Source organism: Ctenopharyngodon idella, chromosome 22 (genome assembly GCF_019924925.1).
Source record: "Ctenopharyngodon idella isolate HZGC_01 chromosome 22, HZGC01, whole genome shotgun sequence".
Classification (NCBI taxonomy): Eukaryota; Metazoa; Chordata; class Actinopteri; order Cypriniformes; family Xenocyprididae; genus Ctenopharyngodon; species Ctenopharyngodon idella.
The window spans coordinates 23,777,050-24,020,733 of record NC_067241.1 but is presented as its reverse complement, the minus strand read 5'-3'; the positions used below and the strand labels follow the sequence as shown (position 1 = coordinate 24,020,733).

The 243,684-nt window shown below is 37.3% G+C and overlaps 7 protein-coding genes and 1 long non-coding RNA gene across 18 annotated transcripts; 3 read left to right on the top strand and 5 right to left on the bottom strand.

Annotated features, from left to right (window-relative positions):
• The first annotated feature begins 6,390 nt into the window (after window positions 1–6,390).
• myt1b (myelin transcription factor 1b) lies at window positions 6,391–46,752 on the top strand. 6 transcript variants are annotated; one of them, XM_051880093.1, is made up of 23 exons: window positions 6,391–6,689; window positions 14,049–14,149; window positions 18,511–18,565; window positions 19,747–19,777; window positions 21,786–21,848; window positions 22,503–22,777; window positions 23,426–24,355; window positions 27,507–27,641; window positions 27,867–27,957; window positions 28,329–28,448; window positions 31,012–31,226; window positions 31,698–31,888; window positions 35,125–35,388; window positions 35,480–35,634; window positions 35,735–35,797; window positions 36,009–36,077; window positions 37,062–37,124; window positions 37,826–37,909; window positions 38,819–39,040; window positions 40,816–40,907; window positions 41,011–41,114; window positions 41,701–41,844; window positions 41,937–46,752. In XM_051880093.1, the coding sequence occupies exons 3-23, from the start codon at window positions 18,511–18,513 to the stop codon at window positions 42,075–42,077; spliced, it is 3,507 nt and encodes a 1,168-aa protein (XP_051736053.1). In that variant the 5' UTR covers window positions 6,391–6,689; window positions 14,049–14,149; the 3' UTR covers window positions 42,078–46,752. The 6 variants fall into 6 exon arrangements, with proteins under 6 accessions (XP_051736053.1, XP_051736052.1, XP_051736055.1 ...); XM_051880092.1 differs by having other exon boundaries at window positions 41,934–46,752; XM_051880095.1 differs by lacking the exon at window positions 36,009–36,077 and having other exon boundaries at window positions 41,934–46,752.
• Window positions 46,753–48,104: 1,352 nt separating this feature from the next.
• On the top strand, window positions 48,105–60,173 carry LOC127504939 (protein-L-isoaspartate O-methyltransferase domain-containing protein 2). 3 transcript variants are annotated; one of them, XM_051880105.1, is made up of 6 exons: window positions 48,105–48,280; window positions 51,411–51,769; window positions 52,769–52,871; window positions 52,956–53,127; window positions 54,638–54,761; window positions 57,989–60,173. In XM_051880105.1, exons 2-6 carry the CDS (start codon window positions 51,463–51,465, stop codon window positions 58,474–58,476), a joined length of 1,194 nt encoding a protein of 397 aa, XP_051736065.1. In that variant the 5' UTR covers window positions 48,105–48,280; window positions 51,411–51,462; the 3' UTR covers window positions 58,477–60,173. The 3 variants fall into 3 exon arrangements, with proteins under 3 accessions (XP_051736065.1, XP_051736068.1, XP_051736066.1); XM_051880108.1 differs by having other exon boundaries at window positions 48,113–48,280; window positions 51,415–51,769; XM_051880106.1 differs by having other exon boundaries at window positions 48,113–48,397.
• Window positions 60,174–61,668: 1,495 nt separating this feature from the next.
• On the bottom strand, window positions 61,669–76,333 carry kif3b (kinesin family member 3B). Its single transcript, XM_051880099.1, has 9 exons — window positions 76,123–76,333; window positions 72,553–74,062; window positions 71,253–71,354; window positions 70,724–70,846; window positions 70,181–70,299; window positions 65,448–65,564; window positions 65,221–65,326; window positions 64,833–65,050; window positions 61,669–63,503 (listed from the first exon to the last, which is right to left on the bottom strand). The coding sequence occupies exons 2-9, from the start codon at window positions 73,978–73,980 to the stop codon at window positions 63,395–63,397; spliced, it is 2,322 nt and encodes a 773-aa protein (XP_051736059.1). The 5' UTR covers window positions 73,981–74,062; window positions 76,123–76,333; the 3' UTR covers window positions 61,669–63,394.
• A 1,334-nt stretch (window positions 76,334–77,667) lies between these two features.
• On the bottom strand, window positions 77,668–81,737 carry pofut1 (protein O-fucosyltransferase 1). Its single transcript, XM_051880109.1, has 7 exons — window positions 81,540–81,737; window positions 81,295–81,416; window positions 80,607–80,789; window positions 79,835–79,947; window positions 79,557–79,749; window positions 78,655–78,897; window positions 77,668–78,572 (listed from the first exon to the last, which is right to left on the bottom strand). Exons 1-7 carry the CDS (start codon window positions 81,676–81,678, stop codon window positions 78,378–78,380), a joined length of 1,188 nt encoding a protein of 395 aa, XP_051736069.1. The 5' UTR covers window positions 81,679–81,737; the 3' UTR covers window positions 77,668–78,377.
• Window positions 81,738–96,765: 15,028 nt separating this feature from the next.
• On the top strand, window positions 96,766–147,825 carry plagl2 (pleiomorphic adenoma gene-like 2). Of its 3 annotated transcripts, none has more exons than XM_051880102.1 (4): window positions 96,766–98,410; window positions 141,854–141,924; window positions 142,302–142,720; window positions 144,990–147,825. In XM_051880102.1, the coding sequence occupies exons 3-4, from the start codon at window positions 142,419–142,421 to the stop codon at window positions 146,449–146,451; spliced, it is 1,764 nt and encodes a 587-aa protein (XP_051736062.1). In that variant the 5' UTR covers window positions 96,766–98,410; window positions 141,854–141,924; window positions 142,302–142,418; the 3' UTR covers window positions 146,452–147,825. The 3 variants fall into 3 exon arrangements, with proteins under 3 accessions (XP_051736062.1, XP_051736061.1, XP_051736063.1); XM_051880101.1 differs by having other exon boundaries at window positions 141,854–141,980; XM_051880103.1 differs by lacking the exons at window positions 96,766–98,410; window positions 141,854–141,924 and having other exon boundaries at window positions 142,522–142,940.
• Window positions 147,826–151,800: 3,975 nt separating this feature from the next.
• tm9sf4 (transmembrane 9 superfamily protein member 4) lies at window positions 151,801–169,887 on the bottom strand. The gene is made up of 18 exons (XM_051880100.1): window positions 169,743–169,887; window positions 166,488–166,595; window positions 166,084–166,183; window positions 165,535–165,703; window positions 164,495–164,639; window positions 164,094–164,217; window positions 161,378–161,496; window positions 161,185–161,296; window positions 161,022–161,092; window positions 160,796–160,928; window positions 160,262–160,343; window positions 160,085–160,160; window positions 159,892–159,975; window positions 156,690–156,865; window positions 156,534–156,597; window positions 156,272–156,391; window positions 155,681–155,770; window positions 151,801–153,421 (listed from the first exon to the last, which is right to left on the bottom strand). The coding sequence occupies exons 1-18, from the start codon at window positions 169,773–169,775 to the stop codon at window positions 153,272–153,274; spliced, it is 1,956 nt and encodes a 651-aa protein (XP_051736060.1). The 5' UTR covers window positions 169,776–169,887; the 3' UTR covers window positions 151,801–153,271.
• Window positions 169,888–172,317: 2,430 nt separating this feature from the next.
• hck (HCK proto-oncogene, Src family tyrosine kinase) lies at window positions 172,318–205,366 on the bottom strand. 2 transcript variants are annotated; one of them, XR_007927519.1, is made up of 17 exons: window positions 205,225–205,366; window positions 204,193–204,297; window positions 201,923–202,027; window positions 197,677–197,719; window positions 197,487–197,582; window positions 197,301–197,413; window positions 196,749–196,824; window positions 196,351–196,535; window positions 195,122–195,174; window positions 194,930–194,997; window positions 194,149–194,848; window positions 190,896–191,025; window positions 190,789–190,823; window positions 189,487–189,580; window positions 189,309–189,396; window positions 187,038–189,199; window positions 184,657–186,208 (listed from the first exon to the last, which is right to left on the bottom strand). XR_007927519.1 is itself a non-coding variant. In XM_051880104.1 (13 exons), exons 2-13 carry the CDS (start codon window positions 183,856–183,858, stop codon window positions 173,114–173,116), a joined length of 1,506 nt encoding a protein of 501 aa, XP_051736064.1. In that variant the 5' UTR covers window positions 183,859–183,866; window positions 187,038–187,289; the 3' UTR covers window positions 172,318–173,113. The 2 variants fall into 2 exon arrangements, 1 of the variants encoding a protein (XP_051736064.1); XM_051880104.1 differs by lacking the exons at window positions 184,657–186,208; window positions 189,309–189,396; window positions 189,487–189,580; ... (11 more) ...; window positions 204,193–204,297; window positions 205,225–205,366 and adding exons at window positions 172,318–173,316; window positions 176,230–176,361; window positions 176,499–176,652; ... (7 more) ...; window positions 182,090–182,129; window positions 183,742–183,866 and having other exon boundaries at window positions 187,038–187,289.
• Window positions 205,367–224,924: 19,558 nt separating this feature from the next.
• On the bottom strand, window positions 224,925–233,998 carry LOC127504942 (uncharacterized). Its single transcript, XR_007927520.1, has 5 exons — window positions 233,793–233,998; window positions 227,128–227,244; window positions 226,508–226,552; window positions 226,127–226,170; window positions 224,925–225,901 (listed from the first exon to the last, which is right to left on the bottom strand). It is a non-coding gene; the product is annotated as an uncharacterized LOC127504942 (long non-coding RNA).
• Between the last annotated feature and the right edge of the window lie 9,686 nt (window positions 233,999–243,684).

Sequence of the window (243,684 nt, the reverse complement as noted above, 5' to 3'; positions counted from 1 at the left end):
GATGTCGACAGGTCGGGGGGGTCACAGGCAAAGGGGTGCACAGACCCTCACTCCACAGAAGCCCTAAAGGGGGGGCCGCGTAGACCTTCATAAGCGTGGGGGGAGGAGGCAGCCGTGAAGTTAATAGGTCAATGAGTGTATGCCGTAGTGGAAGAATACAGCAGGGCGTCTGGTAGTCTGTGATAAAAAGAATCGGGCCTGCTCTTCTCTGCCCGGGCCTGCTCTCATTTTTAAGTGAGAGCCTCTCTTTGTCAGAAGGCAAATTTAATAAGCAGCAAATGCATTACATGTTCTCTGCCGGCCCCCTCGCCATGGCAACGCGGAGTCGGGGCATGGAGATGGGCCTAGAGAGGACACGATTATCAGAGGAGCCATCTGCTAAAGGAGAGCCCAGACCCTGCCAAACCCACTGGGGGACTTCCACACCCTTCACTTATGCTGCTCATTTCCCTCTCGCTCGATGCAGACGTTTATTTCCTGGACTTTGTTTGTTTTGGGTTAGTGGGTGCTTCACATTTGAAAGAGGTTGAAGGAGAGGTATGTGTTAATGATGAAACAGAGTGCAAGAAAAGAGTGAGCGAATTAGGAAGGGAGAATTTTTTATTTTTTTTTCCCCAAAGGAGGAGTCATAATTCCATTGAAAACCAGATGATCCTCACTCTTGGGCTGCTTTCTGTTTCCCACAGTTTTGTTGCGGTTTAAATCTTGACTGTGAAATAATACACAGGTTTTCTCTTTATGCCCCATAAAGATGAAATTTAGTCTCAGAGAGAAATTTAAAGAGAACAGGGCCACACATAACAAGCTTTTTCTAAATGCCTCACTTACAAACATTTAGGCTCATACACGTGGATGTTTCTGTGCACTTAAATTATCCTTTTTACACTCTTAGTTTATTCTAAAAGTGGTAATACAAGAATCACAGGAGAATAGCCTTTTTTGTTATTTCTTATAAGTCAGTCATTTCCACCACAGTGTCGTTTCCAGCACATCTCAAATGGCCTGTTGTGTTTAGCATTATTCTGTAATGGAAATTGATTTTAAACATCAATTGGCCTCCTTTTTCTTTTTTTACTAGCAAATTTCATACAGTCAAACCAAAATGTATTGACACCTTGAACATTTCATTCATTAATAGAGATTATTCACTATAGTTTTTTTTATAAAAAAAAAAATGGTAATAAAATATGACAAGATCTCAGAGTTAAACTGTGTCAGAAAAAATTAATCTTGATAATGTCAGATAACACTTAAAGGGTTAGTTCACCCAAAAATGAAATTCTGTCATTAATTACTCACCCTCATGTCGTTCCACACCCATAAGACCTTCGTTCATCTTCAGAACACAAATTAAGATATTTTTGATAAAATCCAATGGCTCAGTGAGGCCTGCATTGACAGCAAGATAATTATAGTAGTCATAAGTGTTTTGAAACTTCAATAGTTCACGTGACTTTGAAAGTTTGATACACAATCCGAACCACTGATTTGAAACAAAAGATTCGTAAAGCTTTGAAGCTTCATGAAGCAGTGTTTTGAAATCGCCCATCACTAGATATTGTTGAATAAAGTCGTTATTTTGTTTTTTTGGCGAACAAAAAGTATTCTCGCCGCTTCATAACATTGAGGTTGAACCACTGTAGTCACATGAGTTTTAAATATGTTTTTAGCAGCTTTCTGGGCATTGAAAAAGAGAGTGTTATTGCTGGCGATGCAGGCCTTACAGAGCCATCAGATTTCATCAAAAATATCTTAATTTGTGTTCTGAAGATGTACGAAGGTCTTACGGATGTGGAACGGCATGAGGGTGAGTAATTAATGACAGAATTTTCATTTTTGGGTGAACTAACCCTTGAAGCAAAACATGTTCAGGTCAAAGTGTCTGAATAATTTTTGGTTCCAAACTTGAATTTTTACCGAGGGACCCCCCTGAAATGCGATTGGGCTAGTTTTGAGATAGTTTTGCAGTTGGCGGGTTTTGTTGTGAAAACCTGGCAACCCTGCATCTCAGGCTCTTCATTGATGCTGTTGTCTCCTTAGTGTAAAAGTACACTAACTTTTTAGGTTTTAACATGACTTTCCTATATAAAAAGTAAAAAGTTTTAGTTAATAGAATTAATAGAATTGATTTGATAAAAGATTAATAGAAATTAATCATAACCGCTTTAAGTTAAAATACACATGTACTTTCACTTTGTCTAAATACACTCCAATAAACAAACATGCCCTACTACTTGTTTTATATTTCTGAATGCATAATTTATTTTTTGTACTCTTATGTGTAATTTCTTAAAAAAAGAAAAAGAATAGAAAAACATTTTTTACAAAACATAACCAGATGAGGTTGTTAAATAATTGTTAAAGGGTTTTTTTTTTTTTTTTTACTGTTGAATGCCATAATGTCATCCACAGAGGATGAAGGGAGGAAGCTGTGAATATTATGAGGAAGACATTTGGTAGGGTGTGTGTGTGTGTGTGTGTGTGTGTGTGTGTGTGTGTGTGTGTGTGTGTGTGTGTGTGTGTGTGTGTGTGTGTGTGTGTGTGTGTTTATGAGTGGATCTATGTATGATTATGACACTGAAAATTAACCTAAATAGTCTATAGAATTATAAGGAACTTTTAATTGTAAGGATAACTTGTTATAGAGTTAGATATATTTTAAAACATAGCCTACAAGAAATGTAGAAGTATATATAATTAGGGAATAATTAGGCTACAATAGATATGCGGTTTTTAAAATGAACAGATTCACAGTCAAAACAAATTCACCAAAACTATTCTGAAGTGTGATATAGCTAGCGACTGCCTGCTTTTGTCCCCGCATTGTTGGGAAACTTCCTGCTGAAAGCGCACAGCTGCCGGTAGTCCCTTCTGTTGGCATTCTACAGGCTTTGTTGTTGAAAACTGAAGACAATTGTTTTGATTGGCTGAGAGTTTTGCGGAGGTAGGATACAATTACCCACATGCTGCTCTTTGATTGGGTGGGCAGGCTTCTGACGTCAGCCGGCACCCCTCCTTCGCTCCTTTCAAAGAGAAGTTGTAGTAATTTTGTCCTCAACTTTTCCACTCAAGTTTACTTTCTCAGGACTTGCCAGACGCTTATGGGAAACTCGGAGCCGCAACCATGAAGCTGTGTGGGACTTTTTTAGGTCAGTTAAACTTCGCTGTCTCCTGTTTGGCTGTTTTAACTGTACACAACGAAAAAGTTTTGATTAACAGGTGTCTAAAAAGACCGATGGTTACTGCTCTAATATGAGATTTGGCAGTGTATACGCATTTATTTTATCTTATTAGCCTTACATGAATATTGTTTTTTATCTTAATATTCGTTAACAATATTCGTTTAATGACCATAAGCGCACCGAATAGGCTAGTGTTTATCGGAATACATGTCAGATTTCGTCTAGCTTTACTCGCTATTGTGAGGCTTTGTAATTAATAGCATTCCCTTTTCTGTCGCTTTAGGCATGTGTTGAAAGCTTGTCATATTGAGGTCTATATATAGAACATCTATACAAATCATAACTTTCAGGAACTTCGTCTAGACCTTTTTTTAAACTTCAGAGCTGCTGAAGTGTTTGGACAAAGGGCGGTTTGTTTCCCGGGGGACTGTGGCGAACACAATACCAGCCCAGAGGCGCATTCAGACTTTCTTTCTGTTGTTGTCTGTCAGCTTGTTCCATCTGTCAAGGCCATTCGCGGAGTTTGGGGCCCCTCCGGCCCACTCTCTCAACTCACTCCCTTATGCAATATTTATACAGATATCCTAAATGCGCTTCAGAGAGACACCGCGATAAAGAATGTGTATTGTGTTCAATGGAGCTGCAACGCGATTGGACAGTTCTGAGGATATTAAAACCATTGTTTATGACACTGAACATCTTTAATTCAGTTGTGACTTTTTGAATTTACACAACTGGCTAACATTCAATAGGGCTACAGGTATGCTGTTTTTCCATCTAGGCCCAAACACTCTGCTGTTACGCTGTAAACAAATCAAAACGTTAAGCTTATTTGCTGCTTTAAATTTGTAAAGATAAAGTGGTGTCAACGTTACAGCCTGCAACACTTTTTCGACCACTTTGAATTTGATTTAAAGAAATTAAGCTCTTAAAACTGAAAATTAAATGACTGTGAAGTTAAATGAATGCAAAACAGATGTTGTAATGCATAATACTGAAAATATTTTACATATATTTGATATAACATTGTAGCATTTGAGTGGCCACAAAAGTTAGATTACAATTCATAGTACACTAGACTCTCGCGAAGAGTAGGCCCGTTCGTTCGCCTGTGCAGGTTTAAACATAGCAACATACGCTGAAGCGGACGCTACATCGATATTACATAAATACTGTCGCCATGTATCACGTCAGCACTTTTTTTCCTTTTGCCTGTTAGCATATAACAAAAATATTTGTTTAAAAAATATTTTAGATAATTAACTTATGGCAGCTCGAGCCGCCAAGAGACCGAGTATTCCGTCCAGAAACTGTTGACAGAATTCCCTCAAAATGTCGACCCTATTAGAAGTTATTGAAAAACTGAACACTGATCAATTTATATATATATTATTTTCCGCATGATTGCACAATGTCCCAGATCTTATTTCGTCTAACATGTCAACATTTCTGTTAAAACACATCACAGCCGTAATGTTTCTGACAAAAGTCTCAGAGAGGAAGGCAGCCGGGTGTCTTTTTCCTCCGGGTCGCTGTCCATGGTACTGGGCCAAAGCGCTGTCTGGGGTCCTGAAGCCTATCCGAGCGCTAATGTTGTACGTGTGCTCCCTCTGTTTACTGTGCTTACCATTTATTCTCAAAGTTTTCAATGAGACTCCTGAAAAACAATCACACCAGTGTCCCATTCTCGCTTCTGTGAATCCCATTCTGAGTAGTACTTATGGTAACTTATTTCTTAGGTGTGTATGGTTTGTCTTCTGTCTTTTGTTTATTGGATTGTGTCTCGGTTAGTGAGGCAACTCAAATCATATTGATGCAGCGTGGACACTTCGTGATTGATTTCAGCTCCAATGCATAACAATGGGACAGCAAAAAAAGAGCCTGCCGCAAAGAGATAAGAACTTAATAGAATTTCTGAAAGGCGAAGGTTGGCTTTTTGAAAATTCCCCCCGTGTGCAGCATGGAGACAGAAGATAAAGAGTGGCATTTGTGGAGAATATTCTCAAATGGCTTGTAATGAATGGTTGTCATTTTCACTAATGGTTACAAAACAACAAAGCACAACAGCGGTGTGTGCAACATTTAGGAGTCATTCCAAGTTACATTCATTGTTTTGAGTGAAGACAGAAGGGTTGAAATCACAATATTTGTTGCCTCCCACTCTTTTGCCAACATAGTATATATATATATATATATATATATATATATATATATATATATATAGGGTGAATTCGGCTAGAGTGGGACACTTTTTCCAAGTCATCTCAATGGCAAAAAGTGTCCCAATCACCCTGAATTTACCCTATATATATATATATATATATATATATATATATGGCAGTAGTCTGTAGTAATATAATGGCAGTAGTCTGATAGTCTTATCATAATATATTCCGCTAACTTTACCAATGGGGCATTGCCCATGAAATGTGTGTTGTGTGAATCACTGCACTGGACAGTACCATTCGGAAAGAGTCAGGAGGGAGGGTTCAGATAACACCAACGACATATGCATGCTTTTGTGCAATATTAAAGATTAATCACTGGGCGTAAAATAAGCAGCTTACGCTATTAGAATTTAAAGTAACAGCGACCCGACGCGCACTCTGAACTATAAGAATATTTGATGTTTTAAATACGCTTTCGCTCTATTACTTATCCGACAGCGTGTTTCTGTCACTCTTAAAAATAAAGCTTGCATATACGATAGAAGAACCTTTTTAAGAACTTTTCACTCTCTAGTTCTTTTGAAAACCATATATACTGGGGCTTCAAAAGATTGAGAAGCAAATATACTGATTTGAATATATTGCAATATAAAAGATGTTTTTTAATCTCCAATGAACCATAGAACCGACTCAATAACCATAGAGGGATATCATGGTCTTGCTGAACCATTAAAGAACCTTTATGATTATCTTGTTCCTGGCACAAAGGAGAACTTGTATAAATCCCTTGTAGTAGCTGCGTGGGTGTGGGTGTTAGAGAGGGAGAGTGATCATGTGTGTGTGTGTGTGTGTGCACTGAGAAAGAGTATGAAATAGAGTGTGCATGGCTGTACACATGCCCGTTGAGTTATTGCGGGGGGATATTCAAAGCCCAGCCCATCGATGTTGTAGGTTTTACTACAGCTTTCGTGATGTCATGGCAAAGGGCGGAGGGAGGAGGTGGGGGACAATGGCTCATGAGGGAAAGGTAAGTCAATATTACGTTTTCTCGCTGACAAAGGCAAATGAAGCCATGTTTTTGCTTACAAACAAGTAGCGTTCATACCGCCCCGTTCTGGATCCTCGCTCGTCCGTAGCAGCACCAGCGAAGAGCCGAACCTCTTCCCCGCTGTCACTGAATCTGCCGGGATACTACTGAAGTAGAGTTTAGTTTTCTTTTAGAAAAATCTATAAATGGGATATTTTACCCCAAACTGTCTCACAGCTTACTGAATACACGACGAAGACGAAAGAAGCGTCTGTCGAAGCAGCTTTCGGGATTATTTTTTTCCACACTCAGGTAATCATGATCATGTCATTTGGCTTTATAGTATATGAAATATAAATAGTTTTGATTCTTTTTGTTAATTACCAAATCCTTTCAGGGGGATTTTTGATATATACAGCTGACCTCATGGTTTATAGTCATGGGTTGAGTTGTTAAATGATATTATAAATGTATTATTATATCATTTCCTAGCCAAGGATGAAGACTAAATATCTAGATCATCCCATTCCGAGATGCCCTACAGATCAAGGTTAATGGCTTTTACGTTGAAGGGTGTCGCTTTATTTTCATATTTTAGCCTCATCGCACTTGTATGATCGATGATTGATTTTTATCATCTTTGAACTAAGATGTTTGCTGGCTTCTGTTTCGGAGGAGATAGTGTGAGTGTGTCCATGCTTCCCTGCTAGAAGAAGCTCCAGCGGAGAGTGTGTGGAGTTGACATGGAAAAAGTGATGGAGAAACAGTCAGCTATGGCGCTCTTGAACAAACGCAGCGATGCCTATTTGTTTTCTCACTTTGGCACAGAAATCGTGCGTGCGTTTGAGCCTAGAGATCAATCGGGAATGCAGTGTCAATATTCCTCATCTGCCTTCTTATTCTCGCGTATAAATACTGATTACTGCGCGCGGCGTGCGTTAGACAAAACTGTTTATTCCTTAATCCACTTCATCGCGTTTGGAGCTTTCATTCGTTTATGTGCTTGTGCGTTTATAATTTATCCGGTTGATAGGTTCGGCGGGATCGCACTGTGAGTGCTCACTGTCATGTAGTTGTATAAAATCTCCATCTTTTGGCACACATACGGAGTTGCTTCCATATGGCTCTGTGTAATTAAGGTCGAACAATGGGTGTAGCGCAGGACTCCCGGCCGAGTGCACGAATGGCGTGGAAGAAGAAGAAGAAGGAGGGGTGGCCATTTGATTTCCTGCTGCAGAAAACAGAGTGGAGAGATGCTCTCTTTAAATGTCAACCGCCCCTGGTGAGATGCGCAGAAGAAAAGTCATGAGAGTTGAAGCAATAACGCCCATTCTCTGCATCCATCCCCGCCCCTGTTCATTTCTAATGAGTGATTAATGCGTCTCTGTCTCGTATTGCTCAGTATTCCGGGGCTAATGTGTTAGTCATTCACTGTTGTATTGTATGTATTAAGTATAATATCAAAGCACCTGCAACCAAAATGGTGGACATAGTGAACGTGAATTATCTGAGTCGGTTATGTGATAAGGTAATCACAGTGAACCGTGTGTATTATTATTGTTGTTGTTGTTTTATATGTTAAATATGGCTGTCCTAAAGCCAGAAGCCTCATGCTATGAGAAAAGTAACTGGAGTTAGTGAGCTTTCAGTGTGTCTAACTTCTCATAGTTTGAGGCTTCTGGCTCTATGACAGCCAGCGATTCCACTATCAGTGGTGTAGAGGAGAACAGGGTGAGGTGTAACACCATCAGTTTAGCCAATTAAACAAGAGCTACGGGGGGTGAAATAACCATATATGAGCACTGCCCTCAGGAGGTGATGATAGAAGCTGTAAGTCACTATATAAAGGAGTTACAGGATCAAAAAATAATTTTCATCTCTCGTTTATAATGTGATTTGTGTTAATGGATGTTAAATGATAAAACTTTAAGATATAATCTGAATCAACAGGTTCTCTTTATTAATTTGATATACATCTGCTCATAAAAATAACAGCAGGGCAAATTTTGAGGCTTGTCACATTTTCCATCATACTTCAACTGAACCTGCAAGATAATTTAATGATTTATTTAACAAGTACATTTGATTATCACCACACACACACACACACACACACACACACACACACACACACACACACACAAAGTCTTGGACAAAATTTTAAAATTTAAAAGTTTTCTGTTACCGGTTTAGGAGTAGGTGTGGGGGAAAGGTTAGGATTTGGAGTGGGGTTAAGATTAGGCAATAATTTGGCAGGGGGGTCGAAATTCGCCACAACACCTGTACAACCTGCCGTGGTATTTGAGATAAGTTGTAGATTCTCAACTAATTTGTATGAAAATATACCAAAGTTTGAGATGCATAGCGAAAAAAGAGTTAGCCTACAACACTTATATCTCCAAACATGACTGTATCAACTGACAAATATTGCTGCTAATGTTGTGTTGGTACCGCATTTTAGCAACATCCAATTGTCACGATATAGGCTATTCAGCGCTGTGTACAATAAAGGTCACCTGAGCGCAACATTGATTCATGGAGTCGTTTATTTTATCTCGCTCGCCTAGAAACTGGTTTTGTAATAACTTTCACAAGATCCTATCTATTTGTTTGCGGAAATTGCGCAGAATTGCGCAGTCGTCAGGAACCTCCAGAGTTTAATAAAATGGGATGCTGCTATCTGTGCGGTGGGGGGAATCCTTGCAAGTTTTCTCAATTATTTCTGTCAGCCACGTTAACATAACCAAACAATGTGCTCAGTCTTATACACAAATGATATATCATCTGGAGGATGCAGACGCTCTTTTCACCCGCATCATGAAATCTGGGTCTTCACAGATCGCCGTTTAATCTTATCCAAGGATTAATTCCTATCATATTCAAGTAGGGGTGTTTGCGATATACTGATCCTAATGCTCATTTTGGTTGTCCAAAGGCACTAAACGCTCGAAATAGGCGTTTGTTTATCGCTTAGTCCATAGGATAGGAAACTAGTGATATAAAAGTGGGAAGAAAATAAAGATGCAGCAGGTGCCGTGGATTTGCCGGAGAGGAGAGAGTAATAAACATGTGGAATGGAGCAGCTGGGCCAAATTGCGCTCTTCTCATTCAGAGCACAGCAAAAAGCCACGCCACCAGGGCCGAGGGTCAGGGTCGCCCCTATCATTAGTGAAGAAAGGTGCCATTTAGAGCAGCCTTTAAGCCTTGAAACACTGAATTGCGTGCAGCTGAATTGATCGGTGATTTAGAATGCATGTTTGAGCTGTTTGAGTCTCACGCGACAACCCCGCCGTTGTTTTGTTCGGTGTTTTGAACAAATCTTTTAAGAATCGTTCTTGTTCATTCATGTGTGCTGATTTACATTTAATTCACTTAAGTTTTTCTTTTTTGAAACGCATAACTGATTTCCTGCTTTTAAAGTTCGGTGTTTAGGTCTAAGAATCCTTGTTGTTCGCTCAAATGTCCTGCTTTACATTTAGTTTCACTTTTTGAAGCCTTTCCTGCGTTTAAAATTTGACTATGGCGCGAGCAAATATAATTCGAGTCCGGGATGTGAAGAACACACGCCCGTTTGAATGAAGGAGTCGAGTTCAAGTGTGACACAGAATGAACTTATCTTGTTCGCTCACTTAGGCTACTTTATTCTTCATGTAAGTCACACGTATGAAGTTTAAACATTTTTTCTCTTAGTAGACTTGAACGCAGACTGTATTATAATAGGATATTTTATTATAATAAGTCTCGTTTTGGTCGAGAATGACCGGGTGTTTTAAAAGAATCAGTTGAGTGAATGATTCAGTGACGCATTCATTGAACACTAAAAGACACGCAAAACGATTTAGGTCTCTTTAGTAGGTACTTATTTTGAATAAGTTACTTTGTGACCACTAAATAGTATGTTCTTTATAGTATGAATGTGTGTAGTATGCCATTTTAGATACAGCCCCACAAACAGAGGCACTGAACATATCTGAAAGAATCATTTTAGAATCAAGTTACTGGGATGAATCAAGTTTCGCCCAACTTCTGCTTCACTGCGGCGCACGTGTTTCCACACGCTGGAAGCACACCTAAGCATAAGCTTTAATAAAGAACATTGATATTTAACCTCTTAACTTGTCCGTATCCTTGAGATTGTGTCTGTCTATTTAAGAAGCCCAGACAAAGGCGAATTCTGCCATTGCTCCTTTAACGCAGAGTCACTCTTTTCTGAGTTGGCCTCTTTCTGCTGCTCGTGGTTGTCATGGTGTTTTCCGTTGTGTGTCATAAAGAAAAAACGAAAGCCCGTAGCTCTCAAAGGCACTTTGAGTCGTTTTGACATGAAGGAGAATCTAATTGTATTACCTGCTGCTGACTTTCAGACACAAGTCGATTTTTTTAATCTTCTGAAAAGAATGATACCATGAATGCACCACAAATGTTAAATATATTTTGGTGGTATTGTTGTTTTTTAATATCTAGGTTTGAGTGCGTCTCGCAGGCTAACGTTATTCTTTCACCTTTGCTATTGTTAAGAGCTTTCTGTTTGTTCTCTAATCACAAAGTTGAAGTTAAATCCTGCTTAACTGGAGCAGAGAGTGCAGATGTGTCACTGGTGGATTACTGTGAAGGCATCCATTCCTATTTAATCTAAACTATGGATTTATGTCTGTCTCAGACAACTCTGCATCACTATGATGGATTTCATCTGCATGACATGATTTTCTTGATTTGTTTACACTCATCTCTGTCTCCTTTGACTGTCTCGCAGTAGCACAACTATCACAGATCATTTATTAATCTCTTGTTCCTCTTGTAGTGTAATACTTTAAAGTGAACATTCACAGGAGCCAATCAGATAATAGTGTCTCTAACCCTTCTGTAAATGATGAACTGTTTCGCTTTATTAATGTCGCCTTTCCCTTTAGAATGAGTGGCACCTGAGCCATCAAGGTTATAGAGGGGGTGGATTATTGGGGCTGTGCCATTTCAGAAGACCTGAAAGTGTGGAGTCGGCTATACGGCCCGGGTTTATGGTGGGATTTTAAAGAGTCCTTTGCGCCTCGCGGTTCTGTTTATTTGGCTTGAAATTTGTAGAACGAGAAAAAGCGAGAGAGCGTTGGGGGGAAGGATGCACAGTAGTGCTGTTGTAGTCACTTTTTAGAAGAGGGCTGAAAGTTGATAAATAAGCGTTTTGTTCCGTGCCGGCGTGGGAGTGTGTGTGTAAGGGGCATTGGAAATGCTTTTACTGACAATGCCCTACAGCTTTCTAACTCTGATGACTGGCATCCTGCCTGTCTTTTTCTGGGTTGTTGCTGCTGCACAGAGTTTTAGGAGGCAAATCAGATCTGCCTGCTTTGTTTATTTTGTGCTTGCTAAGAGAGAAGGGCAGATGTTAGAGGGGGAAGTGAGAGAGAGAGAGAGAGAGACAGAGTCAGAAGCTTGGTATGTTTAAAGGCTTCTCTTTTACTGACAGCAAACTCTTTCTCTTTCGCTCTCCCGCTCTTTGGCGTTCTCTCTGAGAGCGAGGTGAGTTTTAGTGCCCTATAAGAAACAGATGGAAGCCTCCTTTAAAGGAAGAAAACACCAGATTGAGATAAAGGTAAAGAGAGGAAATTAAAAGAAAGGGCACAGGCGAGAGCAGAAGAGGCAAAAGGAGAATGGCAGATGTTTCTTACCTCTTACTACAATATACTGAAACTGAAAACAATAATTCTAATAGAGATGATGATTAAAAAACAAATTCCATAAAATTCCATAAGACTGCAAACTGCAAATGGAAGGAACGATAGCTTCAAAAAGTGTTTTGATATGAACAAATTGCCAAATCAACTAAAAATGTAAAGAACATATTTTTAAAGAAATTATATGAATTAAAGTGTGCCCATATATATACTTTTTGAATCATTATATATCTATCTATCTATCTATCTATCTATCTATATATATATATATATATAAAAAGAAAAAATTGTGCTTGATTTTTACAATTTGCCACATCAACTAAAAAAATGTAAAGAAAATATTTGTTAATAATTATATGAATTAAAATGTGCATATATATATATATATATATATATATATATATATATATATAGAATCAATATAAATATATATATATATATAAGATAAACAATGTGCCTGATTTTTACAATTTTAAGTAAAAAAAAATTATATAAATAAATAAATACATGTGCATATATATATATATATATATATATATATATATACTATTTTTACTCAACACAAAAACATGTTATTGGACTTTTATGCTTGACAGAGAGATTCAAGATCTGAACACAACTGATAACTGAACACTGATAAAACACAAAGTTCTCTGATGTCCTCTGATCATCTCAAAGGCAAAGCTTGACGGGTTAGAATATAGGTTTTTATGCGTTTCGAATGTTCAAATCCACAGAAGATTTTCTCAGAACTTTTAAGAGTTTGTTGCCTGCATCATTGTTGACGGCTAAACAAAAGTGAGTTATGAACCGGGGTCTCAGCTGTGAGATTTCATGAACAATGGCGGATCTGTGCTCGTTGATGAATATAATAATTATTTCTATATGCCCTGAATTTGATAGCACAAGCATGTTAGTGCTTGAGCTGAGGGGATTTTTTGCATCAGATTTTATTGGGACACTCTTTTATCATGCGTGTCTATCATGTGTGTGCTGGAGGGGGTGGGGTGCTGGTTTATGGAGAGATGGACTATTACCCTGATGAAAAAAAAAAGAAAGGAGGAGGGGAAAAAAATCTGATTTATGGTTGATTCATTATTTACTGACCAAATTCCCTCCCCCTGTCTTTGTGACCCCTCCCTTCTCTTACACTCCTGCCTGCTAAAAGCTCAATAAAAATGCACAAAAGTGATTGATTCTAATAGCAGACTGACAGAGCTTCCAGCTGGGGTGCTTTAGCATGCATATGTATGCGCGTATGTGCGAATGTGAGTTTTTTGAGTTCTCGCCTCTCTTTAATTAGAAGTGCATAGGTCACATGTGTAAAAGGCCCAGCCCCCATCATGACCTGTCAAACTGTCACTTCACACATATGACATTAAGCACCTTTCAGTTAACACATAAATGCACTGTATATGTGCTGTCAATGTATTATATTAGTTAATGCATTTACACTCAAAAGCAAGTATCTCTTTTTTTCTATACACTTCTTTTGTCAAATCAATTTAGATAATTAATGTGATTCAGATAACATAATATTTTGAGTTTCTCTTGATTAAACCAATCGCCTTAATTGAATTAACTCAAATTTTTAATTTCAATGAACTCAAAATTTTAAGGCAAACAAGTAACTTATTTTTTTTTAAGTTAAACCAACAATTCTCTTTACAATGTGGATCAGTGACAGGGCTACTCTGTTTATAGTATAATTTATAACATTTTTTGGGAGGCATGAAGTCTATATATATATATATACGTGTGAGTGTGTGTCTTGCTGTTGGGATGGAGGGAGTTGTGTTTCCTGTGCTGAGGCTGCTGGTTTCAGATGCAGGTGGACAGGTGATGAGATGATCTGGCCATTTCACTGCTGAATCAGTCTGTTACAGCGTTCGAACCGAACACTCCTTTGGCCTCGCTCCGCAAAACTCTTCCAACTGCCAGCGCAGATGCTGACATGACATGTCTTTTCCCTTCATTTTCATTTATTGCTTTCTCTTTTCTCAAACAGAAAATGAGTACCGGGGGAAACTCCTGAACCAGCGCTGGACGCGAGGAGACAAGATCAGCCGCTGCCGGCCCTCTCTCAGACTGCAGAGCCGACCAATCAAAGTGAGTTGCACGAGCCCGTCAGCCAATCGCCACGCGGAAACGTGGGCTTCCTGCCAAGTTGGCACAATTAAGGGCGAAAAAGGGCTATACATTTATGACATTCGTCAGTTCTGTCTGTCAGCACACTATGAAAGGAAGTCAGCGTTGTATTACCGCGATGTGCGCAGTTCATGCCAGCTTGACCTAGAATGGGTTTTGGCAGAGCAACCTAACCCCCCTCTGAATGAGCTGAGATTTTAAAGTGTCCCGCGCCCCGTAATTATGAAGAATTGGGCTGTTCGACTCAACCTAATTTCATTTTTAGAGCTTTCTTGCATTATTTAGGAAAACTGGAGAGGTTTGAAAGCGGGGATGTCCTTGAGCTGCTTTTGTTTGCTATCTTTCATCAACATAAAAGAAAGTCTCTCTCTCTCTCATCCTCTTTCCTCCCCCCTTTCCTTTTTCTGCTTAGGTGTGTGTTTTTGGCTTTAAGTGGATGCATCCCTTTTCCTCCTCTTTCACTCTTTCTTCTTCATGCTTTTTATTTGGAACAAACCACATTTTCAACCATCTATCTCTTTCACTTCTGCATTGGGAAATTCATTGGAAGAGATTTCTAATGGGGGAGAGAAAAAAAAAAAAAAACGAGAGTAAGAGAGTCTTCGCTCTCTCCCGTGGGCCCATAAATGTATTTTTTTTTTCACTCTGATGGAAAGAGTTCATCTGAAGCGATTGATTTATCGATCTAATTTGAAATGTTTAAAGGGTTGCAGTTGCAGGCAGCGCTTTTAAGAGCATCCAATTAGATAATACCAAACTCCGACTGATCAGCGTCATCCAACTGCGTGCAAAGGAATCAGAGCCGAGCTTATTCTCATGCTACCACAAGCTCTTAAAAGAAAACACACAAGAAAGAGACGCACAACGCGAGTGTGCGTTTATACACACATACAGAAACATAAACCTCTCCCGGTTGTCAATCAGGCCGTGAGAGTGCATGTTAACTCCGCTCCCTTGATAGATGGCTCAGATCTCCTTGGCGACCGCATCGGCCTTCTTTAATTGGCCGATGCTTTCCGCAGGTAATTTTGGAGATGTCAGTAGTCCTGTCACTCCAGCAATGGTTGACAAATCCGGGTCTGGTGGCGTCCTCTTCTTGTAAATGCGAAAATGAATAAAAGGCTCATTTATGCGCACCGGAGGAGGAGGGGTGACCTTCTTTGTGAAGTCATTGCCCCCAGCCAGCAATTTACATAGAGCTGTCAGAAGAGCACGGAGGAGCGACTCCGTCCGCTTGTATGGAGAAGAGAGGGACACAATTAATAATGTAGCACACGGCCCGAAGGGATGCGCGGACGTTCTCGCACTCTAAGTGGTAAAAAAAAAATGTTGGCTTTATCTTAGCGTTGGCATTTTTCTGCCAAATTTCCGCTCCTTTTCCAGTTCTCCCTCCTTCTCACGATCACTCACTCATTTCTCTGCCAACAGTCGTAATTAAAAACGCAGGGGAAGGACAGGTTTGAAAACATTAAAAGGCCTTTGAATGATATTACGAAAGAAAGATGACACTGTCTTGCTCATCACAAACACCTTCGCGCGAGCATGCAGATTTAATGAGCTGGAATTCAAAATAAAAAAGGAATTCAAACTCTGATGCGCTCACCTATTCGAAAGAGATGCGTAGCTATGGTTACACAAACATGAAAGCCGCTCGGGCTCCCTCACGGCCTGTTTGATTCATGTGTTGACACTAAGGAGACGGCAGTGAAAGACTAGAGGAAGCTACAGTGGGGAAAGAATAAAACGACATGCATCTGCCCCTGGCTTTTGTGCTTGGGGTCAGAAAGTCACAAAGCTTGTTTCGGAGATACAGAGAGGGCATAGAAGACCCGCAGATGGGCGAACCGCACAAAACACAACGCTCAGTGTTTGTGTCCGCCGTCTCCCAAGAGCTATTTGATCATCTATGTGAGAAAACTTTCCTCGCAGGCTGGCGAGTCGAGCTCAGAATGTGCGAAGCGAGTATCCGCGCGCATAAAGCCGGCTTGTTGCTCGAGCACATGCGTGCTTGTGATCAAAACACCCCTGAGAGAGGAAGAGAGGCTCTGTGCACCTGTCTGCCCGGATACACACACACACACAGCCAACTTTCATCGCCTCATACGCAAACTCCCTCAAATGCAACACAACACACTCATTATCCGCCCGTGCTGAAAAGTCGGCAATCAACAGGAAGTGGCACTGCCAGAGAGAGTGCGCAGGGATAAAAAAGAAAGAGAAAGGGAGCGTGTGAAAGAGAAACTCCTCTGTGAAAGTGCAGTGTGCCCTTGCCAGCTCCAGCGCTGTATTAAAGGCGGCAGCTGGGAGCGGGGTGAGCAGCGCTCGCGGAGGGTCAAAAGGAGAGAGTTTCGTGGATTTTCAAGGATTCCGTTCCATTTAAATCGCAGTAAAGTAATCAAAGCTAATGGCACCATTGTGCCGCCAGAAAAGATCCAATGGCTTTACAGTGAGCAGACTTCCCTGCGTGTATGTGTGTGTGTGTGTGTGTGTATGTGAGCGAGACTGAGAAGGATTGACACCTGCTCCTTTTGTGCCAGAAAGCGCAGCGAGTGTAGCGATCGGGGACTCTGTGCGGGAGGAATTACAGTGATTTGGAGTGCGTGTGTTTGTATTATTTCTTTTGCTGCGGTTAATATTGCAATTGTAATTACCACTCGAGCTTGCCATGGGGCCGTGAAATGGGCTCGTCTGGCAGATGCCATGCACTGCTGTTTCTCTCTGTGTCCGTCCAATCAGATTTATTGTTCAGGGCCAGTAATTTATAAGCTGATGAGGGGTACATAAAGGTTAGGAGGGAGAAAACACTGCAAAATCTACTGCCATTTAAAGGTTATTTTTATTTATTCTGTCTGTTTGTAATTTTTTCTTTCCATCTGTCTGTTGTTCTATCTATCTATCTATCTATCTATCTATCTATCTATCTATCTGTCTGTCTGTCTGTCTGTCGTTCATTTTACTATCTATCTATCTATCTATCTATCGTACGTTCATTTTTATCTATCTATCTATCTATCTATCTATCGTACGTTCATTTTTCTCTATCTATCTGTCTGTCTGTCATTCATTTTACTATCTATCTATCTATCTATCTATCTATCATTAATTTTTATCTATCTATCTATCTATCGTTCATTTTTATCTATCTATCTATCTATCTATCTATCTATCTATCTATCTATCTATCTATCGTTCATTTTTATCTATCTATCTATCTATCTATCTATCTATCATTCATTTTTATCTATCTATCTATCTATCTATCTATCTATCTATCTGGCTGTCTGTCTGTCGTTCATTTTTCTATCTATCTCTCTATCTATCTCTCTATCTATATCTATATCTATCTCTCTATCTATATCTATCTATCTATCTATCTATCTATCTATCTATCTATCTATCTTATGTTCATTTTTATCTATCTATCTATCTATCTATCTATCTATCTGTCTGTCTGTCTGTCTGTCTGTCTGTCTGTCTGTCGGTCATTCATTTTACTATCTATCTATCTATCTATCTATCTATCTATCGTACATTCATTTTTCTCTATCTATCTATCTATCTATCTATCTATCTGTCTATCTATCTATCTGTCTGTCTGTCTGTCTGTCGTTCATTTTTCTATCTATCTATCTATCTATCTATCTATCTATCTATCTATCGTATGTTCATTTTTATCTATCTATCTATCTATCTATCTATCTATCTATCTATCTATCTATCTATCTGTCTCTCTGTCGGCCGTTCATTTTACTATCTATCTATCTATCTATCTATCTATCTATCTATCTATCTGTCTGTCTCTCTGTCGGTCGTTCATTTTACTATCTATCTATCTATCTATCTGTCTATCTATCTGTCATTCATTTTTCTTTGTCTGTCTATCCATCTGTCTGTCTGTCTTTCTGTCCTTCTGTCTTTCTGTCTGTCGTTCATTTTACTATCTATCTATCTATCTATCTATCTATCTATCTATCTATCTATCTATCTATCTATCTATCTATCTATCTATCTATCTTTTTCTCTCTACATCTGTCTGTTCTGTCTGTCTGTCTGTCCATCTGCCATTCTTTGTCTGTTTATCCATCTCTCTGTTGATCTATCTTTCTGTCTTAGTGTTTGCAGTATAAAAGTGAAATAGTGCTCCCAGTGAGTATTTACACTATGAAAGTGTTTTTTATACATTATTCATGACTTCATTAACCTGAATGTATGGTGTGTATGTGTGACCCTGAGAGTGTGTGTGTGCGTGTGTTAGCTTGTCTCTCTCTGTTTCTCCTCCATCTATAGCTGTAGTCTTGACTCTCTACATTTCTCTCTGACAGATGAGTTTGGATACTGATGACAAGCGCACTCGCACACGGTCCAAAGCAGGAAGAGGTCAGTGAACCCTCTCTCTCTCGCTCTCACTCTGTCTTTCTCTTTTTCTCTCACCTCTAAAACTCATTTCTTTCACTGGTCAGCTGAGCATGTCTTATATGTTCGCTCTAGGCATATCTAATATTTTAGCTTCTCTCAAATAATCCTGCACTTGGAGTCTCTAGAGGTCCTTTTGCAAGAAAATCCTATTCACTATGTAGCATTCAGTAAGTTTAAATGGAGCTTTGTGAGAGAGAAGAGCGCTCAACCAAACGCAATGTCGAAAGTTAAAGAAATGCTTTGAAATATTACAATTTTATATGCATGACCAGATTATCCAACTGTTTGTTTTTAGAGGAAAGATCTGGGTTCAATAAAAGTCCAGCTCTATAGACAGCATATGTGAATACTGTCAAATACCATGCACCATCAGTAATTCTGACTCATCTCTCAGCTTGTAAAAAAGGTTTTAATAATACACATGCAATGGAAGTAAAGGAAGGTTAAAGATAAGTAATTCAGTCATACAAAAATGTGTTATTTGAGCTGCAAATCATCCTTTAGCAGAAGGAATGTCAGATGAACTGAACTATTATTATTTCTGTGGGTGGAGTTTCAATACAAAATACAAAAGTTCTATACTATACTTTGCAAAATAGTGATGTCACATTCATTTCTAGTATCCTGGTGCAAATAATGTGAATACCACTTTATATGGTTGTGACTAGAGTTTATTATTTGAAATGTATTTAACAAAAGATTTTTGCTTTTTTTTTAGACTTAGGGACGAACATTCCTTGCATTCATTTCTTTTTTGCATGACTTTTCTTTGACAGTTTTTATTGTTTTAAAATAAATTGATTAGAGAGAGGCTGTTTTTTTAACCATCAGCAGTTTTGCTCTGATTTCACCACTAAACTGAACTGGAACAATTAATCATATTTTCGTGCTGATTCGTGCATATTGTAAAATTTTCCATCATCAAGGCTCAATGTTCTGGCTGACTCAGGTGTTTGTGTATATGTATGTATATGTACTGCTGTGTGTGTTTCTTCTTGGTAATGCAGTCATGAATGTTACTGCATATGGCCTCCTGGGGTCTGTATGTATTTGTGATTTATTGATTGTGGTTCTATGCAATTATTTGCAGCTTTAGATTTTTCTGCTTATTTTTCTGTTCCTGATTGTCTCTCCCTCTGCAGTTCCCTCGGAGATTGTTGGACAGGAGCTGAGGTAAGACAGATTAGTTCTGTAAAGTTAAATATGCCATTTTTTCTTCGGCAGCAATTTTTTCTTTATGTTTTAAATCCATGTTTGATCATGTTTTGACATTATTTGGCTCACAATGCACGTCGCTTTACAACCAAAAACCATTTTAATGTAACAAACTCATTTCAACAATAATTATCATTAACAAAATGACTCACATCAATAGAAATCTAATAAATGCGTCCACAGGTTTTTTACTGTACGCATGGTCCTTTTTGTTTGCATTTGTTTCAAATGGCAGTGTCTGCTAGTTCGTACCTATAAACCCAGCAATACCAAATCTGTGTGTGAGGGATATGAAAGCCTCATATTCTTAGCTCGTGAAGTTATTCTCCACATTTTCCTTTTACTGTCAAGTGCTCTATGAAGTTTGCAAGAGTGGAATTTATAACACACTCACTAGCCGTCAGGGTCACTGAACCTGCTCATGGCCGTTTTCTGTCACGGATCTTAAATAGAGCGCTGCTCAAAAGACGACCAAATATGCTTTCATCATGCAGCAGAACAGAATTATAAATGCTTCAAGACAAGATATGTCATGTATCTAGCGGGGTTTTTTAGCTGTAATATTGTATTATTTCTTATGTTTAAAAATATGTAGACCAGCTAGTGATAACGCATTATCATTTGGTATAATTTACTGACTTAAATATATCTCATACAGTGTATTATAGGAGCAATATCACACGAGTAGGGGTGCGATATGGCTCTACAGGGCCGTCCCATCCATGAGGCGGGGCCCAGTGCGAGGTAGCGGAAGTGGGACCCCTCTTCATTCCGACAGCATTTTGAGGGGGTAAATTATCTGCTGAGGAAAGCGATATCTTTGTCTTAGTATCCTTTTAACAGTTAAGGGGATTTCCCATGACAGCACTAGTCAATGTATTTGTCGCTTGTGTCTTATAACTTGTTGTTAAAAGTAAAAATAATGTCCTTGTTTACAACATTGTTTCAATCTCTTTCAACATAAAAGTCTTTGCCACTGACACACTCATAAAGACAGTCTTTGCTGCCATCTATTGGCGTAATAATGTAACTTTCACTGAAGTCGAAATCACAATCACTAACAGACTAACTTTCTCAATACGTAAAATGGCATATTATTTATTGGACAATAATATTTAAATGAACAATAAAGCCAATATAAAAGTATAAAAAGTTTGTACAATAGGAAATAAACACAAGCAAACAGTTTAGTCAAAAGAACAAAAGCAGCGCTCTAGTTATAGATTTAAAAATATAAAGTTATGAAACGCAACTTTGCCTAAATCGATCTGGTATGGAACAAGTAATAATTGTTGTATAAATTTATATAATGATGTTAAAAAGTCACATTTATCATCCGACATTTATCAGTACCAATTTGACCGCAGCTATATTGTGCGTCCCTACTTTACTTCTTTTTTTTTTTTTTTTTAGCATTTTCCACCATAAAAACTGTCAAAAAAATTTATAAAATAATAAACAGAATTACTACACACTTACTGGTAGCTGAAAGCTAATCAAATTAGCCAAATGTGTAAGTTTTGGAATGACGTTCTGATGCCTATGCACTGCCACAGCAACCATCTGTCATGATTCATATATCACCAAACTACAAACACACACACACACACACAGATCATGTCTGAACACCTGTGAGCGTGAAGATATAATTCGAGTTCAAATCTCACCACTGTTTGCTGGTAATAAATGAAAATGCCAATGAAACAAATTGACAAAATACTAGGGATTTCTGTGAAAGACGGGAGGGATTTCATGAAACGAAAGAAGGGTAGCCGCAGGAAACGGAAATCAATCACAGCTCCATCGTATTGACGAAGCAATTATTTTGCTAAATTTGAAAATCTATGTTTGTTTGTTTTATACTGGCCTTGGAAATACAGCTCCTGATGAACTATTTAACACACAACCACAACGAAATAACAAAAGCTATACAGCATCTCTAATTTGACCCCCTCTATCTGTTCAGCTGCCCTACTCCAGGATGCAATGGCTCAGGCCATATCAGTGGCAAATATGCCCGACACAGAAGGTACGACAGATGACATGCCCGTGTGGTGCTCCGTAGCCCCTGATTCACCTCCCTCTGCAGCCACATAGCCTATCCTGATCCAATCGCTGTTCAGCCCGTAGACTAGATCATCTTAATCTTCATCTTTTCCTCTAATAATGACAATCTCCCTCTCTCTCCCTTACTCTCGCTTTCCCTAATAGAGGTCTTTAGGCAGGGTATTGATTATTGGAAAGATATTACAGTTATGTTTATTTACACATGTATACATTCAGGAAGCCATTTGAGATGCTTCATGTTTATAGATCTATCTCCGCTGCCCGTCCGATAGCAAGGCTTTCTAGGTGAAGACTTTATTGAATTCCACCCTCCACCACTCCCTCCCTTCTCTCACTCTCTCTTTCTCTCTCTGTTTCTTATTTTATTGTGGTATAATTAAATGTACCAGTCAACTGGCTTTGATTCATAAAGGCTTTTAGCCAGCACACTGCCCCCTACAGGTCAATTTCCAACATCGTTCCATTCCTCATCTGAGTTTTCTGACTGTTTAGCACGTCATGCTTGGCTTGCATGTGTGTAGTTTGCATGCTTTCATAGTTTTTCCACTTGCACTGTAAAAGACCTTCATCTTGTATTTCTCGTTAAATTAACTCACTAATTCCTCTTCTCCCATAGTGCTTTGAGTTGCCCACTGGCCAGAAAAAGGCGCCTACAGGAAGCAGAGTCAGAGCAACCCGCCTCCAAGAGGAAGTCCCACCCGCTGAAGCTGGCAATGGATGAAGGCTTCAATGCAGAGAGTGAGGGGAGCGGAGAAGAGACGGAGTTGAGAGAGGAAGAGGAGGAAGATGAAGAACGGGCACAGCAGGCTGGCGATCAAGAGTGTGAAGAAGAGGAGCAAGCAAAACAGAACACAGAGAGCATTAATACAGAAGAAGAGGGTGGTGATGAAGGTGAGAGATGAAAACTGAATCAGAATATGGTTGTCAGTCTTGTTTGGGACGATAAATACAGTATTCATACACAGAGAATAAAAAACTGACTCCAATGTCACAACCAGCATTCTGATTCTGTTGATTTGTGCTTTTTAAACAGAATTGCACTTAACAACTAGTTGACTGTCACATCATTGACATTTGTATGACAAGCGCCTCACACTTTCTGGTTTATTCTTTGCTGTCAATGTTGGAGCTCCAAACTCTCTCAGGTGACAATAAATGCTGGAAAATAAGCTGTTGTGCGGTAAGAAAGCGAGACAGTGTTCCTGTTAAATTTTGAAGAAAAGGAAAAAAACAGAACCCAGAGAGATTTTACTTATTACCCGAGAGAATAAAAAGCTGCAGGAGATGTCAAAAACAGTTTAGAATAAAAACCAAATTCTTCAAAAAAAAAAAACATTTTTCAAAGTATCTTCTTTTATTTTTCACAGAAGAAATAAAGTCAAACAGGTTTAAGGTGCGAGTAAATGATGGCAGAATTTTCATTTTTGGGTGAATTATCAATCCCTTCTGCTGTTATAGTATGTACATCTGAGAGTCACACCTTCGACTATATAAAACACATTCTTTGAAAATGACACATTTTAACATTTGCATCCACAGAGGAGTGTATCATCATTGAGGCGTCCAGCACAGACAAGCCCAAGCTCTCATCCTCTGAGGATCTCTCCAACTATCAGCACATAGTGGCCAACTCAATGACCCACCTCAACAACCACAACAATGCTCCCACGTCACCACAACTACAACAGACCGTCACAGTGGAAACACAAGATAAAAGCCCTTTTAGAGAACCGGAAGAAGAAGAGAAAGAAGAATATGAAACAGAGGAAACAAGGAACGAAGTAGGAGTTCTGGTGAATGGAGCGATGGGAAATACAGGGGAGATGGAAGATAAAGAAGAGGACATGCGCACTGAGACCCAGAAGGAGTCAGACCACCAGTATTTTACTGAGGAGATGCAGACACAACAGGCTGAAGAAGAAGAAGACGATTATGATGATGATGATGATGATGATAATGATGAGGGGCTGAGGTCTGAGATGCAAAAAGGAGAGACGTACAGGGAGGAGTACAATGAAGTTAAGTCTGAAGATGAAGGGGAGAGAGAAGCCCCTTCGGTTATAACTGCCACTCAGGGATCCCACGTAAGGGAAGACTATGTTTCCCACAAACTCACTTTGCCAGAAAGTTACAGCTCCAGTAAGGCCACCACAGCATCTCCTGTGGTTATCGAAGTGCAGTCTGAGGAGTCGGAGAGGGATGCCGACGTGGACGGAAATGATGATGATGATGACGATGATGGGGACGACGACAGCTTGTCTCAACGATCAACAGTGGCGGACGAGTCCGAGATGTTCGACATAATGCGGGGGAACCTAGGGTTGCTGGAGCAGGCCATTGCTTTGAAAGCCCAACAGGTCAAAGCTCATCGTGAGCTCAGCCGCATTCCCGAACACCACCGTTTTTTTCCTCTCGATGACCGGCCCGGCAAACACATGGAACATATCCGCAAGAGCTGCTTTGGAAAAGGTCAGATCTTTATCATTTTACCTACCAACCCCAATTGTTTGTAAATTCATTTGATGTGACTCTTTTTGTAATAATGTATGTACAAAGTCTTTATATAGTCTTCACATATTTTTTGTGTAAAACAATTCGTACATGAACTGTTGGATCAGTGCGACTATTTACGCTCGCATGGTTGGGCAACAGTTCTAACACTTGATTGGGGGAGTGTGTAGATTTTCATTTCTTAAACAACCATGTAGGAAGACACAACATGACCATATTCCAGGATGACAATGTCAATATTCATCAGGCTCAAATAGTGAAAGAATGGTTGGGAGGGAGCAAGATCTTGACCAAAAATTGATGCACCTTGATGGAAAAAATTCACGACATTTATCCAAGAGTCAAGCACTCTGTAAAGTCTACTCCAGCACATCCCAAAAACTTTAAATGAATTTAAGGTCTGCACTCAGAGGTGCCAATTCATGTGTGAAAATGATTCTTCATGCTCCCTCCCAACAATTCTTTCACAGTTTGAGCCTGATGAATCTTGACATTGTCATTCTGGAACATGGCCATTTGCCTATTTAAAATCAAACAGCAACTTTTTGGCAAGGCAGTATATAAGAATATGGTAACACTTTACAATACTGGTGCACTAATATGCATTAATTCATGCTTATCTAATGCACAGATAATCATGTGTGATTCATGAAGAACTAAACCATTAATTAATGATTACAGCATCAGCAACTAATGAAGATTCTATATGATTAATAGATTAAGTAATACATGAATTGTTATTAATTAAATGTGTCATAATGTATTAATTCCTTAATAACATATTTCAAGAATACTCATGCAAACTCTTTACGTTGTATCTTCGTAGTTTTTTAATGGAAAAATCATGTAAATTGTTGCATCAATGTGACTATTTACGTATGGTTAAATGAAGTTTTTACAGTCTTAACATAAAACAATTTTTACTTAAGTTATGTAAATATGCTTTGACATAAACAAAGTAAAGACTTTGCAGAACTATACATACAACAACAAATATATATACAAATACAACTATACATACTTACATTTTTGCAGTGATGCGACCATTTACGTAAGAATGATTTTATGTAAAAACTATGTTAAGATGTCGCACAACCACTGGTGCTTTGAAGTTGAATTGAAGTCTATGAACAATTTGCACTGAAATTCATTTTTACACAAATAGATTTATGTAAAAACTGCTAAGTCATAACTATGAAAAAAATATTCTTGTGTAAATTTAAAATAATTGTATGCTGCTTATATAAGAATGCTTATGCAAATACTTTGTATGGATTTCATTGTGTTGAATTAAGTCCAGTTGATTTAAGAATTGTTGTGCAAAGTCCTTACATAGTCTTTCTGTAAAACCACGATCTTCTAATCAGTTGTTGCCTCATGTGAACATCTTATATAGGCAGAAATTCTTTCTGCTTGTGTTTGAGGAATGAATATATATACACACTCTAAAGCCCGGGATACACTGCACGATTTTTGGCTGTCCCAGACGAAAGATTGGCATTGTGAAACAATCGTGGCGATTTCTGTGATCGTGGCTCTTAATCGGTGGTCCTATGTCGAACAGTGAGAGAGGTTCAAAGACGGCTGTTTTCCCGGTCTTGCGACCAAAGATAGCCTGCGATCATTTTCTGACAGTGTCAGAAATTCAGCATGATCAACGCACAGTGTGTTTGCTGCTACGACCTACGTCTACTGACCAGCCAATAAAAATGCGACATGAAATCAACGCGACATTGCACTAAAACTTAAAACTGCTTACCTCAAGCTCTTTTCCCTTCTTCCTTCGCCGCTTCCTTTTTTTCAGCACACATAGAAACTACAACTGCCAAAGTGTGATTCAACATGGTGTTTTGTTTACAACTAGTGCATGCTGATGACGTTTTATTCTTCTATAGAAACTTGCATCGTAGCCTACAAGTCAATAGGTGTCATTATCGTACAGTCTACATGCATGGCGTACCCAAGTTTAATAGATCCATGTCGCACAGTGTGATAAAGTAATGATCTTATAGGATTGCTAAAATCGTGCAGTGTATCCCGGGCTTAATGCAAGAAGCCATTTCAGAAGTGCACTCAGAGTGCTATTTAAACTTCGCACATATGCATTTTTCAACACCCTACACAAGTGCTCAAATATCAACAAATTCTCATAAATAAACACCCACACATGATTAATCAGAAAGAAGATTAAAATGGCAAGCTCTCGCTCAGGCAAAGAACTGAAAGATTAATAATGGGGGAAGCAATCTGGAGAGTATAAATGGGTCAAATGAATTGGTTTCCATAGATAAACTCCAGCCTTAGTCTATAATTACTGAAGCACTTAGAAAGAGAGAGAGAGTGCGAGAGAGTTGAAGGGGGGAGAGGGTGTGTGTAATTAGATTGGTTTGGCACGTGTTTATTTGTTTATTGGTTTTGTTTGTGGTGTTGTTCTGCTCTCGGTTGGCACCGTGCCCGGTCCGTGTGGCGCTGGATTCAGCCGAGCGCTCGGTAGGGCTCCACACCCCCTCTATAACTGGCCTCCTCACGCTCCGACCAGTTTTAATTAGGAGGTGCATGTCTCGTTAACATTTCAACATTTAATTAAGGAGCCACTGGAGCGCACATGCAAGCTTTTTCTCTCTCGACGTCTCTCATTTTCTCACCCTTTCCTTTTTCTCTCTCTCTCTCTCCCCGTCTGTTTTTCATGTTTTTCAGTTTTGCCTTTGTCCTTGCACCTTTGTTCATTTAGCTTGGACCCCACACACTCTTTCTCACTCTCTCCTCCTGTATAGTATGGAGATGTGCTTTGCCAATGGTAAAGTCTGTTTAATGAGCTCCATTTTTTCAGTAGATAGTCCAATAAACCCCAGCGCACCTTCACTGAAGATAATAATCCTGTATGGAAACATCCACCTGCCTGCACGCATAATGACCGTAATTATCACCGTAAATGTGCCCTCTCATGGGTCCAAAGGCAACTTTACAACTTCCAGAGAGCATGAAACTGGAGAGTGTGTTTGTGCGTAATGTGTGCGGTAATATGCACGTCTTTTGTACTTTTCTGTCCTGACAGAAGTGATAATGTCCTTAGATAAGGTTTGACTGACAGGTGTTTTGCTGCCCACAGAGAGCTCTAGATCAGAGAAGCGAGAGATCAAATGCCCAACCCCTGGGTGTGATGGAACGGGTCACGTGACCGGACTCTATCCCCACCACCGCAGTCTGTCAGGCTGCCCACACAAAGATCGGATCCCTCCAGAGAGTGAGTCAACATCAAACTACAGACACATCTTTTGATTGTGTGATCAACTGTAGGAGAAAAAACAAAGCATCACTTTAAACTGCTTTAGACATAGTATTGTTTAAGCTCTTACCTAAACCTGTCACTTATTTCTTAGTTCAAAATCGATGCTGGTAGAACTTGTTTTTTGGGGGGGGTCAAGAAGTCCTTTCATTGGCTGACACATTTTTTTCTGGTTGTTCTCAGTTTTGGCCATGCATGAGAATGTCTTGAAGTGCCCAACACCAGGATGCACTGGTCAGGGTCATGTCAACAGCAACCGCAACACACACCGCAGGTATAGAGTCTCCTATTTTGGAATCATAGATCCCAAAATGTACTTATACTATCTTTATTTGGTCCATATAATGACATTTCTACACTCTTAAAAATAAAGGTTCCAATGGAACGTATAGAATGACCATTCTGGGTTCCCCAGAGAACCTTTCAACCAACAGTTCTAAAAAGAACCATTTTTTCTTAGTGTAAAGAGTATTTCAATAATCTGAAGAACCTTTTCCCACTATAAAGAATCTTTTGTACAATAAAAATGTTCCATGGATGTTAAAGGTTCATAATGGAACCATCAATGCCAATAAGGAACCTTTATTTTTTTAAGAGTGTAGTGTATTTTCCTCACTCATTCTTTCACATCTCCTCTTCTATCAGTTTGTCCGGATGTCCCATCGCTGCTGCCGAAAAGCTCTCGAAGAGTCATGACAAGCAACACCTGCCCCAGCCCATGGGCGAGCACATCAAGGGCAGCCCGAACTCTGACCGCGTACTCAGGTGAGTCCTAAACCCCAATGAAACAAACCCAGGAACTGAAACATCAGCGTTTATTCCTATTTTTCCCAGCAACAGCAGCCATGTTCGGTCTCCGCCTGTCCTTCAGCTTCTATGTCAGCAGTAAGTGTCCGTCAAACATAGCTGCTGTGGTTGGTTAGCACAGCTGTCAGTCACTGCAGGACTGAACTCACTTACCGCAGCACGATTGGTCAGGCGTTTCGGAAAATCGGTTCTCCCTTTCCTTTGCCCTTCTAATAGAGCACAGCCTGCCATTTCATGCTGGGATCGGGCCTCAAACCTGCTAGTCTAATTACGCAACTGATAAGCTAATTATGGGACTTACAGGGCATGGAGTATTGGAAAAATAATTACTTTCCTTCAGGAAGCATGTCTGTGGTCAGACAAAGCAATGCGGATTATGAAAATAATAAGCAGTCCTTTCTTATTAGTGTTATTCTGATTTAAATGAGCGTCAGTTCACTGAGAAAGCCCATTAAGGGAAGATGTCGACAATGAGAAGTCACCAGAGAGACCTCTGACGGCTTTGCATGCCACCCCTGCTAATGGGATGCACTGACTAATGAAGAGACAGGAAGCAGAGGCTAATATACTTTACATGCCATTGTCACGCAGATCATAACACACGCTGGTGTTTGCGTGCGTGTTTTTCTTCAAACCGTGTCTGGTTCACGCCTGAAATCCGTTAATGATGTTAAATACTGAACACAGTGTCATAGTCCGCAATGACATGCACACCCACATGCTAGCATTCTTTTGCTCGTTTCCAAAACCTAGCAAGCCGCCTACTGCCTACTTTTAAAACTACATCCTAACCAGCATGGAAGCAGCATTCAGCACTGCATATTGCACTTCAGTAAAGTTTGACTAAAAAGTCCCTTTCAAGGAAAGTCAGTTTGCTCAGAGGCCATATTTGCAATGCCTCAAAGCAGCTATTTTGGGTATGCGAGAACAATTCCTACCTACTTGAATAAGGGAAATACCAAAATCTTGCCAAACTCACATTTCAATACCATATTTCAAATCAGCAACAAAATCTGACATGGATATAAATGTCGTTTTTTACGTTAAAAAAAAGCTAGTATTTCAGGTTGGTCCAACCAATACGCAAGCACGCGTCTCAGGACAATGACTGTTTCTATGAGATCAGCAGTGATGCAATAACTTTACCAATTGGCTATTGACTGTTCACAAAGACCCACCCCGTTTAGTTACTGTTGCTACATCCGACAAGCCATGCAGCTCTCACGCCACACATCATGTTCTCACACTGTGAAAAATACACATGAAACACACAGGAAATTGACAACACGTCGACAGACAAGACAGAGCAGGTTACTTTTGATATGAAACAATGTCTCAAATTTCAAATGTTGTCATTTTTAAAGAAATTTAAACAATAAATACCGTTTTGTGGCTCTTTAATGTGTTGTGACAGTCAGATCGCTGTAGCGCCTCAGCTCAAGAACCGATCATCTCTTTCTACTAATTAATTTATAGCATCAAATAAACATCATAAGGAATGTTGTTTCAACCACGGAAAGACGTCAGTACACACCATAATTTAAGTTAAGTCCACAAACGTTAATCTACTAACTCCCCTGACTGCTTTGTCTGACAAAATGGCAGATTCGGCGTTATGACTGGATAGATCGCCTGTCAATCAAACTCCTGGCGAAGGGTCAATTGGCGATTGGCTCTTTTATTTAGAAGACTTTTTTCACCATATTGCACGTTGTACTTTCTCTCATACATAATAAAAAGAGTGAACCATCTTTGTCTATATATACAGTCTTTAGTTTGACATTAGCATGTCGCTTAGCTAATAGCTTGAATATTCTAATAAACAAACTACATTGCATGCACAAATGTTGAATATAAGTTATAATGTGAAGAACACATGTGATGCTGCCTTCAATTTGACTAAAATGTGATACATTAGGAAGCTGCATGGCTAAGTTGCCTACCTTTTTGAAAAGTCTTTGCATCGGGAGCATCTATGATGCCTTAAAATCCAGCCTGAGTAGGCAACTCACTAGGTTCTGGAACATGTCTTTTCAGAGTATTTCTTCAGAACAGAGAAAAAGCTGCAAGGGCTCACGGTTCTTCAGGAAAAGAAGTCGGTTTTAGGGCTTCAATTCCATGCTATACGATATGCTAATGTGCTCAGTGCTGATAAGACACTATTTAATCCTCTTCTCCTTCAGTCACCCTGCTTTCAAACATCTCTCTCTCTCTCTCTCTCTCATTTACTCTTTTACTGGCTATTTATCTGTGGAACTTTTCCTTCCTTTTTCTTTTTTCGCTGTATCTCTGGCTCATTGTCAGCCTTTCAATTCTGCTTCTCTTCTGCTGTCTAATTCCAGCCCACTCTTTCACTCTTGATCTTTTATGCTCACTTACACTTATCCTTTTATGCTTCTTTTTTTCTTCACTGCAGGGATATTGATTCTTTTGTAGCAGAAGAAAATGACGGAACCTTCTCTCTCTCTCTCTCTCTCTCTCTCTCTCTCTCTCTCTCACACACACTACCCATTTTTTTCAGGCCCATGTGTTTTGTGAAGCAGTTGGAGATTCCTCCGCACGGCAGCTACAGGCCCAGCCTCGTCCCCGCCACGCCACGCGCTAATCTGGCCAAGGAGCTGGAGAAGTACTCCAAGGTGTCCTTCGATTATGCAAGCTTCGACGTGCAGGTGTTTGGCAAGCGCATGCTCGCCCCAAAGATGCACACCAGCGAAACTTCACCCAAAGCCTTCAAATGTGAGCAGGATTAGTCACGCTTTATGAACGCTACATATAATACACTTCTTGCAGTGCAGAGATGTGTGTAAATTGTGTGCTTTGTGAATAGTATGGCTACGCTTCAAGATTCTTTATTGTCGAATAGCAAGGTTAGCAGTAAAGGTAACACTTTAGCATAATGGTCTGTTATTAATAGGAACCTATGCAGGAAGTAATGCAGGAGAAATGAGTTGTACTACATTAACAACAGCTACTATTATTAACTAATATGGAAACAAGATTAGCTAATCAGATTATCAAATTTAGGACTAAGATAGTTCCTTATTAGGTAATCAATAATAACTGAATGAGATTAGCCTCATTAAGAACTATCAACTATGACAAATTATTCTAAAGTGTTACCGTGGTAAGTGAGTTTGGTAGAGTGCTCTTCAATGGAAGAATCAAGTCTTTACTATTAACTAGCGTAATATTCTCTTTTGCCCACAGCCAAACCTCCATTCCCCAGGGCCTCCCCCCCAAGTCCCAGCTTGCACGGTGGTTATGGAAAAAGCTCCTCCAGTGGCTATGATTACTCCCATGATGCCGAAGCTGCCCACATGGCTGCCACTGCGATCCTCAACCTGTCCACACGGTGCTGGGAGAGACCAGAGAACCTCAGCATCAGACACCAAGATAAGGTACAGAACAAGCTCATATAACGCAGACTTTTAACCAATCACAGTTCTTTTTTTATGTGTCAGCTTTACAGAAAAGACTTTAAATAGTTTATGTGGAATAAAATCATGCAACAAAATGTACACACAAATTTTCAGTAAAAATTACATTTATTGTAAAGATACTCAGAAAACGAACTGAAAAATACTGTTCTGCTATATAATAGTACACTGTTTACTTCAATTGTTTACTAGGATAACTATTTACTATGGACAGCACTCAGCTAAAAACAAACAGTTGGCACTTAAGTTAGCACCCAAACATTGCCAATATAGACTAGTGTTGGGTAGTAATCAACTAAAAGTAGTGACGCTAACAACTAAACAACATTTTTTAGTAGCTTAGCTGTTTTGATAATAAAGAAGCTATTAGCTAACAAGCTAATTTTTCTGACTAGTAATGAGTAGCTTGACAAAATCCATGTGCCTTGCAACCTAGCTAGCTGAGGCAATAATCAAACATTTTCTCTCAAGTAGTGTTAGGAATTCATTTTAGCATTTTGTTTTTTTATTGGGTTTCATTTGGGTGATTCTAATTAAAAAAAACAATTCACAAATTCATCTTTGATCTGAGTCTTTGATCAACAGTTTTCTCAGAAGTCCCTATAAAGAATTTTACATCTTTTTGTAGTGAAATAAAATGTTGTTTAGTACCGCTGTTTTTGATTCATTTATTTAAATGAGGGGTGTTTTCTAGTCTTATTAGCTGCATTTAGTTTAGCATGTGTTCAAGTCCAAGCTACAGTTTCAAACAGCATTGCTAAGCACACACACTATGTGCAAATGTTTAGTAGTAAATAAGAGTGGGTTGTAATGGTAAGCATCCATTAATTGAATAAAGTCTTTCTCCGTGTGATTGATCTTCAGCAGAGTTTGTATCAGATGAATGTTACGTTAGCACGAATGCGTTTGCTTGCTGTTGAGATCTTATTGCGTCATCTCCCCTCCCTTTCATCTGTCCCTCTGTTCGTTTCATCCTTGTCTCCTCTTCATGTTGTTATTGCATTAAGTTGATAGTGAGCTCCCTAGTTAGGGGAGGACCAGGTGCTCTATGTTCTTTTATTCAATATTTCCATGGTTAATGCTAATGAGGGCATCTCTCTCTTATTCCCTCAATTTCCTCTCCCTTTTTTTCTTTCTTTTCTTTCCTTGTCCCTTTTCACACCCAAAGATATAATATATCAGCCTCTTACCTCCCCCTCCTCCATCAGAGAACTCTAGGATCTATACTGTAATTGGAGAAGCTCTGTCCTCGATATTGTGATTTAAAAAAAAAGCTTTCTCCTCAGCCCAGGGAGTGACTACTTCATCATTTTTTGATTTCCTGACATGTTTTTAGCAGAAGGGGATAAAAGGGGAAGATTAATGGGCAGAAAGGCCCAGTGGCTCAACGCTAATCAGACTGGGACTGCTCTGGGATCAGTGCCTACTGTGTGTGCTCATCTCCAACTTCATATGCACTCACACAAATATGTAAACATGCCCATTTTAATACTAATCCATCCATCATCCGTCTACATCTGCACACATTGTGTGTTATAATAGGAACACATGTAATAACTGTTACTTTGTTGTGAAGCTTAATTCTTTCATTCATTTTACTCAGATTGTATTGCATAATTACATAAATGCATTGCGTAATGTGTTGATTTTCTAAACAATTGCATTGCAATGCCTTGGCAACACCTCAGCAACCACATAGCAATGTGCTAAACCACATAAAACACATTAGCAACTGCATAGCAACACCCTAGTAACCACACAGAACACATTAGAAACTGCATAGCAACACCCTAGCAACCAAATAGCAATGTGTTAAACCACACAGCACACATTAGCAACTGCATAGCAACACACTAACAACCATACAGCAAAAAAAAACATAAAAAAACATACAGACCACTTTATCAACCGCATAGCAATGCATTTGTAAACACCCCAGCAACCACATAGCAATGTGCTAAATCACATAAAACACATTAGCAACTGCATAGCAACACCCTAGCAACCACACAGAACACATTAGCAACTGCATAGCAACACCCTAGCAACTACACAGAACACATTAGCAACTGCATAGCAACACCCAAGCAATCACATAGCAATGTGCTAAAAAAAATACAGAACACATTAGCAACTGCATAGCAACACACTAACAACCACACAGCAATGTGCTAAAAAAAAAAAAAAAAGAAAAAACATACAGACCATTTTATCAACCACATAGCAATGCATTTGTAAACACCCTAGCAACCACAGGCAATGTGCTAAAAAAAAATACAGAATTCCCTAGTATCTACAACATAATGACAATCACCCACAATACCCGAGCACTACACTTTTTCACCACTCACATTTTTTTGTAAAATGTAAAAAGTTTTTTTCTGTAATCATATGCATTTTTATCACATCTTCACCCACAACACCCTAGCAACCACATAGCAACGCCTTAGCAAACACCCACAAGACCCTAGCATACACATAGAAATGTGCTATAAAAAAAACAATACAGAACATCATAGCAAAGACTTGTCAATAATCAACAAATGTGCAAAAAAATAACATATAGAACACCATAGCAATGCCTTGGCAACCACACTCTGTTTTTATTGCATTTTCAACCACAACACCCTTGGAAACCACCTAAAAACCCTAGTAAGCACATAGTAATGTGCTGAAAAACTCTACAGAACACCATAGCAATGCCTTGGCAACCACCCACAACATCCCAGCATTGTGAAAGCGAGTTTTGCACCACTCACATTTTTTGTAAAATGTAAGAAAAGTTTTTGTTTTTTGTAATCATATGCATTTTTATCATATCTTCACCCACAACACCCTAGCAACCACATAGCAACGCCTTGGAAAACACCCACAAAACCCTAGTATCCACAAAAAATTAAAAAAAAAAAAAAACAATACAGAACACCATTGCAAAGCCTTGTTAGTAATCAACAAAACCCTAGCAACCACATAATAATGTGCAAAAAAAAAACTTAACACCATAGTAACACCTTGGCAACCACCCACAACATCCCAGCATTGTGAAAACAAGTTTTGCACCACTCACTCTTTTTTGTAAAATGTATGAAAAGTTTTTAATTCCGTAATATTATGCATTTTATCACATCATCGTCATCATCATCACAAGCCCAGTTATAAATATTAAATACAACATTCATTATGTTTCCCTGTTGTAGAGTATGGAAATTGAGGTGGATGAGAATGGCACCTTGGACTTGAGCATGAAGAAGCCCATAAAGAGAGAAGTGGGCATGCCTTGCGCCAGCCCTGAAGTGCGTTCCCCAGATCTGTCTTCATCATCTTCATCATCATCCACATCTCTTCACCATGGCAACAGCAGCATCTCGCCCCACTCTTTACACACCTACAAACAAGAGGAGTGGGAGGGGCCTCTGGACTACACCAAACCCAATCGGCAGAGAGAGGAGGAGCTAGAAGAGGTACACTTCCTGTAATGTAAATTAGGCCGGAAAAAGCAGATCTATCATTTGTTGTGCAAACTGGTGTAATATACATTGCATCTTTGCACAGATGGACCACAGCGCTCAGTCATTTGCTTCTTCCGACCCTGAGGATTGCGACATGATGCAGGACGTCCTGGAGGACAGGAAGTACCCCGGAGAGGTCACAACCCCCAGCTTTAAGGTCAGGTTCCAGCCCAAGGACACCAAGAAAGAGCTCCTGCTGTAAGTCACTTCTAGTTTGCATGCATTTCTGTGCACATATTGATATTCAGCACAGTGGAATCATTTCACTCAGTCAGGCTTTTGCATTTGTCCCTTGCAGGTGTCCCACTCCAGGCTGTGACGGCAGCGGACACATCACCGGAAACTATGCATCCCATCGCAGGTACATAGTGTTCAGGGTTCACCTCTCTGTCCTTCTTTTGCCTTCTGAGGGGAAATATCAAATAAAACACGACATCACATAGATGTTATCTTTCTCTTGCTTAACTCTCGCCTGCTCTTTGCTTTTTACACTGACTTGGGACATTCTGGGTTCTTTTGCTTTATCTTCTCGCCTCTCTTTTTTCCCACTTGTTTCTTTTCAATGTTTTTAGCCTTTCTGGGTGTCCTCTTGCTGATAAGAGTCTTCGGTCCCTCATGGCAGCACACACAGCTGAACTCAAGTATGTCTGCTCTACTTCTGCTCTTTTTCTTTGTTCTTGTTCACCTGGGTTCACTGCTCAGCTAAATGCTGCTTTTACTCTTTTCTTTGTATTTTCTTTGTCATTGTCTTGAAAAAAAAAAGGCAGTACAGTACTCATGATTCAAGTTGCTGTACAGTTACAGTATTAAAGTTACAGTATATGCAGTGTTTCTAAATACCTTCTTCCTTGTATGCCATTGTTCAGTCAAGCAAATATATACTATCGTTCAAAGGTTTGGGGTCGGTATGATTTTTTAAAAATCATTTTTTTAGTCTCTTTAGCTCACCTTTTTATTTTAATATATTTTCAAATGTAATTAACTTCTGTGATGTCAAAGCTGAATTTTCAGCACCATTACTCCAGTCTTCAGTGTCACATGATCCTTCAGAAATCATTCTAATATGCTGATTTAATGCTCAAGAAATATTAAGTATTATTAATGTTAAAAACAATTTTGCTGCTTAATATTTTTGCAGAAAGACTACTTGAGGATTCTTTGATGATTAAAAAGTTAAAAGAACAGCATTTATTTGAAATAGAAATATTTTGCAACATTATAAATGTTTTTAATGTCATTTTTTATCAGTTTAATAGGTCCTTGCAGAATAAAAGTATTCATTTCTTTCAAAAAGGAAATCTTACTGACCCCAAACTTTTGAACGGTAGTGTGTGCAAGGTGGGCAAAATACACAATTTAATTTAAAAATAGCAAATAAGTCATGCACAACATTGTTGTAATTAAATTAATATTTATTTTATATAATATTAACTAAAATAATTTGATTAAAGTAATTGATTAAATGAAAATTAAATAATTAATTTAAAAAAAATTCTATCCTGTAATACTATTCTATAAATTGGATTGAAATTACACTGAAGTACACACTGCACCTGTTTTTGGAAAATTAGTTTATTACAGGTATTATAACCCATCACATTTTAAGTTTAACTTCACTTTCCCAGATGTCCAACTCCAGGATGTGATGGTTCAGGTCATATCACTGGCAACTACGCGTCTCACAGAAGGTATGGCCCGATGAACAAGCCCTCCATATCATACATATCAATACATACACAGGACAGAGAAGTTTAGTGCCAGTTGTATATTAGACACACACGTGAATGCCACACTTCATTTATTACTCGTCCCCATTATTGAATATTTTTTTAGATAGGAAACTGACCCCAAAACTTGTGCAGTTTTCTTAATGCACTCAATGGCAGCATCTCTGTTTATCTGAAAGCTTGCTGAGGTCACTGTTTCCTAACCAGGCACGAGACATCAAGCAGTAAACCACGTGCAAAAAGACATTTTGTAGGCCATTTGCTTTATATTTCTGTCACGTTGCACTCAGTAGCCTCGCCCACATTGAATTCTCATTGGTCCAAATTCCTACTCCACATAGCTGTTGAGAGATTCAGGTAAATTGGACCACTTTTTGCCATCTCAATGACGAAAAATGTTCCACTTTACCTAAAATCACCTTATATTAGATATCAAATATTTTCAGATTGGCTGTGATTTTGTAGCATTTCACTTTCAGTGAGATAAAATTGCTGGAAACTCATTTCATCGCGCCTGGTTAGGATATGGTGTATGCTTGCATCTTTATTAATAGTATTTGAGTTTGGTTTCTCCTACATTGCTTTGGGTCAGTAGTGCTGGATCCTTATTGTTCTGAGTTTCTGGCTCCTCTGATCATGAGCTGCATACTCTCTATTTTCAGTTTGTCTGGGTGTCCACGGGCCAAGAAAGGTGGAATAAAAACAACTCCCATCAAGGACGACAAGGAGGACTCCGAGCTCTTAAAGTTCGTACTGCATAGAAAGCCAAAGGCTTTTCCCCATTTCTTTTACGCCACTGTACGGTAAAAAAAGGAAACATTTTAGGCGGGAATATAGTAAGGGAATGATCAAATGTTGGATAATAGGTTTGTCCAACCACACAGTCATTTAACAACAGTGTAAAGCAGTTTAGAAAACCCCTCTTCATTCAGACGGAAGTGATTTAGTAGAGCATTTCCAGCTAGAACCACTTGTGATCCCAAAATACTGTGTTCTACTTTGTTAAATATCACCTTGGCAACCTTCCAGATAACTCCCTGTACATGAGCTTATGAGCCAGTGCATGGAGCCCCGCATGGCCAACTAGTGCTAGTAATGTTCAAATTTCTTTGGGAAAAGGCCTTATGTGTTTTATTCCATTATACATCTTCAAAAAGCAAGAACAAAAAGTAACACCCAGTTATACTGCTGAGGAAATAAAAACTGTGAACAATATATTACAGCACAGATGGCTCATGGGGTATTAAAATATTGTGCATGTTTTTCTTAGTAAGTCATCTGCAGTGCAGTGTGTGGGTTTTTGTCTCCTTGTTTTTTGCGACTGCCAAGTGTAGGAGCTTTTTATCCACATAATTCCACTCCAGTCAATGAGCAGCCGGCATATGGCGGCACTCAAGCTCCCCAATGTGTAAAAATCTCTTTTTTCAGTCTATTTCAATGTTGTAATATTCACAGTCACTGTTGGGCAAAGTATGTAGCTAAATATGGCCGTCTTTACAAAACTGAATAGAGACTCGAGTGAGACAGAGAGTAAACAGATGGAAACTGAAGTCAATAGCAAGGTCATATTTCTAATGGGATAAATGCTCTTACGATCTCTAACCAAACTCATCTGTTTTATCCCGTCTGTCATTATGTTTTTCCTTCTCTCACAGATGCCCAGTGCCGGGTTGTGACAGCCTGGGTCACATCAGTGGGAAGTATGCCACTCACCGCAGTGCGTATGGATGCCCGCTGGCGGCCAGGCGGCAGAAAGAGGGTTTGTTGAACGGGTCTCCATTCTCCTGGAAGGCGTTTAAGACAGAAGGCCCCACCTGTCCCACACCAGGATGTGACGGATCGGGACACGCCAACGGCAGCTTCCTCACCCACCGCAGGTAATTAAGAGGAGAAAATATGCTACGTGAAATTTGTGTCAACCGGTGGCATGAGTTTGGGTGGGAAACCTGTTTGAAAACAGTTCTTATTTTTGCAATTCAAACTAAAGGTGTAGTTACATTAGCGAAACTTTGTTGGAGACAAAGTTGCCAATAGTGCAGCAATGCATGCAGAACTGTTTACTCAGAGGTCACTTCCAAACCAAGCAGCTTTACATTCATAAACATATTGAATTTTTGTGTTCAAAATTCAGCAAACTTGAAATTTTTCACCTGTTTCTTGCTCAAAATTCCCAATTGCTTGAATTTTCTATTGAGATGACTGCATTCCGCCCACAGAATTTCACTATACAAAGCTAAATGTGAATGTAAAGGTCAAGTATGGTAACCCATACTCAGAATTTGTCCTCTGCATTTAACCCATCCAAGTTAGTGCACACACATTAGGAGCAGAGTAGTGAACACAATGCAAACTGTGGACATACACACCCGGAGAAGTGGGCATTTCCAGTCATTTCCTGCCGGTATTGAGAATTGAACCCGCAACCTTCGGGTTACCAGTCTGACTCTCTAACCATTAGGCCACAACATGCCCGTGACCGCACCTTAAAGAGTTAGTTAATCTTCAAAACACAAATTAAGATATTTTTAATGAAACCTGAGAGGTATACTGTCCCTCCATTGAAAGTCGAGGTAACCAAAATTTAGATATGGTCCTCACTGCAGAACACGACATCCAGGCAGCAAGGTTGGATCCAGATCCAACTCCTCCCACTTTACATATCCCTAAACTTACCCGTCTCCGCCCCCTGGATCTAAACCTACCCATCTCCACCCCCTGGATCTGGATCCAACTCCTCCCACTTTACATATCCCTAAACCTAGCCCCTCTCCGCCCCCTGAATCTAAACCTACCCGTCTCCACCCCCTGGATCTGGACCTAACTCCTCCCACTTTACATATCTCTAAACCTACCCGTCTCCACCCCCTGGATCTAAACCTACCCGTCACCACCCCCTGGAACTAAACCTACCCGTCTCCGCCCCCTGGATCTAAACCTACCCATCTCCACCCCCTGGATCTGGATCAAACTCCTCCCACTTTACATATCCCTAAACCTACCAGTCTCCGCCCCCTGGAACTAAACCTACCCGTCTCCACCCCCTGGGTCTAAACCTACCCATCTCCACCCCCTGGATCTGGATCCAACTCCTCCCACTTTACATATCCCTAAACCTACCCGTCTCCGCCCTCTGGATCTCATGTTCTGCAGTGAGGGGCTACTGAAAATTTAGAAGATCCGAAAAAGTCATAGTAAAAAGAATCCATAGGAATCAAACTGTTTAATCCAAGTTATGTGAAGAGACATAATCACTTTATATGATAAATAGGTTAAATTTAGACATTTATTTACATCTAAACAATGACTGACACATACATAGAGTGCATCACATATTGTAAACATCTATGCGCTAGAGCCAGTGAGGTTTGTTCTAGCGTGTGACGCACACATAAGCTTTATGTTTACCAAATGTGATGGGCACTATCATATATGTGTTTATATGTGAATAAAAGCCTAAATTAAAAATGTTCATCACAGAAAGCAACTGTATCTCTTCACAAGACTTGGATCTTTAATAGCACAGAAATGACACACTCTGCATTTAGGTTTAAGGGTGTTAGCCAAGTCTGAGTCATTATGGGACTGCTCCTAAAGCAAATGTGTTGTTGTGTTTTGTGATGATTGATGATGGATCAATTGTGTTCGGCCCCAGTCTCTCAGGCTGCCCCAGAGCCTCCCTCAACAAGAAGAAAGCCAAGTTCCCTGGAGAAGAGTATCTCAGCACTAAGTTCAGAGCCAGTGACGGTAAGACATCCTTCATTTTCTCCTACATTTTACCTCCATCATCTCTTCTGATGTCATATTTTGTGGACACTCAAGATGACAACATTTCTCTTTCTCTTTACAGTCTTAGACAATGACGAAGACATCAAGCAACTCAATAAAGAAATCAATGAGCTCAATGAATCCAACAATGAGATGGAGGCAGATATGGTCAACCTTCAAACACAGGTTAGCTATACTATACATCTCTTGACAATCTAAAAGAAGTTTGATTGTACACTGAAATTTTGGTTTGTATCACCATGTTGTTTTCGGACACGGTAAAACCATGGTATTCTTTAGAAATATTACTTTGATTATCATGTAAATAGCATGGTTTATGGATATGCTAATCACTGGACATCAGGATGTATATACAGTACTGTTCAAAAGTATGTAGTCAGTATTTTTATTTTTTTTATATTTAAAGAATCAATACTCAGCAAGGTACGGAAGAGGATTAGGGCCAAGTAATAATAAAATAAAACCATCTCAAGATTAAAGTCATTATAATGCGAGATTAAATTTCAAGAAAAAAAGTTGAAATTCAATGTCGAGAATAAAATTAAATTTCGAGAATAAAGTCGTGTTTCGAGAAAAAACTTTGCAACTGGTGCAACCAAAGTATTTCAACTAGCTGACTCGCAATCAATTTTACGTTTACAATGTGAAAAGACATTTAAGCAGTAGAAACATGTGACAAACATGCATTGCTAGAAGTAAATGTCACTTATGGGATGGGAAGTTGGAATCATCAGTTTTTGTGGTGCTTTAGATCACATCTATGGAGAAGAACCTGAAGAACATCGAGCAGGAGAATAAGGTGATTGAAGAACAGAACGAAGCGCTGTTTATGGAGCTGTCTGGACTCAGTCAAGCTCTTATACGGAGTCTGGCCAACATTCGCCTGCCTCACATGGTGAGTTACAGCAGCTCCCATAACTTTCCTCTCCTACATGAATTAGATTTTTAAATTTTAAAACTCACAATTTCCGATTTGCATTGCAGCAGGAGCCAATCACAGAGCAGAATTTCGAGAGCTACGTGAGCACCCTAACTGACATGTACACCAATAAGGACTGCTACCAGAACCCAGAGAACAAGGCCCTTCTGGAGACCATCAACAAGGCGGTGAAAGGCATCAAGGTCTGACTAGGCCAAAAGACGAGAATGAGAAACAGAATCGTGGAAGAGAAATAGAAACGTAGAGCCATGGGAAGAGCATACAAATGACACACAAAAAGGGCATTCAGGTTTTTTTGAACAACAATCTAAACCTCCATCCCAGGGAGCAATTCTGTGAGTTCAAAAAGAGGTATATAATATATATTACTATAAAGGACCAAAATCCACAAAAGCTGCTGGATTGGAAGGTGAAGATGGAACCAAATTCTTTATTTACAAAGAAAAGGAGAGACACAAACTTAGGTTTCTTTAGTTTTTGCTTTTACATTCATACGGTTCTGGAAGAAGGAGCTGGGAGTAGAACCTCCAGAAGATGTGCTGCCCAGGCTTTAGGTGAAAGAGAGTCTTTTACTCGTTTGTGAGCACGCTGCTCCTCCGAAACAACAAATGTGACGCTCCAAATACAAGTGATCCCTACGTGAGCCCCGGCAGAACAGACATATGCAGTATTTGCTCATCTTTCCTTCTTTTCCCGAAGAAAACGAAAGTGGTCATGGGAAATGAGATACAAAGTGAGCGAAATGCGTGTGCAACCATATCAGTGCCATGCGGTTGACTCTGTAAATTCCACTTGTTGAAACACTACTTTCTTTATCTCAGCAGCCATTTTGTTTGTTTGTTTGTTTATTGGTTTGTTTTGTTTTAGAGCGACACACAGGCACATTAGCTTGCTCTCCTTTATTTGTAGTCCTTACACTGTAGGAATATTTACCCAGCGTAGTCATATCTATTACATATGAACAATGAGTTGCACTTCATTTCAGTCCATTCAACATCAGACAAGATGTTGGATTGTCACTGATCTATAAATTATACGAAATTTGTCCAGACTCTACTGTAATTTATTTATATTTTGTTATAATTTAATTTTAACTGTATTATTTATTTGAATTCACCTATTTAAATATTCACAGCCCTTCTGTTTATGAAAATGTGACAAGGAACTTGCCACAACAATATTAGGAAAGAGAGAGAAAAAAAAAAAATGTACCACTAATTTTTATAACTTCTTTTCATTTGATGATAGAGTTTTTAAACATTTTTTAAGTGCAAATATTTTTAACCAACAATGTTTTGATAATTTTGTAATTTTTTTTTCTCTTTCTCTCTACCTGTATATCTATATCTATCTCTAGCTGTCTCTATTTGCATTTGATTTGATTTGATTTTTTCGAATTTCTAACAGCTGAAGGAGAAGTATAATCTCTATTTATTATTTATTTAATATTTATGATGAAATTATGAACTGTGATACGGTTGTAATGTATATTTATTTTGTAACGTCTTCGTGTGTTTGTGAAGTCTTAGTAGTCTTGAAGAACCTTTGGCGATATAAAAATAAAGACAAAAAACATGTTTTGGACTACAGAATAAAACATGATGATTATCGAGGGTTTTCCTTATACCAGCATTACTTCCTATAGGAATGTAAAGAGAGAAAAAAAAGCAATTCCAGTACTGTGGAACCTACAGCTTTGACTCTTGCCCCGTCCGTCTCAACAGGAAGACGACGTTCTTCTGGATCTTCTTGTGCTTTTTTTTTTTTTTTTTTTTTTTTTATACCTCCTCAAGCTCTCAGTAGTGGCCAAAAACTGTTTCCCCTGAACGTTCCTAATGAATTGCAAATGGATTATTTTTTCTTTCTTGCTAAACGTATCTTTATCAGACCATGGGAAGCGGGCGTTTTTGTGGCGGGGGCACGGGAGACGAATACCAACCATCCTGACAGAAACTCTTGAACCACAATGTCCTTACTCGACTAGTATCAAACAAGCATACACCCGTGTAGCCTTATACTAGATTTTTATTTCTTCGACGCACAAAGTGCCACTGACCTGTGCTTTCGTTACCAACTCCGCCCATTCAGCACCCACACTACCCTCGGGTCATGTGACCGTGGCCTAAGTGGGGATTGTTACAGATGCCTTTATTCCTTTGCCGTGATGGCCATACCTACACAATATATTCATTCTGTATTTAAAAGAAAAAAGACAAAAAAACTATATATAGTATATAAACATACATATATTTTTACAGTGTAATTGTTAACTCTTTTTTCTCTTATAATAGCTAAACAGAAACAATATCTTTCCAAAAGCTGTGAGTACTACTATCCATAGAAGACTAAATAATATAAAAAAAAAAAAAAAAGACAGACCCAGTTTACTGTGGTTGCAGGATACGATGTGTTTTTTTGTAATATGTAAACGTACATTTGTAAAGCGAAGAATATGAGGATGTTTGTAGAGTTTCCTATTTTCTGGTCCAACCTCACTGGGCCTCTATATGTATGTCAGCCGCATTAATGGGACAATGGTTAACAGATTAGTCTTAGGCCGTAATCGTTTAGACGCATTGTAGTGTGCTGAAAGTTCTCCTCGGTGGATCTGTCTTTAGTATTGTACGGTGTTGTGCAGTTCTGGTGGAACACGCCACACTAGATACGTGTGTAAAATGCCAATCATCGCAATGACAACTGTATGACTCATAATAGCGAGTTGTGAAATGAACATTGTGCCTCTTTTCAGCTGGTCGTTTCGTTAAATAGTACACAGCGGTCATGTTGTTCATTTGCTTTTATGGCAGCAATATTGTGATGGACAGAACATGTGTGCACTTTTCAAAAATCTTGAATGCCAACTAATGACCTTTCATCTAAAAGGTTTTTCTTTATGTGCGCGCGTGAGTGTGTTGGCTGATTCTTATATTATTATTTTTTGAAAAGATTTTGAAAAAAAGGTACAAATGGCTATTCGTTGCACCTAACAGAATTGGGATGAAATATCGCAAATGTCTTTGACTTGTTTGTTGTTGTTTAATGTGAATCTGTATCCTGTCTGAAATGTCAAATGCCCTTTGACCCAAGTTTTTCTGTTTTTACGAAAAAGATAGCCCTTATCCATCCGAATCAGATCTGTTAGCCCTCAGCAACAAGCCCTTTGTTAAAATGAAAAGAAAAAAAAGATGTGAAATGTGCTGGTATGAGCGTTTGCTTGGAGATTGTCATTGACGTGCCCTCGCACATGGAGAAAACTGAGGAGATGCATAAATCTTTGTCCATTTCCACAGAATGTCAGATCCTCTGCCGGCCTCATTCGCCTCGTTCTCTGTAACCTTTCCGCGGGAAAGATGTGTGCGTTGCATTTCAATATCGCAGCATTTCCTTTGCTTTAAGAGGAATCTAAAGACCTTGTCTATCAGTAACAGCAGAATTTTCATTAGAGTTCTTCCTTCTGTTAAACTGCGTAGAGGGAATACTCACTACAGATGTCATATCGTCTTATTACGATGGGAGAAACATTTCTATCTGCTTATTGCTGCTGACATGAGATAGCCTAAAGCATGTGTGAATTATTCTTCCTCGGTGCATGCTTCTTAAACGCCTGCTGTCGGTGATGATGAGCAGCTATGAATGTGAGGTTGAGTGTGTTGAATCTGCCTAATAATGTAGCATGTTCTCTGGAGCAGTGTAGCATCTGCAAATGCAAGTTAGCATATGTAATCCCTCCCCGTGGAACCAAATAAGGGTTTGTACTTGTAGGGTGACGGATTGGTTTAGCACCTTGTACTTGAGAGTCCGGCCTTTCCGAGACTTGTGCCAATTAAAAAGGGTTCCTATGTAATTTCATGAGAAACGATAACAGCTAAAAAGTCAGAAGGCTTAACACGACACTGTTTATCCCATTAAGCTGATATAACCAAAACGGCCCTCGCTCTGTAGGTACTGTAGCTTACAGCTCTGTGGTTTTCTCATGTGTGCCTTTTCTCGCTTCTGTTCGCTGCAGGAAAGGGTGTGTTTACATTTAAGGACTGGGTTCAAATCCCACTCAGGACGCCAACTTTTCTCCTATTTTTTCTTTCCTTGCTTTTTTTTTTCTTTTGGGGGTGGGGTGGGGTGGGGGGGTAATAGGAATTCAACAAAGTTGTGAACACCAAAAGCAGATCATATTGAAATCCATATTCAGCTTATTGTTCGACATGAAATAAATCACAATATGTAACACTATTCTTCCCAAAACTGTGATTCTGATTCAGGTATGAAATTGTGTGGTGGTTCATTTCATCGAGTCTGAAATAATCATGGAACGCATTTATGCACGGGCATTATCCTGACAACAATGGGATTCTGTACATTTGTAATAAAGGACAGTGTTGTTGTATTAAAGAATATTTCCAAGTAAATTACGGAAAAAAACAAACTTGTATTTTAACCCACGGCCAAGGCTTGTCCTCTTGCATTCTTTTTATAGAGATCAGCTATTTTTACTGGTGATTTTGTAGCCACAAAATGATTGTCCTTTAGAAAATGACAAAAAAAAAAAAATGTACTTCCAAAAATAAAAATAATAATAAGCACTTCCACAGTGATAGACTACATGTTTTAGTCACTTTTGTAGCAGTGGTAGTTTCCTTGATAAGGTTTTATTTCTGTAGAGCAGGACAAGCTATGGCTGTGCGTGATGCGAGGTAACTTTGGAAATGAAGTGTGTAGTTGGTTTTGGATTGTGACCGTGTTTGTGTATCCTTGTACCTGTGCTCATTGGTATCAGTGTTAAAAGAGAACAATAATGTCTGTTTTGTGGAGGTATCGTTCATTTCAGTGTTATATATGGAAAACTTAAATAAAGAGTCAATAATGTGATCTCTCTGAGTATACACTTCCTACATGATGTGTTTGATTTTTGCTTGTTAGTCAAAAGAGTGGATACAGTCACTGCTTGATTACATCTGGTAATTAATCAATTTGATGACTAAAATGTGGGGGAAATAATTATAAAGTACAAAAGTGTATGCAAACTTTTGACTTTTGTATTTTGTTCCAAATATTTAATCTTTATCAGCGTCATGATAGTAGCTACAGCTGTGATGAGTGATTTTTACAGTCTGTTAGGCTTATAAATAAGTCTTTATAGACTTAAAGCGACTGACAGCAGATGGAAATGTGCCACCATTTGCAAATCTAGGCTTATTTTGACCTCTGCTGGAGACATTGAGACATTACCACACTCATATCGTATGAGGATTCAAAACCCTCCCTCGGTATGACGAAATTCGTTTTAGAGGTGGGATGAAATGATATTGCTAATCATAATCTCTGACAGACATATTTAGGAAAGTGCTTTTAGGTAAAGATAATTTGCCACATCAGACGTGAATGAATCTAGAGGTGCTTAGAAGCGCTTTATTTGAGCTAAAATGAAAGAAACCCATTAATGTTCATAAAAATTAGAAGAAAAAATCACGAGAACTGTGCTTTGGGCGCTACGGACAAGATTTTCTCAAATGATGTGTGAGGGATTTTAAACGCAGGTTCTACTGGTGTTTCGAATCGAATCTGCATTTGAATGAATCTTTTTGGTGAATGAATCGTTCTCGTACCATACAGTGAACTCATTTCTTTCGATGTTGTGTCCTTCCTTCAGTAGACTGCGAACTGTGAAGGAGCATTTCACTGGTCGATGAAGAGTCTGAACAAGATTCGGATTGGAGAGGTGCTCAACGAGGCATCTTTGTGAACTTGGCCTACTGAACGAGTCATGAGTCAATGTGACAAAATGGCCATACACAATTTAAATGACCTAAGGACGCCATTGAAAGTCAAAATTTATTTAGACAATTATTTTGCTTGACAAAATCGAGGGGGGAAATGATACAGTAATGGTGAAAACGCTTGTGATAGCCTACTTTAACAGTCTCTTAGGAGATTTGTCATGTATACCTAACCATTTTTGGTTCGAGAACGTTCTGGGACGGTTAGTTTTTGGTTACAAAAAGGAATTATTGATCAAACGTGACAGTAAAGACATTTCTAATGTTACGAAATATTTCTATTTTAAATAAAATAATGTTCTTTTACTGTATATTTTATCAAATAAATGCAGCCTTTGAGCATAAGAGATACTTATAGACAGAAACGAAAGAATCATACACAGTTCTTAGTTGTTTTTTGGTGAAAAGATTCGAGTCGCTGAGATCTCCACGAACGCATTTGACGTCGCCGTGCGTGTGACGTCAGCGCGTCAGCTGGTTTATGTTTACATCGCATCAGTTTTTTCGCAGTCAAGTTAGGCGTTATTGTGGCCGGGTCCAAATATATGACATACGCCTTAATGTAATCGATGGACATTGTTGGTTTGCACGAGACAACCGCTGAGGTCCGTAATCACACGGTAAGATGTAGACTGCGCATCGAGAATGACTGAGTGCCAGTGTGGCCGGAGACTCTTTTGTTTATGTCGGTGTTTGTGCGAAGCTTGTCCTCGTGCACAGACGGACTGCAGTTAACGGTTGGTAAAAGCACAATACAGACGTGACCTACATATGACGGTTACTGGGTTATAACAGTTGAACGCGTGAATTCGTGTACACGTATCTGCTTTGAGCTTTGTTTTCCAGCGTCGTGTAACAGCGCGATCGGTTTGTTGCTGTTTTGCTGAATTTGATGTTCGGTTCCGTGTGTCAGACAGGGCTGTGGTGTCACATGTTGCACGGTTGTTCGTTATAAATAGTTGACTGGTGACATCACGACCTCAGTAGTTCGTCTGTTAGATTAAATGACAAAGTGGTGGACTTTGTGACATAATGTACATTTTATTGTGAGTTCGATATTACGCCAGCATTTAAATGTATTTGGCAAGTAAGTGTCCAGCCCACCATTTTCGCATTTGTGATATTTCAGTCTTTTGTTGTTACCTAAGTTGACCTATAATAATAAGTCTGACATATTTGATTATGTGGGAAGTTGACATGTCCTGCTATAATCTTGTTGAAGTCTACTATCTACATAAATAATCAGCATTGTTTTGTTTTATAATTATTATGCATGTATCTTTTGAGCTCAATTATTCCCCAGCACATATATATGTTTTACTCCTTGGTTAGCCTAACGAAACAAATAGCATTTTTTTTTTTAAATAAAAGAGTAAATAAAGTGTGCTGTATTTTGTGCAGAGTCAATAATTACTGAGTTGCTCAGTCAGACCAAAAGTTGCAAACAATGAGGTAACATAAGGTCATTTTTTACCATCAGGTAGTTGTAGTGGAAAGAGTAATCCAAGGAAAAAATGCTTAATTGTTTTTACTGTTGCTTTGTTTCATTTAATGAAACAATACTTTTAAATTTGAAATTTTATAATCTCAGTCAGCCTGTTATTTATTAAAAATAACTAAATAGTATTCAAGATATCGCAATATCCTTCTAGATTCTCATTCTTAATACACTTTCCTTTTGAAATCTTAATTTTCAAGGCCCTGTACAGTTCAGTCCTATAGATATAGGGATTTCAAAGCAACTCCATGTTCAAATTGTTGAATTTTACCCATTTTTAGTGATCGAAAACCAAATGTGGTTCACTTTGCACACAGCTGATACTTATAGCATTTAAAGAGGAATGTCTGAAGAATAAATCATGTTTTTAAACTTGAAATGTATCTTGTTTCCCTCTATCAAAAGAATTGCATAAAACTTGAGGCAAAAAACATGAGAAATGCTTTTTGCCATTTTTGAAAGGTCACCGTTGGCATATAATGAAACAAAGATTGATAAAGTCAACAGATTTTACTGTAAAAATAAAATATAATGCTGCCATCTTTCTAAAGTCATTTTTACACCCCTGAAAATTGGCTCCAAATATCAGGTGAAAATTGTGATTTTGATCTTCCTCTACAAAATAGTGGATTACTCAATAAATATACATCTGTGTGTGTGTGTATGTGTATATATATATATATATATATATAGATAGATAGATAGATAGATGTATAGATATAGATAGATAGTAATAGATATACACACCCCAATATTACTCCAACCACCTGTGTATACACACACACATATATATAGCTTAACAAATTTATTTTGTAAGGTTTTAATGTAAGGTTTGTGCCACAGCTGCCCTAAACTAACAGTATTGGTGATTACCAAATTAATTTTTTATGTTTCTGTAATGGTTATCCACACCAGTATGTGTAAGCTCTTTAGTCACAGTAGTGTTTCTAATGCTAAAATATAATTATTGTTGGGATTTAATAGATTCAAAGATAGATTGCACAAAAGTTTCATCAAAGTCTTTGGGAGCAACTAGAAACTATTTGGAAGAGACTGTGGAAAAGTACATAAAAACAACGCCAGCAATAATGAAAGCCGTTACCATTATATGTTGGAGGCCAAACAAAATAAAAATAAAATATATCATTTCTTTGGTCATTACGTGTGAATAAACACTATTTAGTTGTTTCAGTTTGTTATTTGCCTAATAAATGACAATAACATTTTTGGTTTTAAACAAGACTTTGACAGATTCCTAAAATTTTTTGTCTTTATTTTGACAGGTGGTCTAATAAATTTGTTAAGCACTGTATATATGGTTTTACATACAACTCTGTGTCAAACAAATCAATGACTTTTAGAACATTTTGAGTGTAATAAAGAGAAATGACTAGTTACAGCTCCAAAAATATACACATTCACTTACGCATTCATATAAATTAGAATCTAAATCTGTATTTTAAAAAGTCCATAGGCATGTGATGTGTCAGCTACCCATGTACTTTGTGTCTGCTTGCCAAAATGACAAACAAACAATACTCTCCGCTCTAAATGGAGCCGCTGCCAGGAGTTCGAGTCGGGACACAACATTGTGCCACTTTTTACTTGGCATTGTCTGACCTCTAAAAATAGAGTTCAAGAGAAGTAGTTGAAGGCGAGTGCGAGTCTTATTGTTGAGTTTGTTGACATGTCAGCTTAGCTCAGATACCTAACATGCTGTGACTCATTAAAGATTTAACTGTCTTAATTATCATTCTTTGCTTTCTTCCCACCTGCTAGACAACAGTCTGTTGGAGGTGTCATTTATGACTAAATAAAAAAGGATTAGTTCACTTTGAAATGAAAATTAGCCCAAGCTTTACTCACCCTCAAGCCATCCTAGGTGTATATGACATTCTTCTTTCTGATGAACACAAGAGATATATTAATAAATATCCTGACTCATCCGAGCTTTATAATGGTAGTTTGCTAGCTACTACTAGTTTAACAAGACCAAGTCAAAGACTCTCTTTACCAGAGCTCTTGAAAACAGGATGAATTCTGATTGGCTGTCATTGTTTTTATTGTTCATGAGCTGGAAAAAAGACTGTTATGAAAGTGATTCTAAAGATGTAATTTCTTTGTCTTTATTGTTATAGTTATGGTGTTGACCCTGCTATTCTTTTACATTTAGAAACTAAATCTAACCTTTGTAAATGGGCCATTACTGTAGGTTTAATCTCAAAGTTGAGATGTTTTGCTTTTCTGTCCAGACAGTGATAGGCACACCTCAGGACTGTCCTTAGAAGCTCTTCTGCTCTCATCATGGGTGGAGCTGTGAGTGCGGGTGAGGACAATGACGAGCTGATTGACAACCTTAAAGAGGCACACTACATCCGCTCAGATCTGGTGGAGAAGGCCTTCAGAGCCATTGACAGAGCAGACTATTACCTGGAGGACTATCGTGACAGTGCTTATAAAGACCTGGCCTGGAGGCATGGGAACCTCCATCTGTCTGCTCCATGCATCTACTCGGAGGTGATGGAGGCCTTGGACCTGCAGCCTGGCCTGTCTTTTCTCAACTTGGGCAGTGGGACGGGTTATCTCAGCACAATGGTGGGCCTTATACTGGGTGAGTTTACTTACAGTGGGGAAAAAAAAAAAAATTATGAATGGTTATTTTTGTCTTGTTTTCCAGTAAAAAGATGTAAACATGCCTAACAAGATATATTTAGTTGAGAAGCAAAATTGTGTAGCATATTAAAACTTATTGTATACGAAAATAAACAACTATCTGTATGATTTTTTAATTTTTTTTTAAAGAGATCTCTCGTATGCTCTCCAAGGCTGCATTTATTTGATTAAAAATAGTTAAAACAGTAATATTGTGAAATATTATTACAATTTAAAATGATTGTTTTGTATTTTAATTAGTGCTGTCACATGATTAATTGCGATGAATCACATCCAGAATAAGTTTGTTTTAATAAAAATTATATAAATGTATATATAGTATATACATAAAATATTTCTTAAATATATACATGTACTGTATGTGTGTGTATTTATAAATACAAAATAATTATACACTGTACACACATATATTGTGTAAAAAAAACTTTCATTTTGGATGTGATTAATCGCAATTAATTGTTTGACAGCGCAAATTTTAATATATTTTAAAATGTAATTTATTCCTGTGATCAAAGCTGAATTTTCAGCATCATTACTCCAGTCTTCAGTGTCACATGATCCTTCAGAAATCATTCTAATATGATGATTTGCTGCTCAAGAAACATTTCTTATCATTATTATCAATGTTGAAAACAGTTGTGCTGCTTCATATTTTTTCTGGAAACCGTGAAACATTTTTTTTCAGGATTCTTTGATGAATAGAAAGTTCAAAAGAACAGCATTTACTTGAAATATAAATCTTTTGTGACATTATAGATGTCTATTTTGATCAATTTTATGTGTCCTTGCTGAATAAAAGTATTAATTTCTTTAAAAACAGTCAAAATAATATTATTTATCCCATAGTTTGAATTGTAGTTTTATCTTGAATTGAGTTCACCTAACATTTATATTTAATAAAATATACAAAATATATACCTATCGTTCTTGTCATCAGGTCCGTTTGGTGTGAATCACGGTGTGGAACTGCATGCGGATGTGGTTGATTATGCATATCAGAAACTTGACTACTTCATCAAAACCAGCGACAGCTTTGACAAGTGAGTGATTTCCTGTGTAACAGCTTTGACTTGGTCTTTTAATTGTCAAATTGTCCATGAGTTGGTTTTGTTTAATGGCCGCAGGTTTGAGTTCTGTGAGCCGACCTTTGTGGTGGGGAACTGCCTGGAGATCCCTCCGGAGAGTCGGCAGTATGACAGGGTGTACTGTGGTGCAGGAGTTCAGAAAGAGTACGAGAACTACATGAAGAACCTGCTAAAGGTTGGCGGGATCTTAGTTCTCCCCCTGGAGGAGAAGGTGGGTACATGTTTATTCATGTTAATGTCAAGTTAATAAGGCGTTCTTGTTCCACAGCAGATTTTAAAGGCACTTTGAAATGTCTAGAAGTGATTTGAGTGTAGTTTTCTACACACTTCCTGTTACAATAGGAAGTAGGGGCAAGACATATAGAATGGCTTTAGTCTCACTTTCTTGGGAAATATTTGGATAAAACCATGTGTGCAAGATGAGCTTTTAATATAGGGGGTGGGAGAAAAAATGGATTCTCTGATGCATCACGATTCTCTCTTCCAAAAAATAATCTTCCATGAAGTTCGAAAAGGTTGAAGGGAATTACAAGGGCAATCTCTGGCTTCATCGCACAGGATATGTGCTGTGAGAAACGCACACTTTGCCTAAATTCGCGTACAGCGTCCAGTCTCGCCCGCTGGCATTTCAGTGCTCTACCTTCCAAATGCTCTACGAAGGCATTATTTATGCCATTTGGAAGGCAGCAAGTAGCCTAACACATGAAACTCACTTACTGACAGACAGTTGCTTTGAAATGCACTTGAATCTCAAAATGCTTTTCTGATGAAAAATGAATGTAAACACAGTTATGTCTTAATTGATTAGACTGACAGGACAAAGCTGACATCTGATATGTCAAAATAATTCTGTGAATGCAGCCTATTAGATCTCCCGCTGTGTATGATGTCATCGGTAATAATCAAACAGCAGTGAAGCTGAGAAACAGAAAACTCACTCACGGATCTCGACTGGAAACTGTTCAGATACTGAAAGCACTCTTTGTTTATTGTTTGTAACGTGTTTCTTTGTTTCTCTTTATTATTTACTATTTGCTTGTATGTTTGGAGCTAAAAAAGACTCTTTTCTCTATCATGTTATATGCAAAAGTTATTCAAATACACTGAATGGAGGAATTATAAAATTCCTGCTTGATATTTTTGCCCCCCAACGCCAATTCTGTAGACTCCCCATATTCACATATAATGGCATAAATGTAATATCTTGATGTCATTTTATGGGAAAACCTTTCAAATTTCATTACAAATACAATTACATATTCAATTACAAATACAACTCATATTCAATTATAATTACAACTACAATTTCATACCCCCCGTAGGGGGGTCAGGTGGGGGAATGAGTAATTCAGTGTAAACAAGTTACTTTGTGTGAAATAAATGTCAAAATGATGCATCAAGAATCGTTTTGGAATCGGATCATGACTCTCGGAATCAGATCGGCCCATTTTCCTGTGAGTAAATTTTACATGTGTATATTTTCTAAAAAATAAACTGGCATATACATGACTTTAAAGCTAAAAGACAAAACTCATACTTTAGTTTCATAAAGAGGGTGGGCATAGCAAAATAAAAATTATAAAATGGCATTTTTATATAAATACATTTGCATTTCACTCACACAAAATCGATGTACACACACATGTAATTAGTATTCACATAGGATGATGTAATTAGTTTAGTAATTACTGACATGAGGACTTATTAACTCTCTTTTGCAGTTAACCAAGATCACTCGCACAGGTCAGAGCTCCTGGGAGACCAAGAAAATCATCGCTGTGACCTTTGCCCCGCTCGTCCAGCCCAAACAGAATGTCAATGGCAGACCTAAGAGTGTTCCTTTACGTGAGTACACTGGGGAATCATCCGTCTGAAGTCCAGTACAAATAAACAAGGACACTAATCACACATAATTTTTCACACCAAACTATTTACAAGTCCAATGAGAATGTTTATCATTCTCTGAAAATATTTGTATACCTAAATTAAAGCAAATCTCACTCTGATCATTTATGTGTAATACAAAATACAACCCATTACTAAATTGGAAAGGCCTGTTCACACCAAGGACAATAACTAATGATAACTATAACAACTATAAAGTTTTAATAATTGCTGTAATTTTGTGAGTATTGCAGTCTACAGCTATAACAATAACGGCACAGAGAAACAATACCCTTGGAATCACTTTCAGAACTATTTTTTCCAGCTGATGAACAATAAAACATTGAAAGACAATCAGAATCCACCTGATTTAAGATCTCAAGTATATTTAACTCTTTCCCTGCCATTGATGGAATTTTCTGTCATTTATGAGACAACGCTTCTTGCCACTGACGGAAATCTCCAAGTGTGTCCGACTGCATCGGCCAGTACTACAAACCACGCCCCTACTAATTACGCCCCCCACCCTCAAGTTACGCCCCCCAGTTTGGATGTCATCAGAGCCCCTCCCTTGCTGATGTTGTCACTAGTACTGTTATTCTTCTACTTTCGCCACCTATTGATAAGACAAATGGATTGTATTTTAATTATGAAACTCTTCAGTAAATTTTAATTTTATGGAAGGGGTAGATTTAGGGTAAGGTTTAGGTTTAGGGGTAGGTTTTTAACTATAATTACCATTTGTATTAATTTGATAGTATCATTTATTTTAAGTTTTACTAGCTGTTATCTTATACACAGCTACATATCTCTTACAAACATTTCACACATAAAACATAAAATAGTTTACTTCAAAACAGTTTTAGTCAATGCATAGATGCAAATTCCTCACCTTTCAGTGACAACTCACCTTTTTGAGATCAAAATAGGTTACCTATGGGATTTGCATAGATCCAATGAGAAAGTGTTTAATAGGGGGTTGGGGGGGTCTTACAAGGGTACTTGTGAACTTACAAGGGTAAATAAAGAACTGGTTGTTTCAATAAGTACTGTACAGTGTTTCCTTTACTCTTTACTTTAAAAACTATGTCTATGAAGGGTAATATTTTATGAATTTGAGGTCTGAGATTTGGGAACAGTGAAGAGAAAGCAAACAGTTTGCAGTTTAGCGCAATATTGCCGTCTAATCAGCCAATATTGCCTTAAATAGCCTGCATAGCACTTCATCTTTTATAACATGAGATTTTGACCAAATGTTGATTTTGGTAAAATGTTGCAACAATATTTTAAAGGTGCAGTATGTAGGATTTCTGTCCGCTAGAGGCCTATTCAAAACAAAGGCGTAGCTTAATGACGCCAAGTTTGAGCGCGGAATCTTGGGACATGTGGTCTTCACCTCAACGGACGGTGGAATAGAATTGGGATAGGACTCGGGAAGAAATCATGTTCATGGATGCGATTATTAACGTTACTGTAGTATGAAGCAGAGCAGGACCGAGTGTTGTGGGAGCTGAACGAGGCCGCTGGAGCGATTGCGCAACACACGCCTCACGAGCAGTGGAAATTTTATTATGTCACAGTCGCCGGCGCCACTTCCGCTTTTCCGGTCATGAGTATGAGGTAACGCAGCTCTGTTTATCATATTAGATACATTTGAGAGTGTTGAAAATGATGTTATAACGTTACTCTGTGCGTTCGCTTGGTGGCTGCTGTGAGACACTTGTTGCACACTGCAGTAAGCTAGATCGATTTTAGAATATCGTATTAAATGCTGGATGGCTTGTTGATAAATGGCATGCAATTCATTTTAAAATGTATTGTATGATGGGGAAAATTCTGTATTACTGTTGCTAAAAATAAAGCTGCATCTGATTATACTATGTTAGCTACTTCACAAAATAGTGTTTTTCTCTGAGGCATGGTAAAGCATGGTACTCGCAAAAAATCAAGAAAATTAGATTTAAACAATAAGACTAAACATGTTGAGCTATATAACAATAATTAAGTTTTCTGTCTATAAATATATCAAAACAGTTGTCTTGTCTATTAAAACGTGTAATATATATTAAAGCGTCTGTGGTGTTTCCATGGTTTCTACAAAATAAAACCAGAAACCGAGGCAGACCGAGGGTTAACGCGAGTATGACGCAATTGACAGGCACGTCCTTGGTTAAAATTATTTTCTCACGATTTACAAATAGTTGGAAACATTTGGGATATTGTAAGTACTCAACTGAACAAAATATATAACACTGGCCTAGTGGTTTTTGGATATTTTACTGCAAAAATCTTACATATTGCACCTTCAATGTTTTTTTTTTTTTAATTTCATGAAAAATTACGGTTTTGGACATATAAGGTAATAAAAAATAAATAAAAAAAAAACCTTAAAGTAACTACAAATGAACATGTAGAGCAAATATCTTTAAAAAAAAAAAAAAATTCCATGCGGAGCATGCCCCCTGCCCCACACAATGTTCACACCTTTTTTTTCCCCTTACCTCTTTTCATCCGTCAATGACATTCACGCTTGTTTCTTCGCGGGACACGTAATTTGTAGTAGGTGTAACATGCAAGGGTGTGGTTTGTAGTACTGCAGGATAAACAGGCCTTGACTGGAAACATGACTCGAAATCCATCTCAAAATTGTTTTTGTTTTTTTGTTTTTTTTGTCCTGTGAATCCTTATTTTTACATGTGTAAAAAAATAATTACCATCGTGAAAAACAGCATGAGCGCAGTACGAATTTTCATAAAAGTATTTGCAAAAATTGCCAAACATTCTTGATGTGAACAAGCCTTCAGTCTCATCTATTAGTAATTATGACTAATTAAAAATTTGATGATTTGCAATATATAGAATCAGAATTAAGTAAGGTGGGTTTACATGTACAAGGAATTTGTCTTGGTGTACTGGTGCTTAGCAATAACAGTAAAATACGAAAAATAAAATAATATTAATTAGATAACGTTATAAGGTAAGATAAAAAAGTGAAAGAGAGAAAGTTATAAAATGAGAAGCATAAATATAAAGAAACTATAAAGCTTTGAAAACTGTGAGCATAAATATATAAACATTAAACCAAATACACTGCAATAATCTAGTGATATAAAAGCTAAATAGGAAACTGCTATTTGATAGGAAAAAATAACAATTTCTCTTCTTTCCAATGTTTTCCAAATTTTTAGCCATTTTTGAGGTGCGGACATTGCAGGACCTGTGTCGGATTGCTATTCGCCACACTCTCCGGCAGCCCATAGCTATGGGGGAAGGACGCACGAAGAGACGAGTGTCTTTCCCAGGGGCCCGGGCCATGCACCGCTACGGGCCCCGCTTTGAACGCCGCCGCTTCTGTCGTCGTTTCTACCGCCAGTGCGTCAACTCCATGGTTCTCCATGACTCCATGATTCCCACAGCCATGGATGATTGCAACTACCCCGGAGGAGTTGAAGAGGAAGAAGAGGAAGTGGAGGAGGAAGAGGAAAGGGCTTGTCGCCGAGTGAGAGAAGACCTTCCCGAGGAGGACGAGGAGGAATGCTCCGGCAATGAAGAGGAGAAAAACAAAGGCGGCTGTGCTCGTGTGGAGCCTCCCGTTAATATTCTGAGGGAGAAGATCCTAAGACTCCCATTACCTGAACCCCTGAAGATGTATCTGCTGTATTACAGGGAGAAATGAGACGTGGCGAGAGATAATACGTGCGGTGTAGCGCTAAGGCGATTAGACGTGAAGAAAAGCCTTTCTCTTCTTCCTCCTCCTCTCCAACTGGATTAGCATGACAATTAATTCCTCAATTAATGACATCACGATATTCATATCCCTTTGAGAAGCAAAGCTCCTTTATTTGGGATGTACAGAGATGGAACCGAAGGACTGAGCTCATTTCCTGAATAATCAACATCGCCTGAGCTCACGCAGCTCTTTTTTAATTCAGTATTCCCCTCGATTGAGATGATCAAACGTGTATGTGACCTACGACACATTGTCCCTGTGGGAATTGCTTGTTGCTGTGAGCTCTTTTAGAGTAGCATCACTTTGGGATGTGGTGTAGTTTGAAATGGTGGATTGAATATTTTTCTATAGCTTTAAGGTGCGGTCACATTTACCATTGCTTGGCGAAATCCAGTCATTTCAGCACGATCTGGAGTTTCACGCGAGGACGGAAAAGTTCCTCACGCAGATTTCGCTCGTGTCAGTGTTGGTCACGTGAATCCGCTGCGTTGACCAAAAGAAAGCTGCTTGGTATGAAAGTGGCTTCTGTGTGGACTTTTTTTTTTTTTGCCTGCGAAGTTTAACTAATGTGACCGCACCTTCACACAAGTCGGCCCTCCACTGTTGAACTCTTTTCCTTGCCTTTACCGTGTTCTCCAAAATACTGAATATCGCCTGCATGTGTACTGCCGTAGTGCACCCACATTTTGTCAATATTGGAGTTTGTGGTTATGTACTTTTGATTACCATCGCTGGTAGAATTACATTTGACGCGGAATTGTGACCTTAAACCCATGCGCGTATGAAACCGTTTCTGCACCCAGTTACCAAGGAATCATCATCCGTCAGGATCATATAGTCATTTACGTTTTCATTGCGTCATATCGCAAGCTTTACAATTATATTGTAAAGATCGTGTGAAAATGAAGAGAAATATTTTTAGTGAAATTCTATTTATTGGTAATCACCAAATTTTGTTTTCGTCAGGTAAATGAAGCACTTGGCTATTTTTCACAAATTCCAGTCATTGTGCTCAGAATCATTGGCCCTACTCAGGAATACTTTAGGAAAATGTTTTGATATTTTTTTAACTCCTTCAGACTGATCCTCAAAAAAACAAAAAGACCAAAATTGTAGGACCTTTCTATTTTTTTGACCAAAAGTATTGAAAATTATCTTTTGCTTTGTATATCACAGTGGTGGTAAAACAGCCTCTGTACAGAAAGACTATTCTGAGCATACAATGGTTGGATCTGGCGATCCTGTGATCCCAGTTCTGATTTCTGCACAATTCATCAGCGCAGGAGCTTTTCTCTTTAGTTCTCATTGATGATTGTGTGCTTGTAGGTAACAGAATCTTCAATAAAGTTTGAGTTTGCACACTGGAAAGACACATTTCTGTCATTTTATCAGTGTATTGTACTTGCAATATGTAATTGAAGTTCCAAAACTGTTTTTATTAAGTGTAAATATTACATAATTTTGAAGGCTCGTGTTTATTGTAGATGTTGTAGATTATGAAGATTGAAAATCCAGACGTTTAGCTAAAAAGCCAATCACAAACCCTTTCACCTTCAGTGATCCTTATTCTTCAGCTCTAATAATAATAGATGTAACATGCTACATTACTTGTATGCGTATATTAAACATAATAAAAAAATCAAGACTTGTTTTTGAATTTTCTGTCGAGGTTAATGTTTATTTGGGCACGGGTAAATTACATTAAAAAATGAAAGAGGTCATTTTATGCTCTTTTACAAAGTCTTGATTTTGTTTTTGGGGTATGAGGTATAGGTACTAGAATAGGTTTTCATGCTTGAATATTCAAAAAACATAATTTTTTACATATTTCACATTGTTGCAGCTCCTCTCTTCCCAGTCTCTATGAAGCCCCTCCTCCCAGAAAGCGCAATGTGCTCTTCGAGTGTGTTTGGGAAATGGCAGGTTCTGGGATTTTTCTATAAAATCAAAGTTTTTCAGGGAATTCAAAAATAGTACTTACTGATATAGAGCCTTTTTTATATATATATATATATATATATATATATATACATATTTTCCATATTTTCTATAACAGCAACGTTTCACACTAAAGAAAGTTGAATTTAAAGAAGCACAATAGGTCCTATTTAAAATATTTCAAATGTTCCATATTTTTCACCTTCTGATGCTCTTCCATCATTTGACTGAACATTTTTACGTTTTGTTTTTTGGTAACGGTTTTAGCCCTTGCTATGTGGAGAGAAAAAAAAAAAAAAAAAATCATGGACATGATTTGAAAAGGTTAAATGGTCCTGAAAAAACACTTCACAGTCAAAAATGAGCACATTGGAAATGAATGGGCTAATTTTTTGAGCTATCAAGCTCAAACTTGGAACATGACTTGTTTAGATTTATGGCTTTGATTTTCTTGCAGTTTTATAGTAAAACTATATAGCTATATATGATGTTTTTTAAAATATATTTCATATAAAATTTGAAAATAGTATTTTTTGTGCATTTTTCATGATAGATGTAAAATTCTGTAATTTTTGAAGTGAACTTTTTTTTCACTTCAGCAATAATTTGCCACGGGTCGTCTTTGAAAAGAGATCAAAATTAAGTCTGTGCTCTAAAGCATTCAAAATTTATGACAGTTTAAGTTTGAAAATTCATTTTCATGTCTATGCTCAAAAAGTGAATATATGGATTATCACTACAGCATAAATACAATTTAGTACCATAAAATCCCCTAAAAATACAAAATAATAAATACAAAAAAAACATTATCGAACTAAAATATAGTACATTTGTTTCATTGAAATAAAAAAAAAAAGATTAATGTCATTTTTGACCGACACGTGAAGAGCACCAGAGGGTTAAACAAAAGAAATTCTTCATAAAAAATGCTTAATATATTTTCATCTTATTAAGAAATCCCCCAAAAATTGAATGATCTCACTCAGAATTGGAAGCACACGCTCCAGATTACAAAATCATTACACTACCGTGACCTGGAAGAGGACAAGGGTCTACAACAAGAGGACGTTTGGGTGAAACAATGAAAAGTTCTGATTATTTATATTACTTATGGAAGTTGAATTGTGATTTTTGGTGGAATGAGAAACTGACAATGAAATCTTAATAAAAGGGGGGGAAATCATCACTTACACACTCGAGCATAATAATCATCCTTTAATTAAAAGATTAAGTTGTAAGACATTTAGGACATCAACAAACTCAAATACAAATTCAAAAACATTTTAACAAAAAAAACCTGTGTGAACATTAAAAATATTTTCTGTGTGGTTGTATATCAGAACTGAACTCATGCATCACGTGGAAGAAGGTGAAAGTGGAGTATTAGAATGCAGACATATAGTTTCAATTAGTCTATAATGCTTTAGATGTTTTTATGTCATGCTAAAACCTTAAAAATAATATAGACTTATGCAATAATACAGCCAGGATGGAGCAGACAGTAATATTATTACATGAAGAAATTCACACATTTCAGTGGGAATACCAGCATCAGGGATTTGCAGTACATATTCTGATAATCCAGAAACTGTATGTTTACTATTTTATGATGTAATTTGCTTAACACAGAAGAACTTAGTTAATCACATGAAAATTATACTTAAATCTCATATGCAAAAATAAATTTGTACAGAACTTTAAATAATACATATTCAAAAATAAACCATATAAATCTAAGCAAAGAACATAAGACCGTTAAAAACTATCTACAATTGCTTGAATATAAAACCAGCTAGTATGGTAATAAGTTAGCCTTTTAAATGTTACTCCAAGACTGCATTTACTATTATTTTTTTATTTTTATTTTAATACAACTGCAATGATAATGCAGATTTATTTACTAACATGTCTCAATATACATAAACCATATGCTATGACACAACGGGTAAAAGAACCCTACAGTAGCAGCAGGCAATGGTATCATCTTCACTAGTTTAAGGAGGGGTAGTCAAGGTTTGACAGTTCAACAGACAGAAATAAGACTTACTCATGTCAAACTCGTGTTTACAGATCTCCTTGTGTAACATTTAACGATTAAATACAAGCCTGCCCAACACAACAGACTTAAAGTGTAATTCAAAGCATTCAGGAAACATCCACTGGGGTTTTTGTGTGGATTCCAGGTTCTACTATCCAGCTATCAGGTCAAGGGACTCTCAGACCACCAGGAGACCTCCTTCTGTACTCAATGAGAATCTAAGGCACCTTGGAACCCTGATAATCTTAGTGTGTGATGACCTTCAAACCCCCCACTCCTGTCCTTACTGGATACAGCGCTGACTGCGACGAAAGCCCGGCCCTTACCCCAGCCAAAGAGACTCGAAGAGTCTTCGAGAAAGCCTTAGAGGTTGTTCTGGGTCTCAGCCAATCATGAAATGTCTCTCAATACAGAGCTTCTGTGGCCCAAACCAGCAGAAATATCATCTCTGAGAAATGTGTTATTCCTACAATTGGGAAAATTAGAAAGACACGCACACAAAAACATCCCCACAATGACAAATCTAACACGCATGGTCACAATGCCGAGACCATCTGCTGTCTCGATGACCTCACACACACAAAACATGTAACATTTTGTTTAAGTGCAAACTAAATCTGTGGAACTTCATCTTGTGGTGAGCTGTAAGACTTTGAAGGTTGCCAAATGTAACTTTTTTTTGTGCTGTAAACACGATGTCAAAGGGACATCTAAATACAAGGTAATATGAAAGCTCAAGCATTAAGGGCTGATTGGCAGTTTAAATGCCACACCAGGAGGAGCTCGATGAGACGTTCCACCGATTTTGCTGAAAACCATCCCATGCCTGGCATTTAAGAACGTTAATGCCAAAGCTGGTTAGTTCATATGGAGCAGTGAAGGCCGGTGTCACTTGGGCACAAGCCCTCGAGATTGTGGGTAAAGAGGAGACCCTGAGCCGGACAAAGGGCTGTGAGCTGAAGTTGGAGTGCTCACCTTCTTGCCAGTTTTTGGGCGGCTGTGAGAGGATTATGGGGAAAAACAAAAAGGTATATTAAGGTAGGATAAACAAAGAGGTGAAAAATAAAAGGGAAGAGGTTGAAGGTAGGGCTGCACGATATTTGGAAAAAACGACATTACGATATTTACTTTTTCTGCTATATATACAGTCAAACCAAAAATTATTCAGAAAAATTATTCATTAATTAGAAGAATTATTCAAAATTTTTTGATATTTTTGATATATTTTTACTAGTGGGTGCAGGACACTAAAGTTCATTTATGCAAGAGAGGATAGCAAAATAAACTGTGACATATTACACCCAAAAATTCTTCATACAGTGGACTACCAGTAAAATTTATACAAATTTGGAACCAAAAATTATTCAGAGACTTTGACCTGAACATGTTTTGCTTAAGTTTTATCTGACATAATTAAGATTAATTTTTTCTGACAGTTTAACTCTGAGATCTTGTCATATTTTATTACCATTTTTTTAAACTATAGCGAATAAACTGTATTAATGAATGAAATGTTCAAGGTGTCTGAATAAATTTTGGTTTGACAGTATATTGCAATATGAAGAAATACAGGAATGTTCAGCAGACGACTAAAATAGCTATATTTGGAAAGAATTAATCATTCTAGAATGAGTGGGGTGATTCTGTTGGGAAGTACAAAATAAAAATTGTTTAAAAAGCTGGAGAAAAAAAAAATTATTTCTGAATTTTTTTTAATGTGCAAATCATCCTTTTAAAGCTAAATGATTTTTTATTTATTTTATTTATTTATTTTATTTTATTTTATTTTTTAACCAGTTAAAACTTTGGTGTTCACACTTGGATTTACTCTTTACCAGAACGAACACAAACCCACCGTTTTTGACCAATTCAGTATAAAATAATAATAATTGTGATTTTTTTTAAAAAGTGATTATTATTAAAGAACATATTAAACAAATAAATATTGTAATATTATTGTGATTTTGTAAATAATAAATATTGTAATACTGTAAAAATAAGAAAGAGTATTTAATAATATAAATAAATTAAAATTAAATATCTTACTTTCTCCATTTCAACATTAAACCATCAATCATTTATTCTGACGGGTTGCTGGCAAATGGATGTATTCGCTGCCAGTTTCAAAGTGAAACTCTGAACATGTGGTCCGTTGAAGTGCTTTATCATGGGCTGCACACGTGTGGATGCCACTCTGGAGTCAGTGGCATATATTTATTAAATTAAAATGCTGTCTGCGCGAATTGACAATCGCACTAAGCCATATTATGATATTGATTTTATTTTTATATATCGTGCAGCCCTAGTTGGAGGGATCATTTCTCACCCTGACTTTGGTTTCTTGGAAAACCCAGCAGCTGAGGCGCTGAGGCCTGGACTGGGGCCCAGGCTGGCACGGAAGCCAGAAGCGTCCACCTGGATCTCGTCCTCCTCTCTCAGAGCGTCCTCCAGAGCCGCAGCCACTTTAGGCGCTATCACTGGTCCCTCGTAGTCTTTTGTGGTCCGTGTGGGCAAATCCAACTCCAGCAGCAAGATATTCTCAGCCTGGAAGACGGACAGGGAGAATATAAAAAGATGAAAGTAAAAGAACAAGGATACAACGTGCGTTCGATTCTCCTGTGCTCATCTGTGTCGCTGTAAAGAGTGAGGGAGTGTTGTGACCAAAGGCTTTGTGTAGTGCCATGTGGGGGATTATGGGAACAGTGTCAGCATACCTTGTATCTGACATCAGGCCGCATCAACATGGCCGTACGGGCATGCTGACTCAGAGGCCGTCTGTAGCCAACTGCAGAAACAGGTCTTTTCATCATCTGCTGATCACTGAGGAAAAAAAAGAGAAAGAAGAAACATTATAGTGAAAAAGCACAGGATGTCGATGGCCATAAAAATATACTTTCCAAATAATTTCCAAGTTTCAAATTTCCAAAATCAGCAAACGTACTTTTGAATACGGGTGATGGGGGTCATTTTCCAGAGGTCATCTTCCTCGTCAAAAGTGGCTCTTGTCACAATCTTGTTCTTCTCCTCCAGTGGGATGAAGTTCTCTATGATCAGATGTCTGGTGGGTACAACACAAATGATGACAATATATTTGGAGATTGATTTTTTTGTTTGTTTTTTTTATTTTTAAATCAGGTTGATACAAATGTCTTCATAATTAAGAAAAAAAAGACTATATTAATTATTTAAAAACAGAAAACTCAATTTTATTATTATTATTATTAAAAAACAGTGGAGGAAAAAGGTATAGGTTACACTTTATTTTAAGGTATCCTTGTTACAGTTTAATTATACATTTAAGTAATATTAACAACATACTCACAATAAGGTTAGGAATAGAGTTTGATTCAGGGTTAGTTTATGTAATTATGCATAAGTTGCTGTTATTACCACAGTAACTACATATAACAAAGACTAAAAAGTGTTACCAAGGTACAGTCAAACCAAAAATTATTCAGACATTTTTGATATTTTTGATATTTTTTTTTATTAGTGGGTACAGGACACTATGGCCCAGTTTCACAGACAGGGCTTAGACTAAGTCAGGATTAGGCCTTAGTTCAATTAAGGCATTAGTAGCTTTTATGAAAGTGACCTATAAAAAAAACATTACTAATATGCATCTTGAGACAAAACAATGGCTGTGGCATATTTTAAGATGTGTCAGGGCAAGTTACTTTCAGTTAAAACAGCTCAAACATGCATTTTAGTCTAGGACTACTTTAAGCCTTGTCTGTGAAACCGGGGGTATAGTTCATTTATCTAAGTAAGGATAGCAAAATAAAATAAACTGTGACATATTACACCCAAAAATTCTTCATACAGTGGACTACCAGAAAAATTGATAAAAATCTGGGACCAAAGATTATTCAGACACTTTGACCTGAACATGTTTTGCTTAAGTGTTATCTGACATAATTAAGATTAATTTTTTCTGACACAGTTTAACTCTGAGATCTTGTCATATTTTATTACCGTTGTTTTAAACTATAACGAATAAACTGTATTAATGAATGAAATGTTCAACGTGTCTGAATACATTTTGGTTTGACTGTATGAATGACCAACAAGCAGGGAAAATAAACAGTAAGTGATGACAGAAAAGGCTCCTGAAGACATGACTGTTTTTTTTTTTTGTTTTTTTTTAAATATACTTTTACACCTTGAAAAATTAAAATAATGATTTAGATGTGTTCATTCACATGTAGTGTAGCTTGTAAGGAAAATGTTATTACTTTTACTTGATGGATGTATCACATGATATTTTTAATTTTCTTAAAAGTAGTTTTTCAAAGCTATATCAAGAACTTGAAACATCCGCAGTAAAGTAGATTTTTTTTTTCCATTTCTTTATCTTGAACAGTCAAGATATTTTCCATTAACCCCAAACTCATTCTGCCAACTGCTCTCAAAAGCAGCCTGTCAGATAAATCTTTTCCTTAATGGATACTCTTCTTCAGAGATCTCAGTACACTAGAGTCTGTGTCAGTGTGTGTAAGACACTGTTGACATCTGTGATGCAGTAGTGCTGAGTCCAGATTTCCAAGCAGTCAGTCCAACACATTACAACTTAATTAGGTCAGAACACTTTCTTTTTTTTTTTTTTCCTTTTTTTTTTTAAATTCAGCCTCCAAGCTATAACAAATACTGACTGTCACACCCACATGCTGATTTTTTTAGGAAGCAATGTAGAAATGAGGGGAACTGTGCGATAGGTCTTGGAAGATTCAATTCACTGGATTCTGATTCGAACTTGACTTGATTTAATTAACAGCAATTTGATTCAAATGTTTTAAAGAGGACCTAACATACTTTTTTACATGTTCAGCTTTCTTTAGTGTGAAATGTTGCTGTTTGAGCATGAAAAAGGTCTGTGAAGCCCACTTCAAAAGGGAGTTATTCTCTTGATCAACATGCACTGTTTCTGAACTGAAACACCTCGATTGTAGTGGAGTTCTTCTGGGAACGTACGTCACAATATTCCTCATGTAAATAATTCCTGCCAAGACATTTGAAAAAAAAGGGGCGAGGCCTGGTTGAGTTGCATTAATAGTGTGTTGCCGCCATGTCCAAGTGTTAAGGCCCCAATATACTTCAAACGAAGTTCTTTTTCATTCTTCGTTTAGGAGTAAAACGAAGTTCGAAATGCGTGAGCTGCGATATACTGACACCGCCCACACTGCTGAGAGCGACGGTTAGATGAATATGTAATTACGTGCTGTACGCCTCCTTCTCAGTAATAAAATAAACACAACAAAAATGAGAAAACTGCAAGCATTTTTATAGAAAGCATAAGAAAAGCGTCTGATCATAACAACATTAGTATGTTAGCACGAGCTTTGCAAATCAGCACTCCAGTCACGTCACGTTTATTTATATGGCATATTTTTTTCGATAGATTGCTTAAAAGCAAGCAGTTCTACAGTATAAAACATGAAAAACAGTGTCAGTGCCTCATTTCATCAGAACCACAACTTCAATTTGTACTATGAAACGGCTATCCAGTTTGTTCATGTTTTCACACATGGAGATCTACCTCGACGGACTCAACAGATGAAAGAGAAGAGAAGAGAAGAAGAAGAGAAGTCAGAGAAGAGTTCCACGTGAAAGAAGGCGGAGCCTCAGCGCACACCTCCCATTACATTATCATCACGAACCAATGGTAGTACGAAGGTGTTTTGCAGCTGGAGCGAACTTTTCCTGAGAGTTCACTTTGGCAAGCTCTTTCGAACTTCCAAAAAGAACAAAACGGATTCATTTTGGCCTGATTTTGTTCGAAATGATGTCACATCAGTTCGTTCTTTAATTTCGTTTGAAGTATATCGGGGCCTTTAGTGTTTACACCCGCAAAGCTGAAAGTCACGGTTATGGTAAGGAGCGTGACATTTCCAAAACACATTTGAAGTGGATGACCAATCAAAACAAACTTGTCCAGCTGACCAATCAGACCACATTTTGCTCTACGGAAGGAGGGGCTTCAGAGAAACAGGAACTTACTTACTAAAGGCACATTACAAGATATTCTGTCCGAATTTGGGCCCAATTCTCCCCTTCCGACAATCCTTGGTAAATTCCCCATTATGTTGCTGGTTCTACAGATTATCTTTTCAGATTTTCCTGTGGTGTGAGGTGTGTTAAGAGTGATTGAGTCTGCTCGGAAGAACGTCGGGGCCGCACCGATCTCAAATCGTAAATATCCAACATGTTGAATATTAATGATCAGTAATCCTGTTGTGTGAGGGGAACACCGAGGACAAGCGTAGACACTCTGTAGATTGTTACATAGTCTCGCATAGCCAGACCTTCAGACTGACGGCAGAAGGTCTGGACTCTATCGCAGCTTTCATTGGCTAAGGCCTGCCAAGAGGACGTTTGACTGACATGTAAAGCAACCAATCAGAGTTCGTTTTGGGGCGTGAAAATGAAAGTCGATGTCCCTACAATAACAGATCGCCGTGCATCTATAAATTATTCATTCAAGAACGTTGTGCAAGTTTACTGCAAAAAATGGAGCCGCGAACTTCACATACTTTTGAAAATCCAGCGTTTATTTGATCCTGATTAGCGTTCATTGTCACAGTTGTAAACAAGACAGCGTTCTTCTTCTACGAGGAGGTTTGGTGTCACGGCATTTGTTTCCAGGCGGACCATTAAAGAACGCAACACACACGTCTCCCGGACATCCTGTAGAATTCAACCAACCAGAAGACGACTTTGATACTGCTGAAGTGTTTCCAGATAAGTGTGCCATATGCATCAGACATTCAGCCAACGGTCCGTGGGCGTGACGTCTGAGGCTGAGACTAATTGTCATGTGGAACTAAACAATATCAAATCAGAAAGCGAGCTGACGGAAGACAGAAGCGTAACACGACTTCATCCAAAAGGTTTTGTTTTTTCCCCCTGCAAATTTTCTGTAAAAAGCAGTCCAAACACTATTATCACCATTTCTTCTTGTTTGCTTACTCTAAAATCATGTTTGACTGCGAAAGATTTTGCGAGATTTCCCGTGTTCACAGTCGGGACTCTGGTTGTTTGTGAATGGAGTCTGTTAGTGTGTTGGTGTGCTGTCGCGGTCACATATCGGCACTCCATACACTCTAGGAACAAAACTGTTAAATCTATTTTTTTTTTTTTTTTTATTGTCATGTTTGTGGTCTCTCACATTTTGAAAATCTGATAAGATTTTAAAAATCTTTTAGTGTGGGCCAGCCTTAACTTAGGTTAGTATTGTAAAATATGCAAAAAATAATGTGGTTTTTGAACATTCAAGCATAAAAACTTATTCTAGTAGACCCCAAAAACAAAACCAAGTCTTTGTAAAAGGGCATAATATGGCCATTTTAAAATGCATTTATAGCACGGATTTACAAAATATTGGTAACATATTTATTATCGGTAGATATAAGATGTGTTTTTTTTTTTTTAAATTAATCGGTATCGGCTGATATTGTATATTTAATTGCTCATGCTCATTTCCTCTATTTTTACATTTAGATTTCTTTGCCGTAATAATACTCACTTAAGATTGAATCTTTAAAAGCACTAATAATTTATCGACACTGTTAAATGTAATCTTTAGCAAACCTCAAAATGAATTTCCATTTTTCATTTAGTACATTATAATGCTGTGAAGCCTAAATTCTGATGATGAGGGTTGGTGGGTTGACATACTTGAGTTTGAGTTCTCTGGTGAGCTCGTTCTGAGTCTGCTCCAGCTCCTGCCTGTACTTGACATGTTCATCCTGGGCGTCCTGAATCTCCGCCTTCACAGACTGGAGCTTGGAAAAGAGCTGCATGAAAGAGACAGAAACAGGCAAGACATTCAAAAAAAGATTAGGCTCTTTATAGGAATAGGTAAAGCATATGCTCTAAACACTCAAGCAAAAGGAGGTCACATTCAGTCATGTATGGATGATTCTCAACAAGGAGGATGGAGATCTGCCATGAGAGCTGTCCTACTAGTAATGACTCCAGAGAATAAAGCTAGACTCTAAAAATACATCTGATCACATGCACAAGCAGCTTTTCTAATGTCATTGTAACTTTTGACAAGTTTATTTGTACAGTTCCTATAAGCCAGTGTTTCCTGCACCAGAATTTAGCAGCAGCGCTAAATAAAGCCAAATAAATGTTCAATTAACATACAAATTATAAATATATTCTCTCACCCATTAACTGGAACCAAACCAATGCATAGAAGCCGATATACTATACCTTTTTCAGTTTCTTGGTCTTGATGTCAACTTCCTGCTGCAGTGAGCTGTACGTCTCTTTCAACTCCAGCGTCTCTTCATCACGACACTCCATTTCCTGCTGCATCTCCCTTTCCCGCCTTTTCTGCTCGCACACACATTTTAAATATTTTAAACATATTTGCGTTTCACATGCCCAAGTGGAACTGCTCATATAAAGTTAACAACATCACAACGGCAGGAAAATTACCATACATATTTCTAGCCAATCACAGTTTAGATGAAAATGAGTTGAACATATTGCATCAGATTTTCTATGTAAGGTATTTAAATGCAGCTCCAACTAAGCACAAACAGGACTGCTAGGTAGAAAAAAAAATCATGAATGCTTAAATCAGCATTTTATTTTTTCCATTTGAAATTCAGCTTCCCAAAATATCCATATCATATACTATAAGGCGACTCAAATGACTTGTCTCTTTTGAAACAACCTTGAGGACTGAAACACAGTCCAGCTCAATCCATATGCGGTGTGTTATTGGAAACTCTACCTGTTCGGCTATCTCCTGTCTCTTCAGCTCCAGAATCCTCTGCTGCTCATTGGTGTGGTCAACAATGTTCTTCCCTCCCACCAGCAGCTTGCTCTCCATGGCCTGAGAACAATGAACTGGTTATCACATAAGCCGGATGCATTTACCCTGATAAACTAAGCTAAGACAAGATATTAGCCAAGCTATGGAAAAGACTGTCAAGAGTATTTGTTTCCAAATTGTTGAATCTTCAATATATTTTATTGAAGCTGCAAGTTTGCAACTTGAATTGTTTGTGAGACAAAATAGAGTAGTAATATGAATAAAAACAATAACAAACAAATGACTCTCATGAGCTGGTTCTTTGAATGAAATCCGTCAAAAGACTCATGAACCCATAAAAAAGGGCTCTACAAAGATTTTCGTTTCCCTGACAATATCTTCATTGCCCCAATGCAAAAAAAGTAAAGTATAAAAATTATGAATTTAAACATATTTACATTTATAATTGTAATTATAAGTCAAGTTTCAAATTATAAGTTTCAAATTTTACATCTATAATTTTTACATTATTTTTCAATATAATTTAATATATATTTATTTTAACTTTTTAAATAATTTAAATATTTTATATATATTTTACATGCAATGTTTTTTTTTTTTTTATAATGTTACATAATGTTTTATAATGTTTTATACACTTATCACAAAGAAAATTTGCAATAATTTTACTATGTTTTTTAAAAAAAAAAAAAAAATACTACTTTTATTCAGCAAGGACACATTAAATTGATCAAAAGTTACAGTAAAGACATGTATAATGTTGGAAACAAATTCTGTTTCAAATATTCTGTTTAATGCTGTTCTGTTGAAATTTCTATCTATCATAGAAAAAAAATATATCATGGTTTCCACAAAAAAATAAATAAATAAATAAATAAATAAATAAATAAGCGGAACTGTTTTTAACATTGATAATAAGAAATGTTTCTTGAGCATCAAATCAGCATATTAGAATAATTTCTTAAGGATCATGTGACAATGAAGACTGGAGTAATGATGCTGAAAATTCAGCTTTGATCACAGGAATAAATTACATTTTGAAATATATTAAAATAGAAAAGTTATTTTAATTTATCACAATTTTACTGTTTTTACTGTATTTTTATCAAATAAATGCAGCCTTAGTGAGCTTCTTTCAAAAAAAAAAAAAATTAAAATTAAAAAAAATGACATATACATATATATATATATATATATAAATAAATTCTCAAACTTTTGAACAGTAGTATATTTCATCTCAAGGTCTGGACTGTCTAACCTTAACTTTGGCCGCCAGCATCTCTGAAGCCTCCTTCTCTTTGCGAAGATCGTCCATCTTCCTCTCCTTCTCTTTCAGCAGCCGCTGTTTCTCCTCTGCCACCAGGCTGTGGTCCTCCATGATGGCCCTCCTCTCCTTCTCCAGCTTCTCCTGTTGCTCACGCCAATAATCTGCGATGTTCTTATCCGCACCCATTTCTTCCTCTTCGTCGTCATCCTCCTCATCATCCTCCTCCTCCTCTTCATCCTCTAACTCCTCTCCTCCTTCTCCAACCCTCCTCCTCCTCCTTTTTCTCTTCTTCTTCCCAGACCTTTTCTCCAACTGTTCTTTCAAGCGGGCAATCTCCTCCTGAAACTCCCGGAGCAGGGCATCCTTTGGGTCTTCATTGACGCGGGGTTTGTTCTTGATGTTTTTGGCGCGGTTTGCATAGCGTAGCGTGGTCAGAGTCTCCTCCACATTGTAGGAAGCAGGTCCAATGTTGGCCACCATAACTGTTCTGGCATTTCCACCCAAGGAATCCTGCAGCAGTCTCGTAAGCTTAGAGTCACGGTACGGGATGTGGGTGCTTCTCCCGTCCACCAGCGCTGAGATGACGTTGCCCAAAGCTGACAAGGAGAGGTTGATTTTGGTGGCTTCTTTCAAGCGTTCACCCTGAGCACCAGTTTTGGTCTGTCTTTCACTTCCAGCCAGGTCAACAAGGTTGAGTTTCCCAACCCGAATGTGGTTCTCTCCATCAAGACCCAACTCACTGCACTCAATGGTGATGACAAAGATCGCGTGAGAGCGAGAGCTGTGCTCGTTCATGTTAGTTGCACCAACCGAGCGGTTCTGGTTCCCCACGTTCATCACATGCTCAATCTCACGAACACTTTTAGTGACGAACGAAGAGAGGTCTTTAACATAGACGCCCGTATCAGGCCTCTCTTTGAGCTCCAATCGCCGCATCTGGTCCTTCGATAAGAGGTCCCTGATTTCTTCTTGATAAATCTCCAAGTATGAAGCCCTGACCAAGTACTGCTGGTTCTGAGAGCGGGAGATGTGCGTGAAAATGTGTTCAAAGGAATTCGGAATGACACCCCTTCTGTCGGGGTCGTTTCGTACCCCTTCCATCGTGTAAGTCTTTCCAGTGCCCGTCTGACCGTATGCAAAGATGGTCCCGTTGAAGCCGAACAGTACAGAGTCTACCAATGGGCGGAAAGTCTCATCGTAGAGCTCCATCTGCTTTGAATTCCAGTCATAAACAGAATCGAAGGTGAACACTTTGGGGTGCTCATGGGAGGACGTAGCTCGGGGGTTGCGCACGGCCACTTGTCCAAACTTCACATCCACAGAGACCACCCTATCGAAGTTGGCGACTCGCTCTTTCTCATTCATGGGGCGACAACGCACCACCACCTTAACGGATTCGGAGCTCTTACTTTTGGACATTTTGGTACTTTGGTATATCTGCAGACTTCTGTTAATGAGTTTGTAGTTTATTTCACAGTGATGGTGCTGCCAGCATCAAAGCCTGCAAAACATGATGCAACTCAGTGAAACATGTACAAAGCCAAGAGATAAAGATGAATAAACTCGTGTTATGGTTACAGCAAACAAACACAGAAAATTTAAAATCTGTAGTAACCATTTTTCACAAAAAGTCTGAATGATAAGAACATACTTGGTAAGCAAACAAAAATTGAGTCCGCATTCAGCAAATTTAAATCAAGCTAACATCTTGTCTGTCTCAGTCAATTTAGACTTTTTATCTTTTTATCACTTTTTATATCCAATTCCTGTCAAGATCTACTATTTATGTATTGACTGCCTGAGTAAAAAACAGTTCAACTTTTTCTTTATAGGCCAAAAATAATGTCAGTTACCAACCAAGTGGCTGACCAAATTAACAAAAACAGAATGACCAGGAATTTCATGGGTTTTTTTTTTTTTTTTTCCATGTACCATAGTGTTTTTTTAATTGGCATGAAACTGAAGTTGCGATAGTCTTTTCTTCCCTATTGAGACGTATATCCAAGTGAAATGGCCTCCTGAACAAGAAAAAAAAAAAATGTAGGGTGGGACATGATTTTGTTCATAAAGAATTTATTGAATTGTTGCCGTTTGCTATTGCCGTGATGTCATTTGAGTGACAGGTTGTCCCGCCCTCACGCCGAAAAACATCATCAGAGTAGAGAAGAGATATCGCTGCAAGAGGGAGGGGAAGTTATTTTTGACTAAAGATTACAAGGGCGCGTGACCTTTTCAACGTGATTACGTAATGCGTGGAGCATCACAGAGCAGTGCAAGATGAGCATTTGTGGTTAAAAAGTATATAATTTTTAGTTTTTTTAGAAAATGACTGATGGTTTCTCTAGATAAGACCCTTATTCCTTGTCTGGGATTGTGTAGAGCCATTTGAAGCTGCACTGAAACTGACATTTGGACCTTCAACCCGTTGAACCCCAGTGAAGTACACTATATGGAGAAAAATCCTGGAATGTTTTCCTCAAAAACCCTAATTTCTTTTCAACTGAAGAAAGAAAGATATGCACATCTTCGATGACACAGGGGTGAGTAAATTATCAGGAAATTTTCATTCAGAAGTGAACTAATCCCTTAAAGTACTTTGAGTACCATCTAAATGTCATGGTACCTCAATATCACAATCATTCAGTATTATGGTTGGCTGTATATCAAAATAGCATTATATAATCACTGTAGCCACAGTAGTTATTTGTAAAGGTTGGGTGGAATAGTTTGAGTTGAAGTTGACATAGAATAATATTACAATGTTTATTACGGTAAGTTTTTGTAGCTTTACAACTAGCCAAATAAAGAATAAAGATGAGGCTAAATGAAAGTGATCTGCTTGATCGCGATTAATTGGTTGCTAGAACATACAACATTTCTACAAGTAACTTACAGACTTGAAAAGTCGTTTATGCCACTCCTAAATGTTCATTTTCATTACCAAACTTGCACTAAATATAATTTACAAGTAACGTTAATATTACAATATTTAATGCAGCCAATTTTAGCCACTTTACTGTAGCCAAACCAAAAGTATCTTGCGAGAAATAGTTACGTAATACATTTGTTCAAGTACAGACGTCTTTATTACCTTGTGTTATTCACAAATTAGCATTTTTCCTAGATTGCCCACAATTATAGTTTATACGACAGAACACAATCCATTAACTGCTATATTAGCTGTAGCATAAATGCTAATTCACATAAGCCCATATGATATCGTTTAATCTCAAATATCTGTAAATCTGGTTTAACGGAGCCAATCTCAGTCTCAGTTGTCATGCAATAGCAAGAGATAGCAACGGCGACAAACAGACTAAAGAGTCAAATACGAGACAAGAATTGCCTGTTTTGTTGAAAATGTCATTGTTTCCACTTAAATTATGCAATTTAATTCTAGTTCAATAATATAATTTCGCTAATATTACCAGTCAATGTGTATAAACGGATCAATGAGGACGGAGCTCCTCAGAGACTCAAAACAAGCGGCCTGGCAACGGCAAACAAACCGAGTCATTTATACAGCACACATTATATATAGACATAGATAATGTGACTCACCTCTCCCATCCCCAACAATTCAACCTGTAAATTACGCTGAAGATCGCCGTCGACTTCATATCCATCAGAAGCATATCTCAAATCTGCCAAGCGCTCAAATATGCAAAATTACCCGTATCTCTCCTCACGAACTCCGTCAGCCATGTCCGCCCCTGTGAGGAGACAGAGGGAGAGATGTGCTGTGATCCCCCTGCAGGCCGGGATGGATCATTGGGATCAATCCAGTCTTTTTAGTTGCACATTTCCAAAACGGCTTCAATTGTGCACTTGTATATTTGAGTTTTGTTATTAAAGCAAAAGAATAACAATAAAGCGCCCCTACAATATAAATTGAGGGAATGAATGAACAATTTATTAAAGTCCCCCTGTGGTGAAAATCCTGTTTTTAATGTTGTTTATATGTCTATGTGGTGTTTTTAATATTGTTTAAGACAAACCATGTGAAAACTCATATGTCAACACCATTGCTGAGTATTTTCTCCTTAAAACTGCAGTGAAAAAAAGACAGTCTTAAACCCGGTTTGAAATCGCTGGTGTTTCTGACGTCACAAACTACCTTTAACTAATCGTGCCGGCGGGTTTTAGCATATCATTAACAGCGAATGAGCAGGGGAGTCTCAAGAGAAGCCAGGTTATCCCGGTATATTTTTCTGTTGATATGAAAAATTGTGTAGATTTAGCAATATGGCGGGTGTATAATGTATATTACCATGTTATGATGAACTATATTCCTTTCTCCACTGACGTTCTGAGTTGTTCAAAACGTTTCTAAGGATGATGATTTTTAGAAGGCAGCTGTCTGACTTGGAGATGTCCAACAGGAACATGGTTTTTGTAACATTAGCAACACAGTATTAGCTGTTTTGTCGAACAAAAGGCTAATCATATTAATTAGCGTTATGTGTCTGACGTTGTAAAAAGTGATACCATTGTGCAGCGTTAACCTCAGTAAGTTGACCGAGTGGATCTCTGAGCTGGCGCGAGCGAGTGGAGGCGGGGCTAATTAGCATATCCATAGATCCGTGTATACTAAATGAGGCAAGGGTGTAGAGTTAGATTCAAGCTATTTTAAGGCATGAAGGGAACTTTTTATTTAAAAAAACTTTTAAATATGTAATTTTGGTGATCAAAGATGAGTTTTAAGGGATAAAATTATTGACTACAGGGGGACTTTAATAAAAAATAGCAGTTTTCAAATTGACAAATAAATAGACCTAATTCAAATTTAAAAGTCATCTATGCACAGATTTCTACATTATCGTTCAAAAGTTTGGGGTCAGTAAGGTTTTGCTGTTGTTGAAAGAAATTACTATTAATTTAAAAATCAGCAAGGACACATTAACTTGATCCAAATTGACAAACGTTTCCTAAACATCAAATCAGCATATTAGAATGATTTCTGAAGGATCATGTGACACTGAAGACTGGAGTAATGATGCTGAAAATTTTAAACGAGTATATACTGACGTAAACTTGTTGTAAAAACCTTTAAAGAAAGCCTTTTTTAAATAATCATAAAACCAAGGGACATAAATGCACACAGAATACTGCTTGTTTTATTTTTTATTGATAAACTAATTTGAGGAATGTCATCTAAAGTCATACAAAATTACTAACAATTACAAATTAAAACACTTAAAAAAACATTTCTGCCATTTGGTTTCACACCGACTTTCAAAAAAATGTCAACCTGTATTACTGTAAGACACCAGAAAGTCTGTATGACATGCATTCAATGTTATTTTTATACAGTGATACATTCCTATATTCTTTTTCATAAATCACTACATCATCTGATGCCTCTGGAGGTCTTAAATTGGCTTCAACTGAAAAGTGCAATTTCAAAACACTTACACTTGACTAATTTTGACTAGTCTCTCTGCCATAATTACTCAACCCTCACAGGGGTCAGTTTCCACCATCAAATTAGCCAGTCTATACAAACATCCCAGTACAAATATATAATCGATATGGAATGACAAATACTCACATTTCTTTCTAAAAGAAATAGGGAGCCAAATGTTGTGGAGCATTTGGTTCTGGTTTGGCTGCTCACAGTTAAGATAGTAGTGCAAAATGGGAGATATGCAGTGTCCAGAGAAATTAATAAGGAACTAACTTCCCTTGTTCTCCCTTCATTTAAGTACTTGAAGCACATATCCAAAATGTTCTTGTTCAAAAACCTACGAGACACCTGAAACATGCAAAACACCATCCAGTCTTCACAGTTACAAAAATGTAACCTCTTAATTTCATTAGAGTTCATCTTTTCTTTTCCTTTGTCCTGGGTAGTCCATGCCAAAGAAGGATGAAGGTTTCCCGTGAACATCTCTCTCCCTTTTAACAAACGCTGAGAAGGACGAAACGCAGTTGCCGATGAAGTGATCGGCCTGGCTGAGGATATACAGGTCAACCTGAGCAGTGTCCGGCTGCAAGCTCACGACCTTCACCTGCACAAAATGTGTCAACACTATTATATTCTGTTAACGAAATCATGTTCACACATTTGTAATGTTAAAAATGAAACCTTACCTTGCCCTTGAAGAGTTTCTGAATCTCTGCGGTGTGCGATTCTGAGTCGGTGGCTATGTACACTGACTGAGCACCGGTGTTCTTCACCCAGAGCTTCACAGCACGGCGGATCTCAGACAGATCCGGTAAACACATGGTCATGGTCAGCGGCAGGGCGGTTTGACGGTCGTATCCCACACACTGAGGAGACGCCATGAAGTGAGGACCAGTATCACCTGTCTTCAAAAGCTTGCAGGCGTTTTGCTGTGTGGAACGGTAAAAAGAATATAGTTAAAGGGATAGTTCACCCAAAAATGAAAATTCTGTCATCATTTACTCACCCTCAGGTTGTTCCAAACTTGCATACATTTTTTTGTAATGTTGAACACAAAGGAAGATGTTTTAAAGAATGTGGGAAAATGAACAGTTTTGGGGCACCATTGACTTCCTTAGTATTTTTTTTCCTACTATGGAAGTCAATGGTGCCCCAAAGCGGCCTGGTTACAAACTTTCTTCAAAATATCTTCCTTTGTGTTCAACAGAACAAAGAAATTTTTACAGGTTTGGAACAACTTGAGGGTGAATAAATGATGACAGAATTTTCATTTTTGGGTGAACTATCCCTTTAAGAGGATATGATGTGCATCATCTGATTCAGACTAGTGTTGTCAAAAGTAACAACTTCGATACCAAGTCAGTACTGAAATTTTAAAAATGTGACGCTTTGAGCGCTGTTGAGTGGATTTGTAAACACCTGATTGGCCATTGTGTTCACAAGCTAAACATATATGTCTGTGATTGGCTACAACGATCAATGCCCGGGAGCGATTGAATTTGAAAGCGGGAGTCCGTGTGTTCTAGAAGCTTCCAGTTGTATCTGAACTTCTGAAAAACCTCTACTCACATACAGACACAGAGCTTACCCAATCTGAGCCAATCCTCAGATGGATGCCCACATAGGGTCTGTTTAGCAGGGTGTTGATATGGCCTTCTGCTTCCTGCACTAGTTTGTCAGACCAAACCACATACTGCTGCAGTCCAGTGTGCTCCTCCAGTACAGGGAACTGCGCTGGGGCTCCTGGAAGAGCAATAACGGGATGCTCTGTTGGGGGAAACCTGAAGAAAAACACAGAGTTTGAGAGGTGGAGGGAGCATGAGTGCAATCATTTTGATTTATTTAAGTGTTTCAGCTTAATCTTACCTCTTTATCCAGTGTGGCTGGTAGTAGGAATTAAATGACAGACCTCCGAAAAGAACGGAACGGTCAAAGTCAACTCCAATATGGTCCCAGAATGGGCCAAAAGGATTTCCATCCTGCATCAGAATCAACAGGCTGCATTACAAGTACACTGTCATGAAAATATTGCAGTATGAATCTGCTAATCTGCTGAAAATCCAATAGATGGCAGTGTTTCCATAGCATGTGCCGTCATTGATCAGCCTTAAAGGGATAGTTCACCTAAAAATGAAAATTCTGTCATCAATTACTCACCCTCAAGTTGTTCCAAACCTCTATACATTTCTTTGTTCTGCTGAACACAAAGGAAGATATTTGGAAGAATGTTATGTAACCAAGCAGATCTCGCCCCCCATTGATTACCAGAGTATTTCTTTTCCTACAATGGTAATCAATGGGGGGGCGAGATCTGCTTGGTTACAAACATTCTTCCAAATATCTTCCTTTGTGTTCAGCAGAACAAAGAAATTTACACAAGTTTAGAACAACTTGAGGGCGAGTAAATGATGACAGAATTTTAATTTTTAGGTGAATTATCCCTATTTTCTCTCATTTCGCATTGTGAAAGTCCAGCAAAAGATAGAAATGCAGGAAGTGTAAAAGCTAGAGCAACAAATCCAACAATGCCACATCAGTTCCTAACATGTCTGCAGTGTAAAGTGCATAAACTCACAGTATTTTGAATTGCAATCACCAACAATTGCACTTCAAGCACTTTAAAGAACAGCCATATTACCTTCATCGGACAGCTCTTTTTGTCCAGGCTCCTTTGAGCTGAGGACTCGAAGCAGTAGGCGACTCTCTGACCACGGGGCCAGTGCTCAGGAGCCAAGTGCTCCATGAAGTCCTCCAGACTCACCACACGGTGGTACTGCTTCACTGGCTCCAACTGGAAATACTCACTGTAAGGGACGTGCACCTGTTAGAGAGACACAGGAGCATACCATACATTATCAATAACTTGTACTTTCCCCATTAGATCTATTAGTATGACCGCTGGTCATTAGGTGGTTCATCAGCCACTATGCTCCTAAACCAGCTGGTAGCTAGTTGGTGTTGGTCCAAGATGGTCTACCAGTTTGAAACAACTCATAATCATTTTGGACTAGTTAATGACCACATCTACAAGCCAATGATCAGTTTGTACCAGTGTTGTTATTGTTTTCGTTAATTAAAATAATGCTGAAATAAAGTAAAGTATTAATATTAGCATAAACATGAAAACTGAATATATAATAAATAAAACAATTAAAAATATATTCATAATAAATTATATAAATAATACTAACATTGGTTTGAATCAGATAACCACCAACTTGCACCAGCTAAAAACCAGCAACTGTGTCCCAAAACCCTACCAGCTCAAGCTGGACTTCCAAAAAAGTGTACAGGGACATGTGAAATGTGAAAAGTATTGTGTTTACGTTTTTAAAAGGGGGCGAGTGATGGCGGTAAACAATCCACGGCGGTACCGCGAGAGTTCGGTTAAGCATTTTAGCAAACGCCAGTGATCCAAGAAAATGATCCACTTGGTTTCCAAACCGACCTAAAGAAGAACATACCAGAGACATGTTTATCATTCCTACACAACACAGACAGATACAGGGGCTTTGACTCTCAATGAAGCCACTGAGCTGTAAAGGTCTCAGATGTGTCATGCTCTCATTACCCATGCACGGGCAGTACAGAATGTATCCGCTTTCATCCCACGTCACGTCTGTAGCGTCGCTAAATAAGTTCGGGGAAAGGAATGTTACATGCAAATAAGTTACAATGAAAAGTTTCAGATGCTTTGGTCTCGCCGCCATCGCTGATCATTTGATATCCCACAATGCACTGCGAAGGTAAGGTTAACCCTTCACATCCCGCTGAATCACAACTTTTAAATACATGCATACATACATACTTACATACATACTTACATAAGTTTCTGGTATTTCTGGTAAACTGTCTACCCTGTTAATAAAAATGTACACATCTAATTATTTAAGCACGTTTATTTGTGGAAAAAAAAAAATTTTAATGTGCAGCTATACAGGGATATGGTACCATATAAAATAATTTAAATATGTAGAATTTAATTTATTGGAATTGTGATAAATGAAAAATTAAGAGTATAAATGATACATTTGCGTAACTTTAAAAGCACTGAAATGTAGGCAATAATTAACCACATACACAGATTTACCGATATATAAATGCAATTTAACTGCATAATAAAATAAAATTAAATAGAAATGGTCCTGTTTACACAAAACTTTTCCCCAAACGTTTTCAAATTATTTGTATGTGGGTTTTTGTTTTCAGACAGAGCAATAATTGTTTCAATAACACATATGCTTTCTATGACCTGACTTAAATGGGTAGTTCACCCAAAAATGAAATTTCTGTCATTAATTACTCACCTTCATGTCGTTCCACACCTGTAAGACCTTCGTTCATTTTCAGAACACAAATTAAGATATTTTTGATGAAATCCGAGAGCTTTCTGATCTCCCTATACACAGCAACGTCATAAATTTCAAGGCCCAGAAAGGTACTAAAGACATCGTTAAAATAGTCCATGTCACTAAAATGGTCCAGCCTTAATGTTAAGAGACGAGAATAGCTTACTATTTGTGCGCAAAAACAAAACAAAAATAATGACTTTATTCAACAATTTCTTCTCTTTCCAGTCAGTCTCCTACGCTGTTGACATTAGGCTTGTTCAACTTGATGCAGCGCTGCACAGACCGATCGGCGGCTGACTTGAAGCAGTGCATGCCAGTAAGAAATTTTGTCTGACCTGAGACAGCGCCCGACGCCATGTGACTGTGACATATGGTTTCAAAGTACCACGAGGGCAATTTAAGAGCAGTCGACTGAGGGTGCATCTCAATCAGCTCCCGGCTCGTGAATCAGTATATCGTGTACACGAATTCGGGCACTTGTAAGGATAGTAAAGGACGCTGGTTCACTACACATTGGGACATTTATGACTCTATTTCCGTCGACAACACAACATCCGCATTGTCTACAACATCATAAAGTACTGAATGAAAATGTCCATGACAACATTAGTGTATTAGACTTTTATTTCACTTCAGCTGTGATAAAGTATGCAAACGCAGCACAAGCGTCACTACAGGAAACAGAAAGTGTCCGACTTCACGTCTCCGTTTTCAGCTCCTCCCCGCCTGCACATGGCTACTCTCGCCGATCGGTTGCATCCAGCTGCAGCTGATGTCGAACACACCTGTTGTAAACACAGAGCGGCGCTTCTTGGTTCAGTATTGGCCGACGCTGTACATGTGAGCACCATGACGCATGCGTGTGCTGCTGATGCAGGAGCCAGCAAATAATGAGTCAGCGTTCTGACATAAAACCCGGAAGATCTGAAAGCTTATCTTAATTTGTGTTCTGAAGATGAACGAAGGTCTTACGGGTGAACAGAAATTTCATTTTTGGGTAAACTAACCCTGTAATATGACTAACTTTTGCGCTTAAATGTGCAATATGTAAGTTAATAGTTTCTGTTCGCTAGAGGCCTATTCAAAACAAAGGCGTAGCTTGATGACGGCAAGTTTGAGCGCGGAATCTTGGGACATGTGGTCTTCACCTCAACGGACGGTGGAATAGAATAGGGATATGACTTGGGAAGAAATCATGTTCATGGATGTGATTATTAACGTTACTGTAGTATGAAGCAGAGCAGGACCGAGTGTTGTGGGAGCTGAACGAGGCCGCTGGAGCGATTGCGCAACACAGGCCTCACGAGCAGCGGAACTTTTATTATGCCACAGTCGCCGGCGCCACTTCCGCTTTTCCGGTCATGAGTATGAGGTAACGCAGCTCTGTTTATCATATTAGATACATTTGAGTGTGTTGAAAATGTTATAACGTTACTCTGTGCATTCGCTCGGTGGCTGCTGTGAGACACTTGCAAACTGCAGTAAGCTAGATCGATTTTAAATGAATATCATATTAAATGCTGGGTGGCTTGTGTTGATAAATGGCATGCAATTAATTTTAAAATTTGTTGTATGATGGAGAAAATGCTGTATTACTGTTACTAAAAATAAAGCTGCATCTGATTATGCTATGTTAGCTAAATTACTTCACAAAATAGTGTTTTTCTCTGAGGCATGGTAAAGCATGGTAGGCTACTCGCTAAAAAAATCAAGAAAATTAGATAAGGCTAATAAGACTAAACATGTTGAGCTATATAACAATAATTAGTTTTCTGTCTATAAATATATCAAAACAGTTGTTCCCTTGTCTATTAAAACATTTAAATAATAAAGCCTCTTTGGTGTTTCCATGGTTTCTACAAAATAAAACCGGAAACCGAGGGTAACGCGGGTATGACGCAATTGACAGGCGACTCCTCACACGTCCCGGAGCCTTGGTTAAAATTGCAATTTTCTCACGATTTACAAATAGTTGCAAACATTTGGGATATTGTAAGTACTCAAGTGAACAAAATATAAACACCTAGTGGTTTTTGGATATTTTACTGCAAAATTCATACATATTGCACCTTTAAATAGTGCTGATGCCATTTCAAATAGCCTTATGTTTTGTTGAATGGTGAGCATTTTCTTTATGGCACCTCTTCTGGTTTATAACTTAAAGTGAACAAGACAATAATTTGTTTTGTGTCTTCCTTGTATTCTTTTGCTTTCTTCGATGTGTATTGTTGGTTCTTTTATTCAACACTAAGACCAACTCAGACTGTGCTGAGTTGCTTAGATGAGCAACTCTTTTATTAGCTTTGAAGAAGAAACTGACTCTCTTTTGTCAGAACAATCTGTTATTTACCCAAAAGTGACTCATATGTGAGCCACTGATTGCTCTGAATGGATGTCACATGCTGAGTGTTGTAGTCTGAATTAAAACATAAAGCCTTTACTGCTACTGTGCATCTCAATACATATAACTTTAAAGTGAATAAACTAACAAATATAAAAGAATAAACGTACACGTCTCCCCCACGGAAAATTTCACATGTAGTATACACAATGTCAAAAGACGCTGGCCTCTCAGTTCATTTTCTCTTTCTGGAGTACAAACATCACTTTTAAAGTGTATTTTTGTAATTTGTATATTAGTGATGTTTTTATGTTTATGGACTTGGATATCCTTGTGAAAAAGAAGTGTCCTTAATTCTATTGAAAGTACACTTGTACCTCAAATCTTAAAAGAGAATACACTTTCATGACTATGCTTTGTAACACACTTAAATACAATTTTAAAAAGTTCACTTTAAAGTACATTTTAAATCATTGTTTTAATAATCATGTGCCATGCTTTAAATACATAAACATATTTTGAGTATATTTTTATTTCAAGTATATTTTTTACTTTTATGTATGCTAAAGTGTATTTCTTTTTCACAAGGGTATGACTTATTCTCGTTATTCTTTTTTATCTCTTTCAATTTCTGATCAAACTGCTCTGATATCACATCTAAGGACAGCATATTTCCAGTGGAGCTCAGCTGGTGATATTCAATGGTGATAATGTGATATATCATAAATGAAAAAGAGTTTATGCCTAATCTAAAGCTCTTTTATCAAAACCCGTCATTAAAAGCAACATGTGTGTGCAACATGGTCACACTCCATCCCCCTCCACGGGAATTCACACACGCACTCCACATGGCTAAAAATGGCCCTGGCATGTACAGATTAATTTGAGTGCGTATGTACATGTGGTACTGCCATCGGATCAATATAAAACATGTAAATCTGACACTCACACTAATGTGCATGTCAAAAAACACAGTAAACACTGTAAACTCTAACTCTCAAAATACTTAAGTGGTTTGAGTAGGACAAACTTAAATTGAACAAATTAGCTCAGTTAAATTAACTGTTATGATTATTTAGAACTTTCTTTTTCTTTTCAGTTCACAGCACTGACCTATTTCAAGTAAACTGAACTATTTCATCGTTTTGAGTTGTATGAACTCAATTCTTTTAATTTAGACTAATTTAAATTTAACTGAAACTGGGCTGGGATTTCTATTTCCCAGTATGCTTTGCCCATGGCACTCAAAATGGAGAGTAAATGCTAAAATTAAGTGTTATATCATGTTTTTTTGTGAAAGATTAATGGTAAGGGAGATTTAGTAGTGGTTATTATTTTGTTATGCTAATTTAGAAGAGTTTCTGTTAATGTGAGTTTTTGGAGAGTTACCATCATGATGACAAGCGGCACATGCTGCTTGGTTTGAGAGCAGGTAAGTTGCTGTACTCATTCAGTAAGTGCTATACCATGCTTTTGTTAACGTGTTAAAAAAGTTAGTTAGCATTTTCTGAATTTTCTTATTAGGATTTACAGTGAAGTAAATGACTTGTTTGATTTGCAAGAACTTAAAATAAAAGTTAATTAACTAAATATTTTATGTTAATTGCTATTAAAATGTATGAGTTAGCTAACTCAGTACTTCAAGTTAGGAGCAATTAACATGCATGAGTACTACAAACTCAAAACTTGATAGTTCTGCTTATTTAAAATTAGGAACATCATAACTCAAAAAAACTGATTATCTCAAATTTTTTGAGTTAGCCCAACTTATTAGGGTTTACAGTGAAGTGATGCACTTGGTGAACCTATAAGTTCACTGAGTGGTAATTGCCAATCAGGTTATCAATGACACAACATTGTCAAGCATATCAGGAATGACTTCTGCAGGAAATATGATAATGTTCAACTGAACTGGGTCTGGTCAGTAGATCACTATCGCAGAATGACCAGGGTTGTGTCCCAAATGCACTGTGAGCCCAAGTTGTTTGTGGAGACCATTGCCACCAATGTTCGATCAACTTAGCTCACGATGCTTTTGGGAAATGCAGCCCATTAGGCTTTTTAAATATCTCTGTGTTTTTATGTTTTTTGTCCATAAAAGGGGTCAGATGTTGACTGTTGATAATGTATAGACAAAAACAGCTGAAATATTCATCAAATATCTTTTTACAAAAGAAAGAAAATCAAACAGCTAGGTTCGGAACGACATGAAGGCAGTGGTGTAAAGTATTTGTTACAGTACATACGTATCTTTATGGCTACTTTGTAGTTTGACTGAGTATTAAAGATATTAGCAACTTGTACTCTCTACTTGACTACATTTTTGAATAAGTATATGTACTCTTTACTCCAATATATTTGTAATGAGTGACGCAATTTCATTTTGCGTGGGTCCTAACTTTTTCTGCTGCAGTTTATTTCTGCTACAAAAGAAGTGATATCACCGTCTACACTGCATTGAAGGTACTGTATCTTGTGCATTTTGCCCTTGTCCACCCAAACTTTTCATGAATGGGAGTGCATTAGCAGGTAGTTGTGAATCGCAGGTGTTTCATATATGAGATGACAGTATGCGGCTGCAGTCAGTGATGAGGCCGATGACGTCCAGTGCGCAAGTAGGCTTTGACTATTTAATTTTTTTCTTAACATTTTTTTATTTTCTGTTATACTGAAGAGACTTTATTGAAGGATATTGGTTTATTATTCCCTTCTTGAGCACTTGAGCTTAACTGAGACTTGAGTGTAGATGTTTAAGAAGCTGTTGTGTCAGCCTTGATTTATTGCAATGTTGAAGTGATCAGTTTTATTTTGTTTTTAGAAAATAAACATGTGATTGCTCTCCTCACAAATCAACTGATTCTTGTTTTTCACTGGTATGTCTCTTTGGGGTTGACTATAGTGCATCTTTGAGCCTACATTCAGTAGGAGTAAAATACTTAAAGGGATAGGTCACCCAAAAATGAAAATTATCCTATGATTTACTCACCCTCAAGCCATCCTAGGTGAATACGACTATCTTCTTTCAGACGAACACAATCAGAGATATATTTAAAATAAAAATATCCTGGCTCTACCAAGCTTTGTAATGGTTGTAAAGGGGAGGCCACAATTTAAAGCCAAAAAACAAACGCATCCAGACATCATAAATATAATCCATATGGCTCCAGGGGGTTAATAAAGGTCTTCTGAAGAAAAGTGATGGGTTTTTGACGAACACAGAAGCTCAGAGGAGAGAGCAAAACATCGGTCACAAATTAGAAGTCAAAAATGAGACATTTTAAATAGAAATGTCAGAGGATTTCAATATAAGAGAAGAGATGCTTGAGTTTGTTGCATAGCTCTATTTGTTTGAACCGTGAGAGGTGTCTAATCTCCGACATCTTGCGTCATACATCGCGTCAGAGGATTACTCTTGTGGCGCAAGTCGACTTGCGTAGAATGCGTATGATCATCTGTTGGAAGCTAGTTATTTCAGATTATAAAGTTTTAAACATGGATATTTCTTGTACAAAAACCCATCACTTCGCTTCAGAAGACCTTTATTAACACCCTGGAGCCGTATGGATTATATTTATGATGGATGGATGCATTTTTGGGGGGATTCACATCGCGCCCCCCATTCACTCCCATTATAAAGCTTGGTAGAGCCAGGATATTTTTAAATACATCTCTGATTGTGTTTGTCTGAAAGAAGATAGTCATATGCACCTAGGATGGCTTGAGGGTGAGTAAATCATGGGATAATTTTAAAAATTATACCTCTAAAAAAGAGGTAAAAGTAAACTGTTCTAGATTGATGTACCTAAAAATGTGAAATCTGTTCTGTGGCACTAACTGTGGCTCTTGTTTGTTTGAACATCTCAACCTGTCCAACAATAATGTTCAGTTGGGGGTGGGGCTGTCTGTTTGGCCAACCAATGACAGAGTTTTTGAGAAACCTGTTTGAAACCAGCTATTATTTTCATATTAAAGACTATTTTGACTTAAAACCAGTTAATTTAGCACATTTTTGTATGACGCCATATATGACGATATATGATATATATTTATTAATATAACTCCGATTGTGTTCATCTGAAGAAAGTCATATACACCTAGGATGGCTTGAGGGTGAGTAAATCATGGGATAATTTTCATTTTTGGGTGAACTGACCCTTTAAGATCACTAAGAGATCATTGCCAATCAGGTCATCAACATGGTCAAGCATATCAGGAGCGACTTCTGTAGGAAATATGATAATGTCCAACTGAACAGGGTCTGGTCAGTAGATCACTATCTCAGAAATGACCAGTAGGGGTTTGGTGGGCAAGCCGTTAAGACCACAGGTTCTCGTACCATATACTTCCATTCTCTTGTCATATCTCTCAACATTTCCTCCTGCACGCTGTCAACATGTTTCTCTGTTTCCTGTGTCTACTGCCCTCCCTTTATCCCTGCTCTCTAATGACCTGGCCCATCCCCCCTCCATTGAAATGTTCACATGTGCACACAGCAGACACTGTTTTTCATTGTTAGAGATGACTGTGATGATAACAAAGCGGAGCGAGTCTGGGTTGCTCTCGCTCACTAACTGTGCAGAGTTCTGAAACTTCTTTCAGGTGAGGAAGCGAATCACATCTTCAAAGGCCACGAGATAGAGGTTAAAACAATCGCTTCTCATTCTCATTGTGTGCTCGAGCACAGCCTGCACTTAGTTCTTATGATGAGAGAGGGGAACAGCAACTCAGAGAGAACAAATGTTTCCTCTAAAGGTGAATGCAAGTGCTCATCCCTTCCGGTACTTCATTTCGCACTCAAAGACGTGTTAGTGATGACTTTATGGCTTTGAGACCGCAAGGGATAAATCATACGGCACATCAAACGCCTTATAGAGGATCATCTTACGAACATCACGTTATCTGTTTTTAAAGATTAATAAGAAGGAGCAGCGGAGATGGGTTATGTGTGCATGTGCAGAGCTCTGCTGGGTCCACCCGAGTCTCTTATCAGTGCTGAACAGAGCCGCTGCAGTGACGGCCTGACGCTGATACTGCAGGTTGTTGCTGTATACCTTAGGGTTGAGTCCAGCCTACCTTCCCACACACTTCCCTCTGGCTTTCTGGGTTTTATTTTAGAGCCATTAAAAACAAAACTCCCTCTGACACGACAAGGGAACCGCAAAAGATCATTTGATTTCACTGTAATGTAAAACGTCACAACATGCAGTCATGTCTACCTCATCTGACCCTTACATGATTTTTTGGTGCAACCTAATGTAGTCAGCTTGATTCAGTCATATTAAAAATTTTGGGAACACTTTAGTTTAGGGTCCAATTCTCATTGCTTATTAGCATGCATATTACTAGGATATTGTGTATTAGTACTTACTAAGCACAAAATAATGTATTTTTCTGCATGATCATATTCTACATCCCATAATCCTACCAATACCTGAACTTAACAACTATCTTACTAACTATTAATAAGCAGTAAATGAGGAGTTTATTGAGGCAAACGTTAATAGTTAGTTAAAAGTGAGAATTGGACCCTAAACTAAAAACAAAATTTGTTTTGTCTGCTAATACAGACATCAGCCAAAAATGAAAATTCTGTCATCATTCACTCACCCTCATGTCATTCCAAACTTGTATGACTTTCTTTCTTCTCCTGAACACAAAAGAAGATATTTTGAGAAATATCTTAATGTTTCTACTTTTTTTGTCCATACAATAAAATGTTGACTGTTGATACTGACTTTCATTTTATGCACAAAAGAAGAAATAAAGTCTTTGGAATGACATGAAGGTGAGTAAATGATGACATAATTTTCATTTAGGTGAACTTTCCCTTTAAAAGAAAATGTGTACTTGTTACTTCTAAGGTGAAGTACATCATGTTTTTATGTTTCTCTTTTTTCTCTTAATATATAAAGAGAGCTAAAAGTAAGCTCTATCTAAACTGATATACCTCAAAAAATGTAAAAACTGTGTTAACTTGGTTAGCTTTTGAGAATCTAGTTTGAAACCAGACATAATTTTTTCATATAAAGACTTATTTGACTTTACACCTCTGCATGAAGGTGAGTAAATGATGACAGACTTTTCATTTTTAGGTGAACTTTCCCTTTGAAAGAAAATGTGCAGTCTAAGGTGTAGTACGTTATTTTTATGTTAAGATACTTTCTTTTTTTGTATGTTAATATGTAAAAAGAGGTAAAAGTAAATCTTTCTAGAATTACCTAAAAAATGTGAAATCTGTGGCACTATCTGTGGCTCTTGTTTGTTTGAACATCTCAACCTGTCCAATTAATTAAATAAAACCAGTTAATTTAGTTATTACTACATGAAGCACCTTTTTTTGTATTTGCCTCACAATTTTAACAATATTCATATAAGCTTTCTTTAAGTTTACTGAGTGATAATTGATGACATAATTTTCATTTATATGTGAACTGTCCCTTTAAAAGAAAACGTGCAGTTGTTTCTTCTAGGGGGAATTACATAATCTTTTTATGTATAATTTCTATTTTTTTTTTTTTCAATATAAAAAATAGCTAAAAGTAAACTCTTTCTAAACTGATTTACCTCAAAAAAAAAAAAATAAAATAAATAAATAAAATAAAACTGTTGCTGTGCAGCACTATGCTCTTGCGCATCTCAACCAGCCCAAAATCGTCTCAACAATTAGAGTTAATTTGGTTAGTTTTCTTTACAGTGTTTTTCACATGTTTTTTAGAAAAGCATTAGAAAGACTTTTCCTGCATCCAAATATGCCTAATTCCCTAGAAGGTAAAAAATCAGTATGTTAAAAAAAATATGTCAGAATTCATAGTATTCATAAAAAAGTAAGTGAAATGTGACCTATTATTTCCGGAGGGATTCTGAAGTGTGCATCTGATGGACACTTTACTATCCCATGAGGCCACAGAAGTGAAGTTGTGAATGGTATGAAGAGACACTACTGAAGTCGTGAGTCACATGACAAACAGTACATCAAATTCTATTTATACTACACACATTCATACTATATAAAACACGTTTTTTAAGCTTGCAAAGAAAAAAAAGGTTCTCATCAAATGTAGTACCTACTCAGACTGTATGTGATTTCCGGCGCACCTCTTGTCACATTATCTGAAAGTGATTAAATGTGTTGAACATAGTCATCACCTTGAACACAGAGCGCCGGCTTCCGTGATCAGTGGTTTGACAGTGCGTCGAAGCTGTTTATCGCCTTCCTGAGCTAATATAAACCAACCATCTGCTTTTAACCCACCACACAAAAACAGTCCCCAATTCAGCAGCACAGAGGGGGGAGAAGGCTGCCAAAGAGCTGATTTTGTGCGCCAGGGACCGTTCTAGTGAGGAAATCCACTCCAGATGTGTACAAATCGCCCCTTGCTTAATTTTCATTGTTGTCATAGATGCTTTTTGCATGGCCGGCTTTGGTCGCTTTCGTAGAAGGTGGCAGGATCCATTGGGTAAATGTGTTGGATTTTGTATAAAACCAACTAACAGAAGTGTCGTGTCGAGAGGTAAAGATCAACAGAAAACAGGGGGAATTAGGATGACACCTAAACCTGTTAGAGCTTTGACTACTGGCTACTGACTCATAAACAGCCACAGATGTTCCCCAACGCCCTTCAAACGCTTCTGTCGGGCTTTTTTTAGTGTGCATGTGCGCGTTTCCCCTGTTCTGTTTCCTGTCATCATGGCATCCGTATAAAGAGCCAAATATTGGCTTTGTGAGTCCCATGGTTAATCAGAGAGTAATTAGGAGCTGGTCTTGCAGGAATGGAGGGTTGACTTTGCTTTGAAACTCACTCTCCCCTTGTTCCTCATAATAGGTTTTTTTTACAAGCACTTTTGAGGTGGAGAGAGAGCAGAGGTTTTACTGGGCCGGCCGTGTGGTGTGTGGCGTTTCACAGAGCACTTTAAAATCGATATGGAGCTTCTAAATGACAGACCACCACTCCACTGTAATCATCCTGAATAGAGTCCAGACGCAGAGTCCAGGAAAAAACATAAATAAACAAACAAACAGATAATGAGTCCTCAGCTGGCTCTTCTTTATAATCGGGTGCACCGCCTCAGTTTGGGTTTAAAGCTAAAAGACAAAGATGTCAAAACATTCTGACCAAACTGTGTGCGGATGCTGATGTCTAACAGAAGCTGTGTGTGCAGGCTTGTTTGTGTGTGTGTGAGAGAGAGAGAGAGAGAGAGAGAGAGAGAGAGAGAGAGAGAGAGAGAGAGAGAGAGCGGCCACTTCCCAAATTAAATGAACTCTTTGATTTCCGAACGACATCCTTCTGGACTCAATCAAGTTCTACATTTGGCTTCAGCATATTTATTTGTTTTCAAACTACTATAGTGGTAGGCAAGCTTCAATTACACCTAAATATTTGGTCACATCATTGTAAATATGCTGCACTTTTGAATCATTCACCACACTACATTTTAGGAAACTTTTACATTTTATTCCAATTACACTCTAAAAAAAATGCTGGGTTAAAATCAACCCAAGTTGGGTTGAAAAAATGGACAAACCCAGCAATTGTGTTGTTTTAACCCAGCAGTTGGGTTAAATGTTTGACCAACCTGCTGGGTAGTTTTATTTAACTCAACTATTGTTTAAAAATTACTGTATTGCTGGCTTAAAATGAACACAGAGAATGTTGGAAATTAACATTTATTAATATGTCTAATAAATGAACATTCATTAATAAGTTTAATGAATAATAATTAAACAATAAACATATATTAAATTGCTTATTAATAAATGTTCACCTTTTGATTATTATTGTTGCCTCTAATAATTATGTGTCTGATTTTTAATTTCCAACCTATTTGGGTTCATTTTAAGCCAGACATATAGTAATTTTTAAACAGTAGTTGGGTTAAATAAAACTGCCCAGCACATTGGTCAAACATTTAACCCAACTGCTGGGTTAATCGCTGGGTTTGTCCATTTTCAACCCAACTTGGGTTGTTTTTAACCCAGCATTTTTTTTTTTTTTTTTTGACCATTTTTTCATCACAAATATGATCATATAATTTCCTAAACTAATACCTTAACTTTAAAAAAAAAAAATAATAAAATCCTGGTAATATCAATATATACTGAGGTGAATATGTATCTGTCCTGGGATAAACATTCTGAATAATCTCTCCATAACCTGTATGGATATATTCATCACTGCATATAATTTCATGTTATTGGAATATCATTGTAATTTTGCAGTTTTGTACACTTGTAAATGTAAATGTGCTTGATGTCTTCTCTGCCAGAATTATACAAAATAATCAGAACTTTCACTGTTTCTACTGTGAAAAATTATTTTCATGATTTGTTATCAGAACCTTTTTTCTTTTGTCAAATCAACTTAGATAATTAATGTGGTCCAGATAACATAATATTTTGAGTTTCTGTTGATTAAACCAATTGCCTTCAATGTATTAACACAAATTTTTAATTTCAATGAACTTAAAATTTTAAGACAACCAGTTAACTTATTAACATTTATTAACATTAAACCAACAATTCTTTTTTACAGTGTAAGAGGAAGAGAAACACTTCTGAGGATCACTGCTTTAATATTTCTTTTTTAGGTTTAATAATGCATCATTATATGATACATCTCTTTAATATGTAAAATTATGCCAGTTGTAAATTTTGAAGGTTATTCTTATTAATAACCCATTTAATAGTGACCATAAGAGAGACCGTAAAGAAGTATTTCATTTGTAAAGCTCTAAAAATGTTACTGACTGCTGTTTTAGTGCATTTCCTGCAACTATTGAAAAAACATAAAGGGTCTCAATTTAACATGTGCAGTTTCACACGGTTAGTGCAAATTGTCACATGACCAGAGCAGTTTACTTCCTGTTTGCACCATCAGAATATGATGGCTGCATCAAAGCTCCAAAACAAAAGGTTGGTAAAGTATGTTAACATAAAGGTGTCTAGTATTAATATATGAATTCTCAATTATTCAGTGTTGTTGAGTGTGGTCATAGAATGAATACAGATATTGATGGCAACAATAGTGACCAGTGGGGAAATACAGTGAATGAACTATCCAATCACAGTGAATATTGCACTAAATTAAAAAGTTCAAATTTGCACTAATATAACAATATTATTATATATGTTACAATAAAGTAACAATTTTGAAATACTGTCTTTTATCTTTTATCTCATTATGGGTTTTTGTGTATAATAGTAACCATAGAATGTGATGAAACAGTTAATAAAGTTAACTTTCTATTTATTTCTTCATTTATGAACTCAAGATTTGATTTCTTCTGCTCCAGCTCACACAACAGCAGTCTCTCACCTTTACTTTACGGCGTGTGCAGTTTACCTGACCTTCTCTTCACATCTTCTATCTGGGGAAGTCTCCTCTGACCGCTGGACTATTGCCTGAAAACACAATATATCTCAGAAATATTTGGTAGAACCATAACAATGACTGTAAGCAATGAATATCATTGATCGATGGAGAGACATGCCATTGTTTATATTTATTTATTTATTTATTTCATTTCATTTCCTAAAAGAAAAGACGATGCATTTCACCAATAGAGTACATTTAGCACAAGAAGAAAGAAACACAACAGTACAAATGGATCATAAACTGTTCAGAAAATGTGAAAATTTTCCATGAAAATATAGAACCACGTATAAAATAATAAACTTTGTTGAAGCATAAACTTATGTTCTAAACCAGCTGTTTTTTTACAATTAATAAAATCTGGTCAGTTCATCCTCAATCAAATTCTTTAAAAAATAAAATAAAATGGCCAAACACATTTGAATCATTTATAATGCCCTTCACAATGAGAGAGTTTATTCATAACATAATCTTTTATCAGTTGCATTATATAATCTTTTTGATTGATGAATAGCTGTAATTATTGCTGTTTAAATTGTCCTCATATCTGATGGCCATGGTTACATCTGATCTTCAGCAATAACATCTTTAAACATTTAGGAAAATAAAAATACATGCAAGCAGTTAATCATCTTGCTATTTGATCAATGAGTAATTTAGGGTTCTTTCTGTCTTTTTTAATTGTATAAAAACCCCAGTTCCTAACCTTTAATCATCTCATACCACATATAGTGTACAGTCATTTGGGTTTTCCCTTTTCATCTATTTTCCTTGACTGTCTGCACACATAAAATATCACTTAATCTAATTAGTCTAAATTTAATGTGGTGTAGGAACTGTTAGGAGTTTGTTATTCTGTTGAGTTGTTTGTAAATGATGCTGTGTAACTCACAAAGTAATAAAGTGCTTTATGTGGTAACATCTAAATAAATAAGTTTAATTTATTTAAAAGATATGATTTATTATGATCACATAGGAGTATTTTTTAAGAGACAGATTTTCACTGTTGACAGTCCATTCAGATTATTAGTGAAATTCAAGATCTGTTGCTTTCATGTTCTTCTCAATCGACTGTGGAGAATCTTTCAACGAAAACTTTTTATGCCTTTCGACAAGCTCAAAGTTTTCTGTTTTTATGTAGTTTTTGTCGGGGAAAAAACAATGTTTCCAGACCGATATTCAAGAATCATAGAATATTAATGTTATTTTATATAAGTCAAGGATATGTGTGAATTAAAAACAAAAGGCTAATAAGAAATGCAGCATAAATATTTTTAAACAACTCAGATATGGACATTCTTAAAGTAAACGTCTCTAACGCTCTCGTGAACTTCCCCTCCAACTCACAAAACCCGCGACAATTCCGTCTCAAAACCACCTGACATTATCACTCCAAATTATCATTCAGTATCCAAACATTTTCCGTGTCTTTTTTGAGCAATTTCACAACAAATCTCATAAATTCGCAATCAGCAAGTCCTGAAACCTTCGTGAAAACGTTTAATTTCACTCAGGTGCTAGAAACGCTCCTGGAGGGTTTTTCTTTTTTGTTTTTTTAACATAAAAAACTCGGAAAGGTTTCGCCCCTTTGCATTGAGCATGTCGAGAGGCTTATTGAAGACCCCCACCCCCTACTCTCTCTATCTCACACACACACACACACACACACACACACACACACACACACGCACACACACACATTCACTCCCGCTGGTCGGAGGGGGTTGGGGTGGTGAGGAAACGGGCTGGTGTGCCCTGGAAGTGATTCTTCCCCCAAAACACAAGGTAAAGCATCGGAAACTGCACGTGGGTCCTGCCCTCTTCATCCTTCATTAAATCATACATTCTCTCCAGGAATATAGCCATAAATATTTAATTCCTCAAGCAGGATAAAATGTTTCTAGATGTTAATACTTGATTAAATCTCCAAAGGGAAGTTATTTTGTTAAATAATCATTTGAGAATTGAATCTTACCTGATTTAGCGTCAGAAAACATCAACAGGACGTTTTGAAGACCATGTTTATGCCTGTCTTGATTTCTATTTGAAATGTAATTAAATTATACAGAATAATTTTATATGCCTTCCCCATTTAATCATCATCCTCTCAATACTTTTGTTTGATTAATAGCCTAACTATTATTTTATTTTTATTTTTTTTGTCTTTGTTTTTGCTTATTAAACTGTTGTCCACTTGTAAATATCTGATGGTCACTGCAACACAAACATCTGGTCTTCTTTTTTTTTTTTTTAGGAAAATATATATTTTAATGTCAGGACAGAAAACCTCAACAGGACTTTGATAAAGATTTTGAAGATCATTTAAAGTTTATTTACTTATGTATTTCTAATTGATTACATGTTTTTAAATCTATATTTTAGACTGAAAGAACACTGTAAATATACAGTGACTCCAATGGTCATTTTTAATTTTATTTTACATTTGCAAACCATAAAACATAAACAATAGCCTAAATAAGAACAATACTTCAGTAGGCTAAACCTGCTAAAATAATAATAATAATAAAAAATAGTAGCCTATTTGTATAAATGATACACTGTAAAATGTTTCCATCTATTTAACTTGTCACAAATAATTTCTGTCGTTTCCACTAGGTTTTACAAGTTGTGTCAACTTAATTTGTAATTACATTTTAAAAAATTCTAAAAGTGCAATAAATTATCACTGCATTTTGTTACTACTTTGATTGTATTCAAATAAAAAAATACATTTAAAAAAATAATTATAGCTACAGTGTAAAAAATCCAATCAAAATTTAGAAAAACGTCTAAACACCTTCATGACACTTCCTCCACACTTCCTTATGTCAACACATTCGATCAATCATTTAGGCTAATCCAGCTTTTAATTACTTAAGACTATTGCTTAAATAGAGATTTATCAACCAAAAAAAAAAGAAAATGTGTATCGCATTACAACAGCGCGTCGTCCTGTATAAAATAAAGAGCTTGTTGACTTAGTCACCTTGCATTAAACATGCCTGCATTAAATAATTGAAAAACACTATCGGCTGTCTCAATCCTTTTACTTTCGATACACATTCAGCCTCATCAGTCCCGCCGCTATCCACCATTAATCATAACGGTGTGTAAACTACAACCCCAAAAACACACAACACACACACACACACGCGCGCGCGCACACAACAGTTTACCAGCCCCTGTGAAAAGTTTGTGAAAGTGGCCTGACGTCACACTCCCACAATGCTCGCGCGCCCCATAACTCTGCTGCTGCAGCCTGAGGAGCGCGAGACACTCAGGCCCCGAAAAAAGAAAAATTAGAGAAAAAATTGGAAAAAATAATAAAACAACAGATCAAGAGGAGAAAGACCGGGGACGGTGGCGTGGGGCTCCCACGGTAGGTTTGCGCTTAGTCGGTGCTGGAATGTGACGGCGGTTCCTTGTGAAATTGACTAATGCGGCGCTGGAAAGTTTTTGGTGGCAACTGCTCGCTTTTTTTCTGCAAGTCCTCATAATGTAGCTGCACGATCTGATGTGTGCATGTTTTTTTAATGAGATCCCGATAATTAATACAAATCGTTCGGCCGCTGATCGATATGGCAGATGATACAAGAGTGCTTGATAGTAATAACACCCTTGATATTTTCTCCCGAGCCGACGTCATTTATTTTTGGCTTATTTTTGTAAAACATTGTTTGAGGCTCCGGGTATTTAATTTTTTAATTGCACGTTCGCTCGCGCTTCGCAAACTTCATCGATAAATACAGCGCGGTTGCAATTTGTTTACAAACCGATACATTTGCATTTGATCGATTATCGGCTCGGCCGTGTCTATTGAGGTTCAGTGTGACTTTAGAGCAAATAGTTGAATTTTGAGTAATTTCTGAATATTTAGTATGCCTGTGCTGTAGACACACACGAGCTGAAGTACCGTTCCTGTTGAGTTTCAGACATTCAGTTTATACAAACGAGTTTGTCTATTAATAGTTCACTCGTTGATATGAGAAAATCTCACTGGGCTGTAAATATACAACTATTTTTTGTCTAGTTTGTCTCGTTCTGTTGCTCTGCCTCCATGCTGCTCTGGCTTATCTGCTGCTCGTCATTTGTTTGCCACAGATCGGATGTTCCTGGGCGGATTGTGACTTTTGTATAATGCCGTCTTGTGTGAAAAACTGTTTGTTTGTGTGCTCCAATCAAGAGCTACTTAACAAACAAGAGTGTCAAGCGGTGGGTTGAGGTGTGGGGCACCTCATTTTAATGTTCATTTACATATATGGCACATTTTTAAGAATATCTCGGCTAAGAAATAATCCCAGTGTGCGTGTTCAACTCTGAGGCATCGGTGAACTTTATTTATACTGTAAACAAATTTAACCACTAAATTGAAAACACAAGTTTACATTCTACATTCAGTTTGTGAGTGAAATCAAAGCAAAACTTGTGGTGATGAGTTTATTACACTTTTCTAACCATTTAATTTAGCTCACTGATGGACACAAATATGTTGTAAGAATGATGAAAACATGTTTACAGTGTAGTGAGCTCACTGAAGGCTTTTAAGGGATAACATTTTTGGTCACAAATATGTTTATAAAATCTGCGGTCACACTTTAGATTAGGGTCCAATTCTCATTATTAACTACGACCTTTGCCTCAATAAACTCATAATTACGGCTTATTAATAGTAAGGTAGTTGTTAAGATTAAGGATAAAGGGATGTAGAATATTGTCATGCAGAATAAGGCATTAATATGTGCTTAATAAGTACTAATAAACAGCTAGTAATATGCATGCTAATAAGCAAATAGTTAATAAACTAAAGGGTAACACTTTATTTTAGGGTGTTTTAACTAGTTGCTTATTAGCATGCATATTACTAGCTGTTTATTAGTACTTATAAAGCACATATTAATGCTTTATTCTACATTCTTAATCCTACCAATACTTCAACTTAACAACTACCTTACTAAGTATTAATAAGCAGTAATCAGGAGTTTATTGAGGGAAAAGTTGTAGTTAATAATGATTATGTGTTTCCTATACTAAAGTGTTACCAAATCTACTAATCATCATGTGTAAAGATCATTGCAACTCTAGTCACATGCTCAAAACACCTGTAGCTCTAAAAACCCTCAAAAATTCAACCCTCTAAAATGGAAAACTTAAGTTTAATTGTTGTTTTAAATATGGTGTAAATTCAAAGTTACAATCTGCAGATTTTGAATATTGTTACTAATAACGAAAACGCAGTTGAAACGCTGAAAACGTATAAGAATTTGCAGAAATGATTGTGACGAGTTTAATAAATGCATTGCGGTGAGAGAGCTCATTGAAGTGATTTGTAAGGGACAGAAACTGAAATCAAAGTTCATTTGTCATTGCTTTTGTATGAGCATAACTGCGACCCATCTTTAATTCACCAGTCAGTGTGATTGCAGCACTATATCCACATGCTCAAACACCTGTAGCCGTGTGATATCTCTTTCCCAAATATATGTGTTGATGGTTTAAACCTGCATTATAGAGTATAAAGTGTTGGCTTTGGCTTTGCTTTGTTAAATCTCTTGTTTTTGTTGTGCCAAATTTGTTGCTTTGTGTGTTGAAATGATGAATCTAAATGAAACATTTCACTTTAGCTCACTGGATAAAGAGTTTGTAAATAGTGATTGATAAAGAACAGGTTGTGACGAGCTCTTGTTTGGTGGTTGTGCTCCATCATGGCCCTCACTTCCACTGCCTCGAGCTTCATAATAAGGAAATGGAAGTGAGATCGTCACGAGACAGTGCTTTTGTTATTGACATTGCATGTTGAAACTCATATTGTGATGTATGAGACCGTGTAGTTTTTCAGCATTGGCTCTGGTTATGAGGATCTTTTGCTTCTGAGGATCTTAGATGATTACATCTCATTTATTTCCATGTGAAGTGTTCTTGCGTGTTAATAAATTAAGCAGAATTGAGTAATGAACTTAAATATTAGTTGTATTTTTTTTTATCTTTTTTTGACACCTTATTTCAAACATTTTCCTCGACATGTGGTATCTTTTAAGATGATTCTGCTTTTTTTGTCTGTTTTGAGAGATGTAGATGTTGTGTGGCGTTTTAAACAAATGTTTCAGCAGTTTATTTTTCATATTGATGCTCATGGGCTTTCTGAAAAGGAGTCTTACATGCTTGATTCAGTGTGTGAGAGAGAGAGAGAGAGAGAGAGAGAGAGAGAGAGCATGTGCATCAAGGGGGGTTTCTCCTCTAAAAACATCCCACAATTCCTTGCTCCTCGGTGGGTAACAAGCTGATTATCATGAGAAAGCACATCAGAGGGGTTAATAGGTAGGACAGGCTTTGGAGAGCACAAACGCTACTTAATACCCAGTGTAGAATGGGGATCAGCCCTCATCTGAGTCCTTATATCCTGCACTTATAGCAGTGAGGAGTGAACGGGGACGACGCTGTGCCTGAAATTTGTGCCAAGTTACTGTAAGATAGCTATTTATTTTGCAGTGTTGCGTGATGATAATATGGGCTTGTGGATCAGCCGAGGAGTTTGATTGTATTTGCAGTCGTGAGCATGTAATGCGTGTTTGTTTTTTGGCTCAATCCAGGTCTAAAATGGGCACTGGGGAGTGTTTATGTGGGAATAATCAACAGTAGCTGACCTGGTCACTCAGTCGCCCCATAAAAAAGGGAGGAGAGATAGAAAGAGAGATAAAATCAGGCCAAGTTCACGAGGGCATTGTAACGCCTCCGAGCATCTCAACACATCAGATTTGATTGTTATCAGAAAATGATTCATGTCAGAACTGTCAGAAAAACAAATCGTTCGTTCAGGTTTCAGGTTTGGAAAATCTGTAGACCTGTATGACTGTAGAAGTAGAATTTCACTAGTTTTTTATATTAAATGCAATATTAAAAATTAAAAACAGTAGATTGCATGTTAAATGTGTATTACTGATATTAATTAATGCATATAGATGTAGAAATGAACTGAAGCTTTTACTGTTTGTGAAAACTTTTTTGTAATTTATGGTCATCCTCATATTTGTTTTTACATTAAAATACTCTTTTTCACATAGAATATTTTAAACTTTGCAGATATGGTTAACTTATAGTTACAGCTTTATGAATATGTAATCAAAAAACCAAGATTGATAATAACATTGACAAATATTGTACTCTTACACAAAGATTTTTTAGAATGTAAAAGATGTTGATTAAATTGAAACATTCCCAGAAACTGATTTGAATCTGTTTGGATTGTACTATAAAAATGTTTTGACAGGTAACCTAAAAAATGTGCTTCATGTGGTAAACTAAACTAATCAACTGTTTTTCTAACCAAAATTATATGACAAAAGTTATAATATTTAAAAAGTTATTCAAAACAAACATTATTTTTAACGGTCAAATCACATAGCTCCTGAAAGTAAGTTACGTAGTTTTTACAGTGTGGAAATTCATAAATCGAATTGTTTATTATGAATTTCTTACTTATTTGATGTATTTTACTTAACTGTACACATTACTTAAACATTTTCTGAAGTATTTATTTTCAGTTCCCTCATCAATAAGCTTTTGATATGCAGCACATATGAAGACTCTATAAAAAAAAGAAAGAAAAATGTATAATTCTAACAAATGAACGTGTTATAAAAGCTCTAAACTATATGTTGTGAGTAGAAAATGGCATTCAGAAGGGGTATAAAAACAATCCCAGCGATTGCAAATCCAAGCTCATTAATTGCAGGAGAAAGTGATCATCAAGTGAAGCGAACAAAGAGTAATAGAAAAGAAACCCACACATAAACACTACATGTGTAAATACACTCTAATGTTCTTGACAGATTTGCAAAACAAGTCCAAACAAACCGCAACCAAGTTGCACACTCACAAGAGCGTCTTTTTTCCCTTCCCTGGCACGCATTCTGACTGCACTTGTAGTATGCGGCGTCTTTAGATAGTAAGAAGACGCTAGATGTTTGAAACGCATAGTGCCACTGTACATGAGCAAAGCTGTGCTTTTGAAAGCAGTCAGCCAGGTGTGGCTTTTCAAGGCCTGAGTCTATCCATCACTGAACACCACTTATGCTGCAACCCCTCCTTCTCTTCCTTCAGATCCCCCTCGTCCATTTTTCCACCCCAAAGATGGGTCTTCTTCCCCTCCGAGCTACTTTCTCACTCGTTTACTGTCTCTCTGCTATCTTTGTTGTGAATTTATTGTCTTTCTTAAGAAAATGTACTGTGCAGTAAATTCTTAATCATCTAATACGATTACCTGATACATGCTGTTAAGAAAGATGTTATAATGGCTTCTGTAAAAATAGTGAAAATAGTGCCATTAAATTTGTAAATTATATTTGAAGCTCACCAGAAACCAGATGAAAACGATTCCTCAATCTGTAATTGTTACATTTAAGCAGCTATTTTGACCTGATCTAAAAGTTGGTGTTGTTGGTGTAACCTAATGCATTTAGCTTCTGTAATGTTAAATACTATTTTAGACTTCAATAAAATTTGATAATTTAGTTATTACTACATTATTATTATTATTTATTTTTTTTCTCCTGGTGAATCTTTTAAATGACAGGCACAGAGTTTGATCAGCCTTAACTCTAAAAAAAAAAAAAAAAAAAAAAAGGTGCTATATAGCACTAACAGTGGTTCTTGGCTCGTAATCATAGGGGAACCACTTTTGGTGCACCATATCTTTAAAGGTGCTCTACAGCTCCTTTGTCAAATGGTGCTATGTAGAACCCATAAGAGGTGCCATATCGCATTTTATTTCTTCAACAAAAATGGTGCTAAACAGCACCAACAGTGCTCGTAAAGAACCTTTAAAGGGGCTTAACAGGTTCTTTGTATGGCAGTTGTGCTATATAGCACCTTAACCACCCCAAAGAACCGTTGAAGAACCGTTGAAGAACCATACAGGGGCTTAACAGGTTCTGTATACAGTAGCGGTACTATATAGCACCTCAGTCATCACAAAGAACCGGTGAAGAACCGCTGAAGAACCATACAGGGGCTTAACAGGTTCTGTATACGGTAGCAGTACTATATAGCACCTCAGTCATCCCAAAGAACTGGTGAAGAACCACTGAAGCACCAAGATTTGGTGCTATACAGCACTTAAAGTGGTTCCCCTATGATTACAAGCCAAAGAACCACTTTTAGTACTATATAGCACCATTTTTAGAGTGTTGGATCAAAAAATCTGTCAAAATTTGGGTGAGAAAATGATTGACCATAATAGAAATAAAATGAATAGTATTACAGCAACATCAGGAAGGTCTCCTTTTCCTCCCTTGAGTAAGGAAGGAGTAGTGAATTACAGACGTAAAAGTCACGTGAGAAGAGAACTTCTGTCGCTGTGATTGGCTGATCACACGGCCAGTTTGATAATGCACAACAATTCATGAATGAACATCCACTTGGGCGACATAACTTTTTACTAACGATGTTAATAAAAATGAACATGATGTTATGATCTGTGAGTATAAAATAGCGTATTCATCATCAGTATTTATTATAAATATTATTTGTAGTCTTCGGCATAATGCTGTTTACTTCTCTGTGAACTGTTTTTGATTAGTAAGAGTACAAAATCTCTTTGTATGACACTTAAAAGCTGATATAAAATGTACATAAAGGATTTGACAGCTATATTAGTAAAACTATATAATGGTTATATAATTACACTGTGAGAAAACAAACCATCAAAAACAGTCATATGGAAAGGATGTGAAATTAGATGATAAATATTGAAAACTTTGTGTAGCTCAAATGGCTGCCACATTGCTCAGAGATGCACAGTCATATACGGAGAATCCAGAAGACCTTGAGCGTGATTAGATGACTCAGTCACAGAGGGGAAAAAGAAAGCTGGATGATGAGGGAGAGAGTCATTGAAGAGGGCTGGAGAAAAATAATTATGATTCATATAGTTGTTTGAGTTGCATCACGCAAATAACTAAAGCAGTGAAAGGAACATTTTAGATTTGTTTAGTTGTTTATTGATGTTTAAGATGTGCTGGTCATTCAGTGAAATGTCAGGAGTCAGGTGTTTTCACAGATTCTTTCGTTCACCGGTAGATTCTGCAAGTGAAGAAGGGAAAAAAAGAGCTGTGTATGCTAATGATTGATTGGTAATCATACAGACATGTATTTAAATAAATTATAATGGCCATCTAACAAACATTTACCAAAAGGTTCTTTATAAGAAGCTGGTGTGTGACACCATGACTTGCAGTGTTTCACACCAGAGAGGAAAACTATAACAATAACGCTAAAAATAACGTTCTAAATATTGTTCTAAAAAGAAGAGTAGCTGAGTTCACACCACAACTATAACGGTAACAGCATAGAGAAACAATATCATTGGAATCACTTTCCGAACAATTTTTTTTTCTAGTTGATGAACAATATAAACATTGACAGCCAATCAGAATCCATCCTTCTTTAGAGAGCTCGAGCATTTAAAGCGGTGTGCATGCTTAAAATTAACAAAGTGTAATTGTCCGCTGGTGTGGAGACTAATATTGTTATCTTTTTAGGTGTGGGCTGGCCTTGAATAATCTTTACTATGCAATAGTCAAAATAGCAACAATATAAACTTAATTATTCACACATATATGAGCAAGTTCAGGGTTCGACAAGTACTGCCCGATGTGAACGACGCTCAGTGTGAACGACGCTCGGGACAGTTGACGGAACGCTCACTTGCCCGATGCTGTAGGGTGTGCGATGTGCATTATATATCGTCTATGATATCGCAATTGTTGATTTAACGATCTGACATTATAGAGTATGTCCCTCACTTTACAAAAAACAAACAAAAACACACACATTGAGTGCACGCATACACTACTACGTGATGTAGTCTAGTCGGTTAGACTAGTGCATGTGCATATTTAGAGTGCATGCTTTCACTGCGCGATTTAGTCTATTAAAATGCCCCCAGAATTCAGGATAAGTAGCAAAACTGCCCCTGTATGTCTTTTATATTTATATAATTTAATATTGTTAACCAATATTACACGAAGAGCGCCATTTTTATCCAAAAATAAGCATGATTACAAATGTGATATTGATTTTAAACAACATACAGTTTAATAAAAAAAGAAGTTTATATTAAGTGACTTACATTCTAGACACCAAATCGCTTGTTTCGCCAATGAAAATAGTTCCAAACAAAGTCCACAGAATTGTTTTGTACGGAGCCCCGTACATGACATGCAAGAAAAAAAAATTAAAATCGTGCGCACGATTTACTAAATCATGCGCATGATTTATATATCGAGGGAACGAAATAGTAAATCATGCGCACATTTTAGTAAATCGAGGGAACGAAATAGTAAATCGTGCGCACGTTTTAGTAAATCGAGGGAACAAATTAGTAAATCGTGCGCACGATTTAACCTACTATTTTTTTCCTGCATGTCATGTCTGGGGCTCCGTAGTTTTGCATCTCTGAGCAACACTTCCTGAATGAATCAGCCGTTTGAATGAATCGGTTGAATCTCAATGACTTGCTTATTAACAGGGACTTGCTGCCACCTCCTGGCGGGTATTTCAAATAACCGTATTTAACGTTTTATATTTTCAAATATAAAAATTAAATATATGTTTTACATTTCAAAACATTTATGCATCTGTAACTGCTCTTGACTGATAAACTTTTAATAAAGTTTAATCTATATTTATATAGTTTCTGTATCTGAAAACCTCCTGTTAAAGCCTACATATAAACCTAAAAAAGCACCGTTTATTTCATTTATTTTTATTCAGTTGTGTTTATTTGGGCTATTACTTGTAATTTGATTATATGTTCCTATTTTATTACTTACTGTTTATTTGTCTAACAATATTTAAAATTTAAGTGAGTTAATCTAGTAGCTTTTGGTGTCATAACCTTATTTATTAAGGTCACATGTATCAAAAACAACAAAAACAATAACTAGGCTTCTTTTATAGGCCCATTTTCTTTTCTTTTACTTTTTAAAAAAAAAAAAAATTATTGTGGGCCAGTGAAAATTTTGGCAGGGCAAGTAAAAATTTAAACCACTGGCCCACTGGCTTTAAAGTTGTGCCTTGTGTCTTGAGAAAACTATTATTTTCTTGAAAGCTACAAACTGTATATATTATATAGTTTTACTTAATATAGGATATATTCAATATTATTTTTATTAGGGGTTAAATGGATTGTAGTTGATCCGTAATCTGTATGGACCCATGGTTCGCATGTGATTTGTGGATTAATTGCAAAGTTTGACCATCACAAAGTGAAAGTTTGTCATTTCATCTTGCCAGTTTACACATTTAAGTGATTTTAAACCATTCCAGTGCAAGAAGAGGCAATAGAGAACTCAATTCGGTACTCGTGTGCTGTTATCTGTGCGCACACACCCGAAGCGAGAGGCGTTTGAACACCATTCTTCTTTCGCATCTCCTTGCGCTTGAATGGACACAAAATTATGTCAGAATACCCATCTCGGCAAGTATTCATAAGTCGGTTATGTGAATATAAACAGTTAAGGAAGAAATCGGATGTGTATCGTTATATTGGATCCGTGCATTAGGTCTTAAAGTGACAGCAGCCTATAAATACCTGCTGCTGTGTGTGTCATTAATGTTAATCAAACAACAAAGCACAGCTTTAACAGACATTAATCTGTATTTAATTTATGGTGAGCCTGATTTCACAAAGTACAACATTCCAGTCAACCAATCAGATTTGAAGGACAAGTTTACAGTTTATTCCAGGCTAACAGCCAGGGTTAGGTGTTTCTATCAGTGTTATTCACCTGTCAGTTCCCTCTGATTTTAGGGATAAGTTATAGGTATGGTTAGATTTAAGGGTAGGGATAGGGTTAGGACTAATGTTTTGGACAGGAATGTTGTTCCAGGATCAACAAAATATGTTTTACTTGGCAAAATCACGGTGACTTTTAATTTATACAGTGAACTCTAATGTTATTTTACATTTGTTCCATTTATTACATCTCTGTACCTGAATACTACAGTTAGACCTTACTTTATTATAACTTTGTTATATTGTATTTATCTATGCTTGTAATTAGTATATTATTTGTTCTTATTTTTTTACTGACTGTTCACTTGCCTTTAATAAGGTTGGAACTTCATTAGTTAATCTAGTAGTTTTTGCTGTGTACTTAAAACTTTGCTCTAAAGTACTTAAAATGTGCTTTAAGTAATAAATGGAAAGCAAAGTTATATTTGCCCCTAAACCATTATTGTTTCTCTTGCTGATCTGAAAAATGATTTGATCTGTGACTCAACAACCATAATATGTTTTGAAACATGAGTTTTGTGATCCGTTGAACCACTAATTATTATATTTATTATTATTTATATTTATCATTAACTTTTTTCTTGTTGTTGTTCAATCAGGCTTTTACCTGCCTTCACACTTACTGTTCAGCAAATTAGTATTTATAAAAGGTGATAGGTTTTTTTATTAGCACTCACAGTCTCTTTTTATTTATTCTGGGGCTTTATGAATGCATTTGCAGTCTGTCATTTGTGGTCTTTAGGGACAATTTCTGGCAAATATTTTCTTATTTCTCTCCCCCTCATTCACGTTGTGAAGCTCTATAAACTGGCTTTATGGTTCTGGAGCTTTGCCCACAGCTCTTCATTAATGTGTGTATTTGCGCATTAGTGTTTTTACTCGAAGTTTTCATGCTGGTATAATTTGGCTTTCTTTAGTCTGACATGGGACCTGTAAGCAAGTGCAAAGTTTGTGAGAGAGAAACTCAAAATCAGAGAGACTTACTGTGTTTAAACAGGAGATATTTAAAGTTGTAGATTAATTTCTGATGACATAATGTGAGTTTGACGGAGAAATGTTTCCTGGCAGCACATGAGAGCGAGGAGGTTGCCGTCTCATTGTGTGCAGTCAGGTGTGTGGTCTGCCCAATCCATTGTTACGTTTTCAGCTGCAACCGAGAGAAGAATCGCTAGAAGCTCTCGGTGTCTGTGTTCACTCAAATGAGTGGAGGAGGAAAGACAAATAATGAAATGAAAGGAGTCATGTATCATGATGTGACTACTTTATGGTCATGCACATTACTAATGCTCCACAACTGTGCTCTCACTATCTCTGTTACACTTAAACAGACAGAATTAACAGACAAATAAATGAAATCCATTTATAGAGGCATGCTTCACTTCTCTCTCTTTTTCTCTAACTCTCAATGTAATTTCTAGTACTTCGTTGATAATTTTTTCCAAAAATGACAAGCACAGTAGTATATCTACACACACACACAAAATGTATTGATAGGGAGAAATAAGGTGCCAGTAATGGTAATAAAAGTAAGAACAATATAAACTGTACAAATGTGACTATGGCTGAAGTCATTTAAAAAGAAATTAAATTAAATAAAAAATTACATCAAATTAAATGAAACAAAATTACATATAAAAGAAAAGAAAAAATAATAAAAAAAAAAATAATAATAATAATAAAATTAAATTAAATTAAAAAATATATATATAACATAATACAATATAATAGGGCTGGATGATTATGACCTAAAATCAAAACCTCGATTAATTGAACATTTTACCTCGATTACGATTAATGAATTATTATTTTGTTTGTTTGTTTGTTTGCCCTCATAGTTCACTTACAAGGTTTGTACTGTAAATATGCTTGACTAGAGGTGGGATATTTTTTCCTTTTGAAAGAGTGATAACAGCTCACTTTCAGCAGTTATTTTATCTATGGTTCATAACATTTCTTACAGGTTTCTGCTTGTTGTAAATCAGATAAAGATAAATTAGCACAGTTCAGTAGGCCTATGTAATGATAGCGATTGCGTGTGTGAATTAGTCATACCGTCTCTCTATCAATTGTGAAGCTGTGGGTTGTAAATAGTTACTTCAAAAGTAGAAAAATATATGCTATAATAAGTTTTGAGTTTCTAAGCTACTTTAGTGATAAATCACAGGACAGCGCTGATAACTAGTTTCTGCTCCTCTCAGTGCTCGCGATCTTCACGTTTTGTGCAGCTACTGTTTGTATGAGTGTTCGTGACACAGTGCAGCTGCGCGAGCACGGTAGCTCGATATAATAATACACATCCGATCGTCTAAATCGCTTGAATGTCTAAACTGGCAAACCGTAATACACATACAACTGACAAAGTTTAGTGAAGACCCGAGGCTCACCGCTCACGTGCCATCTCTGTATTCACCTGCGTGTTGACTGGACGGGGCGGAGTCACGTGGCAACACGCGCGCTAGTATGTTTTAAAGTAGGAAGTATTAACAGGATTAAAAAAAACGAAATAACCGACATGGGAAAATTACGTCGGTTAGAGGTTCTGAATTTCGGTTTCGATTACTTTTCGATTAATCGTCCAGCCCTATAATATAATATAATATAATATTTAAAATAACTATTTAAAGGGTCAGGACAGGTAGTAATCATTCAAAGTAACTGCATATTAAAAACTGCCAAAAATAACAAAATACAATTATTTTTGCATTTAACAATTTTTTATTTTTTTTATTATTTTTTTTACTGTATATTCTGAAGTTTTTCTGCATTAGATGCTCCACAGTAACACTCAACATCGATCTTTTTCCAACCCAGGCTCACAAACGTACCTGTGGCGACATTTTTCTGACAATTTTAAAATGTGTTTTCTCTATTTCTTCCATGTATTCTCAGGCTAACCACAGCTCACTCCAGTGGCAACACTGCAAAATTGTAGATGCTGATTTCCTCTCAAAAGGGATGGAGAGAGAAGAAGAAAAAAAGAGAGAACAAAGGGAAAGAAATGAAAGAGAGAGAGAGAGATAGAGAGAGAAGCTCTGGTGTTAACAAATGACCTCTGTTGCTTGCTTTCTTCCTCTCTTTCGCTCTCCCTCCCTCTCTCTTCTTCACAAAGTCCAGAACAACAACAACAGGAGGAGAGAGAGAGAGAGAAATGAAAGTAGAGAGAGGACTGTGGGTCTCTTTCTGTGTGCCCTCCAGTGGCAGCGTGAAGTTTTCAGTTTGATTGAAGGGCCCTTTTCTCTGCTGTGTGGTGTGAAAGCTGTCCTAATTGAATGATAAAGTGGCCCGAGATGGAGTCCAGTGAATAGGCAACAATACACAGCCTGTGTGTGGTAGAGGGGTTTTTTTGGTTCTCGTCCAGGCCGTTCTCTCTCTTTCTTTCCCTCACTATCTCTCTCTCTCTCTCTCCCCGCTGCGAATGGGGGTCCCATTATCGAGCGCTCTGCTAGATTTGGTCACATGACTCCTCCCTGGCCGCTCGGCCAGCCCCTCCCTCCCCTGCCGAAGGCTGGCCAATCAGGCGGCAGAAGGGATATTTCTCAGCGACCATGTGGTTGAATGCCCTCATTTAGCGAGCAGCTGACTCACAGCACATGTCTTTCTCTATCACACACCTCGGCTGCCGGACGCTGGCGAGAGAGAAAATTCCATGTCCGTGCACTTTTTCAGCGTACGCCGCAAACAGTCCAGACCGGCTCTTCGGGTGTAACTGTAGTGGGATCTTATCCGATGAAAGTGTTTAACCAGAGGCAGATGTTCTTCGTCTTTCGATACGATCACTAATAATAGTGAGCACAGCGTTTGGGATGAGATTGTTGTCTAGTTCACTAGCGGCTCATGAGCTGATCTTAGATGGTAACACTTTATACTATATTAGTGTTACAGATTTTTCATGTTATTTATCTCCAGTTACTAGATGCTGTTTATTTATGTTCAGTACAGGAATACATCGATTGAACAGTCATGTAAATCATCACCCAGCTGTTCTGCTGTAACTGTAATTTATATTATAAAAGACTTGGGTTAAGGAATATTTAATAGTTTTGTTCAAGATTAAATCAAAAAGGCAATCAAATGAAATAAAAAAATAAGGTAAATTCATATCACAAAAGTCCACTTGAGCCAAAGTTTCTGTTTGTCTTTTTTTCTGCATCATTTGTTATGTTCTTAGAAGTGGTTTGTAATGTCTCTTGAAATTGTTTGTAAATTCACTAGGTTTTTTGAGCCAGCTCTGTTCAGATTGAACTGCTGAAATAAATGTAGAGATAAACAACTGTTTATTTACATGGACAGTGTCTCCATGAATGTTAAATAACTGTTCAGCTGCCTTGACGAGGTCTTTTTGCACATTAGCTTTTTCTCTCTTCGGTGTACAAAACTTACCCATTTGTTTGGCAAAGACAAACACAATCTAAGAAATTAGTTTTCTTTTAAACTCACAGACAAATCTAACTGCAGTCGATTGGTAAAAGAAATGTATATGTGACAAAATACTTTTTTTTTTTTTTTTTTAAAGAAATCTGGCAAGGCATTAAATTAATCAAAATTGCCAGTAAAAACACTAACACTTATGTTAGAAAATTAGAAAAAGATTTCTATTTCTATTTTACAAATAAATGCTGTTCTTTTGAACTTTCTATTCATCAAGGAATTACAATGAAAATATTGAGCAGCACAACTGTTTTCAACATTGATAATAATAAATGTTTCTTGAGCAGCAAATCATCATATTAGAATGATTTCTGAAGGATCATGTGACACTGAAGACTGGAGTAATGATGATGAAAATACAGCTTTGATCACAGGGATTAATTACATTTAAAAATGTGAATATTTAAATCAAAATATTTAGTTATCTAAAATTGTAGTAATATTTCACCATATTACTGTTTTCTAATATGTTACTCTGGACCACAAAACCAGTCATAAGTCACACGGGTATATTTGTAGCAATAGCCAACAATACATTGTATGGGTTAAAATTATCTATTTTCTTTTATGCCAAAAATCATTACGATATTAAGTAAAGATCATGTTCCATGAAGATATTTTGTAAATTTCCTACCATAAATATATCAAAAATGTATTTTTTGTGAGTGGATATGCAATGCTGAGGACTTCATTTGGACAACTTTAAAGGTGATTTTCTAAATATTTAGATTTTTTTTTTTGCACCCTCAGATTCCAGATTTCAAATAGTTGTATCTCGGACAAATATTGTCTTATCCTAACAAACCATACATCAATGTAAAGCTTATTTATTCTTTCAGGTGATGTATAAATCTCAATTAAATGAAATTGACTCTTATGACTGGTTTTGTGGTCCATTGTCACATATATGTTTGATCGAATTAATGCAGCCTTGGTGAAGCCAATTTTTTTCTTCAAAAACACTAAAAGAATACTTCACTCAAAAGATGAAAATCCTCTCATTTACTTACCCTCATGCTGTTCCAAATGTAGGCCTATATGACTGACTGACTTCAGATGAACACTATTAGAAATATATAATCCATTTCTGTGAGTTCATATGATGGAAGTCTCCCAAAAGTTGATGCGTCACAAACAGCACAAAACAATCAAGCTGGTAACCCACATGACCCCAGCGGATAAACCAATCTCTTCGTACGTGAAACGATGAGTGTGTGAGACAAAATAAAGCAAAAATCCCCAAGAAGCCATGATTTACAGTGAATTTAGAACAGATAAGGGCAGTTGCTCACCTAAAAACCCCCTTTAGCTGTTCTAAATTCACTGTAAATCACACAGACACAGTGGCGCAGTAATACTGATGTAGTGTGGCTCATCCAATCATAATTGAGGACCGGAACTATCCGTTTCGTTTTTACCTTTGTCACTAGTTCTCTGAGTGTCATTAAAGCAAAAGTCTAAGTGGGACCTACATTATGATTAGTTGAAATGAATTGGGTTTTTTGTCACTTGAAAATTTCTCACAAAATGAAATGGTCACACTTCTTTTTTTCAGGCAGAGAAATAACTCCACTGAGCATGTGCTGCATAAGTGTCATCAACAGCTTATTTGTGATTTTGAAGTGTAGCACAATTGTCCCCGGTCTCCATTAGAAAGTGACGAAATAGTGGGTTAAACCATTCCAAATCCTTAATGAACACAAGGGCATTTCCCAGAGTTGGGTTTGTCAGTTTCCTTGTCGTCTAAAGCAGTTCTTCAGTTCTGTCTCTTCATCTTGTATTAGTTCATGCCTTTCAGAGCTTTTTCTCCTGTTGTCTCTTCAGATTAATTTTTTTAGTTTGTTCCACAGGCTTTTGCATGTGTCCATAGTTTAATCTCACCCATTGCAATTTTTCCACTAGTATCTTCTTCCACTGTTGTTTTTCTCCAAATACTCAGTCCATTTGTGCCATTTAAGTTTCAGGATTTAGCATGCACACTTCTTGACTCAACTTCCGTACCGTGCTCTTGTTGAACTTCCCCCACTGCTAGTGCCGCTAGCATTGCAGATCCTTCCTCTCATTCAGCTGTTGTCCACCTTGAGTTAAAATGTCTGCTGAGGGATGTGGAAAGTCAATCTCATCATCACTTTCAGGCATTTGTTTAGCTTCATCAGCCATTACAGTAGTCTGAGTTTATCGTTGTTTTTCTACACCCTGCACTGTAAGAGAAACTCTCTGACCCTTATATAAACCACTTTTAGCTCCAGTTTCTGCAACACTATAAACTTGTTGCTGTCTTGCAGGTTTCCTCAGAGCCTTTCTTTTCTAAAGCATTAAAGAAATCATTAAAATTCTGATTATTTATTCACCCTAATGTCGTTCCAAACCTGTTTGATTCAATTTTTCTTCCATGGAGCACAAAACTTTTTTTTTTTTTCCACATAGATCTTTTTCACACAGTTACTGACAACCAGGGTTGTGCGCCATTCAGAATCGAATTTAGAATATGTTTAAATTCCATTCCAGTAATAACTGGATTTAAACTGAAGTAGCAAGCAGGATGTGAAATTGTAAATGGCCTGTGATGAAGTAGAATTAAAAAAACATATATAAACTTGTATAACTAATCATTTTTAACTAGAAAATAAAAGTTCATCAAGACGTGGGCTTGACAGACAGTTCAAATGACAGAATTTTGTAGAGCACACTTAATTTCCTAGAATGCATAACCCTTGCTGAAATTTCTTGCTTTTGTACAGTTGATGGACCCCATTGACTTCCATTGTGGTTTTTTCTCCCATACTATGGAAGTCAGTGGAGCCCATCAACTGTTTGGTTACCCATATTCTACAAAATATCTTCTTTTGTGCTTTTTTCTTTATTTACTAATGAGTTTTCGATTCAGGAGGAACATTTTAGATTATGACGATGATATGCCTTAGTTATGGCCTATTGGATAAAACTAACTCTCTGCATGACATTGCCTGTTTGTCTCACACTAAGGCCCTTGAAACTTGGTGTCATTTTAGCCAATTAGTAATTAATGTTGTTAAGACAAAAGAATTAATTATGTGTACAAAAAAGACATGACAATCCTGCCAATTTCACTTGTGGGTCAACAAGTAGAAATCGTGGAGAATTTTAAATATCTCGGCTCAATCTTGGACTCACAGGTGAGCTTTGTCGATAACTCTGAGTATATCTGTAAAAGATGTTCACGGCGATTATTTCTTCTAAGACAACTCAGTAGCCTTGGAGTTAGTCAGCATATTTTAGAACTTGTTTACAAATCTATTGTGGAGAGTGTACTGTTTTATCATATCCCTGCCTGGTCTGAACATTTAAACTGTAGATCTAAGAATAAGCTCACCAGAATTGTGTCAGTGGCAAGCAAAATTGTTGGCAGATCACAGAAGCCCTTAGGACAACTTTATGTTGAAAGGGCAAGGAAGAAGGCGAGAAGTATTCTTGCAGATAGTTATCACCCTCTTTTTAGCCGATTTGACCCCTTGAAATCAGGTAGGCGCTACAGAATACCTCTTGTGAATAAAAATGTGTTTAAGCGATTTATTACAAATGCTATCAAAATTCTCAATTCCGCAAGTGTTTGATAAACTAAATGACAGCAGCATGAATTTTAATCTTTAGGAAATGTGAATTTGTCTGTTTTTTGTTCTGTTTTTGTTGTTTTTAACACTACTTTATTTTATATGCTGGTGAGCCAAAGACAATTTTCCACCTCGGTGGACAATAAAGATATACGATACAATACAACAGAAGAAAGAAATTCATACAAGTTTGGAACAATTTTAGGGTGAGTAAATGATGACAGAATTTCCATTTTTGGGTGAACTATCCTTTTAAGTTGTTTGGTCGATGCAGTACATTTCACCCCGTAAATACAAGAAGTGGTAAAACACTAAAGATCCTTGTAAAGAATATGAAGTTGGTGAGGGACCACGGACATGGAATTTTACACAGGATCTTCTTCTGTTCCTGGTGCCGTGCCAGGTTCATGCAGCCTTGCATCCATGTGCAACAGGTATGAATAAACATAGAAGTAGTTCTATATAAACCTCCTGCCATAACCTGCAAATCCTTGGAAGGACACGAGGTCCTTGATGTTTCTGGGTCATGGCCAGGTAGTAAGGGTGGAAATCTTTTCAGGACCTGTCTCCACTCCATTCCTCAACCACATGGCTGAGATATTTGATTAATGTCCAAAAGTATGGCATGTCTCAGAGGACAGTTACATTCTTTCAGTGTACAGAATCCTCAAAACAAGCAGTTCCATATTCCTAGACAAACATGGCATTGGCAGAGAAGACTAAAATGTTTAAAGATTCAAGCTGTTCAGCTCTACATCACATTCTGGAAGGTGCTAGACTCATTTAAAATGTTTTTTGGTTTCATAAAGGCAGATTTAATGTGGGTTGTTCTCACTAGATTTATCTTTACTAGTTTTATCTACATTTTAGATCTATGGAATGGAAGCACTGACTGTGGCGAGGGACTTTTCTCAAAGTTACTCAACTATATGTCTTTTATTGTCTGGTTGCTTGATTTGAACATCTGAAAGTCTACAGCTAGCCAGATTGCACCATTTTTGTTGTTTACGACTGTAGAAGGAGATGTTAAGGGGCTTTCAGCATTTCTTTAGTTTAGAGTGAAGTGTGTGTCACGAAAGCGACGTCTGCATTGAGCCAGATACATTTGAAAATGGCCTTTTCATTTCAAAATTCCCTCCGTTCACACTAATGTTTTCAAGTGTTTTCCGAAAGTTTGTCGTCCAAACTGAAGTGTCGAAAAAGTTTAAAATCATGATATCATGATTAAACCGCATGCGATTTGGCAAAGGCTGTGATTATTTAATGCGCAGCTTGTCAGAGCTGTACGGCTCTGTGAGCCGTAGTAAATGCTTCTCCATCTGAAAGCCAGAGGGCGCTCTTGCGCAGAAACTCCAAATATGCTCTGCCGCAGAAGAAGATAACACGTGTCATATACTGTAGCTGTAGCTGAATAAACAGAAGATTGAAACGCTTTGATTAATTAAACATGACTAATAAACACAGGATTCTGTGTAAGAAGCCACATCATCTCACAGAAGTGAGTTTGGAGTGAAAACATGTTATTAAACATTGTCTTTTGTTGGACAAGATGTTAATAAATGCTTCTTATGTCTGGAAATATGTCTGACGCTTGTTGCTTTTTCAAATGTACATTATAAGCGACTCAAACTCTCAGTGCTTTCAGATGGATCAGCATTTGGAGCCATTCTTCATTGACAAGCTGCGCATAAAAAAAATAATCACAGCCTTTGTGATTTTATAATCGCACTAAGAATCACGTTTAAACGCGATTTTAATGTTATTTTTCGTATTGTGCGATAAATCGTGCAGCCCTAGCTAAAATCATCTTACTGCACATTCATAAAATGTAATAAACTCACTGAGATGATACGAGAGACTGGACATAACAAAGTTCTGCACTATTGGAAAACAAGGTTCAGTATAGGGCTCTAGTGTTCTTGACTATATTTTAAAGAACCCTTAATGCTACAAAGGTTCGATATAAGAAGAAATGTTTTAAATGATTGCATAGTACTTTCATGTTTAACGGGTTATTTCATTTTTTATAGTGATAAAATTTATGAGATGTTACATTTAATTAAAATTAAGAATAAATGAAAACAAAATGAATTAATTAAAAATGATCCAGTAATGTGAACCTTTAAAAGGATCTATATATGAAGCTCCTGATAGAACCCTTTAAGGTTCTATATAGAACCTTTTCTTCTATAATTTTATTAGCAAAATATCCCATTACTTGCTAGTGCATCCAGTCGCACTCAATCGCCATTCCATGTATGGTCTAAAACACAGCTGCCCTCATGTTTTGCCGCAGGACAGCAATTGCGAGTAAATTTTATTATTTTAAATTTTTATCTTTGCAGGAGTGTAATATGAAAACTGTACAAGCAGTACAAGCTTTAGCAACATGGTGAAAGTGAATAGCATAGCTGGCACATACTGGTATGAAAGATACAATATGAGTCACATGACTAAACATGCGTCATCTTTTTCCAGTGTACCTGTTTTGAATGTGAAAAAACTGTTTTCGAATGTTTCCACTTGGGAGAGCGTCTTCAAAAAGCTTTGTTTGTACAGTGATGTACAAAAGCTTTGTACATCACTGTTCAAAAGCTGGGGTCAGTAAGATTTTTTAAAAATGTTTGAAAGAAGTCTCTTGCAAGGCTGTGTTTATTTGATCAGAAATACAGTAAAATAGTAATATTGTAAATATTATTTCAATTTAATATAACTGTTTTGTTTTTTAATATATTTTAAAATGCAATTTATTCAAGTGATGATAAAGCCTAATTTTCAGATCTTTCAGAAATCATTCTAATATGCTGATTTGGAGAAACATTTCTTATTATCAGTGCTGAAAACAGTTGTGTTGCTAAATATTTTTGTGGAAACTGTGATATATTTTTCAGTATTTGTTGATTAATAGAAAGTTCAAAAGAACAACATTTATTTGAAATTATTTGAACATTTATTTATTTATTTATTTTTGTAAATATGTATGTTTACTGTCACTTTTGATAAATTTAATGCATCCTTGCTGAATAAAAGTATTAGTTTCTTTTAAAAAAATCTTACTGACCCCAAACTTTTGAGCAGTAGTGTAGCTGCTAAGATGTTCTGAATAATTTTTAGTTCATTGCCACTTAGCAACCACCCAGAACACCCTAGCAACCACATATCAAAGTCAAAGGCACCTACCACCACTGGTTAATACAACCAGTAACTAGATATGGCTCAGGTCTCGACTTCAGTATAAGTTAAGTATAAGGAATTTTTTGCATGTTTTTGACTGTTGTTTGCAGGTTAGTTCACCCTAAAATAAAATTCTGTCATTAATCACTCACCCTCATGTCATTCCACACCCGTAAGACCTTTGTTCATCTTCAGAACACAAATTAAGATATTTTTGATGAAATCCAAGAGGTTTTTGATCCCCAAGATAAAGCAGCATAATTACCACATTCAAGGTCAAGAAAAGTAGTAAAGACTAACAAATAGTTAACGTGACTGCAGTGGTTCAACCTTAATGTTATGAAGTGATACTTTTGTGCGCAAAAACAAAACAAAAACATAACGACTTTATTCAACAATTTCTTCTCTTCCCGGTCATTCTCCTACGCTGTTTAAGTTCAGTGATTCCAGGCTCTATTGTGATCAGCACGACACATGCATGTGATGCTGATGCAGGAGCCGGCCAATAATGAGCCACCGTTCTGACGTAGAACCCGATAGCACTGCACTGTAGGTACAACGTAAACAGTGTAGGAGAAACACAGAGAAGAGAAGAAATTGTTGAGTAAAGTTATTTTTGTTTTGTTTTTGTGCACTAAAGTATTCTCGTCACTTCATAACATTAAGGTTGAACCACTGCAGTAACGTCGACTATTTTAACAATGTCTTTAGTACCTTTCTGGACCTTGAATGTGGTAATTACTAGGGCTGAGTATTTTCACGATTCGATTTCTATTCACATGCTTGCGATTCGATTCGATATCGATTATTTTGGATGTAGTATATCAGTTACAGTACATGGCAAATTTTCTAGAGGAAAAAAAATCTCTTAAACTAATGTTGTAAACTACACATGGAAGTCAGTTGGTACTATTTACTATAATATTGAAGGTTAAAATTAACTTATTTATATACAAACACTTAAATTACACTTAATTATGTTTTTTTTAATAATAAATAAAGTTTTACATAATTACATAATCATATTTCTACTCCAATTTGTTTTTTTTAAATATAAACATTTAAATCGCGGCGGTCATAACTGATTTATTCAAACTTGCATTAAATATTGACGAACATTACAATGAATATGTAACGGTGCATAGCTATATTTATCAGAATGCTGCTCTCTAGAGTTAATTTTTCTAGCTGACTAATGAGTTTATGGTCACTGAATATGTTTTTCTGGGGTAAATGTGATGTTACGTGACATAGTTTACAAGCTGTTTTATTGACTTCTTTCTGAGGTTGAAACACTGATTGAGCTATTACACAAGACATGATAGGGATTTTGGTTAGTTGTATTGTGTATTTTAACATACCTTCAGATGTTTATTCACGGTTATTTCGCGCTGTAACTGGTATTAAAGCGGAGGAGAGGATGTTCACATGCGCTCCGTGCTGCCGCTTCTCTCTAACTGAGGCGCTAAAGCGATCTGTCATGTCACATTAAACAGCGCCAAAACGGCATTTATTTTTTGAATCTCATAATAAGATGGATGTCATTTGAAATCTGAGACTTTGCTTCATATCAAAAGTATTAAAACACAAAGATTATTGCGATTTATTGGATGGGAGGCGCGCTACATGTTCTGTACATTCATCAACTGAAAACAGACTAGACTAATCAATTCTTGGGATCTAAGAATCGATATCGGTTCGTAAAAATGATAATCGATTAAAATCGAGAAATCTATATTTTTTACCCATCCCTAGTAATTATGCTGCTTTCATCAAAAATATCTTAATTTGTGTTCTGAAGATGAACGAAGGTCTTACGGGTGTGGAACGACATGAGGTTGAGTAATTCATTACAGAATTTTCATTTTTGGGTGAACTAACCCTTTAAGTCCAATCACAGCTCTCCGCAACAAACCATGTGATTTGTAGTGTCATTCATGCCCACAGCACAAATCTTGCAACCACAAGAAGTTGGTTCAATGAATGTCCAGAGTGTGTAAAGCTGTAATCTAGTCACAGGCTACTTTCAAAAAGATAAAATATGTTTATGATTTAAAATATATGTATAGTTGAAAGTTGCGAACACCATTGTACTATACTAAGTCACGAAAGAGTGTGTGTGTGTTGAATTGAGCAGGACTGAGGCAGCAGTCTGTTAACTATTTCACTGTTCACGTGAAACTCAAAACCTTTCTGCACATAGCGATCAAGACACACACACGCACACACACACAAACACACGTGCAGACAGAAAGACATTCTCACCCTCATGCACACAAACACACACACTTACGTCAACAAGTTTGTCCCGTTGGTGTGTGTTTCTACTAAAAAGTGTGAAGTGAATTGTCTTGATAATCATACAAGTCTGATTTTTAATAATTGATTTGTTTTTGCTTTTTGGTGCAAAAAATGATCCTATATATATATATATATATTCTAATTTTTATTCTCTAAGTATCAAAAGTTTCTTCTTTTTAATGTCTGTGCATGAAAACAAATTGATCTGCAGACGCACATACATACGCACACAGTCCTGCAGCGCAGCGTTTGTGGTGTTGATTGTGGGTGTAGGTAGTGGGCTGGAAGACCACCCCGGGTTAGACAGCCATTGAAGTGAGAACAAGTGTTTTTAGCTCCGGGGAAGGAGAGAATAGAGGAAGAGAGAGCAGCGTCTTAATGAATAACTGCTCTGCCTCGGTGTCTTTCACCTCACGGCCTACGGGGAGTCCTCCCCCCGACACACACACACACATCGCTCTCTTTCTCTGTACGGCCCTTTTTTCTTTCTCTTTATCCTCATGCAGGATTTTCATTGCACATCAGTACGGGGAACTCGTGCACCAGAGCTTTGTTGCCTACATCAATACACACGTCTTTATGTGTGTGTGTGCGTGTGTGTGTGTGTGTGTGAGCGAGGAGGGGACCTGTAATGCATAACTGATCTCTATCTGTCATGAGAGAAGCTGCAAGAAATTTTTCAATGCAAGGGCCCCACCTCACCGCATCACAATTCATGCTTGTTCCTCTCTGAACAGTCTGAGAACGTCTACACTTATGCTTCGGGTACAGACGAAGCATAAGTGTAGCTTTACACGCACAGAATGTGACTGTTGTCTGCTGTTGATGTTTTTTAAAGAAATCTCTGAAAAAATGTATTTGGAGACAAGCAGTGAAATATGGTGATAGAAATTTGTCATCCTGCATTTATTTTCGAATATCACTTCTATTGCGGTGCTGTTGTGAATGTGAGTTTGCAGTCTGTATCGAATCTGATGAGACACTGGGCATATCTTTCTATTTCTACTAAGTTGTCCTTGTGAGCTTTATGCAAAATGAACTTACAGCATGAGGAGTGTAGTCTGATTTGTTAACAAATGACTCCTTTGAGATGGTTCTTTTAATGAATCATTCAATAAGACTCACTGGTTGGAATCAGTGTGATGAATCTTTCATTAAATGAATCCACTGAATCAGTCAGAGTGATTCCTGAATCAACATGTGGCTCATTTATAGAACTGTGGGGAGGCTTCTGAAACAAAGAACCAACAGCATGAAAGAGAAATGATTACAAAGCTGTTATTTACTTACTTATTTACTTATTTTGTTTTTTTCATGACTAATCACATTAATCACAAATTTACATTTTCTTGTTTTTTTTAATGGAATGTTTCAATATTTATTATAAATATAAAATTATAATTTATCAATGCACATCATTTTTTTTTTAAATTTATGTGCCCTTGAAATCTTTAATCAAAATAACTTCCTCTCCCTTCTCTTTACGTGTTTACTGGCCCAAGGGCGGGACAACCTGTCACTCACATGAGATTAGGCATGTGACGGTATCAAAATTTCATGTTGCGATAATTGCTGAAGCTTTTATCACGGTTTATGGTATTATCATGATGTTAAAATAAGTTGCAAAAAAGTTTGGAATATAACAGGTTTAATAACTTTTTTCTTGTAACAAAAAGAACTCTGAACGTATAAATACAATAAAGTAATACAAAAATGTTAAGTGGGAAAAAATTATAAAGAACCATAGGTCTCATTAGTCAGCGTTAGTTAATGCATTAACATTAACAATGAACAATAACTAAATTTGTTACAGAAGTTATTATTCTTTGTTGAACTTTTCATTTTAGCTCAGGTCCATTAAATAATACAGTTACAACTTTTGATTTTAATAAAGTGTTATTAAATGTTGAAATTAAGATGAATAAATGCTTTAGAAGTATTTTTCATTGTCAGTTTATGTTAACTAATTAATTAACTAATGTTAAATAATGGAGCCTTATTTTAAAGTGTGACTGAACAATAAAGAATCAGAACATAATAAAACAATATCTAGGGCATGTTGTAGTCCAGATTAAAATATAAAAATGTTTAAGTTTGAAAATAAATAGCCTTAAGTCTTTAAGTGTTTGGTGCTGTGATGAATACGATAGCGGATACAAAAATCTGAATGGCTGTTTATAACATTGATACTGTAGTAGCTGTAGCGCAGCTGCTTTGTTTACAGGGGGTACCGGGGTAACCACTGCATTTCTGCTGTTGCATCAGTGCCATCTGCTGTCAGAGTGTGAAAGTGCATTTTCATTCAGCGTAGGGCTGGGCGATATGGCCAAAAAGTCATATCTCTGTATTTTTTGGCTAAATGGCGATATACGGTATATATCTCAGTATTTTCTACATTTTTCTATTTGGATTTAGAAAAAAAAAAATCTGTACTTACTTTTTAAAAATCTTAATTTAACATCCTGCCTAATGTTGTCCTACAAACAGTGTTTATATTGAAAGCTATTAATACAAATTTAGTGAAAGTAACCATGTAGTCTGGCACACTAGTAGGCCTACAGTATGTGCAAAAAAGAGAAAGTTACTTTACATTCTAAAATTGTAACAGTACAATCTAAAAATAAAAATGATGCTTTTTAAAGCAGAAGTTAAATTCACTAGACTAATTAGCTATATTATATTATATAGCTATATATTATATATATATAGTTATTGCTATCATAAAAATACACTTACTTGTAGGTTTAAAATTCTACATATGGCACATTTATTGTTCAACAACAAACATTTTATCAAAATGTATATTTTAGTCAGAATTATGGCGATCCCATTCTATTGTGCTCCGTCTGTATGGCGCGAATGCGCGCGCCGGCGCGAAGGAAGTTCAAGGAAGTCTATGAAGTTTAGAGGAGAATGAGATTCGCTAGCAGAAGGCTCGTCCACTCCTGACAGCAAAATAGAAATATTTGTATGACTTTCTAACATTTACAGATGGAGAATATACCTGTGAAATGTAAGTTATGCAAAACGCCACATCACAAAAGCATTAAACAGTGCAAAAATCTGTCAGCACATGAATCTGTCAGAGGGGCAAGCTGCTTTAAACGTAACTATATCTTAATCGTATGAGTTATTTTTAAAGCCTTTAATATTAAGCATGTCTCATGTTTAAGCCAAATTGTATTATGCATTTCCCGCACAGCTGCACTCTGCGATGTCCACCGCTGTTTTTCAGATGCGCTCGGATAAAACTACTGTATATCAATATAAATGGTATCGCCTCATTTCGTATTGTATATTAAAAATATATCGGTATATCGTACAAACTCGATATACCGCCCAGCCCTAATTCAGCATGTCTCCTTCACTAGTTTGTTTGTTTACATCAGTGCGCGTGCCTCTTCGACAAAGCATGCAGCGGTGTTGTGCATTTTAAACAGTTGATGGGTAAAGTATTCTTAAAATGCATTCTAAAAATCAGAATAATTCGTAATAAATTATTATTCACGGTATTTTGAAGTGCCCATGATAACAATATCATGCATATATTCAGTATAGTGATATATCGTATTACCATATACTGGCACATGTCTACATGAGATCCACCAGTAGCAAACCACAACCATTTAACCAGCCAATCAATTCCCGACAGACAAAATCAAGTCCATCCCTACATTTTTATCTTGTTCAAGAAGCCGTTTCACTCATATGTCATAAGAGGGAAGAAAAGACTATCGCAAATTCTGTTTCATGCTGACTTTAAAGGGGGGGACAGAAATCACTTAGATTTCATCAAAAATATCTTAATTTGTGTTCCAAAGATGAATGAAAGTCTTACTCTTTTGGAACTACATGATGGTTAATGGCAGAATTTTCATTTTTGGGTGAACTAACCCTTTAAAGTTGTGTGATTATATGTAGTTATCGACTGGACTAATTATATAAATTATAATACATATTTTATATTTCAATAATTATAAAATATTTTATATTATGATGTAAAATATTAAAACTAGTATAAAATCTTGCTTAGCCTATATGGCCAACAGTTAGTTCCGGTCCTTGATTCTAAGGGTGCTGACATACAGTCCAACAGCACTGGGACTTTTCACTGTTTACATCACTCCACATCCCAAAATCCAGACCGGAGTATGTGAGCGGATTGGAGTTGACTCAACTCTGACATTCAGATGGACTCAGGTCCGCACCTAAAGCTCCAGTGTGAAAGCGTTCTCTCGTAAGAGATGCTGTTTGGGTTATGAATGAGCAGATATCTTTATCTATTTCACAAACACGCGTCTGCCAACCTGCAGCGGCTGTCATTTCTCCGACAGTGAGATTCAGAAACTGATCAAAAGAAATGTGAGGAATGCGTTCTACTTGGCGACCATTTTCAGAGCCTGTTTATGCAGGAATGTTATTTTTACAAGTTTCGCTCTCCCCTCCTCCTCGTCTCTCCTTGCACATCCTTCTACATACTGACGGGAAAAGAGGGAGAGGTGGGATCTCTCCTGCAGCAAACAAAAAATGAGCTAACTTTAGAGTTGATTGACGGAAAGGCTGAGAGAGAGAGAGTGAGCTCTATTGTAAAGTGTCGCAGATAACTGTAAACAAAAGGGCGGTCGCGACAATGCCTGTTGTTTTAAGCGGTGCTGACCAAGCTTAGCTTAGAGATTGTTTGTTGCTGACCGCGTCTGACAGAGAAAAAGAGCACGTTCAGATTTTAGTGTGCATATTTTCTTCTCATTAAAATAAAATCTACACTTGTTTGAAACACCATTTGATTAAAGACTTCTAAATAGAAGTTCAGATGTTTCTGCGAGTGAGTAATTATGTTTTATTGTCAGCTTTAACTTGTAAAAGTAAAAAGTACATTTTAGAGGTGATTAAAAGTTTGCACAAGTTTGTGATTAAAGGTTTAAGCAATGCAACAGTTTAGACATCAGGTTATTTTAATTACTTTTAGTGCCACGGTTCTAGTCAGTTGTTTTTAGACTGAATAAAAATATAGATTTATTAAAAATCTGTACCCAAACTTTTGAACTGTAGTATAAAATATTTAATTTTTTACTTTTTTCCACATTAGGCCACTTAAAAACCATATATTAGGAACAAAATCATGATTGGTCTTTTCACGTTTTTGTTACTGGTGCAATTTTAAGAAATGGAGACAAAGGGTTTGTCACAAATATGCAAAGAAAAAAATGTCACAAGGACAAAAATGTAGTTTTAATAAAAATGCAACAAGATACCAGTTCTCAGCAGTGTCTGTAAGTGTTTTGAATAATTTTATGAAGAACATTAAACGAATAATAGAGTGAAAGAATTAGAGTGATTGAGAAATAAAACGGACATTAAAGCGCTCTAATAGAGAGAAATGTTTGAGGGATGCGGTAGGGAATGGGGAGAGTGAGGGAGAGAGAGAGAGAGTTGGCACGTTGCCGTCTGGCAGGATGCCTGCTGTTCTGGAGCTCTGTGTCACCACCAGGACTCCCTGCCAGAAGGGGTTTCCCCTGACTCACACACACACATACTTGTATATATGGCTTACGGGGACTCTCCATAGGCGTAATGGTTTTTATACTGTACAAACTGTATATTCTATTCCCCTACACTACCCCTAAACCTACCCATCACAGAAAACTGTCTGCATTTTTTGAATTTCAAAAAAACACCAATTAGTATGTTTTTTTAAGCCATTAGGTTTACAAGGATACAGGAAGTGTCCTCATAAACCATGTTTACATTGTAATACCCATGCCATTATACACATTTGTGTCCTCATAAACCATATATACAAGAACACACACACACACACACACACACACACACACATCCTTGTTTATACTATTTTGTGGGGTCCAAATGATCCTTTAGTCGGACCCCACAAAGACAACATCTTAAAAATCATATATAAGAATGTTTGACAAAATCTTAAAAGTCACTATAGTATGGCCCTTCCCTACACTATACCTAAACCTAATGTAATTTTAACATTCTTATATATATATATATATATATATATATATAATGTTATGTTTCTATAAGAATGTTAAAAGGTTTAGGGATAGTGTAGGGAAGGACGATAGTAAATTGAGTCAACATTTAGTCTCATATAAAAGATTTTGTCCTTGTGGGGTCCAATTAAAGGTGCAATATGTAAGAATTTTGCAGTAAAATATCCAAAAACCATTAAGCCAGTGTTATATATTTTGTTCAGTTGAGTACTTACAATATTCCAAATGTTTGCAACTATTTGTAAGTCGTGAGAAAATTGCAATTTTAACCAAGGCTTCGGGATGTGTGAGGAGTCTGTCAATTGCGTCATACCCGCGTTACCCTCCTCGTTTTCCGGTTTTATTTTGTAGAAACCATGGAAACACCAAAGACGCTTTATTATTTACATGTTTTAATAGACAAGGGAACAACTGTTTTGATATATTTATAGACAGAAAACTATTTTAGAAAACTAGATAAATTATTGTTATATAGCTCAACATGTTTAGTCTTATTGTTTAGGCTAAATCTAATTTTCTTGATTTTTTGCGAGTACCATGCTTTTTACATTTTGTAAGTAATCTACATAGCACTGATCTCCACCAAGCTCTTCAGATCACTTCTACAACCTGCCTGTTTACGTTTGGATCCCAAAAATCCTCAGTATCTCATCCTATCTTAAAGTTGTGTTTTCAGCATTCACAAGGGGAATCCCTGAGGAAATCAGAAAGGCATCTGGCACTGATGTATTTAACTACACACATGCCTTTTCCTGTTATAGAGCGTTTGTAGCTTCTGATAGCCAGAATCAGACTTAAAGCAAAACACCCCTTAAATGAAACATCGGCATGTTTGCTCTATCATTGTTCAGCCGCAAATTAGATCAGGGAGGGAACCCGCTTTATTTGGCCTTTGTTTGTGAAGCCTGTTAATTTTCGTTTCCCTCCTTTTCTTAAGTGTCGTTAAGTGGGGTCCGTGTGTTGGCCAGATGTCTTCATGCAACAAGTATATAGAGAGCTTTTTTCAGTGTGAAGAAAGGGTGAATGAGATGCAGATATAGTGCAGTTTACTCTGTGGTGTTTGTGCACTGAGGGGTCAAGGGTTATAAAATCAGTGGAACGGAAACGTTTCTTGCTGACTTTGCAGATTGACATGGACATTTATGAATGTGTTGTTTGTTTTGAATTGCAAAATGGATAGTTCCAGTCATGCTATATGATTCTAAACCCTGTTTATCTACCTACAGTGTATATCACTGCTCAGCGCCCATGAGGCCAGTTATCAACCTTGTTTAACCCATTTTTGGGTCATGATCCACTAGTGTAGGACTATTATTCTAGCAGAAGGATGGCCATTTAATGAAGTTTCCTTCATAAAATAACATTTTGATGAAAAATGTTTTATATTTTCACTCAAAGCCACATTAAAGGGATAGTTCATCCAAAAATGAAAATTCTGTCATCATTTACTCACCCTCAAGTTGTTCCAAACCTGTATGAATTTCTTTCTTCTGCTGAACGAAAAAAAAAAAAAAAAAGATATTTGGAAACAGTTTTCGTGGCCACAAAAAGTCCATACATTGGAAGTCAGTGGCCATTAAAACTGTTTATTTACCAGTATTCTTCAAAATACCTTCTTTTGTGTTCCATTAAAGAAATAAAGTCATACAGGTTTGGAACAACATAACATATTGCAGCTCATTTGCAGTTGTGCCGGTATTTATACATTGACATGTATACTTTATACAAGATGTTATATCTGTTCTGTCATAAGACCTTCAATGGATCGTTCTTGGATGGTGTGATGAATTGTTTATTGGCATGCCTACCTCAACAGAGCTTTAATCTGTTTATTATTCTTAAACCCACATATGTGCCCACTTTAACCACAGGAACAGCACACGAAGGGAGAAAAAGTGAGTGAAAGCGAGATATCTTTGCCATGTGTTTTTGTTGGCATCATAGATGGAGCTGTTGTGGCAACTTTGGTGTTTGCTATTGTTACTGTTGTTACTATCTACTACTGTTATTTTTGAGCTTTTTTTGCAGGCAACATAAACTGCCATTCAGAAGTTTGGGGTCAGCAAGGTTTTTTTGAAAAAGGCATACTTTTTTTAAGCAAGGATGCATTAAAATTAAAGATACACCGATATATCAGCCAATAATCGGTATCGGCCGATAGTTTAAAAACAGCTGATAGTCAGTGCCGATATATCATGTCAGTCAAAAGAGGGTAGGAAAATGCACTGCATTTGGGCTTTATGTAAAGAAATGCTAACCAGTTTGATGTTCAATATTAATAGTAATTATATGAATTAATAACATTCAGAAAGTAAAGAAATATTAATCTTCAGAATTTAGTTAATGTGTGTTAACATTAATTTGAGTAATGTGTTTATAACTGATACCAATTACTGTGAAACAAGTTGATGAATTGGAGAGAATAAAGTTTTTATTTTAATTTCTTTCAAAATATAATGATTAATTATTAATTATAATGAAATTATCATTAATTTAAAAGAAGGTATAAAAGGCAGAACCCCCAAACTATCGGTGTCGTTATCGGCAGATATCGCTCTGAATAATTGGCTATCGGTATCGGTGGAGAAATTTAGTATCGGTGCATCTCTAATTAAAATCAAATCATCATATTAGAATGAATTCTAAAGGATCATGTGACACTGAAGACTGGAGTAATGATGCTGAAAATTCAGCTTTGACCACAGGAATACATTACACTTTACTATATATTAAAATAATAAACAGTTATTTTAAATTGTAATAATATTTCACAATATCACTGTTCTTACTGTATTTTTCATTAAATAATTATAACCTTGGTGAGCATAAGAGACTTCTTTCAAAAACTTCTTTTACAGACCCCAAACTTATGAATGGTAGTTTATAAATCACATAATATAATATAATATAATATAATATAATATAATATAATATAATATAAAAGCAACTGCCATTAAAGCTAATGAAAATGCTAATGGATAGCGTTCTCCGTGCATTAAAGACAACTTTAAAGGGATTGTTAACCTAGAAATGAATATGCATATTGTAAATGCATATCGAGAGCTATGATTATCATTGATTTTTAAGGACTTAAAGGGTTAGTTCACCCAAAAAATGAGATTTCTGTCATTAATTACTCCCTTATGTCGTTCCACACCCGTAAGACCTTCATTCATCTTCAGAACACAAATTAAGAGTTTTGATGAAATCTGAGGGTATTTGATCCACACATTGGCAGCAACTTCATTGCACCGTTTGACGTCCAGAAAGGTAGTCAAGACATCGTTAAAATAGTCAATGTGACTACAGTGGTTCAACCTTAATGTTATGAAGCGACGAGAAGACTTTTTGTGCGCAAAAACAAAACAAAAATAACAACTTTATTTAACAATTTGAACTGTTGTCATACGCAGTTGTCGTAGTGAACGCAGTTCAGTGCTTCCAGGTTCTACTGTACATCAGAACTGCCTACGTGTGCTTCCGAAACCCTCGGATTTCGTCAAAAATATCTTAATTTGTGTTCTGAAGATGAACGAAGGTCTTACGGGTGTGGAACGACATGAGGGTCATTAATGACAGAATTTTCATTTTTGGGTGAACTAACCCTTTAAATTTCCTCATCTGAAGCTATCGTATAACTGCAAAGACTTGGAGCGTGGACCACTTTTATTGTGATTTTATTATTTATTTTTTGTCCTTTTTGTTGCTGGTCATTCACTTGTCACTGTGACACTCTTCACAGTACATTCTACCACTTCCCTTTGTGATTGTGAAGAATGAAATGCACCAATCAATTCAGTTATAATGAGACAAACACAAGGCAGATGAGGTGAGCTGCCCTGCTGTAACGGTCAACCGCAGCGGGGCTAAGTTTAGCTGCGTTTCCCTGTGTTTGTGCCCAGGCGGGTGGATGTGTTTAATGTGGAGGGGGGCGGAGACGGTGCAGATTGTGGCCACATCCCGTGCTGGTAGCCAGGGCCAGTGCAGTGTAACTGTTGAGGGTTTGGCAGGGCTTTACCTCTGTGTCAGTAGGGTAGGAGGGGAGGCAGCTTTCCGCTCTTCACGACCCCACTAAGATCTCTGTGCAGTCCAAACGGACACTGTTAGAGGAAGTGAAACCTGTCCGTCAAAGCGAGCACCACAGGACTCGTGCGGGTGGGGTAAAAGGAGTGTGACCACCAGAATGTCGAGCAGGCTACGAGTGTTAAAAATGTGTATTTGAAAATAGGCTTGTGTTGATTTGTAACTACAAATCCGAAATGACTAGGACAAAGTGCACATTGTGGTTTTTTCAGCCGGCCCTCAGGTTAAAAGTTGTCTTTGTTTGTGTTTAAGCCCCTGAACGTGAAGATACACACACACACACACACACACTCTGTCCCCCGCAGGTCTCATATCTGGCATCTCCTGTTGCAGTTGCTCCCCCTTCCTCTGCCTGTCATCCCTTGTCAATGTGGTCAGTAAAGCATGACTAGCCATCCTCCCCTCTGGAGTCTGTGTGACTATCACTGACCGAGAGCTCCTCCCTCCCTCCGTCCCTCTCTTTCTTTCTTTTTTCTTTCTCTTTCTCTCCTTCCTCTTTCCTTCCTCTCTGAAATTCTTTTCTCTCACTCGCTCTCTGTGCCATCTGTTGCTTTGCTTAACTACCACACTCTCGTAATCTCACTCGTCTCTCTCTTGAGCGCGGCTGTTGTCACTTTAGCTCAGTATGGAGAACTTGAGGGCTATTTTTGGTAACTGAACTTCTTTTTTCCGGAACACGTTGAGAGTCGTGTGCCTCTGCGTTAATAAAACCCTCAGAGGCGTGAGACACAGCCTGGGTTCACACAGCCCTGTGCTGCATCTGCTGTTTAATAAAAAAAACCTCTCAGTTTCATTTTAATCAGTGTTTTTATGGGTTTAATGCATCTTATTTACCTATTATTTTATAATTTGCAAAGGAGTTTGAGAAGTAAAGTGAGAATATAGCTCTCAAGTGAGTATATTTGATCTCACTCATAAGTTAAAATGACATGTTTCCATGATAAACTTGTATTATGTGATTTAGGTGAATAAATAGTTTTTGCACTTCGATGAGTTCAGGACAGGTGAAGTTTGTTCATGTGTGCAGATCAAGTCAAATCATCTTTCTTGTTTGTAAGTCCCTCCCACCTGGTGGAAGTTCAGCAGAAGTGCACTCACTGACCTTTTGATGGACTCTCTGATTGGGTAGATTTTTTGCTAACATTTGCATTTTTAAAAGTCATTCCATGACAGGAGTAGGCAGTCCTAATTTCAGCTGAAATCATCTTTGTGTGTAGCTTCCTAAACGATCAAGAAAATGCTATGCAGTTCATTCACTCTGTAAATAATTTAAACATTGTCCTTGGAAATAAGGTTTTATTTATGCATTCTTAATTTCTTCCAGTAAAAAAGAGTATATTGCTAAAGTCTATCTGTGAATCTAAATAAAATATTTGTAATACTGCACCAACTGTCATACTTACAGTAGACTTAATAGCTCTTAAGTAAGCAAAATAAAGATAAAACAGTTATAGAACAAACAAATCTGACAACTTTCTTCATCTAAACATCTCAGTGATGTGAATATAGCAGTGAGAAAATACTGTTGCATGTGGCCATATATACAGCTCTGGAAACAATTGAGACAACTGCAACATTTTCAGTTTCTCTGGATTTATTATTTATATGTATCTGTTTGAATAAAATGAACATTTTTGATTTATTCTACAAACTACTGACAACATTTCTTCCAAATTTCAAATAAAAAAGTTTTCAGACCTCGAATAATGCAAAGAAAACAAGTTTGTATTCATTTTTAAACACAATACTAATGTTTTAACTTAGGAAGAGGTCAGAAATCAATATTTGAAGAGTTTGGTTCCAAAATGCGATAAACGCCATTTTCAAAAAAACTGAGTTTCCGCCAAAATCAGTATTGTATCTGGTCGGTATTGAAAAGTCATTTATTAATTTTGCGCAAAATGCGATATCCGTCGTCTTATTCTGTCATGTATTCTTCCTTTCTTTCCAAAACGTGACAAACGCCAGTCTCCCTTCTCTACAGAATGAGATATATCCGCTCAACCAATCACAGCGCACCATTCCACGCACTGTAAACAGTAATGGCGGCGCTCTGAATACACCCGGCATCCTAGTTTTCCTTATCTGCTTTGTACTTTGTGATCAACAAAAACAGAAAAATTAATAATTTTGACGGCATTGATGAACCTGTGGTGGTTTCTGTGGTGGGGAAGAAACGCAAGTCATCAAAATGTAATCATTTACGTTAGGAGATTAAGAAGATGAGGCAATCGAGTCGGGAGGAGGAAAAATGCCGGCTGTTGCTTGTTCCACGACAACATCAAACTTCTGTCATGGTCCCCAAAACTGAATCATGAACAGTTTTTAAAAGCCATTTTTAATACCAATGTACTCGGCAAATGTGTTTATTTTAACCGTGCGGTGGCGCCAGATACTCTTTAATCGGTAATGACAAACGGAGACATAATTCATTTATAACATTAACAAGATGACTTGCTGAATTCATTTTGGGAGCGACGGCTGAATGTATTTTTAGTCAAATGCCTGTATATAAGATTAGTACTGGCAAAGTTCAGAGGCTGTCATATATGTGAATCAACTTACTTTGTTGTGTATTTTCAATATGAAAAATAACTTTTATATTGATGGATTAATTGCATTTTGAAAAAAAATGTGTCAAGGATTTATTGCATTCTGGGGGGAAATAATCTGTTTTTATAATAAACCTTTTAAAATCAAAATGTAGATTTGTATTTGTAATGTTTTTATAACCAAATGATGCTATGTGAAAGTTTGAAACAGAAAATAGTGGTTTTCATCTTGCCACTTTCTTGGTAAAGAAAACACCTTTTTACACAAATGAATCAAAATGGAGTTACAGCGTTTTGGAACCAAACTCTTCATTTGGTGGAATAACCTTGATTTCCAATCACAGCTTTCATGCGTCTTGGTATGCTCCCTATCACTCGGTCACATTGCTGTTGGGCGAATTTATCCCACTCCTGACGAAACAATTCAAGCAGCTTAGCTTTATTTAATGGCTGGTGACCCTCTTGCTTACATTTCAGAGTTTTTCAGTGGGGTTCAGGTCTGTAGATTGTGATGGCCATGACAGGGTCTTGATCTGGTGGTCCTCCGTACACACCTTGATTGGCCTGGCTGTGTGGATTGGAGCATTGTCTTGCATGAAAAACCAATCCTTCGAGTTGGGTAACATTGTCAGAGCAGAAGGAAGCAATTTCTCTTTCAGGATAATCTTGTACGTGGCTTGAGTTATGCATCCTATGCAAAGATGTATCTGCCCAATTCTAGCCTTACTGAAGAACCACCAGATCATCACCAATCCTCCACCAAATTACGAGAGACTGTGGGTTGTAGGCCTCTCCAGGTCTCTGTCTAGCCATTAGAGGACCAGGTGTTGGGTAAAGCTGAAAACTGGACTCATCAGAGAAGATCAGAATCAGGCAGATCTGTTTTAATGAAGGACGTGTGACTCAAGCCACGTACAAGGTTATCCTGGAAGAAAACATGCTTTCTTCTGCTCTGACAATCTTCCCCAACTCGAAGGATTGGATTTTCCTGCAGGACAATGCTCCAATCCACACAGCCAGGCCATATATATGTGTGTGTTGTTATGTAAAGCATGTGCTTTACTTTTAGCTTTGGAATAAAAGTAGCTTGGAGCTTTGGAAAATATTGGAAATCATTTTACAGTCTCCAAATCATGTCTTCAAGCAATGGAAGCTTTATCATGGAAGCTGATCATCCTTTGGTGGACTACATTTTTAACTAAAGTGGAGCACTTACAGAATACATTTTTTAGTATTATTTTCTGCTGGGTTTTGGGTCATGTTGGGCTGTCAGGAAATGAATAATCTGATATGGCTGCAAAGGCTATTAATCTGGAAATAGAAGAATGTCAAATTCCTCCTTCAGATCTTAAGTCCGGGACACACCAAGCCGATGGTCGGCTGTTGGGCCATGCTGGGCTGTTTTTGAGCATCGGTCAGCTTAGTTTTTTCTGTGTGTTGGCTCTAGTTAGATGCCGTTGGGGTTTTTTGGGCCAATTCAGCATGTTGAATCAGCGTCGGGCCGTCAGTGAGAGAGAGAACTCTGATTGGCTGTTCAGCTTAGTGAACGAGTCAGCGTACGAGAATAAAAGCAAAAGTGATGAAGGCAAGTAAAGTCAAGACGGTATAGACAGAAGGATGTTATAATTTACATCATCTTATCTGAGCATTTGAATGCACAAATATTTTTAAAATAACAGAAATGAAGAAAAGTGATCAGCGTGATTGATATTCAAAATGGTACGCAAGCGCTGCTTTGTTTACGGTTTGTATATCTGCAGTCATAGTTTGGGTTTCCCTTTTTGAATTACAAAAATAGTCTATTGATACCTGCTGATATAGACAGATATTTTCTTACATGTGCTAGTCGGCTTTAGTCCTTTTGGTGTGTTCAAGCTCATATTTTGGCCGAGACTCAGCCAACGAGAGGTGACAACACAGTCAGGTTTTGTCGCCACTAGCTCTTTGACGTCGGCTTGGTGTGTCCCAGGCTTTAGACCTACTGTCAATCATTATGTATTAAACAAGTGGCAAAAAGAATTATAGATACTTATACAATCAACAAATTACATGAAATCACCCAAAAAACAGACTTTTAATTTCCTTTAAAACGAGATTTGATCACGTGGTGTTCACTAGAAGTCCCAACTCTGTGTATGTTCTGCAAAACCTCTCTTTCCATTAAACAAATTTTATTGAACTGTCCCACTTTTAATGCAAGTGGACAATATTTTTATATAGTAAGCTCGACCCAAACCAACACACCCCTCCCATCATTGTTCTGCCCCCTAAAATGCACAAACACGCAATGCAAGAGTGGATGTCTCCTTATCATTGCTGAAGTGAAGCAAAATAATGCTTTGCAAAAAACAAAGCAAAGACGACAAACGAACCACAAGGAAGAACAACAAATAAACATACAGTACACAAGAGTACATACAAGCAAGAGTTGGTTGTTAGTCACCAGCAGCACACCATCTCCAGACAAACAACGACACTCAAAACTGTCCTGTTACTAAAGCTAACATTACAACAACAACAATATATTTTGGTTATGTGAAACATAGCAAAACCAATTTTACTCACGCAGGGCTCAACGCTAAGGATTTTTTCTAATAAGCCTAGTTATTGTTTTCGTTGTTTTTGATACATGTAATAAATAAGGTTATGACACCAAAAGCTACTAGATTAACTAAATTTTAAATATTGTTAGACAAGTAAACAGTAAGTAATAAAATAGGAACAAATCATCAAATTACAAGTAACAGCACAAATAAATATAACAGAATAAACAAATGAAATAAACTGCTTTTCAGGTTATGTAGACTTAAACAGGAGATTTTCAGGTATAGAAATTGTAATGTAATATATAACTATAAAACTATAGATTAAACTTTATTAAAGTTAATCAGTCAAGAGCAGTTACAGATGCATAAATAATGTTTTGAAATGTTGAACATATAAAATGATAAATACTGTTATTTGAAATTATTTATAAAATAAAAAAGATACTTTAAATGTGAAATTAAACCTGCCAGGAGGTGGCAGCAAGTCCCTGTTAATGAGCGAATCATTGAGATTCAACCGATTCATTCAAACAGCTGATTTATTCAGGAAGCGTTGCTCAGAGACGCAAAACAATGCTGTGGACTTTGTTTGGAATTATTTTCATTGGCGAAATAGAGCGAAACAAGCGATTTGGTGTCTAAAATGTAAGTCACTTAATATAAACTGCTTGTTTATTACACTGTACGTTGTATAAAATCAACATCACATTTGTAATCATGCTTATATTTGGATAAATCGTGTACTATTGGTTAACTATATTAAATTATATAAATATAAAAGACATACAGGGGAATTTTTGCCCATTATCTTGAATTCTGGGGGCATTTTAAATGCATTTTAATAGACTAAATCATGCAGTGAAATCGTGCACTCTAAATATGCACGCGCACTAGTCTAACCTACTAAACTACGTCACGTAGTGTATGCGTGCACTCAATGTGTGTGTTTTTGTTTGGTTTTTGTAAAGTGAGGGACAAACTCTATAATGTCAGATCATTAAATCAACAATTACGATATCATAGACAATATACATCGCACACCCTACAGCACTGGTCCGATCGGGCAAGTGACAGTTCCGTCTACTGTCCCGAGTGTCGTTCACACTGTCGTTCACATCGGGCAGTCCTTATTGTCGAGCCCTGTCACGTATGGAGCTTGGAGCAGAAACAACACAATTTCAATGTCCGTTTTCAAGTCTTCCAGCACTGGAAAGCTTTTCTAATATTAACGCAGATCCTAAAGCGCTTGCCTGATAATAACCCTTGATTTTCTAGTGATATTCTGAGCTTTCCTCTTTTGTAATGACTCTCTGCCATTACTCTTTCTACAGTCTTTCTTCAAATCCCCCTCTTGCAAACTCTCTATCCTCCCCCATATTGACTGATGTAGTGCTTGGTCCGATCCACTTTCTCGCACCTGAGAGTGCTGCATTGATAGTTGAAACAATAAAATCTGTGGTGATTTTTATGGGTGCAGATTTCTTATGGATTTGCTCATGAGCACTGCAACACTGTAATTGATCAGAATCTGGCACACTGCCTGTATTTGACTGTGCCTGTGACCTTGAATTAGCTGTTCTCTCACTCTCTGCCTTTGGACAGAAGGGGTTAAACCTGCACACAGGAGGCAGCATGGTGTACACGGTGACCTCTGACCCCCGGGCCAGAGGAATGTGAAAACCCTTTAATCTCAAAACAAAACCTCAGACACACTCACGCAGCCAATATGGACGGCCAGTTTCCCCCTCTGCGGCAGCATTCAGTGAGCGCGCGTTTGTGTGATGGGCATATATAAACCTGCCCACCCCCACTAACCCATGTGTCAAACCTCAATGAAATACTCAAATTACCTGGATGCACTGATTTGAAATTGTTGCAAATTTATGTTTAGGAGCAAGTAAAAATATTGGGTAACTTTAATGGGTAACGTTTGAATACTGTTGTTGGGATTGGATGTCGTATGTTTGTGTGTATATAGCATGTTAGACGGATGAGATGTATGTGCGCATGTGGAATGTTTGTGGTGGAGAAGCTGGAGCATCACAATGGCACAGGGCTCCCTGGAGCAGCTGAATGGAGTCGTGTCACCCCCCTGCACCCTCCCCGCTGTGTGACGGCCGCAGCAGCGCCACACAGCTGTCACTTCCTCTTATCCACATACATATGGAGAAACATACTCCTTTAAAGTCAACATGAATTGTCATTTGCAGCTCGTTTACTTCTCTAGTGACACATTTCGGAATAAAACAAGATATTCAATCAGGAAAAAAAAGAATTGATTTTATCAGTTGGGATTTGATACATGCCAGAATGGACAGAAGACGAACTTTTTTTGTCTTTGGAATAACATACATTGATGAATCATTCATGATAAGGACTTTTTCTTTCTTTTTTCTTGTTGACTTTAAGGGACAATCATGCATTCATATACACTATACCATTCAAAAGTTTGGGGATGGTAGATTTTTTTTTTTAACGAAAGAAGACCCTTATGTTAATTTATTTAATGAAAAATACATTAAAAACATTCAAAATTTTCAGCATCATTACTCCAGTCTTCAGTGTCACATGATCCTTCAGAAATCATTCTAATATGCTGATTTGATGCTTAAGAAACATGTATTATTATCAATGTTGAAAACAGTATTTTTTTGTGAATAGAAAATTCAAAAGAACAGCTGAATAAACGTCATTTTGTAACGTCATGCTGAATAAAAGTATTTATTTCTTTTTAAAAAGGTTACTGACCCCAAATGTTTCAACAACAGTAATATTAATTAGCTTTTAACAGTATTAAAAAAGATTATTTTGTTTGGTTATGAAGTCTGTTATATAACGGGGGTAACCGGTGTGTGTTTGCAAATGTTTACATATTAGGCTCATGTGACTGCAGTAGTAAATGTGTGGTCAGCAGGGGACAGGTGGATTTTGAACTCTAACCAAAAGGGTAATTGACTAGAGGTTTACACTTCTGAGATATTAGTGAACAATACTAAATAAGAAAAGTAATGCATCCATCAGGAAAGGGACCATATGTTAAATGCTCAATACTAAAGAAACGTAATGTAATAATCAGTAACTAATTAATAGTGAGTGATATGAATGTATCGCTCACTGCTAAAGCAAAGGAAGTACATGACTGAATGATTGATATGCAGTAGCATGAGAAGGAGTGGTGCTGCGGTGGGTTTCCTGCTGTATGAGTTGGGCTACACCTTGCATTATCATACCTGTAATAAGAACTCACCCAAAACATGTCTCAAATGAGTCTGCATTGATCAATATAATCATTGATGAGAGTTTTTATCCCTACAAACATCTGTTGACATTAAACTGCATGTTGATGTCACATTTCGAGCATACAGAGATGGAATACAAAGCCTTGATTCTCAGTCTAACTGAGTGCAGAGAGTCTCATAGCAGAGTTTGGGGATTTCCCTTATATAATAAGAGAGTGATGGTGAGTGATCTTGGCTGTTAGCGCAGATGTTGCAGTTCATTACTATAGTTTGTTTTGAATGAAAAAGGGTGCTTTAATACAGTACTTGGTTCGATTGCTTGGCCTGAACCAGAGTTTGATTGCTTCCCCCTCTTCTGCCCCCACTGGATTGTGTTCACTTTATATTATTTGGGTCCGAATTTTACCACGGAGAATTTGCATCATTAAAGCATTAGCTGTTTACCTCTTTTGCATGGTAACGGTGACGCAAGAAGGTGGAAAAATGCGTAACGTTGCTTACCTCACTTTTATATTTTGTTTTTTGAACCTTTGGTTTTGTTTCCAAATTTCTGTCATTAATTCCTCACCCTCATGTCGTTCCAGACCCGTAAGACTTTCGTTCATCTTTGGAACACAAGATCTTTTTGATGAAATATGAGAGCTTTCTGTCCCTTTATAGACATGTTTGCTTGATGTGTGCGAGAACCAATGAGGTTCATTCTCGTGTGTTAGGCTGCACGTTCGAGCTTCTCGCGCGTCATTCGGGTTCAGTTGAGCTTTTATGTTCATGTTCGCTGATCAGTGTTTATGTGAATAGAAGCCTAAATTAAATGTGCTCATTATATAAAGCGAATGAGTCTCTAAAGGAAAATTTGGACTAAACCGCTTGATTCATATGGATTAGTTTTATGATCTCTTTATGAACTTCTTAAAGTGTCTAAGTTTCAGCTGATTAGGTGTCTATGGAGGGACAGAAAGGTCTCAGATTTCATCAAAAATATCTTTATTTGTGTTCTGAAGATGAACGAAGGTCTTACGGGTGTGGAACGATATGAGGATGAGTAATTAATGACAGAAAGTTCATTTTTGGGTGAACTAACCCTTTAAATGGAAATTGGTCAACATTGCTCTTAAGTTTTGGACTGTTTTAATCACCTTTTTGCAATCATTAGCTTATTTATGTTATGACATTTATTTAAAAGTCAAATTTATTAAAAGTACAAATAGTATCTCTAGTATTATGGTCACAAAAATGCCATGCAAAATAATTATAAACATAGAAACATGTTTTATATATATATATATATATATATATATATATAATTTGAAGTATAGCATGTCACACCACAGAACGTCTTGTTGCCAAAAGTACTTAATTTACTTCATTGTACACCAATAGATAATGTCTAGAGGTAGATTTGTGTGCTTTAGGATTACAGGAGCCTTACGCTGGAGTACATGTACACATGCATGACAGAATATGCAAAGACACACAAAACTTTGTGCTCCTCGGTTGTTAATGTTATATAGCAAGGCAAGAATTGCCAACTTCTGTTACTACCCAGTTTATTAATTGTTCTGTACATTACTGCCCTCTAGCTTGCATACTGAAAAAAGTCAAAATGTTTAGAAGAGTTACAGTATGCCCACAGGACCTTGTGCATTTCACTTTTATGTCAGTGTAAGGAATCCATAAATAATGCTTTATTTTTCAGTTTAGAAATTATATTAGTGCCCGTGTTTCAAATATAATTGGTCCTTTTAAGGTAACACTTTAAAATAAGGTTGTATACATTTTACATTAGTCTATGAATTTACCATGAAGCATTTATTAATCTTGATAATGTTAACGTTATCATTATTTGATTTATATTGTTAGCTCATAATGCATGTAGTGGTAAAATGTACAATTAAACATGTTTAAAATGTTTAGAAATAAACATTAACCAAGTTTAATAAATGCTGTTAAAATATTGTTTACAGTTAACAGATGTTAACAAAACACATCTTGTAAAGTATTACCCCTTTTAAATATCTGAAAAAAAAAAAAAAATGAATTTGAAGTAAAATATTTGTAGTTATCGATGATATATGTCTTCTTTTTTTATTTAATGAAAGGGTGAAGATGAGGACTATTGTCGCCTACTCGTCCCCAGTCATGGCAGGTGGGACTGGATGAGAGTGTGAAGGTAAACGAAAAAGACTGAAAAAGCACTTACAATTCTTTTGGGAGACATAAAAAAGGGTAAGCACTGTTTTTAGCTGTCTCCCTGCATGTAAGAAAAATCGGTAGCACTTTATTTTACAGTCCTGTTCCCCATGTACATAATATGTACTTATTACAGTAATTACAATAACCGGGTACTAACTCTGAATCTACCCCTAAACCTAACCTTAACCCATGTAGTTACCTTATATTACCCAGTACTTTCTTAGGTAAGTACACGTAAGTGAACATATTATAAATTAAAGTGCAACTGAAAAATCATAAATGAACATGCTTAAAAAATATCTGCTTCACCTTGTCATGTTTGTTTATTTATTTTTGTTTTCACATATTGTACAGATAGCAGACAGTTTAAGAGCCTGAATCCCCTTAAATACCACCGTGACATCGAACCAGAGCCTGGAAGGCAGGGCAGCCACGGCCGAGTTTCAATGGCAACGGCACCCTAGGGCTGCCATGGCAGCAGCTGCCGCCGATGCCCCACACCACATTGCCACACTGACGCTGGAGGACGAGGATCGACGAGGCGCCACCAAAGTGTTTGGAGGTCCCGCTGCAGGGAGGACGGAAAGAGAGACAGAGAGCGAGAGGGAGAGGGAAGGGAGAGGCAGTGGGAGCGAGTGTTTGGTGTGCGGTGCCCTCTTCAGCTCACAGGATAAGCTCCGGCTTCACTCGTTCTGTCACGCAGGAGAGAAACCTTTCCACTGTTCCCAGCCCCATTGTCCTAAGGCTTTCAGCTCCAAATATAAGCTCTTTAGGTAGGTGCTACTTACATGTAAAGGCCCGATATACTTAAAGAGTGATCGGAGAATGAACAGATGTGACGTCATTTTGAACTAATTGTGTCTAAAACGAAGTTTGTTACAATGGTTTGAAACCGTTCGCCAGCATGAACTTTCTGGAAAACTTTGCACCAACTGTTAAACACCTGCCACTGGTCCATGACGATAACATAATTTTTCGAGGTTGAGGTCAGACGTAAGTGAAAACATCTCTCATCTATGTCATTTTTGTTGTTTGTTGTGATAATAGGATGGTGCTCAAAACATATTTACATACTCATCTAAATACCACTTCGTGACTAGTGTCGGAAAGTGCGAAAACTGTATACTGTTGCTCGGGTATTTGGAACATTTTATTAACCTTGACTGAAAAAGAACTTTGTAAATCAAGGCCTTAAGATCTGTTTCTGATCCAAACGCTCCTTATCTATATTCAGTGTTAGTGTTCATCTTAATTGAGTACATCAGTTGTATTGGCTGCACTCTTCATCCTGTTCCTGGAAGGGCCACTGTCATGCAAAGTTTAGTTAATCAAAATCAAAGTCCTTAGGGCAGATATTGGCTGAATCCGAAAGCTGAAAAATGCTTCCTTCGTAGGACGCATTCCAAGGTAGGAAGGCATCAAGGGACGGTCCGAATCCAATGCTAGCCTCACTTCCTGTCTCCTGAGATACCTTCATCTGATCAATTTTTGAAGGCAGCATAGATGTATTCTTCGCTGCCTTTGATATCCCACAATCCTGTGCTTTCCATTCTGTGACAGTTGAGCTAACAATTAAAGAGGACATCTGAAAGTTGCGGTTGGTGGTCAGTTTGTGTGTAAATGTACGTTTTTGACCAACTTTTTCGCTTTTGATGTTATTTTTAGAAATTACTATTGTATTAATTAAATATTCCCTTAGTTATAACCTGAACACATTTTATTTTGTTGTAGCTTACTAAACTATTACGCTGCCTCTGAGGTCTTTCTGAAATCAGCCTATGGCAGTGAGGCAACAAGTCAGCTAAGCTACCTTTCAGACGTAGCCATTGTCTTATTATTGGGAGATAGCAGGGTCTGTGGCTCTACCATTTGGAGAAAGCGTAACAGCCAACTTGGACCAAGTGTGCCTTGATAAACAATCACATTACAGCCTTGATGTCATTGAAGCCTCTCCTCCATTGACATCCATTTAAAAAAACTGACTTTAGTCTCCTTCCCTGTGTACCACAGCATTTTTTTATATATATATATGTTTGCTAACTTCGGAGGGTTGCCTTAAAGTGTTTACAATTACTAGAAATGTCCAGCCAGGTGTGTTGAAAGTGACGTGACGCATAACCAAGTATGGTGTCCCATACTCAGAATTTGTGCTCTCTATTTCACCCATCCAAGTGCAAATACAAAGCAGTGAGTATCAAACACACACACACTGTGAACACACACCTGGAGCAATGGGCAGCCATTTTTGCTGCGGCGCCTGGGGAGCGATTGGGAGTTAGGTGCCTTGCTCAAGGGCACCTCAGTTGTGGGTAATGAGAGTGGAAGAGAGCGCTGTTAATTCATTCACCCAACCTACATTTCCTGCCGGTACTGAGACTTAAACCCGTGACCTTCGGGTTACAAGTCCGACTCTCTAAACATTAGGGCAGTGGTTCTCAAACTTGTCCTGGAGTACCCCCTGCACATTTTGTATATCTCCCTTATTTATCACACCTAATTCAACTCATGAGCTCATTAGTAGAGACTGCAAGACCTGAAGTGGGTGTGTCAGATATAGGGAGAAATACAAAATGTGCAGGGCTGGGAGTACTCCAGGACAGGTTTGAGAACCACTGCATTAGGCCACAACTGCCCCAACTGGAGCTAAACTCCACTGGACATCTGCAATCCAGTAGCAGGATTGGACATCCTTGGTATAGTAGTTTATACTTAAGAGCAGGGGTGTCCAACCTAGCTACTGGAGGACCAACTTCTTGCAGAGTTTAGCTCCAACCATAATTAAACACACCTGAACAAGCTGATTAAGGTTTTTAGGATTACTAGAGATTCCAGGCAGGTGTGTTGGAGAAGGTTGGAGCTAAACTAAGCTGGAAGGTGGGCCTCCAGGAGAAGTAGACACTCCTGCTTTAGAGGGTCCCCCTGCAGTCTGACATGAACTCATGAACATGTTGAATACAATGTTTCAGTTAGTTTAACAGAAATTTCCAATGTGTCTTTGTTCATCAGTCTTTAGCTAAAGGCTGTCTTTGTCTTCTGTTGTAGGCATATGGCCACACACTCCCCACAGAAGACTCACCAGTGCTCGTTTTGTGAAAAGATGTTTCACCGCAAAGATCACCTGAAAAACCACCTGCAGACTCACGACCCCAACAAAGAGGCCTTTAAGTGCGAGGAGTGTGGCAAACACTATAACACAAAGCTGGGCTACAAGCGCCACATGGCTATGCACTCAGCCACAGCCGGTGATCTTACCTGTAAGGTGTGCTTGCAAAGCTACGAGAGCACGCCTGCACTCTTGGAGCACCTCAAGAGCCACTCAGGCAAGTCTTCAGGTGGAGCCAAGGAGAAGAAACATCCCTGTGACCACTGTGATCGTCGCTTTTACACACGAAAGGATGTTCGCCGACACATGGTGGTACACACGGGACGCAAAGACTTCCTGTGCCAGTACTGTGCCCAACGTTTTGGGCGGAAGGACCATCTGACGCGACACGTCAAGAAGAGTCACTCGCAGGAGCTGCTGAAGATCAAGACGGAACCTCCGGATATGTTGGGTTTACTTGGGTCTGGTTCTCCACCTTGTGCTGTGAAAGAAGAAATAAGCCCTATGATGTGTAGCATGGGACCTACCAAGGACTCGATGATGGCAAAGCCCTTCCACGGTGCCACCCCTTTTCCCATGGGCATGTACAACCCTCATCATCTCCAGGCCATGTCCAATCCGGGTGTGGGCCACCATCACTCATTGGTTCCAGGGACTTTATCCACTGCAATGGGGATGGGCTGCCATATGGAACCTCCGTCATCACTGCACCACCATCACCCACATCATCATCACCATCACCACCCTCACCATCACCACCACTCCCCACCTTCACACCAGCAGCAGCCTCCCCTGCAGAACCAGCAACAGCAGCACCCACAGCCACCGCCCAAGTACCAGCTCGGATCTACCTCATACTTGCTGGAGAAGCCCCTGAAGGTGGAGATGGAGAGCTTCCTGATGGATCTTCAGAGTGGACTCCCAGTTCCTCCGCCACCCTCTGCTGACCCTCACTCAGCAGCTTCGCCCAATAAGGAGGGTTTGGAACCTCCGGTGGGATTGTCGGATGACCTTTGCGGGGACCCCCTCATGTCCAAGAGCCCCGCTGTCATTGCTGAGTCTTTGTGTGCTGCTAACATGGACTTTTCTCACCTGCTGGGCTTTATTCCACTAAATCTGCCACCCTATAGCGCCCCCATGAGTTCAGGAGGACTGGTAATGGGTTACTCCACCACCTCCACCGTTTCTTCCTCATCGTCGTCAGCATCTTCGCATGCTGCCGAACCACACGCTGCCTCGGCCACAGCTGCATTGCCTCTTACCTCTTTGCAACCTCAACCTCAGGAGCAGCCAGGCTCCGGTGGGGGGCTCGGTCTTGGGCCTCTGCACCCACTCCCACCAGTGTTCAGCTCTAGCCTCAGTACGACCACACTGCCTCGCTTTCACCAGGCCTTTCAATGAGGTCCCCACACCAACCTGGCCTGTCACACGGGCTCAGGGCAGAGGAGCATTAGTGCTCCCCATAGGTGTGGGTAAACAGAACACTTGAACACATAGAAGCCTTAACAAAAGCGCACAACAGCTTTTTAATGAGCCTGGAGGAAAACAAGCATATGAAATATCATGGAGCTTTTATTTAGGCTGTCTGAATTTAGCTATGATTTTTTTTAAACACCCTTTTGAACCTCTCCCACCATCCCCTGTCCTACAATTTCGTAGTTAAACAGCAGCATCAGTAGGCCTTAAGGCATGGTACTGCATACTTTATAAAGTAATAATATTAGTAGAAAAAGGAAAAGATTAATGTAGAAAAGATAATCAGTCTTTGAGACTCTGAAAGACTAGTTTGAAGTGATTATATGAATTTTGTTTTCTTTTCCAAATGTGAGACCTGACTTAAAGTCAGGTAGTAGTTGCTTGCCCTTAAACTAAAACCGTCTTCTTGGCCAGGAGTGGAAGAATTAGTGAAGGAATGAAGGAGTGAAATTGGTTATTCCAAATCTAGTTTTTTTTTATATATTTATATATCGCAAATTTAAGCTTCAACAAGACTCAATCAAGTAATTATCATCACAAAATCACATCTGAATTTCAAAAGCAGTTTAAAAAAATAATGCAGTGTATGTCATTAGATGAAAATATCAGCTTTTTTGTGTTAATACAAATTTACACATGTTGGAATGGTCAGTAACTAGTTTTTATGTGAGAGAAGGGACTGAAAATAGAAAGGCAAAGAGGGTAAAAACTGCACAGTTTGTTCATTTGGTACAATGTGACCACTGACAGAACTAAAGCAAAATAATTTTTACGTTAAAATCTTACAGGTTTACAATTTTTCTCAAAAGAAGCACTTTGTTTACAGCAGAAGGCACTTGACCTCTTTGGGTTGCAAGACGACCCACTGAAATCCCCTCCCTTTTCCCACTCTACCCTCACGCTTCCTGAAAAAGACACATTACACACACAGACACACAGACACAAAGTTCAAACAACCATCAAGTACTTTGGAATACTCAACTGCTCTCTGAGTCTCAAAATGGTTTTCCTCCTTCCAGCACTAATTTTAAGTCTCCGTGGCGCAACAATATCTCACTTCCAGATCCTATATATATTAAGAAAAAAAGTATTTTAAACAGGTTTTTATTTTAGAGAGAGACATACATTATGATAACCCTGATATATGTGAATGGAAAAAAAGACAAAACAAAAACAAGAATATTTTTTTGCAGTGTACGAAGTACCACATCAAAAATATATATATTATAATTGCTTCTTTTTCAGTATATTTTGTCATTTAGATAGCTGTATTAAAAATTGCTGATGGATTTTAAAAAATTGTCTAGCAGGTTTACATAATTATGTATCTTGCATCATATTGAACAAAATGGATGAAGTATTAGCGTTTCCCTATAGCTTTTCCTGTTCCTTGTTTTTCCATGTGAGTCAAAGGAGATGAATAAGGTGGGATTTTACCTGCATATAATAGACTAATAGTGGCATAATCCAGTAGAATGGACTAGTCTTTAATCTTTAGAGCATGTACTAGAGGCCCATAATGTGATCCAGGTTTCGGTTTGCGTTTTTTATTCTCAGTATTCGATCAGACCTGACTGATGCTGTCTATTGGTGTGTTTGGTTGTACAGTTTTTAACCTCCATTATAATTTGCACCATCACACTGAAATGTCTGAAACCACGATTCCAGTTGCTTTAGGTTCATTTTAATATTACAAAAACAGGACTTTAGAGGGGTTTTGTCATGTAATCTCTTATAAGTTGCCATTTCCCAGTAAGTGGACTGCACAAGTTCTTACCAAATAATCATTCATTACCAATGGCCATGTGTGTAAAGAAACAGATGATCAACGTACCAGCAGTGAAAGCAGTGCCTGATACAAACAGATGTATTTCTCTCTCTCTCTCTTCACCTCATCCCTTTGGGTAAATCTATTCTGTGTCCACATCTGCGTTTATAGTGAATGTGAATCTCACAAGCAGGAAAGACAATAGAAAGGTAAAAAGGCCACATTGCAAAACTAAGACAAAACAATATTATGCTGCTCTTTGTGCTGTGGTTGCCAGCAACCATAGACCACTCTGGAAACATTTTAAACTGCAAATGATCGTTTAGCAGAAAACATGCACAGTAGTACACATGAACTGTTTGTCCGTTTTCTCTGTTTTTCAGCTGCTTTGATTCGAATGAACATTTTATGAAAGGGTCTGAAAAGAGACACAAAGAAGTCACCAGCCTGGTCTTTGACATTCAAAGCATGGGACATTTGATTGGGATATTGCCTAGTCGTTTTGTCATTATATTATTTTCTGTTTGTTGAAACAGGACCTCAAAACAGCACAACGCATCACCTCATTTATTTGTTTTTCATACCAAAAACCTGGGGAGAAGAAACTTCTTTTTGCACAATTGCTACTTAAAGAGGAATTGAGTTAGTTTTGTTTATACTGTAAGAATGATTTCTCAAAATAATTGTTTCATAACAAAGCCAAAAATATTAAGTTGTCCCAACGTTCTACTCTCATATTCATTTATAAAAGTCATTAATGGACTTTTGTCCAAAAATACATTTTTTAAATTTAATTTAAAAAGTTAGAGGAAATAAAAATGTCCTTTAAAAAGCAATGAATGTGTACAGACAAATTATTTTTAAAAATTGGAATTTGAAGCTGAAAGGGTTAGTTCACCCAAAAATGAAATTTCTGTCATTAAGCACTCACCCTCATGTTGTTCCACACCCTTAAGACCTTCGTTCATCTTCAGAACACAAAATAAGATATTTTTGATGAAATCCGAGGGTATCTGATCCACACATACGTCATTGCACCTTTTGACGTCCAGAAAGGACATGGTTAAAATAGTCCACGTGATTACAGTGGTTCAACATTAATGTTATGAAGCGACGAGAATACTTTTTGTGCGCCAAAAACAAAACAAAAATAACGTCTTTATTCAACAATTTGAATCGCTGTCATACGCAGTGAACTCAGTGCAGGCTTCCTTGTTTACATCCGAACGGCAACTCAGTATTGGTCGAAGCTGAACACGTGATCAGCACGACGCATGCGTGATGCTGACACAGGATCCGGCCAATAATGAGCCGGCATTCGGACGTAAACAAGGAAGCCTACACTGAGTTCACTGCGTGACAGCGATTCAGATTGTTGAATAAAGTCGTTATTTTTGTTTTGTTTTTGCGCACAAAAAGTATTTTCGTCGCTTCATAACATTAAGGTTGAACCACTGCAGTCACATGAACAATTTTAACCATGTCCTTTCTGGACATCAAAAGGTGCAATGACGTATGTGTGGATCAGATACCCTCGGATTTCATCAAAAATATCTTAATTTGTGTTCTTAAGATGAACGAAGGTCTTACAGGTGTGGAACGACATGAGGGTGAGTAATTAATGACAGAAATTTCATTTTTGGGTAAACTAACCCTTTCAGCTATCAAAGCATTTATTTTTTTTTTTCTAAAAAACAAACAAAAAAAAAGTAATTTATTTTTAAGAAATACGAGTAACTATGCTTAACAGAATAAAAGAAGGCTTTTGGCAATTTTTGAGTTTGTCCTCCCCGGGTTTTCTGTGAGCTGATCTGAATTCTAGCACTTTTAAACCTTTAAAAAGAGTATTTTTCAGCCTTGTATGTTTGTATGTTTTTAATTTTGTATTTGATCTTGTATGTGCCATTAGTTTGATGTGTAGAGTTTATTCATCTTTATGTAATTGTTGTTTTTCTCCTTTCTCCAAAAGAGTAACAGTATTTTAGATAGATTTTCACTAATATTAACTGCATTGGCCATTTTCCCCACGTCGTCTCGTCTTGTCATACATTTGAGGAAGTCATTTAATCTTAAAATAGATATTGTTAGAGTAACATGCTTAGAATGATTCTCAGTGTCTGAAACTTGACAAAATCATCATCGCCACAAACAAACGAGAAACCATTTCCAGCTCCATCTATGACTGAGGTGTTTTCAATCAACATTAATAATAATATCAAACTGGTAGGTTTGACTGGTGTGATATTTCCTCCAGCTTCTTTGCTCCCCAAAAAGCACTTTTGGTTTAAATGAAGTTTTATATAATAACTGCCTGGATAGGTGGAGCTCAGCATCTGATTGTAGGTTGTTTTTTGTTTCTTTCATTCTCAGAATACCAGCAATATTCTGCAACAGACATTCAGAAGTAGAATTAGTCAGGCTAACCAAGTTAAAATGGTTCCTCTTTTGTAGCAATGCACTTGTCCTTTTGTTCCCAGAATACTAGTTGGTGCCTATAACAAAAATATTAAGGGAAATTATGAGGTAACCAAGCTAGGGCAAAAAACAAAACAATCCGACTTTTAAGAAAAGGAAAAATGATTCAATAAAATGCTCTTCCAGCTTTTAGTGAGAAAATGGGTACGTCCGCAGAGGACAAAACCCACTTGTAGTTTGATATATTTTAGCTTATTGTAAGTCTTGCATTCCAAGCTTTTTATGTAACTTGTTTAGCAATATAGTCTTTTTATTTTTAGTACTTGCTTATTACCACGACTTCTGGAAAAAAAGTGAAAACTAAAAAAATGGAATATTCATCCGTACACTATTTTATATAACATGGAGATGATGATGATTGACAGGACGAACAAACAGTGCGCTTTTTTTGTTACACAGCTCACCTGCGGTCAGTTGCTGCATTGTAAAGTTGACAGATTTGTATATTGGTTGATCCAAAGAGATGACATTACAACAAACCTATTTACTTATTGTACAGTACATTGTACCATTTGACTTGTAATGTGTTATGTTAAAATGATTAAAAGACAAACCCACGGTTTCATATTTCTGGCGTCCTTTTTTTAAGCGTTTGATTTCCTGTCTGCAGCGGTGGGAGAGGGTGCGAGAAGAAACGGGTTGGTTATGGCTGAAAACTGCCATTCGCATACCATACAGCCAGAACAGGAAACCACACCACAGCGCACAAATGAAAAGACAAGAAGGGCACAAGTCCAAGTAATAAAAAACTGAGCTATAGCCAGGCTTAATTATAAAGCATATCTCAAACCTATACTTTCACATCTCAAAGAGTTGTTTTAGGCCCAAAATTCCCACCAACAATACATAATTTCTCATGTGAAAATGATTTAAATCTGGAAGAATTTGAGGTTTTACAGTTTTGTCTTGCATTCCAAGAACAGCTAAAGCTCCGACTTCCTACTCTTCTGAGAAAAACCATCTCAGAATGACCGAAGTGCAGAAAATGGTCATATGTCACATGGTGAGCGAACAATGTTCTCAACAAAATGTTTCAAATGTCAACATATTGGCACTTTTATTGTTTTATACATTATAAATGGACATTCTTAAAGGAGAAAGGGAAAGATTGATTCATAAAGTAAAATTAACATGCTTTTGCCTAAAACAAAGACATAATTGGACAAACAGCTCCACAAAAAAACCCCTAAAATGCAACAATATAAAGCACCGTATTTACACCATTAACGCACACAGACCCCACGCAACAGGCAGAATAAAGTACTTCTGTAGAAAATATATTCTGTAGTCCTTGCATTTATTCATAAAGTCACCTGTGAATTCAGAATCCACCGGACCAAAAACTGACCAATGCGCATGATGACGACAACGTTTGAGGAAAACGATGACAAATGAAGAAAAGACCGGTTCAAATGCAGAAGTAGATTTTGCTATAGTGTTTTAAAATACTGAACCTTACAGCTGATTCACTTTAGGTCAGAATTTGGATCCAAATATTGTATCTTGAGGGACCTAAAAATGATAACCATTTTAAAACAAATCTAAAAAAGCACCATGGATGCAAGCAAATATTCTGCTACCTGCTGGGCACTGCACAAACTAGTGATGATACAGTTGCATTTTGTGGTAAATCCACCCATTTGTAGCTACAGCAACAGTCCATAGGTGACGTACCACCATCAAGGCATGAGAGAAAGATTTTTAACAGAAAAAAAATGACATTCTATGTTGTGAAGTGGGAATATGCTTATAAATTGTCATTTTTGAGATGTACCTGTTAAAATGAAATATCTATTTAAGCGTGAATATAAAAAGCAGACATTTTTTTCTCAATGGCAAGGAACAAATGAACAGAAATAGTGATACTGCATCATTATAAGAGTCTTTTAGGTCTAATGACCAGCAAGCACAAGGAAACAGAAGGAAATCTACTTCTTTTTTTAATGTCCTTGCCTCCAATGTCTTTACATCCCATAATTCCAATCCATGCCAACACAATGACCACAAAGTGACCACACATTCATACAAACGCGCACATACCTCGAGACAACAAGCATTCAAGAACTCATTTCTGAATCAAAGACATGGGAACAAGTTGAAATTAAACATTATATTAAAAGGACACAAAGTTCATTTGTAAAATTATATAATATGCAATTAAACTTCAATGTCTTCAAAAGGATGAGACCCAGCCCAAAATTCCAACATCCCCCACCCAAACACAAAGAGAAAGTCAATCGACACACTTTGGCCCATGTTGTGTGTGCAAAAGGATATACAGACATTAAAAATGGAACTGTTCATGTTGTTTCTCTACATCTCTGCTGAGGCAAAGAGAGCAGGACAAAGGTTTTGATAACGGTGTACAAAACACATCGCTGTTCATTCCTCCAATCCACAGGGGGGCGCTGCTGCACCTCACGCCAGCAATTCACACACATCAGTGCTTGCTTCACAAAACAGAAAAAAAAAAAAAAGAAGACAAAAACTGAAAGACATATTTCAGTCTATTTTGACCGCGGCGTAAATTTTCCGTATGAACACGTATGCAGCGTAGAAACCAATCGTTCCCGTTAGCAGCCAGAAAGACAAAACCATCAGAGCTGTGTAGCCAAAATACAGCAGAGAGGGAATGAACTCCACAATGTCCAGCTGAGGGAGGAAGAAAGAGACAATGATGTAAATGTTGAGTACAACAAAACAATGAGATAAGTGTGCAATTGGACACAAAAATTGTCTAGTCACATAAAATGTAATCTTCAACTTAATTTAACTAGAAAATGTCAAACCATTTTAATTGAAACAGTATCTCTCAGTTTTTAGCTCCAAAGCACTTTAATATAAATCGTTGGCAAATTTCATTTGTGCTCTGTACCATTTGTACTATGACAAATGGGCAGTCCATCTTCCATTGGTTGGATAAAATGGTAGCCCCGCCCCTCAACACTACTGGTTGAGCAAATAAGCTAAATACAAAATACTACATTTTTCAAATGTTAAGTTGTATTTAATGGGTCCTGTTCAGATAACAAAAAGTATTTAAACAAACAAACAAAAAAAACAAAACAGAGAAAAAAAAAGTTTTGTTGTTGAAAGAAACTAATACCTATTCAGCCAGAATGCATTAAATTGATGACAGCAAAAAATCTTTATAAATGTCAAAGATTTTTTATTTTAAATAAATGCTGTTCATTTGAATTTTCTATACATGAAAGATTCCTTAAAAAAATAAAAAATAATAAAATATTAGTTTCCACAAAAATATGAAGCAGCGCAACTGTTTTCAATAATAATTGTTTCTTTCGCAGCAAAACAGCATATTAGAATAATTTCTGAAGGATCATGTGACACTAGAGAATGAAGAAAATTTCAATATTATATATATATATATATATATATATATATATATATATATATATTTATTTATTTATTTATTTATTTATTAATTATATACACATACACACACACACACACACACACAACACAAGACTTTTTTTTTTTCCAGATGAACCTTGTCTAGTTTGATTTTGCTTCAGAAGATTACCGAAAATGTAAATAAGCTCCCAATTATGCATTTATTATTTATTATTTAAAGGGGTCATGAATTGAGAAATCAACATTTCTTTGAGCTTTTGATATATAAGAGGTCATCGTACTATAAGCATATCCTGTAAGTTTCAGAACTGAAAACTTCCTTGTTAGTTCAATAAAAGCTTTTATTGACACCAGGCCCAGCGAACGATCCTGGATTGTGTCTATGACAGGTAAAACTCCGCCTCCGCAGAAGAAATCAATGCCTACTTCATCAATGTAACGTTAGCCCCACCCACTGGTGTGTTAGTGAGATGAGGAGAGAAGAGAAGAGCGATACAGGACTAAAAATAACATTACCTTTCAAAGGATCCTAATGCTAGGAATATTGTTATTTATTTTCAACAATGTGAATGTCTCAGTTGAGCTTTATTTATTAGTATTCAGTACATTTCACTGTGGATTCTTTGGTAAATCAATCGCATTTCGGCGCACGCTTTGCAAACAGTCTGTTACGATATGGACTCGACAATGATTCATGTACAGTCAGATGTTCTTTGTCTATGTGTCAGTAAATCAAACCACTGACTATACGCTCAACTTCACGTTGTTGCTCTTAGTAGGATGAAAATAATCTGTTATTTAAACAGTGATTAAATTATATAAAGAAAGCGATCAAAGAACGCTCCCTTCACAATCACTGGAGCTGTCAATCAAACAGCGCAAGTTTATCAGTGACTGAGTTCTGGATTCGCGCCAAAACTTTTTACTCAACGAATCTTAGTTATATCGCGTTTGCACTGTTAGTTGATGCCGTAGATCTAAATGTAATTCAGCACTTTTCACAATTAGTTAACCTTGAGAGCTGTAATAGTAAAAATGTGCTAACAAGAGAGAGTAATACTTGGCTATTTCATGTTATCCAATCACAGCAGTGGGCGTTTACAATGAAGTCTCAAAGCAGACACGCCCCTTAAAACAAAGCGTTCAAATCAGAGGCTAAAATCAGGGTAGTAAAAATGCCTTTTTATTTCTAAATTATGACATTTTTGATGTAAAAAGCATATTAATATTATAAGTGCACCCCAGGAAACATAAAACAACGCAGTTCATGACCCCTTTAAAATACATTATTCATAGACACCAACTGCCATAAAATCCCTTGTGTGAGTGTGAGTGTGAGTGTGAGTGTGTGTGTGTGTGTGTGTGTGTGTGTGTGTGTGTGTGTGTGTAGTTTTGTGATAAGAAAATAGAGCAGACTCAGTCTAAATACTGTGTACAGTGGGACTGAATCTATTCTACAGTTAATACCAGTTTAAGCCTAAAATAATGTTGTAAATTCCCTCTGACATAAAAAAAAAAAAAAGTAAAGAGAGTTACCTTATTGACAAAATAGAAAACAGCATAGACTAGGACATAAAAGGCAGAACCTCCGGACACGAGAAACGTCCTCCACCACCATCGATAGTCCTGTAGGGGGAGAAGCCACAATGATTGACAGGTGTTTAATCAATATCTACTTCAGTGAGTGAGCTCTGTTCAAGTTCTACCGGACTGAGGGGGACACCAATGCAATTTTTTTTAGAGATGATTTAGCATGCTTAGTGGCTATTCAAATAAAGTGACCTTTGCTTTTGTTATCATAACTCTTAACATTTGCCTATTTATCTTCCGTAGCGGTGAGTGAATTTGTATGGACAGTGAGATTGTCAAAGATTATGGAGCTCAACTGGTACAACAGGAACACCAAATAAATGACACACAACAGCACTTTGACACACAAGAGGGTCAAAATGTTGTCTAGAGAAGTTCTTAGAGCGGATTTGTGGTAATGTAAGAATTACTTCTGACCTGTATTGTACATGTGGTGTTTTGTTTAATGTATTACTTTACATATAAAAACAGGCAAATATTTACTGCTGTAAGTACTAAACGACTCAGTTCCTTTTTGCTCTATGATCATACACCCACCTCTGCACAAAGCTGGAAGTACACCATCACGATGCTGATTTGAGAGCAGGAAACAACAAGAATTATGAAGACAAGGAACAGGAAGCCAAACAGGTAATAAAACTGGTTTTCCCAGATAGCCTATAAGAGAGTATAACACACCACAATGAGCTTATATATTCATAGACTCTGCAAAACATCAACAAATGAGTACATTTACAATGTCATACTGGATATATGCACTATATACACTTTTAAACTGTGTATGTTTGGTTAAACTTACACTAAAGATGAAGAAAAGCTCGATAAACATGGCACCAAACGGCAGGATTCCCGCCATCAGGATGCTAAATGGAGAGTGCAATACAATCCCATTAAGCATGCACTGCTAATCAACTATTCAGAGGCTAACAAAGACAATACAGAGAGCATCACGTACCCGACAAACTTGTTCATGTACCAGCGCTGCTCAGGGACCTGTCGGGGGATCTGATTCGTACGAACTGGATTGTCATACGGTTGTTTCCGGAAACCGAAATAGTAGCCCAGGTACACGAGAGGCATAGAAATACCAAACCACATACACAACAAAGCCAGCATTGTAGTGAAAGGAACCTGAAAAATGTGAAAACGAGAGATGGCAGTCAGTTTCCAAGAACATTCAAGCTGAGAAGAGGAAGTTGCTTGATGGATCATACAATTTGACTAGTTTCCATTTGAAATAAACAGCTGTTCTTTGAATGAATCACACAAATAGACTCACACGTTATTGTTTAAATGAAGAGTTTAAATCAGTCTAATGTTTCCTTTACTGAGTGAATCCATCATCAATAGCAGTTGCTAACGTATAGTTAATAGTTTGGGGTCAAGATTTTTGTTTTAAGAAATTGAAGTCCCCCTGTGGTGTGGTTTACATATGCAGGGTTATTTGGCCAAGAAAAAAAAAAAAAAAAAAAAAAAAAACGATTCGAAAATTATTTACCTTCAAACCAACTACATACCTGCAAATTTAAAAGAGGTTAAAAAGGTGACGTGTACAAACTAAATTGTTGTGGGGGGTCTAGGGGAATCCTCCCCCATGAGAACATTTTCGTGATTTTAACATTTAAACAAACCTTTTGGTGCACTCTGACAAGAAAATAAATGGAAAAAAACAACATTTGATTCAAGTAAAAAAATATTGACACTAGGGCTGGGCATTGACACAAAATTCACAATTGGATTCGATTTCGATTCAGGAGCTTGCGATTTGATTTTGATTTGATTACCTTCGATTCAATATTGATTAATTTGGGGCCTATAAAGTACATGGCAAATTTACTCAAAGAAAAAAAATCTCTCAACTAATTGCTGTAAACTACAGGAGCAACAGTTGGTACATCATTATATTATTAAAAGGTTAAAATTAATCGATTTGTAAGCTATATAAAGAACATGAAGTTTTAAAAATAACATAATACATTTTTAATGAATTAATTATGTTTCTACTCGTTTTTTATTCTATATAAACATTTAAATGGTGGCTGTCATAAAAAGGATTTATTCAAACATACATTCAATATTGAAGCACATGTTAAGTACAAATAGAAGGGATATGCAATATCCTATAGTGCATATATTTAGCAAAATGCTCCTCTCAAAGTTCATTTTTGTAGCTAACTAACGAGTTTTTGGACACTGAACCGCTTTTTTGAGGTAAACAGGACGGTAAATGTGACATTTTTTACAATGTTTTATTAACGTCTTTGAGCGATTACACGAGACATGATACGGATTTCGTTAAGTTGTACTGTATCTTTCAACATACCTTCAGAGGTTCATTCATGTTTATTTCATGTTGTAACTAGTAAAGAGGAAGAGATGATCGGTTTGTGCGATCTGCTTGAACTGATGGCGCTGTCACGCGCCACAAAACGGCAGGAAAGATCGCGACAGAGATGTGACGTCTATGATCTCACTCCAGTCTATGGGAAAATAGCCCATTTTTGATTCGTGAGGTTTATTGTGATGCTTGCCTTGATTTAACTTCCCGCGTCGACTGCGCAGATATCAACAGCGCAACGGGGTTGTTGTAGGTTGCCAGGTTGAGGTCACAAATGGGTTTGAATTTGTATGATGTGTCGATTGCGCGAGTAGAATGCGTTTCATAAAAGACCTGGCAACTGGACAACCTTGGAATAATATATTTATGTGATTATTCTTATAATAAAGGTTTGGGCAGGGCTGGACGATTAATCGAAACCGAAATTCAGAAGCTCTAACTGACATAATTTTTCCATGTCGGTTATTTCTTTTTTTTTTTCTTTTTTTTTTCTTTTTTTTTTAATTCAAACCTTTGCCTTTAAAAAAACACTACCGCGCTGCGTGCGTAGTCACGTGACTCCGCCCCGTCCAGTCAGCTGCATAGAAGTGAACATGGAGGCGAGCTCAAACACCGAGACAAATGAGCAACAGGAGCAGCTTGTACCAAAGAAAAACGCAGTGTCAGTCGTTTGGACACATTTTGGCTTCAGTAAAGAAGACATTGAACAAAATGAAGTCAAATGTAAACACTGCAGAAAAACAGTTTCAGCGACTAAAGGAAATACCTCCAATTTGTTTCAACACTTGGAGCACAATCACGTTACTGAATATGAACAGTGCATGGCTCAAAAAAAAGACAGAGGCTGCCGCTGCCAAGCGCCCAGCAACAACAACGCAGGTGTCGATAACACAAGCATTTACAAATGCTACACAATATGAAAAGAGAGAGTACAGAGCACTCTACAACTTCAACAGAAGCAAAAAAGCCAAAAAGGTCATTAGGAAGTTTTTTCAAAGGAAGTGAGGCAACTCCTTCAACTGTACCCACTTTGTCACTTCATCAAACAATAAAAGCAGAGCTGAGCAGCTACTCTGTGTCCCCCATGCTGGTTAGTGAGAAAAATCCACTGGAATGGTGGAGAAAGCATCATGTATACTTTCCCACTCTAAGTAAGGTAGCAAAAAAGTATCCCTGCATACCAGCTACTAGCTCCCCGTCAGAGCGGGTTTTCAGTTCAGGAGGAAACGTTACATGCCTCAGATCCTGCCTGAAACCTGAAAAGGTAAACATGCTAGTTATTTTCTCCTTTTCACATGACAATATTTAAAATTTGTTTTGTTTGCAAGAGATGCTGGTTATTTTCTACTTTTGATGTGGAAATATTTAAAATAGTTTATTTTGTTTGCAAAAAATGCTAAATATTTATTTTTCTACTTCTAAGGAAATTTTTGTTTTACATTAAAACTGAAATGTGACTTTTTTCATAAGACCTTTTCATTTTAAGCAGCGTGTGATTTCATTTCAGTTGTTCGAAATGTTCAATAAATAACCATAAAGTAGATTGTGTTTCCTTCAATTATTTTAAAATCACAAAGATAAATGCTACCTTTAATAGTTGAGCACTACAAAATTCTACAAACCTTGTCAGTGAACTATGAGGGCAAAAAAAATAAAAAAATAAAAATTCCTTCATTAATTATAATCGAGGTTTTCATTTTAGGTCATAATCGTTCAGCCCTAGGTTTGGGCCATAAAAATGACGGGAGTTTCCCGGGAGAAATGGTAAAACGGATGTTTCTTGTGAAGCAAATTAGCTTATTAAAATGAAGATACTTACAGCACCAGAAGAGTGCTCTCCCCAGATGAAACAGTTCAAAACAAAACAGATGCTGAAGACGACAGCTGGGTACAGAGTTGCCGTCTAGAAGGACACACACACACAGTGTCTTTTATTTCTTATTCTTTCAGCCAGTGTAATCTCCAAGCTCAATTATTTTGATGCAACAAATGTTTCAAGAGTTTGTGCTCACACAGAAAGCCCCTTTCTTCCATCTGTGGCCTTTAAGAGTGCGGTACAGTCTTCCTGCAAAGTATCCTCCGAACAAACTGCAGGACAAGACACATGACACCAACACAGTTTGAATAGATATACATAAGAATTTGCAAAATCTGACAGGAGCACAAGGTGGGTTTTTTTGTGCATTTACCCCATGAACATGAAGAGGAAGCAGGCTGTTGTCATCAGAGCTCCTCGGCTGGATGGAGACAACATCCCCAGCATAGCCACAACTACAAAACATGCACAGTTTCATTGTATTTAGGAGTCACATAAAAATTATTAATAAATGAACATTTAACAAGCAAGGGATATGTAGCAATTTATGAAAGACAGGCATTCCAATTCTGTAGAAATCTGCAGTTTTCTGGAGTTGTATGGCCTAGGGTTGTGTGACGGTACCAAAATTTCAGTAGTAAAATTTTGTGGTTCTCTGTACCAATGTCGGTACCAGAGCAAAAAACTGTTGAAAAACTTACAAAAAAAAAATTTTGTCCTGTCCATTGGTTAGCTTAGCACTGTCAATCATCATAGTTTCAGATGTGCATTTAATGAAATGCTGGTAGCGTCAAGTACTGGTACGTTTGACAACCCTAGTGTGGATGCAGATTTCATATGACCCGGACATTAGCAATTAGTATTAGCTTCATACACTACCCTAAAACAAAAAAAGCATAATACTCACAGATAACAATGAGAATCATGCAGAAGAGCTGGATGCCAGATCCCAACACGGAGCTAAGTATCATGGGATACTGAGGTGGGCGGAACACATCACCATGGACGTTCTTCCAACCAGATTCTTCCATTGTGTCCTCCTATTAACAACAACAACAAAAAAGAGAAAGCACTGAGGTAACATTATATAAGTGATGAATATCAGAAGGCAAGGAACCAATCAGTCATCTTACAATGTCATCTTCTCTGTTGTAGTTGGCAATGTCCTTCCGCAGCGTCCTGATGATGATCATACTCAGGATGCCTGCAGACAAACACTTACTTAGATGCCATTGCAACCGAAAAGTGCTTCGAAATAAACAGTCATGTGAGGATGAAGATGAAAATCAGTCACACCTGACAGAAAGAACACAACGACCACGGAGTTGACGATGGAGAACCAGTGGATCTGCACGTCACTCATGGTGAGGTATGTGTCCCAGCGAGACGCCCATTTCACTTCACTCTCCTGCAATGAAGAAGAGAGCAGCTATTTATAAAACCAAACAAGACAGGCAGACTTCTTGATGGAGGTGGTGACGCGTCTTACCTCCCAGCGCACAGAGTAAGTGAAGAGAATGCTGTTCTCTTTGGATGGGTCGATCTCCTGAGGGACGGGGGCAACTGTTTCAGGCAATGTGCATGTGCCTCGCTCATCTGCTTTTATATCTAGAACATGTGAGAAAAGAATGAATGAAATGATAGTAAACAATGGAAAATTAATATAATGTGACAGTGTTTTTAAATGTATACAATACAAAATTGTCAACATACTATATAATATAATAAAATGAAATATTTAAATAATTTAATTCTATATAAATATTAAATTATATATATATATATATATATATATAATACAAATATAAATATTAATTTAAATTACTTAAATATAAATATCTAAACAACTATTCCACAGTTTCTTAGGCCCACCAATGCTGCACTTATTTGGTCAAAAATACAGTAAAAACAGTAATATTGAGAAATAATATTACAATTAAAATAACAGTTTTCTATTTGAATATATTCTAAAGTGTAATCTATTCCTGTGATCGAAGCTGAATTTTCAGCATCATTACTCCAGTCTTCAGTGTCACATGATCCTTCAGAAATCATTCTGATATGCTGATTTGCTGCATTTCTTATTATTATCAATGTTGAAAACAGTTGTGCTGCTTAACATTTTTAAGGAAACTGTGATAAAAAATTTTTCAGGATTTAGAAAATTCAAAAGAACAGCATTTATTTGAAAATAATTTTTTGTAACATTATAAATGACTTTACCGTCACTTTTGATCAATTTAATGTGTACTTGTTGAATAAAAGTATTAATTAAAAAAAAAAATAAAAAAAAAAAAAATCATACTGACCGCAAACTTTTGAACGGTAGTTTAGAAATAAATAGAAACAAATAAAGAAACAAACAAGTGTATTTATATACACTTATATAAACATGTGCACATATGAAACTCATGGAGTCATGGAGCTTAGATGTTATTGTAGTGACAACACTTCAAGGAAGAACAGTGTAATCATAACTGAAAAATAATTAAAATAAAAACAGAAACAGAAATCTAAGTTCTTCGAAAAAAAAGCTGGTAACACTTTACAACAAGGTCTCATTTGTTAACGTATTATCTAACGTAACTTACAACGAGCAACATATTTGTTAATCTTTGTTAACATTAGTTAAAGGGGACCTATTATGCCCCCTTTTACAAGATGTAAAATTAGTCTCTGATGTCCCCAGAGTGTGCATGTGAAGTTTTAGCTCAAAATACCCAACAGATAATTTTTTATAGCATGATAAAATTGCCACTTTTTGGGGTTGAGCAAAAACGCGCCATTTCAGTGTGTGCCCTTTAAAAGCAAATGAGCTGCTGCGCTCGGCCTAAGAGGGCGGAGCTTCAAGAGCTGATTCTCCGGTAACAGGATCAGTCAGGATGCATTATAATGTCAGAAACTGCGAATATATGCTGCATGGAGATAGAACAGGTATAGTTTAGTTTAATTACGGTTATAACTTATATTGTCTTTTTGTTTTTATCCACTATATTAGTACAAGCCTGTTGTACCGGACCCCGTTCGACTTTACCGATGAGTTTTATGACGTTTATTGTACTTCACACAAAAGATGAAGCGTCCGTTTTCACTCTAGAAAATCACTGTAAGAGCTTAATAAAACAGTGCATGTGTGCATTAAAATATTATCCATAAACTCTCCTTCTCCCTTGCATTATCATCAACATACATAGCAAAGTACACAGAAACACTCGTTACAACTAACAGTAAACAAATATATAAAGACATTATGCCTTTTCGGGTGGTGCTTAATAAACTGGTAAACTTTATATACGTAAATCAACTCTGATGAACTATAATAAAGTGCTCTCACCTTCATTACTGCTGTATCCAGTATCACTCTGGAGACTGTAAGCTGGATCACGAACAGTTACTGATCTATCCTTGAGTAACAAATCTTTAGCACAACCTCTGTTTTGTATTGTCCCTTTGTATTGACATTCGTTCACAAAGCAGTCGGGTGTGAAATGATTCACACAGACATAAACGAATTTCGGTAGAGTTGAGGGAGCATTTTCTTCGAAAACAAAATTAATCCACCTCGTCTTCAGCGGCTCAGATTTAGGGAGTAAATGGAGAGAGCTATGTGGATTAATCCATCCAGCTACAGAACACCTTAAACACTTGGGAGATGTTCTCATCAGTGCAGCAATGGCGGACTATACAACTGGCTGTGAACTCGCTCAGGGCGGTTCTGTTAAAACGGCAGTGTCTGTCAACATTCGTGGGCGGGGCCTGTGGCTAATGTGACGTCACATTGCCAGGGATCTGGAAACAGCTTGTTCTTAGACACTGCTTATGATTTATGGGGATTAAAAAAAAGGAGTGGTTGAATTTTTAATCATTGTAGGGTGGTTGTGTACACACACTGCCAACACACATTTATGTCCAAACACCATGCAAAAGTGAATTTTGCATAATTGGTCCCCTTTAAAAATACGACTGTTCATTGTTTGTTAATGTTAACAAATACAACATTTGAATTTAATAATGTATTAGTAAATGTTGAAATGAAGATTAATAAATGCTGTAGAAGAATTGCTAATTCTTAGTTCATGTTAATGTAACTAATGTTAACTAATGAACCATACTGTAAAGTGTTACCAAAAAGTTTTTTCTGTTGTTGGACCCATCTATCCAGATTTTTTGCAATTTCAAATTTCACTGAATTACTAGTGACTTACCTTCTAATTTTACACTCTTTGGCATCACCTCGAAACGTACAACTCTGTAATTGTGTTCGGCATCCTCCTCCACCTTTTCTTTGTGGTAGTACAGGATGAATGACAGATGGTTGTGCAAATAGAACTACAGGAGGGAACAAAACAACACGTGTCCAACCAATCATGAAAAACAAACAATGACATCAAATACAATTAGATTTTTTTTATATAGAAACCAACAGACATTTGTTTCCATAGTAAGCTGATAGACACAATTTTCTGTTATTCAAATCAATGTCAATAAATAAACAACAGATGAAAAGAGGTTGAGTGAGAGGTAACAGAAAACTAATTGCTTACTGTCTACATCTCTGGACTGCCATAAAATTACGCTAATGGGAAAAGATGCTCTTCATTATTACCTTGTTATTTTCAGTAAAGCCGATCCTGTAGCCATGCTCAAACTGAATATCCTTCAGTGTGTCCTTCTTCTGTTCCTCTTCCACTCCCTCCTCTTTGTTTGGGTAAAGCTCCAGCCGTGTGGCCACAGGGAGGTTATCTGCAATGCTGTTCATATGCATGACTTATTAATCAAAATACTACTGACAGCTTTAACTATGCAGAATAGGTGAAAATATGCATGAATTAGAATATTCAGCATAAAAAAAAAAAAATCTATTTTTGTATTCAAAAGTTTGGAGTCTGTAAGCTTTTAAGTTTTTGAAAGAAGTGCTCACCAAGGTTGCATTTATCTGATCAAAAACAGTAAAAACAGTAATATTGTGAAATATTATTATAATTTAAAATGGCTGTTTTCTATTTGAATATGTTTTAAAAATGTAATTTATTCCTGTGATCAAAGCTGAATTTTCAGCATCATTACTCCAGTGTTCAGTGTCACATGATCCTTCAGAAATCATTCTAATATGATGATTTGATACTCAAACATTTCTTATTATCAACATTGAAAACAGTTTTTGCTTAATATTTCTGTGGAAACCTTGGCACATTTTTTTCAGGACTCTTTAACAAATAGACAAAAAAAAAAAAAAAAAAAAAACAGCATTTATTTAATATAAAAATATTTGTAACAATATAAAAGTATTTACTGTCATGTCTGAGTAATTTAATGCTAAATAAAAGTATTAATTTCTTTTAAAAAATTATACTGGCCCCAAACTTTTGAACTGTAGTGTATATAATTTATGATTATTATTATTATTTTTTTTTTTTTAAATTACATTGGTCAAAAAATAAGTGTTTCCACTGCCTTTGGAGCTTGGAGAAACAAATTGTGTTGCTGTGTATATTAAATTTTACTTTTGATGTAATTTATTTGAAAAAATGAATAAATGAATAAACTTTTCAAGAAGAATGCATTGAATGTGCAAGACTGGTTTTTACAAAGAATTTAGGAGATTGTTGTGCTTTCATGAATGCTGTCAGCAGAAGAAAGACTCACAGGTGGACATAGTACTCTTCTTGTATGCGCTCGGCTAGCAGCTTGCTCTCCTCCACGGTGAGTTTGATGGGATTATCTGGCTTTTTACACAACACCTCACATTTCTTGTCCAGGTTCATGAGAACCGTGTAGAGCGTGTTTACGATACGGTCCCCTCGCAACACCTCACCTGGTCACATATCATCAAAATGAGATGCATGTCACGGTAATAAGTCAACCTTCTCACTGCAAGCTTAAAGGGATGATTCAGCCATCAGCATGGTTGTGCTGAATACAAAAGAAAATATTTTTAAGAATGTCAGTAACCAAACAGTTGATGGGCCCCATTAACTTCCATAGCATTTCTCCCCATCAACTGTTTGGTTTCCGATATTCTTCTTTTGTGTTCAGCAGAAGAAAAAAAATTCATACAGATATGGAACAACTTTAGGGTGAGTAAATGATTTTGTATGTATTTTCATTTTTGTGTGAACTATCCCTTTAGGTTTTCTGTAATGTAGCTATGCTTAAAAACGTCAGACGTGTGACAGCAGTGAGATGACAACTTACCAAGGTTCTCTGCCTTGTAGACGATGTTCTCAGGCTTACAGAAGGGAAGCGAATAGTACTCATAGGGCAGCTGGGTTCTGGAGCTTGTCAATTTCACAGCCTGGTAATTAAAAATGGGTAAATGTTAGAAACACCACGGCACAAATCTAGAAACCTTTGGAGAAGGAATTTGTGGAATGAATGATAAAGATTGTGTCACACACAGATGTCTGTATCTAGATTGATAAATGCTGGGGAGACATGTCTGTGGAAAACAGGTGGTCAATATATGTGTAAACAGCTCTAGAACTAAGGTCAAAGTGTAAAAAAATACAACTATGAACAGGAAAATGTATGCCTACTTTTTATATTTATTTTTAAGCAAAAGGAATAATTATGACTGAGTAAAAATGCAAAGGCTTCACCTTTATTTCGACAGGGCTGTTCTGGTGGAAATTCATGGGCGCAACCCCTGGTACATAAAAGGATGTTACTAAAGGCAGCGTGGACACCAGTAACAGTGCCCACATCTCCTACAAACACAAAAAAAGACACACACAAAGCCAAATATATTTAGTTACCCATTTATAACCTTGTCACAGAACAAAAACAGCACATTGACAGTAAACATGTTTACACAAAAATATACATCCTTATGGAACTGTTGCTAAGGTCAGTCAATGCGGTGCTGAAAAAGAAAAACCGTAGTGTTGAGCTCAATTGTTCAATCAGATAATGAATGATCCATAAACCAACGTGAATCTGAAACAACCTTAATACAGCAACTGAATAAACAGTCCCATCATCATCCACATAAGCAGTTTGTGGTTATCTATTACACGGTTAAAGTCCTCAAATTTAATTGGCCAAGCGTTGTTCCAACAGCACTGGGACTTTTCACTCTATATCACTCTTGCTTGCCTGTGTTTGTGCAGTCCAGACCAGGTTATGCGAGCTACGTGGAGTGGACGCGTAGTGGAGTATGGCATAAAAGTGGTGAACAAACAGAAGTAGCAACAGATGTTCCATGTTATTACGCACTTCTGACTGAAACGTTAACAAAAAAGAAAAAAAACTTTGTACAGGGACTAAAGCCCAAAGTATAGTTCACTTTTTACACGTACGTGAAGTTCAGTGTACATTGTGCATGATGCAAATTTCGTCATCAGAAGAGTACGCACATACTGTACGCACACAGATGGATTTTTGCGCAGATACTAGGGCTGGGTAAACAATATCGATTTCTCGATTTTAATCGATTATCATTTTTACGAACCAATATCGATTCTTAAATCCCAAGAATCGATTAGTCTAGTCTGTTTTCAGTTGATGAATGAACAGAACATGTAGCGCGCCTCCCATCCAATAAATCGCAATAATCTTTGTGCTTTGTTACTTTTGATTTGAAGCAAAGTCTCAGATTTCAAATGACGTCCATCTTATTATGAGATTTAAAAAATAAGTACTGTTTTGGCGCCGTTTAGTGTGACGTGACAGATCGTTTTAGCGCCTCAGTTAAAGAGAAGCAGCAGCACGGAGCGCATGTGAACATCCTTTCCTCCGCTTTAATACCAGTTACAGCGCGAAATAAACATGACTAAACATCTGAAGGTATGTTAAAATACACAGTACAACTTACCGAAATCCGTACCATGTCTCGTGTAATCAGTGTTTTTTCAATCAGTGTTTCAACCTCGTAAAGACGTCAATAAAACAGCTTGTAAACAATGTCACGTAACGTCATATTTACCTCAGAAAAACATATTCAGTGACCATAAACTCATTAGTCAGCTAGAAAAATGAACTCTAGAAAGCAGCATTCTGATAAATATAGCTATGCACTGTTACATATTCATTATAATGTTCTTCAATATTTAATGCATGTTTGAATAAATCAGTTATGACAGCCACGATTTAAATGTTTATATTTAAAAAAAAAAAAAAAAATGAATTGGAGTAGAAATATGATTATGTAATTCTAAACTAAATTTATTATTTAAAAAAAAAATTGAGTGTAATTTAAGTGTTTTTATATAAATAAACTAATTTTAACCTTCAATATTATAGTAAAGTAGCACCAACTGACTTCCATGTGTAGTTTACAGCATTAGTTGAGAGATTTTTTTTTTCCTCTAGAAAATTTGCCATGTACTGTAACTGATATACTACATCCAAAATAATCGATATCGAATCGTAATCGTAATCGAAAGCATGTGAATAGAAATCGAATCATGAAAATTGTGTCAATACCCAGCCCTAGCAGATACGCATTTAATTGTTTTTGCAGTAATTAGTTTATCCACACGGTGGCAACCGTGCCCTGGGGGCGTGGATTCACAAGGTAGTCAAAGAAAAACTGCATAAACAGAACCCATGCAAGCTACAGCAACAGTGAAGGCCTACATAGATGAGAGATTGTGTGAAGAGGTTAGAAACTACCCTCATATGTACAACTCTAGCACGAAAAAATACAAAGATGTTTACACGGGTTGTAACACATGGCGACAGATTGCTCAAAACTGTGCACGTGTCGAACGCCTGTGTACACATATGAGTCAAATGAAGTATACTCTCCAAGGCTGTGCATTCGACTGTGTGCATACTAACATACACGTAAAAAAAACGAAGTATACCAAGAGCTTAATAAATGCATCAGTTGTTGATTGGATTTTGAGATGTGGCCATTGCACTTAAACATCGTAAGAAAAGGGGCGGGTTTAAGCATTCTAAATGATTGGAGAAGTCCTGCATGCGTCACCAGAGAGCAGTCTGCCGTTTTCACTGGCAGGTCCAGTTATGACATTCTGATTAAACATTATGAGGTCAAAATAAGTATATAAAAAAAAAAAAAAAAACACAAACAACAAATCGTTCACATTAAGACTTTAAGCAAAATCATACTCGCACACTTCTCAAAAAATAAAATAATTTACAATCAAATCAATACCTAATGTTCATTTATTTACTTCATTTGTAAGTTGCCGCGTAATAAGAGGAATAATATGCAGTCGTTTTTGCATCGGGGTCCTGATCACTCTGTCGGGGTTATTTTACGATATCGACCCATTATTATTATTATTTTATTTTATTTTTTTTACAAAATCACATAATAGTATCTAAACTCTTCATAATAAGCCGAAACTCAATTTAACGTTTCACAAGTGTCAAAGAACACAATCACAAACAGTGCCATCCGGCAAGAGCAAAACATATGAATAAATTCTGTAGTGAACTGAGACAGCAACTGTGATTTAAGTACTTTTTCATCTTCATCATCATCTTTGCTTTGATTGCGAGAGGCAGTGAACGCTAAAGCTGCGCAAACGCATTAGCCTGACTGACAGAGCAGATACAGACTCCATCATGTGATGCAGTTTACCATGAAACAAAGTAAAGAGAGCTGCCTGCTTCATATGGATTAGGTTTTAGATTAGATGAGGACATTAACTCAGTCTCACTCTTAGCAAACACTCGATAATTAGCTGCCTGCTAAGTGTTAAGGCTAGCCGGCTGCTTTTCAATCGGCATCCACTGCGCGAAAACAGCAAATCATATCATATGACACACTCACATGAAGTAACACGAAAACAACATGGTTTAAAGTAAGACATCTCTATCCGTGTGGAATTAAACCTTTTGTGAAATAGAGAAACAGAAGACACTTTAGCATCGGTACTCACCATCGCCGCCGCCATCTTGAATACACGTGTCATTGCAGACGTCACAGGAAGGATGTCAATGCGTCATCATGCTGCTGTCATTTTACTCTCAAAGCTTACAAGGAAGGAAGTCACGGGTTATGAATATTGACACAACAGGGAGGCGACATTTGCAAAAGTTTCGACCTTTTAAAAGAGGCTTTTAAAGTGTAATTACGATTTACCGATATATATGCAGTTGTGAATGATTTAATTTCCTTTTTGTTTTATATACAGGCTTAATACTGACTCTGATGGCCTTTAATTCTTTATCATTAGTAATATCAGTATCAAGCAACAGCAATGAATAGATCACAGACACTATTTTCCTCCCACATGAGTTCAAATTCTGATAATTATTAATTATGTGTCATTGAAAGTTTCTCCTCACAGTTAGGCCTACAATAGGCCTACAGTATCTCACAGAAGTGAGTACACCCCTCACATTTTTGTAAATATTTTATTATATCTTTTCATGTGACAACACTGAAGAAATTACACTTTGCTACAATGTAAAGTAGTGAGTGTACAGCTTGTATAACAGTGTAAATTTGCTGTCCCCTCAAAATAACTCAACACACAGCCATTAATGTCTAAACCGCTGGCCACAAAAGTGAGTACACCCCTAAGTGAAAATGTCCAAATTGGGCCCAATTAGCCATTTTCTCTCCCCGGTGTCATGTGACTTGTTAGTGTTACAAGGTCTCGAGTGTGAATTGGGAGCAGGTGTGTTAAATTTGGTGTTATCGCTCTCACTCTCTCATACTGGTCACTGGAAGCTCAACATGGCACCTCATGGCAAAGAACTCTCTGAGGATCTGAAAAAAAGAATTGTTGCTCTACATAAAGATGGCGTAGGCTATAAGAGGATTGCCAAGACCCTGAAACTGAGCTGTAGCACGGTGGCTAAGACCATACAGCGGTTTAACAGGACAGGTTCCACTCAGAACAGGCCTCGCCATGGTCGACCAAAGAAGTTGAGTGCACGTGCTCAGCGTCATATCCAGAGGTTGTGTTTGGGAAATAGACGTATGAGTGCTGCCAGCATTGCTGCAGAGGTTGAAGGGGTGGAGGGTCCCGTCAGTGCTCAGACCATAGGCCGCACACTGCATTAAATTGGTCTGCATGGCTGTCGTCCCAGAAGGAAGCCTCTTCTAAAGATGATACACAAGAAAGCCCGCAAACAGTTTGCTGAAGACAAGCAGACTAAGGAACCATGCCCTGTGGTCTGATGAGACCAAGATAAACTTATTTGGTTCAGATGGTGTCAAGCGTGTGTGGCGGCAACCAGGTGAGGAGTACAAAGACTCCTACAGTCAAGCATGGTGGTGGGAGTGTCATTGTCTGGGGCTGCATGAGTGCTGCCGGCGCTGGGGAGCTACAGTTCATTGAGGGAACCATGAATGCCAATATGTACTGTGACATACTGAAGCAGAGCATGATCCCCTCCCTTCAGAGACTGGGCCGCAGGGAAGTATTCCAACATGATAACAACCCCAAACACACCTCCAAGACGACCACTGCCTTGCTAAAGAAGCTGAGGGTACCTAAACCCTATTGAGCATCTGTGGGGCATCCTCAAACAGAAGGTGGAGGAGCGCAAGGTCTCTAACATCCACCAGCTCTGTGATGTCTTCATGGAGGAGTGGAAGAAGACTCCAGTGGCAACCTGTGAAGCTCTGGTGAACTCCATGCCCAAGAGGGTTAAGGCAGTCCTGGAAAATAATGGTGGCCACACAAAATATTGACACTTTGGGCCCAATTTGGACATTTTCACTTAGGGGTGTACTCACTTTTGTGGCCAGCGGTTTAGACATTAATGGCTGTGTGTTGAGTTATTTTGGGGGGACAGCAAATTTACACTGTTATACAAGCTGTACACTCACTACTTTACATTGTAGCAAAATGTCATTTCTTCAGTGTTGTCACATGAAAAGATATAATAAAATATTTACAAAAATGTGAGGGGTGTACTCACTTCTGTGAGATACTGTATGTGTGGAGAAAAACAGACAGTTACACTAAGATGCAAAAATATTTGCAAAATGTATTTCTTTGTGAGTCAGCAACATATATACTAATAAATACAATCATTAAACTAAAGTTATAAAAATATATATTGTTAAGATTATAATGCTGGTGTGTGGGAAAACTCTTTATAATAAGTATGACAAAGTATAAGTAAGACATAACAAAAAAGTTATGTTTTAACAATATTGTAATTTTTCATGGTCTTGTAAACTTTAATAAATGCATCAATAAAAAAAAAAATTGTAGAGCTATTATGAGAATGAGAGTGAATGACATTTTTCCTTTATAGGCTCAAAATTAAATACATTTATTTGTTTTGTGGACTAACTGTAACAACAAATACAAAAATAGCAAGGGTATCGTTGTGCTGTTTTTATAGGGAACTCTTTGCAGAAGACATCAGGGAAGGGAGAACTGAAAATCATCTGCATAATCAGAATCATGTTTTACACAAGTTAGATTAATGTTAATGAAGCCACAAATAAGGTGCCTCAGTGTGCCTGCAGGAAACCAGAATGAAACAAAAGAATCTTACATATCCTTTACTATTATTGCACAAAAGTTCACACAAATATCAACAAAACCGAAGATGTGAAAGCAAGACACATATCACACATTAAATAGCTTCAGGCGTGTAAAGGTACCAAATAAACCTAAAATCTCAAAAATCAAGCATAATTTACAATTTCATACAATCACAATACACAAAGTCCTTTAACACAAGTTCAAAGTATACTCTTTAAAATCAAAACTAAAGAGATATTCATAACTACCTTAGGAATAGATGTTTTTCTAAAACGTTTGGAGCAATAATTCAGAATCGATTCAATAGCCGAACAAATATATTTCTACACATTTCCTAATTCACAATAACTGAACTGAAACCTAATGTAGGCTGAAGTTTTAGAATTAATCTTCTCATTAACAATCAAAACAATTTAGTTTAATGCTCTTAATGTGTGTTCTCAATTACACAAACATATTAGTTTTAAAATACATCTGACATAAGGTTTTTACAAATAAATCAGAAATGTTAATGAGAAAAATGGTTTTATATTTAAATGATAAATTCATATAGCTTCTGTTGTGCAACACTCAGTGTAAGGAAAAAGGCTCTGCATGACAGGAATAAAACTGCTATAATGAGATTCTGAAATTGTATTCATTTACATGTCATTTAAATAACACACTATAACTTTTCACATTTGATTTCACTACATATGTATAAAGTCAACAGGTTGGCAAGGATACATTTCTTTGAGAGTTCCTGATACGAGGGATTTATGCAAGAAGTCATGTCAAAGTGTGTGTGTGTGTGTGTCTCAAGGCTGTTGCTGATACTGGCTCTCAGTGGCCGTGTAAAAGTCCTCCAGTACACTCTGCAGGTACTCAAAGGTGGGCCTGTCCTCCGGCTTGTTCTTCCAGCATTCCAGCATGATGTCATAGAGCTCTTGAGGGCAGGAGTCCAGACGCTGCATACGGTATCCTCTCTCCAGAGCACGGATCACCTCCGGATTTGTCATACCTAAACACACAACAGAAACAGGTAGTAAAATGATTTTGCTAAGTTTCTAGCATCTGCTGAAACCACAAAGTTAGTTTTGGGTCATTCTCTGGAAACTGTGCAAAATTAGATTGCACCACACCATATTATTGGTCTTGTGCAGAAAATATATTGTTAAAAAGAGAAATATTGAGTTTGACAATGCCAAAATAAGTGTATCTATATAATGAAATATGATAAAGACTGAAGTTTACTTCTGTTTGGACAGGGTGCTCATTAATACTTTTATAAGGTCACTCCCTCAAATATGATGACAGTAAAATCAAACAGTTTTAGACTGAAATGTCACTGTATAACAGAACCTTTGAACAGAACTTTTCTTGCAGATTAGCTAATATTCCATTGAAAAACAAACATTTAAAAATACACTGTAAAACTAAAAAGTGAAAATCATGTCCAAATGTTTGTGGTCAGAATTTTTTTTTTTGGGTGGGGTGGTGGGGGGGACACTTTTATTTAGCACGGATGACAGTAAAGACTTTTCTGTTGTTACAAAACGAATCCTGAAAAAAATTATCATGGTTTCCACAGAAATATTAAGCAGGACTACTGTTTTCAACATTGATAATAATAAGAAATAATTATTGAGCAGAAAATCAGCATTAGAATGATTACTGAAGGATCATGTGACACTGAAGACTCGAGTAATGATGCTGAAAATTCAGCTTTGATTACTGGATATAAATTACATTTTAAAATATATTCACATAGAAAACAGTTATTTTACATTGTAATAATATTTCACAATGTTCTTACTGTATTTGTGATCAAATAAATGCAGGCTTGGTGAGCAGAAGAGACTTCTTTCAAAAACATTAAAAAAAAAAAAACCTTAGAGACCCCAAACATTTGAATGGTAGTCTAAAGTGAGCTTGTTTCACTCAAATAGAGGTCAATAAACAGTTATGTAAACTCAACTGATTATATTAATCCTGTTATGTTGCGGGTCAAACTGACCCATTTTGATTTTTTTTTGAAATTTTTTTTTGGAAATACTGGTTAACCTATGTTTTTTTTCTTGACATTTTGTGACTTTCTCTCATTTAGGGTCATGAACATGCATGCACAGTTTCAAAACGCTGATGTGTTTTGATATACACACATAATTACTGTTAGGTTTGTGATGTTCGTGGGTTAATTTGACCCGAATATTTTAATGTTCTAAGACAATTAATTGTTTAGACAATTTTTTTGGTTATATTCTGTTATGCTGGTTTTTCATACCCTTGTGAAAGTAAAAAGGAGCTTTTTCCCACCTTGTTTCAACACTGAAAAATATTTTGTCCGCCACAGATAGTAAAAAAATAGCTATTTCTTTTTTTTTTTTTTTAAAGCTATCTGAAATACTATCTAACCTATGTTTTTTTCTTGAAATTTTCTGACTTTTCTCATTTAGGGAATGTGTATACAGAAAATTTATACGATCTTGCTGTTCAATTTTACCTATATACTGTAGGCAGCTATTCAAAAGCAACTGTACAGACCCAAAATTAAAACATTTCTGTGTTGTGTGTCAGAGCTCTTCAACTCTAGTCCTGAAGTGCCAGTTGTCTTACTGAGTTTAACAACTTTTTATTTTCAAAGTTTTTAGAAAATAAAAAGTTGTTTTACCTGTTAATTGTCTGTCCCACTTTTTGAGCATGGACATGAAAATGACTTAAAATCTTGAATACTTCAGAGCACAGACTTAAGTTTGTAAAAGTAAAGTTTAAAAAAAGTTATAGGCACTGTATATAGGCAAGTTATAGGCAAGTTTATGAACATTTAAAATATAAAAATAAAACTTGTTATATTTTCTATAAAATACATATTTTACAAAACATGTTCAACTCTAAAACTTCAAGAAAATCAAAGCTAAATATCCGAACAAGTTCTGTGCCAATTTTAGGTTGATATCTCAAATGAATAACTTTCAGTAAGATTTTTTGCGCGCAGTACTAAACTTTTCCACTAGATGACATCCAGACTCCACTGGTGACCTTATAAGACTCTTTAATTTCCATGTTTTGAGTGATCTGAACCATATATTTCTTTAATTTTCAAAATATTTATGAAGTAGACATCCTATTTGATTTGAATTCAATCCCTAAAACACATCAGATCATCTATCTCTATTTTCTATTGTTCTGTCATTTCTTTTGAAAATCACCAAATTAGAGTCTGAAAGCTTTCAAACGATATATAGTTTGTCAAGATTACTTTATTTTTAGATATTATAGTTATAAATGTGTAATCGCAAATGCCCCACGTGTGTGGGGGAGGGGCAGTCTTAAAAATAGTGGTTAAAAACATTTTTATAAATCATAAATTCAGAAATGTATTCTTTGTAATGTGTGAAAAGTATTGATAATAAAAGTTAATTATTTATATCTGATTGTATGTTTTTTTCATAGTGTGATTTTTGGGGAATTGTACTGAATCCAATTAGGGTCAATTTGACCCGCACCATAAAGAGTGTACCCAGAAATCAAACATGAGGGTTAAGCAAGTCAGCAAATGCAAGAGATATTTGTAAGCTGATTCGATGCGTCTAATAATTTTTTTTTTTTACTAGGTTAAGTTTAAGTGTGTCATTTTCTAACGAATTTGAGTAATAGTTTAATGTCAAGAAATGTACTTTTTGTGGACTTTTATAAGAAATTAAATAAATTTACAGTACTCATAAATATTATATAAACCTAAATGATTTAAGGCAGTTGGTTTCCTCGAATTTTTTGAGTTGTGTTAACTGAGGTTGCCAGTGTAAAATCAATCAAATAATAGTTCAGCTGCATAAGTGGTAAAAATAGGGACGCAAAAAGGAGACACGAATGGCACCATTTCCGGAGAATGAACCTTTTAGCATATTCACAGTGCACTGAGGTGACCACTAACCTGGGTACGGTGTGCGACCGTAGCTGATGATTTCAGTGAGCAGAATGCCAAAGGACCACACATCTGATTTGATGGTGAAGGAACCATAGTTTATGGCCTCCGGAGCGGTCCACTTTATAGGGAACTTTGCACCTTAGGTCACAAAAAACATATTAACACAACTTCCGCTGACAACAACCTATAAAAAAAAACATGCATTGATCCACAAGTTACTAACTTATATTAAATCTGTTTCACTGTTTGCTGCCAGAGAACCAGATCAGACTAACCTTCTCGGGCAGTGTATTCGTTGTCCTCTATGATACGGGCCAGTCCAAAATCAGCAATCTTACACACTAAACTCTTGTTGACCAGGATATTAGCAGCACGAAGGTCTCTGTGAATGTAGTTTCTCTGCTCAATGTAAGCCATGCCTTCTGCTATCTAAAGTCAGGAAAAAGAATCAGGTTTAAGTTACTTTTAATGATGCGCAAATACAGAGTTTGTGTCACCGAGGGCAAGAGAACAATAGGTTAGTCAGCAACAGGTACAATAAGCTAGAATGAGTCTCCGTGTGTGTGTGTGTTTGTGGTCCTGGTAAACCCTACGCTGTCTGTACAAATTTAGTTAAGGTCAAAATATTTAAGTATTACTATCCTTGTGGGGAAATTTGTAAACACAACGTAGGGTTTACCAGGACCACAAACACAAATTTTTGGTCCCCATGAGGAAAACAGCTTATGAATCACACTAAATGATGTTTTTTTGGAAATGTAAAAATGCAGAAAGTTTTCTGTGATGGTAGGTTTAGGGTTAGGGGATATAATTTACAGTTTGTACGGTGTACAAATCATTAGGTCAATGGAAAGTTCACAAATGTGTGTGTGTGTGCGTGTGCCTGTGTGTGTGTGAGTGAGCGTGTGTGTGTTAGCGAATCCTCTTATCAGTCAGGGCAGATTCATCTTGTTAAGTGCTTGCAATTCTCTTCCTCTTTCCAACTCACTGTCGCACCCTTTTTTTGCAACCATCACACTCGCTTGAATGAAATATCAATGACAATTCTTATGTCGTACTTCCTCAACTTCAATATTACTTTTATATCTTTTAGCATAACTTTCATATGACCTGATTCTCGATGCATATTTTACTGTTATAAAGAATCACTTGCACAATAGAGAGAACAAACTGATATTATCTTGGATTAACAGGAACAAAGAGAAAGGGGAATAGATTGTCATGTTAATTGCAGACTCCACCCTCTCTCTCTCTCTCTCTCTCTCTCTCACACACACACACACACACACACACACACACACATACCTCTGTACACAAATATTACTGTCTGTCGGTTATCACATTTGAATATTGAAATCTGCTAGGATAAACCTGTCTTCAACAACACGTGATTCTATATGGAGAGGAAAGCACATTAACTGAACAAATGAGACCTTTAAACCGCCTCACCTGTGCTGAGAAGTCGATCAGTTTGGGCAACTGGACACGATTCCCTTCATCGCTTTTAATAAAGTCCAGTAAACTGCCTGAAAAACACATATGCGCAAACCGATAAATAACAAAGATATATAAGGCTATGCTTTGCATATTGGAGTGGCTAAAGTCACACCTTTCTCCATGTACTCTGTAATGATGTATATGGGCTCTTCTTTGGTGACCACAGCGTTGAGGCGGACCAGTTTGTCGTGCTGGAGGGTTTTCATTAAGTTGGCCTCCATGAGGAAAGCTTCCACAGACATACTGCCAGGCTTCATAGTCTTCACTGCCACTTTTGTGTGCTTGTTGTATGTTGCTGAGGAGAAAACAGAGACGGGTTTCACTGGTATTCTTCATTTTTACTTATTAGTGTTCGCTACCTGCTCAAAGTCTGACAGGACCCTGTTTCAGATCATGTTCCGTTTTTTTAGGTACAGGTTCATGTTTTTTTCTCAGGTTTGTAATTAATGAAACAATAAATTGTTATTGTCATAATAATAATTTGATTGAAAAACATTGCCATTGTGATTCATATATGTGACCCTGGACCACAAAACCAGTCATAAGGGTCAATTTTTTTTAAATTGAGATTTATGCATTTATACAAAGCTGAATAAATAAACTTTCTATTGATGTATGGTTTGTTAGGATTGGACAATATTTGTCCGAAATACAACTATTTGAAAATCTGCAATCTGAGGGTGCAAAAAAATCAAAATATTGAGAAAATCGCCTTTAAAGTTGTCCAAATGAACTCCTCAGCAATGCATATCCACTCACAAAAATACATTTTTGATATATTTATGGTAGGAAATTTACAAAATATCTTCATGGAACATGATCTTTACTTAATATCGTAATGATTTTTGGCATAAAAGGAAAATCGATAATTTTGACCCATACAATGTATTGTTGGCTATTGCTACAAATACACCCGTGCGACTTATGACTGGTTTTGTGGTCCAGGGTCACATATAGAATACTTACATTTTTATCTAATGTATTTTCTGTTAATGAAGCAATAAGACACCATTGTTAAACTTTTATATCTATAATATTTTTCCGAAATATATTAATAAATAAATAAATAAATAAATGTAATAAAATATGATAAGACATTAAGGTTATTTTTATTATATTTATAATAAATACTGAACATAAATTAATAGATATTATATATAGTTCACATGATATATGACATTAATGTAATTTTATTATAATACATAATTAACATGTATTAATAAATAATTAATGATAAAAGACACCAATGGAACATATTTATGTGCAAATAAAATATTTATTACATAATATAATATAATATAATATAATACAATCACATTAGCAAAATTTTGCGAGGCCAAAAATATCCATTGTTCATTACCAGTATAGCAATGTATGAAGCACAGCTCACAAAAACGTCACTTTAATACGTGGGAATTTGCGTTACTAACTTAAGCATGATGCGAAATCTATGTGGGGAATTATTTCGCCCACCTGCGATTGCGTAGATTTCTATTGAAATGACTGTATTTCGCCCACGAAAAGTCGCTGAACACTGAAAAATGTGACTGTACCTTAACTGTATTAATATTGAATGTGGGTTTATTGGCATGTCACTGCCAATGCCTGAAACATGTCAAATTCTGAATTTAGAGTCCTAACCATTATTCCTGTATTTTACCCTGGTCAAACATAGAAAAGGTATCAGATCCTACTAAACAAGTCACGTTGCACAACAACATTTGTTGGAGTAGACAGACACATAAGAAATACATATTACAGCAAGCTGTATGTGTCTTACCCATCCAGACCTCTCCAAACTGGCCTGCTCCCAGACGTTTATCCAGTTTTAGGGACTCACGTGGGATCTCCCAAGCATCTTTCTCCCAAGGTTTCTGAGGTTTGGGACTCAGACAGGGAGTGGTGAGAGATTGGCACAACCCATCGCTCTGCTCTGTAGATGTACATTTATATGATTTGTTAATTGTAAACCAATTGAGTGAACGATCCTTCAAGAAAACGGTTGGTAAAATTCTCACAGTAAAAATATTTCTATTATTCAATGAAATGTGACATTATGTATGTTACAGTAGTCCACACTTTGCATTTTATACTTACTTTTGTAGTGGGCAACCAGATCCTGCAGGGTGTTGAAGGTGATACGTGGAGAGATGTAGAAACCGCCATTATCCAGTGTGCGGATCTTATAATGCTTCACAGCGTCTCCTGTTTGAGGGTCGCAGTCTCTGACAGACAGAGAGTAGCTTCCTGAGAGGAAGAGGTTTAATTTTAAGAGCAGATAAAGAGCTTGTGGATGAGCGGCTGAAGTAAAACTTTTTAAAAAAATAACACTGCTAATGCTTCAAGATTACACTTCTTGTCTAAAAAGCTACAGCTTTAACACTCTGGACGTACCCTTGGTGGTCTCACTGTCTCTGATCATAAAAGACCCTATTTTGTTTCCAGAGGCCAGCAGCTGTCTCTCTGCATCCTTTCTGCTGACACCTTTAAAAAACCACCTGAAGACACAGACATAAATATAGATCAACCTTAAAATTATACACACACACACACATGCACACGCATACATTTATCTTTGATTTCCTCTTTTGGGAAGTCAAAGAAATGCTATCGCATATATATATATTTTTGCATTTCCATTTGCTTCAATAGCAAAATAAAATATCTACGATAGCATTTCTTTGACTTCCCAAAAGAGGACAAAAATAATCGAGATTAATTACAGTGGTCAGAAATGAAAAAAGCATAAAATTTTCCATAATTTCCTCAGCCGCTGTATTACAAACACCCACGCAGCAGTGTTAACTACTTTTCTGAAATGTAATGCCAAAGTAATATAACACAAAGTGTTATAGATGTACATTAAAAAAAATTAAAATGAAAGGATCCATACTGTGAAATATTTTTTTTTTTCAATTTAAAATGACTGTTTTATGTTTTAATATATTTTAAAATGTAATTTATTTCTGTGATCAAAGCTGAATTTTCAGCATCATTACTCCAGTCTTCAGTGTCACACGATCCTTCAGAAATCATTCTAATGTTGATTTGCTGCTCAAAAAACATTTCTACACACACACACACACACATATATATATATATATATATATATATATATATATATATATATATATATATATATATTCAGATGCGAAAACCTCTAAGTCTGTCTGGAATGTTTTCTTTTAAAATAGCATTTTTTATCAGGCTTCTGTGTTTAGGATTAGTAATTTCACTCAATTCATTGGTATTTATCAAATTTGACTGTCTTTTGCTGCCAAACCATGTGTGCTTTTTTTGCAAAAACCTCAAAGTCCACCTCTTCGGACAACAACACAGTAAAACGTCCATTTCGGTCAGTTTTATAGCAGCAAAAGGAACACTGTTGTGTTTACTTGCTACTCGTGAAATCGTGTCATTGTTACTGTAACAATGGACAAAACATGATAAAAACATACAGCTTGGCAATTGAAAGCCAGCTCATATACACACTGTCATACATCCTCAAAAAAATATGATTCTATTTGCGGCTTTTGATTGGTTCTTCTGTGAACTTTTGCGCACAAAGGGAAGTGGCGTTTAGCGGTTTCTGCCATCTCATTTTTGACAGAGGTGGTATATATATATATATATATATATATATATATATTCCGTGAGGTCAATGACACCACTACAAATGTACACAAACTATATTTACTCACTCTTCAGTTTCCAGAGTATCCTTGGCAACATAGTTACTGGGGATGAAGCCCTCCTGACCACTGCTGATAGATGCTGCTTTCCACCACTCACCTGACCTAAACACAACAATCAATGATTGAATCAGTCAATCAATCAAAGAAGCGATATGTAGAATCAGACAGAATCAGGGGCCTACTTACTCCTGAAGGATTCTGAGTCTGTCTCCTTTCTTGAAGCCAAGGTCACCTTCATGCATAGCTTCATAGTCATACAGAGCTATGGCAATGTTCTCTGAAGCTAAAGACAAATGGAATATTCAGTGTGAAAGAGCTGTGATCACACATTCTATACAGTTCTGCTCTTCACACTCTTTTTTTTTAATTATACCAAGCAGTGAGCCTAGCATGGGTCCAGCAGGGTACAACAGGTTTTGAGGTGAGCATATTCTGTGTTATACTATGGTTAAAGTTGAGACTGTTACTAATAGTAAGCATAGCACACTTTGAGGTTCAACGAAATGCAGGCGGAAAACAGTATTTACTATCAACAGCTCCAGTAACCTCAAAACAAGCTACTTTTACATGTTCACGGACACGTTTTCTAAAGTATTTTAAAATTTTATGATAATCTAACTTTCTGAATGAAATCTCCTACCAATGTTCTAGAAATCAAAGACACTTTCACTTACTTTCTGCCCCTGAAGAAGCTGACTTGGGAGGTGATCTGCTCTGTAGATGGAAAAAATAAGTGCAGCATTTAAGACAACAAACTAGACATTTCAGTTCTCTTTTCTGAGTGTTAAAACAGAGTCATCTGAGGCAGCTTTCCAAACAGAGGATATCTGTTCAAACAAATAAACATTTCAAACTCTTTTTATGGTGATTATGCAAATCAGGTAGAAGCAAATAGAAACCATCCAAGTGCAGAACTACGTGATAAATTTAAAAATTTAAACACACTATAGCGTATAGCCTGTTAACTCTCAATGTTTTGGTAGTCACCCAGCAAGCAATATCCATCACCATTTTGTTTAACCATAGACTGGCTATGAGTAACCCACTTCTAGCCAAACATAATTTTGAATTTGTTCATGTCTTTTTTGCCAAAATAACTTGCGAGATGTATGATATTTCATCATATAAGCGAAGTCAACAGTGATTATAAGGTGTTTGGTTTCATTTCGTATATTAAATTTTCACTGACAGCCGACGTCAGGGCTGTGTTTGGACGGCTATTAGACGTTAGGGTTAGGGCAGTATCTTCTTTCTGCATCACATTTTAGCAGTCATTTTTTAGTAATAATCATAAATTCATTTGAATTATTCTCATTCAAAAGCTTAAACACTCAATAAATAAATCCTGTGAAAACCGTTTCGCATTTTGCATTGTTACAAAGGAAACAGTATTTTAAAAACCTTTTAGCGAGCTTAATTTTTCTGATATCCATTTCAAATTTGAAACACAACTTGGTTAGACATTTTAGAGTCCAAATTATTTGTAAAATATAGATTTTGTATAAAATAAAAAATTAATTTCAGTACATCTGCATTACAGTAAGTTTTTTAACCCTTTCATTTTTGGAAGTGTTTTCACTTCTGCAATATTCTGCTTAAGTTCACATTTAAGCTTCTTTAAAAAGAGACCAACATTTGGTCTGTATTTCAAAGCATTCATGAATTACAACCATTTAAGTTCAGATCTGTGCTTAAAAAGGGGGGTGACAATTAACAGGTTAGGTTAGGTAAAAAAAAAAAAAAATGTTATGCAAAGTCAAGATGATATTGTACAGCTGTACTTGAGATACATTCACAACTCCGTCTCGAAGTAAGTAGAAGTGCAATAAACGAAGGCAAAAAATATGCTGAAACAATCGATACTGATGGTTTAGCTCATCTCAACATTTCAACTCAATCAGCACTTTTTCAGTGGAAAACATACGCAGCAATAACCCTCAAAAGATCGTTTTTCAGAAAATGTTTTTTTTTTTTTTTTTTTTAAATAACTGGAAACTGCACAATGCTTCTACTTACATCCTTGTTAAAAAATATATACAAATAAGGGGCTGTTCCCTCCAAACAACACCCATTTTTGTTGCTCAGAAAGCATGTATGGTACAGATTATGATGGAAAAATGTCTGTATTGTGCCATACAATACTCATATTATATTAAATATATAGCCTACAAGCAAAATTATGTGGTAAGTGGTGAGATGTTACTTCAGAATGGTATCTCCAATGTTAAATGGAAATCATTTCCCAATATCATGACAAGTAGATTGTAGAGACCATTGGTGCCACTGGTTGCTACAATCAACTTAAACTTATGCTTCTTCTACTTACATCCTTGCTCCCTGTCGTGGGGTCTTTGGAGTAATGTGTTGTCAGGTTGCGGTTGTCATCGTTGCCCATCGATTTACCAATAGGATCCTGCTCTGGTTTGGTCCCCACACAGCCCATGTTGAGGCCTGTAGAGTTCACCAAAGAGGACACTAATGCAGGTTGTACATTTAAAAACAAAACAGCCATTCCAAAAATATAAAATAATATGCAAATCAGAGATTGTTCCCACCAAACAGCGCCCGTTTTTTTGCTCAGAAAGCATGTATGATGGAGATTATGATGGAAAATTGTCATACAAGACTCATATTGTATTAAACACACCATGATTTTGGCCTACAAACAAGATTAACCTAAGTGGTAAGTGGTAAGATGATAGTTCAGATTAGAATTTCCAACGTTAAATATAAATAATTTCCCAAAATAATCATGATATGTAGATTGTAGAGACCATTGGAGCCGCTGGTTGCTACAGTCTATTAAAACGTATGATTCTTATGGAAATGCAGCCATAAACTAGTGAAAGTCGAAATAACCGGGTTCTTGTAGTGACTTCCACGCTGTAGGCTGCAGTTCTCACTCGCCTGTGGTTTTGTCATTAACTTGCTCACACATGCACATGCGGAAGCTGCTCAATGGAAACTGTGGTTAGTTAAGGCCTAATGTTTAAAGCTGATTTAAATCAGCTAGCCTTACACCCTGTGTAACAGAGCAGAAATTAAATAACCAAAACACATAGAACTACCTCCATCACAAACAGATTCCAGGTTGGTTGATTGTTGGAAGCAAAAAGCAACTTTTGAATGAGAGTTGAACGGAAACCGCATGTTTCTATGCTCTTTGGCCTCTTTGTGGCGATCGCCCAAGAACCCTTAAATTGAGTCAAATGACAGCAGCAATGTGCAGTAATGGTGTAGGTTCATGTTTCCTTCCAGTTTGATAATTAACTTGCACCTTTACTCAGATCACACATGGCCTCACATAAAAAACCACAAACAAAACAACATATTTCATATTAATAGCCAGTCTGTTTGTCTTGTAGGTAACCCGGGTGAAGACGTAAATAGTACAGATGTTATTTAGTAGAGAAACAATAATAGAGATGTTAAAGTTCTAATTCAAGAACAGCTAGTAGAGTTGCGTCCTTCAGGGGACGCAATTAGTTTGAGAAATTTGTGATGCATTAAGAACTTGCTTCCCTTAGCTTGTTCACCCATGTTCTGCTTTCTGTTTATCTGAGCTGTTACTTTTTTTTTTTTTTTTTTCAAATGCTTTTTTAGTCTAACTGGCTGACTCTTGTGACAAAGAAGGGCGCTTAATTTTATTGAATGTACTCTTGTAGTGTATCGTCAAATCTTTTACAAGTATATTTTTAAAGAACTGTACTTGTGGATAATATAATATGAATGAAATAAAAGGCCACTTAAGTGTAAAGACACTTTCATGACTATGCTTCTTAACACATTTAAGTACACTTTTAAAAAGTGCATTTTGTAATAATGTCAAATTTAAAAAGTTCTACTTCAATGTACATTTAAGTACACTTATTTTGGTGTGTTGACTAACATAGTTTACCATTACATACTTAAGTCCTACTTAAGTGGGTCAAAAAAAGCACACTTTAAAGGGATAGTTCACCCAAAAATGAAAATTCTGTCATCAATTGTTCCAAACCTCTATGAATTTCTTTCTTCTGCTGAACACACAAGAGATTTAGATGGGCCTTTTTGACTTCCATAGTATTTTTTTTCCCATACTACGGAAGTCAGTGGGGTCCATCAACTGTTTGGTTACCCATATTCTTCAAAGTATCTTCTTTTGTGTGTTCAGCAGAAGAAAGAACTTCATACAGGTTTGGAACAACTTGAGGGTGAGTAAATAATGACACAATTTTAATTTTTTGGTGAACTATCCCTTTAAGTATAGGCCTATTCTTTTGAAGTCTATTATTTCTGTACTAAACGTATGCTAAAGTGTACTTCTTTCTCACAATAGGGCTGATAGTTCTTCAAGCCTTTACTCAGTTTGTCTCCTCTTAATTGCTGGCTTGATCACAAGTACATTTCCTTCTTCCGACTCTGGATTTGATAACTGATCGTTCCCTGAGGAAATTTTCAGATTTGCCTTTCGACAGTGTCGCCCATTCCATTGAAAGATTGTTTCGTCCCTCAAAGGCCCAGAGTTTGGACGAACCACCTCCACTTTTCCCTCAGGAGCATGAGAAGACTCAGAACTACAGCTCTTTCCATTTAACCACACGCATGCAAATGTGAGATGTGTTAGTTCCACCTTCCTTGTCACGGCTCTCTCATTGTTTTTTGTTTTCTCTCCCAGAATCATACCGTATGTGCACACTGTCAGAACACACAGCATGCTTATTTACTTCAGCAGGCAGACAGCCAATAGAGAAATGTAAAATGTAACTGTAAAGTGTGGTTTTTGAGTCTCGTTTTACATGAGGAGATGGATCCTTTGAGGAAGATAAATATTAAAATTAGTCCTTTGATATTGGTTTGTTCTGTAAAACTAGTGAACTATGGAAGTACCAGTATGACTAAAGATAAAGCCTGATACTATTTCAAATAAACATGCGGGTTCCTCAAACACAGGTGACTGCGTTTAAACATGCAGCCTAATTTGAATCTGACACAGGAACTGCGACATACACTAGAAATTAATCCAGAATTCAGAAAAAGAATAAACAACTTAATTATGTGATGATATATGAGTCTGACTGAACCAATTAGATATCAAAAGTGAAGAAACCAGGCGCTAGGGTCCATTTTTAATAACCATAGCAGCCAAGAGTAAAGACTGCTGCAATTAGTTTGAACTTCAGTTCTACTTCTCGGATTCAGATTAGATCAATCTTATGTAATAGCTTTAAAATATGATTAGTCAAGGAAAAAAAAAAAAAAAAAAAAAAAATTAGATGACTAACTTGTAGGACTAGTCTAAGCAACAGGCCACTGATTCTAGTTTACAGTGAAACGGAAAAGCAGTCCGAAAAAGTAGGACAGAGTAGCTCATGACAACCATCATTAAGGAGACATAGGCTATAATTTATTTTAAATGTTAGCTAATAGGCCTATTAGGGCTACTATTTAGCCTAGAAACCTCGTTTAAAAAACGAAAATGGGAAATCAACTTTAAAGAAAAAGGTACGTTAGAAAAAGTCTTCGACGTTTAACTTTATTTTGTTTAAAATAAAAATAAAATAAATAACAAAATGAAGTACAATACAATAAAATACAAAACAAAACAATAAAATAAAATATATATATTTGAAGCGATCTCACCTCTTCAATCGCAATCCAGTCTAAGAGTTTTTTTTTTTATTCACAAAGTTTCTCCAACGACGAGAAAATATTGAAGTCTCTTCACACCGGCTATTCCATCACAGTGATGCGCCTCACTCTCTCAGAGAGACTGACAGTTTCACTACTGTTCAAGAGGAAGTTGGCGGCCGTGTTTCAAATACTACTGAGATGCCTGCGTAGACAACAGCTACAGGCATCAGGCGTGTTCCGAGTCAGCTCAACTCATTCATACACACTGAGCCGACACGACTAATATCGAGTTTATGATGGCGGAAATGACTCAAGCGCTGATTATAACTAAAGTGCTGTCTAGGTAGGGAGCTCAGTGAATATTGCGACACATTCTGTAGTCAGAGGAAATCTGTCATAAATATTCCGCTTCAATATCCGCATGCCCTATTCACGCAATTGTCTTCGTAGAACTTCGTAGAACTTTTGTGTGTGTGTGTGTAGGTTGCAAAAAAGTTGTTAAAAATACTTTTGCAATGTCACTTTTGACAAACAAACAAAAAAAACGCCCTCAGCACTTCATTCGGCCAAAATGTCATTCAAATTCTGAGGCGTGCGTTTTAAATATAGGCTATATATCACTTACATAGCCTGTATATATGAATAGAAAAGGAAAAATCATAATAAAGGCAGATTTAGACCATGTTTGCTTGTCAGATCTGTGTGTATCTATTAGTACACTACCAGAGATAGAGACGCACAGATGTATTATTGGACTGGAAACAGTTGGTCTGGCCTCACAGTTATATAATGACTCTGAAAAACAGTGAGCTTCTAATAATCCCCTATCAGATGGTGGGATTAAACACACTCTTCTTGTGAAATAGACGGAGAAAGAGAGACATTAAAACACAAGCAAATACATAAATCTCCCTCTTCTGTAATATATAATACTAAAGCCAGAACTGTGCATAGATCAAATTACAAATAAAACATTCATATTAGAAACTTTGGAAACAGAAAATCCACAGGTTTTTAATGGGATCCTTTGTAATTTAAACTCCCTTCAGTATACAAAATTAAGCAAGCTAAATGTTGTGGTGATTGGCATACTAAAGTGAAAAATATAAATTGTTCCAATGATGCAAAGCAGTCATGTTCTTCACGGTGAAACGATTGATACCTCTTCCTGCAGCACTGTAAGTGTTTCCCACATCCTAAACCATATACAGAATGATACTTCGCAAGGTATGACCACAGCCACTGATAAAAAAAAGCCTATGGGAACCTCGGTAAGCCATCAAAATACCTTTATTTATGTGTCCATTTTTTTAACAAAAAAGTTAGGAATTTTAGTATAGCTAATATCTCTAAATTAGCTTTACCTCAGATAAAAGCAAAGGTATAAGACTAGTTTAATGCAATGGTACAGAAAGTTTAATAAAGTACACTTTGTTCTTCACAGTTTTACCTTCCTCCTTTACACTCTGAAAGCGTTTACAGCTGCAAGTGGAAAATTCACTATTACAAAATATATGCTTGACATCTCAAAAAAAACCAAAAGGGGAAGCCGAGGTTTTTTCATTTTGTCACATCTACAAGAAGCAGGCCATGGTGCTCAGACAGAGACAAAAATAGATGAGATGTGACAGCTCTCACACGGAAGAGAGAATGAACACAGACTGAGAGAAGACACGACAACTGAGACAACACAAGAAAGCAAGCAATTATAATGTACATTATTAATAACTCATGGTATAAATGAAGAAAGAGGAAGACGAAAGCGAAACCGCGAAAAATAAAATCAATCTAGTTGATAAGTTTATTGACAGCCCCCTGTCAGTAAGAAAAGCTGGCTTCCTGTTGTAGTACAGCTAAAGACTGCTGGGAAATCTACCCACTGAAGGAACATATTCTGTTTATTTAAAATTAAGGTTATACGAACTATATCGTTTGCACACACTAATAATAGATCTAATAGAATTGCAGTGTGCACTGGAGTACCGATTCTGTTTGATACATGCAAATTATGTTGACAGATGCGGTTAAAATCTTTTTTGTTGGTTTTTCTGGTTTTTCTGGAAAACTAAAGTAAACACCAGGGATTTGGACTTGGAGGCTGGTGACGAAGGCTGAAAACAAAATGACTGGCTTAATAACCACAGTCACCAGATTGTAGTAGAATCCAATGCCTGTAAAAAAATTAAAAGAAAATAAATATATGAAACGAATTTATATAGAAAACAGTGTTCATGGAAATACTAAGGGCAGGCAATTAACATAACGGTGAAAAAAGGAGACCTTCATCCTTGATCTGGGGCTGCATGGTTTCCTTGAGGTCCTCTGCTCAGCCGTATTTTCCTCTCCTTTAGCGAGCGCTGGAATAGAGCTGAGACAGAACAATGAATCAAAACTGACATTTCAGCAGATGCTAAATTTATCAATTGAATACATGAATGAATAAAAGATGATTTCTCACCATCAGTATCCTGCCCAGGTCTTTTTCTGCTTGTTTCAAGATTGTTGTTCTCCTTCTCCTCTTGCTCCATTGGTCTGTTCCCAGTATCAGTGACCTTCAAAAAAAAAAACAGAAGTTACAACTGATCTCATAACATAAGAAAACCTCAATTAAAGCTGCATGGAATACAACCCGAATTCTGGAAATGTTTTTTAAATTTGAATAAAATGAAAACTAAAAGACTTTCAAATCACATGAGCCAATATTTCATTCGCAATAGAACATAGATAACATAACAAATGTTTAAACTGAGAAATTTTATACTTTTATCCACTAAATGAGCTCATTTTAAATTTGATGCCTGCTACAGGTCTCAAAATAGTTGGGACGGGGGCATGTTCACCATGGTGTATCTCTTCTTCTTTTCAAAACAGTGTGAAGACGTCTGGGCATCGAGGTTATGAGTTTCTGGAGTTTTGGTGTTGAAATTTGGTGCCATTCTTGCCTGATATAGGTTTCCAGCTGCTGAAGAGTTCGTGGTCGTCTTTGACGTATTTTTCTCTATAGGTGAAAGATCTGGACTGCAGGCAGGCCAATTCAGCACCCAGACTCTTCTACAACAAAGCCATGCTGTTGTAATAGCTGCAGTATGTGGTTTTGCATTGTCCTGCTGAAATACCCAAGGCCTTCCCTGAAATAGACGTCATCTGGAGGGGAGCATATGTTGCTCTAAAACCTTTATATACCTTTCAGCATTCATAGTGCCTTCCAAAACATGCAAGCTGCCCATACCGTATGCACTTATGCACCCCCATACCATCAGGCCCACAGGACACGACGGCACCTCTGGACCATGTTCACATATGGCTTCCTTTTTGCATGATAGAGCTTTAGTTGGCATCTGCAGATGGCACGGCGGATTGTGCTTACCGACAGTGGTTTCTGGAAGTATTCCTTGGCCTCTCTAAGACAGCTAATCATGTTACAGACCTGATATCAACTAACTTAATTAGTTGTTAGATGTTCTCCCAGCTGAATCTTTTCAAAATTTCTTGCTTTTTCAGCCATTTGTTGTCCCCATGCCAAGTTTTTTGAGACCTGTAGCAGGCATCAAATTTGAAATGAGCTCATTTAGTGGATAAAAATCAAAAAATTTCTCTGTTTAAACATTTATTGTTATCTATGTTTCATTGTGAATAAAATATTGGCTCATGTGATTTGAAAGTCTTTTAGTGTTCACTTTATTCAAATTTAAAAAATGTCCCAACATTTCCGGAATTCGGGTTGTATAATGACATAACATTAATTCAATGCTTAGTTTACCTGTCCTCCAGGTTTAAGCGGCTCCATAACCACAACTGGAAGGCAAAACAGATCGATTAAACATTGTCGAATTTAACTTAAACTGACCAACGAGAGTTAAGCTTTACCTGGCTGCAGGGAAATGGTTAGTGATGGGAGTTTCTTGTTCTCTGAGCTGAAAGATGTTTCAGCTGCTGGAGATGTTTCACCTTCCTTTACCTCTTCCTGTTCCTTACATCTTTCTTGTGCTTCCTCCTGCTGTGTAATGTCAACCAAACATCACAGTCAGTTTTATTTTTATACTCACTGATAAAAACATGTGTAGAGACCTGCACATGACATTCAAGGAAGAAAAAAAGAAGACATTGTGGCTACGAATTAAGAATTTGTTCCCCTAATTTGTTCATTTTAGGTAAATTGCGGCCATGTTAAAATAAAGCAACATTGCTACAGTTTAATTAACTTAAAGGAGCAAATTAGCACAACATGGACAAGTTTTAACTAAAATGTGGGAACAAATAAGTACAAGGTTGCTAAGATTTACCTAAAATGAGGGAATGAATTAATAAAATGTGGCCTCTAATTCTCAATTTGTGGTTACAATATCTATTTATTTCTATATTCCATGTGTGGGGCTCCATGAACAAGCACAGCACACAGAGAAATATTAATTGTGTGTCCAACAATTACAGTAGTATACAATAGTACACAACAGTTTAAAGCAAAGAGTTTTATAAACAAGAAGTTAATATTGAGTAACTTACATTTTAGAAAAAAATAATTCAGTTTATTTGTTCTACATAGCTCTAAACAAAGCCAAAGCAGAATTAACCTTTTCATGTTACCAAGCAAGGACCTCTAGTCATGCAAGATCCTATACCCCTTCCTCAATGCTTGATACATACTGAGTTATTGTGATCTTGTTCTAGCTAATTAAAGGCACAATATGTAATTTTCGCTACTAGAGGTTGCTTATTCAAAACAAAGGCGTAGCTTGATGATGCCTTGATTTCGCGGAATCATGGGAGGTGTTGTTTACAGCCGGTGGAAAAGAATCCGACGGGACTTGGGAAGAAATCGTATTCATGGATGAGCTAATGTATTAAAGATTTATTGTCATTACTGTAGTATGAAGCAGGGTGTGGCTGAAAGCTGTTGGAGTGGAACGAGGCCACTGGAGCGATTGTTAATGAGAGGCGAGTCGCGACACACAGCTCGAGAGCAGCGGAGCTTTTATTATGCTGCAGATGAGCGCTTCCACTTCTTCTAGTCATGCATATGTGGGGTAACACAGCCCTGTTTATCATATTAGATACATTTGAGTGTTGAAAGTTGTTATAATGCTACTCTGTGCATTTGCTCTGCGACTGCTATGAGGCACGTGTTGCACACTGCAGTAAGCTAGATCAATATTAGGCATGGTCAAACACGGTACTCACGGTAAATCAAGAGAACGAGATTCAAACAGTAAGACTTAGGGTCCTATCATACACCTAGCGCAATGCGGCGCCAGGCGTGGCGCAAGTGTTTTTTGCTAGTTTTAGCCTGACGCAGTTATCATTTTCACATACTGCACCACATTGTTTAAATAGCAAATGCATTTGTGCCCATTTGTGCTGGTCTGAAAATGAGGTGCGTTCAGGCGCATTGTCAGCGTGTTGCTATTTTGAGAATATACTGCATCATTGACTTTAGACCAGGTTTCAGTTGGTCAATGGCGCAGTCTATTTTAGTTGCCTCAAAATAGCAACACACCAACAATGCTCCAAAACACACCTCATTTTCAGACCAGCATGCCCATGGACGCACAAATGTCAATGGCGCAATATTTTGTTGTTATTTAAAGAGCGTGTCAGTAATATGTGCTTATACATGGGTGCAGAACATGCGTACACACTCTGCTTATTACACACACAGGGACATGCAGCAGCACACAAACATGCCAAATATTAAAAAAATGAAAGGATTACAATGTAAAATATTGTTATTGTGTGCATAAAGATAAAAATGCTTTGGTGGAATCCGGCTTGTCCCGTAGATGGTCTGTTCGCACGCTTAAACCTCGTGCATGAGCAGATCCATTTCCTCGCTAGAGAAGCGTTCAGTTTTTCTGCTTGCAAATTCCACTATCTAAATAGCGAATCTGCCATGGCGCGAGCACAACTGGCTTTTAAAGGGAATGGGAGATGAGACTCTGACTGGTTTATTGCACGTTACGCCCAAAACACACCCATGACTCAGTAAAAGGATAGGGACAGCCCTTTTAGACCATGCGGCGGGCGCTCTGACCATTTTTTCCATCATTAAACTAGCAAAAGTGGATTCGGACATGCCCTAAGTGCACCTGCGTCGTGCACTTTAGACCATGTGCTTAGATCGTTAAAATAGGGCCCTCTGTGTTGAGCTATTTAACAATGACTAGTTTTCTGTCGATGAATGTATCCAAACAGTGTCTCACCTGTCTAATAAAAACACAAAATATACTAAAGCGTCTTTTGGTGTTTCCATGGTTTCTACAAAATAAAACCAGAAATCAGGGGTAACACGGGTATGATGTCATTGATAGGCAACGCACGGACACGGTCTGTGTCCTGGTTAAAATTGCTTATTTCTCTGGATTTAAACATTCTTGGAAACATTTGGGATAATGTACACAAGTCAACAAAATATATAACACTGTTCTAGTGGTTATTTTAATTCAAAAATCTTACATATTGCGTCTTTAAGGCAGCTTTTCTTAACCAGTTAGCACTGTGCAAAGCAGTTAGGATATAATGTTAGCTTGCTTCCAGAAAGACCCAAAGAAAGGGAAACGTTTCATTTGTTGTGATATCGTGGTCTAGCTGAACTAAGCGGACTTAACTGTTAGTTTGCAAACCGAAGACAGAAACTGTAAAAAACTGTAAATAAAAAGAAAATAGAAAAAAAAAAGCTTTGGTGATATAATGTGATGTGCAATTTATAATTATATTTGTTCAAGTATAATTAACATTTTCATTATTAAAATCATATTATGATTTTCGGTAACACTTTAGTATAGGGAACACATATTCACTATAAACTGTACTTTTCCCTCAATAAACTCCTAATTACTTCTTATTAATAGTTAGTAAGGTAGTTGTTAAGTTTAGGTATTGGGTAGGATTAAGAATGTAGAATAAGGTCATGCAGAATAAGGCATTAATATCTGCTTAATATGTACTAATAAACAGCCAATATTCTAGTTATATGCATGCTAATAAACAACTAGTTAAAAGACCCTAAAATAAAGTGTTACTTGGTTTTCTATACTTTCTAATAAGTCATGAACAGATTGCTCAGAATTTTTTTTTTTTTTTTTTTCTTTATTGAGGAGGTTTTTAAGCATCATTTGAAATTTACCTGTGTATTATTATCTGCAGTCTGCTGGTCACTTTGAGGACTTGATGGACATTGAGACGACGATGAAAGTGCAGCATGTGGTGAGGAAGACAAAGATGAAGATGCATCGCTCTGTGAGTGCGTTTTCTCCCTCTCTTGGCTTTTTGAGCGTCCTGAATCAGACAGGTCCAGCGGTGCATCCTCTTCCTCCTCTCTTAAATTCTCTCCAAAAATCCTCTCTGACTGCGCAGCCGAGACCCTCCACTGGGGCGGCGCTGCAACGGGTTCTGTCACTTTCTTTTCTCTACTCTCTGCATGCTCTGAGAGGTTTCTGCGGGACCAGGGCCGCAGGCCGCCAGGTGTTGAGCAGTGCATGCGGGACTGGAGGCCGCTGCTTGGTGGGACCAGTTTAGGGAAACGCAGTATGTTTGAGCTTGAAAATGGGCTCTGGCTTGGATTAACCGCTATTCTACTACTAACACCAGAGCTGGCTGCTGCTACCCAGTCAGAGGATTCAGAAAGTGACCATGGGATAGGCAGGCGACTGGTCTTGATCGGAAGCGGCCGGAAGGGGACGGGGGCGTGGATTTGTTGCCGGCTGCTACGTTCATCAGAGGCAGTAGAAGAAAAAATAGGATTGTTCTTCAGTAGACTAAGAGGAGATGGGATAAGAGGAGACAAAGGAGAGTGTCTGTGCTCCACCGAGTCCACGCTGGCAGCTCTGTGGACACACGAGGAGAAGGATTAAGATATGTCAAAATGTTTTGTCTGTTTCCAGTGTCAATGCGTCTGCCTGTCTCACCTCCTTTCAGTGCCGTGTTCGGCCTCCCATCTCACAGGGCTCGAGGTGGGCAACATGGCCTTAGATTCCTGAGAGAAACACAAATTTCAGCAACCAATGAGACATAAGGAAACAGAAAGAAACAAGATTTTTAATAAAGCAACCAACTTGAAACAGCAAAAACAAATATTTAAAGAAAAAATTATTGCTTACGAATGAAAACGCCCTGCCCCAGCTTTGCATAAGTTTGTGTTCAGATGCTTTTTCTGTTCAGAAGAAAGGACATTACAGATGTTTTCGTCAGTACAGTTGGGAACAAGCAAAGAAACATAAATTCAGTTCCAGGCAAACTTCACACACACACACACACACACAAACACACACACACATATATTCATGTATGTGTGTGAGTGTGTACACAGTACCGGTCAAAAGTTTGGAAACATTATTTTTTAATGTTTTTGAAAGAAGTCTCTTATGTTAATCAGTGTTGCATTTATTTGATCAAAAATACAGAAAAAACAGTAATACTGTGAAATATTATTACAATTTAAAATAATGGTTTTCTACTTTAATATTAAATTAAATTATAATTTATTCCTGTGATGGTAAAGCTGAATTGTCAGCATCATTACTCCAGTCTTCAGTGTCACATGGTCCTTCAAAAATCATTCTAATATGATGATTTATTATCAATATTGAAAACAGTTGTGCGCTTAATATTTTTTTATAACCTGTGATACTTTTTTCAGGATTCTTTGATGAATAAAAAGTAAAAAAAAAAGAACAGCATTTATTTGAAATAGAAATTTTACTGTACTGTATTTTTTTCTCTTTCTTTTTTGAAACAAATTAATATTTTTATTCAGCAAGGATGTGTTAACTTGATAAAAAGTGATAATAAATATTTATATTGTTAGAAAAGATATTTTGAATAAATTCTGTTCTTTTTAACATTTTATTCATCAATGAATCCTGAAAAAAGTATCACAGGTTCCAAAAAATATTAAGCGCACAACTGTTTCCTACATTGATAATAACTAAATATCAAATCATCATATTAGAATGATTTCTGAAGGATCATGTGACACTAAAGACTGGAGTAAATTCAGCTTTGAATCACAGCAATAAATTGTATTTTAAAGTATATTAAAATAAAATCATTATTTTAAATTGTAATAATATTTCACAATATTACTGTTCTTTCTGTATTTTTGATCAAATAAATGCAGACTTGATGAGCATGAGAGACTACTTTCAAAAACATTAAAGATAACTTGACTGGTACTGTATATATATATATATATATATATATATATATATATATACACATATACATACATACACACACACACACACACCATTTTACCTTTAGATCAAATTACAAATATCTTATGCATTGTTGCAATAAAATAGCATTGGTTTTCATATATGTAAGTTACCCAGACTGTCAGTTGGGCTGTTGTCTGTCTCTCGTTTGACAGTCGCTGCAGGTACAGTGGCGTCCCCTGGTGGAGGTTGGCTGGACTTCTGCCCTGAGGTCAGTAGAGTCACAGCAGCCGCTGCTGTGTCAGGTGACATCTTGACCTCTGTGATGATCGTGTCCTCTAAATGACCATTCTGCCGACTGTAAGGTAAAGGAGGAAGTTTGTATTAGTAATAGTCTGTTAAACCGGCCTTGACCTCAAGCCAAAGTGACCAACATATGTCGGCTAATGTCACACAGCTACAGTTACAGTAAATCAGATTGTGCCACTATGTGACAGAACTTGAACTTTCCCATGATAAACAACAGGAAATGCTTGCACACAAATGTCAAGGAAGCATGTTAGGAACTCACTTCGACGAATCCCTCAAGCCTTTCAGCTCCTCTCTCAGTCTGTCATTTTCTTTCTTTAGTGCATTCATCTCACTCACTGCAGCAGTGAACAAACAGGAATATCTTTAATATTTATATATTCCTTTATATATTTAACTAGATGGACTTCATAACAATAAAGTAAATACTGCAAAGGGTGACTGACCCATGTTGTGGTTTTATAATATTTTAAAAATTTTATCACATGTATACAGTTGGGCCCAAAAGTCTGACCTTTAGTGTAAAAGGAATTAACACGGACAATGCATTGTTATTTTAGTATTATTTATACTTTTAATTAGCTTTTATTTTTTATATTTTCAGTTTTTCATTTTTTAGTAATTTTAAGTGCTTTGACTTAATCATTTATTTCAGTTATTTTCAACGTTTTTCATCTAAATATTTTTATATTTTATTTTTATTTCAGTTTTATTTCAGTTCACGAAACGTTTTAATAGTTTTAGTTAACAATAACAACACTGGGTCAGTGACACTCTATTTCTTCTTCACATAAAAGCTCTATTTATAGCTCACCCAGTAAAGAGATGTGCTGTAGACTTTGGAGCTGGGAGTTTTCATACTCCTGTTGTCTTTTTTTAGCCACATCCTGAGTGACTGTACACCTGTCGCACAACCCAGCCCGCAACCTGAAGATCGACAGAAACATCCAGTTTGGGCAGTGGTATGCAAGATTAAATTCAAGAATGAAATCTCACAAACCTGTTCTCCAGCTGTTTAATGTTCTCAGTGAGGATCCGCTGCTGTTCTCTCATCTGCTGGTTCCTGTTGTAAAGTTCTTCCATGCGCTTTGTATCGCTACAACAGAACGCACACAAAAAACATTAATGACGTGAATGTCAAATTTGATGTCAGTCAATTTTAGCTTGAAAAATATGGTATTCACACTCACATATTCTTTTTATTTGTCAGCTCCAGTACTTTCTCCTGCCACACTGTAAAGAGAGAGAGAAAGGTACACAGTGAAGCTGGACAACAGGAGTGTGAAGAGCTGGATGGCACAGCGGTGGGGGACAGTGGTGGGAAAAATGGGGTGGCAGTTATGATTTTACAAGTGTTAAATAGAGTACCTCAGGGATGACGTGTTTTTGTAGGCAAAACCTGGAAGCGAGTTAGCATTTTAGGACTTCCAGTTCCATCGCCCCGAAGTCAATGGGTTTTTTGAATGGGTTTTTGCTAAATCACTTGAAATAAGGTCTGTGGTTAACAAAGCCTCTAAATATTTTCACGTTTTGATCTATAACATAAAACACACTAGTTATAACCTGCTTGTGATTTTTTAAACCTTTATTGTGTCATAAAAACGGCGGTTGCTAACAAATTGCTAAAAGGGACTACTTCCTTTGGCATTGACTTTAGACGTCATCATGACAAACAGGCATTTCTCTTGAAAAAGTGGATAAGTACTCATACACAGCACAGATCATAATCAGCAAGCATGTTTTTAAATCAAGTTATTTTCTAAATAAAGTTTGAGGAAGCTTGGTGGTGGTGACGCTGATCCGCGACCATGGTGTGCTGTAGTCCGTTTATAGCCTACTGTTAGCTTTTTATATCTGACGACTTTATTTAGGCTTCAAAATGTATAAATGTTGTGTTAACTTGTAAAGATTATCTTGATAAACAAAACATGTAAGTGTCATAACCCTTTGTTAAACACAGAGCTTATTTTTTGCGATTTTCCAAAAGTCTATGGGAAAAATGCATAGGCTTTCGATCGAGGGAACCCGTGCGCCGCTAACTTCCGGGTTGGCCTACAAAAACACGTCATCCCTGAGGTACTCTATTGGGATGCACCTATCGGTATCGGGCCGATACCAAGCTCATGTACTTGTACTCGTACTTGTAAAAATACCCCCGATACCAAAGACCGATACCTCACGTGACGTAACTGATAGAATTTTCCGTGCACAGACAACGGCGGCAGCAGCAGAAACAATGTCAGCCTCAAGAGAGTGGAAATCCTTAAAATTAATGATGACAACACACACATTGCTTTCAATCACAATTCGTTATGGATTAGTGAAGGCGGGATAGGCGGATTTGCGCTGAATGACACAGACCAGAAGCGCTCCCTCTCGCGCGTTCTCTCTCTCTTTCTCGCGCGGCTGCGCGCGATCCCAGCTCTCAGAAAGCGCGCGATCAGTTCTCCTTGCGCCTGAATGTTCAAATGCACACATAGATGTCAAAATGTCCATCGTGTGGAGTATCTCACGTAAATTGTGGCTTAAGTTATGGCTTAAGTGGACGTAAACATTTGGGTGAAAACAGGATATGTGTCAGTATCCATGGATTCGGTCTTAAAGGGACCGTAGCCTATATTTGTCATTAATGTTAATAAAACAACAAAATATGTTAAATAAATGTATACATGGTAAATAAACCTACTGTATCTGAAAAACAAGTTTATTTATCAAGTTTATTTATTGTATCTCTATAGTATTTGTTGTATTGTTTGTAAATTTCTTTTTATATAACAACAATTATATATATTAGTAATTATGCCCTTTGAAGGTTATTGGACACTGTGAAATTTTTGTTCTTTAAGTTTGTGAGAAGCACATAAAAATTATTACTTTTTTCATTAGAGTAATAATAAAGAAGCTGTCCTACATTCATTAGTCTCACTGTGCTGTGCTTGGAAAACTGCAACATCACCAAAAAAAGAGAGAGAGAGAGAGAGAGAGAGAGAGAGAGAGAGAGAGAGAGAGAGAGAAATTAATAAATGTATAGGCATCGGTATCGATATCGGTGAGTACTAGAAAAAAAGTATCGGTACTCGTACTCGGTCCTTAAAAAATGGTATCAGTGCATCCCTAGTGTTAAATATCATGTTCAGGCCCTTTTTTTGCTAACACTTTTGGGTGCTTTATTAGGCGTTAATGTGAATCACAATGTAATGCCATTGTGTTGAATTCACTCCACCTTCATTCATTAAACTATTTCCTTTTGTGTTCAGAAAGAAAGACATAAAAAAAAAAAAAAAAGTCAAAAAGGTTTGGAACGACATGGTGAATAAACAATGCCAATTTCATACTAAGCATGTTGCAGATTTATTAAGAGTTTGCAAGCTCATAGCATGGCAGCATGAATAAATTGTTTATATTATTGTTTCGCTGATTTTATTTATGCAGTTATTGTTGAGTTGTTGAGTATTGTTAAGGAGCATTTGCTGTTGTGTTATTCCCTTTAAAACAAACTAATTGTGTTAGTTACTTTTTGTGGAAAGAACTGTGTTACATTACTTTTGCATTACTTTTTCTCACCTTGGCTGGGCTTGCTTGTTTATTTTTTAACAACAACAAAAGAGTTTTTTGGCAAATGTAAAGGCCCTTTTAGACCAAAAGTGAAATGAATAAGCCTCAAGCTGAAGGAAATGCAAATTCAGCTGTGATGCCATTTTGGATCGCAAAAGAATAGGGCTCAGGAGAAGAAAGTTCAAAACTCTTACTTCAGCAATAAAATAAAAAAAATGAAAAATGAAACAAATGTGATATAGTTCATTTTTGCTTATAAGTATGGTTGAATTGGATCATCAAAAGTCAGCAGCAAAGACATTGGTTAATAAAGTGAGATTAAATACATAAAGTATATTTGTGTAATTTAAAGGGATAGTTCACCCAAAAATGAAAATTATCCCAAGCTTTACTCACCCTCAAGCCATCCTAGGTGTATATGACTATCTTCTTTCAGACGAACACAATCAAAGATAAAATATCCTGAATGGGCGGCGTGATTTTGAAGACCCAAAAAATGCATCCATCCATCATAAAAGTAATCCATACGGCTCCGGAGGGTTAATAAAGGCCTTCTGAAGTGAAGTGATGGGTTTTTGTAAGAAAAATATCCATATTTAAAACTATTAACTGTAATAACTAGCTTCCAGCAGACAGCCATACACATCAGTTTGCAGCGGAAGAGCAAACTTTGACCGATGCATGATGCAATGACGAACACGGAAGCACAGAGGATAGAGCAAAACTAAACACCAGTTGGGAAATAGAAGTCTAAAATGTGAATTTTTAAAGAGAAATGTCGGAGGATTTCGATATAAGAGAAGAGGAGCTTGAGTTTGTTGCACAGCCCTATTTGTTTGAACCGCGAGAGGCGTCCAAGATTACGATACTCCTACATCGTGCGTCATACATCGTGTCACGGGTTACTCTTGGCACAAGTCGACTCGCTCAGTATGTGTAAGGTCGTCTGAAGGAAGCTAGTTATTTCAATTTATAACGTTTTAAATATGGATATTTTTCTTACAAAAACGTATTGCTTCACTTCAGAAGGCCTTTATTAACACGTATGGTCGTGTTGTATGGATTATTTTTATGATGGATGGATGCATTTTTTTGGGCTTCAAAATTGCGTCCTCCGTTCACTACCATTATAAAGCTTGGCAGAGCCAGGATATTTTTAAATATTTCTCTGATTGTATTCATCTGAAAGACACCTAGGATGGCTTGAGGGTGAGTAAATCATGGGATAATTTTCATTTTTGGGTGAACTATTTCATTCACAGTTTTTATTCATTTTGCATGTCCACTGTAGTCTAGAACCACAATAAGTATCATGTTTACATGTTGTGCGCACACAACACCTCCGCACCTCACTCCCGATTTCTCTCAATATGGGGACAGGAGAGGTGTCAGTCAATAAATGGGAAAAAGTAGCTTGCGTTACTTATTTGAAGTCAGATATTTTGTTGTAAATTTAAATGTTATGTGTTGGTTTTTACTAAAACAAATCTGATTACGTAACTGGACCCTCATCACAACCCAACAATGGAAGATACTGTCAAAATAAGCAGCTTTCTATTGGTCAGTGTGGTGAATTTGTGCGGCTGACTTGAACACGAGCAAAATCTATGTTGGGAACTTTTTCACCCTCACACGAATCTCCCAATTGCGTAGATTCCTATTGAAATAACTGGATTTCGCAGAGAAACTGTATCCTTATCTTGTTTGTGGTGATGTAAAGATGTTTTTACTGTTGACTGTTGCCGTTACGGAGGTTTGTAAAATGCGCATCTATATTAAACCATCTTTGAAAAAGAGATTTTGCCCATATTTTGTGTCAGAAATACAGATATAGTCATGCATGCTTTGGTGGAATCTCAGTCAAGAGTAGGCTGGTCTTACCCTCTAACTCATGCTCATGGACCTCCCGCAGTTTCTGCAGGAGCTCAGAGAAGCTCTCCACAGCCATGCTGGTGTTCCTGCACACCTGCCACTTGACTCGTCTTCCTACAAATAGGGATAGGAAGGGAAAAAATGAAGACAACCGAGATGCAGATTTGTTAGATCAAAGCTTGATTAGAGAGCAATTGGTGCCAGTTCATGTTCTGCCATTGCCCTGGATATACTTTTTAAAATATGAGCTTAAATTTCTGCACTCATATATATACCATGGCTATTAAAAGTTGGTCTTGCTAAACCGGTTCTGCAAGGTGAGCACCGTAGGCCTAACTTTATTTGTGTATGCGTGTAAATGTGTGTAAATGAGAGAGTGAGAGAGTAAGAAATGAGTAGAGATGTTTTTTTTGTTTTTTTGGGGTTTTTTTTACAACATGTGTGTGCTAGCATTTAAAAAACAAACAGGATCTGGAAGTTTATTTATGACCCATGTAATGCATTGACGACTTATAAAAGGGTTCAACTTGACACATACTACACTTATCTATATATATATGTCGTTCACCCTATTTTTCCTGGCCTGTGCTATCTCCAAACATCCACTCGTTTGTCTAATAAATGACTGCCTCATAAAAACTTTACCAGACCACAGAAACTAAACAATTCCAGATGACTGTCATAGTTGACGTAAATGCCTAGTAACATAGAATGACTGCAATGTGCTGAAATGTGAATACATAATTGATACACTATTGTTCAAAAGATTGGTGTCAGTACAGGACCCATTCAATCAAGAAATACTGTCAAAAGTGACAGTAAAGACATTTATAATGTTGCAAAAAATTCTATTTAAAATAAATGATGTTTTCCTAAACTCTAGGCACTGTCAATTATGCCAGATACAAATGTTTCTCTGTAGGAAAGCATAACTTTTTTTTAAAGCTGATGGTAAACAAACACATTTTCTGAGAATACAGGGTGTTTAATTTCGAATGCAAAGTAGGAAATGTGCTGCAAAGCTGCACATAAACATCTGAATACATTGTAATTGCTGATTATAGGTTTTAACCCCGTCTGCAAGACTTCTGCCTGCAGAGAGACAGCCTGCTGCTGAGGGCACTTGGGAGGGTGCGGTTACCCCCCCCTCCTCCCCCCTCCCCCATACAATAGTTTTTGCATTTTGATCTGAGTGATTTTCGCCTGCTCCTTCACTCTCTCTGCATGTCGGGATATGTTAGCTAACAGTTTTGAACGTTACAGCAGCGGGAGCAAGAGGGAACCTGTCTCTCAGATCTGCAAACTTCGCATTTCACACACACATATACACACACACGCACACACACACACGCACACGCACACGCACACACACACACACACACACACACTAATGTTTTAAACCCACTCCTTTGAGCTGACTTTACAATATGATTACTAACATTTTAGAATATACCTATATAGATTTAGCATATACAAACAGGTGATAACGATCAGATCTGGCTCTCGGTGCCTTTGACATTTTGGGGTCAGAGGTCATACATGGTGTCACTAAATAAGTGGAATATTACATATTACATATAACTGATCTAAAACATACAAAATCAGTCAGTTAGTCAGCAAGATGTAAAGGTGGAGTATGAGCAGGCCTGGAGCACAATAATAATATTAATATACATGAGAAAGTATGATTTTGAGATGGATTGTTGGATCACGCCTGGCATTACGCAATCACTGCCTAGGTTTTTGTTTTTTGGCATTTGATGGATGTTTGTGTTGAACAGAGTAATATCAGTTTAATATCACTTGGTATATTACCATGGGCATGACAATCAAATATGAGAAAGAGAGAAAGAGAGAGAGAGAGAGAGAGAGGAAGTTGCAAGCAAATGTTATGAACATGTATTGAGGTTATAAAACAAAGTCAATCAACACATTCTTATTAGCATTCAATTATTACTTTTTAAAAGTTTTGTTTGTCAAAATACCTGTGGTTATTAAAATTCTAAATATTCCAATTAATATGAAAGAGAAAAACACATGAAACAGTAATGTTAATAATACAAGTAGATTTGGAATAAAATGCAATACTAGGACCAGATGAATTCATATCACTGATCAAATAAAGAGGACATTATAAGTCACCCCACCCAACTGAAGTGATTGTGTTTCATCCGGAAATATATGGGAGTGAAATTATGTGTTCCTCAATAAATATATACCAAAAGCACATGACACCTGATCAATACAGTGTGTTCAGGTGAAACGAGCAGTTCACTCACCCCGTGCCACCTTGTGGACGTCAATCACGTCACCTGCCAATCACGCGATGCTGTCGGTCTCCTCGTCACTCCGGAGCCCCTCAGAGAGATACACTAGATGGAAAACTATTGGGAACGAGAAAGAAATACAGAGGAAAAGTAAAGAAGAGTTTTTAATACGCCCTGCACTCCTCTCCTCCTGCTCCTCCTCCCCCTCCTCCCCACTGACGAGGAGAACAGGTTTGAGCAGTTCCTCGCCGCGGCACACAAACACCAGTTCTCCCCTGGATAAACCGGTCCTGCTGAAATCCCACTAAACCTGCCCGGCCACAAAGAAAAAAAAAAAAAAATCCTCAGAAGGATATAGAGAACCTTTAGACACACAAAGCCGCTTTATTTTGCTTTGATTTGCTCTTTTAATCTCAAGGAACCAAATGGCTTTATTCAGCTTCATTGCAGTGGCATGGGAAAATATATTGTGTTTATTTACTATGTATATTCCCTGGTGTCTTTTTAAATCCTCATATTTCATGATAATAATCATAAAACTGAATGATTTGTATCAAGATATCATATGTTGCTTTGCAAAACCAAGTCTTGAAGCAGCATTTGAGGTTCCTCAGATTGTCCACACTGGTAGTATCTTCGAAGAACCTCCATTCGCTCTTTTAAAAGGTGACTCAAATGTCCTACTGTGCACCTTTAGGAAAATGAACAATGATATTCGGAGTAAAAGCAAAGTATCCACACATTTTACTACAGTAAGAACAGTGGCCACTTGGTCAAGACATTGGCTGCATTGAAAAACTTAGGCAGCCTACTTGTTGCCTTGCTGCCTTATAGGCAATGATTCTGCAGGCAGCGTTTGTGCATGAAGGCACTTCACAAAACTGATTTAGGACAGACTTCTGAGGCAGCGTAACGGTTTAATTACCTACAGCAAAATAGAGTGAGATTGGTGAGAACTAAACATATAGTTAATTACTATAGTAGTAATTTCTTGCATCAGAAGGAAAATACTGGTCAAAAACATACATTTACACACAAACTGACCTGAAACCGCAACTTTCAGATGCCATCTTTCTTCTTCTAGCTCAACTCTCACCGAATGGAACGCACAGGATTGTGGGATATTATAGGCAGCGAAGTTACATCTATGCTGCCTTCAAAAATCGATCAGATGAAGGTATCTCAGGAGACAGGAAGTAAAGCTAGCATTGGATTCGGATGTGCCTTGATGCCTTCCTACCTTGGAATGCTCCTACAAAGGCAGCATTTTTAAGTTTTCGGATGCAGCTGATCTGTTAAAGTTTAAACTGAGCATCAGAATGGGGAAAAAAGGGGATTTAAGTGACTTTGAACATGGAATGGGCTGTGTCCGAAATCGCCCCCTTAAATAGGGCACTATTTGAGAGAACAGCCATTAGTAGTGGTGCCGAAACAATAGTGGACGTTATGTAGTGCACTCATTCAATCCCGCAATGCACCATAAAAACAAGTGTTCAACCGATGTACGCTCAGTCCAGAGCTATGGATATACACACCGATCAGGCATAACATTATGACCACCTTCCTAATAATGTGTTGGTCCCTCTTTTGCTGCCAAAACAGTCCTGACCCGTCGAGGAATGGACTCCACTAGACCCCTGAAGGTGTGCTGTGGTATCTGGCACAAAGATGTTAGAAGCAGATCTTTTAAGTCCTGTAAGTTGTGGAGCCTTCATGGATCGGACTTGTTTGTTCAGCACATCCCACAGAGGCTCAATCAGATTGAGATCTGGGGAATTTGGAGGCCAAGTCAACACCTCAAACTCGTTGTTGTGCTCCTCAAACCATTCCTGAACCATTTTTGCTTTGTGGCAGGTGCATTATCCTGCTGAAAGAGGCCACAGACACCAGGGAATACCGTTTCCATGAAAGGGTGTACATGGTCTGCAACAATGCTTAGGTAGGTGGTACGTGTCAAAGTAACATTCACATGGAGGGCAGGACCCAAGGTTTCCCAGCAGAACATTGCCCAAAGCATCACATTGCCTCCGCTGGCTTGCCTTCTTCCCATAGTGCATCCTGGTGCCATGTGTTCCCCAGGTAAGAGACGCACACGCACCCGGCCATCTACATGATGTAAAAAAAAAAAAAACATGATTCATCAGACCAGGCCACCTTCTTCCATTGCTCCGTGGTCCAGTTCTGATGCTCACGTGCCCACTGTTGGCGCTTTCGGTGGTGGACAGGGGTCAGCATGGGTACCCTGACTGGTCTGCGGCTATGCAGCCCCATACTCAACAAACTGCGATGCACTGTGTATTCTGACACCTTTCTATCAGAACCAGCATTAACTTCTTGAGCAATTTGAACTACAGTAGCTTGTCTGTTGGATCGGACCACATGGGCCAGCCTTCACTCCCCATGTGCATCAATGAGCCTTGGCCGCCCATGACCCTGTCGCCGGTTCACCACTGTTCCTTCCTTGGTCCACTTTTGATAGATACTGACCACTGCAGACCCTTACGCTTACCCATTTTCCTGCTTCTAACACATCAACTTTGAGGACAAAATGTTTACTTGCTGCCTAATATATCCCACCCAATGACAGGTGCCTTGATGAAGAGATAATCAGTGTGATTCACTTCACCTGTCAGTGCTCACAATGTTATGCTGGATCGGTGTATATCTATGCGCTCAACGGCTAGAGAATACCCATAATGCACTGTGAGAGTCGCGCGCCAAATGAATTCCCGCGTCTGACCAGAAGATGGCACCTACATCTTAATCCATCCATTTTCCAAACCGCTGGTTTTTAATTGATTATTAAATTGTTTAATTAAGGTTTATACATGCTAGCTTCAATGAGAGAGTTCAAGACTAATCTTTTCATTACTACTGCAGCTGCCAGTTTGGTAAGTTTCAAATAATTATTAAACAGAAACTATGCAAAAGCGGGCCACCCGCAGGTAAAACCAGCTTCTGGAAGAGATCAGATGTGCTCCAAAAGTAGCTACATTCAAATCCATCTAATCAACAACCCATGGGTAGAACCAAGTCTGAATTTTTTTCTGTTTTGATAATCCATTTAACTCAAATGTATGTCACAATGTGGAAGAAAAGATCTGTGACTACTTCCATTTCATCATGACTTTAAGTGCCTCAAAACCTGTCTTTTATGATGAGATTACTGATATATTAACTCTATAGCACTCTCAGTTCCATCTACCCATGGTTACATCCTTTAGTTTCCACAGATTTTCCAACCAAAATCAGTACAAAAAAAAAAAAAAAGAGAAAAAAGTATGCAGACTCCATCTGGACCTGCTCATAATCTTCAAGGCAGAGACACACTTCATATATCCCGGCTGATGCATTTAAAGGAACACTCCACTTTTTTTGAAAATAGGCTCATTTTCCAACTCCCCTAGAGTTAAACAGTTGAGTTTTACCGTTTTCGAATCCATTCAGCCGATCTCCGGGTCTGGCAGTACCACTTTTAGCATAGCTTAGCATAGTTAATTGAATCTGATTAGAACGTTAGCATCTCGCTCAAAAATGACCAAAGAGTTTCGATATTTTTCCTATTTAAAACTTGACTCTTCTGTAGTTACATCGTGTACTAAGACCGACGGAAAATGAAAAGTTGCAATTTTCTAGGCCGATATGGCTAGGAACTATACTCTCATTCCGGCGTAATAATCAAGGAACGTTTCATTTTCCATAGGTCTTAGTACACTATGTAACTACAGAAGAGTCAAGTTTTAAATAGGAAAAATATCGAAACTCTTTGGTCATTTTTGAGCGAGATGCTAACGGAGCTCGCAAAAGTGCGCATCGAGGGCGCATATCGGCCACAAAGGGGGCGCTCGTGAGCACCCTTCTGAAGCCTAAAATTGACAAATGGGACACCCTACAGTCTCGTGGACTTAACGGACACGCGCACACGGCAGCCATTGTAAGTCCACAAGACCGAAAGTGCATAGAAGTGTGCCACAGGACAGGGCCTAGAGTGTTGAGGCTGATATAAACTAGGGTCTAACAGACCGGGTCACTGTTATGCTTATTAAATATAATGGTCCAGAAGGGCTGTGGTCCAGCATGAGCTATTTAATACTATGTAATGCAGCAAGACAGATGGCAGTAATGTCTGTCGGTTGATTTCTGATTCAGTACTAGACAGACTAAGAAGAACTGTGGGTCTCCACCTCACTGAGGACACATAAAGGACAGCAACAGAGTCATGTGCAGCTTATAAGCACACTATTTCACTATAGACTAAACCAGCTCTATGTGTCATCTTTATAAAGTATGTAATTAATAATGTATGTTATATAATTTGGAGAATATAACAAACTATAACAACTTAACTTATAACAAATCATGTCTTTTTAGGCTGGGATAGGCAAATGACTATTTGATTGCATGCGAATGATTTTATTGAAGGCCAGAGAGAGCAACTAGACCACAACAATCTTCAAAGCAAATGGTGACGATCTATGCAAACTGGTTTCTCTGGGTTCGTAATGCAAAGCACAATATATGCTATATTACTGTAGTGCTCAGAGATGTGATCCGCTTTATGTCCACTGGGGGGTGTAATAGCACATGTTTTAACAGTCTATAGCCCTATGGAATTACACAGGAACCATTCATTACTCACATTTGATAATAAATGAGGGATTGCAGACGCAGCTGAAATTATTAATGGCTTTCAAATTAATTTAAATAACATATGAATGCTGCACAATTGCAGCAGATTACTGGCTGTCATTACATGAGTTGTTTGTTTAAAAAATGCACTGGCTTTTAAATAAATAGATAAATACCCATTCCTTTTTAGGTGAGTGCCCCTTAAAGGATTAGTTCACTTCAGAATTAAAATTTCCTGATAATTTACTCACCCCCATTTTTCCGCCTATACGTCACGCGTGACCTTTCCAACGTGATTACGTAATGCGTGGCGCATCACAGAGCAGCGCAAGACAAGCATTTGTGGTTAAAAAGTGTATCATTTTTATTTTTTTAGAAAATGAGAGATGGTTTCTCTAGATAAGACTCATATTCCTCATTTGGGATCGTGTAGCGTCCTTTGAAGCTGCACTGAAACTAACATTTGGACCTTTAACCCCAGTTAAGTCCACAATATGGAGAAAAATCCTGGAATGTTTTCCTCAAAAAAAACGTAATTTCTTTTCCACTGAAGAAAGAAAAACTGAACTAATGAACTAATCCTTTAACAAAGTAATTCAAATTTCTCAATGACTTTTAAATGACTGATTAATGTATGTCATGTACAATTTCAAATTACTAAGAATTTAGTTTTTGCCCTTTAAATTTGATCCATGACATGACTTAATCATTCAACAGTAAAATATGTAGCAGGGTCTTCTGGGCCCCACACAGACTCACACACAGAGGACTGGGATTCCATAGGATCACTCCGGCACTACGATCAATGTCTTGAGCCAGATAAGACTTCAAAGAATGAGACAGATTTACAAGACATGGCGAATCTCCCTTTAAAAAATACTGCTACATAAATGTTTATGTAACTCAAAAGACGTCCAACACTGCAGAAACAAGCTCAGTCATCATGTGGCAAGAACAATGGGCTACTAGTGTTTAGTGAACAAAGCAATATTAAACAGATGTAAATATTTTATACAATAGGATTCAAACTTCTAAGACCACTAGTGAAAATGCCTACATTTTGATTTAAAATCAAAACATTCTGAATACTTACAACTTAGATTCTTTCCTAGTTTTATTTGATTCTGAATCACAGATTTTCCATGTGGTCTCAGATTTTTATTCAAAGAGGGTGATTTTTTTAAATGAATAAAAAATGTATTTTCGATAACCCAATCCAAATGCTATCTTCAAATCAATTTACACAGTGATAAAACAACCTGAATCAGCATCTCTAGCTGGAGTCGTCATGTTGTAGCTATACCTTTTTTACGCAATTCTGTATTCAGTCACTAGAGGGCGCTGTGTAATTGACCTCTATAGGAATTCACCTGTACGGAAATCACACATGCTGGTCTACCAAAACAAATGGCCGATTTAAACTCAAAATTAATGTATCTTAACATTTTTATCACGTACTGCAGAGATGCTGGATATAAACAAACACGCTCACTCACTCACTCACACACACTCATCACTGTCAGCAATAAATGATTTCCCATTGGAAGCTGGGATGTTATTTCTGCTCTTAAACTACTTTTGATAATCTCAACAGCATAGGTCTTTAAACCTGCCAGTACAGGAGGGATGGAAACCAGGACCGTTGCCGTTTAACAGCATATGGCATATCCAGATCGCTCTGTTCCGCTACGGAGCAAAGGAATGGATGTGTCTTGATCATTTGTCTGTAGTGTTGCCAGAAAACAACATGATGGAGCAGTCAGTCAGTCCAAGACCCGATACCGTCCAAGCCCACCCAGAGACTCCACTTACAGTGACATCAAACAAGAACGAGAGAGGAAGGGGAGAGCGAGAGAAAGATACAGGACCGGGGTCGGGAACAGGGGAGCTTTAGTTTCCAATCCCTAAAGAATACTGTAATCTTAACACAGAGATTCACAAGTCACCATTTCTTCGTTTCTAATGATGGAAAATTACTGTAGCATAAATAGATATATTTCACTTTATGTGTAGATGTAAGCCCATATCCTAAATCATTAGAACTTTTGTTTGGACATGCCATAGATTTAAAATCTTTTAATCTGTCACATGTTTCAGCAAAATTCAGAGCGTTTTCCAGGTCACAGGTGACCTCACCGATCCAGACGGTCTCTGTTTGCCCTTCAGTCTCAGTGACAAAGGCTGCGCTGGAGTATTATGTGCTGGTGACTGTATGAAAGCCTGCGGGTCAATGACAAAAAATAGTGTAAACCAGAAATCTCTAGTGCTAAGCTCTTAGAAAATGTAATCTTTGTATTTCTTTTGGTTTCATATGGTTTTAAATAACTTTTTTTTTATCACTTTCAAGAAAAGATCAATTTAATAGATCTAAAAATGTCATTTGGTGTAACCATCAAGAAAGAAGTAATAACATATATCCTTATAGTTTGAATACATGTGAGTGTACACATCATAATCATTTTTAAAAATGTTTTTAAATATATTGTTGATGATAAAAAGTATTGTTTATAAATATCATGAAATATTAATTAAGAATAAAATCAGTAATTTCTGGAGTCGCACCACATGACATTTTACATCCTGAATACATTTGAATGTACACATTTTAATAATTATTTCCAAAAATGTTTATATATATATATATATATATATATATATTTTTTTTTTTTTTATACAAATATTCATTCATAAATAACACTACATTTCTGTTGAGCTGTACCACATGACATCTTAGAACCTATTTAGCCTATTTTCTATTTTGTTTTGTTTTTTCTGCATTTTAGTCATATATCAGGACTTTGTTCTGGCAGACAAAAGTTTAATAAATATTAATAAACAATATATTTTTTCATATTTACAATATTTTTTCTAAAAAACAACATGTTGGCTTACTTAATGTTTCTTTTCAAGAATTTCATTCTTTCATTGAAGCTTTTTCTTCATTATGATATCACCCTGGAATTTTTTATACTTTATCTTGATTAAATATCAAAATCAATTTTAATTACTTAATCAACATATTTAAAAAAAAAAAAAAAAAAAAAAAAAAAAACATTAAAAAAATATATGTTAATTATAGAAGAGGTGTGTTCATATGTATACTTTTTTTTATTGTATTTTTGAATAAATTAACAGGTTGGTGTGTAAAAGATTAGGTTAACCTTTTTTTTATGGGGAACACCTTCACTATTAACTATGACTTTTGCCTCAATAAACTCCTAATTATGCTTATTAATAGTTAGTAAGATAGTAGTTAAGTTTAGGTATTGGGTAGGATTTTGGGATGTAGAATAAGGTCATGCAGAATAAGGCATTAATATCTGCTTTATAAGTACTATTAAACAGCCAATATGCAAACTAATAAGCGAATAGTTAAAATTGAGAATTGTTCCCCATACTAAGTATTACCAAAATTAGCATCATGTCATTGACTCATAAATGGTTACCCAACTTGCAATGCATTGGTACCCAAACCCCAGTGAACATCATGTACATTAGTTACACCCTGTAGGCAAATACTGAAGTGGTCTAAATGACTACAGGGTGTAGAGAGAGAGAATGCTGAGTGTGACAGGTGGCAATAACTTACGATATGTAAGATGGGCAAGCACGTGCACATGCACACACTCATTCCGGTTTAGAGGTGGGGGGAAGCTGGTGGGTCTCCTTTCACGGAACAGACACAGGAAGTTCTGTGGCACAGAGAGGAAGTTGACTAAAACAGAACACAAAAACACCCCCTCCTGATTCCTGTGTCCCAGGACGCGTCTACCCACATGACAGATCACCACGTCCATCTCCACCCTATAGACCACTAGACACGTCGTCTCTCAGAATGCGTGCGTGTGTGCGTCTGAAACAGTTGCTTACATAAAATGCTTACATAAATGGAATAATTCACCCAAATAATCATATCTCAACCAAATGTCTTTCCAAACTTGCATGATTTTCTTCCTTTCATGGAAAAAAAAGGAGATATTTTGTAGAGTTGCTCTTTTTTAGTTATACAGTGCTCAGCGTAAATGAGTACACCCCTTTTGAAAACTAACATTTTCTCAATATCTCAATGAACACAAAAACAATTTCCAAAATGTTGACAAGACTAAGTTTAATATAACATCTGTTTAACTTATAACATGAAAGTAAGGTTAATAATATAACTTAGATTACACATTTTTCAGTTTTACTCAAATTAGGGTGATTTGAGTACACCCCACAACAAAAACTACTACATCTAGTACAAAACCGATTCCAAAAAAGTTGGGACACTGTACAAATTGTGAATAAAAAAGGAATGCAATAATTTACAAATCTCATAAACTTATATTTTATTCACAATAGAATATAGATAACATATCAAATGTTGAAAGTGAGACATTTTCAAATGTCATGCCAAATATTGGCTCATTTTGGATTTCATGAGAGCTACACATTCCAAAAAAGTTAGGACAGGTAGCAATAAGAGGCCGGAAAAGTTAAATGTACATATAAGGAACAGCTGGAGGACCAATTTGCAACTTATTAGGTCAATTGGCAACATGATCACCAATTCCCCCAATGCTGCGGCGAAAAATAGTGGAGCAATATCAGGAGTTTTTCAGAGAAAAATTGCAAAGAGTTTGAAGTTATCATCATCTACAGTGCATAATATCATCCAAAGATTCAGAGAATCTGGAACAATCTCTGTGCGTAAGGGTAAAGCCCGGAAAACCATACTGGATGCCGTGATCTTCAGGCCCTTAGACGGCACTGCATCACTTACAGGAATGCTACTGTAATGGAAATCACAACATGGGCTCAGGAATACTTCCAGAAAGCATTGTCGGTGAACACAATCCACCGTGCCATTCGCCGTTGCCGGCTAAAACTCTATAGGTCAAAAAGGGAGCCATATCTAAACATGATCCAGAAGCGCAGGCGTTTTCTCTGGGCCAAGGCTCATTTAAAATGGACTGTGGCAAAGTGGAAAACTGTTCTGTGGTCAGACGAATCAAAATTTGAAGTTCTTTTTGGAAAACTGGGATGCCATGTCATCCGGACTAAAGAGGACAAGGACAACCCAAGTTGTTATCAGCGCTCAGTTCAGAAGCCTGCATCTCTGATGGTATGGGGTTGCATGAGTGCATGTGGCATGGGCAGCTTACACATCTGGAAAGGCACCATCAATGCTGAAAGGTATATCCAAGTTCTAGAACAACATATGCTCCCATCCAGATGTCGTCTCTTTCAGGGAAGACCTTGCATTTTCCAACATGACAATGCCAGACCACATACTGCATCAATTACAACATCATGGCTGCATAGAAGAAGGATCCGGGTACTGAAATGGCCAGCCTGCAGTCCAGATCTTTCACCCATAGAAAACTTTTGGCGCATCATAAAGAGGAAGATGCAACAAAAAAGACCTAAGACAGTTGAGCAACTAGAAGCCTGTATTAGACAAGAATGGGACAACATTCCTATTCCTAAACTTGAGCAACTTGTCTCCTCAGTCTCCAGACGTTTGCAGACTGTTATAAAAAGAAGAGGGGATGCCACACAGTGGTAAACATGGCCTTGTCCCAACTTTTTTGAGATGTGTTGATGCCATGAAATTTAAAATCAACTTATTTTTCCCTTAAAATGATACATTTTCTCAGTTTAAACATTTGATATGTCATCTATGTTGTATTCTGAATAAAATATTGAAATTTGAAACTTCCACATCATTGCATTCCTTTTTTATTCACGATTTGTACAGTGTCCCAACTTTTTTGGAATCGGGTTTGTACTTTGTATGGCCTCCATGATTTTTAATGACAGCACCAAGTCTTCTAGGCATGGAATGGACAAGTTGGCGACATTTTGCAACATCTATCTTTTTCCATTCTTCAAGAATGACCTCTTTTAGAGACTGGATGCTGGATGGAGAGTGATGCTCAATTTGTCTCTTCAGAATTCCCCATAGGTGTTCGATTGGGTTCAGATCAGGAGCCACTGAATCCCTTTCACCCTGTTCTTCTTCAGAAATCCAACAGTAGCCTTAGATGTGTGTGTAGGATCATTGCCATGTTGGAAAAGTGCCTGATAACCAAGGGCAAGGAGTGATGGTAGCATCTTCTCTTTCAGTATAGAGCAGTACATCTGTGAATTCATGATGCCATCAATGAAATGCAGCTCCCCGACACCAGCAGCACTCATGCAGCCCCACATAAGGACACTGCCACCACCATGTTTCACTGTAGACACCATGCATTTTTCTTTGTATTCCTCACCTTTGTGACGCCATACAGTTTTGAAGCCAACAGTTCCAAAAACATTTATCTTGGTCTCATCACTCCAGAATATAGAGTCCCAGTAGTCTTCATCTTTGTCAGCATGGGCCCTGGCAAACTCTAGGCGGGAAAATTAGGGATGCTCCAGAGACTTTCAGTGGGGTGTACTCATTTTTGCATCACCCTAATTTGAGTAAATCTGAACTAAGTTATATATGTTATAAGTTAAACAGATGTTATATTAAACTTAGTCTTGTCAACATTTTGGAAATTGTTTTTGTGTTCATTGAGATATTGTTTAAAATGTTACTTTTCAAAGGGGGTGTACTCATTTACGCTGTATATATATATGTATACACACACACACACACACACACACAAAAAAACTAAAAAAGAGCAACTTGGACATAAATCTCTGTTCAAAAGTTTGGGGTCTGAATTATGTTTTTGTCTCATTCTCTCCAAGGATACATAAAAAATACAGTAAAGCAGTAATACTGAAATATAATCACAATTTAGAATAACTTGTTTTTTATATATATTTTATAAAACAGTTAGTTCCTGTCCTTGATTCTGATTGGTCAATAGCTGTGTTTTATTCACGATAAAATTCACGGCTATGACCGCTTCAATCAATGCTTCTATGTATCACTGCACAACACCCTTAGCAACGTAAACTGTATGTTCTCAATTGATATTGTTCATTGAAGCTTACTGTATTATGTAGAAGAGTATTGTGAGAAAGAGATCGAGTGAGCGAGTTTATTAGCTGCATTCAGATTTAGCATTTTCCTTCATGTCAGTCCTATGTTCATAATAAAAAATTTGTTTAAATGTCTGATGTATTCTCTTGTCCTTTTAACAGTTAAGGGGTTTTCCCATGACTGACAGCGCTAGTCAAAGCATTTGTCAGTTGCGTCTTGTTCTGTGTTCACAACAATTCAGTCTTTTCAATGTCAAAGTCTTCGCTACTGACTGACACACTTATAAAGAGAGTCTTTGCCGCCATCTAATGGAAGGCTTTTAGTGTAAGTTTACTTCATGGAATTTGCATTGATACATATTTTTAGCTTTAATATTTGTATTGTGTGGTAACCATTTTATAAAAGCAATAAGGTACTCGAGGATAGTGCTGTATTGTGAATAAGTCACGGCTGAAGGCGTACGATACAGCACAGCCTTGAGTACCTTATTGCTTATGTAATGGGGTAGAAGGTGTAGGACTACAAATTAGTTGGACTACAAATCCCAGGAGTCAAGACACTATAAAAGGAAACCAAATTGTTTGGGACTTCCTCTTTGTGGTACCATGTGCTAAGCAGGAGAAGCTGTGTGGTGTTTTTCAAGGCTGTGTAATTGCAGATGAAAAGACCAGTTGATTAATGAACAGCATAGCAGCATAGAACTGAATTGTGAAAGTAAGGGTTGTGATTTATGAATACTATAGTGAGTTTGTCTAGTTTTAACATCTGTATTTGCTTTCTGTTTTAGTGTCCTCACGGGAATTGTGTTGATTGGTGCCTCAGAGAATTAAACAGATATAGTTAAGAACTTAGTACTGATCTTAATTAAATTGAGTTGGGAGAGTTGAGAGGGAAAGCTTTTTATGTTGTAATTTGTGTGTTGTATGTTTAATTGTTTTAAGTGTTTTTAATTTTTGTAAATATTGTAGAGGGCAATCATCAATTTGTATTTTCTTTGTGTTTTTTTTTTTTTTTTTTTTTTTTTTTTACAGATGATGCATGATTGCCGTTTAATTTTATTGAAAGCATTGGTGGCTTAATGGGTGTTTGAGAGATGACTTTAATGTTGAATTGGGTCTTGTCTGTTGAAATGGCAAAGTGATTTATTTTGGAGATTGTGCTTTGTTTTGTTTTATTTGTTTTTCTTGTTTTTCTGTCTTGGACATTTATTCCATTTATGACCATGGGGTTCCCTTTTTCTTATATATGGTGTACTCTGTTAAGGTGGGGGGAATAAATTGTAGTGGTTTGATGTCATGATTTATTTTTTGCTTTGGAGTGTGGAGTAAAATGGTGTTTGTTTTATTTGTGATTGAGTGTGCACTTATTTGCAGAGCAATTGCCATGGGATATGAGTGGGAACCCTGTTGTCTGTAATGGTTACAAGTTAGTTTTGTTTGTTTATTTTGTCTCTTTGCCACTTTGATTCCCTGTGGTGCTACTTTTGAATGCTGTATAATAAACTTTGTTATATTTGCAAAGAAACACACTGTGGTTGTGGCCCTTTTGGAGTTCTCCTTATCCCTTGTGAGATGATGGGGTTACACTTACTTAAAATGTAATTGTAAAATTGTACATTTCTTATTAATGTTGAAAACGGTTGTGCTGCTTAATTGTTTTGTGGAGTCTGATACTTTATTTCAGGATTTCTTGATATATAGAAAGTTCAACAAATAGCATTTATCTGAAATAGAAATCTTTAATAACATTATAAATATCTTTAACTGTTGCTTTTGATCAATTTAATGCATCCTTGCTGGATAAAAGTATTAATCCTATTGATCCCAAACTTTTGAAAGGTAGTGTTTGTGAGTGTATTTATGTAAATACACTATTTTGCCAAAAGTATTGGGACACCCCTCCAAATCATTGAATTCAGGTGTTCCAAACACTTCCATGGCCACAGGTGTATAAAATCAAGCACCTAGGCATGCAGACTGCTTCTACAAACATTTGTGAAAGAATGGGTCACTCTCAGGAGCTCAGTGAATTCAAGCGTGGTACCGTGATAGGTTGCCACCTGTGCAATAAGTCCATTCGTGAAATCTTAATTAATACTAAATATTCCACAGTCAACTGTTAGTGGTATCATAACAAAGTGGAAGCAGTTGGGAACAACAGCAACTCAGCCACGAAGTGGTAGGCCACGTAGCCCACAGAGCAGGGTCAGCGCATGCTGAGGCGTACATTGCGCAGAAGTCGCCAACTTTCTGCAGAGTCAATAGCTACAGACCTCCAAACTTTGCGTGGCCTTCAGATTAGCTCAAGAACAGTGCTTAGAGAGCTTCATGGAATGGGTTTCCATAGCCGAGCAGCTGCATCCAATCCTTACACCACCAAGTGCAATGCAAAGCGTCGGATGCAGTGGTGTAAAGCACACCACCACTGGACTCTAGAGCAGTGGAGACGTGTTCTCTGGAGTGACGAATCACACTTCTCTGTCTGGCAATCCGATGGACGAGTCTGGGTTTGGCGGTTGCCAGGAGAACAGTACTTGCCTGACTGCATTGTGCCAAGTGTAAAGTTTGGTGGAGGGGGGATTATGGGGTTGTTTTTCAGGGGTTGGGCTTGGCCCCTTAGTTCCAGTGAAAGGAACTCTTAATGCTTCAGCATACCAAGACATTTTGGACAATTTCATGCTCCCAACTTTGTGGGAACAGTTTGGGGATGGCCCCTTCCTGTTCTAACATGACTGCGCACCAGTGCGCAAAGCAAGGTCCATAAAGACATGGATGAGTGAGTTTGGTGTGGAGGAACTTGACTGGCCTGCACAGAGTCCTGACCACAACCCGACAGAACACCTTTGGGATGAATTAGAGCGGAGACTGCGAGCCAGGCCTTCTCGTCCAACATCACTGCCTGACCTCACAAATGCGCCTCTAGAATAATGGTCAAAAATTCCCATAAACACACTCCTAAACCTTGTGGAAAGCCTTCCCAGAAGAGTTGAAGCTGTAATAGCTGCAAAGGGTGGACCAACTCCATATTAAACCCTACGGATTAAGAATGGGATGTCATTAAAGTTCATGTGCACGTAAAGGCAGGCGTCTCAAAACTTTTGGCAATATAGTGTATATGTATGTGTATATAGTATAACATATAGAAAGAGGATCCGCACAATAATTGTTATTTTGTATAAGTGTACAGTATAACTGTAAGATCTGATTCTAAAATGTAAAGCTATACATAAATTGAATAAAGTCAAGATAAAAGAGAGTAGAAAAATAACCATTTTCAAATATTAATACTACAACAGGTAATGTGAAACATGCCCAGGACCATTTCAGGACATTAAAGAATGGCAGGAGAGGTTTAAAGCTCCGCCCTAATCCATAAATAACTGACTGTCCTATATCCATCTTCATCTGGACTAATAGGAATGACGAGAGATGGTCTGATGAGCACAAAAAGGGGGAGGGAATGAGGGAAATGTTCAGATTTGCATCCATCACAGGGTATTTTCAGCACTCCTGTTGCAGCGTTAGATGGAGTGGTGAGGGGAGGCTGAGCAGAGGGCAGCGTGTCACCTTTGACCCCAGAACCTCTTCAATATAAACTTTATTAGCTTGCTGCAAAATGTGGGTGTGTTTGTTTGAATCTGTTAAGGCTTGTCTTGGTTCCTCCTGCATTTGAACTCTTGAAACAAACTGATTCACTCACTGGCTAAACCCCCTTACACAGTGAGTATACAGATGTCTATGATTCATCACATGCACAAAAATGCATAAGAACAAGTACACGTTGTAAAGACTAATGAAGGGAAACCAACAAACATAACACATACCCATCAGTGAAAGCTCATAAGATTTGATTAGTGTTCAAGAATGCGGCGTCCCATATCTCACCCGGCTCACCCTCATCTGGCCCCATTGGTTGTCAGCATGGCCATTCATCCTCAGCTCAGCCAATCGGCTGCGGTGCCAATGCAGCCTTCAGCCAATCACAGCTCACGAAGCCTTGACAGTGAGGGAGATGCTCATATGTGTTTATGGTCTCCTGCCTCCATGACAGAACACAGAACCCTTCAGAGAAAAATAAAGCAATTAGCCAATTACACCACACAGGCCTATTAAAAACCAAACATCCCAGTGTTTTCTTACCCTTTATACACAGCGATAAGACTCGAGCTGATGGAGCGAACGTATCATGTCCCACGGAGAGAGAGAAAAGTGATGGTTATGAAAGGAGCAGTAGAGAAGATTAGACGTATTTGCAGGGAGTCTCTCTTTATTTGAGAGAAGACAAATGAACTGAACTCTCAGTAACTCTTTGACTCCTGAGAAAGAGATGTGAAAAATTAAGTGAAAAACTAGTGCAGGCTGTATCTGGATTATTAATCTAAAACCAATATAAAGCACTGTATATCTAGGGACAGACTGATCCATCATATTACCTCACCGAATTCCCTCGAAATACTGTTCAATAGAGCTTAAAATAAAACAAAAAAAAATGTCCAAAAAAAATCTTATGTAAAAATAACTGTTCTTCTGTGAGGACACTGAGATGTACTAATCACAAATGTATCAAATACACACTTGTAAATGGACCAAATTTGAGGTAATTTGCATATACGACTGTCCTATTTATGTTCTCAGAGCCTCTTTGTCCTGTCATACTGCTGGGATGCTGGGATTTATGCATGACTGTATTGGCTACAAAATGCTTGTTTTGTATATGTTGGTGTGAACATTAACATTCAGAGTCTGCGTTGGTCATTTCATGTCCAGATCTTCCTTTGGACAGAGGTTTTTAAAACATCAGTGAGACGTCTTGGAAAATATAGATAACATATCATATTGATATTAAATCAATCCAAATTGTTATAAAATGTTCTCAAGCACACGTACATGTTTTATGACAGCCTCTGGAGGAAGCAGCTGCAATGCAGTTGTGCACTTATTTCCTGATTTTAGAAAAACAGAGACAAAAAAAGCATGTGCAGTAATAATTTTAGCAATTGCAACTTTAAGAGGCTTCTCACAGCAAATGATTAATTATAGCATTGTGCTGGTTTCTTTTTCTTTAAAAAAAAAAAAAAAAAAAAAAAAAAAAATTATTAGTCATGGGGATTAAAGTGTGTCTAGAATGTACTTCATGTAAAATAATTTGAGACTGAATGTGATTGCAGGAGATGCCAGGATGTATTATTACAAAAGGAAAATTTAAACAGGAGCTTTCCTTAAATTGAACAAAACACATGAATGTCTTTGTTTTCTTATAAATAATTTCCCTTGTCACCTCCAGAGTACACACACACACACACACACACACACACACAAAGTTGTTACCAACCCCTTACATTTCAGAGAATGTATTTTTAAAAGTGTATGACAGGTTTTTTTTTTTTTTACTTATTTAAAGTATAAACATAAATAAATATCCCAGTACAGTAATTAACAAAATTTTAATAAAGATACACCCTGATAAGTTCTACAGAAAATAAGTGCTATTATCTTAGGCAGTGTTGCTTCTTGGGTAAATCTATCTTGATTTAATGATTTTTATATATTTCTTACTGTAAAATAAGTTAAAAAACATTCTTTCACAGCACACACAATGCTCTCAACACCTGCACATCATGTTAGAAAATCTAGATAATGACCAACTTGGATGCCAGCTACCATGTTCCAAAACACAGCTACAAGTTTAAGGTGGATTATCCAGTTTTTTGTAAATTATGTTTTCAAAGATTTCCCCGGTATTAAACTGCTTTGTCATGCTGTCCTTTTGCATATATGTCAGCTTCCTATTGCTCTTGAGGCGTTTATGCAGCACTCTCTTAGCACTTCCACAGGACTCTCAAAGACCTCTCACAACCAGTAACCATTGCTATAAATCTCACACACAATGAGCTCTTAAAGACCAGGGTGGTCTTCCCTGTTGTCTCTTTCCTCTCCTGCTCTCTCCTGCGACCATCTCAAACTTTCTCTTACTCTTACTGAAACATTCACCCTATCCATTACTCTATCCTTCAAACTCCCTACCCCAGCAGTCCCGGTCCCCCTATACACTCCAAAGGTCTCCGTGACTCACTGTCTTAGGTCCAGCTCCTGGGGAGGATGGTTTCGGGTGAGTTGTGAGTCGCCCTCTCCTCAAAAGCGCCATCTCAGAGAGCCTGATGTCCACTAAATCCGTTTCAAAACTAATAAACAATTGTCAAGCGAGAGGTAAAGCAGAGAGCTGTATGGCCATTCTAAAAGCACATCAAAGGGTCCGCACTAAGAGCCGTGTAGACGAGAGATGTGGATGACCTCTCCACCGCACACATACACAAATCACATGTGCACCTCACAAATATCACAAGCATACATAGCAGACACTGGGATGAAAGTATTTCACAATTACAGACAATATCACAAGCATACATAGCAGACACTGGGATGAAAGTATTTCAAAATTACAGACTGAACAATGACATATAAATGGAGCTGAATCTGCTGTGAGTTACTGTGTGAGTCACTGGATGGAGAAAATCACAGTTAAGGGGCAAAGATTCAGACTTAAAGACTGGAATGAAGAAAAGAATACAGCTCTCGTCACATAGCACTGGATAGGACAAGTGAGGGTAGGACAGGATAGGATAGGATGGGTCAGGACAAGATAGGATAGGATAGACCAGGATAGGTCAGCCTAGGACAGGTTAGGATAAATTAGGGCAAGGTAGGATATGATGGGATAGGATAAATCAGGGCAGGACAGGATAGGGTATAATAGGACGGGAGAGGATAAATCAAGGCAGGGTAGAATTGGGAAAGGATAAGATAGGATATAATAGGCCAGGATAGGATAGACAGTCCAAGATAGGATAGTATACAGCAGGCCAGGACAGGATAGATCATGGCCGGGTAGGATTGAGAAATGATAGGATAGGCCAGGGTAGAAAGGGATAGGATAGGTTAGGCCAGGAAATAATAGGATAGACCATGATACGATAAGACAGGATATGGTAGGATGGGATATGATAGGATAATTAGGCCAGGATAGGATTGACCAGAGGAGGAATGTATTTGGGAGAAAATCTACAGCTTCATGACTGACAGAACATAAGACAGGTTAGGATAAATTAGAGCAAGGTAGGATATGATGGGATAAGATAGGATAGGATAGGATAAATCAGGACAGGACAGGATAGGGTATAATAGGACCAAGAAAGGATAGATAGGCCAAGATAGGATAGATCATGGCCGAGTAGGATTGGGAAAAGATAGGATAGGCCAGGATAGGATAGGTTAGGCCAGGAAATAATAGGATAGACCAGGATATGGTAGGATGGGATAGGATAGGATAATTAGGCCAGGATATGATAGGATTGACCAGAATATGATAGGATAGGAAAAGATAGGCCAGGATAGGACAGGACAGGCCAAAGAAGGAATGGATTTGGGAGAAAATCTACAGCTTCATGACTGACAGAACAGAACATAGGACAGGTTAGGATAAATTAGGGCGAGGTAGGATATGATGGGATAGGTTAGGATAGGATAGGATAAATCAGGACAGGACAGGACAGGGTATAATAGGACCGGATAGGATAAATCAGGGCAGGGCAGAATTGGGAAAGGATAGAATAGGACATAATAGGCCAGGATAGGATAGATAGGCCAAGATAGGATAGTATACAGTAGGCTAGAACAGGATAGGATAGGCCAGGATAGGATAGATCATGGCCAGGTATGATTGGGAAAATATAGGATAGGCCAGGATGAGAAGGGATAGGATAGGTTAGGCCAGGAAATAATAGGATAGACCAGGATATGATAGGACAGGATATGGTAGGATGGGATAGGATAGGATAATTAGGCCAGGATATGATAGGATTGACCAGAATATGATAGGATAGGAAAACATAGGCCAGGATAGGACAGGCCGGAAGATGAATGGATTTGGGAGAAAATCTACAGCTTCATGACTGACAGAACATACATCACTATCTTTGACTGTCCACTAAACAACCGCCATCTAATTTCAGACCCTCACACTTTTCGCTGCCACAAACAACACTGCTCACACACTCTGGCCGGGTCTGGCTGCTGGGCAGCAGAGGAGCCAGGTTGGCTGAGCCCTAGAAAGTGGGAGCCAGTTTCTCAGCGTGTGTGTGTGTGTGTGTGTGTGTGTGAATGTGAGAGAGAGAGAGAGAGAGAGAGAGAGAGAGTGTGTGTGTGTGTGTGTGTAGGGGGAGGAGATAAGTAAACTTCACAGCCCATGACATAAATCACATCAAGACATGACAGTAGGACACTGAGCAGGACCACTGATAAAACCAGCAGGAGGGAGGGAGAGAGACAGAGAGAGAATGGAGAGAAAGTAAGTGGGAAGAACAAGGGTCATGGTAATGGGCGAGGGGGTAGAGCGAATGGAAAGAGAGATATAAAGAAAGTTTGAATGTGTTTGTGTCAGTGTGTGTGTGAGTGAGAGAGAGAGAGACAGAAAACCAAAAAGAGAACGAGAGATGGACAGAGTAGGGGGAGTGAGAGAAGGATAGGAGTGCGTTTTTAGATTCCAAGTCCTCCCGAAGGTGTAGATTATCCAAAGAGCACAAACTCATTTCCAGGTTCGTGAATGCATTCCCCATTTCAAACAGCTGTCCACCTAAATCTTCACTGGCTGAGAGAGGATGCACCCCCACTATATGTGTTATGATTCACATTGATCCAAGAACACTTTTAAACTAAATCTACTGTTTTCCCCTCATTTTTGCTGGTGCTAGCTCTTCATAACTAAGATGGCAGGTGATACATCATTTGATATACTGATCTTTCATTGACATGCTAACAAGGCCATTAAAACAGCTGAACTAATGTTACTGCTATTTAGCAGCTCTCACAAATCAAGGACTGTGTATCATTAACCGAGCCACTCTGGACGTCTCTGACAATTTGACACGATGTTCGTCGTACTTATTAGCTGTTGGCTGAATCAGACTTGACCGTACATGAATGAAGTCTCCGTAAACTATCTGACATCTTTGCTCCACAACCTAACCTCCGTGTTTATTCTACAGCCCAATTATGGGGAAAAACAAAACGTCTAACTGTGTACGGAGAGCGTTCGCTGTTTGTGTATGGCGAGAACACATCAATGGCAGCACTTCATTGTGTAGCTGACGTCTGCGGTTTAATTTATGCTCTCCTATTTGTGTAAAATGTAGGCCATAATTTTAATATGTGTGAAAGTAAGAAGTAAACGGAAAGTGGGAAGTTTATGTATTTTCAGGGCTCATTTGTCTGCATTGAAACTGGTTGAAAGAGGCTGTTCTGGGTTGACTTTTTAAAAATGCACTGTGGTGGTACCATGGTACAGTCAGCGTGATGTTGGCTTGGCAACACCATGACACTTTGATATATATACCATGGTATTCACATGGTACTTTAAGCCAATTCAAAGATAAACAGGGTATTAACATGGTACATGTCAAAGAATCATGGTATTTCAATAGTAAATATTCAAAAAAAAAAAAAAAAAAACACTAAAGTAACACTTTTACTATGGTACTCTGCCTCAGAAAACATGTTAATGATAAGTGACATGACTTTGAAAGGCCCACCTTCAGTTCACAAGCTGTCATGAATAGACATAAAATGACACTAAACAATGCTTTGCTAATGTGATAAAGTATTTCATAGCTATTTACCCTGATGCTAATAGCACTAATGAGTGCACCCACACGCATGCCACATACAGAACCAATGTCACAGCTCAAATGACTAATGCTACACACACCCTCCAAGAAACGAACATGACACAGTGACATTCACACAAACATAGGTACACAGGCCCTCCTCTCTCTTATCAGACAGCTGTAGCTTGTTTTTTTTTTAAAGTAGGAAAAACTGAGCAGAGCACATTAAAGAAAATAGGAGTGAGTGTGTGCGAGTCTGTTTTCCTGGCCAGACTTTTAGTCTTGTAGCTGGAGATAGCAGCTGGAACAGCCATGCAAAGCAAGCCTCCACCATTCCCCTCCCACTGCCTTATACTACCTGAAAACATAATACTGCTGTGTGTTACACAATCTCTCTCTCATACACACACAAAGAACCATCTCTGCCTCCATGTTCACCGCAGTTAGGTCATTCCTGTTATGCAGTGTTTTGAAGTCTGTAAAAAATTAATAATAATGAATATGTTTGTGTTGTAATTTAAAGAAACCATTTCAATAAAATAATTAACTCAACTCTCTCAGACGTCTCAGACACTTAAACTTCAATAATTATGACCTTGTTTTAAAAAATGTACAGGATTGATTTTTTAAATAAACTTTAATATCATAATTTTTTAAATAAATCCATCATTGAATTCAGAAAACCCATTGCTAACACTTACTGATGTTTGTGTTGTGGTTTTCCCACCAAAACTGGTGTCGCTTCCTGGAAAATGACGCAAAGTCACAAAAAAAAGTGAAATTGAGAACACAAATTAAGAAAACCTATGAACGATTATCAATTAAAACAATATTCACAAGAAAACATGTGCAAAACATTTTGATGAGAACAAAGAAAAAATGAAGTAATTTTTAGAATATATTTTTAATAAATTGCCAGTTTTTCATGTCGGAAGTCAATGCTTAGCAGCCAGTGAACATGGCAAAAACCCACAGTATTCAATACAAAAAATAATAATATGATTTTATATATAGCTCAATAATGAGATATATGATGAGGACATCAAAATGTAATATAAAATGTTGGCGACTTCATCACAAACCTGTATACACACGTCGTGGAGTTAGAATAGAGAGATGAAGTAATCCTGAGAGAGAGAGAATTTGAAATTGAGTAAGAGGCAATAGCGAGGAGGAGTGTGTGTGAGTGTGTGTGTGTGTGTGTATCTGGCCGTAGTGGAGCCCGGTCCCTGAAGTCTGCATGCTGTCAGTGTGAGTGGCCTTATCTTCCCCAAACATTTACTTAACCCTTTGTCTTACAGGGTCCAGCACAATGAGACACAGCCAGAGGAATCCCAGCGGGACTTCAGATGGACAGGCCTGCCGCTCACTGATACACTCACAGTCGCACTGACTGCAGTCTAATCTGCACACGTTAAACTCACATCACAGCGATAACTGCAGCTCACCAACCTCACTTCTCTTTTAATGACATCATTGAAGTCTTGCTTGGTCCTCATCCTTTTCATTGAAATGATAACCGCAGCCGACAGACAGAAGAGTCTTAGCCAATCAATTCCGGCACACATAAAACAATTTCAGTACAATAAACTAAAAGGACTATTGTGTAAATGCTCTCCTGTCATTTTATGCAGCATTAGTTTATAAGCTCTAGATTCAGGCCATTTTTTTCTGAGGTAACAGTGAAGTGTGCTGTAAATACCTTTCTGTTATCTGAGCATGTGTTAAACCCTGGGTTCAGAAGAATGCAGAAGTCGGCCTTTGTCTCTGTGTCCACATCATCAGGACAGGAGGCTGTCAGAGAGGAGCTTATCAAACCCTACAATACCATTACAGTGAGAGAGAGAGAGAGAGAGAGAGAGAGAGATCCATACCTTTCAGACAAATATTTCTCCATGAGACATGCAACCTTCCTTTTCCCTGAAGGGTTAGTTCACACAAAAATGAAAATTCTGTCATCATTTACTCACCCTCATGTTGTTCCTATATGAATTTCTTTCTTCTGCTGAACACAGAAGATATTTTGAAGAATGTTTGGAACCAAACAGTTGTGGGGCACCATGGACTTCCATATATGGAAAAAAAAATACAATTGAAATCTATGGGTTCCCTCAGCTGTTTGGTTACTGAGATTCCTCAAAGTATCTTCTTTTGGGTTCAACAGAAGAAAGGAACTCATACAGGTTTGGAACAACTTGAGGGTGAATAAATGATGACAGAATTTTCATTTTCAAGCCCGGACAGAATCTAAGGCCCTGATATACTCATGGCGAAGTTCTTTTTTGTTCTTTGTTTAGGGGTAAAACAAAGTTTGAAATACGTGAGCAGCGTTATACTGAACATCTGACTCTGCACACACTACTGAGAGCGATGTTTAGATGAATATGTAAACATATGCTGCACACTTTCCTCTCAATAACAAAATAAACACAACAAAAATGAGAAAACAGCAAGTGTTTTTTATAGAAAGCATAAGAAAAGAATCTGATCATAACAACATGGGTTGGTTAGCACAAGCTCTGCAAATTAGCACTCCAGTAAAGTCACGTCACGTTTATACAGTGCTCAGCGTAAATGAGTACACCCCCTTTGAAAAGTAACATTTTAAACAATATCTCAATGAACACAAAAACAATTTCCAAGACTAAGTTTAATATAACATCTGTTTAACTTATAACATGAAAGTAAGGTTAATAATATAACTTAGATTACACATTTTTCAGTTTTACTCAAATTAGAGTGATGCAAAAATGAGTACACCCCACAACAAAAACTACTACATCTAGTACTTTGTATGGCCTCCATGATTTTTAATGACAGCACCAAGCCTTTTAGGCATGGAATGAACAAGTTGGCGACATTTTGCAACATCTATCTTTTTCCATTCTTCAAGAATGACCTCTTTTAGAGACTGGATGCTGGATGGAGAGTGATGCTCAACTTGTCTCTTCAGAATTCCCCATAGGTGTTCGATTGGGTTCAGATCAGGAGCCACTGAATCACTTTCACCCTGTTCTTCTTCAGAAATCCAGTAGTAGCCTTAGATGTGTGTTTAGGATCATTGTTATGTTGGAAAAGTGCATGACGACCAAGGGCACGGAGTGATGGTAGCATCTTCTTTCAGTATAGAGCAGTACATCTGTGAATTCATGATGCCATCAATGAAATGCAGCTCCATGACACCAGCAGCACTCATGCAGCCCCACATAAGGACACTGCCACCACCATGTTTCACTGTAGGCACCATGCATTTTTCTTTGTATTCCTCACCTTTGCGACTCCATACAGTTTTGAAGCCATCAGTTCCAAAAACATTTATCTTGGTCTCATCACTCCAGAGTATAGAGTCCCAGTAGTCTTCATCTTTGTCAGCATGGGCCCTGGCAAGCCCACCTGCTTTTTTGTGCCTGGGCTTTAGGAGAGGCTTCTTTCGTGGACGGCATCCATGCATGCCATTCCTCTGCAGTGTACGCCGTATTGTGTCACGGAAATAGTCACCCAAGTTTGGCTTTCTACTTCTTTAGATGACTGCAGTGAACTTGCATGCCGATTTTCTTCAACCCTTCTCATCAGAAGACGCTCCTGTCGAGGTGTTAACTTCCGTGGATGACCTGGACGTCTCTGTGAGATGGCTGCAGTTCCATCTTTTTTAAATTTTTGTACAACTTTTGCTACAGTATTCTGACTGATAAGCTTTGCTGATCTTCTTGTAGCCTTCACCTTTCTGGTGTAAAGAAATTATTTTCTTTCTCAGGTCTTGTGGCATTTCTCTTCCATGTGGTGCCATTGCTGACAGCATGAAATGGGAAGGGGTTTTAACACCCTTTTATAGTCAACTGTCTGCTGGACACCTGTGTAATGAATAATTAGACTCACCTGTGGTTGAATTCTTGTTAAATTAGACATTTGTAGTCTAAAATTTAGCTTTGCTCCAGAGACTTTCAGTGCATCACCATTTTTGCATCACCCTAATTTGAGTAAAACTGAAAATTTTGTTCTCTAAGTTATATTATTAACCTTACTTTCATGTTATAAGTTAAACAGATGTTATATAAAACTTGTTTGAAATTGTTTTTGTGTTCATTGATATATTGTTTAAAATGTTACTTTTCAAATGAGTACACCCCCTTTAAGCTGAGAACTGTAGTTCCTACTACAGGGAAAAAAACAAACAAACATTTAATTTACAGCAATTAACATTTTTTTAAAAACGAAACCTTGTTTTCCCAATCTTAGCACTTAAGTGGTTAAAGGGTTAGTTCACCCAAAAATGAAAATTACCACTGGGGGATAAGGCCTTCTGAAGCGAAGCGATGCATTTGTGTAAGAAAAATATCCATATTTAACAAGTTATAAAGTAAAATATCTAGTTTCCACCAGACCGCCTTCCGTATTCAAGTTAAGTACATTTATGATGGATGGATGTGGATGGATGCACTTTCTTGAGCTTCATACTCATTGGTCCCGTTCACTGCCATTATAAAGCTTGGATGTGTCAGGATATTTATTCATATATCTCCGATTGTGTTTATCAGAAAGAAGAAAGTCATATACACCTAGGATGGCTTGAGGGTGAGTAAAGCTTGGGGTAATTTTCATTTGAAAGTGAACTAATCCTTTAACAAATGTTGTGGAAGTATTGTTCATTGTTCGTTCCTGTTTACTAGTGTAGTTAACTAATGTTAAAGGAACACTCCACTTTTTTTGAAAATAGGCTCATTTTCCAACTCCCCTAGAGTTAAACAGTTGAGTTTTACCGTTTTCGAATTCATTCAGCCGATCTCCGGGTCTGGCGGTACCACTTTTAGCATAGCTTAGCATAGTTCATTGAATCTGATTAGACCGTTAGCATCTCCTTAAAAAATGACCAAAGAGTTTCAATATTTTTCCTATTTAAAACTTGACTCTTCTGTAGTTACGTCGTGTACTAAGACCGACGGAAAATGAAAAGTTGCAATTTTCTAGGCCGATATGGCTAGGAACTATACTCTCATTCTGGCGTAATAATCAAGGAAATTTGCTGCCGTACCATGGGTGCAGCAGGCGCAATGATATTACGCAGCGCCTGTGACCCCCGTTTGCACAGGGAGCGTGCCTTGCAACCATGGAGACATTTGTGAGAGGCGCTGCGTAATATCATTGCGCCTGCTGCAGCCATGGTACGACAGCAAATTTCCTTGATTATTACGCCGGAATGAGAGTATAGTTCCTAGTCATATTGGCCTAGAAAATCGCAACTTTTCATTTTCCGTCGGTCTTAGTACACGACGTAACTACAGAAGAGTCAAGTTTTAAATAGGAAAAATATCGAAACTCTTTGGTCATTTTTGAGCGAGATGCTAACGGTCTAATCAGATTCAATGAACTATGCTAAGCTATGCTAAAAGTGGTACCACCAGACCCGGAGATCGGCTGAATGGATTCGAAAACGGTAAAACTCAACTGTTTAACTCTAGGGGAGTTGGAAAATGAGCCTATTTTCAAAAAAAGTGGAGTGTTCCTTTAACAGATGAAACCTTATTGCCAAAAAAACAAACATATAAGAGGTGTGGGATGTGTTGAACTTCAGTAATGATGACTGTTCCAATTCTGTGGCCTATAAATAGGAATAGTTCAACAATGACAGCAGATTTAATATATTATTAGAATTATTAACAATTATTAGAATAATAATCAGAAAATATATTTTAATATTATTATTTTTTAAAAATGATAATGGTGAAAAATGCCATTTTAATGATGTCCACAAACTAAATGGATCAGCGTCCTTGGAACCCATCAGAACGGAGATGTGAGACTGAAGATTCAAAGCATTTGTTGAATGAGTACTATCCTGTAAGAGCTTGAATAGGTAAGAAAGGCAGTGATGTAGTGTTTGTGTGTTAGGGGTTGGGTTGTGTGTTGGGTGTTGGTGGAGGGGAGACATAGTGAGAGACAAAGAGACAGAGAGAGAATTCAGTATTAAAGTACTTCCAGCTCTCTCTCCACTCCCCCACGTAATCAAACAAATCATGATTAAAAATATTTCAAGGTCTAGAGTCACTTCTATAAATCTGGAGGGCTCTCTTGAAGACGTAGTCGGCAGACACACACACACACACACACACACACGCACGCACGCACTTACTTTCAGCCAACTTCTTTTGGATTTAACCCACCAGAATATATGTCTCTTTGGCTTTTGCTCTGGCTCCCTGTGTCTGCTGTGTTCTTACAGTAAAATAAATAGGCTGCATCTATCTGCAAAGTGCAGCAGAGGGTCTGAAAACAGGGTTATCCAAAGTGCATGTTCAGAAGCAGCGAGAGAGAGAGAGAGAGAGAGAGAGAGAGAGAGAGAGACAACAGAATGAGAAAGGGTGAGAGATTAACCCGAATGGAGGAACATGAGAAACAGACAGACAAAGAGAAAAGAAATAGATAGACAGACAGAGACAGGAACATAAGGAAATCCTGCATGGAGACGATGAAGAGGGGAGAGATAATGAAAGAGAAGGCAAAAAAGAGAGAGAAAAGAATTCCACATGTGCAGCAGGCCCTTGTCTTTACGATGGCTATGATTATAATTTAGTGCTGCTGTTTCAGGGCTGACATCATCAGTGCAGCACCAATCAGATGGCACAGAGTCTATAAATTAATGAGTGGGCTAGAGTTCAGCTGACCGGGGCAGGGTCAAAGTTCATTCCACTCATGAATAAGTTTCTAATGGAATGTGACTGCAAAAATCAGCCCTGACTGAAACTAGCTTTCATGTGTTTGTGATCGTGGATATTTGACCAGCAAGTCTTGTTGTTAATGAAAAATAATACACATTATACGCAATACACAGCAACCATGCATGACCCTGGACCACAAAACCAGTCATAAGTCACACAGGTATATTTGTAGCAATAGCCAACAATACATTGTATGGGTCAAAATTATCGATTTTTCTTTTATGCCAAAAATCATGAGGATATTAAGTAAAGATCATGTTCCATGAAGATATTTTGTAAATTTCCTGCCATAAATATATATCAAAAATGTATTTTTGTGAGTGGACATGCATTGCTAAGGAATTCATTTAGACAACTTTAAAGGCGATTTTCTCAATATTTTGATTCCAGATTTTCAAATAGTTGTATCCGGACAAATATTGTCCTAACAAACAATACATCAATGGAAAGCTTATTTATTCAGCTTTAAGATGAAGTATAAATCTGAACTTCAAAAAATTGACCCTTATGTTTTGTGGTCCACGGTCACATATTTGGTACATATAATATTTAATGGGTCTATTATGAATGAATAATTAAAGCTGTTTTGTTTTATATAAATCATGGTCACATGACAAGTAAACATATCACTGATCAAATCATTTAAAAAAGGTAGCCAATTGATTCACAATATAACATAACATAAATACTGTTCTTTTGAACTTTCTATTCATCAAAGAATCCAGAAATATTTGTATCGTGGTTTCCAGAAAAATATTAGGCAGCACAACCATTTTCGACATTAATAATAAAAAAATGTTTCTTGAACAGCAAATCAGCATATTAGAATGATTCTGAAGGATCATGTGACACTGAAGACTGGAGTAATGATGCTGAAAATTCAGCTTTGATCACAGGGATTAATTATATTTTAAAATACATTAAAATAGAAAAAAAGTTATTTTAAATTTTAATAATTTCTCATATATATATATATATATATATATATATTTTTTTTTTTTTTTTTTTTTTTTTTTTTTTAATAAAAACATTTAAAAAAAAAATCTTACTGACCCCAGACTTTTGAACAGTAGGGTATCTACCATTTTTGGTTTGGTTGATAATTTCTACTGTTTACACTTTACAGTTGCAGTTCAGAGTGTTGTCACTTAAATTTTTGATAAATCAGGGATTGAATGTCTGGATTATAAGTAGAATGTAGATTATTTGATTTGCTTATTGATTACAAATTCATAAGCACATCAGTAAATGTATTAACTAGATACACAAAGACATTGATGATTATAATTTATGTTTAAGGAGTGTGCATGTATGTGTGTGGTATCTTTTGGCATACTCATTCACTGATTGCCCAAATGGTTATTATCTGCAGATGGATTATGCTGTAAAATAATGAGGCAGGAATGAAAGGTCTCAGAGTTCAGGAAACATTGGACTAAAATAGGTGTACATGCACCTCATTACAGGAATCTTATGCGTGTAACTATAGTTTTGAGTGTGCATGTGAGAGCACGTGTTTGAAACCAATAGGGGTGTGCTTCCCTCATTTGATTGACAGGCTGATGGCGCTGTGTATGTAACTAGCTGTGTTGACTCCTGCTCCCCGCTGGAGGCCGACATCAAGAATAACACACACCTCAGCAACGTCTCTTACCCTGCATGAAATGCCTGGCACTTTGGAGACGAGAAGGCGAGAGAAAGAGCAGTCCTGGGCCTCATCACTCCACACTTCACCTGAGAAGACAGACAGACTAACAGACACACACCGAGAGGGTGACACAGAGGACATTACTTACGACAGGGTCATAGCGTGGCACAGGGACTCAACTTACAGCAATTAAATAAACAAGTAACAGCCGAATAATCACTATATTGAGACACTATAATATGCAAAGGTGTAAGAATGATTTGAAACCGGAAGAATATTAAGGTTTTGAATGCATTTACAATTTAATGCATCTTACATGTTATCATGTAAAGGTAATAAACATTAGCAAACTTGGATTGCTAACTATTGCAGAGAACAACTCAATCATTTCAAAATTCATGTACAGTGTTCATGTAAATGAACATGATATATTTATAATGAATTGATATTAAAAGATATAAACATCATGTCGCACACTAAGCAAAATTTTTGCCCCATACCCTGATTTCAATTTGCAAGTAAATGTCATTGTCAGCAGTATGTCCATTTATTCAATGTGCTCAAGTTTTGTGTGCATCTGCTTATCTTTTTTTATTCTTCAAAGAATCCTGAAAAAAAAAAAAAAATTATATATATATATATATATATATCTCATGATTTCAGCAAAAATATTGTGCAGCACAACTGTCTTCAACATTCGTAATAATACGATTTTTTATTTTTTTTTTATTTTCTAATATTAGCATATGATTTCTGAAGGATATATATATATATATATATATATATATATATATATATAAGAACAATTTTCTTGAATGTTCTGGAAAACATTAGCAAAATGGATGCTGTGTCCTTAACAATATGCAAAATACACAGTCTTTACCATCAGAATTGACATGTAAGATTAAGACTCACAACCACAGAATTACATCCACTCAACAAACAAAAAACTAACCCTGCACGCAGAAGCCAAACACTTTGGCTGCGAAATTTAAAAGTAAACTGTTTTTCTTCCATAACATCCGTTCCCACTGTTCCTCATCTTAAGCGTCAATCTATCACTTCAGGCTCATGTCCTCTCCTCCCCATCCCTTCACGCCTCTCCTTGATTCTGTCCATCTCTCTGGAGCGGAGGAGAGCGGGAGGGATGCTGGGGGCTGGGAAAACCTGGACTTGACCCCTGAGTTCTGGGCTCCACAGAGTCTCCTTACCAAGCCTCCCTGATGACAGATGAACAGACACTCTCTCACACACACCACACATAATACCACAACTTTGGAGATTTTTATAATTTGTACAGTTTTTTGGTATGTCTCTTACTGGCGTGTTACAAGCAGATTCAACGGGTCTTTTTTTTTTTTTTGGCAAGTAGGCCTACATATTCAGAGTTCAAAGTTGAAGGGGAGGTGAAGCTACACTAGTCACGAGGAACCTACGCCAAAAACATTTATTTAGAAATGTTAAAAAAAAAAAAAAAAGAGATTGTCCATTTCATAACTCACATCAGACATTAATCAATTGAGACGTCGTTATTTCACACGCCAACTTTTCGTGACAAAACACAATAAATACACGGATTGTATACAATATACCTGCAAAACGAGCTGCCAACATGATTCAACTGCATGCTTTGGTGTGAAGTCGCTTAACGGGGCTTTACCGGGAGGTGTGAGCCAAATAAATAGCGAGGAATCGTAAATTACGGCCGGAGAGATGGCGGCGACATAGGGGAGGAGGGGCGCATTGATTGTAGACGTAGATGGAGTTTTTTCTTTCTCTTTACCCCACACCTACCCTTCAACATTTTTCCCCTTCCTGACTCTTTTTCCACGGCAAGGAAACGATCTTGCTCCCGGCCACGGAAGTCATCGCTCTCAGACGTCTCCGTCTCATCGTTTACAATGCCATTTTCCTTCTTATTTTGGCATTTTCCTCGTCGGTCTGGTTATTTGTTGCCATTTCTTTTTTTTCCACGCATGGACAAACTTAGAGAATGAATAACTTAGAGAATGAAACTAAGTTTAGTAACAGCCACCTCTAATAATACCCATGTGAAATGGCATTAATTCCCATAACAGGAAAAATGCACGAGGACACACACGCGCACAACAACCCCTCCCAATTCCATTTACCTTCACACACACTCAAGATATGGCAAGCCGTTAACACATTTATTCCTTAAAACTAACCAGTAACTCTTTAAAAAAAATCTAAGTGCCACATATTTCATTTACAAGTACGGAGCCCCGCACATGACATGCAAGAAAAAAATTTAAATCGTGCGCACGTTTTAGTAAATCGAGGGAACTAAATAGTAAATCGTGCGCACGATTTAGCCTACTATTTTTTTCCTGCATGTCATGTCTGGGGCTCCATTCACAAGTAATATCAGTGACCAGCATCTTTTTCAAATTCTCTAGTGAATATAATTAGTTACTATTTATTGTTTTGCTATGGTCACTGTCCCAGTAGCTACTGAAAAGATCCTTGGTTGTTGTATTAATATTTATATATTATTTGCATAGTGTTAGAAGTTTTATTGAAAATGTTTATTAAACGTTATTAGAAATATTTAAAAAGTAAAATACAAATGTGACCAGCCAACAATACATTGCATGGGTCAAAATTATCAATTTTTCTTTTAGGCCAAAAATCATTAGGATATTAAGTAAAGATCATGTTCCATGAAGATATTTTGTAAATTCTCTGTCGTAAATACAGTAGTGGTCAGAATTATTGGCACCCTTGATAAATATGATCAAGGATGATTGTAAAAATAAATCTGCATTGTTTATCCTTTTGATCTTTAATTCATAAAATTTGCAAAAATCTAACCTTTCATTGAAGGAAAAGAATTGAAAGTGGGGGGAAAATCACATTATGAAATAAATGTTTTTCTCCAAAACACATTGGCCACAATTATTGGCACCCCTAGATTTTTTTTATGAGTAAAATATCTCTGAAGTATATTCCCATTCATATTTACATTTACACACCAGGGTGATCATGAACATTAAATTGTCCAGCCATGACTTCCTGTTCCACAGGTGTATAAACATGAGGAAACACAAAGACCAAATTCCCTTAATCATTCATCAAAACCAAAGAATATAGTTCTGATGTGCAGCAAAAGTTGTTGAGCTTCACAAAATAGATAGTGGCTGTAAGAAAATAGCTAAAGTATTGAAAATCCCCATTTCCACTATCAGGGCAATAATTAAGAAGTTCCAATCAACTAAAGATGTTACACATCTGCCCTGAAGAGGACGTGTGTCTAAATCGCCCTAATGCACGGTGAGGAGGAAAGTTTGAGTGGCCAAAGTCTCTCCAAGGATCACAGCTGGAGAATTAGAGATTAGAGATTAGTTGAAACTTGAGTCTCAGAAAGCCTAAAAAAAAAATCAAACAGCACCTACATCCTCACAAGTTGTTCGGGAGGGTTTCAAGAAAAATCCTCTGCTCTCATCCAGGAACAAACTCCAGCATATTCAGCTGTCAGGCAAGACTGGAACTTCAAACAGGACCGGCTTCTGTGGTTAGATGAAACTAAAAAAAAAGAGCTTTTTGGCAGCAAACCCACCAGATGGGTTTGGTGCACACATAAAAGTATAAAAAGTACCCCATGCCCACGGTTAAATATACTGCTGGATCTTTAATGTTGTGGGCCTATTTTTCTGCTGGAGATCCTGGACATCTTGTTCAGATACATGGTATCATGGATTCTATCAAATACCAACAGATAAAAAATCTAAACCTGACCGCTTCTGCTAGAAATCCAATAATGGACCGTGGTTAAATGTTCCATCAGGACAATGATCCAAAACAAACATCAAAACCAACACAAAAATGTGTCACTGAGCACAAAATGAAGCTTCTGCTATGGCCATCAAAGTCCCCTGACCTGAACCCTAAAGAAAATGACTGGAGTGAACTGAAGAGAAGAAGCACCAACATGGAGCTATTTATTCAGCTTTCAGATGATGAAAATGACAGAAAATGACCCTTATGACTAGTTTTGTGGTCCAGGGTCACAAATATTTATATTTTCTAGACTAGTAAAATTTAACAAGATAGTCTACTAGGCACTATAGTGAGTGACCTGTAGTAAAGAAAAAAATAGTAGGAAGAATAGTAGGCCTAGTCATTATGATATATAGTTACTAGTGAAATTTAAGATAATTGTCACTACATGTTTACCTACTAGTTATTAAAAAATGTGCAAGTTAATTTTAAGAAATAAATGTTAAAATCACTTTCCATATTCACTTTCCATGCTTGCAGGACAGAAGGGTTAAATGCCCCAGCAATGCAGTACAAGGTGATAGAATAGTACAGTTAATACAGATTTGTATTTTTGAGCATGTTCTGACAGATTTTTCTTGTGGCCTCCATTATAACTTGTCTTGCAATCTGTTGCAAAAAAGAATTACATTAAAACAAAGGACAGAGGAAAGCTGGGAGAGCTGATTTAATAATATTAGTTAAAATTACACGAACCATGTCAAGAAAATGCAAACATCCCATGCAGCAATGGACTTAATATTTTCTTTAATAAACCATAAATACAATGCCATTTATGATTTAAAACATGTTAATGAGTAACTCACTGTTGACTGTGATCGTGTAACAGGCAGTGAGTATTTGATATATGTGTCTAATGAAGCTGACTATTGGCCAGGTGTGTGTCCGGAAAAGCATGTGTGTGTGTGCAAACACCAACACCGAACACCTGTCCTACTTTGTAAATGTGTGCATGTTTGTGTGTGTGTTGTGCAATTGCAGAAGCCAATATATGAGCATGTTCTTGCATTGGATTTGAGTGCGTGTGCATGTGCCATTTCGCTGCAATAATTATGTACATAGATGCACTTTGTTTTATGGGCCTTTAGTTGTAACACAACCTTTAGCCTGTGCACACCTTGACCTTTGGATATAGGCGGGGTCATTCTCTTGTTTTTGTTTTCGTGAGTGCATGAGGGGAGAGGGACACTCCTTTAATCACCCTGTCATTTAGGACACATCCAAAGGGACTGGAATCTTTTTTTTTTTTTTTACTGCGTTGTTAAAGTTCACCCAAAAATAAAAATGTGTCATCATTTACTCACCCTGTATGACTTCTGCATTCCTTAGTGATTTTGTTTTGTTTTGTTTTGGCCCCTATTGATCTTTACTGTATAGACAAAACAGATCAAAATATATTCTTTTCTGTCTAGAATGTTTATTTTGGGGTGAAATATTTCTTTAAATAATAATATTGAGCATACTGTTATTTCTCATCTAATATATGATTAGGGTTAATTCAAATTATTTTTTTAGTTTTTAAATTAGTAGTATTATTACAACATAGAATGATAATGTTGCCCCATGACGAATAGATTAATTTGTACTCTGAATTGGACCATTTGTCCCAGTTACTCTGTATTCTTCCAGAATGCGAAAGGTGGGGGTCATATTCAAGAACAGAGTCCTCAATTACAATATAATAGGAGTCCTGTGGTGAACCCCCAGAGCTGCTAACACAAACACACTAGTGCCAGTGCCAGTGTGTGTTTTAGGGAATGTGGGGGTGTTTTTTTTAGTTGCAGGGGGCCAATAAGGCAGTCAGTTGGTGTAATGCTGTGAAGAAAGAGAGAGACTGCAAGAGAAAGAAAGCTTTGGCAGACTTAATAGTTCACAAATGCTATAGCTTAAAGTACACAGGGCACCTCTAAGGTCATTTTACTGATAGTGCGCTCTGAAAGCCAGTGACCTTGGTGTACTGCAGACTGGCAAAAATGTTGACACAACTAAAAGGTGAGAAATGAGAACACTGCTGCTTGATCCTTCTCGTTCACCTCTGGTAGTCCACAGAGACATAAAGTTTAAGAAAAATCCTCTCTTAAGCATTTCTGAATAAAGATGTAAGCTGGATGCTCCTTTTTAGCGAGACTCATTATTATTGCTGCATTATTGTTGATTCTCTCCCTCTTTTCCCAGTCTCTCTTTCTCCCCCACATTTGGCTTGTTCTCTGGCCCAGGCCTTATATTGGGGTTATATAAGAACACATTGCAGTTTTAGTGCTCTGGCACTGGTAGCCCTGGCAGCTTTGTGATCTGACTCCTCATTCTGAGGAAATCCCCAACACAAACTGCCCTGACAAATACACAAGCGCACACAGGTGAACAAAATGAAGGTGCAACATCTTCTTCAAGCAGGCACACAGAATTTTTCATCAAACATTTCTGGATTTAAATCTTGAACTCAGTGGATGCAGTCATTTGAAATGATTCACAGAGCAGTTGTAATAATTGTAAGAATATAATTTACCTCATATACCACTGAGGTTTATGATTGACAGCATTGTAGCCAATTAATTTTATCTTGCATACTATTGGGTGTGTACGCTTGGATTCTCATGCAGGTAGAACATGGTGGTTACAAAAATATATTTTTTTTTAAAGCTGTGATTTTTGTTTTCCAGTAAAAATATTAAAATCTCTGTAATATAATAACCATATTCTCTAAATTGGATAAGATGCTTTAATTTGCTGAGAAGTAAGAAAAATAACATTTAAGACAGATTAAAAAGATGAATAGAAATGTAATAGATCATAGATACTATTATTATATTGTCTGAAAACAACATTTTATACAGCTTTGCTTCTTAAGTAAATTTATCTTTTTAAAGAGTATATACACTACCATTCAAAATCTGGTGTCAGTTAGATTAGATTTATTTATTTATTTTTTTAAATTAATCATTTTATTATGCAAGGACGCATTTGTAGCAGAGGGCTTTTACATTATTAAAAAAAAATAATAATAATAATAATAATAATAAAAAATAATAATAAAATAATAATAATAATAATCAGCCATGAAGTAAATTCAGCTTTGCCATCACAGGAATATTTTAAAATGAACATTTTAAAATATATTAAATAGAAAACAGTTATTTTAAAATGTAATTATATTCCACACTAGTGCTGTATTTAGATCAAATAAATGCTCAAGAGACTTCTTTCAAAAACTTACAGACAACAAACATTTGAACAATACAGATATTCATAGAAAAGTATATTGTTTGGAAAACAAACCAATACTGATTAAGAAAGTGATCTTTAGCAGTCTGTATATGAAGTTTGAAATAAAGCCTGGGTTTTATACATAGTTCGGTCATGAAACTCTAGATGGAGCAGGCTGATGGATCTTAACGCAAGCTGATGATAATTACAGCGTTAACTTCTTGGCACAAGCTGATGGGTCCATGTCACTTCTGCAGCCAATGAGCTTGTTGCTCACACATTTAAATTGCTGGTTAGTCACATTCACTATAGCAGTTTGCAGAGCGCTTCAGAGTTCCTCTAAAACCCTCCACCTTCCCCAGCTCCACCTGTATAGATCTGCTATGGGTTATTGATATAGAAGCACTATGTCTTACTCGCAGCAGCGTATCAGCGTATGTATTGGCAGTAGCAAGTTCCTGTACTTGCTCTGCAACAACAGCAATAATCTACAGCAGCAGCAATTCAGCAGCAGCGTAGCAAGACCAAATACATTAACATTGTCATATCCATTACCATGCTAAAAATCTTCTGAGAGTTGTCATGATTGAAATATACATATATATGAAACCATGGAGCCTTCCCAGAACTCCTCAGCCAGTATTCTGGTGATTTCTGGAGCATGTCAGATGCGGTTACAGACACAGTCACAAATGTGTATGGTCATACATCACGTTGTGACAAGCACATGTACAGTCACAAAACAACAATCCTTCAGCTGAGTCCACTGTCACCCAGAAGGATGAATTGTCACCCCCTCTATAACTTCCTTCATGGTCAGAACTGCTCTACAATATCCTGTTTTTTACCGCAGGATAGAAAGCGCAATGCAGAGAAAATGAATGAAAGAGGGTGACCCTGGGAATAATCAGTCTTTGCCTCTGAAACGTTCAACAGAAAGAGAAAAGATTGAAAGGGGGAAAATGAGATATCAATCTTAATGAATAATAGGAAGGAACAAAAAGAAAAATAGGTTGAAACTGCCTTAACCTCAAGCATTTCTGAAAACCATCATGGTCTGTTCGAGATCTTTGGAGATGTGAATTTAGAATTACATTTAGTCTATGGAACATTTGAAACATTTAATTTAATTGTACCAGTCACAAATACAATTGCTTGTCACTTGTTTTAATGTCAGTACAGGCTCAGACATTTGAAGTTTGTGCCGAGGGTCTTGTTGGCCTTGTTAGTGCTCTTTGCCTACACTGTAAAAAAGAATTGTTGGTTTAACTTAAAAAAATAAGTTACCTGGTTGCCGCAAAATTTTGAGCTTTTGAGTTAAAGGGGACCTATAATGCCCATTTTTACAAGATGTAATTTAATTCTCAGGTGTCCCCAGAATGTGTCTGTGAAGATTCAGCTTAAAATACCTCACAGATCATTTATAAATCCATGTTGTAAATACCCATTTCTGACTACAGCAAAGACTATAGAATAACACAAGACGCTTCACTCATATTGTTTTGAATGGGAGAAAGTGCAACACGCAATATGGCGGAATAAGTCCCGCTTTCTAAATAAGAGCCAATTTATGAAAATTTATGACAGTTGTTGTCAGATTTCATTGGTGATTTCAAATATGAAATTTAAACAAAAGCTTGGCAAACAGCTTTGGAGAATTTGATGTTTCCCCATTCAAAGAGATAGGAGCTGCACTTGAATGCCTGAGAGGCGTTTCAAAGATGGACCGCCGAGTGAAATGACTTGTCTTAAAGGGACTTTGACTACAGTCAAAAACAGGCTGTTTTCGTGCATGTGCCTTTAAATGCAAATGAGCTGCTGTGCCCCGCCCCCTCTCTACCATCACAGTTCCTGCCTCAGTCGTATTCTCTGCCAAATACAAACAAGACATCTGCTTCGTTTTGATTATCATCTATATCACGAACACTCTCACGGATAGCATAGTTTTTCTTTCATCATTAAAGTTTATTTCCACGCGTTTTAAAGCTATATCAGTTTAAACATCTAATGGATCGTTTTCTGAGAGCACTTATCTGAAGCACACGTACACAGACAGCTGGCTGTCAGACGTCAAGTCTCGTGAGTAAGTTCTCGTTCACATTTTTTGTTTTGTTTAAACTGTCAAATATGCACAAGGTTCTGTCAAAAACACACACAGTTCACATAAACACAGTTAGTTATGTCTGTGAAAGTAAATAGGAGGCAATGTTACAGAAATCGTATGTGTATATTAGATCTGTGGCGCATTCCCTTCAAAAATAAAACTAATCCACTGCGTTCAGTGGCTCAGATGTCAGTAAATGAAGACTGTCATGTTCACTCTTACATACAACAACAAAACATCCCAATTACTTACCAGACATTGTTGTTGCTGCTACAGCTGCTCAAGCATGGAGAAAATGGCGGACAGCGTACAGCTCGCGAAACTATGGTAATGCAGGACTGTCAGTCAGCGGTCGTGGGCGGGGCCTGTGGCTAATGTGACGTCACATGGCTGAAAACAGGTCGTTGGGAGACACTGCTTATGATTTATGGGGATTAAAAAAAAGGAGTGGGTTGATTTTTATCACTATAGGGTGGTTGTGTTCACACACTGCCAAGACATATTTATGTCCAAACACCATGCAAAAGTGAATTTTGCATAATAGGTCCCCTTTAATACAATGAAGGCGATTGGTTTAATCAACAGAAACTCAAAATATTATGTTATCTGAACCACATTAATTAAGTTGATTTGACAAAAGAAAAAATGTTGTGTTAAATCATGAAAATAATTTTTTACAGTGTATGCTTGTCCTTCTGAAGAAGGTAATTTGAGGAGAACTGGATGAGTTTTAATGATTTATGAAGTGATGATTTTGTAGTCTTGAACAGTATAAAGCATGCACTGCCA

What these genes read in the sequence shown, in the direction of transcription:
- kif3b (XM_051880099.1), bottom strand. Translation starts at nt 73,980, where the DNA reads ATGTCCAAAAGTAAGAGCTCCGAATCCGTTAAGGTGGTGGTGCGTTGT. An exon ending in GGCCTGATGTCAGATACAAG is followed by an intron (nt 65,051 to 65,220) that starts GTATGCTGACAC and finishes TCCGTCTTCCAG; the next exon opens with GCTGAGAATATCTTGCTGCT. An exon ending in TCCAAGAAACCAAAGTCAGG is followed by an intron (nt 63,504 to 64,832) that starts GTGAGAAATGAT and finishes ATCCTCTCACAG; the next exon opens with CCGCCCAAAAACTGGCAAGA.
- hck (XM_051880104.1), bottom strand. Translation starts at nt 183,858, where the DNA reads ATGGGCTGTGTGGGGACCAAACCAGAGCAGGATCCTATTGGTAAATCG. An exon ending in AGACTCAGAATCCTTCAGGA is followed by an intron (nt 181,518 to 181,601) that starts GTAAGTAGGCCC and finishes TGTTGTGTTTAG; the next exon opens with GTCAGGTGAGTGGTGGAAAG. An exon ending in TCTGGTTGCCCACTACAAAA is followed by an intron (nt 179,654 to 179,817) that starts GTAAGTATAAAA and finishes GTACATCTACAG; the next exon opens with AGCAGAGCGATGGGTTGTGC.
- myt1b (XM_051880092.1), top strand. Translation starts at nt 18,511, where the DNA reads ATGAGTTTGGATACTGATGACAAGCGCACTCGCACACGGTCCAAAGCA. An exon ending in AACCGCAACACACACCGCAG is followed by an intron (nt 27,958 to 28,328) that starts GTATAGAGTCTC and finishes CTCTTCTATCAG; the next exon opens with TTTGTCCGGATGTCCCATCG. An exon ending in GCATCAGACACCAAGATAAG is followed by an intron (nt 31,889 to 35,124) that starts GTACAGAACAAG and finishes TCCCTGTTGTAG; the next exon opens with AGTATGGAAATTGAGGTGGA.
- LOC127504939 (XM_051880105.1), top strand. Translation starts at nt 51,463, where the DNA reads ATGGGTGGAGCTGTGAGTGCGGGTGAGGACAATGACGAGCTGATTGAC. An exon ending in AATGGTGGGCCTTATACTGG is followed by an intron (nt 51,770 to 52,768) that starts GTGAGTTTACTT and finishes TCTTGTCATCAG; the next exon opens with GTCCGTTTGGTGTGAATCAC. An exon ending in TTCTCCCCCTGGAGGAGAAG is followed by an intron (nt 53,128 to 54,637) that starts GTGGGTACATGT and finishes TCTCTTTTGCAG; the next exon opens with TTAACCAAGATCACTCGCAC.
- tm9sf4 (XM_051880100.1), bottom strand. Translation starts at nt 169,775, where the DNA reads ATGACACGTGTATTCAAGATGGCGGCGGCGATG. An exon ending in CTACAAGGCAGAGAACCTTG is followed by an intron (nt 165,704 to 166,083) that starts GTAAGTTGTCAT and finishes ATATGTGACCAG; the next exon opens with GTGAGGTGTTGCGAGGGGAC. An exon ending in TTTTCTATTTTGTCAATAAG is followed by an intron (nt 153,422 to 155,680) that starts GTAACTCTCTTT and finishes TTCCTCCCTCAG; the next exon opens with CTGGACATTGTGGAGTTCAT.
- plagl2 (XM_051880102.1), top strand. Translation starts at nt 142,419, where the DNA reads ATGGCAGCAGCTGCCGCCGATGCCCCACACCACATTGCCACACTGACG. An exon ending in TCCAAATATAAGCTCTTTAG is followed by an intron (nt 142,721 to 144,989) that starts GTAGGTGCTACT and finishes CTTCTGTTGTAG; the next exon opens with GCATATGGCCACACACTCCC.
- pofut1 (XM_051880109.1), bottom strand. Translation starts at nt 81,678, where the DNA reads ATGGCGGCGAGACCAAAGCATCTGAAACTTTTCATTGTAACTTATTTG. An exon ending in TCTGTACTGCCCGTGCATGG is followed by an intron (nt 81,417 to 81,539) that starts GTAATGAGAGCA and finishes GTTCTTCTTTAG; the next exon opens with GTCGGTTTGGAAACCAAGTG. An exon ending in AAAAGAGCTGTCCGATGAAG is followed by an intron (nt 79,948 to 80,606) that starts GTAATATGGCTG and finishes ATTCTGATGCAG; the next exon opens with GATGGAAATCCTTTTGGCCC.